Below are 288,358 nucleotides of genomic sequence, written 5' to 3'. Positions count from 1 at the left end.
AATGATTTGGAACTCATCACAAAGACTCAGGTTCTCTAACACATGAAGCATTCCTAAAAAATGAAAAGAATAGAAAGACAGCCCCATAGAGGGAAAATGTGTACAGGTTCTAAAACACGCATTCTCAATATATGTCCTATGGTCCTCAAGAGGGCAAAAAATTGTTTCTTGGGGAGCAGGGTATCTCAGCAATTACAATGGTTTGTGGCCATCCAGAGCTCAACTCTGAGGAATTAGTCTTATTCCTTAGTATTTAATTCCTGTTGATAGGAAGAAATGAAATTAAAATTTTAATCGGTTGATTAAACAAACTCATTAATTGCAATAATCTAAACTGTAAGAAAATAATTGTAATAATTAATGAAAGCAAAATCTTCAACCCTTTCAGGGTTGATACTGAGAAAGTGTTGAGAAATACAAATCTAAAAAAATGGTTGACAGAAAAGAACATACAGATGGCTGTTGACCATACGAAAATAATGCTCCTATAAAAGCTTTACGGAAATATCCAAGGCAGCATTATTCATAGTAGCCAAATGGTGGGAACAGCCCAAATGCCCATCAACTGATGAATGAAAAAAGACAATGTGATAGATCCAGGCAATGGAATGTTACTAGGCTCTAAGTAAGGAAGTGTTGACACCTGCTCCTTCTTGGATGAATTTGGACAGCACCATGGTAAGTGAAAGAAGCCAGTCACCACAGAGCACACATTGTGTGATTTTATTTATATGAAATGTCTAGAAAAGGCAAATCTGTGGAGAAAGTGCTTGGTTGCTTAGGGCTGGGGTTGATGGGGTATTTGGAAGAGTGGTGGAAAAGGGTCCAGTTGAAGTGTTCTAGAATTGATTGTGGTGGTGGTCACACAACTCTGAATATACTAAAAGGCACCAAATTGTACATGTTGTGGGTGAATTGTTTGATATGTGAATTACATCCAATAAAGTGGTTACCAAAAAGATAACCAGTAGTAGTGGCTCTTGGATTTCTTTGGAATGGATTACTTTTGTATCTCTCAAAAGCTGTGAATACTCTTCAGAAGGATTCGTACATGCAGAAAAGTTTGCATTTAATTCAGTGAATTTAAGGACCCCAGACTCCCTAGGAGTCCATGCGGTTGAGCCCAAGAACTTCTGCAAAATATTTAGTGAACTGGAAATATTTTCATTAATTGCCATTAAGTAGAAAATGCAGTTTTATAAAAATAAAATGATTAGAATGAGTTCATTTCTGTAGTATGTATCAACTCTTCTCATTTTGGAACATTTCTGACTTATTCTTGTACATTTCTCATTCACATCTCCTTTTATGTCAAGTTGTATGGTTCTCTTCATATATCTGTACTTCTTTTTTTGCTATTTAATAATTTGTGTTGCTCCCTTGAATTGTATTTTTATTCCAATATTACTTCAAATTTTTATTGCTGCCACATTTATTTTACTAATGGCCGCCTTCCCAAATGCTCGTTTTTTGACATTTTACCCTTCCATCTTATTTAATTTTGAAAATGCAACTATCATTATTGTTTCTGAATATAAAAGTCATACATGTTCATCACTTTAAATTTCAAACAATTTAAAAGATTAGAAAGTGAAAGTATGTCGATTATTCTGCCCCTAGAGATAGCCACTGTTTCTTATTAGTTGTAAGTATTTTTCAGTTAATTAGCTGGGGCTTCCCAGATAGAAAAATCGTATCATCTTTAATTAATGTGCGACAACGATAATGTTTGGAGGATATTAAGCCAATGCATTTTCTTTAAAAAAGAATCTTAATTATGAAATATCTTAAACATACAGAAAGGTGCAGAAAAGGATGTAACGTATTCATTTTACCATTGTCAGAGTTTGGGAGTCCTCCTATCCATCTCTTCCTTCCCCTTCTCTCACCAAGGTCACCACCCATCCACATATGTTTACAACATAAGCATATATCCACAAACAATACACAGAATTATTCTGTGCTTCAGTGTACATGAACCGTAGCATACCATCTATAACTTTTTAAAAGATTTTGCAATTTACTCAGGTTGATACACATAGGTGAGTTTTCATTTTATCTGCTTACTAGTATTCCATTGTATGCCTGTTTTGCCATTTCCCTTCCAAGGTGCAGTTGTTTCCATTTTTAAACAATAACATATAGCACATGATAAACATTCATATCCGTGTCTTCTTAGGTACACCAGGGAAGATCTATCTAGGGTAGATATATGGATGTGGAAATGCACTTTCCCCCATACTAGGTCCAGTATTATTATCAAAATCTCTCCAGTGTGATCATACCAGTATACTTTTCCATCAGCAGCATGTTCTGTAAGAGTGCTTGTTTCCTTGCACCCTCCCATCATTAGGTACCATCTGATTTTTAAATTTTGCCAGTGGATGGATACGAAACGTATCTTGTCACTTTAGTTGATTTTCTTGATTACCTGTGAGGTTGCAGAGCTTTTCATTTAGTTATTTACTATTGAGGTTTTCTAAAACTTTTTTTTTTTAATTTATTTGACAGAGAGAGATCACAAGTAGACAGAGAGGCAAGCAGAGAGAGAGAGAGAGAGGGAAGCAGGCTCCCTGTTGAGCAGAGAGCCCGACGCGGGGCTCGATCCCAGGACCCCGAGATCATGACCTGAGCCGAAGGCAGCGGCTTAACCCACTGAGCCACCCAGGCGCCCCACTATTGAGGTTTTCTCTTCAGAGTCCCTGTACCTAGCCTTTGTCCCTTTTCCCCCCTCATTGATTTGTAGAAGTTCATTATATATTGTGGACACTAATATTTTGTTGCAGATAATTTCTCCCAGCCTATGCTCTGTTTTTACTTTGTTTATAGTATCATTTATTGTGTGCAAATACTTTATTTTTATGCACTCAAGTTTATTAATGTTTGCCTTTATGGTTTAGTACTTTTTCTGTCTTGCTTAAGAAATCCTCCCCGCTCTCATGTCATATACACATGTTCCTATATTTATTTCTAAAAGTTTCAAGATAGTTTCAATTTATAATTTGTCTTCAATACACCTGGAATTGATTTTTTATATGATGTATAATTTTTATGTGGAATTATTAGGAATTTTATTTTGTCTTTTCCTCATATGGATAGTAATTCCAGCATTATTTTCCCCTTTTGAACTTTTTACTTGAAAAAATTTCAAACATATACAGAAAACAGGATAATAAACCTCATATCCTTAATCATCCAATAATGCTCATTTCATTGCCCATCTTGTTTCATCCATTCCCTCTCACGAATTATTTTAAAGCAAAGTCAGACATCGTATAATTTCATCTGTAAATATTTCAGCATGAATCTTTAAAAGATCGGGTCTCTTTTGAGCCACAATAACATTATTATGTCTAAAAAACATTAATTCCTTAATACCAATAAACAGGTTTCTACAAATCATTATTTTCTTTTTGAATCGGTTTGAGTCAGAATCCAAATAAATTCCATATATTGCTGTTGATTGAATTTTCTTAAGTCTATTTTAATACGTGGATATCTCCTTCCTCTTCCCCCCCACCTTGAAATTTATTTATTGAAGAAACTAGACTGTTGGTTCTGTACTGACTCCCACATTCTAAGTTTTCCTAAGTGTGTATTTGTGGTGGTACCATTCAGCATGTTCCTCTGTCTTGATGTTTCCTATAAACAGTTAGTTTAGAGACCTGGTGACATTCAGGTATGACATTTGGCAAGAATACTTTGTCCAAGATTCTGTGCATTTCCGTTAGCAGGTAGGTGTATAATGTCTAACATCACATATTTGGGATATTAACCACCATTGATGTGCCTAGATCCATCGCTTCATTAGAGCTTGGAAAATGGCAATATTCTAATTCCATCATTCCATTATCCTGTATTTCGGCATCATTTATTCAACAGTACATTCTTTTGTCACTCATTTGTCCTGGTCCCTTATACATGTGGCTCAGTTTCCAGGCTCTCTCTACTGTTCTTTTGACCTATTTGTCTGTCCTGGCACTAATGCCACATTATTTTAATTACTCTATCTTCATAGTAAGTCTTCATATCCGACAGAAGAATACATCGCAGATTACATTACCTTACACACACACACTGGAAAAAAACTCTTCTTGAGCCTTTATAATTCCATAAACATTTTGGGATCTGCTTATCGAGTTCCATGGAGAATTCCCTTGATGTTTTGGAATGATACTGTGTCAAATCTATCCTTCAGTTTAGAGACAGTTGCCATCTTTGTGATATTGAGTCTCTGCATCCACTAACATGAGCTAGTTATCCCTGCATTCAACCCTTTTATGTCCTTCAGGGAAGTTTTATGATTTTCAAAGTTCTTACGCATCTTATGATTCTTACATCTTACAACATTCTCACAACATCTCATGATGTTGTCATGATGAATGGTGTCTTCTTTTTGAATTACACTTTTTAACTGTTCCTACTGGATAGGAATGCAGTCAATTTATATATATATATGATTTGTATTTAGCAGGCTTGAGAAGCTCTATTCTTCTGATGTGTGTTGGTAGATTTTCCTGGAATTTTTTCAAACATACGCTATGATTTTTAAATCTGGGAATAATGACAGTTCTGTCATTTCTAATCCATGTGTCTTTCGTCTTTGGTCTCCTCAATTGTATTTGTCTAATATTGAATACAGGTGGTGATAATGGTCTTTTTTTGCTTCTTTCTGAATTTCACAGAAATGCTTTTCGCTCTTCAGTACTATCATGTATGTTGGAACTTTTCTTTTTTACCTTATTTTTTTCCAGCTTTATTTAAATATGATTAACATATATATCATGCAAGTTTAAGTTGTACCATGTGACGATTTACTTATATGTATATATTACAAAATGATTATCATAACAAGGTTAGTTAGTACATCCTCACCTCACCTCGCATAATTACCAGTTTTGTTGTGGTGATGGTGGTGGTCGTTGTGAGAACGTTTAAGATTTATTCTTAGCAACTTACATATGTACAATACAGAATTATTCAGTCACGATGCTGTACCTGCCCCAGAACTTACTCATCTTATGGCTGGAAGTTTATGCCCTTTGACCAATACATACCCTTTATGAGAGATAAGCTCCTTTCTGTTTCCTCGGTAACTTCTCATAAATAAGTATTCAGTTTTATCACATGCATATCAACATATCAACATATGTTCCCCACATATGTTGAGATGATTTATTTTTATTTTTATTTTTTTTAGTATTACTGGGCTATGGGGCTTCTGGTTGGCTCAGTCAGTGGAGCATGCAACACTTGATCTTGGAGTCGTAGGTTTGAGCCCCACCCCCTATTGGGTGTAGAGATTACTTAAAAAAATAAATAAAATTTAAAAATGTATATATTACTGGGCTAATTACATTAATATTTTTAAGTGCTTGTTATAATGTCTTGCTTTATTTTTCACTCATTACTCAATTTGTTTAATATTTAGATTTTTATATCTATGTTCACATGTCTTATAACAGGCAGTCCTTGTAGCTTCCTTGTATGTTTTGGCATTAAGGTTGTCCCTCCTTCATAAAATGTGTTAAGGAACGTTCCCTTTTTTTTCCCCCATTCACTAAAATGTGTTGTAAAGAATAAGGATTTTCTGTTCCTTGAAGTTTTGGTAAGTCACCTATAGAATCATCAGTGCTGGATGATTTTGTTTTGTTTTGTTTCTGTGGATGAATTCTAAAATATGGATACCATTTTATTAGTGATTAAAACTCTATTCAACTTGCTTCTTTCTTCTTGTGTTGCTTTTATAAATTACACTTATCTATGAAATTGTTCAAATTTTTGATTCATTGTTATAAACTTTTTGCAGTGTCCTCCTATGACTTATTATGTCTGAAGTTTTGTCCCCCTGCTGTTCATTCTTAATATTGTTTATTTGTGCCTTCTCTCTCTTTTTTTTAATAAATCATGGTAGAGATTCGTATATTTTTAGTCTTTGCAAAAAACTGATTGAGGGACTTAAAAAATCTTCTCTACTGTTAATTTTTTTAAAGATTTATCTATTTATTTTAGAGAGAGAGCACACAGAGGGAGAGGCAGAAGGAGAAGCAGAGAAGCAGGCTCCCCACAGAGCAGGGAGCCCGATGTGGGCTTAATCCCAGGACCCTAGAATCGGGACCTGAGCTGAAGGTAGATGCTTAACCGACTGAGCCACTCAGGTGCCCCTCCTGTCTCCTGTTAATTTAATTGGTAGATAATTGATCTCTATTTTCTTTGTTCTCATTTTTATCATTGTCCATTGAGTTTACTTAGTTACTCTTTTGCTAACTACTGGATTGGATGCTTAACTTGGTGATTTTCCATCTTTTTAAAGCACTTTCTTCTTTCAGTATTGCTTTCCATATTTTTAAAATATAGTACTTTTATTTATTTTTTTTATTCCTTTTCAGCATAACAGTATTCATTGTTTTTGTACCACACCCAGTGCTCCATGCAATACGTGCCCTCCCAATTACCCACCACCTGGTTCCCCAACCTCCCACCCCCCGCCCCTTCAGAACCCTCAGGTTGTTTTTCAGAGTCCATGGTCTCTCATGGTTCATCCCCCTTCCAATTTCCCTCAACTCCCTTCTCCTCTCCATCTCCCCATGTCCTCCATGTTATTTGTTATGCTCCACAAATAAGTGAAACCATACGATAATTGACTCTCTCTGCTTGACTTATTTCACTCAGCATAATCTCTTCCAGTCCCGTCCATGTTGATACAAAAGTTGGGTATTCATCCTTTCTGATGGAGGCATAATGCTCCATCGTGTATATGGACCACATCTTCCTTATCCATTCGTCCGTTGAAGGGCATCTTGGTTCTTTCCACAGTTTGGCGACCGTGGCCATTGCCGCTATAAACATTGGGATACAGATGGCCCTTCTTTTCACTACATCTGTATCTTTGGGGTAAATACCCAGCAGTGCAATTGCAGGGTCATAGGGAAGCTCTATTTTTAATTTCTTGAGGAATCTCCACACTGTTCTCCAAAGTGGCTGCACCAGCTTGAACTCCCACCAACAGTATGAGAGGGTTCCCCTTTCTCCACATCCTCTCCAACACATGTTGTTTCCTGTCTTGCTAATTTTGGCCATTCTAACTGGTATGAGGTGGTATCTCAATTTTAATTTGAATCTCCCTGATGGCTAGTGATGATGAACATTTTTTCATGTGTCTGATAGCCATTTGTATGTCTTCATTGGAGAAGTGTCTGTTCCTATCTTCTGCCCATTTTTTGATATGATTATCTATTTTGTGTGTGTTGAGTTTGAGGAGTTCTTTATATATCCTGGATATCAACCTTTTGTCTGTACTGTCATTTGCAAATATCTTCTCCCATTCCGTGGGTTGCCTCTTTGTTTTGTTGACTGTTTCCTTTGCTGTGCAGAAGCTTTTGATTTATTTTTGTTAAATTTTCTAAATGGGGTGTGTTAGCCATCTATTTGTAATTTATTTCTAATTTTATTTGTTGCCAGAGTATATGATCTGCATGTCTTGGAGTTTTCAAAGACTAGTCTGGTCTAGCTTTTGGTTATTTTTATAACTGTTCCATAGATGCTTGAAAAGATTAATTTAGGGGCTCCTGGGTCGCTCAGTGGGTTAAGCCTCTGCCTTCGGCTCAGGTTATGATCTCAGGGTCCAGGGACTGAGCCCTACATCTGGCTCTCTGCTCAGCAGGGAGCCTGCTTCCCTCTCTCTGCCTGCCTCTCTGCCTACTTGTGATCTCTGTCAAATAAATAAATAAAATCTTCAAAAAAAAGATTGATTTATCTCTAAATTTTAAGTATAGTGTGCTAAATAGATTTACAGGTTCAGGCTTGTTAACTGTATTGTTCAAGTTTTCTTTATCTTTACTAATTTTATTTTTCATCTGCTTGACATGTATATGAGGGAGAGTTCATTAAACATCTCCCTTTGTGATTGTGGATGTATCTGCTTTTCCTTATAATTCCAGCCATGTTTGGCTGTACACATTTTGAGGTTGTTGTTAGGTACATACAAGTTTAAGATTCTTAAATGTTTTTGGTTTTTTTTAGGGGGGCAGAGAGAGAGAGGGAGAGAGAGAATCTTAACCAGGCTCCATATGCAGCATAGAGCCCAATGTGCAGCTTGCTTTCACGACCCTGAGATCATAACTCAAGCCAAAATCAAGAGTCAAAGACTTAACCGATGAGCCGCCCAGGTGTCCCAAGATTCTTACATCTTTTCCCTTATTTTGTATCATTATGTAACATCACTATTTATCTCTACTTTAGCCTCAAAATCTATTTTGCTGTATGTTAATATAGCTACACCACTTTCTAACTTATTTTTTAATTAAATTTCTCTGATTTAACATTTTCTGTTCTTTTATATTCAGTCTTTCTGAGACATAATCTTACACTGCTTATAGCTGTTCACTTTTTTCTTCCCCCATGTAAGCATCTTTGTCTTTTAATTGGCAGAGTTGGTCATATTTATATATTTATATTTATTTTTAATACTAACATGTATTATATTTATTTTTATTTTTATAGTTTACATTTGTATTTTATAAATATACTTTATATTTATATAAAATTTATATTTTTATTTTACTTATATATATAAATTTTATTATATTAATATATATAATTTAATTATATATATTATTAGTAATAAACATATAATATATGATAAATTTATTATAGATATTTATAATTTTTATATATTATATTTTATATTTATTGTTATATTTATTTTTAATACCAACATGTATTCCTACCATCTTGTGCTGTTTCCTGTGCTTTCTCTTTATTTATCCTCTCCCTGCTCCTATTTTCTGCCTGTATGTGATGGATCAGATTCCTTTATTCCCTCCCTTCCTTTGTTCTCCTCCCATGGTTTGGAAGTTCTAGCATCTATTTCTCTGCTTTCAGATGATAAGCTTAAATTCTTATAACTTACACTTGAATTACCAAAGTCCAAGTGTCCAAGTTAGTCGGTATTCACACCCTCCTCCTAACCTGTCCAGGGATCTGATGACCACTCTTTCCCACACTATACATGTTATTTCGTCTAGAAATATAATTCTACATATTTTTAAGACTTCTCCAAATTAATTCTCTATTTATTTATTTATTTATTTATTTTTAAAGATTTTATTTATTCATTTGACAGAGATCACAAGTAGGCAGAGAGAGAGGAAGGGAAGCAGGCTCCCTGCTGAGCAGAGCCCGATGCAGGGCTTGATCCCAGGACCCTGAGATCATGACCCGAGCTGAAGGCAGAGGCTTTAACCCACTGAGCCACCCAGGTGCCCCTTAATTCTCTATTTAATGTCTGGTCTCCTCACCTCAGGGCTGGTGAACTTTAGTTTGCACACCTACAGCTCTGGTTTTTGAAAACATCCCTCTTAATTTCTCATATCTGAACATTATCATTTATGTGTATTTGTGTGTGTGTGTGTGTGAGTGTGACAGAGAAAGAGAATGAATAGGTCTGTGTTTTGAAAATTTTGTGGAATATTTTATATAGGATTTCTAGGAAGGTTCTAGATGAGAGCAGAAAAGGGCACCTCATTATTTCAGTTTGCCATATTGAGTAGCAGTTCAGATTTTTTGGCATTTATGTATATGCACTTAGAGAAAATACAATTTTGCTGTGGATTTTTTTTAAACATATAGAGTATCCTATTGTATATGCTATTCTGTATCTTTCTTTTTCTATCAGTAATAAGCATCTTTCCTGTCAATATCTATGCATCAAACTGATTTTCACCATTGCAGTTTATTGCATAGTATGGATTTAATATAGTTTATTCAACCACATTTCGCTTGGATGCTAAGATTATTTCCAGATTTTGCTATTAAAGGGAATGTTGCAGTCAAAATCACGTACTAGCTGCCTTAGGAATGCATGCCGGGGTTTCTGTAAGATAGAAGCAAAGATGTGGTGTTGTCATATAGAATATGCATTTTTTCATTTTGATGCTGCCTAATGCCCTTCAAAGTGGGAATGCCATTCTATGTACATTTTCATATACATTTTATATTCCTCTCATACTGTATAAATCTTTTACCCCCATCCTGTCAGCACTCATACTCGATCTTGAAAAAAATTTGCTGAACTCGTGATTGTAAATTGTCCCTTTATTTTACTTTGCATTTCGTTCCGATTACTAGTAAAATGAAACATCTTTTATTATATGATTACTGCCCATTTGCATTTCCTTTTCTGTGAATTGCCTGTTCATAGTCTTTGTCCATTTCCTATTCTAGCTTGTCTTTTTCTTAATGATTTGTAAGAATTATGGCTTATAGAGTAGTCAACTTTACTAAACGTTGCATTTATGGCTTTTGCGTTTCGTGCATTATTTAAGAAGCTTCCCATACCCCAGGTTGATCGTACAATCTCCTATATTTCTCCTCACACAATTGTTTTGTGTTTTGCTTTAGGACTTTCATCCACTGGAAAATTTTCCTTATGGATAGTGTGAGGTAAGGATTTACTTTTATTTTTTCATATGTCAAGGGATATATAACTTCCTCACCCATTTGATATGGCATCTTATTTAGATTAATAAATCAATGGATAAGATATATGTGAACTCTACTCAGTTCTTTTACCTGTTGATTTCTCCTGTACCAAAGTCACACCATTTTAATTTCTCACCCTTTTAATTTGCAAAGTTATGAATCTTATAGATGAACACAAACATTATGTTTCATGTTTATTTGATAAATGTGTGTTATTTGATAAATGCATACATATTAATTCCATATTAATTTTAGAATCAGCTTGTAAAATTCCATGAAAAGTCCTCTGGAGCTACAGTCAATATTACATTGACTTTAAAGATTATTTGAGGAAGAGTTTCTTTTGTATTCCAAATGCTTTGAGCTTTTGATTTGTTCAAACTTTCCTCCTCAACTTCTTATTTTATTGCATTTAGGTTTGAAAATATAGCCTTCTTTCTATAATAAATATTTCTTGAGCACTGACATTATGTCAGCCACGGTGTTAGACACTGAGAATCAGTGGTGGCAAGACTGTCATGTTCTCTGCCCTCATGTGGCTTACATTTCCTTTGTGGGCTAGAAAAAGGTTTCATTTTTTAAAAAAAATGCTAGGTGGAATGTTTAAGATTATGTATTCTATGTCTGTACATTATAGATTTTGAAATATATCTAGTAAATAACCTTATTAATGAAGTTATTCATATCTTCCATATTTTATTTCTTTTTGCTACTTGATTTGACAAAGTGATGCAATAATATTAAGGTATCCTATTAAGATTGTGATTTTGCAAAACTATAAAGTACTCATGAAAGAAATTGAGGAAGACACAAAAAAATGGAAAAATGTTCCATGCTCCTGGATTGGAATAATAAATATTGTGAAAATGTCTATGTTACCTAAAGCAGTCTACACATTTAATGCAATCCCTATCAAAATACCATCCATTTTTTTTCAAAGAAATGGAACAAATAATCCTAAAATTTATATGGAACCAGAAAAGACCTCGAATAGCCAAAGGAATATTGAAAAAGAAAGCCAAAGTTGGTGGCATCACAATTCCGGACTTCAAGCTCTCTTACAAAGCTGTCATCATCAAGACAGCATGGTACTGGCACAAAAACAGACACATAGATCAGTGGAACAGAATAGAGAGCCCAGAAATAGACCCTCAACTCTATGGTCAACTAATCTTCAACAAAGCAGGAAAGAATGCCCAATGGAAAAAAGACAGCCTCTTCAATAAATGGTGCTGGGAAAATTGGACAGCCACATGCAGAAAAATGAAATTGGACCACTTCCTTACACCACACACGAAAATAGACTCAAAACGGATGAAGGACCTCAGTGTGAGAAAGGAATCCATCAAAATCCTTGAGGAGAATGCAGGCAGCAACCTCTTCAACCTCAGCCACAGCAACATCTTCCTAGGAACATCGCCAAAGGCAAGGGAAGCAAGGGCAAAAGTGAACTATTGGGATTTCATCAAGATCAAAAGCTTTTGCACAGCAAAGGAAACAGTTAACAAAACCAAAAGACAACTGACAGAATGGGAGAAGATATTTGCAAACGACATATCAGATAAAGGGTTAGTGTCCAAAATCTATAAGGAACTTAGCAAACTCAACACCCAAAGAACAAATAATCCAATCAAGAAATGGGCAGAGGATATGAACAGACATTTCTGCAAAGAAGACATCCAGATGGCCAACAGACACATGAAAAAGTGCTTCACATCCCTCGGTATCAGGGAAATACAAATCAAAACCACAATGAGATATCACCTCACACCAGTCAGAATGGCTAAAATTAACAAGTCAGGAAAGGACAGATGCTGGCGAGGATGCGGAGAAAGGGGAACCCTCCTCCACTGTTGGTGGGAATGCAAGCTGGTGCAACCACTCTGGAAAACAGCATGGAGGTTCCTCAAAATGTTGAAAATAGAACTACCCTATGACCCAGCAATTGCACTACTGGGTATTTACCCTAAATATACAACCGTAGTGATCCGAAGGGGCACATGCACCCGAATGTTTGTAGCAGCAATGTCCACAATAGCCAAACTATGGAAAGAACCTAGATGTCCATCCACAGATGAATGGATAAAGAAGATGTGGTATATATACACAATGGAATACTATGCAGCCATCAAAAGAAATGAAATCTTTCCATTTGTGAAGATGTGGATGGAACTAGAGGGTATCATGCTTAGTGAAATAAGTCAATCAGAGAAAGACAACTATCATATGATCTCCCTGATATGGGGGGTTAGAGGGATAGGAGAAGAATAAATGAAACAAGATGGGATTGGGAGGGAGACAAACCATAAGTGACTCTTAATCTCACAAAACAAACTGAGGGTTGCTGGGGGGAGGGGGGTTGGGAGAGGGGGAGGGGGTTATGGACATTGGGGAGGGTATGTGCTATGGTGAGTGCTGTGAAGTGTGTAAACCTGGCAATTCACAGACCTGTACCCCTGGGGATAAAAATACATTATATGTTTATTAAAAAATAAAAAATAAAAAAAGAGAAAAAAAAAGATTGTGATTTTGCTAAATTCATCTTGGTATTCCTAATAGCTTTTGCTTTGTATATTGCTTTTTAAAAAATCCTACCATTTATTAGGTTTTTTAATAAAGAAAATTTTAAAGAATATCCCATAATCTCACCATCCAGATAATCCTCACCGAGTCCCCAAACACACACACATGCACACACAAGTTAGGAAATTTAGATCGCACAGAAAACAAAAATTCAAGTTTCCTGCTTCACTACCCCTCCTGCGGAAGGCAGCCACTGTTGACAACTTGGCACATTTTGCCCGAGATCACCTTCTTTCCCTCCAGCATTGTTCCGCAGAGCCTCATGTTTCTGGAATGCCAGTGATGAACAGAACTCTCTCTAATGATATAGCCTCCATGTGTCTTGGAGTAGGTGTTTTTGGGGCTGCGCCCAGCGCCTGTCGCCAGTGCATCTTGCTTTGGAACGACTTAGGCCTTCCAGAGCAGCGCTTCTGAGACATTTATGTGCACACAGATCCCTGGAGACATTGATCAAAAGCAGATTCTGATTCAGTGGGTCTAGGATAAGACCCAAGAGTCTGCATTTCTAACAAGCTCTCAGGTAATAACCTGGGCTGCTGGTTCATCAGCCACGCTTTGAATAGCAAGGTCCTGTCCTTAAACTTGTCTGCCCTTTGGCTTCCCCTGGGGAGTTTTATGAACTCTGAATGCCTGGGTGCCACCCCCAGAAATTCTGATTTAATTGCTAAGGGTCGTAGCTTACACAGGGCAGATTAAAAACTCTCCAGGTAATTCCAGTGTGCAGCAAAGTGTGAGAACCACTGTTCTAAAGAAGCCTGCGTCCTCATCCCCATACTTCGCTTTTGCTGTAAAACCGCTCTCGGCAGATGCCTGTGCTGAAGCTTCGATCGAAACTCCTTGTGACCTATTTTCCTGGCGTCCTGGCGAGGACCAAAATCCCCAGGGGGGGCAGAGTTGCTTTGTTCCATGCCTCAAGGAGACCTTTCCCAGCAGCTTCATGTCCTCCTGTGTTTCACCTTTTGGGAAGGCACCGTTTTTGTCTTAGGAGGTCCCCCAGAGTGAGAGGGAAAGAAATCAGAAGGTCTGGCCATTCAGAAAGCATCCACTGAACAAACAAATATTGCCCAGTGCTGCTCCCTAAATGGGATAATCTTGCCCGGGAGATCTAACCTCGGCCCGCCTCCATCTCTCATTGTCCCGCTCGGCCCCCATTTCGTTTGTCATACCTTTGCAGGCCTTTCCTTAGAAAATGCAGTTCTCAACATGGGCAGCAGCCTGAGTGTCATCTGGGAATGGGTTAGAAAGTCCCAATTCTCAAGCTCCTCCCCCATGTTACTGATCAGAAACTTGGGGGGTGGAGCCCAGAAATCAGTGTTTTATCAGGCCCTCCAGGGGATTCTTATGCCTACTCAAGTTTGAGAACGCTTGCCCAAGATGCCGACTGATTTATTTGATCTGGGGTGTGCTCAAGCATCACTGTGTTGGAAAGGTTCCCCAGGTGATTCTCCTGTGCAGCGGGGCCTACGAACCACTGCCTTAGAGAGTCCTAATGCCTTAGATTTATCATCCCGTTCTCCTAGGGGCCAAGTAATAACTTGATCTCCAGCTATAACGGTTCCATCACCTTGAAACTCCCTTTGTAACGTTTCTAGTATTTTGTGCTGCTCTTCCTCTTTCCTCTCAAATTTGTCCAGATTTTCTGTAATTCCTTGGTTTAGATGCCCTGGGGTCTTACGTCGAGAGTTCCCAGTTGCTCCCAATGATAGGATACACTGCGTGTACTGTGTGTTTGTGTGCGTGTACATGCACGTGCATTTGTGTGTTTATACATGTGTGTGCACGTGTGTGTGTGTGAAAGGAGCCATTTCCCACAGGCTCCCTGGATATGGTTCCCTTGGGGAGAATCGTTCCGGCCTTCGGCACGTTTCCTCACGCACCGTTTCTGGCGTAGTGACAGCTAAGATGGGGCCCCTTCTCTAATTCTCAGTCTGACTTTTCCTTTCTCTTAGTCTCTTCTGCTTCAAGGTCCCATTTGACATTTCATAGCCATCCAGTCTGCTCCAAAGTTCTCAGTGTTTCTCTTCCTCCACTCAGTGGGGCTGTTTTTAATTGTTTTCTTTTTCCCACCGCCCCCGCTCTGATAGTCTGAAGTATACTTTTCTCTGTAAACCTCAACTTCCTGGACGACTTAATTCTTAGAGGCAGAATCCTCCACGGACATCATTTCTTAACCTCTCTGTAGTTTGTGGGTTTACAGTCATTTTATTGAGGTATTTCTCTATGAATCTAAGAAGACAGCACATCTCTTTGTCACAGATTCCTTCTTCCTTTTTATTGGTACATTAATAAAATATGCTGTTCTCCTGAGAGTAGAGTCTGAGTTTGGATCTCGAAAATCCAAGGCTATGATTATTGCAGAGCCAACTTTAGACCACGTGGTAGGGAGTGTGACCCATAACAGCCTATGGGCAAGTCATATGAATGCAGAGTTTCCCTTGGCCGTGAATGTACCACAAGACAACATAGAAGGGCCTGGAATGGTGGCTGCCTGACTCTCATACTAAGAGTATACAGGCGGAGGCTCACACATGTACGTTGTGTAACACACGTGGACGTTGAGCACAGTATAGATGTTACAAAAATAACCGTAAAATGGAAAAGTAGTTGTTCCTCCCCTTAATGTCAAAAAGGTTAACGTTGTAGGTGCTTAATGGCCTCCCAAGATGTGCACGTTTTAGTCTCCAGAACCTGTGATTATGTCACCTGACATGGTAAAAGGGAGAGGCTGGTGTATTAAGTAAAGGATCTTGAAATGGGGGGATCAGACTAGATTATCCCGGTGAGGTCTAACTGTAATCCCAAGAGTCCCTGTAAGAAGCAGAGGGGGAAGTTCAAGGGAAAGAAAAGTTGATACAACAACAGAAGCAGAGGGAGAGAGAGAGAGAGGTTGGCAGATGCTATAGGCTGCTGGCTTCGAAGATGGAGGAGGGGGTCATGAGCCCAGGAGTGCAAAGGGTTCCTGCTACATCGTCATTTTCCCCTCCCATGAGACAGCACCTTTCAGCTTTTAGTGATCTCTTCTGCTGTTTGCCTTTGTATTTCAAGGCAACGGTTTATGCTGCTAGTTCCACATTCTGGAAGAAATATCTGTTGACTTTCTAGTGAGAATCGGATGAAGATTTAGTTCTTTTTTTTTTTTTTTAAGATTTTATTTATTTATTTGACAGAGAGAGGGAGACAGTGAGAGCAGGAGCAGAAGTAGGGGGAGTGGGAAAGGGAAAGCAGGCTTCCCGCCAAGCAGGGAGCCCAACATGGGGCTCGATCCCAGGACTCTGGGATCATGACCTGAGCCGAAGGCAGACGCCAAATGACTGAGCCACCCAGGCACCCCAAAGATTTAGTCTTTTACATCACATCATACACTTCCTTCTTCTCATCCTTCCAACATGATTACGTCACAACTTTTGTTAATCAAATACTCAATATTTATATAATTAGTCCTATGCAAAGATTGGTCACAGCTGAGCCACCTAGTGTACTATTAATACATTTCTTTTCCTGTACAACTTTTGTTTTTCCCAGCATTAACAATTCGTTTGTTTTTTATATTTGCCCAGTTTTCTGATTCTTGACCACTTCTGCTTCAAACTTGCCAATGAACTAAAATATTCCTCCAGATATGATGATCAAACTCACCAGATAATCTATCATATTTTTTTTCTCCACTGGACACAGCTCTCCTGTGGCCTTCCATGTGATGCTCCAGGGTGATTTTTCTCAAGGCCTTCCTGGCATACGACTGTCATCTTGGTACATGTCCTTCCCATCATTCCAGATTTTCCCTCTGCCTTTCTGTTGGATCTCACTTCCCATATTACATGCTTTTCTCTTTCTTGGTTTTCTCCCTCATTTAGCTGTAGCATGTCTTCCTAGCACCCCAAAAAGGAATGCAAAGGCGCTGATACATATTTTTAGATCTTGCGTGTCTAAAAATGTATTTATTCTTCTTTCACAGTTAATTGATAACTAGGTGAGACTCGGAATTCTTGGCTGGAAATGATTTCCCCTTATCATTTGTAAATCTTTGTGCCACATTTTCTAACTTCCAGAGTTGCTTTTTGGAAATTCCATACCATTCTGGTTCCCAGTTCCTTGTGTACAACTTTGTTCATTTCTGAAAGTTTCTAAGATCTCTCTTTATTCTTGGTGTTCTAAGATTTCTAAATAATATGCCTAAATTTTCTCATATTTCGCTTCCGATTTTAAAAAAGTATCTCTTTTTATTCTAGCTCCTGGATTCTCTTAACTTTACCTTCCAGCCTTTCTGTATTCTCTCAGTATTCCCTTAAAAAATACATAGCTAGCATTCTAATCTCATTTTATGGCAGCAGTGTCTTATCTCTCAGAGGATATTATTTATAGAGGTTTAGTCAAATGTTTCCCAGCTCCCTATAGTGTCTCTCTTTCCTCCTACTTGTCTTTTCCTATTTTCCTAAATCTCTGGTCTCTGTCCTTCCTTCTAGAGACTTCCACAAGTATCTGGTGATAATTGGCTGTCATTCATATTTCAAAGTATTGTGTACAGACCTGACTGGAAGCTCTGTGTACGTGGGTGGGGCTCATCCCAGGGTGATCTGCGACACACTGGCTGTTTCACTGGAGGACCTCTGGTGGTCTCTGTAGACCTCTTCCCTTGTGCCAGGCAGTTTTCCCAGAAAAGAAATTTTCCAGTTGCCTGAAACCTGGAGGGAGAAGCAGGCACGGAGACAGCGCTAAGCCGTCTGCCAGCATCCTGTGAGCACCAGGAGAGGACAAGGATGCTAGTTTGAGTGTGGGCCTCCCTCTGTGCTTAGCTAATGTTGCAAGTCCAGAGCCTCCAGCCAATCTTTCAGAGGGTAAACTTCGTGTCTCTAGCTGTGGTGGGAAGTGTGGTTGGTCCCGTGGCCAACTGAGGCTTGAACCTGGCTTCTCGTGTTACTCCCTCCCAGCCCCCTTCGGAAGTACCTAGCCTCCATCCCTGAGCCTTTCCCAGGTCCCTGGGGCGAGTTGGTTTGCTCCTAGTTGGCTTCCCTTCCTGCAGGCTCAAATTTCAGCTTTCCCGGCTCTGCAAGTCAGTGGCCATCATCCGTTTTCCTAGGTTCCAAAATTCAGTTAATAACTCCATCTGCTTTTGTTTCCTCTCCTGTTCTCTTTTCCCTGTGGGTATATACATCTTTAAATTCCATTAAAGCCCATTTTGGTAAGATTTCAGGAGTGAGTAGAAACAAACACATCTTCGACCATCCATTTTACCTAAAGTTCCCTTTCTCCATTGTTTTCTTTGCTTGAGCCGTATCTGTTCTCTCTCTGATCCTTTCTTTTAGATGTGTAGTTTTTTAAAAGATTTATTTATTTTAGAGAGAGCAAGTGAGAGTGAGAGCATGCATGGGCAGTTGGGGGCAGGGGCAGAGGGAGAGAGAGAATCCTCAGGCAGACTTCCTGCTAAGTGTGGAGCCAGTACAGGACTTGATCCCAGGACCCTGAGATCATGACCTGAGCCAAAACCAAGAGTCAGACATTGAAGTGACTGAGCCACCCAGGCGCCCCTCTGTCTGATTCTTGAACATGTTGAGTTCCTTCCTGCCACTGGGCCTTTGCATATGCTCTATCCCCTCTCCTGAAATATTCTCTCCTTCTGTCACTTGTTCTTCACTTGGATGTGGCTTATCGTACATATCTCAACTTAGGAGTCACCTCCTCGGAGAGACCCCCGCACAATCCTGAGACTTCTCTCATTGAAAGCAACTCTAGTAGCTATCTCTGCACACGCCAGAACTGCTTGCTCTGGACCGACTGTGGCCCACTTACTCCCTCATAGGTGCAGGAGGTTTTCAGAAAGAGGGAGAAAAGGAAGGAAAGGGAGTTTCCTCTCAGAGCCTTGAGGACCCTGCTGGAAGCCCCGAGGCCTGGCGGTAGCCTCACCTACCTTCTGACCATATGTCAGCAGCCCTAAGAGCGGAGCTGGAGCCTGAGCTTTCTCCCAGCTGCAGGCCGAGAGTGAAAGGTCAGCAGAAAGAAGGCCTGCCCTTTGTCCTCTCAGCCTCCTTACTCATCTGGGACTTTTTACTCACACTCTGTTGAGTGTCTCTGTCACACTCTGTGGGTCTCAGCCATCCCTCCGTGTCTCTCTGTGTGTCTCTCTTTGTCTCGAGTGTCTCTCCCTGGGCCCCTGTTCTCTCCCCACTCGTCTCTCTTTCCTCCTCCTCCTCCCCTCCCTCCTTCTCCTCTCCCATTCTCCCTTGGCTTCCACCCACCTCGTTTTCCCTTTGTCTTTCTCCACATTCCTCCTGCACCCTCACTGGCTCTGAGAACGCCTCTCTCCGCCTGGCACCGCCCACCCCCAACACACACACACACACACACACACACACACACACACACACACAGCACCTCTGAGCCCTTCCCAGGCCTCCGTTCAGGTGCACAGTCAGTGGGGGCCTTCCTGCGGTGGGGCCCCAGGTGTGGTGTGGCCTGGTGGCCGGCCGGACCGCCTGCTGTCTAACACTCTTGTAAGGTTACTATTTATCTAGTGCAACCAAAGTTGGCACACACATCTGGCGCCTGGTACTTAGTGCAATTATTTATGATTTCCACCAAGATTTAAAAGCTCATCGCCGGCCTTGTAATGCAGTAACTGATTGCGCTGCTAATGTAATTAAGAAAAGATTATGATGTCCACGTGGCGTACCAGATGGTGGCATTCATAGTAATCGGCGCGCACAACTGGCAGACAACTGCACAAGGGCAGCCGAGCGGAGGCAGCTGGAGACCAGCGTCTTCCTCCAGCCACTCAGGAAGGAGAGAGGCTGCTGGGAGCGCTGGACAGGGCAGGGTGGGGGGCGGAGTGGACAGGGAGGGGTAAGGACAGCGGGAAAGCGTGGGTCTGTCTCCTCTGACCTGCAGCTCCTAAGCTGTGGCCTCTTTGTTCCTGCTCCCCCACTCCCACACACTCACGCACACAGAGCACACACACAGGCACCCACGACACACATGCTCCAACTGCCGTAAGGGACTTTTTCCTTCATTTACTCCAAAGTATTAAATGACGAGTTTAGTTTGCTTTTGCAGCTCGTTGTCCCCAGACCGGAAACCATATTGATAAATAAAGCATACGTGATCCCGTTCCTTAACGGAGTTCGACAGACTAGAGAAGGAATAAGCATTGATCGACTAACCACAGGAATAAGTACAAAATTGAATTGTGATCCGTGTTACAGATGTGAGGTGGATGGCGTTATGAGGGTTTTCACTGTGTACGTAACTTGGTCAGGGAGTTCAGAGAAAGCTTCTGTGAGGAAGTGACAACTGAGATGGGGTCTCACCAAGAGATGAGAGGAGGGAAAGGTGTTTCAGCCAAAGGGACACATGCAAAGGCCCTGGGGCTGGAAAGGGGGCACTGTATTGAAAAGAAACAAAACTGAGGCCAAAATGTCTTAGATTATTTATTTGACAAACAGAGATCACAAGCAGGCAGAGGTGGGGGCGGGGGGAAGCAGGATCCCTGCTGAGCAGAGAGCCCGATGTGGGGCTCGATCCCAGGACCCTGAGATCATGACCTGAGCCAAAGGCAGAGACTCTAACCCACTGAGCCACCCAGGCACCCCAAGATTTCTAATAAAGCTATAGTTGTTCAGACATTGTGCTATTGGCACAAGAATAAACAAACCGACCAGTGGAACAGAGGAGAGAATCTGGAAAAAGACCCCCACGTGGATGACTACACATTTATGACAAAGATGACACCGTAGTCCAGTGGGAAAGAGGTGGCTTTTTCAATAAATGGTGCTGGGGTAATTGGATATCCACGTGAAAAAAAGTGTCTGTAAACTCCCGCCTCCCATTAGACACAAAAATCAATTCCAGACAATTTGTAGAGCTAAAATGTGAAAGGGAAAACAGTAAAGCTTTTAGAGGAAAACATAGGAGACCAGGCTTGTGACCTGGGAGTGAGGCAAATCTGCATTAACAGGACACAAAAAGGCTAACGTTTTACACGAGGAAAAAAAATCACAAGAAATCCTGTTCCTAAAAAATACCAGCAAGATAGTAAAGATCTGACTGATGGGGAGAAGATGTTCACGACTCAAATATTTTATGAAGAACCTGGACTCAGAATCTGCTTTTTTAAATGGCTACAAATCAATAGGGAAGAAAGCCGGACAATTCAATTTTTTTCTTAAAAAGGCACCTTACAAAAGAAGATTTTTCCGAAGGTCGGTAAACATACGATGCGATGCTAGACTTTATGAGTCATTAGAGTAAAGCGAACAAAAACTACAATGAGATACTACCACTGCCCCCTATCAGAGTAGCTAAAATTAAGAAGATAAAATATCAAACACTGAAGAGGATGGGAAGAGTGCGAACCCTTGCGAACTACAGGTGGGAATGTACCTTGGGACCTTTTTGGCAAACTGTTTGTCATTGTCTACTAAAGCTGAAAATACAGATAGCCAGTGACCTACCCCTAAGTGTATATTAAATGTTTACCAAAGACATGAACTAAAGTGTTCCTTGTTGTACCACCTATAATAGCCAAGAACTCAAAACTGCCTACGTGCTTGTCAATAACATGGATGAATTTAATCAAAATCGAGCAATTGCTGTATGTTCATACATTGGGATGCTACCCAGAAATGCACATAAATAATGCTTGTTACATCCCGCATGAATCTCATAGATCCATTGATGAGTGAAAGCAGACAGAGTAAAAGCATAGACACCAGCTTTCCATCTATATCAAGTACAAAAACAGGCAAAACTAGCCCATGGTGTTCGAAGTCAGAGAATGGTTCTCCCTGGGGAAGGAGAGGCTGGAACAGGACACAAAGTTGGCTCCTGGAGTTGATGGTTCTCTGTTTTGTGCTCTGGGGACTGGTCACTTGGGTGTCCTGTTCAAGTTCTTGTAGCTGTGTACCTCGGACACACGTGTTTTTCTCTGTGTGTGTTACACTTCAGTAAAAGGTGTGAAGGCAGAAGGAGCAAGAGGCCAGTGTGGCTGCAGCGGGGGGAGCCTGAAGAGGTAAGTGGGGGAAAACCGATCAGAGCCCGCAGGCCCTGTCAGGGAACAGTGAAACCATTCAAGGGATTTAAGTGAAAGTTGGGGTGGGAGTGGGGGGCGGGAAGTGGGGTGATGTGATCTGTTCTGCGTTTCACACAGATCAGCCCAGACCTTTGTGTACAGATGACTGACTGACTGATCCATGTGTGTTTATCTCCTTTTTCTCCTCAAGCTTCCAAAAAGCCGTGGAAAAAAATAAAAAGGATATACGCTTACGGTGATGAAAAGAACCAGGAGGGGAGATATCACGGGCTAGACCTTTCAGCGAATTTCTGGAAGCTAAAAAGTGGATGAGAGAGAGGTGTTGATGGAGCCGCTCAAGGGACCCTCGGCTTCCGTACAGTCTGAGGGCTCACTTGACAAAGTGGTTCGCTCCCACAGAACCCTGGAGGGCCTTCATCTCAGAGATGCCACCGTGTGCAAAGAAAGTGGGAGGGACTGGTGGGGCCTAAACCAAGCTGGCAGGAAAGCCACTGACTTCTGTCCCTCCCACACTACGCCAGTACACAGAATGCAAAGAACAATCAAATAATAAGAAGGGACTCTGAGGGGTGCCTGGGTGGCTCAGTGGGTTAAGGCCTTTGCGTTCGGTCTGGGTCGTGGTCCCGGGGTCCTGGGATCGAGTCCCGCATCGGGCTCCCTGCTCGGTGGGGAGCCTGCTTTCCCCTCTCTCTGCCTGCCTCTCTGCATACTTGTGATCTCTGTCAAATAAATAAAATCTTTAAAAAAAAAAAAAGGACTCTGAGAAATTAAACAATGAATTGCTCAAATGAAAAAAAATTAATAGAATGTAAAGATGAATTCAAGGAGATCTCCCAGAACATAAGAGCCAGGTAAAGGGGGCAGTAAATACAAGAAGAAAATAAGAATAAAGGATTTATTTAAGGATTTCAATACCTGACTCATGGTTGTTCCAGAAAATGTTAATTTAAAGGGGGGAGTTGCGGGAGGAAGAATTAACAAAGAAATAATGCAAGAAATTTTCCCAGAGTGGAAGGACATGAGTCTCCAGAGTAGATCCACTGAATGCTCGAGACATTGAATACCTAAGCACCCACATGTAGTCACGTTGACATGAAATGTCAGAGCCCCAGAAACCAAAGCCGTTAAAACCTTCGAGGAAGAGAAATACATGTTACCTGGAAAGGATCGCGTGCCAAAATGGCGTCAAATGTCTTCTGACAAGAGCAGATGCAATGTTTTCAATGTCCTCAAAATTTTGAAGATGACTTTCAGTGAGAGTTTGTATGCCCGACCCAACTTGATCGATGTAAGAAGAAAGATCATCTCTGAAAATTTACTTCCAGTGCATCTGTTTTAAAAGAAATTGCTTACAACTGCGCTCCAGCAAAATAACAGAATAAACCAAGGGAAAGGAATACGTGATGTCCCAGAAACAATGGACCAGAAGAGCAGCAGAGAAATTCTAGGAAAGAGACAATGCAGCAGATTGAAGGAGGAACGGTCCCCATTGGAGGCGGTGTCTCCTGGGAAGGGACAGTGTCACAGAATACAAAACACGATGGGGGAGTGGTGGTGGCTGGGGACAATACAGATAGGAAAATGGCAAGTAGCACAGGGCAAAGGGCAGGGGAACGTGATACCCAAGAAGAAGATATAACCCTAATGCACTACTTGGCTCTTCAATGAACAATATTTAAATAGTGTTTTCTGTGAGCTAAGCCCTTACCTATCATAGCAATGAATAACGTCTAAGATCTGTATGTCAAGAGACAGAAGTGGAAGCGTGTTATCAGAAAGTATCAGAGGGGGCGCCTGGGTGGCTCAGTGGGTTAAAGCCTCTGCCTTCAGCTCAGGTCATGATCCCAGGGTCCTGGGATCAAGCCCCACATTGGGCTCTTTGCTCAGCGGGGAGTCTGCTTCCCTTCCTCTCTCTCTGCCTGCCTCTCTGCCTGCTTGTGATCTCTGTCAAATAAATTTTTTTAAAAAATTAAAAAAAAAAATCAGAGGTCCTGTAAATGGAAGCTAAAGGGGCTGGAAGTTGCCTCTGGGGTGACGACTCAGGGGACTGGGGTAGATACGGGGTGGAGATCTGTTGTCCTTAACTACTGCATTTAATACTTGGATGTAATTTTTTAAATTATGATTTCACTCTGGCTGCAGAGTGGAAACCTGACTGGAAGAGGTCAAGGCCGCAGGGAGATGGGTTAGGAGAAAGTTGCAGCAGTGCAGGCAGGAAACAAGTTTGTCGGACTCGACTGGTGGCAGCAGAGATGGGGAGAGGATGGATACACGCTTGCTTAGGAGGACACAAGCATGGGATCTGCAGTGGGCAGGGGAAAGGGATGCTGAGAAAGACGGTGACCTTGTGTCCCACTTGTGTGTTTTGAGTGGACAGTAGAGCCATCTACTGAGAATCCTGGCCAAGAACTAGGTCATGAGGAGAAAGTAGACTTCAGTCGGACACGTGCTGAATCGAGGTGCTTTGGGGACATCGAAGACACGCTAGGTAGACAGTTGTAAACGCATCTCTGAACTCAGATCAAATATCCAGGGACAGATAGTGACTAACATTGCTAATGCAGATGAGATCCCCATGGAAGACAGGTGCCCTGGAGGGATCAAGTGAACAAGAGAGGGAGGTACCCGATGCTGTAAGATTGACACGAAGTCTCACATGGTTCCAGATGGCACAGATGTCAACCCATTCACACGGTCACAGTGTCCTTACAAGCACTTTATAGCCCGGACGCCCACAGATCACCCCGTACTTTACACTGTAGATTATTTAAGCTCACATCCCACATGCCGTGGAAGGTGTCCCCCACTGTCTGGGTGCCCAGACAGACTCCCAGGTCGCCATGATCTGTAGCTGCCCTCACCAATATTCCCAGCCCCTGCCTGTGGCTCTGACCTCCAACTTCATGCGAACAGACTCTCCTAAAGACTTGAAGCTGTGGGGGACAGTGACAGAACATAGCAGGAAGCAGGTTAAAACTCAGTGTCAGACATCACCATTCCTAGAAGTGTAATTTTGCCTCGGCCATGACTTCCCATGGAATCCCTGCCTTGTTCCCCGTTGGGTCCGCTTGCTACTCACTGGCCTTTCCTCCTGCCCCCTTTTGTCTTGTTTCTGTGCTCCTCATCCCCTGTCTCCTGGGCTGTCCTCAGAAATTCTGCTGAGAAATCTAGCTCTCCCTTTGTTCCATCCTTTGCCTTCCAGGCCTTGCCAGGCCACTTACAACACTCCTGGGGGCCAGCAATGTACTTTTCGAAACAAAGAACCATCTCCCTGGAGATGAATTACATTTGTCCTCTACAGTGACAAACTGGCTGCCTTCTGTTCATTCTTTAAAGAGCTCTTATGCACATACACTCTTTGCAGACGTGCACCTTCACCTTGACATTCAAATAAACACACACTCACGTGTGGGTGTGTGCACACCCAACTGCATGTACACTGTCCACATGTCTGCGTGTGCAAGTGTCTGGGTGTGGGCCTGCTCTCTGCTGCTCCAGCCACTGAGCTGTCCTGTCCTAAGGGAGTGTCCTGTTCCTTTTTTTTTTTTTTTTAAATAATCTCCACACCCAACATGGGGCTCATACTCACATCTCAAGATCAAGAGTCGCATGCTCTTCTGACAGCGGTGGGGTCCCCCAGGAGTGTTCTGTTCTTGAACTGGTGCCTGTCCCCTGGGGAAGAGGCATCTAGTTTCAGCCCAGAAACCGGAACTGAGCTGTGATCCTGAGATTATGGGCCATGGCTGTGCCCCCAGAAATGTGATCTGTCATAGTGTCACCAAAGCAGTCCCACCCTGAGCAAACACTCCAGGAATTGTGGGCTATGGTAGTCAGAATAGTGGTCCCTCTGAGACGCGCGGGTCCCAATCCCTGGAACCCACGGGCATGTTATCTTCTGGTAATGGCAAAGGACCGTTGCACATGTGATCGGCCAGAGATCTTGAGATGAACAGAGTGGGCCCCCTGTGACCATGATCATCATAGGGAAACAGGGAACCGGGAGAGTCAAGAAGGAGATAGGACAACAAAAGCAGAGGGCAGTGATGTGAGGCTGGCTTTGAAGATGGAAGGAGCCATGAGCCAAGAAACCCAGACAACTTGCAGATGCTAGAAAAGGCAAGGAAAGACTTCTCCCTGCGAGCTTCCAGGAAGAATGCAGTCCTACCTGCATTCTGATTTTTGCCCAGTGAAATCCATTCCAGACTCTCACCTCCCTAACTGTGAGATAGGAAGTTTGTGTTGTTTAAGCCACCAAGCTTGTGGTTATTGGTCATAGCAACATTAGGAAACTAACATGGGGGCCCTGTGATGTGGCCAGTTCTTGGAGGAAGTATGGACGGTAGGGAGGGAACACTAGGATGACACCCAGAGGGGAGGGCCCTCTAGGGGGACTCAAGGCCAGGCCTTCCTCACCTCCCTGTGCTTATCTGAGGGGCTCAACCAAGACTAAGGGAAAATTGTGTGCCAGGGACCTGGGGAGCAGTCATAGGGCAGAGGGCTTTAAGGACTAAAAGGACAGCCGCCTCCCTGCGACTGGGTAGTATGGCAGCAGGAGAAGGTTGGAAGACTAGGGAAGGAGTTGGGCCTCATCAGTGAGCAGCCCCTCCCCCAGAGTCCCCTTTCCTGGAGGTAAGCTTGCAGACACTGAGTCTCCTAGGAATGGCTGCCCGAGACTCCGTGGGGCTGGGGTTGGGGAAGGGGCAGACACTACCATCCCACAGGGCTTCGAAAGGGACTTCAGGTGCTTTGGCCAATTCATGCCAAATCACTGGCCCCAGAGAGAGACCAGTGAATTCTGACTAGTGTTAGTTTACCAGACTGGGAGCTCCCCAGGTGCAGATCTCTCTTTGGCCTATTTCTGGACGCCATGGTAGGGCCAGCGGTTCTGCAGGTGCCAATGAGCACGTGTAGGGGTAACAAGGGACAGGAGCCCCAGACCGACCTGGGACACCTCCAGAAGGGGTACTCTGGGGCCCATGTAGGGACCTAGCCATGTTTTGGGGCCTCTGAGATGGAAGATTCCAGAGTACCTCAATCTTAGTTACTCATGCACCTGGATGAGACCCTGAATAGCTCTCTTGACTTTGTGTTCATAATTTCAAGTGAGGTTTCTACTGGACCATCTATGGTAGCGCAACATTCAGTATAATCCTAAGAAATGACCTTGGGCAAATGTCTTGATTTCTTGGTCCTCCATTTCTTTCTCTGTGAAATGGGTCTAAGCATAGTATCAAACTCAAAGTTCTGTTATACGGACTAAGTGAAATAATGAATATAAACTTCCTGGAATATATTAAGTATTCGAGAAAAGGTACCTTTCCTAATCAGACTTCCAGCGCCCCTAGCCACGTCTCCCACTCCACGGTCCTATTGGTAGAGTTCGAGAACAGGTAGGGAATCCTAGAAATTACTTCTGAGAATTTACCTACAGATGCTGAAGGACAAGAAAGCAAAAGTTCATAGTGGTATTTATAATGGTAGAAAATGGAGGGGCGCCTGGGTGGCTCAGTGGGTTAAGCCTCTGCCTTCGGCTCAGGTCATGATCCCAGGGTCCTGGGATCGAGCCCCGCGTCAGGCTTCCTGCTCAGTGGGCAGCCTGTTTCCTCCTCTCTCTCTGCCTACCTCTCTGCCTACTTGTGATCTCTCTCTGCCAAATAAATAAATAAAATCTTTATAAAAAAAAGATATTAAAAGATACTAGAAAATGGAAAATCTACATCTCCAAGTCTAACAGTAATGGTATTTTCGAAAAACCAAAATGGATTTAAGGAAAATAGTATGCATCCATATAAAGAAATCTGAGCATGTTCTAGCAATGATGATGATGTGTATGTTTGGAAATGGAAAGATGTTCATGATATATTATGTGAAAAAGCCATTATTAGAAATTATGAGCATAGAAGCCCATTTAGGGGTGTGTGTGTGTGTGTGTGTGTGTGTGTGTGTGTGTGTGTTGGATACATGCACGCACCATAGGAGCATATACATACATATCTTGGATATTTGCACACACATCTTAGGTGCATATACATATACATAACTATAAAAATCACATATGCCTATATGTGTGTTCATATTTGTATATGGTTTTATGTATATACAAAAAAATTAGGAAAATAGCCTGAAACTAAGTAGACCAAAAACGTAACAGTGGAAGCGGTTATCACTGGTTAGTGGAATTTTAGATGCCATTTATTTCCTTCTTTATACTTTTGTGCATTGTCTGGAAGAAATTTTCACTGCATATGTACTAGCCTTTTTTCATGTTTTTAAATAAATTTTTTAGACATACTAGCAGGATTGATAATGTAATGAAATATCATGAAACCACCAATCAGCTTCAAACATATACTACTTTTATTAAAAAGAATTATTTGAATTTATTTCAAAAATATGTGCTCACTATTACTCAGACAATACAGAAATATATAAAATCTCCTGTCAATCTCCCTAACCACTGAATTATGAAAATTCATTAAAAATTTGAAATAGTATGAGAAAAATGGCCAATATTTTTAGATGGGAAATCTTAATATAAAAATGCCCATTCTCCCAACACTGATGTATAAATTTAAGGTAATTCCCATTATATTACCATTTTTATTTTTATTTATTTTTAAAAGATTTTTATTTATTTATTTAACAGAGAGAGAGCACAAACAGGGGGAGCAGCAGAAAGAGAGAAGCAGGCTCCCTGCTGAGGGAGCCCAGCGTGGGACTCAGTCTCAGGACTCTGGGATCATGACTTGAGCCAAAGGCAGACATTTAACCAACTCAGCCACCCAGGTGTGCCATTTTTAACTGGATGGCTATCATGCTCATAAAGTCCATGTGGGAGAATTAATATCTGACAATGGCCAAAAAATATTTAAACGGGGAGGTCTTGCCTTATAGATATTAAAATATAAAGCCATCAGAATCCAATAATATTGTATTGACATAGGATTATTGTATTGGCAGAAAACTTTGGAACAGAATAAAAATCCCATAAATACATCTGAGTATATATGGGAATTCAATATATAATAAATGTTTTGCCTCAGTAAGAACAAAAAAAAAGGTTAATTAATAAACAATACTGGAAAAATCACCTTAGCTATTTATAAGAAAGTGAAGTTGGATCCTCACCTCACACCATATAAAAAAATTGAATCCCAATAGATTAATAAGACTTAAATGTAAAAATAAAATATAAAAACCTTAGGAGAAATTTTAGGTGAGTAGATGTGTAATCCAGAATTAGAAAGGATATTTTTATAGGATTTTAAAAGGATTATGACAGGAAACCTAGAGTCTATAAAAAAAATGCATTTTTAACATAAAATTTTATCTCATCCAGCTAATTCTTTGATATGGTTATATCTTGGTCCTCAAATCCCCATTTGCTTATTTTTATCATCTTTTTTGTACTGAGGTTTTCTCTTTGATCATTCATGATTAGCATATTTTTCTTTATGTCCTTGAACACAGTTATAACACTGCTTTAAAAGGCCTTATTTCTCAATTCCAAGATCTGAGTCACCTTGAGATTGGTCTCACGGTTGCCTTTCCTCTTGAATATGGGTCACATTTTCCTATTTCTTCATATGTCTCGTAATTTTGGATTGTATCCTGGATACTATCAATGGTAAGTTGTAGAGACTCTGGATTCTGTTATGGTCCTCTGGAAGGCTATTGATTTTTTATTTCATCAGGAAGTTAACTTGGCTGAGCTTAGACTCCAAACTCATGCCTCTCCATGGTGGGCAGCAGCTGAAATCTCTGTTCAGAAGCCCCCATTTGCCTTCTCAGAGTTTCTCCACTGAAGTCATTGCTCAGAAAACACTACCATGTTTGGGTGAAGTTTAGAAGCAGACTCGTCCCTCCATGGCTTTCTACTTTCTGGGATCACTTTCCAACCACTGTGGAAGCCCCACATTTCGTCCTCTGATTCCTCAACAAGTAAGAATTCAGATTTCTATCCAAGGTTTAGCTGACTCACGTGGCACTGCCTGGGGCCTGGCCTGAGGCACAGAGATGTAAACATGAGAAACTCAGTTAATGGTGTTCCCTTCCAAGTGTTAGTCTCTCTGATTTCTGCCTGGTTGTGATCCCATCACTTTCAGTCCTTCAGTCCCTTTCTATAGCCTTTTTTTTAAGTTTTTTTGTCCAGAATTCATAGTTAGCTGTCAGAGAGATCATCTTCTACCAGGCATTCTGTCCTTATTCGAGGTGGCACCCTTTGACTACATAAAATTTATACTTTTTTTTTAGATGGCTAAAGGTTCCAATAAACAGAATGGAAAGACAAACAGTAAGTTGGGAGAATAGATTTTCCAGGACTCATGGCAAGATAAAGAGTTAATTTCTAGCTCTTACAAATTGTTAAGAAAAAGATGAAGCATCCAATAGAAAAATGTTCCCAGGATGTGAATAGGCTCAGAGAAGAATAAACCCAAATGGCCAATAAACATATGGAGCAACTTCCTAGTACTCAGGGAAATGCAAATTAAACTAACTCCTTGCCCATCAGATTGGCAAAAATTCAAAAGAATGTTATCACCTACTACCGATGGGGGTGGGAGGGAAAGTATATTTTCATACTTAACTGGTGAGAAAGAGCATTGATGCTGCCTTTTTGGAATGCCATATAGAAAAAAAAATCTGTTTAAAAACTTAAACATAATTTAAACAAAATTTAAAACACACCTTTTAACCCAACCATCTCACTCGTAAGAATTTGTCCCCCCTTCCAAAAAAAAAAAAAAAAGTTGTCCCATAGAACTAGACAGTGTCTGAATAGGACAGTGTTTAAACCATGACACACTTATGCTATGAAAGAAGATGTAGCCAATAAGAAGAACAGATTCACTTCATAAGGGTCCCCACAGCATTATTAATTAAGGAAATATGTGTAATAGTATCATTTTGTCAGACAGTGATCTGCAAGCCCTTTATGGATAGGACTGCATGGGCACCTAAGGATATGAAAGGATTCATAACATTATAACATCAGTTTATGGAATATTAGGGGAGGACCAGGGAGATGGAGAAGGGGGTAAGGCTTTTTTAAAGAAAGTGTTTGAAGTGTCTGGGTTGGGGGGGAGACCCATGTTTGATATGATACATTTATATATGGATGTGTGTGGAAGCGAAGTAACACGTTACTCTGAGGCATGATATCAAACTTAAATGGTTAGATTCAGGGGGTTACTCTTAGACACTTCTATTTTTACAAAAAGTCTTTTAATTAAGTATAAATCACATAATGGAAAACTTACAGCTATTTTTTATCATGAAAAAGATTTTGGGGCCCCTGGTTGGCTCTGTTGGTGGAGCATGCAACTCTTGATATCAGGGTTGTGAGTTCGAGCCCCATGTTGGGTGTAGAGATTATGTTAAAAATAAAATAAAAGGGTGAAAGGGAGGGAGGGAGGAAGAGAGGGAGGGAAAGGAAAAGGAAGAAAGGGAGAAAGAAAGAAAGAAAGAGAAAAGAAGTAAAGAAAGAAAAGAGGAGAGAGAAAGTAAGGGAGGGAGGGAAGGGGAAAGGGAAAGGAAAGGAAAGAAAAGATTTTAAAACTATAGAAGTTGACTTCCTCTCTAGATGATGTCATCTTGTCCATGGCTCCCTGTGTGCTGATGTTTCTTGAATTTTTATCTCTGCTCCTAACCATGGTCAGGAGTTACAGGTTCATGACTAAGCCGTCTGTTCAACAGTTGCACCTTCAGGGCTCTGAAAGGCGACAGAGTCAGTGTGGCACGATGCTGTCCCCTTCAGCGGGCTCTTGCTCATCTTTCCCATCCCACCCCCGTTTAAGCAGTTGATCAGGCCCTTCCAGATCAGATGTTGGAAGTTAGTCCTGATTCTTCTTGTCTCTCTGATTCCATACTCAATCCAAGGCAGCCCCTCTCAGGTCCGTGTACAAAATAGGCTCTCCATGCCGCTATGTCTGCACTCAGTTTAGTTAAGGTGGTGTCTGCTGTATTGTGCCTTTATGAAGGAAACGTCTATTCAAAAATTGAGAAGTGATCTGTTGAATGACACTTTGATATTGTGGGAGTGTTCTGTGTCCCTGGCATTTCATCCAATGATCTCAACACCCATGAGGGAGCCTTATTTGAATTGATTATTACGTTGGTGATTACAAAATGGTAGTTTTTCTCATTCTCTCATTTCTTGTGTTTTTATTCTGTATTGTTCTGTAAAGAACTTTTCTTCCTGTCCTCTCTTTGAGTATTGATGTGGATTCATGGATTATTTTTTAATTCAATGTGCTATAATCCATTTTTGTCTTCATTTTTATGCTCAAGTTTTCAAAAGTTGGCCGTCTCTGTCAAGCTATCTTTCAACATGTCCTCGTCAGTCTTGCAAGACACGCTTGCTTTCTGGCACAACAAAACTGGGATAATTGGGAACATTGAAATATAACTTTATATTGGATTAAACCGGGCGTGATCATGGTAGTGTGGTTGTGTCGGAGAATGTCCTTGCTCCTAGAAGATGTTCTGAGGTCTCCTGGGACACAATGTGGTGATGTCTGCCACTAACTCTCAAAAGAGGGGAGAGAAGAAGGAACAAATGGCACAAAATTTCAACAATTGGTGAAGCTGGCATAGATTAAAACTATGCCTTTCTTGGGGTGCCTGGGTGGCTCAGTGGGTTAAAGCCTCTGCCTTCAGCTCAGGTCATGATCTCAGGGTCCTGGGATCGAGCCCCGCATCAGGCTCTCTGCTCAGCGGGGAGCCTGCTTCCTCCTCTCTCTCTCTACCTGCCTCTCTGCCTACTTGTGATCTCTGTCTGTCAAATAAATAAATAAAATCTTTAAAAAAAAAAAAACTATGCCTTTCTTTCAGCCTCTTTGTGGAGTAGTTGAATCTTTTCAAAATAAAAGTCACAGAAAAACCAGGAGCCACTAGACCTGCCCTTCACAGCCGCCATGCTGATTGTCACCACTGTCGTGCTCTCTGCACACCTCCTTCCTGGTCCCCTCTTCTCCCTTCCCCCTGCACTCCATTCTCAAAGAGCTGCCAAATGTCTTAAAGTCTTAAGTTTTAAGGCTTAAATCAGAACTGGCCATTGCCTTGCCTGAAGCTCTCCTTGCCTCCTGATAGATGTGAATTTCTTACCCAGGTCTCTAAGCCTTCCGTGGTCTGGCCCCTCCCTGCCTTCCATCCTCGCCTCCTGTCCTGCCACTTGCCCACTCGCTTTGCCCCGCCTCAGTGCCTTTACACAGGCTCTTCCCACCATCTGAACACTCTTGCCCCAGATTTTCACCTGGCTTTTTCTCATCATTCACACTTCTCCTCAATGCCACCTCCACCGAGAAGCCCTCTCTGCCCACTTTAACTTAGCTCCCCACCTAGTCAGACTCTGTCCTTCACCCAACTTAATTTTCTCCTTAGTGCTCATTTATTGGAATGTAACACACCCCAGAGCAGAAACCTTGTCTATTCAACACTGTAACCTTAGCATGAAGGACACAGCCTCACACATAGTAGGTGAACAGTAAATACTCGCTGAATAAAATGATGTAGACGCATCCCTAGATGTCCTTGTGCAGCAAAGGCACACCCACAGAGGAACATCCGCAAGTGCCCACGAGGTACCTGTAGAGAAACAGAGTTGTATGGAAACATCCACGAGCAAACGTAACGCTTCTGTCGTTCCTGCGCTCACTTGGACAGCGCATACAAAGACAGATACACTCACACAATAATGCTTAAACATATATCCAATAGTCCGTAGATTTCAAACATCGACATAGACACAGACGGGCTTACATAGTCTCTCTTTCTCTCTCTCTCACACACACACACACACAAAGAGATGCTCAGGTGTAGGGGCATAAATGAATACCTCCCCCTCCCACACTCTTGCACGTGGTTGCACACACACACTTTGCCTTTGCCTGGTCTAGGCTTTTTTTTTTTTAAAGATTTTGTTTATTTGACAGACAGAGATCACAAGCAGGCAGAGGGGCAGGCAGAGAGAGAGAGGGAAGCAGACTCCCCGCCAAGCAGAGAGCCCGATGCGGGGCTCGATCCCAGGACCCTGGGATCATGACCGGAGCTGAAGGCAGAGACCTTAACCCACTGAGCCACCCAGGCACCCCGCCTGGTCTAGGCTTTTACATCCTTGCTAAGCCTGGTTTCGTGGACACTGCTGGGCTGCTCAGCAGCCCTGGGCCAGGAGGGCCCCAAACCTCCTGGTAATGCTCCTCTCCCAGGACAGATGATCTGGGAGGGGGCTGGGGCCACTGAGCAGGTGGCCCTTGATTTACAGCTGCTCCAAGGCCGCTACGTGGAGCAGCAATGTCACAGAGGCCATTAGTTGTCTGGGCCGAGCTGTAAAACACACTGGGCTTGGCCCCCTCTGTTCTGGTCACACTCACCTCTGTAGTCACCCAGCCTCCCCGGGGCAGACCCTCAGTTCCAAAAGCAGTGACCTCTCAGGGCTACACGGTAAGGAGACAGGGGCCACAGGGAAAGCCCTCAGGGCTCCCCAGGTGCCTACCTACAAGGCGGAGCTGAGTGTGACCCCGCTGGGGGGGGCAGGCAGAGGGTAGTGATCCTCAGAAATTTGAGGTAATGGTGTGTGCTGTGCCCACATACAGCTAGCACGGGCAGCGGCTGAGTCAGGAGCAGGCTCTGGTTTATTAGGACAGGGGCTGAGAGGGCACCTGGCCCCCCAGGTGGGCTTGGCTGGTGCCTGGACCTCCCAAGGCCCACTCAATGCCAGGCCCGGAGAGCAGACCAGCCCTAGAACCCAGTAGCTGGTGCAGGCCAGACTGTCCACTGCTACTTGCCTGGCCCACCAAGGACTCCAGTCTGAACCCATGAAGTCTCGGGCTGGATATCTCCATAACCCCAGATGCCCAGGTCGGAGGCCCTGAGGGGACCTTCGTGGCCAGCTCTTGCAGACTCCTGTCCCTGTGGAGCCTTTGGGGGACATCCTGCGCTAGGCTCAGGAAGTGGAGGGGCAGGTTCCCAAGGGGTCCTGAAGATATGCTCCGAAGCCTAGAAGCTGGGCAGAACACAGTTTGTTCAGGAGACACAGCTATGAACAAGGCCCAGCACAATGGAGGGCTGAGGTGGGGAGGACATGGCGTGCTCAAGACAGGAGAGAAGGCTGGTCCGGCTGGAAGGGATGGTGAGGGGGTCAATGATAGGTGGGCGACCACAGGCAGGTGGTACCCAAACCCTATAGCTCAGGATGAGGATTTGGGGCATGAACCTAAAAGCAGCGGGGAGCCACAGATGGTCTAGAGCAGAGGAGTGATGTGATCTGACTTGACAGTGTCCCTTGCCAACTGATGCAGCACATCATCTCATTACAGGAGTCAGAGGTGGTCCAGGACAGGAAAAGGGATGGAAGACATTTTGTAGAGTGTTAGGGACTGTGCACCAGTCCTGTTTTTTTGCCAAAGGAACACTGCTTAGAACCAGCGTTCAACCAAGAGGCTGGATTTCTTGCGTCCGTCCATCCATCCGTCCGTCCATCCATCCATCTTTGTATTCATGCATGCATTCAGGTATCCATCAGCATGTAGGCCTCATGGAGATGAGAAATAAACCAGGTCCTGCCATCCAGCGGTGTTCAGTAGAGGAGGAGGAAAAGGAAGAGGCAGCATCTGGGGTCAGCATTTATGGAGCACCTATTGTATGCAGGACACCGAGTCAGGCAGCTGAGAAGCAAGATGTTTTGTCTTCATAGTCACCTGGGGAGAGAGGTCCTTCCCATCCCATTTTATAGACAAGGAAACTGAGACTCAGGGAGGGAAGCCATCTGCCCAAGTCCTCACAGAGGGCCCTGAGCCCAGGCAGAAAGGGCCTAGAGAGTGATAGAGAGCATCCGGAGGCTCTTCAAGGGTCATTTCTGCCCTTGTCTTCAGGCCCTGTGAGGTTCTGAAGTTCCCAGAAAGGATGAGACCCTGGGGGATTGGCCCAGTGGCCCGGCGCTGCCTCCCCCCTCAGCCCGTGATGAATGCCTGACAGTCCTTCTACTCATGGGGAACTCATCAGACTAATATTTCCTGATGTGAACTCCGTGTTGCCCTAGAATGAGAAATCCCAGCCCCCTCGCATTCTGTGCCCCAGATGAATGGGCTCCCGTCCCGGGGTCTGTGAGTGATGCGGCCCGTGTCTGCAGAGGGGGGTTGATAAAGGCTCTTCATCAGCAGAACTGTAGCCTCTCCCGGCTGGCTGGCTGGCCCTGGTCCCCCTCACCGCGCTGCTCCCAAGCGGGCCCTGGACAGTCCATCGCAGATGGGGAGGCCAGGCCAATGCCCAGCACATGGGGAGGGAGGGCCCTGGGAAGGTAGGGCTGGGACTTCCCCAGCTCTGCCCCAGACACCAGGGCCCTGGGGACCAGAAGGAAGGGGCAGGTCTGCTAAGGTTTTGATCCAGTGAGCTCAAGGAGGGCGGAGGCCTGTATAGCCCAAGGCTGGGAGCAGATGCCTGTTGAAGGCAACATAGGACCTCAAAGGCTCTGTGAAGGATGCTGGAACCAAGTGATTCTAAGAATAGAAACAGCGGTGGTCGTTGCCATAGTAACAGAAACAACTAATAACTGGTACCATTTACTGAATGCTCTCCAGGTGCCCGGCATGGTGCCAAACATTGATAATGCATTATTACTCTCAGTCCTCGGAGAGTCCCGTAGAACAAGGTGGCATTATCCCATCTTACAGATGGGAAAAGTGAGGCCAAGAGCAGTTAAATGATACTCTAAGTAGCAGTGTCAGGATTCAACTCTAGAGATTTCTTCCTTCAAACCTGTGCATCAAACGACCCTTCCACTGATTCTTGTCAAGTAGCGCCTTGCACCGGGCGCGGAGGAGGGTGCTGGGAGTACACGAGCCGGGCGTCATCCCTGCGCTCGCGGAGCTTGCGGTCTCGCGGGGAAACAACATCCAACAAGATGACTCCGGTGCTTCAGTGAGAGTGTGGGTGGGGACAGGTGTTCACGGGATGTTTTGTCAAGAGGAAGGGGGGAGATCTTGTCTTTCCCTAACACAGGGCGAAGCCAGTCCAGCTCCCCAGTGTGGGTCTCGAGGACCCTTGAGGTGGCCAAAGGTGGAAAGACTGTAGGGCTAAGGGTCAAAGCATTGAAGGCCAAAGCTGAGGCTAAGAGAGTGGCCCTCCTGAGGAGCCATTAGCAGAAGATGGGGTCAGGATGTGGATGCAGGCGGAAAGGAAATGGCCAGAAGGAAGCAAGGGATCTCCTGTGTGAAGGAGGCAGCAGTCGTGCTCTGAGCTATGTGGTCCCTGACTGCGTGGCATGTTGGACTGGCTTGAAGGTAAAGGTCAAGAAGGTGTCTTTCGACAGCAGGTCGACAGTAGCACCAGGACGACAGGTTCACAGGAGGTCTCCAGCCAGCAGTCAGAAGCTTCCAGAGCAGCTGTGATTTTTGTGAATGGGACCTGGCATGGATTATGCAGGAGGTTCAAGCCCCAGCCAAGCAGACTCGGTTCAGGGGGCAGAGTTCAAAGTTCAGCAGGAAAACGGAGGCTGAGGTTGGTAGCCAAATTAGAGCAGACCCAGAGCCAGAGAACGAGACAGCAGGAGTAATACCTGAGGCCTCCTGCTAGAGGCGCTATAGCCACCAATCAGCTCTTCACCCAGTCAGGATGGGGGGGGGGGCATGGAGGGAGCAAGGGCTTGGGGGGGTCGGGGGGCAAGGAGGGAGAGCCACCCCGTTCCTGGGGCTGCCAGGGGCTGGCCTGATGGAGAGGGAATCGGCCCCTTTCCTGGCTGCAAAGAGTTTGTCCTTCCTGGGCCCTTCCTGCTCATGGCTCCACTCTGTTTCTGAACTTGCCCAGAACCTGACCCTCAATTCATCCTTGACCCTTAGTCTGTCCCTGAGCCCCATTCCTGAACCTACTTACCCCAATCCTGAAATTTTTTTCCATCTCTGAGCCTCAGCCCCTCTGGACCCTCCACCCCAAGCTCATCCGACCCCAGTCCTGGGCCTCACCTCTCCCTATTCACGCACCCCACCCCGATTCTTGTCGCACCCCTGCCATCACATCCATCCCAGATCCTTCCCCCACTGTTCACCCCCACCCCTACCCTGCCTCTGGATTGGGCTCAAGATGTGTTACTCATATTCCTTATAAGTTATTTTAAAACGGAGAGGTTCCTGTTTTCTTTGAGGGCCAAAAAAACAGGTGGAATTTCAAAATGCCCTCGTTAAAATGCCATATACAACAACAGCTTGAGACATCAGAATAGTGGTCCTCCTTTGGGGGGGGGGGGGTCAGAGAATGGAGGGAGGGCAAAGGCGCCCATCTGGAGGTTTCTGGAATGTTTCTTGATATGGGTGTTGGGTGCACAGGTGTATTCCACTGGGGAAGATAAATCAAGCAGTTGACTTATAATTTGTGCACCTTTCTGTGTCTATGTTATATTTCCATAGAAAGTTTTTTAAAAATGCCCTGTAGTGTGAGCGGTTTGGGCCCCTCGGGGAAACGAAGATGGCCAGGGGTCCCTGTAGCAGCTGAGACACAGCCTGAGAGCTGGTCAGGCTGGTCCTGCCTGAAACGGGCCCTTAGAAAAGCATGCCCAGGCTCCTAGTGTTCCCAGAACAAACATTCATCCCAGCAGGATGCTGACAGCAAGTCCCCTCCACCCGTCCATACAGCCCACCGTCCCCTGGGACCCTGCCTTGGTGCCAGCTGCCTTCCTACCCTAACAGCTGTATTTTTCAGGTACGATATGACAGGCTCAATCTATTCCTGTTATATATTTCCCAGTAAATGGACAAGGTGAAAACAGTGTCAGTTCAAATCACTATCATGACACTTAATTCTGATTTACTGTACCTTTTGCTGCAATCTTGAAAGTGCCTGCATCCGTGCCGAGCCGGATTGCCCAGCCAGGCCCCACGGGGTCGATGTTAAGATCAGCTTCAATAAAAGAATTTAGGGTAAGGCAGCCCCGGGTGGGCAGGGGGCAAGCCGGGGCCCAGAGGACGAGCCAGCAGAGACGCTGAAGCTGCAGCTCTCCCACGCCTCCCTCCCACCGACTTTTTGTCCCCAGCCCTGTGTTTGCAGCAGCTGGGAAATTTATGGAGGCTCCATAAACGGGTTTTACAGACAGCTGTTAGAGCGTGCGGAGCAAGGCTGGGCTGTCGGGGGACCTAGTCGCAGGCTTACAGCCAAGACACTTAAATATTATGGCCCGACATATATAAAAAGTGTGTTGTGCACGTCCTCTGCTGCCTCCCTCCTCCTGACCCAGGAGCACGGGGTTGCCGGCTCGCCAGAGACAAAATGCCCACAACCCCTGGCTTCGGCCCCTGCCACCCAGGCCAGGAGCCTCTGGCTGGGCTGGCAGCATGGTTGCTGCGAGACTCGTCCAAACAGCGGTGCCGGGCATGCGCTGGCCGCCTCCTCCTCCCTGCCCTTCTGGCCTGCTGTGCCCAGGCTCAGCTCACCAAGTCCTTTTTGCCTCCGGGCCTGGCGCTGCTGTTTTCTCTGTCTTGAAACTCTCCCTCCCCACCCCACCCCACCACAAACCTTCTCTCTTCCTGGCCAGTTCATACCTGTCCTTCCAGAAACTCAGCTGAAATGCTGATTTCTTAGAGGCATCGCCCCCCCCCCACACACCCCTCTAGAGTCAGGGGTCCCCGGTTATAAATGCTCATATCCTCCCTGGCCTTCTTCATAACATTTATAACAATTGTAATTACATAATTATTGGTGTCATTATCTGTTTAATGTCTGTCTTCCCCACTGGACAATAAACTCTGTGAAAGCAGGGACTCTTTTTGAATGTATCCCTAGTGCCTTGCACAGAGCCTGGCACGCCATAAATATTCAGTGAAGGAACGAATGAAAGAACACATGAAGATGCAGAAATGAATCCCACGCAGCCCTGAGACATGGCACGAGGCAAATTGCTCAGATCGTAAGAGCCAGAGAAAGGTCTGTGGGTGTTTGACAAGGGGGCATCAGGGAAGGCTTCCAGGAAGAGGAGCTATGGGACCTCCCGGTACAGTGAAGTGCTTTAATTCAGAAGTCCCAGCCTTGAAGGTGAAGATGTGACTCAGAGGTCTAGGTCCTTTCCTTCATGGGGCCTCAGCTTCCCTGTCTTTAAAATGGGACTCGGATGATGCTTACATCAGGTGGTTTTTATAAAGGCTTAATGTATTTAGCATAGCGCATTTAATCAGAGTTGCTTAAGCTTGCACGACTACTGGATGTAGCCAGGACTTGGTAATTCCGGGCAAAGGGAGCCGCATGTGTGAAGGTGTTTATGGGGGATAAAAATTCCACTTGATTCCCTGCTGCCTTGGAAGCCATGTTTTGTATCTCCTGACCTTCGCCTGACCTACTTGACCAGGGGAGAGTGTCTGACCCAGTAAGAGCCCCTCATGGGCTGGCCAGTGACCTCTGGCCGATAGCTGGGCCAATCACATTACCCCTCTGGGGTGTTCGGTTGAAGAGACTTGGGAAGAATTGGGCATGGAACTGAAGCTGAAAGAACCATGATGAAAATATTGCACAAGGACGTGGAAACTAGAACGAGCACAAAGAATCAGAGAGAGGCCTCGGATACCTCTGCTCCCAACCTCGTGATAGAAGCTTTAGTGTTTTGTTTTGTTTTGTTTCTTTGGGGGGAGGCAGTATAGCAATACAATTTTTTAAAAAAATGTTAGCTGTGTGGCCTCAGACAGATGACTTCACCTCTCTGAGCTTCACTTTTCTTGTCTGCAGAGTAGAGATCATTAAAGCATTTGCCTCAGACAGCTGTTGTACCCATTGAATGCGATAAGATGGTGGGTTATATTACTGTTCACGGATACCTTTCTCATTAAGAAAAACCAGCCTCATCTAAAAGATTTGACTGCCAAAGCCTTAACCTCACTCTTCGGGCCTCCCATCTTTTGTGGAAAGAAAAAAGGCCGAGAAACCTGTTCAACCCCCACACTGGGCATATTCTCCAATGCTGTCATCATATATGGAAAAGGATAGGTTGGACCATTTGAAAATGTCAATATTCAAATCGATGTTCTGTGGATGTTTTGATCCATAAAAGTAGATTTGCATATGCTTGAATCTTCCAAAGGAGGGATCCGTCAGAGCCCCAGAGAGCACTGGACTGGGACATCCACGTCCTGCCCCCCAGGAGATGGAATTGTGGCCTAATCAGGGAACATGCCTAGGGAACAGACCCCTTAAACACGTGCCCAGAATGATTCCAGAATCGACAGTGCTGTCAAGGCCCTATGTCCCCTGTTCTTATCTCTTTAGAATAGGGGTATTTAACTGTGATTGCCCTGTTTCACCATTTCACCACAGGGTATGGGTCTGTGGGTGGAAGGCAGCTGGCATTTTTTGGCTCATAGATCCCTGAACCAAAATGAGCCACTTCCCTTCTCTCCAAGGAGGGATATTCTAGGTATCATGCAGAAATCTTGGGCTTTGAGCTTGCAACAGTGTTTGGAGGGGATTAGGATTGCTTGCCTAGAGGTGAGCAGGTTTTCCCTGTAAGGGATGGAGGGTATTGAATATGTGGTGGTCAGAAGGGCCGACTGTGGTAGATTATTTTATTGGTCCCCCACACCCCTTGAAGCCCCTTGAAGTCAGTCTTGGCCTTGCAACTTCCTTTGGCCAATGAGATGAGTGTAGAAGGGACGTGGTGTTCTAGGCAGAAGCTCTTAAGAGCTCATTTGTGCTTTTCCACACGGTTTCCCGCTGAAATAACCACAACGAGCGAGGTCCTAGACAGAAGATGCTCCAGAAGCTTGCATCCTGGAAGAAAGGAAATACGTGGCCAGGTCGCAGCCATTGTGCCCTGAACTGGTAGCATGAGCGGAATGCAGATTTGGAAGCTCGAAGTTTTTTCTTACTGCAACATGGCTGGCTCATCCTGACCGCCAGCATGGTATGCAGATAGCTTAGCACAGAGCCTGATTCCGAGTAAGTGCCATTGGTGTTTGTCCCCTGTCTCCTCGGAGGCCAGGAGACAAATTACAGTTGCAGTTTAGTACAGAACTTGTAACTGGAGTAAAGTCTATTTGAAGGGGTGTAGTTAACAATAAAAGTCAAAAGGGGGACTGTATCACGGAGAACTTGGAATAGAAGCCGCACGTCTGGCTGAACTAGCCTAGGGGGTACAAAGTGCAGTCACCTTTTCATATTCCTGTGACTCTCCAATCCAGTCTCCCCACAGAGGAGACAGGGTCTTTCTTCTCTCCCTGCAGCATGTGCCTCCCCTCTGCCTTCTCCCTTCCCGCTGAGCTAAGTCTGAGATCCGTTAGCAAGAGTGTGTTGAAGTTACTGCTCACAGAGAGGATCAGAAAACCTCATCTGTCCGCCAGAGGGAGGGCCTGTGTTCCTGGCTGCTGGTTTCCCTGCCTCATGGCGTCACTGCTGAAAACAGAATGGCCCAAAGCAAGCAGGCATAAAAGGAACAATTGATAGATCTCACTCTACTAAAATGTAAAACTTCTAAGTGACAAGAGACACCATAAACAAGCTAGAAACAAGCTATAGCCAGGGAGAAAATATTTGCAATTTATATAACAGATAAGGGATTAGCATCCAGAATATATAAAGAATTCTAACAAATCAATAAGAAAAAGACAAATGGCCCAATGGAGCACTCAGCAAATGATAAAAAACAGTCGATTTATGGAAAAGGAAATTCAAATGGTCAATAAACTTGAAGAATGTTCAATTTCACTAGTAATCAAGGAAATAAAACATTAAAGTACCATGAACTATATTTCACTCATCAGATTGGTGAGAAAAATTAAATTTGATACTAAATGTTAGTGAGGGTGTGCGGGAATAGGGACTCCTGCATTTTGTGGGTGACAGTGCAGATTGGCACAGCTGCTTTGAAAGATGAGTCCACTCGCTGGTATCTCCCCTAGAAAAAATGCTTGGGCGGGTATATAAAGAGGCCTGTTGGCCTGGGCGGGGGGGGGGGGGGGGGGGGGTGGTAAACACAGGATTGTTCAGAAGAGTAAAAACTTAAGAGAAAAACCTACATGTCCATAAGCAGGGGACTAGCCAGATAAACCCTAACATGACATGCTAGGAAGTACTATGTAACTGTTCACAAGAAAGAGATAAATCTGGGACATCTGGGTGGCTCGGTCAGTAGAGCATCTGCATTTGGCTCAGGTCATGATCTCAGAGTCCTGGCCTCCAGCCCCGCGTCAGGCTCCCTGCTCAGTGAGGAGTCTGCTTCTCCCTCTCCTACGCCCCCACCTTGTTCTGTCTCTCTCAAATAAATTAAAAAATCTTTTTAAAAAGAATGAGAAAAAAATCTATGACATAACGTCAAGAGAGATCATTAGGCGAATAAAGTAGCAGAAAATACATAAAGCAGGACGTCTGCTTTGTAGACTCAGAGAAGCAGAAGCATACACAATTTTTCAATTTTTTATAGATAAAAAGGTATAAAAATATTTGAAATGGTGACCCAAAGGGGAACAGCAATCGTGACCTCTGAGACAGAGAGAGAGGAGCTCGCGGAGTGGCTCCGGTGGGAAGGTGGTAGGTAAGGGGGGCTAGTGGGAGACAGTCAAAGGGGATTGAACTTCATTGTTGTGTTTCCATACTGTCTCACAGAAGACAGAAAAGGAGAAGGAGAAAGAGGAGACGGTATTTATGAACTCTTTGTGTAATTACAAAATGAATTGTTTATGAAGAGAAGCAGGCTGTCTGGCTTGTGAACTCCCTCCTCACTGACAGAAAGATGGTGGGGAGCCAGGAGCACCACAGATGGGCAGTCATTCTTCAGGTGTGTGTGTGTGTGTGCACGTGTGTGTGTGTGTGTGCACGCGCGTGTGTGTAGAAACTAGATTAGTCAGGGTAAGGAAACTGCTAGCACTGACACGCTCAACATCTCCATGCCTTAACACAACCAAAGTTTGTTTCTCATTCGTGTTACAATTCAGTATGCGTGGTGGGGGAGGGGACGCTCAGTTCCATGCAGTCGCTCAGGGATGGGGGCCCCTTCCATGTTATGGTCTGTCATCTCGTGATGTCTTGTCTCTTCCTGTGCATCTGGCTGCTAAGTGGGGCACAAGAGATAGCATGAAGGATTGCTCAGAAGACTTCAAGTCGTCTTGCCTGGATGTGACCGATCCTCGTGTTCCATTGGCCAAGACTCAGTCACATGGTCCCACTTAACTGCAAAGGAGGCTGGGAAATGTAGTCTAGCATGGGCTCAGGAAGAGAAAGGGGCTCGGTGATCACATGGCAATCTCTGCTTCACTCAGCTGTGGTGCTCCAGGTCCGTATGGCTTTTTGAGGACACACCCTGGCCCACCTTCTTGCAGGACCTTTCTGCACCTCCCTGCGCTATGCCATGTTCCCCAAAGCAGCCTGACCCTGTCTTTGGAGGGGTTTCCCACTTTGACCATCCTCTGAGCCCAAACCCGCTGTCTGCCCCCACCCCAGGGTCTTGTCTGTAGAGAGAAGAATAAACCCCTCTCCACCCACCATGTCCAATTACCTGCTCTGTTTTTAGTTCCTGGGGCATTATTTCCCCTGGGGAAATGTTCACCTTGTTACCCAGAGCTAAGGGGTGCAGATTTCACTCAGAATCTCTGAGAAGGTTCTGAGTGAGGCCCTGGTGTAATGAAACAGATGCTTGAGAAAGGTGAGGAGGGTACACTGGGTGAGGGGGTTCCTTCCATGGTCCCAGTGATGGGGAATGAGTTCTCTGCCCAGGCAACAGCAGGGATGGGGCATGGAGCAGAAATGACAGGTCTTAGAGAGGTATACTCTGTAGGACATGGGGGGTACTGTATGGAGGGGACCCAGGGTGGCTCCCTGTTTCAGAAGAACAGTGACCCCCAAATACTAAGATGGGGGACAGGTCTGGATCGGGGAGAGGTGGGTAAGTAACTCCAGGCCTGAGATGTCTGTAAACTTTCAGATGGAAGCTATCCTGTCTGCAGCTGGGCGAGCACAGCAGCAAGGCGTAGGCTCCTGGTGAAGATCTGGGGGTTAAAGATGGTACTTGAAGTGACCAGATCATAGTAAGTCTGCGTCGTAAGAACAAGAAACACTCATCCCCCCTCAAAACAGGTAAAGAGCATGTCCTTGTAGTTCCAGCCTCCTGAAACTATGTCAGCTGAAAGGATGGACTTCCAGATACCAAATGACTTCTGACACAGGGCAGAGGAGCAGGACCGGGTTGGGGAAGCACTTGGCAGCAGAGGGAGCTCTGTGGGGGCCACTGTCTTTCTGAGAGGGGATGGCTGGACCCCTCTCAGATGGAAGGAGAAGCTGTGAACTGAGGCTGTTCTGAGGCCAAGAACATGGCCAGGGTAGGCCGGACTGGACACAGTCATACCTGCACTCAGGAGAACCCCAGTCTTTGTTTAATGCTCTGCTTTTGTCATTTTGACATTCTGAACAACTGTAGTTTTGAACTTGTGTTTAGTAAGTGAAGTCCAATGGGACAATGAAGCATGCATGGGAGCAGAGGAGACAACACACACAATGTTTGTGTCCCCCACTCCTGGCCCCTGTGTTGGTGTGTGGTATTTGCTGTGCCTCTCGAGTGTAGAATTTGGATTCATCGTGCGTGGGAGCCCAGTGAAACTCAGAGCAGTTGGAAGGTAAATACGTTCCTTCTACTGTCTGCTGTGCCCACAGCCTCAGATGGCCACACTTTCCCTTTAGTGAAGGATTTGTTTGGAACAGTAGAAAGAAGGCAGCGTGAAATACCAAGCAACACTTTCCTATCCTTTCGGATTCATGCGGCTTCCCTAGACTAGCCAACCATTTACATTGCAAACCACAACCTCTCGAGCCTCCCTACTCATCAGTAAGCCAAAGGCAGGCAGCATCAGTAGCTTGTGCATGTATCAAGAAGTGAACTAAAAACAGCTGAGTTCATTTTGTGCTGCATTCCTGCTATTCCGGTGAGAAGGAATGTATGTATCCCTGTGTGAGCTACAAAATAGGATACGGTCTTGGTGCTTCTGCGTATGAGTTAAATGCTCTTATGTTTGCATTCAACACTGATATTGTCTAATATTAAGTAAATTCATGCTGATAATTTAAAATGATTTCTTAGAGCAGCAGGAAATCTCAAAAAAATGTTATGACTCGTTAAGAGAGACACCACTAAAAAAAAGAAAAACTTTGTATTTGAGCATTTTTCATTGTACTTTCCCCCTGCTTTTTGAACAGGGAGCCGAGGTGTTCATTTTCCACTGGGCCCTGCCGATTACATTGCCAGCCCTGAGTGTAGGGTTTTGCATGGAACCTGAAGACCTAAGGAGCATCGGTCCTGGGGAAATGTTTTGGCTCACTTGTTTCTTGACCCAGGATTTGAGTTCCTCTGTAACTTGGCTCTGCGTCTGATCTGGTGGCAGACAGCCCCATGGTTTGGAGCCAGGCTTGAGCCTGGCTGCTCCAGCTCAAGGCCCAGTTCTGCTCTTGCTGGCTGTGTGGTCTCAGGCATTACCTAACCTCTCCATGTCCTGCTTGTGCCATTTTTGAATGAGGATTTTGATAATAGTACCCACCTCAAAGAGTCGTTGAGAAGGTTAGATGAGATAATACCCAAAGAGTATTTGGAACAGCCTTTGGAACCTACCCAGTATGGGTGAGCTCTTATTATTCTAGCATTTTCTACAATTTTGCTCTCTGGTGGAGGAAGTGCCTGGCTGCCCTTCCCTCTTGCATCTTCGTGATGCTGGAAGGTGGGGCCAAACTCAGTCCCTGTGCTGAGGAAGGGGTTGTGGGGAGTGGGGCTCCCCAGTGGGACCTGGGCTTCAGGTCTGTGCATGTGGTGTGTGCTGACCTGGGGGTCCTGTGTGAGGCTGTGGAGCAGCTGTGGGACTGGGTTGTGTTGGAGGGGATGCTGGAGATCTCTTGGGCTCCATGTCTGTGTTAATTTTCTAGGGCTTCCAAACAAAGTACCATAGACAGGATAGTTTAAACAACAGAAATTTATTTTGTCACAGTCTGGAGGCTGGAAGTCTGGGGTCAAGGTGTTGACAGGGTTGGTTTCTTCTGAGGCCTCTCCATGGTTTGCAAATGGCCGTCTTCTTCCTGGATCTTCATAGGCTCTTCCCTCCCCGTGTGTGCATCTGTCTTCTCTTCTTAAAAGGTCAACAGTCATATTGAAGTAGGGCCCACACGATGACCTCCTAACCTTAATTACTCTTTTAAAGTCCCTGCCTCCAGGGGCAGCTGGGGGGCTCAGTGGGTTAAAGCCTCTGCCTTCGGCTCAGGTCATGATCCCAAGGTCCTGGGATTGAGCCAGGGAGCCTGCTTCCCTTCCTCTCTCTCTGCCTGCCTCCCTGCCTACTTATGATCTCTGTTTGTTAAATAAATAAATAAAATCTTAAAAAAAAAAAAAAAAGTCCCTGCCTCCAAATACTGGGGATTGGAACTTCAACCTGTGTATTTGGGGGGACACACTCGGGTCCATCACAATGTCTTTGAATGCATGGCTGCTCTGTTGGTTCCTGTGACTGCCTGATTGCACACCCATGTGTCAGTGTCTGTGTGTATTTCTGTCCATCCTAACGTCTGACATTCAAGGCCCCCAGGTCTCGGTGTACCTGTGTTGATGAAGCCTCTGCAGCATTTGGAGTCAGGCTGATCGTGCTGTGAATGTGTCCACAGCGTGGTAGGTCCTCCAGAATGGTGGGATCTGGGAGTCTGGAGGCCTGGTGGGGAGGGATCTGTCCGCCCCAGGTCCTGTGCACGTGAGTCCTGACTCCCGTGTGTCTATAAACGTGAAATCTGATCAGGCATGTGGTTGGAAGGCAGGATTTGAAAGGAGAGGGGAAGGATCATATTAATTTGAGATTTGAAAGAAGACAGTATGTTTACGAAAGCGAAAGAACAGCGGGTTAAACATATGTTGGCGACAACGGTGAGCGGACGGCAGCGGAGGCTCAGCTGGCTGCAGGGTGGGTGCTGTGGCATGTTGGTGTCTTTTAATCTGTCACCAAACCAGATACGGAAGCAAAACAATGGGACTGAGCAGAATCCAGTGGGGGTGGGGAAGGAGGAAGCAGCAGTGTCTGGGGGCACAGGAGGGTCATCAGGAAGACTCCCGTGGGCACACAGCCAGCCCTTCCCCCACATCCACCCACAGTCTGTACCCTGAGCCCTGGAGCAGTAAGTCAGTAGGCAACCCTCACTTTCTCCACTACCCTGGTCAGCCCTTGGACAATGGGATCAAGCCCTTTCCCCTGTTCTTTTTGGAAGATCCGTGGCAGTTCAGAGACCATCGGCGCTACTGGCTTCTAACCCAGGGAGCAAACTTTGTCTCGGGAAAGAAATGGGAAAGAGATGGTCAGGACAGCGATTCTTTGCCCCCACTCCCAATGCCCCCCTATGCTCCCATCCACCTTCCCCCAACACCCAAACCCTAAGTGGCGGCATCAGGGTAGCTCAGCTGAGGACCTGGGTTTGAAGATCAGCTCTGTCGCATGCTAGCCTGTTCATTTCCCTTCCTCCCCTGTTCTTGCTGTCGGGTCCAGCCCTCACTCTGTTTCACTGAACAGGCTTCAATGCACAGCTCTTTCAGGTCATTCTTTCATCTCCAGGTCCTGGCGTACGAATGTTCCCCTTGGATGTCCCCACTGGGCCTTTCTCTTGGTGGCTTGTTTCCTTGTGTGCTTTAGAATTGTCTGTATGCTCTGTTTCCCCCGGGGGGCCCATATGCCCTTGGTTGCATTGATAGAACCGTTTGAAGCTGGCCTCCACTGGGGATTGGGGTTTTTGTCTGGTCTCAGATGAGGTTGCTTATTAACTTCCTGGGCTAAGTCTCCAGGCTCCGGGCTTGATGCTGGAGTGTGGCCCGGCCCCGGACCTCCTGTTTTCTTTTTCACCCCTGCCAGGGTTGATGGCAAGTCTTTTATCTCTTTCACGGACCAGCAGGCAGAAATTTTCCCCTGTAAGTTTTGAGAAGTAGAGTTTCTGTCCTGGTGTGGGAGTGTGGCACCTTCTCATTTCCATGATGGTTTCTTCTTGGACCCATCGTAACCCGGGTTTGTCTTTATGACCAGCTGCTTTTCACCCTCCCGGCTCCGTGTTCACACTGTCTCGTTTTAGCTAATCGCGCTGCTCTGTGGCTACATTTGCTGCCTGGATCCTCTACCACAGATTTCTTGGAGGTCAAAAAGCCCCTTGTACCTGTGACCTTGGCTCTATTAATTTCTAACTTCTGATAAGGAGCATTTCCTGACTAACGCCTTCTAACAGCAATTGCAATTTCGTCTTTGATTTTTTTCTTGGATTTACAAGTGCTTTGTTTCCTTCCCAAGGTTTCTTTTTTCCTCTTTATCTTTCGTCCATTAGAACAGACTTTTAGAGTGGATGCTAACTAGAAAGGACAATTAGAGAGGTGTCTGGAGATGGTTTATTAAGTTCAATGTTTAAATAAATGGACGGTGCCTGCCAGTCAGTGCACAGGCGGGGAATCGGGGTGCCAGGCGCAACCCCCGCCCCAGGCTGGACTCAGCCATGCCACTTGGAGCTCCAGTTCCACTAGAGGTCTCATGGTTGCTCGCAGGAGAGCTCTGGGCAGAGTTGTCTCACTGCCTCTTTCTCTTAGCAGGCAACCTCCCTGGGACTCCTGGCTCCCACCCGCCCCCTTCCCAGAGAGCCCTCAACCTCAGATCCTGCTCACTGTCCTGATTCCAAGTTCCCACTTTGTGTGGTTCCTGGGGCTCCCTCTTCCTTTGCTTCGAGCTCAGCTGTGTATTTGCATTTTTTGGTTGTTCTAGGCACTGTGAACTCCCTGGGAAGACATAAGGCAACCGCACTGGGGTCATTTGTTTCTTAATTCATCTACTCAGCAAATAACACCCAGAGCACCTCTTTCCTGTGACCCCCTTTTCCTGCCTGGCCAACTCGTATGCATATTTCCAATGGAACTTGCTCTGCCTCCTTCCACACAGGGAAAAAGAAACTTGGTGCTCAGCGGACATACCTCCCTTACTGTCCTGAGCCTTGAGGCTGAAATGTTGGAGGTGAGGTATACCAGAAAGCAAGGTGGCAAAGATGGCCCCCAGGTTTTTGGCAGAGCGCCTGGAAAGATGGAGTTTCTAACGGGAGAGAGGGGGCAGATGGAGGGAAGAGGAGCTTTGGAAGGGGCCGTCAGTAGCCGGGTTCTAGAAGTTCTGTTATGTTGGAGAAGCCCACTAGACATTCAAAGAGGATATCGAGTAGGCTGAGGGATAAAAAAAAAAGTTTGTGGTTCAGGGAGAAGGATCAGGCTAGAGACAGGGAGTCCTCAGTATAAGCTGATACATGAAACTATTTTTTCAATATGAGATTCTGTGGGGTATGTTTTTCAACTGATGCCCTTCAGCTTGGCATGCCTGGTCCTTCCAGCAGGCCCTGGACAACCCCTTCACTCACCCTCGCCCTTCTGGCCACCTTCCCTTCACTGCAGCTCTCGTCACCCCTCACCTTCCTCCCTACTCTGCGTATCCCCACAGCTTTCCTCCTCTGCTACCTGGTGGTGGCTCCTCATTCTTCAAGGACTCGTGGACATCCTTTTTCTCTGTAGCCTCTTCCTAGAGGAATGAGTATTTCTCTTCTCACTGTTAGAACAGGACTTGGACTGCTCGTATTGATACCCTTGGGCAGATTGATTCACACTAGGATGTAATACCTGTGTTGCTGATAAATATTTTAGAAGATTTCCTGATGTGTTTTCTCCTTGGAATTCCTGCTAGCACCTCAACCCGAGCCTCTTCTGTCCTTAAAACCTCTCAAGGCTTAGTTCTTCAGGGAAGAAATGATACAAGGTAAAACCAAACAAACAACAGAAACAAAGGGTAGCCTCTTGGCTTTGAATTCTCCAGTGTCACTATTAAAAATCCACGGCATTGGGGCACCTGGGTGGTTCAGTGGGTTAAAGCCTCTGCCTTCAGCTCAGGTCATCATCTCAGGGTCCTGGGATCAAGCCCTGCATTGGGCTCTCTGCTCGGTGGGGAGCCTGCTTCCCCCTCTCTCTCTGCCTGCCTCTCTGCCTGCTTGTGATCTCTGTCAAGTAAATAAATAAAATCTTAAAAAAAAATCCATGGCATCAAGAGAATAAGAAGACAAGCTACAGATGGGGAGAAATATTGGCAGACGACAGTGTCTAGCACATGGGTAAATAGACGTGACCCTCCCCTGTGTCTGGTTTATTTGGTCTAGGCTAGACCTGACCATTAGAGGGCCTTTCAGGTTCTCTCCCTCTAAGTCTAGAATTAGAGCTTAGAGACACTTGTCTGTGTCTCAGGTCCCCAGAACATGACCCCACGTGGTATGTGGTGGACCAAGGGTACCATTACAGCAGCCACGTTAGACTGTGAACAGAGAGAAAAGAGGTCTGTTAGGGTGAAGAGCAGAGGCAGATACACAGGGAGAAGGAGTAACAGAAGGACGTATGACCCTGGAAAAGCCCCAGAATTTTCCTGCCTTGTGACTGTTTCCAAGAGAATCCCCATTTGTTCTACGAATTCTCTTTTTTGCCTAAGCTAGAGTGCGTTTCTATTGCTGACAACCAGACGATTGTTACCCACAAAAGCTGAATCTCCTCCAGACTGTGCACATCTTTTCTTAAAAGATTTTATTTATTTATTTGACTGAGAGAGAGCACAAGCAGGGGGAGCGGCAGGGAGAGGGAGAAGCAGTTTCCCCACTGAGCAGGGAGCCTGATGTGGGGCTCAATCCCAAGGTCCCCCAGGATGATAACCTGAGCCAAAGGCAGATGCTTAACTGACTGAGCCCCCCACTAAAAAGGTGACCCTTTTTAAAAGATTTTATTTAATTATTTGAGAGAAGGAGAGAGCATGAGTGGGGTGGAGGGGCAGAGGGAGAGGGAGAAGCAGACTCCCCACTGAGCAAGGAGCCCAACCCGAGGCTGGAGTCCAGGACTCTGGGACCATAACCTGAGCTGAAGGCAGATGCTTAACCCACTGAGCCACCAGACACATCTTGAGGGTAAAACCAACTCTCCAAATCTAGAAGCCTGGCCAGGACTCTCAGGGATTGAAGGAACAACCACTGTCCATGGAAGGGTAGGACTCCATCTAGCAGAATGTTCTCCAGGACTCTGGGAATCCTGTTTAAGAGGTCTGTGTAGTGAAGTTATAAACATTCAATTTGGAGTTTGATGCTCTGACCCCCACTTACCACTGCGCGGGTTAGGAAGCCCCAATTTCCACAGTTGTCATACGTGGATCATAATCCTTGTGTCGTGGGCTCCTTGTCAGTGCTGAGGGAAATGATTTATGCAGAAGGGCTGAGCCCAGCGTCTGGCACAGGGGAAATGCCTGTGAATGGAAATTATCATGATCTCTAACTGCCCTTGAGAATGACACTGTTCATTCAAGAAATATTTGTTGAGTACCTACTGTGTCCTGGAGTGGCAAAAAGAGGGACAAGTCTCCTAAGGTACCTGCCCTCCTGAAGCCCACAATCTGAAGAAAGGGAAGCTGCCTTCTTTGTGCCAACTCTCTGGAGCAAACTCCTCTTGACTAGGAAGGGTGTTGAAAGAATTACAACTTGGGTCTGTCGTTATGTGGTGCCTCCATGTAATAAAAGCTGTTCTGTACATGGTTATGATTTCTGAGTTTCAACAGCACTGTTTGTGATTGCTCTGTGTTTCTTTTTCATAGCCTTCCAGTCAAACTCTGTGACAGAGAGCCAACCACATTTACACACCTGTCCCACAAACACGTTCATTCCAGCTGCCTGCCTTCTGCTCCTGTGAGCCTCTGTGTACAGTTTGAGAGCACAGACCAGATCAACAACTATGCAAATCAGGACAAAGTTCTCTTTTAGCCAGCAAGACTGATAACTGATGAGATTTCAACCTCACTCTCTTAAGGCAGAATCAATGCATTTAGTTTCCACAGATCAATACCAGAAAGTAGCCTGAGGAGTCATGATGTATTTACTAATAGGAAGAGCTTTAAGTGGTTGGGGGGGGGGGGCTGCAAAGAGGACAAAAGTGAGTGGTGGTGATCTCAGGTTCAGGAGGTTGGCCAAGGTGGTGTTTGACCTGCATGGTCAGGGCCTTCTAATCAGCAAGGACCTGCTCTCCACAAACTGTTGGCCGCATGTTACTGAACACCCTTTGGCATCTCATCATGTCTGACATACGCATACATTATTTATATTTATTATTAAAGTGTGAAAAATCTTAATTGCCTTCCTCCCTGATAGGGAAACTGATTGTGTTTTATTTTTCATCTTTTTCCAGATGTGTTGAAACAGAATTGAGGTGTACATTTTATAAGTTTAAGGTATCCAGTACAATTTGATACACATATGTATTGTGAAATGATCACCATTGGAAGGTTGGTTGACATACCCATCACCTCGCATAGTTAGCATTTGCGTGTTTAGTGAGAACTTTTAAGATATAGTCTCTTAGCCACTTTTTAGTATACAGTACAGAGTAGTTAACTATAATCATCGTCCTGTGTGTTATATCCCCAGAACTTGTTCATCTCATAACTAGAAGTTTGTACCTTCTGACCACCTTCACCCATCTCCCACCCTGCTTTGCCTCTGGCAACCCCCTCTACCCTGTTTCTATCAGTTCTGTTTTTAGATTCCTCACATAGGTGACCTTATCCAGTATTTGTCTTTCTCTTTGGTTTATTTCACTAGCCTATTGTCCTCATGGTTCTCCAACGTTGTCACGAAGGCAGGACTTCCTTCTTTTCAATGGCTGAATAATATTCCTCTGTGTGTGTATGTGTGTGTGTGTGTGTGTACCTCAAACTTTCTTTATCCATTCATCTTTATCTCAAAGACACATGTGTTGTTTCCATGTCCTGGCGATTATAGAGAATGCTGCAGTGAATGTGGGAGTGCAGGTGTCTCTTTGAGATCTTATTTTCATCTCCTTTGGGTATATACCTAGAATTGGGATTGCTGGATCACATGGTAGTTCTGTTTTTAATTTTCTAAGGCACTTCCATGCTGTTTTCCATGATTCTAAATGGCATGTCAACATGACCAGCGTTGGGAGGTGATCATGATTGACAAAGCCATTTTCCTAGCCTCCCTTCCAGTTGGGATGGCCATGTGACCCACTTCCGGCCCTTGGGATCTTACCAGATCTGCCGGGGAATTCCTGGGAAAGGTTTTGCTCCCCACCTACTTTCATGCTGTGCAAGGAGACTGTGACATCTGAGGATTATTCTGTGCCCCATGAGGTAACAAGTACAAACACAAAAGACAACCTCCTGAGGATGAGAGCAGAGGATAGAAGGACAGAAGTTCTCAGTGTCTTCATTCCCCTCTAACAGGGAGACTGAAGGTAGATGACTTCTGGCCGGCAGAATAAATGCCTATTGTTCAAGCTCCTCTTGGTTGGGTGGCCTGTTACTTGTGTCTCCATCCTTAAGATACTAAAATATAGATATAGATATAGGTATAGATATGCTAAAATGGAAAACGAAAATCTCTATCCTCCCCCACAGATAGCCATTATTAAACTATTACTGTTTGGTATATGTTTTCCAAGTATCTAAAGCATTTTATTATTTATTTATTTATTTAAAGATTTTATTTATTTATCTGACAGACAGAGATCACAAGTAGGCAGAGAGGCAGGCAGAGAGAGAGGAGGAAACAGGCTGCTTGCAGAGCAGAGAGCCTGATGTGGGGCTCGATCCCAGGACCCTGGGATTATGACCTGAGCCGAAGGCAGAGGTTTTAACCAACTGAACCACCCAGGTGCCCCCATTTTATTATTTATTTTTAAAATTTTTTATGTGTTTGACAGAGAGACAGACAGATACAGAGAGAGCACAAGTAGGGGGAGGAGCAGAGGGAGAGGGAGAAGCAGGCTCTCCTCTGAGCAGGGAGCCGGACATGAGGCTTGATCCCAGGAACTTGGGATCATAAGCTGAGCTGAAGGCAGATGCTTAACCGACTGAGCCACCCAGGAATCAGGCATCCCCATCTAATGCATTTTAATACATATAAATACTCATGAATACATATAAAATTAATGGGCTCATGGAATGAATGCATTCTATTCTGTGCCCTGTTTTGGTTTATTTTCTTACTGCACAAAATACCATGGTATATTTCTATGTCAGTACAGCTTTCTTTTTTTAATGACTCAATCTTCTATTGCTAGACATTTAGGATATATCCAATATTTTCTCATTATAAGCAATGCTGAAATAATTATCCTTGAACATACATCTGTGTGCACTTGCCTGATTGTTTGCTCTGGATAATTATTAGACATGGACAGAGGGTGTGCACATATTAAATGTTGACACATCTATGTATTAAACAAATGTTTATTGAGGGGCTAGTATACATGGGGCACATTTATGTTTGATGAGCTGATACCATGGTGGAGCTTTTGGTCTTGTGGGGAGACTGAGAATTGAACAGGTAAACAAATAGTAAATAGTTACATATTGTGATGGAGTGATAAGTGGGAAATGAACAGATATGGTATGAATACAATATGAAACTGCTTGGGTGACCAGTGAAGGCCTCCAAGGATGTGACATTTAGCTGAGAGTTTAAGAATGAGAAGGGCCCAGGCCCTGTAAAGATGGTGAGGAGGAATGCTCTAGGTGAAAACCCCCATGGAAAAAAGAGCTTTCGTATTTAAATATCTAAAAGGAAACCAGCATGGTTAGAACAGCTGAGAAGATGCTGGGCAGGCAAGGTCCACAGAGCAAGAGATCTGTTCGGTTGCATTGTGTTGGAGCATTTATTTTATTTTTTGGAAAGTCACTGGAGGGGTCTTAAGAAAGGGGGTGATTTGCTGTCTTATTATTATTATTATTATTATTATTATTATTTAATGATCACTCTGATTGCTGTTTTCCATTGTTTGAAGGGAGTCAAAGTCAGAATAGTAAGGATGTTATTGAAGTGATCTGGGCAAGATAACATGGTTTGGAGTGGAATATTAGGAATATACAAATGGATCAGTGGATAGAAACAGCATTTATAAACAGGGAAATCAACATATCATAAAATGTGTATTCCTACACTGATGGCCCACAATTTTATTTACTGAAGTTTTATGTTACATTTTATTATTTTTTAAAAGATTGATTGAGTTTAGAGGGGGTATAGGAGAGAGAGAATCTCAAGCAGACTCCCCACTGAACTCAGAGCCCAACAAGGAACTTGATCCCAGGACCCTAAGCTCATGACTTGAGCCAAAATCAAGAGTCAGACCCTCAATTGACTGAGCCACCCAACCTATGTTATATTTTAATATGTTAGATAACCAGTAGTATTACTGCCCTAAGAGATATTAAAATATAAGTTACCATATTAATATGATATAAAATATATAAAGTATAAAATATAAGTTACAATGTAAGTTTTATGTTCTATTAGATATTCATTATTATTAATATTCTTATAATATATTTAATCTAATACCATTATTCAATTTTAAAAATTTTCTTCATATTTTACATATTTATTTCTCAAAATCAGTTTTAAAATAATTCTGTTCAATTCCATTGCACCATATCCCCCAAATCATATTGGTTCTTTGATTTAGATTCCACTAAATATATAAATTGAATTAGGGGAGATATGACATCTTTGCAATATTGAGACTTCTTCCCTGGGGATTTATTATGTTTTCCTTTAAGGACTTCTTTTATGTTTTTTCAGTAAGGTTTTATAGTTTTCTTTCTATGGGCCTTGCCATTTCTTGTTAAGATTAAGCCCAGATATTTTATAGTATTCATTGCTAATGTGAATGTAATTTTCCTAAAAAACATCATACTTTCTAAATAGAAATCATTGGTATTTAGTGCTGTATTTAGGGGATCCTATAAGTAATACCTCTCTCCCTCTTCTGAATTTGGAACAAACTGAGGCATAGATATAAGAAAGAGACATAGGAGATAAAAGTCCTTGAAATTGACAGGAAAATGTAGCTTTTGATCTGTGGACAAGTTGACTTGCTATAACATCTCGCCCTGAACTGGAGAGATTTACCTCTATAGTAGCTGGACAATAGTATCTCTTTGCATAAGAAAGAAGTCCACTTGCCACATGTCAGGAGACCACATAAAAATATTTGCTCTCTGCAATCAGCCAAAGCCAAAAACAGAACAGAAGTTTCTCTTTATGGAAAGGAAGTCTTTTCTCTTCACATTTAGAAAAGCCATGGATTTTGGTGTTTATCTCATAACTAGCCATTTTACCAAAATTTTGAAGATTTTTGGCTGATTCTCTTCAATTTTTGTTTTTAGGTACACACTTAAGTCATGAACAAGTAATGACAATTTGTCTCTTCCTTTCCAGTATTTGTGTATTTATTTTTCTTATCTTATTGCATTGGCATTAGTTTCTAGCAGCTATGACAGACATCCTTGTTTTGTTTCTGACTTAAATGAGAATACCTTCAGTGTCTCCCTATTAAATATGTTTGTTGATGGCTTCTGATAAACTTTATCATATTATGAAGTTTAAATTTTCTTCCTACTTTACTAATTTTTAAAAATTTATAAGTAATTGGTGTTGAAGTTTATCAAATACTTTTAGAGCATCTGTTTTGTTGAAATATGCTGTGATTTATTTTTCTTTATCAATTTATAGACTCCCTGATGGTGAATTACTCTTTCACTTTTGGAATAAATCTTGTTTGATCATAGTGGATTTTGACTTGTTTTACATCAAGTTGGATTCAAATTGCTAAAATTTTGTTTAGTAGATTTACAACCATTACATACTTATGTCGGTTGGTCTATAGTAGTGATTCACATATTAGAGAGAATTGGTGAACTTTCAAAAGGTGCTCCTGGCTCAGATGAATTTGAGAAATGTCAGGTTATACAGTTTCTTTACCCCTGGACTTCATCCAGAATTTAATATATAAATAGTTATTGTGATTCTCCAAAAGGTAGACTATACATGGCAGTACTTTCTCAAGTTGTTTGACTATAGAGCCTCTTCTTCAAATAACTCATGTCAAATTATCTGGGTACCAGTGTTCTATACTGACCTGCAATTCTCCTTTTTGGTGTAATCTCGGTCAGATTTTGGCATTAGAATTATGCTAAATTTGGAAAGCGAAACGGAACGTTTTTCTTTTTTCTTTTTTTTTCTCTGTGTAACAGTTTAAATAACATAGGGATTGTCTGTCCCCTAATGGTTTGAAAAAACTTGCCTGCAAAACCATCTGAAACAGTGGCATTTCGGAGCAAGACAGACACTTGGAATGCACACAGTTGTCTGGCTTCCCCACAGGACATTTTCCCCAACAGCCAGTTCTGCTTAGAAAAGCCTAGAATGTGTGACAATTAGACTTGATGTATTAGCAAATTGATGCCAATCACTCTTGCATGGTCCTCAGCTCAAAAGGCGCCAGCCTTCTGACCACAATTCTTTCAAACAGCAGACCAGCCCCTCTCTGGGAATGCCTCGCTGGGACTATGTAGGACATTTTTTTGGCTAAAGGCAAAGAGACAGGCTGCTCCTGCCTTTGGTACCAGCCATTCTAGCTGAGGGTCAAGCTCTGGACCCCAGCCCTCATCCAGCTTCATCTTATCCTCTGGCCGGTACCTTTTCCCAAGTACTGTAGGGCATCACTTCTGTAAACCCCTGGTTCCTCTGGATGCTTCCCTCCAGGGCAGTCCCATAACCCTGGTTCTGGGCCTCGGTGCGTAGATCATTTGCCCGGCCTAAAGAGGAGGCAGAGAATTGCTGGGAGATTGGGATCACTTTGAGGGGTTTGTTATTATTAGTGGGGACTGGGACCTGGCTAAGCTTGTCTGGCGTCCGTTGGGACAGTGGGGTCTCCTGAACTGGAGTGAGCTGAGTTGAAGGAATGGCCTGATGTTCCCTCAAGACTAGGGAGGGTCGGGTGTCCCTGCAAGAGGCCTGTGTGTGTGTGTGTGTGTGTGTGTGTTGAGGCCTGGGGGCGTCCAGGGTTCTTAGGCTGTGCTGAAGGGCTGATTCAGTGCGGCCTAAGAGAGCCGAGTGGGCTGCGGGGCCCTGCAAGAGACCAACTTGGCGGAGGGGATAACTAGTGCCCAGATTCCAAGAGGCCTGCGGCTCCCGGAGCTCGGAGGCCGGGCTAGGGGCCGCCCGCGGGCTCGGGGAGGCCGGGCTGAGCCTTGGGGGAGGCCGCGGAGGGGAGGCGGGGTGCCGGCCGGGGCGGCTGCGGCGGCGGCGGCGGCGCGGGCTCCGGACGCGAGGGCTCCCGCTCCCTCCTCCCGCCGGAGCCAGCCTCGGGCGCCCGGCGCCTCGCCCGGAGCCAGCGCCAGAGCCGGGAGGCCCGGAGCGTGGCCCACCGAGGGAGCCGCTGTCGTTCTCGTCGCCGCTGCCGCCAGGCCGCGCCCCGCCCCTGCCGCCGCCGCCGCCGCCGCCGCCGCTGCCGCCGCTCCCGGGTAAGGCTCGCGCTCGAGCTGCGGCGCCGGCCCCGCCGCCTGGGCCCCGGGCCCGGCCCCTCCCGCGCCGCCCGGGCGATGAGAAGCTGCTTCTGCGTGAGACGGAGCCGGGACCCGCCGCCGCCGCAGCCGCCGCCGCCCCAGCGGGGAACAGTTAAGTGAGGCCGGGCGGGCCGGGCGCCGCGGAGGCTCGGTCGAGCCGGCCCTGCTGCCGCGGCGCAGGCGGGAGGGCGGGCGGGCTCGGGCCCAGGGCCGAGGGGCGGGCGGGCGGGCGGAGCCGGGCCGGGCCGAGGCCTGCGGGCTCCGTGCCCGGCCCGCCGCGGGGACAGGCCCGGCGGCCTCTAACAGAGCCCGCGTGCGCCGCGGCTTCTCCAACACCAGCTTGGCCTTGCGGTGGGCAGGCGGGAGGGAGCTCAGGGACCCGAACGCCGGCAGTACACCGCCCCCCACCCCGGGCCGGACAGGTGAGGGTCCCCGAGAGCCACCCCCTTCCCGGGTAGGCGGTGAGGCGGCCCACCGGTGCCCAGGCCGCTGTGACTACCTGCCAGACTGGGGATAGTCGTTTCCCTGGCCCAGCCGGGGGTCCAGCTCTCTGTGATCACATGGGTGCAGACCAGCTTGCACCTGAGCCTTGAGCATCATCTGGGGTGCGGCCTCATCTGTGACCTGGGCACAGTAGAGAGGACACCCAAATGCCAGGGCACCTGTCTAAAGGTGAGGTGCGTGGCGTGGACACCCGAGACCCAGAGTACCCATCCTGGAAGTGTGGTGGGTGTGTTGGTGAGCACCCCATCAGGACTGCAGCCTAAGTGAGGCCTAGGGGCAGGGGCTGGGATAAGAGCTATGGCTGAGCCCCAGGGAACACCAGATCCCCAGCGACAGGCCCAGGTGAAGAGGGCAGACCTGTGAGCATCTTTGTCCTCTTTGTTACCAACAGACAACTCTTCCAAAATCATCAGCCTTTCTCACTACTAAAGATGGGACTCTTCTGTCCCCTCCCAGCAGCCTCTTCAGCAAGGAACAGAGGAAGGCCCCAGGAAGGCAAAAGGCAAATGTCTGTTGCCCCTTCTCTGTTCCCTGCCCCCACCCAAGAACCAGCGCCCACTCAGATTTCTGCCACAAGAGCCACAACAGGCCAGCGACTCTTTAAGGGCCTTTGTCTCTGGTGGTTCCTTCTCAGTGTAATCTCATTGTACAATTCTCGACAGCTGGCTGGATCCCATCTCATTTTAATGCCGGGGGGGGCGGGGGGAGAGGGCGCACAAAAAGTCTTAGCTGTACCAGAGAAGCCTTAGAAAAGTTAGGGGGTCAGCTCTGCAGAAACGCAGACAAACCAAAAAGCTCAGGGTACTCAAGTTTAGTTACAGGACACAGGGGACACCTTTCTTGCTCACTGGAAATTGTTGTGGCACTTTGAGATATTGGACTGTGCAGAGGATATTTAAATGGGGGCCTTCGAGGAATGGGACCTCTGCTGGGATCTGGGCATCAAGACCCATGTGAAGCAGTTGATTGGTTCATTTGAGCCGAGAATCATCTTTTCTGATCAACATTTTTTGTTCCTTCCTCCTAGCTTTTAAGCCACACTCCTGATTTATGCTGAAGACATTTCCCTGCCTGCCTCCATCCCACTGGCAGGAACAGTGCACCATGGTTAAATGCAAGGACTTTCGAGTTAGACCTCAGCTGAATCTTTGGCTTTCCTACTTATACTGTGTGCTCTTGTATAAATGAATGAAATTTTCTGAGCCTCAGTTTCCTCATCTGTAGAGTGAGGCTAATTTCTATCTTGTAGGATTATGGTGAGCAGTGAATGAAATATTGCAAGAGATGCATTTAGCTCTGCGTCTGCCATAGGGCAAGTGGTCAATAGACGTTAGCGCTTATCATTAAGTGTTTGTTAACATTAATCAGAAGAGTAGCTTCATTTTTACTTTTTCTTTAGAGTGTGTTTCTAGTTTTGGTTATTATTTAGCTCTCCTGAGGATAACCAGGAGGGGATGATACAATAAGAAGAACATAAGGCTCAGACCTAGGGGTTTGGATTTGAATCTCATTCTACTTCCTGCAATCCCAGTGACCCCAGGCAGGTCATGGAACCTCACGGAAACTTTCTTTCTTCCTTTCTTTCTTTTAAAAAATATTTTATTCTATTCATCTGAGAGAGAGAGAGAGAGAGAGAGAGAGAGAGAACACAAGCAGGGGGAGAGGCAGAGGGAAAAGCAGACTCCCCACTGAGCTGGGAGCCCGAAACAGGGCTCGATCCCAGGACCTGGAGATCATGATCTGAGCCGAAGGCAGATGCTTAACCATCTGAGCCACCCAGGCGCCCCTTGGGGAACCTTTCTTCATCCCGACTTCCTTTTATGTAAAAGTGGCTTAAGAATATAACCTAGCCCATAAGGCTGCGTGAGTTGTTTGTGAGTGCATGTGGCTCCGCAGAGGGTGTGGGGGAGTCCGTACCAGATTTAGGTGGAAGCCAGAGGCAGACCTTGGTTATCTGGGTTAGACAGTTTGGAGTGGGGAGGGGTTAGAAGAAAAAACAAGAATGTCTTGCTTTTGTACACTTTACAAAACCACTGGACCCTGTGAACACATTGCCGGGTCCTCCCTCGGGACCTTGGAAGGGGTGAGGGGTGGAGGGTAGCCAAAGGTTCCTTGCTATTAGTTTCATGGCACATCTGCTTCTGGGGGTGTCCAAAGCCAAACGTCATGGGCCCCTCGGCCGTAGCAGGTCAGAAGTGCTCCCTGCTTCACACTCAAAGAGCGACTTCCTTTGCCGCACTGGAGAGTCACGATGGAGTTGGAGCCAAGCATGGGAAATGTCAAAGGTGCTATTATGATGATGAAGATAACAAATGACTACATGGCTGGTGTGGTGGGCCGAGAACACTGTATTTAGTTGGTTGCGGTTGAATGAGCAGAGTTTCCTTTGCTGGTTGGGTTGTGGGAGGGGAGGCCTGGGGTCCTTGAATGGGCTGCCTCTGTCAAGCTGTTGTTGCTCTTTCTGAGCCCCTCCCTGGCCAGCGTTTTACTGGCCCCACTGGCTCTCCTTGGCCTTCTGCTTGCCGCTGCCCTTGAGAATTGTGGTTTCCCTGCGTCGTCCACACTGTTTGCGGTGGGGTCGCCTGGGTTAGCTCTCCTCCGCTCCACTCCGTGGGAGGCAGGGCCCCTGCAGGCTGTACTTGACATTACCTCCCTTGTTGGGGACATCCTGTGGGCGCGTGTTTGGTTTACCTGACACACTTCTGGTGAGACGTGGAGCTTGTGCAGGCTGAAATGTGAGAGGCCCACGGGCCTGGAGCTGTGGGGTCACATACTCAAGCTTTGTAGCCTGAGAATCAGAGGACCATCTTGTTGGGCTGTGGCTAGAATCAACAGGAGATCTTTCTAGACACACACACAAACACACACACACACACACACACACAGAGGCATAGCACGTGTGTATGTTTTAAACATACTGATCAGCAAAGCAAAATATTCAGAAGAATATTCCTTGACCCTTTAGAAGCAGAACAAAATACATGAATTCTTAGTGTGCTAAATAGCCCTGAGATGTTTATGAAAATGCAGATTCCAGGACCTCCCACCCAGACCTTCAATCAGAATATCTGGGGGAAAGGGCCCCGGAGTCTCTGTGTTTAGTAAGGATCTTGGGTTGTACTTCTACTGACTGAAACTCGAAAACCGCACTTGTAGATGCCATTTTTAAGTTGCAAAACGTACAGCATATGAAATGTACCACCCTAATCATTTTCAAGTGTACAAATCGGTGGCATTAAGGACATTCACATTGTCATGCAGCTAATCTCTGGAACTTTCCCATCTTGCAAAACGCTATACTCATTAAACAGCTTCCATTTCCCCTCCCCCAGGCTCTGGCAGCCACCGTTCTACTTTCTGTTTCTATGAATTTGACTGATCTAGGGGCCTCACATATGTGGAATTATGTAGTATCTGTCTTTCTGTGACTGGGCTTATTTCACTCCACGTAATGTCTTCGGGGTTCACTCACGTTATAGTATGTGCCAGAATTTCCTTTTAAGCCAAATTATATTCTACTGCATGTATATACCCATTTTGCTTACCCGTATCTGTGGACAGTTGGGTTGCTTCCACCTTTTGGCTCTTGTGAATAATGCCATCGTGAACACGGAGGTACAAATATCTTTTCGAGACCCTGTTTTCAACTCTTTGGGATACATACCCAGAAGTGGAATTGCCAGACCCTGCCAGACCCTGGCAATAGAATTAAAATTCTATTTTTAATATTTTGAGAAATCCCTATACTGTTTTCCACAGTGGCCGCTTTTCCATTTCCAAAAACAGTGCACGAGAGTTCGTTTTCCAATCCTCGCCAACACGAATTTTTTGACTTTTGATAGTGGCCATCCCAACGGGTGAGATGACAGCTCATTGTGATTTTGGATTGCATTTCCCTAGTGACCGCACATCTTTCTTTTCATATGCTTATTGGCCATTTGTATATCATCTTTGGAGAAGTGTCTATTCAAGTCCTTTGCCCATTTTTTTTTTTAAATCAAGTGTTTGGTTTTTGTTATTGTTGTTAAGTTGTAGGAGTTCTTTAGAGATTTGGATTTGAACCCCTGAGCGGATATGCGATTTGGAAGTATTTTCTTCTATTTCATAGGAGGTCCATTTTGCTCTGTCAGTCGTTTCTTTTGATGCAAGTTCTACAAGTTCTTTACACCATATAACCCTGTAGAGGAAATGTTATTATTATTCCAGTGTTAGGGGGATGAGAACTTGAGCCCAGTTGTACCGCTGCACGCAGTGCGAGAGCTGGGGTTCGGGCTCCGGTCCGTCTGACTCCAGAACCTTCGCCCTGGCCATTCCTCTGCTTCCCTTCCCAGTCCCTCACCGAGCTAACGCCAAGGCCCCTGGCTTTCTGCAGGAAGTGGCATTGGTTCGAGAAGCATTCAGTTACAGGAGAGGAAATACGAACGAAAGACTTGCGAATCTTCCTTCCTTCCCGAAGCTCTGTGTCATTGCTTAGACCTTAGAACGAGCAGAGAAATGCAGACAGGTTTTTAACTGTTTTGTTTGTTTGTTTAAGTATTTCATAAGCTCGTTTCAGAGCCCATCTGCTTGCCACAGTTCCCCCCCGGTTGGTCTGCGCTCATTCACACCGCTGCTGGTCTGGCCTCTCCTGCCTATAGCACTTTCCCTACTGAGCACCCTCTGTCTTTCCAGGAGGCCAGCCTGAGCGTCTGCTCTTCCCTCACCATCTCGCCAGGCAGAAGGAAGTGTCCCCTCATGGGCAGCCTCTTTCTTAGGGATGTTTCCCCAGCCTAGGAGTGCCACAGGGGGTGGCCATGTCTTTTTCATTGTCTCACGGTAGCACTTGGCCTAGGCCATGCATTATCTGGTCTCGGCCCAGGCCCAGACCAGTTAAATCACAACCTGGGGGGCTGGAATGGGCAGTGGTGGTTTTTACTAACTCCTTAGGGGAGTCTTCTGCGCAGCTAGCTTGGAGACCCCCTGGCCTCCGCCAGGCTGTCACCCAACTGCTTGGACTAAGTCATAATCACTCCTGGAGCTGCTGGAGTGCTGCGGTCCAGCCTCCCCTCCTCTGCAGCCTGCCTGTCCCTAGAATTGTGGTGTTTGTCCTGGGCTCACAGATGCCCAGCCTGGTGCTGTCATTGGAAGGGGCCCACAGGGCTGTTCTTGCCTTTGCCCTTGGTGCTTTGTGTGCCCTTCCTAATCCAGTGCAAGAGGGGCAGTTTTGAAAGGATGATAGGAACTTGCTCCTTCCTTCTTTCCATCTACCCCCCACCCCCCCACCCCACAATCCATTTATTGAGCGCCCACTGTAGGCCAGGCACTGGGTGGATATAACACCTTTGAACAACCACTGTTCTCCTGGGGCAAGGGCGCTTTAACCTTCTGAGAGGCAAGGCCGTGTATTTCTGTGTGCGTATACACACATACATGCACATACGTGTGCTAAGACCACGTCCTTGGTGACACGCAAGGCTTCCCCGTGACAGCAGCTGTGTGGCTGGGCGGTCGAGGAAGGTTTGGGGAGAATGTGACCTGGATTTTGAATGGTGGGGTGGGTGTCGTAGGGGAGGAACTGGGTGCTCTGGGCTGACCTGTTTGGAGAGGGAGAGACTGAAGGATTCATTCGGAGGCTAGTCCCCATGGATAATTACACTCAGGTTTTTGTTTCTGTTCATTCATTCATCAAACATCTAACGAGCACCTGCTGTCTTGTGTTCTGAGTTCAGGCTGCGGACCAGCTGTTTGGCCGTCACCTGGAGCTTGTTAGAAATGCAGCTTCTCGGGCCTCATCCTACACTTACTGAATCAGTGTCTCTGGGAGTGGGTTCGAGTCTCTCTTAACACACTCTGCAGGTGCCTCACGCTTGCTCGTGTTTGAGTCCCTGCTCCCCGATGTTGCATTGTCCGTCGTCGTCGCTGTGAAGTCTCCCCCGCTGATTACACAAAGACTCCCTGTAAATGTTTGTGGGCTTGTTGCTGTGTTCCAGGTCCTGCAAGGTACTGGAAATGCGGGAGATGCTTCAGGGGGAGGAGGACACGTTCAGCCAGGACACGGGCTGGCAGTAGCCGGCAGGACGCTAGATGCACACCTCTAGTCTCAGGAGATAAGTCAGGGCAGTCGAGGTATTTTGGAAGCCATCAGCATACAAGTAGAAAAATTAGATGCCAAAAATAAATGAAAAGAAACTCTCAAGACCCCTATGAAAGTTGGAGAGGAGGGTGGCGGTGATGAGACACCTGGCTGACCTGAAGCCAGGTGTTCTGATGATTTCCCACCCCACCGCCCATTGGCTTGGTGTTGAGGCGCCATATTGGAATTTTTACTCTGTAAACCAGGGTAAGGGTGTGACTTACCTTATGTCACTGAACATCAAGAGAGCATGTCTCCTGGGTCCTTTTTGGGTCCATTTGTAGAGCACCTGCCTTCTGTGGGGTTCTCCTTCTTCCTTCTCTCCCAGGGACAGGATGGCACCAAGACTTGATGGGAAGGGGCAGGGCTGGCCCTCGTTTGCAGTGTTTGGGGACAGGCGGGGGTGCACAGTGTTCTGGAGATCGCACCCCCCTCCCTCGCCCTGCCCCCAGCACTAGGTTTCTTGGCTGTGGAGTGTCTGGCCTGTAAGGGGCAGGGCTCTGGCTACCGCAGGGCCATAGAACTTGATCCTGGATTTATTTTTGGAGAATGAGTTCTGGGATCTAGCCTTGCACCATATGAACAGCAGCAACGTGAACCCTAGGCCTGTATCACATGATTTGTGGAAAATCTGCTTGGTATACAAGTGGTTAATAGAAATGTCTGCGTCGGTCAGGTAGAATGGGTGCATTTATACACCAGATTCTTTTATTAGAAGTAACAGGCCTTTACTGGAGAAAAGGAAGTGCTCGCCATTGTTAGTTCCCTAGCTGGAAAATTCTTTGTGATCTGGGAGAGCTTAGAAAAATATTTGCTTTAGCTTCCTAATATCTTAGCAGCCTTCCCAGCAGCCTCTGGTCTGTGGCCACCTGACCATACTCAACAGTGTTTGTCAGAATCATTTGGCTTCTGACTGGGAGAGTGGTCCAGACCGAGTGCAGGAGGCCCCAGGATGCCGTTCTGAGGTTCCACAGCGGACGCCTCTCTGCCTGGGCACTGTCCTCCAGTGCCTCCAGAGTAGCTCCAGGAGCCGGCTGGCCACTCACTCGGGTGCTACATGGACTCAGGCCATGGCCTGTCATCTCCCGAGGAGGTGGGTCTCTGCACCTTACCTGCGCAGAGGCAGCCCGGTCTGTGTGTTTGTGTGTGTGTGGTGGTGCGCGTTGGTGAAGCCTGGCCATGGCCTCCCTCCAGTGGGAACGGGGCCGTGTCCTTCCACACCTGCTAAAGACTTGTAGGCAGAAAGGTGACAGTAATCATGGGGCCAAAGGGGGCATGGGCTCTTGCAGACCGCCGCTGCCGCTGGGAGACAGGCAAAGAGCTACCCCACAATGGGTACAGCAGCAGCTCTCATGGCGGGGACAGCCCGCTCTCAGTCTCCACCCCCCGCTGCCGGTCAGGTTCCCACGGCAAGTGAAATATTTATCCACCGCTCTCCCCCCAGCCCCACAAGTTAGTGGATGTGGGCAGACAGTTTATGTCTTTTGTGCCCTTGACTTTGGATTTCAAACAAGCTGATTGCAAGTTCATCCTTCTGTAGGGACTTAATTAATCCACTGGTTTTGTCATTTCAATTACAGTAGCCCAATTTAACCTACCCCCCCCCCCCATACTTTGAAATTACTCTTCTCAAAAGTTGTGTGCGAGTCACGCCTTCAGCCCTTGGTGGGCAGCCCTGGCGCTGCTTCTGAGCCGGCCTTCCTCACCGCAGTGGGGAGGCCAAGTCCGGGTTCCTGCTGCGCCTCCTTTGATGGCACGCCCCCTGCCCCCCTGCAGTTGTTGCCCCCCGATCCACCCTGCTGCTGGAAGGGCCTCAGTGGAGAGAGGTCTGAGCTCTGTTAGTTGGGTTTTGATTTCAGTACAGGAGTTGATAAAACGAGATAAACCCCAGGCTCACAGGGCCGGGGAAATTAAACAGAGATGATATCAAAGTTCCCCTGAGTTTTCAACTGTGATACAGTAGCTTAGTTTTCTCCCAGACTGGGGCCGGGAGGCACGCCTTTGATTCTGAAACAATATTCAGCATCAGTTAAGCCCAGCACTGCTGACTTTTAGGGATTAAGCACACTGTTGTAGTAATTCTTTGATCAACTACAGGGGAGCAGTGTGCTGTCTGTATGAGAGGCTTTATAGTTAAAGTTCATTTCTCTGTGAACCTGGGATGACAGCATTGCCAAGGTGCTGCAGGGCTGGGCGCTGGGGCCTTCCCCAGGCCCTGTTGGCAGCATTGCAGGCAGAAGCAGGAGGCGGTTTTTCTCCTCTCCAGCCTTGTTGCGGAGTATTCATCAAGCATGACATGGGAAAAATCCTCCTGGCCTGGAAACATACCTCACCCTAACTGAATCTTTGTTGCCCCAGTATGTACATGCAACACACACACACACACATACACACACACCCCACAACACATTCATACATATTCTTCTGCCTGGCGGAGAAAACCTCTCGGGGCAGACATAGGAATAGCAACCCCCAGCCTCCGAAATGATATAGTGGAGCCTGGCCATGCACCCAGGGTAGAGATTGGGATGGGAACTGGGGCCAGATGACCCACAAGGTTAAATGAGGAGGACCAGCTCCAGATCATTGTTGCCACTGCACTCTCCCTGTGCCCACGAGCAGACGTGCCTCCAGGTGCCATCACCACCTTGATTCCTCACCGGGCGTTTCCTGAGAACTGACTTAATTTCAGGTTGGTTCAATTTTATAGTTCTGAGAAATCTCAGCCCCCATTGTCTTGTCATCTAAAATCCTGGTCAACTTTTGGCTCTCCCTGTGGAGACTCCCCCTGCAGCCGCAACTGGGACGGTAGAAGTTTCCTTAAATTGCCCCCCCCCACCCCCACCCCCCCCCACCGCGGGCCTCGCGACTTCCAGTTGGTAATGGAGCCCCTGTGTGCTGTCGATTGTGCGTATACAGTGCTATACATCAACCTATTCCCTCCTGTGCAACGCTCGGATCTCCCTCATTAGGCCTAAATTTACCTCCGTCCTACACAAACATGGCCTTAGCTCATTTTTATTGTTGTAAATTATTTATGAGGGAAATGTTGAATCTTGAAACTGAGGTGTGAGGGAAATTAATCCCATGTTACTTTTATCTTTCTGTACTTTTCTCCCCCTTGCTTCACTTATTGGGCTATAGCTAGAGAAAGAAGAGCTTTGGCATTTTTAAATATAATCAGTGTTGAAACTGCTTTCTCAGTTGGGTATCAGATGGGATGTTGGTCTCCAGGCATAGAGTCATGGAAAGCAGATCAGACCTGGGAAGGAGGACTAGAGGTGCGGTGGCCAGTTGCGCAGCGGCTGACAACTCTGGGCCTCAGTTTTTTTTTCCTCCAAAATCGGGGTAATAAGACCCAGCCACCTTCCAGGTTTGTTGTGATCATCAGTCAAGAAGGATGACCGAGAAAGCTTTTTAAGAATTGCAAAGCACTGTGCCAACGCAGCCCAGGTGTGTTAGTGTGTTTGTGTGCAGTTAGGATTTTGAGATAGAGGTGGGTCTCTCCCTCTCTCTGCTTCTGAGCGGCTGAGGATGCAGCCAGGGCTTGCTGCAAGTAGGCCTTGGTATTTTATGTTTTAGACCAGCATTGCCTCTTGCCAGACAGGTTAATGTTGGTCTTAAACAGCCCGCTCCCCCAGCTCCCCTCCCCGACAGATCTGCTCTGCAGGCTTGCATTAATGGCCTCTTCTCCCCTCTCAGAGGCCTGGCCTGTGACCCTGGGCGGCTGAGTACTCGGCGGTGCCATCCCTTCTGGCTCGAGGCTCCACACAGCTCGGGAAACGTGGAGTGCTAGTTAATAAATGGCCTTTTGTTAGGAAGGTCAATTGAAGTGACGGTAGAGACGCTGTTAAAAGTAATTTGCAGTCAGAAAATATGTAATTCAGGGCAAGCTGCTTTGAGTGATTGCCTCTGCCATGGATATCTTGGGCGTTTCTCATTAAAAGCTTCCTTTGCTGGTGGTGGGGCTTCCTCCACCGCGGAGCCAGCCCCGGCCCCGCGCCGCGAGGAGTCATTTGTCTGTATTTCACAAAGGCTGCCTTGATCCCCAGGGTACAGCACTGGGGGGAAAGGGAAGAGGGAGGCGTGCATCCGAGATGCTCTGTGCTCATGCTCCGCTGTCGCATCCTCCCGACTGCAGGCTGGGCTGCGACCGTGCACGAATCGGCACAGGCCGCCGGCTCCTTTGTCTGCCTCCGCTGGAGGCAGCCCGCAGCCATCTTGGAACCTGCGGCTGGGCTGCCTTCCCGGTGCATTGTGGGAGTGGCGGGGTTCCTGGGAGCGAGGGCCCCCACTGCCCTTGACCACCAGCTTCGGGAGGGGAGAGCCGTTGTCACCCGTGCCTCACGAGGACGTCGTGATCTGGGGACGGGAATCTGTCAGCAAATAAAATAGTTCTTATTTATTCCTATGCTTGCCTTCTCTCACATAGTAGAGGTGGTACTATCTTAATAATAATAATAATAATAGGGTGGTGGGGGTTATGGACATTGGGGAAAGTATCTGCTATTGTGAGTGCTGTGAAGCGTGTAAACCTGGCGATTCACAGACCTGTACCCCTGGGGCTAATAATATGTTATATGTTAATTTAAAAAATTAAAAATAAAAAAAATGTAAAAAAAAAAAACCTCGGATGTTCTTTGTTAAAGTCACAGCATGATATTTTAGCACTGGTAGAATTTGTACATTCTGTTAATGAGTTGTTAATTGCAAAGCCTTTTGGTAACCAATAGCAGCGGGTACCCATATTTTTCCATTTGCAGCAGTCTTATTTTCATGCTACCAATACTATGGGATTTTCCAAGTGACGATACTTTTTGATTAGTGTTTGCTTTGGACTGGGCCGATGGAGATATTTAATGCTAAACCTTCTTTATTGGGGGGCATGCATGCCTATTCATTGAATAAATACTTACTTCCTGCCTACTTTGTGCAGGAATCACCAATCCTGGTGCTTTATATAAACCTGCCTGGTAAATGAAATTTGAAAAAAAACAGAAAATGAGGCCATGGTGTGGCATGGTATCCCACCCCCTGCCCTGGGCTTCCAGAAGCTCATTTTCAGTAGGATTAAGTAAACCATAACTTAGTTTGGCTTTTGTCATGAACAGAAGTTGAGAGTGTGGCTGCTGCCAGGGACTTCCTGGGCTTGATTGGAAACTTGGCTCAATTTCATTGACGAGTCTGTTTCCGGAGCCTTTGTGGGCTTCAGGGGACACTGATTACAAGGGTGACTTGCATATAACATTCTGATTGTTCCCATTTAGAAGGCTGCAGTCATTTTTAAGAGCCTCTGCCTTTTCTGATTCTAGGCTGAGAACTAGGAATATTTCTTCTCCCTGCCTAGTTAGGCAGGGTGTTTGGTTTGTTTTAGAAGCAGTAACCAGCTTCGAGAGATCTGGTAGACCTACAGCCGGTGGAATTTAATTGCGGCAGAAGGAGGTGGAATTTAACTTGCTCTCTTTCGCTGCTTGTCCTTTTAAAAGTACTAAAAGTCATTTCCATAAGGTGTTACCTCTTTTATTTGCTTTCTGGTGCACTGCCACTCCAGCTGCCCAGACCCAGTGTTCTCTATATTCTCCTTGTCTCCTCTGGTCACATCAAGAGGCAGTCAGCAGCAGAATAATAATTCCATTTCCCCTCCCTTTCTCCCAAACTGCCCAGCAAGAATTATGGTCATTGTTAGTGTTTAGCTTTGAGTAAGTACCCACATGACCTGTGGGATTAAACACAACAAAGGCAACTGCCAGTCCTCCCAGGAATGGCATCTACCACATTTCTGGCCACTTGCGCTGAACCTGTGTGCCCCAAACCTGCCAGTCTCATCTGCTTTTTGTTGAGTGCCTACTCTGTGCCAGGGACTCCTCCAGGCCCTTCGTTTATGTGACTCCCTTAGATCTCTCGGCAGATCTGTGACTGTCAGAATCTTGACCTCTTGCTTGCTCAAAGTCACCAGCCAGTAAGCCATGGAGCCTGGACTTGAATGCCATTCCTTTGCCTCCATTCCCAGAACACTTTCTTCGACGTGTTTGCAAAGCTCTGCCTACTGAACAGTCCATGCTTGGTTGCGTGAGAGGGTATGGATTTGGAAGTCTGCATCTCCTCACAAGATATTGTAAGGGAGAGAAGTGGACAGTTGTGTTAGTTCAGCTGTGTCTGCATTCTCCCCAGAGAAGCTACGGATATCTGTTCAGAAGTCAGGCAGTTTCTTGAGAGAGTTAAGAATGGTTTGCTTTGGGGTTTGAGTCCAAGTTACCTCTCTGAGCAGGGACAGGCCCCCATTAACTACGTTAGCCCAGTGTTCAGAGCCAACATGACAGAGCAGGGGTCAGAGACGACTTGAGCTCTTGATCTGAGGAAAGGGTCGGGAAAGCTCAGGGTTCCTTTAGCCAGTTCAGGTACATGGAACTAAGCTCAGGATATTTGCCCCAAGATTCTGGCTGTATGTGTTTGAGACTTTGTATCGTTCACTTTAAATGGTCAGTTTGAATTTTGTGCTGTCTTTCTTCTTTTTGGAACCAGGACCAATCCACCATGCCTGAAGTCAAAGACCTTTCAGAAGCTTTGCCAGAGACGTCGATGGATCCCATCACAGGAGTGGGGGTGGTGGCTTCTCGGAACCGAGCCCCAACAGGCTATGATGTAGTAAGTCCAGATCCACTGATTCAACCAATGTTTATCCCCTGTGCTCAGGACCCCCCGAGCTTTGTGTGTAAATGTGCTTCTTCCCTCCGGGAACTTGAACAGGGCGAAAGCATCACCAGTGGGAAGGTGTGGGGCGTGTCCTGGGTTGGGAGTCAGAGGACCTGGGTCCACCTGGGCTGTTACCTGGCCTTGACCTCTGTGATGGCCGTTTTCACCTTCTGTCAATCTAAACGGTTGGCTCTGTTGATTTCTTTTTTTTTTTTTTTTTTTTTGGCTCTGTTGATTTCTAAAATCACTTCTAGTTGTGCGATTTCGTGAACAGGATCCAAGAGTCTGAAAGATCCTTGGCATGGGTTTTCCTGCGTGTGTAAGAGTCACTGGCGTGTCACCATACATTTCTATAGCTCTTTACAGTCTGCAGAGCAGTTTCCTCCCTGTGAACTCATTTGGCTCTCACGCTTCCCTGGAAGGGTAGGAGGACAAGTAGCTTTATCTCCACTTTGCTGATTAAGAGACCCAAGTTCTGCCAGGCGAAGTGACGGAGGCCCAGACCTTGGGAGTGGTGAATCAGGACCCGGCCCCCTCCCAGGTCCGCCACTCTGACTGATCACACCTGCACAGGTGAGCAGAGCACTGGCTTTGCCCTTCAGCAGGCATCTGTGGTCCTGTTCCGTAGCACTGACGGCTGGAATTGTTCTTTTGTTGTTTCAATAGATAAATTGGGATTTGGGTCAAAGGAGCAGAGTAACATTAGGAGGGTTGTGTGAGCAGCGACTGTGGTCACATTCTAAGATTCTAAGCTGGTCTTATTTTCACTTTCTTCATTTTGTTGGAGATAGCGTTTTATTCTTGTTTGTTGAAAATGTGCATCAAGAATGTGTAAGATTTAAAAGAATACGAGGCTCATTAGCTGGCGCTGAAACCTGCCACCATGACTAGATTAGCATCTGATGTCCCAGGGGTGGGAGGGATCCAGCGCCCGGTCCAGAAGAAGCCCCAAGGCCTGGTTCCTCAACCTTGATTGACACTTGTGACATTTTGGGCCAGATAATCAGATAATCCTGTGTTGGGGACTGTCCTGTGCCACATATGTAGGACGCTTAGCCTACTAAGATCCCTGGCCTCTACCCACTAGACCCTAGTAGCATTAACCTCCAGTCCCCTAACCGTGACAACCCAAAATGTGGGCAGACGTTGCCAGATGTCCCAAGGCGGAGGGGACAGAGGGGCAAAAACAAGCCCCACTGAGAACGCTTTGGTACCCATTGGCTCAGACTGCGCCGGGTCCTGTGCAGGGAAGGAGAAGCCTGTTAAAATGCTCCACATCACTTTCCCAACTGTTTGAAAGCTTATAAACATTTTAAAAGTGAAAGGACAAGGGAATCTTTTTTGACAAAGATTTGAGTCTTACCTGCTGTCTGACTTCAAAGCACTGTTTGAATGTATAACTTGCCATAAAATAGAATCATTAGATATGGCTTTGTGCCATAAAACTCTTGGGGAAGCTAATAAAAATGTTCCTGATTTGAGAAGCCAAAGTGTCTTTTGATGAATTAGATATGAAGCAGCCAGTCATGAATCAGGGCAGGGGCCCAGCGCCTGCGATCTCCAGGAGGACTGGCTCAGGGGTTGCTCTCCTGGGAGGGTTCGTGCGGGGGCCTCACGCCCAGGGCACGGGTCTCCACGTCTTCTTGCTGTTCTCCTTTGTTGATCTGTGTCTTTAACATCCTGCTTGTACCTTTGGGGTCGTCTTGAAAGCTTGGCTAGTGGGTGGCAGATGGCCTTTGATAGTCTGGTTTTCTGAAAGTCTTGGTAAGTCTGACAGGAGCAGAATCTATCCCTATCATTTTCTCCTAACATCTAGCTCAGGGCAGAAGAGCGCAGTGTCAAATGAGTAAAATTAATAAGCACATTTCATGATTATGCTGTACCACGCATTATAGTGAAAGGTGAGCAGGGCAAGAGGCTCCCGAGGGTCAGCCCGGCAATTACCCAGCCCCTCACGCAGAGATGGAGAGTGTCCGAGCTCCCTCTGAAAGCCCTTTCAGGGAGAGGGGTGGGAGACGTCTCCTCGTACTGACCGCTGGGTTGTTCTTAGATAGGATCTGGTTCCCTAGAGATCTGACCCTGAGTTCAAGGGGAATGGGCAGGGGGCGGGGGGAAGAGAGTCACTTCCTATTCCTTTTATCGAGAGTTTCATAGAACGTCAACCTCCAAACGGAAATGTAAGGCATTTTATGGTGGCGGGCTTCTGAGACGCTTAGACCGAACTGCAGTGCCTGAGGGAGCCCACCGGGGATTGTGGTGGGACCCCCCTCCCCCGCCTGTCACATCTGCGACAGGATTAATCCCTCCTGTGCTCAGAGTATGGTCCATACTGTGACCACGCAGCCCCGAGAGCTTGGCACAGATGGACTGCTGACCCTGGGTGGCTCGGCCACATGCGTTGTGGCTGGTTTGAAGCCAAAGATGCCACATGTGTGTTTCTAAAAATTTAATTTTGTAACTTTTCTCTCCAGGTCAGGGGAAGCTTCTTGGGGTAAAGGGCTGGGCATTATTTGCTAAACTTTTCAGTTTGCTGTCCGTATTTCTGCAGTCCTCTGTGAAATAGCCTGCCCTTTCTGTTTCACTGCCACACTCTCAGACCAGAGTGACTGGTGGTGATCCTCCTTGTCATCAGAAGGCAGGTGGGTCACATGTGTCCTTGTGACATCACCGCAGCCGCGCACTGACTCTGCGTTGTGGGCGCCTGGCAGTTGCTGAAGGTAGTACCTGCTGCTTTGTGATATGTGGACGGTCAGTTTGCAGCGAATCATAATGCCCTGGGAGCACTTCATGCTAAAACTCTTCTGGGCAGAATTAATCTTGGACTTTCACATCCCTCTGGGATACAGCAGCATCTGACGGCATCAGGCCGGCCATTACTGACGGCCAGTGTGGGTGTATTTTTATGTATTTTTGGTGAAATCCATCTTAATACATCCTAACTTTTATAGCCTTTTGCTTTCTAAACAAGCGCTTCCAACTCCGAGACTAAAGCCTCCACACCGTATTCAGGACACAACTCTCTCTGTAACAGAAAGAGCCTCCTTTGATAATATGCTTTTTGGTCATATACTTTCATATGATAATATGCTGTTTGGGCAAAAAAAACTAACAAAACAAAAAGTCACCAACACAAAGAAAGAAGAATTGAATGCTCTAGAGCATTTTAACTTAAAATGTTTATTTATCCAACCTGTTTTGTGAGTAAATACTATGTGCCAGCCAGGAACTGGGAACATAGTGCTGAGTGAAAACATCCAGTCCAGCCTTCACGAGGCTTACAGTCCAGAGGGAGAGGAAGAGAATCAAATGATCACACAAACAAATGTAAAATAAAATTGTGGTACGTGCTTGAAAGGGAAGTCCTAACAGACATTGTTTCTGTTGGATCCCGCTTTCCGGACCTGTCCACCTTGCTTGCTAAATTCCAGGTTACGACAACATAGACTCACTCCTACTTACTTCTAGTATTCCCTCCCTTTCTTCTCTACCCTGACACCTGCCAAGTGTCTGTCCTCCAGCGTTTTCTTTTTTTTTTTTTTAAAGATTTTATTTATTTATTTGACAGATAGAGATCACAAGTAGGGAGAGAGGCAGGCAGAGAGAGAGAGAGAGGAGGAAGCAGGCTCCCCGCCAAGCAGAGAGCCCGACGCGGGACTCGATCCCAGGACCCCGAGATCATGACCTGAGCTGAAGGCAGCAGCTTAAACCACTGAGCCACCCAGGCACCCCCTTCCAGCGTTTTCTGAGCCTCTCCCAGGGCACTGGCTCAAGCGTGTTCAGGGTTCTTCGATTCTGGCTCTCTCCCTGGCCACCGCACTGTGCCATTTGTACTGGTGACACCTGTGAGGCTGTCCTTGGCTCTGAGTACAGCTCCCTGCTACCCCACAGAACAGCTGGGACCAGAGTCACTTTCCAGGAGACTTTTCTGGAGCTCTGAGGATGAGGGGAATGAGAAAGTAAACCTCAGCAAGTATGAGAATGTGCCACTGAGGCCCATTGTCCTTTAACCCCCTACTTGCCCAGACTGTGCCTTCGTTCTGCCTAACTCCAGAACGATGTCTAGAGTTGAATCCCAGTCTCGGAGAGAGGAGGAGATTTTTTTCTTTTTCCTCTCTCCAATCTCAAGCCTCCTCCATTCTCTTCCAGAGAAACCTTACCCTATACACTGGAGTCTTTACGGCACAGTCACCCCAAGGTGACAGATGATCCGTTAGCTCAGTGACTACTTTCAGATGTCCAAGTGGGATATTCTCAAGCTCTTGTGCGTCTCAGTTTCCTGGAGGCTCCCAGATGCTGACTTCCTGCTGCAGTAGGTCTGGGATGGGACCTGAGAATTTCATTCTAAGCAGTTCCCAGGTGGTGTTGGTGCTGCTGGTCCAGGGGCCACACTTTGAGAACCACTGGTCTAAATCAAATCATTCTTAAATAATCTCTAGGTCTACCTCAGGGAGGGCTGTGCTAGCTTTTTCTGTTGTTTTTGGCCTCCCCTGATTTAAATTTCCAGAAGTCTCTGGGGATGTGTGTGTATGTCTGTGGGCTTAAAAAAAAAAAATTTATATATATATATATATAAATGGAGTGGTACTATTCATACTCTCCTAGCTTTTAAAATATATTGTCAGCATAGGGAGCTCTATATTAATCCATACAGATATATCTCATCCTTTTAATAACAAATATTGTATTATCTGGCTGTGCCAAAATTTGGCTAATAATCCCACTTGAAGGACACTTAGTTTGTTTCCAGTTTTTGTTTTTGTTTTTTTTAAAAGATTTATTTATTTATTTATCTGACAGGCAGAGATCACAAGTAGGCAGAGAGGCAGGCAGAGAGAGAGAGAGAGAGGAGGAAGCAGACTCCCCGCTGAGCAGAGAGCCCAATACGGGGCTTGATCCCAGGACCCTGGGATCATGACCTGAGCCGAAGGCAGAGGCTTTAACCACGGAGCCACCCAAGTGCCCCCCAGTTTTTGTTTTTAATACGATAAACAAGGTCCTTGTACATGTCTCCTGGCATTATTATTATTATTATATTACATTATTATTATTATTATTCCCAAAGAATAATTCTATAGGTTGGAATTACTGTGTCAGGGTATTCACATTTTCATTTGATAAACATTACTGATTGCCTTCAAGAAAGGTGACATTCTGTCAGTTTCTATTCTCACTAAAGTGAAAGTGAGTGAAATGAATGGGATGGGGAGCAGCAGATGAATGGACAAGAGTCTCCCCCTCCCCCAGGCTTTGTGCCCAACTTCCTGTCGTCCTGGGACTTCTCCCAGTAAGGACACTTCCGGGAGCGAGGGCCCAATGATAGCATGCACACTTGTTGTGGTGCTGGCCAATGAGAGGTCTGTCATCCCTGAGAAGCAGAGACCGTGTAGGACAAATATCCAGACTCCTTCATTTGGTACACGTGGTTTCCGTCTATCTTCCTGTCTCACTTCCTTCTACTAGCTTCTTCTCTGGCCTCACTGAACTTCTCACTTTCTCATGTTCAGAATAAGCAGAAACTTTGTACCATCATGCCCTGTCTACTTTTTCCAGAATTCCAGAATTCCTGGACCTCCCTCCCCACTTTTTGAGTAAAATTTCACCTCTCCTTCCAAACCCCATTTGAGTAGCTCCTTAGTGAAATTGGTCCTGACATCACTCATTCATGTCTTTATTCACGAATTGGTTTCAAGAATATTTGTGAAGCAGCTGCTATTGTGTGAGGCCCTGGGAATCGGAGGTCTGGGTAGGTTGGGTCCCACCAGGTGGAAGGTCAGAGGCGAGGTCAGAGGTGAGGCTAGGAGGGCAGATGAGGCCGGATCCCAGCACAAAGGTATTGCCTGTTATTCTGAGGGCAATGGGGGTGGTCCGAGGACTTCAAGGAGAAGAGATTCTTAGATGTGTGTTTCCAGAAGTTCACTTGGTGTGTGCAACAAGGGGAATAATTGGAAGATATGGGTACTGCGGGGGCGGGGCCTGGATTTGGAGGTTCTGTGCTAGCGCCGGGTGTGAGAGTAGTGGCCTGACCAGTCACCGTGGAGACAGGACGTACGTGGATCTGAAGGACATGGGCATCCAAATACATACTCTTTCACAGGAAGAGACGGATTGAGTGTTGGGAGGTGGGCACAGAGGTGGGGAAAGGAAGAGCCCCGATGATACAGGGCATCTTCGTGGGCAGCCAGTAGGCGCTGATTCCCTCTAGCTGAAAGGGGAACATGGACAGCCAGGTGGGTTGTGGGTAGAGAAGGGCGATTGGCTCAGTTTGGGGCACACTGAGGTGCTTGTATGATGTCCAGGCGGCGATGCTGAGGGGCCCCAGGGCTGAAGGTCAGGAGAGACCATGGTGTAACTGAGGTGTTCCTGGGAGGTGGTCCCTGGAGTGTCACTGAGACTGGGTGTGAAGGGAGCCCTAAAGAGGGGGGCGGGGCTGACTGTCCAGAGAAGTAGGTGAAAATTAGTAAGAAACTGAAGGAAAATGAGTCTTTCTAGGAGAAAGGGTGGTTGTTAACATTCACAGTTGCCTAAAGTTTAAGTAAAATGAAGCGGAAAGGTTTCTGTTGAGTTACTACCAAAGAGATGGTTACGGACTTGGCAGTGGCCTCAGAAGCAAGACATGAGTGGACCGGAAGAGCCCACCTGAAGCGGGAGAGGACCTCAAAGGAAGGGAGGGAGAGGGAGGCGGCAGCTGGAGGGCGACGTGGGGTCAGAAGTCTTTCTTCCTCTGTGTAGAGATAGGAGAGTGTTGAGCACGTGTAGCTGCCGATGGGAAGGACCCAGAGTGACGGAGGGCTATGTGGGGAAGGAAGGCCCATGAGGGGCCGAGGACTTGGCATCTAGATCCTGCCAGAGAAGAGCCAGGGAGTGAGGCTTGCGTGGCTCCTGCTCTGCTGGTGCTGGGGAGCCGGCCTTGGTCACGGGCTGTGACCAGCGAGCAGGCCTCGTGGGCAGACACTGGCCAGTCATGCCTTCAGTCTGCACTTCTTGTCTCCTTTTGCTCGACTCTGCTGCTTTTCTCTGAGACTAATTAGACAACAAAACCTTTCTTAAAAACTCTTGGATGTGAATAATTTATATATGCCCTAAATGTATTCAGGATTTTCTAAATAATTAGAAGTTTCAGATGCTTAAACTGTCAAACATGAGGGACACTGGGGGAACTCGGGGAAACCAGCTCCCCTCCAGGCCAGTGGGCTGTGTCCAGGGGGCCCACAGAGGGGTAAGTTTAAAGTCCTAAGCCTGCAAATGAGGCCCTCCTTAGCAAACCGGTGAAAGAAAACAGTCATCTGCTAAATGCTGAAACAGCTTCCAGCAAGCTGATGTTTCTATATAGAGCTCAAGAAATTCTTGAAAAGTCACACACAAAGCCCGTGAAGATGGTAAAAGTATCTTATTAAAAACATATGGTGGGCCTCAAGTGGCAAACGTGGGACGGAATCATATGCCCAGTCTGGTCCCAGCTGGCATGTGGCCTCCTGGACAGCTCCAGGGCTCCTCGTGGCCGGAGGACAGCCAGAGCCCGTGGCCTCCCGGAACTCTGGCTCCATGGAGCAAAAGCAGAAGCAAGGGGCAGCGGCGTCCCCCTGCTGCCTGCGGTCCCCCCCTCGCCGCTCCACTGTCCAGAGCGGAAACCACCACAGGCAGAGACCCACCCCGTGCTGGTTTATTTTCAGAACCAGAGCTTGTTTTGAGAAAAAGCACCAGGTGTTCCTCCCTTTTGTTTTGTTAGAAAATACATTAAACTGCGAATTACTGAAAACACAGACAGCAGTCTTGTGACCGGCCTTTGGGCCGTTGTTTCCCATGGCCTGGATTAGCAGACTTGGGGTCACGCTGGCCTCTCCCCACACATTTGCCTGTGCCCCACGGAACCCCAGCCTCTGACCCAGGGGGTGTGTGAGAGGCAGGCCTGGTGTGCTGTCAGGGTGCATGTCTCAGGGAGAACGGCCCCCATCGTTCCTTCCAGGCCTCGGTCTCCCCAACTCTGCCCTTTGGTTATGACCCAAAGACTTCCTTCTCAGTAATGACTTGCTCCCTAGCTGGTTCGTCTAGAAGGTGGGGAGGATTTGAGAAACAGTGCGGTGTTCTGGTGCTTCCTCCTGTTTGCCAGACTTCCTCTTCACGGCTTCGAAAGGCTTCTGACAAGCCTCGGTGAGCTGGGTTAGTGGAAAAGACGAGGGAGGCGCAGCTGTAATTTTTCTTTTCTTTTTTTTCAGTTCAACTTTTTATTTGGAGATGACGGTAGATGCCCCTGCAGTTGTAAGAAGTAATATGGGAAGATCTCGCGTGTACTCACGTTCTCCCCATAGTGACATTTTGCAAACTCTAGGAAAACATCAACAATCCGGATATTGATGCTGATAGAGTCAAGATACAGAACATTTTGCTTTTAAAACGGACCTGGGATTTTATTTTTATTCAGGTCTGCTGAGGCCTGCAGACCAGGAGACAAGTGCCATCGAAAAGGTAGTTTTTTACTCCCAGCTCCAGGAGGAGGGGACATGCCGCCGCGCCATACGGGGAGATGGGGAGACACCGGCATTGGGCACGAGGCAGAGGGAATAAGGGGAAGCAGGAGCCGGAGACTTTCTTGTGGTTTCTGTGGGTGAGGCCAGGCAGGTCAGGTCAGCAGACTTAGGACAGTCTCGTTGCAATAACTTCAGCAGGCGCTGGGCTGTCAGGGATGGTTTCTAGTCCGACAGCCTGGCCCTTGGGGGCTGTAGGATGGGGGGAGCCTGATAAAAGGAGGTAGGCGGGGATGGATACAGACTCAGGACTGGTTGGTTTGCATATAAACATGTGCTCACAGGCAGCCTGTCTGCTCTGTCTAGGAGTTCACTGACCTCCCCCTTAACTGCAGACGAGCACTACTTTGTTCTCCATTCCTGTAACTCTGTCATTTCAGGAATGCGATATACAGGAACCATACAGCATGTCACCTTTTGGGATTGGCTTTTTTGCTGTTCTTTTTTCAAAAACTCAGCATAATTCCCTGAAGATTCATCTGTTGCTATCTTTATTGCTTGAATTGTATTAACTGGTGTGGCCACACCACAGTTAGCTTAACTCTTCGCCTGTGGAAGGACACCCTGGTTGTTCCCAGTTGGAGCTATTCTGAATAAAGCTGCTGTAAATACTTGTGTACACGTTTTTGTGTGACCATGTTTTCATCCCTCTGGGATGACTGTCCAGGAGTGAGGCTGTCAGTCCGACGGTAGCTGCATATTTCGTTTTTTAAGAAAATGCCAAATTGGGGGCGCCTGGGTGGCTCAGTGGTTTAAGCCACTGCCTTCGGCTCAGGTCATGATCTCAGGGTCCTGGGATCGAGTCCCGCTTCGGGCTCTCTGCTCAGCAGGGAGCCTGCTTCTCCCTCTCTCTCCGCCTGCTGCACTGCCTACTTGTGATCTCTCTCTCTCTGTGTCAAATAAATTAACTAATTAATTGATTAAAAAAAGAAAATGCCAAATTCTTTTCCTCTGTGGCTGTAACATTTTACATTTCCATTGGTAATGTAGAAATGATCCAGTTTCCCTACATTCTTTCCAGGATTTGTTATTGTCACTAGTTTTTTGGTTTTTTTTTTTTAAGCCATTCTGATAGTTATGTAGTGACAAGTCATTTGGTTTTTAATTTGTATTACTCTAGTAGCTAATGACATTGAACACCCTTTCCTACATGTATTTGCCATCTCTGTGTCTTCACTGAAATGTCGCTTCACCTCTTACTCGGTTTCTAAAGATTATTTATTTATTTAACAGAGAGAGAGATCACAAGTAGGCAAAGAGGTAGGCAGAGGGAGAGGGAGAAGCAGGCTCCCCGCCGAGCAGGGACCAGGACCCTGAGATCATGACCTGAGCCAAAGACAGAGGCTTAACCCACTGAGTCACCCAGGCACCCCTCTTACTCAATTTCTAATTGGATTTTTGGTTTTTTACTGTCTTCAGTGTCCTTGTATACTGTAGGTGTGCATCTTTTATTGGTTATGTGGTTTGGAAATACTTTCTTCTGGTCTGTACTTGTCTTTTTATTGTAACAGGGTCTCTCATATGAGCAAAAGTTTTAAATTTTGACAAAACTTACCAGTTTTTCCATTTTTTTGGTGTCAGGTCTAAGAACTCTTAGCCCTAAATCCTGAAGATTTTCTCCTATTTTTTTTTCTACAAAATTTATAAGTTTACATTCAACATTTAAGTCTGTGATAGATACATTTTGACTTTTGCACAAGTATGGACTTAGGTCTGAGGTCTCTCTCTCTTTTCTGCTATGAATAAATAACTGTTCCAGTACCAGGAAAGGCAACCTTTCCTTTTTGAATTGCTTTTGAACCTTTAGAAAAAAATCAGTTGGGCATATCTGTGTGGCTCTCTTAGATTCCATTCTGCGTGTTTAGCCTTCTGCCGGTACTACACAGTACTGGTTACTGCCGCTCTGTAGTAAGTCTCACGATTGACTAGAATGATTCCATCCACTTTATTCTTTTTAAAAATTGTTTCAGCTGTTCAAGTCCTTTGTCTTTCCATAGAAATCTTAGAATAACCTTGTCCAGATCTCTAAAAAATATCATGATAGATTTTGGATGGGAACTAACATTTCAAAGGGTTTCTGACCCAATTCCACTGTGGGGGGTGGTTCCTTACACTGACAACCAGCAATTCTCAGACAGCAGCTCTAGGGTTCCTAGAGTTCACCAATTCTGACACTGTCTCCCTAGAGACAGCATCAGATTCCACAGGCTAAAGGCTCAGTCCCACAAGACTACCCTCTCCCCACTTCAGATGACGGTCACAAGGCTGGGCTGTCACCTGTTTTGACCTACCAGTTACAGATCAGAGGTTCCAACGACCCCTTCCTTGGGTTCCATTAATTTGCTAGAGTCGCTTATAGAGCTCAGAGAAACATTTTACTTCCTAGATCACTGGTTTATTATAAAAGGATATAACCCAGAAACACCCAGATGGAAGAGATGCATAGGCTGGGATGTGAGGAAAGGGCATGGAGTTTTATGCTCTTTCTTCCAGTATACCATTCTCCCCACATCTCCATGTGCTTGCCAACTTGTAAGCTCTTCAAACCGCATCATTTCCATCCTTTTGGGGTTTTGTGGAGGCTTTATTACAGAGGCATGATTGATTAAATCACTGGCCATTGTTGATTGGTTCAACTCCACCTCCTCTCCCCTTCCCAGAAATTAAGGGGTGGGACTGAAAGTTCCAACCCTTTATTCATGGTTGGTTCCCCTGGAAGCCCCCATCCTTGGGGGCTTTTCAAAAATCACATCATTACACAAACCCAGTTGTGGTGGAAAGGGGCTTGTTATGGACAATAGGACAGCTCTTTGACCTTTATGGCTCTGAAACAGTTTCAGGAACTGAGGGCAAGAGACCAAATATTATAACAAAAGATGTTTCCATTGCCCTTATTGCTCAGGAAATTCCAAGGATTTGGGGAGCTATGAGCCAAGAACTATGAATGAAGACCAAATATATATTTCTTATTATAAATCATAATGTCATAACATTAAATCTGTATATTAATTTGAGAAGTCACATCTTTACTATGTTGAGTTTCCCAATTCATGAGCTTAATATTCTCTCCATTTATTTAGTATTTTGACTACTTTCACCAGCCTTTTGTAGGTTTCAGCAGACAAGCTCTATACATGTTTTGGTATAATTAAGCCTAAGTGTTTCATTTTTTTATTTTGAGTAATTGTAAGTGGAATTGTATTTTTAGTTTTGATGTCCACGTGTCCATCACTATTATATAGAAATACAATTGATTTTTGTGTATTTATCTTTGCTGAACTTTGAGACCTTGCTGAACTCACTTAGTGTATGTTCCTTGGGGTTTTCTGTGTAGACTATCATATCATCCTTTCTAACCTGTATGCCGTTTATTTCCTTTTCTTGCCTTATTGCAATGGCCGGAGCTTCTATTGCTATGTAGCATAGAAGTGGTGAGAATGGACATCTTGACTTATTCCTGACCACAGAGGGAAAGCATTAGTCTTTCACCATTAAGTATAATATCAGCTGTAGTTTCTTTGTAGATGCTCTTTATTCAAGTTGAAGAAGTTGCTTTCTATTCCTATTTTTTCTGAGAACTTTTATAGTGAATGGGTGTCAAATATTGTCAAATGCCTTTTTTTGCATTGATTGACATGGTCATGTGGTTTTTTTCTTTAACCTCTTAATGTGTATACTACATTGATTAATTTTTGAGTAATGAACCAGTCTTACAAACCGTGAATTGATTCCATTTGGTTGTGGTGTATAATTCTTTTTATTTATTGCTCAACTCTCTTTGTTAATATTTCGTTAAGAATTTTTATATCTGTATCCATGAGAGATATTGATCTGTAGTTTTCTTTTTGATGCCATTTTTTAAAGATTTTTTAAAATTTATTTATTTGACAGAGATCACAAGTAGGCAGAGAGGCAGGCAGAGAGAGAGGAGGAAGCAGGCTACCTGCCGAGCAGAGAGCCTGATACGGGGCTCGATCCCAGGACCTGGGATCATGACCTAAGCTGAAGGCAGAGGCTTTTAACCCACTGAGCCACCCAGGCACCCCTTTTTGATACCATTTTTATGTGGTTTGGTAATGCTGGATTCATAAAATGAATCGGAAAGTGTTTGCTTTTCTTCTGTTTTCTGGAAGGGATTGTGTAGGATTCTTTTGAGGAATTGATCCATTTCACCTAAGTTGTCAAATTTGCGTATGTAGAATTGTTCATAGGATTCCATTACCATCCTTTTCATGTCTGCAGAGTCTGTAATAATCTCCATTTCTGATATTGGTAATTTGTGTCTTCTCTCTTTTTGCCTTTGTTAGTCTTCCTAGAAATTTGCCAATTTTATGAATCCTTCAAAAATCAAGCTCTTTGTTTCATTGATTTTTCTCTATTTTTCTATTTTTAATTTCACTGCTTTCTGGTTTTGTCTTCATTATTTCCTTCCTTTGCTTACTTTGGGTTTATTTAGCTCTTTTTCTAGATTCTGGAGGAAGGAGCTTAGATTACTGATTTGAGACTTTTCTTCATTTCTGATGTATGCATTTAATGGTATGAATTTTTCCCCTTGATGCTTTTGCTATGTCCCACAAATTTATATTTTTAAAATTTTTCATTCTGTTCAATGTATTTTTTAATTTCCCTTTGAACTTCTTCTTTTACCCATGGATTATTTAAAATTGTATTATTTAGTTTATAAGCATTTAGTGATTTTTCCTGTAATTTTTCTGTTATTGATTTCTAGTTTGATTTGACTATATTGGAGAACACAATCTGTAAGATTTCAATTAGTTTAGCTATGTTGAGGTTTGTTTTGTAGCCTGTGAAATGGTCTCTTCAGGCATATATTCCATGGTTACTTGAAAAAACTGATTCTGCTATTACTGATAGGAATTCTCTTTAAGTATCATTAGATCCTCTTGGCTGATAGTGTTGTTGTGTTCTTCTGTATGCTTGCTGATTTTCTGTGTAGTTATTCTATAAATTTTTGAGATGAGGGTGATGATGTCTCCAACTATATTAGAATTGTCTTTTTTTCCTTTCAGTTCTATCAGTTTTATTTTCACATATACTTTATAGCACTGTTGTCTGGTGCATACACATTTAGGATTACTGTCTTTTCTGTATGCTGACCTATCATCATTATATAATATCCTTTTCTGTCTGATAATTTTCTTAGCTCTGAAGTCTATTTTATCTGATATTAATATAGTTGCTCCTGATTCCTTTTAATTAATGCTTTTATGATATAACTTTTTCTATACTTTTACTTTGCATCTGCCTGTAGCATTATATTTGAAAGAAGTTTCTCATAGACAGATATGGTTAGATCATGACTTTAAATCTACTCTGCAATTCTCTGTCTTTTAATTGATGTATTTAGACTACTTAAATTTAATGTAATTATTGATACATTAGGGCTTAAATGTGCCATTTTATTTATTTTCTGGCTTTTGTTTGTTTCTGTGATTTTTCTCCCACCTTCCTGTGGGTTACTTGAACATTTGTTAGAATTTCATTTTGGTTTATGTAAGTGTTTTTTATTGTATTTTTAATGGCTTTTCAGTGGTATCTCTAGGCATTACATTGTGTATGTGTGTGTCTTATAACAATCTAATAGTAACCCATTTTACTAGTTCAAGTGAAGTGTAGAACCCTCACTCTCTTTTATGTTCCTTTACTCTCCCACATTTATAATATAATTGCCTTAAATATCTCCTCTGCATACATTTACAATCTTATCAGTGTTATGATTTTTGCTTCTACTATCAAACATAACTAGAAAGTTCAAGAGGAGAAGGAAAGTCAATTAACCTGTATTTTTGCTTACCATGTGTTTTTCTCCCTTCCTGATGTTTCAGAGTTCCTGCTTTTATCATTTCTTTTCTGTTTATAGAACTTCCTTTAGCCATTCTTTTAGAGTATGTCTGCTTGTGACAAATTCTCTTAGTTTTCCTTTATCTGAGAATGTCTTTATTTCTTGTTCATTCCTGAAGGATATTTCAGTGGATATAGGATTCTGGGTTGACAGTTCTTTTAGCACTTGAAAAATGGCATGCCATTTCCTCCTGGCTCCTGTGATTTCTAATGAGAGATCTGCCATCATTTGGATTGTTCTTCTCTTATAAGTAAAGAATAGTTTCTTTCTCACTTCTTCAAAAAATGTTCTTTATCCTCATTTTTCAGAAGTTTGACTATGATGTGTCTTGGGGGGGGGATTTTTTGGATATATCCTGTTTGGACCTTCCTTACCTTCTTGACTCTGTAGCTTTGTGCCTGTTGCTAAATTTAGAAAGTTTTTTAGTCATTATTTCTTCAGGTACTTTTTCAACTTCACCCTCTTTCTCCTGTCCTAGAACTCTGATGACAGGAATGCTAGATCTTTTATTATAGTCCCACAGGTCCCTGAGGCTCTCTTCCTGTTTTTTGCAGTCTGTTTTCTCTCTGTGGTTCATTTTGGGTAATTTCTGGTCCGTCTCCCAGTTCACTGATTCTTTCTTCTCTCCCTTCCATGCTGCTGTTGAGCCCATCCATTAAGCTTATTTCAGTTACTGTATTTTTCAGTTCTAAAATTTCAATTTGGTTCTTTGTGTTTTCTATTTCTTTGCTGAGACTTTCTATTTTTAAATTTGCTTTAAGCATGTTTATGATTGCTCAGTGATGCATTTTCATGATGGCTGTTTTAAAACTGTTCTTTTTCCTTTTTAAGATAATTCTAATATATCCATTATCCCGATTTTGGCATCTGTTGATTACTCCTTTTTATTTAGATTGAGATCTTTCTGTTTCTTGGTGATTTTCTTTGATGAGTGAGTTTCGATTTAACCTTGGGAATTTGGGGTTTATGTTGTGAGATTCTGGATCTTATTTAAATCTTCTGTTTTAGCTGGCTTCTCTTGACACTGTTCTGATAGGCAGATAGGGGAGAACTACCTCTTTACTGGCAGAAAGAATTAGAAGTCCAGTTTTCCCGCTTGGCATCTGTTGACATCCAAGGAGGTAGGGCTCCTTGTGATTGCTGGACAGAGGTGGGAGTTCAGACCCCCTACTGGCCCCTACTTAAACCTCCCTGATAGGAGTGTCTCATTAAAACTCCCCTTGTGGCTTCTACTGACATCACAGGTTTTGTCCTTGTTAGATACCATGATGAAAATCCTGCCTATCCATCAGTTCCTCAATCAACGTCACCCCACTGGGAAGAGGGAGGGATGTGGGGAGGTGTGCCTCATTACCACCTGGTGGGGATGAAAGCCCTGGCTTCCTACTTGACCTTCCCTGACACCATCTTGGCGGAAGTATTAGGATGCCCCATTACAGCCTGGTGAGGATGGAAGTCTCGGCTCTCTACTTTGGCTTTGCTCGCATGGGTAGGTGGGGACACAGTATTTTATATGGTGTTTGTCTGGAGTAGATCTGTTAATGTCTAAAAATTTCTGTCTTCTAGGATGCCCCACTGATGGAAAAAGCAGTCTTTTGTTGGGGCTTTTTTGGGTCTGTGTCTGTTTCTGGGTTGCTGGCTTCTTTAGCTCTAAAACTAAAAGAAATCCACAGAACTCATCACCACCATGTCATTCCTTGGGTCCTGAGGTCCATAGCTCTCTGCCTTCTTCTGTCACCTTTCAGGGTTCACTTATGTTTGTTTCATATATCTAGGGTTTTTAGTTGTACTTCACAGGAGAGGTAGGGTAAAGCATATCCTCCCCATATTCCTAGAAGTGGAAGTCCTGGCTTAATTTTATGTTAATTCAGGTTAACCAGAGACTCTGTTTGTTTCTATGTCTGTCAGAAATCTTTCTAAAATGTTTATGTTTCAGCCTTATATTTATAGGCAAGAAATACGCTACTACATGCTTGTAAAATACTTGTCAGTTACTCCTTAATATCTTCAAGACTTAAAATGATTCAGGGCTACCTTTCTCGATTTTTATGGTCCCCACTTACAGTATTAAGAGACTGTTTGCTTGAGGGATGGTGCATATTTGGAAGAGAAGATGAAGGTGGAGTTGAGAATTGTGGGTGGTGAGCTATGTTATTGAAAGACTGAGGATCACTGGAGAGGAGGAAGAGCCCATGAAATGTCTCCAAATAGGGAAGATGAGAGTAGGAGGCAGTTTCTGTTATGATTCTTGAAATGGGCAGACATCCAGGGATTCTAGCAACCAGTTCTATTAATTAGTTAGTTGTTTGTAAGGTGTTGCTTTGTTTTACTAGCAGGTAAACTGTTAATAGTTTGGTCTCTATCTTTCCAATCCCTTTTCTGTGAATTTGCAAATACAGTTGATCTCTGAACAACGTGGCTTTAAACTGTGCAGGTCCACATATATGTGGATTTTTCAACAAATACAGTGCAATACTGTAAATGTATTTTCTCTTGCTTGTGATTTTCTTACCCACATTTTCTTTTCTCTGGCTTCCTTTATTGTAAGAATACAGTATATGATACATGTAACATACAGAATGTTTATTAATCAGCTGTTGATGCTAGAAACAGTAAGGCTTCCAGTCAATAGTAGACTATTGATAGTTAAGTTTTTTGGGGGATTGAAAGTTATACATGGATTCTCCACTGCGCAGAGGGGTATGTTAGTGCCCCTACCCCCTGCATTGCTCAAGGGTCAACTGTATACAAAGAGAGAGGGTTCAAAAGCATAGATTCTAGAACCCTCCCGCCTGGGTTCAAATCTTGGTTCTGAGGGCAACCTGGGTGGGTCAGTCGGTTAAGTGTCTGCCTTCAGCTCAGGGCATGATCCCAGAGTCCTGGGATCGACCCCTGTGTTAGGCCCCCTGCTCAGTGGGGAGTCTTCTTCTCCCTCTGCCTCCCCGCCGACCTGCACACTTGTTCTCTCTCTGCCTCAAATAAATAAAATCTACTTTTTAAAAAATCTTGGTTCTGCCACTTATTAGCTGTGTGACCTTGGTCAGGTCCTTACCTTCTAGTGCCTCAGTTTCCTTGTCTCTAAAGTGAAGAGGAATAACAACTTCCCTCATAGAATCGTGTGAGAATTAAGTGGGCTAATGTTCATAAAGTGATTAAAATGGTAACTTTCATTGTCTTAAGCTCTATAGCTGTTTTTATATTATCATTAATATTTTTACATGTCTATATATACATAATGTTCCTTGGTTTTTTTTCTTTTCCTTAACAGTATTTGTATGAAATCTTTCCATGTCAAGATCTATTGTTATAATCAAGCTCATTCTCTTTATATTTACTATACCGTTGTATAGTAATTTGTTAGCCACTGCCCTACAGACAAAAATTTAATTTTTTTTGGTTTGGTCTTTAAAAAGCAATACAGTATTAAGTACATATATGTCTGGGTGTGTGCAGATGGATCCAAGGATATGTACATTTTATTATTTTTAATTTATTTATTTGAGCGAGAGAGAGAGCGTGCCTGTGAGCACATGAGCGGAGGAAGGGGCAGAAGCAGACTCCCCATGGAGCAGGGAACCCGACGCGGGACTCCATCCCAGGACCCTGGGATTATGGCCTGAGTCCAAGGCAGACACTTAGCTGACTGAGCCACCCAGGCACCCTGGATATGTACATTTTAAATTTTAGTAGTTAACCACCAGTAGCTTTTCAAAAATGCTATACCAATTTCTGAACACTCCCGGTGAGTGACATGCAAAAGTTTCTATTTGTCCTCATCGTTTCCATCACTCTGTATGTTTTCTTTCTTTTATTTTCCCAAACGAGGAGCTCACGCTGTGAATTTGTAGTGATCTTATTTATATTTAGGTTGAACATCTTTCCTATTGATTGGCCATTTCTATTTTTTCTATTAATTTCCTGTTTTTATAGTGGGCTCATGTGGTTGCCTCCTTCTTCTTGCTCTCTAGGGTTCTCTCTTAGGTTCTACTTATCAGTTCTTTGCCTATTACGTATATTACAGATATTTTTCTCTCCTGCCGTCCTTGTCTTTCAGGTTTGTTCACAGTATAAAACTGTGTTGTTCGTTCATGTGGTCCGTTTTTGTTTTTTTTTTAGCCAACCCATGTCAGGTTTTCTGGTCTTCATGCTTTAAAAGACTTGTCTGAATGCTAAAACTCGTGGCTAGAAGTTTTATTAGAAAGAGTACATTTAAATAATTTCAAAGTATGGCTCACAAAATATTTTTTAATTACAGAAGAACAAAAGTGGGGGAACCAAGCAGATTTCATCTCAAGCAGGTGATCCAAGTTAACATTACCTGTAATGAGACAAACGGATCTCATGTGCCTCTTGTTATGATACACTGTGAAGGACAAGGCATGTAAATAAATACATGAGTATATGTATATTCTATACATACATATAAGAGAGAGAGGAAGAGAGAGAAAAAGCAAATTTGAAATGTTAACATTTAGGTAATGTGGGTGAAGAGTGTACAGGAATTATTTCTATTGTTTTTGTAATATCCCTAAATCTTAAATTATTTCCAAACAAAAATAAAATTAAAGAGCCACAAGGAAGCCTGCCTACCCCAGGATTATAGAAATATTGTCCTATATTTTTAGCCAATACTTCATGTTGTTGTTCATTGGGCTTTTTAAACATCCAGATTTTTGTTTTGGATTATAGTAAAACATGAGGTTTAAACATGTGGGGCCACTTTCCGAGCACCGTATTCTACCTGTTGGTTTGACACACAATTGATTCTACCTGTTGGTTTGACATTTCCTGTCCCAAAGATGGAATTCAGTGGCTTCTTGTTCCTTAGGGTTAGGGCCCTGATGCAGGGAGAGCAGGACATGAAGCAAACATAAGCCGTGTTGCAGCAGCCTTCTGACTCCTGCGGACCCCCAGCCAGCCCCCTGGGATTGGAGGCGTGGGGGAGGGGATGGGGTGGAGAGCTGATCCTCGGGGTCTGCAAGGAATGCTGGGTAGGCCTGGCCTTCAGGGCTCCGATGCGTTTCCCAGTAGATGTGTTTCCAGTAGAAACACACCAGTAGCTACAGCAGGCCCAGGCTCAGGGGTATTAAAAATCCTTCAGTTAGGTCAGATTATACCACTAACACCAAATCATGCCCAAATTCAACCTGAGCTTCTGTGAGATTGAGTTGATCTCAATCTACCATGTTGTGACCATGTTGCAGCGTCTTACTGTTAACTTAAGGCCTGCAGGCTTCAGCTGGTGTAGGAAGCGGTCTGGTGACCACAGGGGGAGTCTTGTTACAAGTTGGCATTTGTTTGAACCCCAAAGGCAGGGATTTTCCAGGCTGTCTCTAGGTTCTGTTCTTACTGTTTATCTAGTCAACCTAGACTTCCACAACGACCCGCTGTTTCTGTTTTTGTAACTTTATCGTATGTGGGGTTTTTTGAAGTCAGTAATTCTTCTATTTTCTGAAAATTGGGGTAAAGTTGCCACAACCTAGAATCACCCAGTTTAATGTGAACGATTAAGTGGCGTTTAGTCCATTGACAAAATCTGGGCAGCCATCCCCTCTCTCTAGTTCCAGGACATTCCATCACCCCAAAAGGAGACCCAGAATTCATCAAGAAGTTGCCAGCTGCTCTCCCCAGCCCCAGTCCCTGGCAACGACTGGTCTGGGTTCTGTTTCCATGGGATTTGTCTGTTCTGGATACTTTGTATAAATAGAATCCTCTCCTCTACGACCTTTTTTGTTTGGCTTCTTTTCGCTCGGCGTGATGTTTTCAAGATTTTCACAGCATGCTTTGATATCTAATAGAGCCTTTCCTTCCTTTGTGTTCTTTCTTTCGAAAAAGTTTTCCTTATTACGGCATCTTATCTTTTCTAAAAGAACTTGAGAATCACCTTGTTAAATTCCACAAAATACTATGTTTTGATTCTCAGTACAATTGCACTGAGTTAGTAAGTTGATTTGAGGGGAATCTGCATTTTACAATATTGAGTTTTTCCATCTAGGAACATGATATACATTTTGATGTATTTAGGTCTTATTTTATGTCCTTCAGTGACGTTTTATAGTGTTTTTCAGATGTCTTGTTATTTCCACATGTGTTTTTTCATTGGTTGCGCATAGGTTACTTTCTTATGTAGCTTTATGGAGGCATCCTTGACCCGCAGTGTACAGCATATATGTGAAGTATTCCGTCTGCTGAGTCTTGGCCTGTAAATGTTTATACCTGTGAAACCACCATAGTATTTTGCTCATGTCCTTTGGTAACACATCCCTCACTATCCCAGCCCCATCCCTAGAAGACCACTGGTCTTTCTTTCCTTTTTTCAATTTTTTAAAAGATTTTATTCATTTATTTATTTGAGAGAGAGAGAGAGAGAGCACACGAGCAGGGGAGGAACAGAGGGAGTGGGAGGGGAAAGAATCTCAGACGCTCCATGCTGAGTGCAGAGCCTGATGTGGGGCTCGATCCCAGGACTCTGAGATCATGACCTGAGCCCAGACCAAGAGCTGGATGTATAACAGGCTAAGCCACCTAGGTGCCCCACCACTGGTCTACTTTATGTCACTGTAGACTAGGTTGCATTTTTTGGAATTTTATATAAATTATTATTTTTTGGGGGGGGTCTGGCTTTTTTCTCTCAGAATTTTTTATCTGGCTTTCTCCTCTCAGAATAATTGTTTCAAGATTCATTCATAGTTGACTGTATCAGGAGTTTTTGTGTGTTTTTTTTAATGAGTAGTTATATATTCAGCCTTGTTGAATACTTATAGTTTACTTGATGATTATTTGGATTGTTGCCAGTTTGGGGTATTAATAAAATGGGCACCTGGGTGGCTTAGTCGGTTAAGCTTCTGCCTTCAGCTCGGGTCATGATCCCAGAGTCCTGGGATTGAGCCCCGCATCAGGCTCCCTGCACAGTGGGTAGTCTCTTCTCCCTCTCCCTCTCTTGCTTGTGCTCTATCTCTCACTCACTCTCTCAAATAAATAAATAGAATCGTAAAAAAATAATAATAAAGCTGCTATGAACATTCAGATACAAGTCTTTGTGTGGACATATGCTTTTATTTCTCCTGGGTAAAAATGTAGGCATGGATGCTGGATTGAATGGTAGATGTACGTTTAACTTTTTAAATGCTTATATCATTGTACATTCCTACTAGGACCTTAGCGTTCTAGTTGTTCCATATCCTTGTCAACACTTGATTTGCTCACTCTTTTGAATTTTAGCCATTCTAGTGGGTGTGTAATGGCATTTGATTATGGTTTTAGCTTGCATTTCTCTGGTAACTAATGATTTCAAGTATCTTATCTTGTGGGTTTTTTGGTTTTTGTTTGTTTGTTTGTTGCCATTAATATATGTCTTCATTGGTGAAGTGTCCAAGTTTTTTGCCCATTTTTATTGGGTTGGTTTCTTACTACTCAGTTTGAAGAGTACCTTGTTTTTTAAAAAGATTTATTTATTTATTTTAGGTGAGAGAGAGACAGTGATGCGGGAGGGGGGGACAGTCAGAGGAAGAGTGAGAGAGTCTGAAGCAGACTCTGCACTGAATCCAGAGCCCAACTTGGGGCTTGATCTCATGACCCTGAGATCACGACCTGAAACCAAGGGTCAGGTGTTTAACAGTCTGTGCCACCCAGATGCCCCCGAAGAGTTCTTTGTATATTTTAAATACAAGTCTTTTGTTAGATATATGTTTTACAAATATTTTCTCCCAGTTTGTAGCTTGATTTTCATTATCTTAACAGTATGTTTGAGAAGCTAATGTCTGATGAAGTCAAGCTTCTTAATTTTTTTCTTTTATAGCTAGTGCTTTTTGTAGAACATTAAAGAGATCTTTGTCAAACTAAAGGTCAAGATTTTTCTCTATAATCCCTTCTAGAAATTTTTTATTTTTAGCTCTTACATATAGGTCAAACTTACGTGAAGTGAATTTTTATTTATGGTATGATGCAGGGATCAAGGGTCATCTTTACATACAGCTGTCAAATTATCCTAACATCCTTTCTTTAAAAGATTGTCCTTTCTTCATTGAATTGCTTTGGCACCTTTGTCAAATACCAAGTGATCATGTATGGATAGGTATTTTGCATGACTCTATTCTATTCCATTGGTACATATCTATCTATGTGCTAAAGCTGCTCCCTTTGATCATCATAGATTTATAATAATTTTTAAAATCAGCCAGTCCTCTAACTTTATTCTTTACCAGCTATTTTAGTCAGAATTCTGACTCCTTTGAATTTTAATAAAATTTTTAGAATCAGCATGTCAGTTTCTGTAGAAAAAGCATGGTGGGATTTTTGTTTGGGGTTGTATTAAATGTATGGACCCATTTGGATAGAATGAATATCTTAACAATACTGAACCTTCAGATTTATTAATATGACATATCCCTTCCTTTATTTAAGTCCTCTTTATTTTCTCTCATCAGTTGTTTTTAGTTTTCAGTGTAGAAATCATGCAGATATTTTAAAAAATCTGTCCTTCAGAATTTCATATTTGGATGCTAATGTAAATGGCATTTATTTTCATTTTAATTCCGTTTTAGTTTATAGAAATACAGTAGATTTTTGTATATTGACCTCGTATTCTGCAACTTTGATTAGTTCTAGTAGCTTTTTTGAATAGTCCTCACAATCTTTCTACATAAACAGTCCTATTGTCTGCGAAGAAAAACAATTTTACTTCCTCCTATCAATCTGTATGCCCTTTTGTTTGTTTATTTCTGCCTTACTGAACTGTCTAGAACTTCCAGTATAAAATGAGTTGACATGGTGAAGGCAGGACACACTTGCCTCCTTCCAGATCTCAGGGGACCAGCATTCAGTGTTTCACCACTTAAATATAGTGTTAGCTGTAGACTTTTTGTAGATATTGTTTCATAGGCTTAGGAAATAGCCCTCCAAAAAGTTTTTATCATACATGGCTGTTGAATTTTGTCAAATGCTTTATCTACATCTATTAAGATGTTCATGTGGTTTTTCCTTCTTAATCTTTTAATATGATGAAATATAGATTAATTTTTGGATGTCAAACCAAACTTACATTTTTGGGGATAAATCCCAAATGGACATAATACATTGTCCTTTTAATATATAGTTTGATTCAATTTCCTGAATTGTGTTAGAACATTTTATATATATACATGAGAAATATTGCTTGGTCTGCCGTTTTCTTTTCTTATGTCTTTGTGTGGTTTTGGTATGAGGGTGATGCTGGTCTGCTGGTCTCATATAATGACCTGAGAAATATTCCTTCCTAGTATATTTTCTGGAATATTTAATGTAGGGTTAGCATTATTTCTTCTTTAAATGTTTGTGGAATTTACCAGTGAAGTTATCTGGCTTGGTCATGGAAAGGTTTTATGAGCTCAAGTTTTTAAATAAATATACAGCTATTTAAGCTTTGGTAATTTGTGTGAAGGAAATTTTCCATTTAACTTAAGTTTTCCAATGTCTGGGCATAAAGCTGCTCATAATATTTCCTTATTGCCTTTTTGATATCTTTAGGATCCATAAGATGTTTTCTCTTTCGTTCCCTATAATGGCAGTTGTTCTCATCTCTCTTTTTTCTTGCTCAGGCTGTCTAGAATTTTGTCAATTTTATTAATCTTAAAGATCCAGCTTTTGTTTTTATTGATTTTCTCTATTTTTTTCTTTTCTATTTTATTGTTTTCTCTTTATTACTTTCTTCTGCTTACTCTGGATTTAATGTTCCTTTTTTTAAGGTGGAAGTTATAGTCATTGATTCGAGACCTTTCATCATTTCTAGTATAGACATTTTTAAAAATATTTTATTAATTTGACAGAGAGAAATCACAACTAGGCAGAGAGGCAGGCAGAGAGAGAGAGAGGAGGAAGCAGGCTCCCTGTAGAGCAGAGAGCCCGATGTGGGGCTCAATCCCAGGACCCTGGGATCATGACCTGAACCAAAGGCAGAGGCTTTAACCCACTGAGCCACCCAGGCGCCCCTAGTATAGACATTTTTAGTGCTATGAATTTCCCTTTAAACTCTGCATTAGCTGCATCCCTCAAATTTTGATATGTTGTTTTAAATTTTAATTCCATTCATGATACTGTCTTAATTTACCTTTTGGTTTCTTTTTTGAACCATGGGTTAGTTAGATATGTGTTGTCTCACTTCCACGTATTCATGAATTTTCTGGATATATTTCTGTTATTGACCTCTTACTTAATGCTAGGTCATCAGAGAACAAACTCCGTGCTTTGTTCTAGAACAGGAGTCAGCAAACTTTTTCTGTAAAAGTCTAGATAGTAAATATTTTAAACCTCATGGACCAAATACGGTCTGTATGTATATTGGGTTTTTTAACCCTTTAAAAAATGTAGAATCATTTGTAATTCATAGACTGTACATAAACAGCTACCGGCTAGATTTGGCCTGTGGACTGTAGTTCATCAACCCTGGCCTAGACTACAATCTGTCTTAGTAAATGTTCCATGTATACCTGAGAAGAATGTATATTCTGCTGTTGTTGCAATTGGAAATTTTAGGGTAATTATTAAAATAGATCTTCTTTACCTCTCCCTCTTCTGGAGGCTCTAGTTACGTGTATGTCAGACTACTTGATATTGTCCCAGAGATCAAGTAGCTGGATAAACACATGGAAGGAAATAATAAAAATAAGATCAGAAATTAGAAGTAAAAGGAGGGAGAGAATTGTTAATTGTGAATTGATTCTTTGTAAAAAGCTTAATAGAAAAAAAAAAAGCTTAATAGATAAGCTTCTAGCAAATACAGTAGTAAACAGAAATAAAGATAAGCAGAATTTAGATTAAGAAAAGGAAAGTAAGAGTATAGATTTGAAAATTTTAACAATATGATGCATAGCTGTTATGTGCAGCCTTATGCGACTAAAATGGAAAATCTTGATGAGTTAGATCATTTCCACTGCTAGTTAAGAAGAAATCCTATAACCACAGTGTGTTGAAGGAAAAAATAGGAAAAATCATTAGAGATTTATTTCTAACAAAAGCCCTAGGCCCAAATTATTTTAAGGTAGCATTCCCTAAAATTATCAAGGAACAAGTAATTTCCACATCCTGAAAACTATCTTAAAGCTTTAAGAAAGGAGGGGAAGCTTCTCAGTTTGTTTTATAGAGCGAATTTAATTGATGATATTGCTATTGTACATGGTACCGTTTTTCCCATTGTTTTATTTAAATGATTATTAGTTTTGGTTTGCATATTTTGTATAAAGAAAACTAACTTTAAAAAAATACATTTATCTTACAAATCTCATTGAATTCTTTTATTGTTTCTGATTTCCCCTTCTGTCCCTTGGCCGGTCCATGACCCTTTGGACTGTGGTTCAAACAGATGACAAGTTTGTAGGGTTTTTGTAGTAAAAAGTTACATGATTGCGGATTCCACCGTGTTTATGGAGAGGGGCAGGTGAGAGGGACTGAGTTTAAGAAGGGGATTGGTCCACTGACTGAGCAGCTATCTGTTAAGTGCATCTCTGTTCTCCTTTGTTAAGGCCTGCTGGGTTGTCTCGCATGGGTCTTCCTAGCTTGATTCTGACCTCCAACCTTCCGTCTGTGATTGCCAATGGAAACTTTCTTTTTTTTTTTAAAAAAAAAAAGATTTTATTTATTTATTTGACAGAGATCACCAGTAGGCAGAGAGGCAGGCATAGAGAGAGGAGGAAGCAGGCTCCCTGCTGAGCAGAGAACCCGATGCGGGGCTGGATCCCAGGACCCCGGGATCATGACCCCAGCCAAAGGCAGAAGCTTTAACCCACTGAGCCACCCAGGCACCCCGCCAATGGAAACTTTCTAAAAGATCAGATTACAGTCCTGCTCAGAATGGTTCTCCGTTCTCTGTTTCTAGATTCAGAGGCCAATCCATTGTTTTACTTAAATACCCAGCAACTAACTCTGAGTTAAGTGTTCATCCTATGGATGGACTTCCCTGGAATCTAAGAAACTTTTTTTTTTTTTTTCATTTTCCCAGTCACTACCTTTCCAGCCCCCATCCTGCCCGTCAGCTCTGTGTAGCTCTTCACATGGGCTGTTCCCCCTTCTTGCCTGTTGCCCTTGTGCCTGCACGCTGTGCCGCTCCCTGGAGAATTATCTTCCAGCTTTTTGTGTTTTGGTAACGTCTTTACTGTCCTCTCTTGCAGCTCCCACCCCTCTAATTGCAGGGGCCACCTGTGTGCCTGCTCCCTGGGTCCTGAGGCCCCTGGAGGCTGTGGAACAGTGTCTTTCATGGGGCTGTGCCTCCAGGACCCCCGTAAGAGTGCCTGGGTGTGTACGGACCCCACCAGGCATGCAAAGAATGTGTACAGAATCGAATTAGTTGGCTCCTTTGTTCTGCCTTTCCGTGCCTGGGATATTGGATGCCACCATCCAGCTAAGTTATGTTTGTGTTAAACATGAACTGAAATGCAATTACAGCTGGCAGTGTGGTTTGAGAGCCGAGTCACAGATTAAATAAGAAGGTGACTTAGTCGCAAGTGCCAGTTCATCTCCTCTGCCTTCCTTTCTCCTGTCACTGAGTGTGACGCATGAACAGCACGGGTTCAAGTGTCCTCCCTTTTGCCCCATTACTTTAACTCTTCCCATCCTCCTGGTCTTGTTGGGTCTCTTCCAAGGGCCCCTTTGTGAAAACTGGCTGGAAGCTCGGGGCCAGGCCTTGGAGTCCAAGGTGTTTGGCTCCAGCGGGAAGCTGTCTTATCCACGACCGGTGGTCTCTGCCGAGAGCTGGGGCAGAGGAGGCGCCAGGCAGCCTGGGCCAGCGTGCAGGCCGGCCTCCTTCCTCAAGGTCTGGGGAAGCCATGCAGAGTCCCTGGATTTTCTGCAGATCTGAGGATTGCTAGTTTTTGCTGTTTTCTTGACCTTATCCTGCTAGAGCCCCAGCTAAGGCAAAAACAGTGCTGTTCATCAAAGACATGGCCTCCTTATCTTAGACCCCTTTTGGGTTTTGTGGCTTTATTAAATCGTATTCAGAAATTGTGTCTTGTCATTGGACCTCCCTTCAGGTCATTTCAATTGGGTGAAGAGAAAACTTCCTTCTTATCCATAAGAAGGCACTTAGATTATCTTGGAGTCTCAATGTGGGGGTCTGCAGAATCTTTCAGACCAGTGCAGTTGCTTGCTAATGAGCATTTTTGTGGTCTCCCGAAATCGACTGACATGCTCCTTTAGATAAGCCCCCCTCCCAGATTCAGAGGAGGTTTCCTGAAACTTAGAGATGGAGCAGAAGAGAAGGGGAAGCAGTCATTGACTGGTAGATATTTAGTGAGCTCCCACACACTGTACGTCCGGTGCTGGGCACTGGGAATCGTCAATGTCAGATGTGGTCCCCGCCTGCAGGCAATTACAGATGTGAGCTCAAGGGAGGAGATGCGTATCCTTGGGGAACCGCCTTCCTTCCTGAGAGTAATCCTCCTGGGGGAGTTCTCATGTCCCAGAAGCAGATGCATTCCCCCCCCCCCGCCCCCCAAATTGCCTCCCTTTGCCTTACTGGCCCCTCCAGCTGCTTCCTGAACAATCCTTTCCCATCCCCCTCAACCTGCCTCTCCTCTTCTTTGTTATCTCCGCTCACCGCTTGCTTCTAAATCATCTAACTCGATGGCTTTTTCCTAATTCTGACTCTTCTTGATCTCATCTCAACTTTGGACACTGTTGGCCAGTTCCTTCCTTCCTGAACATATCCATTTTCTCAATGTAGAACCAACACATGCTCCCGGTAGACAATTTGGAAGATAGAAAATGCAAGGGAGAAAAAAAGCGGCTCAGAGGAACAATGCTCATAACGTTTTGAGCTGTATCCTTTAACTTTTTCTGTGTGGGTGGGTGGGTGTTTCAGCAATAATGGGATCCTGTTGTATATTCTTTTTCTGCTGTCTATACTATGTAATATTCTTATTATTGCATTGTAGGTTTTTATTATTTCAGTATTTCCTTAGGTCATTAAATATTCTTCCGGAGCCCTTTTTCTTGAAGCACTCTTATCCCTGAAATGTGATTTCACCTGCTTTCTACCTTGTTCTTCCATTTCCCCTTCCTGTGTAGTCTCTGCGACACTGTGACATCCCCAGCTTGTGTCCCAGCCTCCTTCACGGTGTGTCCTCTTCAGGCCTGGGTCCAGCCACCAGGAGCTGAGCCACATCCCCACGTGGACACCCTGTGGTCAGGCCATTGTCCTTAGCCAGACCCACGTTTCCATCTGTCTGCCACACTAGTCCACGTATGACAGCCGGGATGCTCAGCCTGCCTAGTCCCAAACTGAACGGTATTCTGTTCCCTTACACTGCCCGCCCAGCCCCCAGCTCATGACCGCCCCTGCTCCCAACTGTTCTACCAGGGAGAGGCCAGACTTTTCCTGGGCAACCCCCGCCTCCGCAAACAGGTTCTTGGAATTCGACCCCCACGTCATCTTTCACGCCATCCTTTTCTGTCTGCCAAAGCCAGCCCTCACTCTTCACATCCTGGCTGGCCTCTTCCAAAGGGACTCTGGTCCCACTCTTCTCAGCTCCAGAGTTCCTTCTTGAACCATCAAGCAGGGTCCTACGCCCTGCACCTGCTCTGTTCCCCCAGGTTCTGGCTCCTCCTACCATGGCTCCTCGGGTCGTCCCCCCTGAAGCTGCCTTGGCCTTACTTCTTCCTTTTTCTACCCCACCCCCTCCCTGTACCCTCATGTGCTTCCTTGTTCTTCTGAACTCTTACCTCCATTATAGTACTAAGGTCACTCTCCTTCCCGTCCAGTAACTCCAAACACTCTTGCTAGGTCTGTCCCTGTGCTAGATGTTTCCATATACCGGGAAGCTCCTGTTATAATCTTACTTTACGAAAAGAAAACAAAGCCTCAGGGAGCTCCAGCGCCCTTCTTGAGATCACACAACAGGTGTGGCTGAGCAGAGATTAACCCGGGTCTCCTGCATGCACACACGGGCCCCTCACCACTGATTCAGCTTGTCTGCTGGCCCTCCTCCAGGGAAGTGACCGTGTCTTCCTCACATTAGTATATGCTGAGGAGCGTGCCGCAGTGCCTTGTGGATCTAAGTGCTTGGTACCCGCTGCAAAAGAGTAAAGATCTGCAGCCCAGAGAGAGGAGTTGTGTGTGCAGGTAGAGGCCTCCGTTTCAGGCCAGGTCAGCCTGTTTCTGCTGCATCCGCACCAATATTTACCCCTGATTAGGGGATTATCGTGTTCCAGGTAATGGGCAAAGCACTTTGTTTGCACTCTTTTAAGTTTTACTACAACTGTATGAGATTGAGTCTACTGTTTCCATTTACAGAGACACAAGCTACGGCTCAGAGAGGTTGAGGAACTCAGCCAAGGTCACACAGCCACCAAGTAGTGAAGCCATGATTTGAGCTCACATCCCTCTGTCCTGTACCCAAGCCCATGTACGCAAGCCCAGGAGAGTAGGGATTGGGTGGTGTGAGGCATGGGCTGTTACCCCAGAGTCCCAAGAGAAAAAGGCCTTGGAGATACTGTGCCCCGGTTAACAGAGACAGAGAGGGTGGTCTTCAGGAAGAGCCTTGTGAGCAGTTCCTCTTTTCTTTTCTCTTCTAACCTTCGTTCAGCAGCTGTCTCCATAATAATTCTCTCTTAATCTCCGGATGCTGTGGTAGGGAGAGGATTAATGAACCCTGCCCTTTTTTTTTTTAATTAAAAATATCTTCATGACATTTTAAAAATTATACAAGCTCATTTCAGAAAATCCAAATCATACAGAATTCCATGAACTTAAGAGTGAAAATATTACTACCTTTCCTTTCTTCTAGTCTTATGCATATATTAACAATATCCTTCTAGACTTGTTTTTTTCTTTTTGCAGAAAAATTGTATTTATTTTTAATTAAATAAGGGATACAAAAATCTTCTTATTTTAAAAAACCAAATAATAGAGCCAAGGCTCAAGTTATTATCATGCCCCTAATATCTATTAGCCACTGTCCTCAGTTTGCTCTTTTTCTTCCTTTTCCCTCAGACTTCCGTGTTTAAATGACTTACAGAACTATGTCACTGTAACTCGACTTTTCAATATAAAGTAGATCATTCAATAAGCTCTTGCTTTCTTTTTCCCAAATGATGCACATGCTGGTTAGATCTTTATAGACTCCTGTGTATGGGACTAACACATTCTTGCTCCCTGGTGTGTGGTGTTCCATGCAGACCAAATGGGCTCACACCAGCATTCTCCTGGTGCTCGGCATGTGGTTTTCTTCCCGATTTTCACTGGACAGAACCGCAAAGCACCTCTTGTTTGGGTTGCCAGACTTAACAAATAAAAATAATAAGATGCCCAACTAAATCTTGAACATTTTTTGAAATCTGAAAAAGATTACTCATTGTTCATCCAAAATTCAAATTTCACCGGGTGCCTGTGTTTTCTCTGGCAAGTTTCCTCCTTGTGAATGTTTACAAGTATTTGAAGGCCCCACTCATTTGTTTCTTAAGGGGTCTACTGATTTTTTAAATTAAAAATTGTATTACCAAGGGCACCTTGGTAAGGGCTCAGTTGGTTAAGTGTCCTGACTTTTGATTTTGGCACAGGTCGTGATCTCAGAATCGTGAGATCAACCCCCGTGTCAGAATCCACACTCAGCACGGAGTCTGCTTGAGACTCTCTCTTCCCCTTCTCCCTCTGCCCCTCCCCCTGCTCTCTCTCTCACTAAATAACTAAAATCTTGAAAAAAATCAAATGAATAAAAACTGTATTATCAAGTATTTCACATACAGTTGTCCTTGAACATGGAGGATAAGGGTGCCAACCGCTCCCCCACTTGCACAGTTGAAAATCCCTATATAAATGTCGACTCCATAAAAACTCAACTACTTTTTTAAAAGATTTTATTTGACAGACAGAGATCACAAGTAGGCAGAGAGGCAGGCAGAGAGAGGGGGGAAGGCAGGCTCCCTGCTGAGCAGAGAGCCTGATGCAGGGCTGGATCCCAGGACCCCAGGATCATGACCTGAGCTGAGAGAAGAGGCTTTAACTCACTGAACCACCCAGGTGCCCCCAAAACTTAACTACTAATAGCCTACTGTGACCAGGAGCTTTACAGGTAACATAGTCAATTAACACCTCTTTTTATTTTATGTATTACATCCTGTATTCTTACAATAAAATAAGCTGAGAAAAGAAAATGTTATTAGGAAAACATAAGAAGAAGAAAATAACATTTACAGTACCGTACTGTATTTATCACAAAAAAAATTGGCAAGGAAGTGGACCCCCGTGTTGTTGAAGGTTCAAGTGTATATTAGGAAAACATAGAGAATAATGTAACAAATATCCATGTAACCACCATGCAGCTTTTTCAGATATTAATATTTCACTAAGTTTATATGAAATTTTTTTTCAAGGAGAGAGAGAAAGCATTATCGGTGCCTGTGTCCCCTCCAGGCCAGGCTTCCTCCTTTACCCAGGGTAACTACCATCTTTGGTGTTTATCACTCTGGCACATTCCTCTGTTTTCAAACTTCGTACAGATGATATTCATATGGAGTCTATCATCATACTGTACATATTTTTCAACTTGCTTTTTGCTAAGCATGATTTTTGAGATTTATCCCTGCTGACCAACAGCTCCAATTCATGTATTTCGTATTTCCAAGGTTGTTATCAAAATCTGTTGCGGGAATAGACTATGACGTATTTATTCATCCTTCTGCTGTTAACGATTTGGGTCATTTCTAATAATTTGCTTTTATCAACACTGTTATAAACAATACCTTCACATCTTTATGCTAAGAATTTCTCTAGAAAACAATTTCGGAGTGGAATTGCTGGGTCATTTTCACCTTAGTAAATGCCGTGAATGTGTTCTCCAAAGTGGCTGTGCCACTTTGTGCCCCAATTTTTGGCGGATATTTACAGTTTGATCAGTGATTTGACTTAGCGATAGAATGTTGTCATTTTTAATTTGCATTTCCTAGAAGGTTGAACATTTTCTCCCATGGCTTTTACATATTGTATGCCATTTTTTCTTTTGGTTTATTTCTTTTACTCACTGATTTGTAGGAGTTCTTTATTTAATTTGGAAATTAATCCACTACCTATTAATGCATTGCTCAGAGTCAGAGGCTTGTCTTTCTACTGTCTTTAGTGTCCTTTGTAGAACTGAAGTTTTAAATTGTAGGGTAGTAAAATTCGTCCATCTTCTCTTTTATGGACTGTTTTCTACACATGTATCTATTTCTTTAATAATTTCCTCCATTAACATCATAAAGATTTTTTTACATTTTTTTCTGAAATGTTTTCAAGTTTTACTTTTCACTTTTAGTCTTTAATCCACCCAGAATTTGTTTTTATGGGAGCTAGAGCTCTAATTCAGTTTTTTGTTTCACAGTGACGCGCAGATGTCTGAGTGGTATTGATTGAACAGTTCCTGCTTGACCACCGCTGTGCCATCCACAGCTCTGTCCCAGACTGTCTGTGGTGGAGAGGAGCTCTCCTTTGTATGGGTGCCAGCCAGCCCCAAGGAAACCTGCTGCTCTTCTCCCTGGGGTCTGCAGAGATCCAGGGCCATGTCCCCAAGCCATCCTTCCTGATGACCAGGAAAGGATAGAACATTCCTGCTTTGATGTAGCCAAGGGCCCTGCCCACACTTACATCCCATTTTCTAGCTCCTGGCCTCATAGGTCTCCAGGAACCAATTTCCCTTTGTGTCTGCCTTTCCCCATCAGCAGGTGCAGAAGCAGGCCTCCTGATTTCTGGGGTATCACCAGGGACCTTTGCTTTCTTCCACCCTGCCCAGCCTCAGGCACCAGCCCTTTCCATGTCTGCTGGAGTCACAGCAGCTCTACGGCAGGTAGAATGAAGAAGGGTGTCTATGGAGCCCCTCACGGGCCAGCTTCAGTTTTTGTGCAGTTTCTTACCATACACTCCTTTCCTTATCCATTCAGCCAGTTGGGAAATAATTGATGGTGTCCTACCAGCAAGGCTGGGGCTGGGCACTCTTTAAAGGACCCTACTGAATGACTAGGATCCTACTTCAAGGAGCAGAAATAATAATAATAAGGAGCTCATATTTTTTTGAGTGTACACCACGTGCCAAGAGCTTAAAAGAGAATAGCTTTATGGAAATACCACTCCCATACCATAAAATTCACCCTTTACCAGTAAACAAGTCCGTGGTTTTCAGTGCATTCACAGAGTTGTGCAGCCTTCCCCACTATGTAGTTCTGGAATATTGTCATCGCCCCAAAAAGAATCCTTAAACCCCTGGGCACCACCAGTGTGCTTTTAGACTCTGCGATTTGTCTTTTCTGGACATTTCACGTAAAGGGTGTGATACAGATGTGCCTTTTGGTGACTGTCTTCTTTCACTTAGTGCAATGCTGTCAGGGACCCCTGTGGTATAGCAGGTGTTCGTGCATCAGCCCCTTGTCACAGCGGAAAGAGATCCCACCGTATGGATGTACCGCCTTCCGTTTATTCATCAGGTGGGGGACATTTGGGTTGTTGCCTCTTTGGGGCAATTATGAAGAATGCTGCTTACACCTGGGATTGGAATTGTTGGATCCGCTGATAACTCTGTGTTAAACATGTGGAGAAATTGCCAGACCTGTTTCTGAAACTGCTGCTCCCCATTATCATCCCGCTGGTGGCAAACACGGGCTTCTGATTCCACATCCTTGTCTGCACGTGCTGTTTGTCTGCACGTGCTGTTTGTCTTCTCGAGAATAGTCATCGCAGCAGGTAGGAAGAGGTATCGCATCATGACCGCGTACTTTCTGTGTGCTTTCTGGCCTTTAGTCATCACAAAGAATCCCGTGAGTTAGGCATTATTATGACTTTCATTTTTTGACGAGGTTGAGAAAGGAAAAATAGGACTTCTGGGAAACCATGGTATTTAAGTGGTAAAGCCAGGTCTTGAACTCCAATCTACCTGCCTTCAGAAATGTGAGTTCTTGCCTTTGTCTCTGGTTTTCTCCATCCTAGAGCTTTCATGCCAGAAGCCAAAGGAAACGGAAGGTCCTGGAAGAAGAGCGTGTGCTTCTGGCTGGCGTCATCAGGAAGGCTTGGCAGGGGGAGGGTTCCTTCAGCCAGGCTCGAAGTGATGAGAGTGTTCCACACAGAGAGGTTCCCGAGGGAACCCGAAGAGCAAAGCCAGGGAGGCAGGAAATCGCAGAGACCGAGGGAGATGGAACAGTTTCAGGGACAGGGGCGTGCACCCATTTCTTTTGCTAAGAAACGGTAGACATTTCAGCTGAAAACCTATGGTGACTTGAGCTGTCAGTTCAGGATACAGAATGATAAAATAATGCAAATGAAATCAGAACCAAATAACAACCAAGGATTTCTGGCCCCATCACCAGTCAGATGGCTCTTTTCATGTTAAGGTTTTAGAAAGCATTTTGGGCACACCTCCTGTTAGGGATTCAGAAGAGAGGTGACCAGTTCCCTGTCTCCACACGGTGCCCCAACTGCTCTGATTAAGAGTTGAAATGGCTTCACGGTTGGCCACTGTCTGACCTGGGCCGAGTGTCTCTGTTTCCACAGTGGGTGATCTCACACATCAAGAGCCCTTTGAACTTCATTATTCACAGCGCTGGCCAGATATTTCCTTTGGAATGTCTGCAGAGTTTCCTGGCCCTTTTGATCACTTTGTGTCTGCCAGATACATCTTTGCATTGTGGGTGGGCTCCCTTAAAACACCAGAGCATGCATGGGATGACCAGTCTGGTAGTCAGCATGGTGGTCCGCTGTGGCGTCTTTCAAGAACCTCTCCTTGGGCAGGGAGTACACAGTGCTGACAAGGAAGAACGGCTGACCCTTTTAAGCGGCCCCTCTCCGGGCAGCTCCGAGGGGGAGCTGATCTCACAAAGTGTTTCTCAAGTTGAAATCCCATAGATCATTATTTCTCACCCCATCAAATAAAGTCTTGTAGATGGTTGTTTCTCTTAGTATAAAAGCTACAGAGAGTCAAAAGGAACAGACTTGCAGTTATAAAACACAGCAGTCATGGGGAGGGGTGACTAGAGTTAATAACACCGTGTTGCATATTTGAGAGTCTAAACTTCAAACAAAATGTCTGTGTGATGACAAACATGAACTGTACTTACCTCGGGGATCATTTCACCGCATCAACAAAAGTCGAATCACTGTGTTATACACCTGAAGCTTAATACAACATTGGGTGTTGATTACACTTCAATTAAGAAAGAGAACACCCAAAAATACCCACGATCTCAACTTCTCAGAGCCAACCAGTGGTTAACGCTTGCCTTTACATTTGTCTAGATCATTTGACTATAATGTAGATTATTTTTAAGAAACGAAATATGAGATTGTACTATCTAAACCATGTTGTGACTTAGTCTTCCCCCTGAACTTTCCATGTTCCTAGATACGTGTCCTCCACGTTGTCTCCTGCGGCAGAGTCTGCCACCGTAAGGATGTTCTCTAATCATTAGAAATTCATCATTCCCCACTTTTGCCTTTAAATGCTGTGCCCCAAGGGATGTATAGATAATACTCCTCCCGTGTAACCAGGCTCTGGTGACGGAGCCCCGCTTTTTGTCCCCTTAACCCATCAGCCTGGTTTCCACCTATCTTCAGGTTAGCTGTTCCCTCGCCCTGCAAGGCTGTATCTCCAGATCTCATGAGATGGTTTCTTCTTGTCCCCCAGGTGTCAGCACTGAGGCATTTCCTCAGAGAGGGCCTCCCTGGTCACCCCACCCGAAGCAGCTTCTTCCTTCACTCTCTGTTCCTGTTACCCTATTTTATTTTATACAAGGCACTTACTCCTCTCTTAAATTATCTTACATTTTTGTTTACATGTTTACTGTATGTCATCTCCCACCAAGACTGTGACCCTGTGGGGCTGGTGACTGGGTCTGTCTGGTTCGACTGTTGTCTGCCCTGTGGTCAGAGCCGGGCACCCAGAAGCTCAGTATGAATGAACAGATGGTGGCCATTTCTCGTGTCCCCTCCCATCACTGCTTGGGCTCTCGGCCCAGGAGTGGAATTCCTGGGTCACAAGCATGTCTGTGTTTTTAAAAAAGATTTATTTATTTATTTATTTATTTGAGAGAGAGAGTGAGCGAGCGCGGGTTGGGGAACACGTAGAGGGGAGAGAGAGAATCCAAAACAAACTCGCTGATGAGCACAGAGCCCAACCGGGGCTCCATCCCATGACCCTGAGATCCTGACCTGAGCCGGAACCAAGAGCTGGGCGCTTAACCGGCTGAGCCACCAGGCGCCCTAGGCATGTCTGTTTTTAAGGCCCGTGATATGCAGCACCAAATGAATCTCATCTGAAGTTATACCCCTTGATACTCCAGCAGCAGTCGGGGCGCCTGACCTCCCCAGAGCCTGTCTGGATGATTGTGTCTTTCCCCTTTAAAGTGTGTCTTTGTTAGTTGGACAGAGAGAGTGGCATCTTGGCTATTGGCACTTTAATTTAATCATTACCCACGTGCAACATAGTTTCATGTTCGTTGGCCGTTTGTCTTGCTTCTGTGAACTGCTGGTTCACGGCCACAGTCCATTCCTTGACTGGACCATTCATCTGTCCCCGCTGCTTTATGAGAACTGTGTGTTTATGTTGTCTCATATACTTCTTGGTAGGAAGATTCCCCCTCCCACACTTAATATATCATGGACATAATTATGAATATACTTCACCTTTTTTAAGAACTGAATAACTGTTCTTTTGCATAGGGTTAGCACAATGGATTGAGCCAAGACCCTTTTGTTCTTTAGTTTCCTCACCTATAAAATCAAGAGTAACTGATGATGATTCGCCGTGGCTCCTAGTGTTGTTGTGTGAATGCATTACTTACACTGCTGACTTTGAGAGGCTCCTCGCACTTAGAGTGTGCACAGCGGGTGTTAGCGGCTAGTCCCCGCAGTACGTGCTGCACTGGGGCAGACTGCACAAGAGGTTGTCTGCGAGGGTGTCATGGCATCGGGCTCCAGCTCCCCCGCCGGCTCCCCAGGGGGCCCGAGCCACATGTTGGCCCTCCAGTGAACCAGAAGCCCTGTCTCTCGTTGAGGTCTGCTTGCTCTGACTTTTCTTGGTTTCTGTGGACTCCGGTCCTGGTTCCTGCTCCATTTCCCCACCCTCCATCTCACGCAGCTCCAGGACCTCTGTGTCTCGCAGGCAAAGGAATGTGGTGAAAACACAGGGCCTTCCCTGGATGCAGAGGAGTATAAAGTGGTAGGAGTCCTGTGGTTGGTTCTGCAGGGCTGGGGGCTACCACTCACAGGAACCCCCACCCCCACCTCAGGGAGTAACTCTTCACGGACTCTAGCAGTAGAGAAAGCAGAATCCATCGTGCACACAGCTGTGGACATTGTCACACTCTGGGGAACGCACCGTATTGGGGTTCTGTTGCACCTGTAGGAACGTCCCTGATCATGGGGGTTTCCCTAAAAGAAATAATATATTCCCATATGGTCTTCCATGATATATTTTCCCAGCTCTCCAATTTTTTATAAATTCACTTTTCTTTTAACAAAGTGATACATTTACAGTTAAAAAAAAAAAAAGAGTACTGGGACACCTGGGTGGCTCAGGTGGTTAAGCGTCTAATTCTTGATCTCAGCTCAGGTCTTAATCTTGGGGTGGTGAGTTCAAGCCCCATGCTGGACTCCACACTGGGTGTGGAGCCTACTTAAAAAAAAAAAATCGAAGGGTACCAAAAGGCTTGTAAGACCTTCCTTTTCCACTCCCCAGAGGTCATCACTTTCAACTCTTAGATTTTCTCACTTCTGGCTGTTTATCTCCATGTTTCTGAATAATTTGAGTATACTCAAATTTATTTATTTATTTCTTGATTTACCTATCCTACACATTCAGTTTTCTTATAATCGCCCCCATCAGGCAGCATCACAATTTTTGGTAAATGGGTTGTCAGTGTTTACATATGATAAGGCCAGCAGGGAGTACCACTCCGTCAGGTCGTGTGCTGAGGGTAGCTTTTCTTTCTCATACAACCTTTTCATTTTCTTGGAATCAGTCATTGACTTGTTTCTTTCATTTGCTTAATTGTCTGTTGATTTTTATATTTGAATTTTTTTTTAATATTTTATTTATTTATTTGACAGACAGAGATCACAAGCAGGCAGAGAGGCAGGCAGAGAGAGAGGAGGAAGCAGGCTTCCTGCTGAGCAGAGAGCCCGACGCGGGGCTCGATCCCAGGACTCTGGGATCATGACCTGAGCTGAAGGCAGAGGCTTTAACCCACTGAGCCACCCAGGTGCCCCTATATTCGAATTTTTAAATATTCTTTTTAATTTTTTCCCAATTGTATTGTGTTATATTGTACTGTGTTGTGTTGTGTTGTGTTGTATTGTATTTCCAGTATAGCTAACATACAGTGTTACATCAGTTTCAGGTGTATAACATGAATGTGATTCAGCACTTCCATACATCACCAGGTGCCCACCACATGTGCCCTCCTTAATCCCCATCACCTGTTTCACACACACCCCCCCCCCACCACCACCACCTGCCCTCTGGGAACCATCAGTTTGTTCTCTATATTTAAGAGTCTGTTTTTTTTTCCTTTGCTCATTTGTTTTGTTTCTTAAATTCCACATATGAGTGAAATTATATGGTATTTGTCTTTCTCTGACATATTTTGCTTAGCATAATGCTCTCTAGCTCCATCCATGTCCTTGCAAATGGCAAGATTTCATTCTTTTTTATGGCTGAATAATATATATAGGTATAGATATTTGATATATGTATCAAGTTTGATATATATATCATATATCTATCAAATATTTATATATTTATATATATATACATATATATCAAATATCTATAGCTATATATATCCATTTCGAGTTAGTGTTTTTGTATTTGGGGGTAAATACTCGGTAGTGGGATTACTGGGTCATAGGGTAGCTCTACTTCTAACTTTTCGAGGAACCTCCATAATAAGTGCCTATTGATTTTTACATTTACATTTTAAATTTTTTTTAAAAAAACTTCAAGTTAATTAATAAGTTATGTTTTCAAACAGCTTTACACCTGTGTTTTTAGTTTTCTAAATGTTCCAGTACCCCTGTCACACGCCCATCTGTATTTCTTCCCAGGACTCAAGTACAATTCCGAAAACTCTCTTGTCCCTTCCTCCCGCGGATGGCCCGCCATGGCCTTCTCTTCTTTTCCTCGTGTTGTGTCTAGGCCCCAGCACACTGCTGCCCTCTCTTCACCGTCCTGTGCAGGATCTGTTTCCTGGGGTTCGTGGTTTCCTCTTCATTGATTTCATCCCCAGTTTTGCTGATGCATTTTCCAGTAGGTTCCCAAGAAAGGCCCGATGGGAGATTAATTTCTTAACTTCTTGCACATCCGCAATGGTCTTTATTCTGCCCTCACGATTAATTGGCTTAGGTAGAGAATTCCAGAATTCCCCAGAATTTTTTTTGTGTGTGATTTTTTTGAATTTATTTATTTATTTTCAGCGTAACAGTACTCATTGTTTTTGCACCACACCCAGTGCTCCATGCAATACGTGCCCTCTCTATTACCCTCCACCTGGTTCCCCAACCTCCCACCCCCCGCCCCTTCAAAACCCTCAGGTTGTTTTTCAGAGTCCATAGTCTCTCATGGTTCATCTCCCCTCAGAATTTTTTTTTTTTTTAAGATTTTATTTATTTCCGGGAGAAATAGAGACCGATCACTAGCAAGCTGGGGAGGGGCGGAAGCAGACTCCACCCTAAGCAAGAAGCTTAGTGCAGGGCTCCATTCCTGGACTCCAGGATCAGGACCAGAAGCAAAGGCAGAGGCTCCATCAGCTGAAGCCTCCAGGCACTCCTCCCCCAGAATTTTACAGATGTTTTTCCTCTTATTTAGCGTTCAGCGTCAGAGAAGTCTGATGCCTTCCGATTTGCATTCCTTTGTATGTGACCTGTCACTTCTCTCTGGAAGTTTTAAAAATGCTTTATTTCTCTGAAATTTGGTGGGATTCTCTCTTGATTTGCTTTGAGACTTTTTCATTCCCTGTGCTAGGACATCCAAGGCCTCTTTAATAGGTACACTCACCTTCTCCTCTGTTTTTTTATTTCTTTTCTGGAGATTGCATTAGCTGGACGTTGTCCTGATGTTTTTTCTTTCCTATATAGCTTATCTCATCTTTGTATTTTACTTTCTAAGAGAGTTCCTCAATTTTCTCCTCCAGTATTTTTTTAAAATTTTCATTTTATCTATAACATTTTTATTTCTAGGCTCTTTATATTATTCTTAAATTGATCCTTTAGAATTTTTTCACAATATTCCATTCTTGTTTGGTAGTTGCAGTTACATGCATTATGGGCTTGGTCGTTTGTCCCTTAACTTTAACGTTTCCTCCTACTATCTGTGCTACCTTCAAGTGCCCATTCTGGTGCGGACCCTGTCTTTCGTGTTGGAGACTTACGCCAGCACCTGGTGGTCCTTTGTTGTCCGTTTATATTTAAGAGGGAGACACTAGTCGGTGTGGTTGGAGGGCCAGGAATGGGGCTGTGGGCTGGTGGGTGGCTCCCAGGGTGAAGGAGCTGGGAAGCAGCTTTTGTAGCAGGAGACCCGGGGCCCGGGTATGCTGATCAGCTCTCTGGCAGTCTTTAGTGTCTCCAGAGACAAATCCTTCCATATCCAGCGCTTAGGGGATACCCCTAGCTGTGAGGTGCTGGCAGCAGGAAGGAGAATAAGCCTGGTGGTAGCAGGTGGGGGTGGGGAGGGGGAGGGCCCACCGTGCAGTGTGCATGGTTACCCCCCCCCCTTTTCAGTCTGTAATCTACTTCCTCCTGGTGTTCTGGAGCCCTGAGCCTTACTGGTTCCATTTCTGGAGAAAACGCATCTGAGTGGGGGATGGGGATCTGGGAGTGTAACTGCTGTGTTTCTAGACCACGTTCAGATCTTCCTGTTTCAGCTGGAAACTCACACACACCCCCACGACCCCCACCCTCCCCCCAATGGAATCTGGTGGCTCTGGGGCCCAGGGGCTGGGGGGCAGATCATTAGCCCCTCCCGGGCCTGAGATGTCACCCCCTCCACTCACTAAAGCCCAGCCTTTCACCGTCCACGTCTCCAGGCAGTTGTTGGCATCTCTCTGGCATCACACTCTTCTCTTGCTCTTCATTTTGGGGGCTCATACCTTCCGCACACGGCTGTCATTTGAGATGCGTATTGGCAGAGAAGGGAGACAAACCCATGCGTTCAGTCTGTCACTGCCCACCTCCTCCTCCCCAGAAGCAGCTCCTGGACCCAGGGAGATGCTGGGAAGACAGGGTGTGGGCATGTGAGAGTGAGTGCGTGTGAGAGAGAAGCATGAGTGTGTGCGTGTCGGGGAACAGGGCAGCGTACCAGCAAGATGACCAGAAGACTAATGGACCTCCTTGTTGAAATGGTGTGTGGCCTCACAGAGCGGGGATTCTGAAGGGGATATATTCAGCTCAAGGGATTAGATCCTGGAAACTTCCTTTTAAAATATTTGATTATCAGGGTGCCTGGATGGCTCAGTCAGTTAAGCATCTGACTCTGGATTTTGGCTCAGGTCATGATCTCAGAGTCGTCGGATCAAGCCCCGTGTTGGGCTCTGTGTTCAGTGTGGCGTCTGCTTGTCCCTCAGTTTCTACTCCTCCCCTCCCCGCCCCTCTCTCTCAAATAAATAAAAAAATAAAATCTTTAAAAAAATTTTTTTAGATTACCTTACTTGGGGCGCTAGCAAGGTGTATAGCTTTTCACATTTTGCTCCTGATTTAATGGCTGAATCTTTCATTCCTTTAACAAGTTTTGATTGAGCGCATACGTATCAGGCGCTGTACTTATTGAAGGGAAGAGATAAGGGCCGCCATTTTCCTTGTGAAGCTTATAATCCAGGGGCAGGATAGCAGAGGGCAGGTAAACATTCGTTGCACATGCCTGTAATTTGTGTTTGAAAACAAGATATAATCCCAGAGTTGAAGAAGAACTCCCAGAGGACCAGCTGAACCCGTGTGACAGTTTAGGACTTTTTGAGTCTTGATGTAGCATGATCTCATTTTGAAGGTTTGGTTTGACTAGATGTCTTCATTCCCAGTACAGACACGTGAGCTGGGCTTTGTGGATGCTCCCTGGAGTCCACTAAGGTAGATGTTTTGTGCGTACATCATCTCTAACCAAAGTGCCCCCAGGAGGAGGGGCTTGCTTCAGCCACCAGGTGTCAAGTTCAAGTCTACCTCTTAATTTTATGGGCTGTGCTGCACTTAGAGCACCACTTCCTGCAGCCCTCGGCCCACCTCCCCATGGCCTCTCCCATCCCGGATTCAGAGGCTGGCCTCTGGGGTCTCATGGTCAGAGTGGAGATGTGAATTTCTGCATGGAGGCCTGTGCAGCACCAGCCTCATATATAGCTTAACTTGTAGATCATTAGCTCATCTAACTTGGGACAGGAGGAATTAAGATTAGTAAACACCTTTCTGTGACTGAGTGGGAAAAAAGTTTCTGGGTGTTCTGGGGAAGGCAAGGCTGGGAATGCCCGGCTTTCAGGCCCACTTCTCTAGTGCTCCTGTTGATCTAGGACCCCGGACCTTCTCACGCCTTGCTTCAGTCCATCCCCTGTGTGGGTCCAGGCTTTGGGCAGCTCTGCATTCTACACACATGCACACACACACACGCACACACACGTGCAGGCACGAGCTTGTGCTTGTTCACGCTCTTTCTCACCACCCTCCTCACCACCCTCCTCACCTCCCCTCGGAGGTGAGCTTGGAGGGGGTTACACATTTCTCCTTCACTGCAAATGAGTTGTGGCCTCAGGGCAAAGCCAGGCCCTTGGTGGTCTATTTTTAATGCTCCGCCAGTGCGAGCTGGAGGGTTGCCCCTGCCTGGGCCTCTGAGGAAGGGGCAGGCCCACTGCGAGCTTTTTCTCTTTACACGCTTGCCCTGGCCTCTCTATCACAGTGAGGTGTCTTCTCACCCAGAAAAAAGAAAATTCAGACAGTGGGGAAAGCAGAGGGAACCACTATGCTCAAGCCTTGGAAACAATAGTCTTGACCAAGGGCACACCTACCCCCCCAGTGGAATTCCCATATACCCGGGAGAGCCCTTCTGAGCTCCATTCCTTTTCTGGTGGGAGGTTAAAGACAGCTCTGTCTTCTGAGGTCCCAGCGTGGGATTCCACAGCCTTCCAGTGTTCTGCAGACTCTTTTTTTTTTTTTAATTATCAAAAATAAAATATTTAGTATTAGAGAAACCATATAGGTTCCCTTATTTCTTTATTCCGATAGCATCTTTTATTTTCACATCTTAATGACTCTGAAACTGGAATGCATCTTGAAATAGATCTGTACCTTTTGACATTCTATTCTTTTTTCCTGAAGCATTATTCTTGAAATCCATGGGTGATTCCCAAATGACTACGGCCTAAAATTGAGGAAGTACAGGAAAAGGACACTTGGGGAAACAAAAAAATCTTTCAAAACTTGGAATCCACAGGAGTAAACCGACAAAGGGGATCCTTGGTGGCAGAGAGTTAGTGCCATTGCCTGAAATCTCATGTCTTCGAAGAAACTCGATGGAGGACATTTGTGGGGGAAAGTGCTGATGAGGCCTGATGCCGTTCTGTGTCATGTCTTTCCATGGGGGTGACGTACTTGGAGCCAGTGGTTCCCGAGATTATCCCCATACCATTCTTCCTCCAGGTTTCAGGTCAAACATATTTGCAAATGTAGCATAAGGACTTTTTTCTAATGCTGCATTTGCTAATTTACAATTGTTCAGTTTGGAGTGGGGGGAAAAAGCATTTTTCTTTTGTCAGTTGGCCTTTGGGCCTCTCTGAGGCAGCCTCAGAGAACATGGCTATGGGGGCCCCGGGGATGTCCGGCAGCGTCTCAGTCCAGCACGCCCCCATCCCCCTGCACTCGTGACAGCCCGAGGCCATTGGCATGCTGTGGCGCGTGTATACGGGCCGGGGCTGAATCAAGGCAGTTTTCCTGCAAAGCGCGGAGGTGCTTTCAGCCATTTGTCAGATCAGGGATTGCACCCCAAATTCTAAACCTCAACAGGACAACCGGGGAGACGGCAGAGAGCAGAAATGGGGTGCTGCTCCCTCCGTCTTCCTGGCTGTGTCCCCTGGGGGTGCCAGCCACAGACCCTGGGCCAGTAGTGCCGTCCCGTCTGGCTGCTGGGTGAGAAAGAAGAGCGTGCCTGACAGGCCGGGAAGACAGCCGTCTGGAAGGAGATGGGGGCAGTGCTGCCCTCGTCCAACCCTTTCTCCCCCGCTCTCCAGTCTCCTTGTCCACTCTTAGCCCCAAAGCAGGGGCCTTCGTGCGAGGCCCCCCGCCCCCAGCCAGTACACAGGTCCTTTAAGACTCAGATCAAGGCTGGCTTCATGCTTGGATGCTCCTGAGAGGAACACCTCTCTAGCCACGCACAGGAAAATGGTTTCTTAGTGAGACTACAAACAAGGAGCTGAATCTTTTTTATTTTTCTATCATGAGACAGTTTCCGACCTTGGGTACCCCTCACAGAGCTGGTAGGGAGAAGACACAGCGAGGAGCGAGTTTCCCTGGCACCCTGCCCCAGGTCCCCACCAGGGTCCCATGGACAAAGCACCCTGGCTGGCTCCAGGGTCCTGGAGCAGGCAGCTCCCCGCAGGCGACGCCCCTCTCAGGTGGCATTTCATACCCCATTGGGCCTTTTTCTGCCCCCTCTCCCGTCCCCTGAGTAAGTGGTAATGAGTGACTTAATGTGCTGACTTCTCCAATCCCTCCTTGGTCCATTGCAACCAAAGTTGCTCTTTTCTCATTAGAACCGTTTTTGTCAGGGTGTCTTTAATCAATGGCTTCCCTGGGGACAGTATTTTTAGAAGTTGTATTTTTCACACTCTCCCTTTTCCCCTTTCGGAAAGTCTCTTCCCGGTGTCTGGTGAAATGAACTAATGAGATGCCAGGAGAGTTCGGCCCAATGTTAATTGGCGCAGGTACGGAGAAGCTTCCCGCGTCCACCTTCGGCCCCAGCCCGCCTTACCTGCGCTCCTCTTCTGTCTCTCCGGCGCAGGTCGCACAGACAGCAGATGGTGTGGATGCTGACCTCTGGAAAGACGGCTTATTTAAGTCCAAGGTTACCAGATACCTGTGTTTCACGAGATCGTTTTCCAAAGAAAATGTAAGTGTAGCCATGGCCTCCATTTGCCACCTGAGCACAAGGCATTTACTTGCTTGGTTGAAATTTCCTCTTTCTTTCTTTCTTTCTTTTTTTTTGTTGTTGTTGTGGTGGTTTATTTTCATTGCCATATTAATCTGTGGTTTGAGCGAACTGGGTAGAATCAGCAGCTCGCACTGTGTTTCATTTATTAACAGTATTATTAACCTCGTACTCCAGTGTACAGTGAATTCCATTAAAATGTGTTCTCAAAAGGGAACCAGGAAATTTCTCCCCCGGCCCTCATTTGCCTAGCCTTCCTGTAAGTCACAAATCACAGGGTGGTGTGGACGTGAGCGTTTGCCGGTATGGCTGGATTTAAAGCTGGATTTAAAGCTGGCCAGCACGCAGAAGCTGAACTGGAAGGATGCTCGACGATCCCTTCCTTCCCCAGACACCGCCTTGTTTCCAAAATGACTGACTTTCTCCCTGAGTCTCTGTGACGTTTGACATTTCATTGTTTCCGCAGGTAGGTATCTGCCACGTGTACAGGTTTCTTTCAGTAGGCTGTTCTGAACTCTTGGGCCCATAAATTAGGACATTCTAAAGCTATCTATTAAGGCTTTTCCAGTAGAATGTTTTTACCAGCAGCTTAGAAAAAAAGGGAAGTAGCTTTCATGAGGATTTGCACAGATGGACTGGGAAGGAGGCCTGTCCTTGGCACTCTGTGAATAAGCCTCTCCCATCCTCAGACCATCTCTTGGAAGAATTAGGTCCTTTCTTGAGATCAGAGAGTTTTTGTGCTTGTCCAAGGTCACCTGTCTTCCCTAGCCCCAAACACGGAGCAGTCAGCTTTTCATTTTCAGGGGTGACATATTATTTTTGGCCTAAATGTTATTGGCTCTTCCTAATGCAAAAAAAAAAAAAAAAAAAAAAAAAAAGCAGGAGGAATGTTTTTAATTTATTTTTACAAATTTTATTATGTCAGTGATATATGCTCGTGGTTTAAAAAGAAAAAAAATTTTCAGACATCTTCATTCAGAAGCGTGAAAGGGGAACAGTAAGTTTTCATCCCCATCACATATGACACAGCCCATGGTCCTATCCCAGGGCCCTTGTGTGGCCCGTCAGTGTTGTCTGGATGCAGGCAGTCACGTGGTCCTCTGACTGGCGCTCTCTTCCGCCAGCCGTTCCTGTTGTTTACTGATAAGTCTTTGTTAGGAAAATTATTCCTGATGTATTCAGGACTGGGGGAGAAGTCATTGCTTTAGTTTTTCCCCCTAATTATGAGAGTAATATATGCTTGCTGTAACGTACAGAGTTTCTAATGGGGCAGGGACAGTCCTCACACTAAACACTAGAAATCCTTCTCATATAGGCGAGAAGGTGGCTGCTGAGCCTGTAATGAGCCTGAGCAGGTCCCTGGGGCTCATCGTGCAGCCCAAGGAAACGCTGAGGAACAGTCTGGAAGCTGGGTTGCCTTTCCAGCTGGGAGCTGCAGCAGTTAGGGGTAGTTCCCACCCCACCCCTCCGCCCCTGCCTCCTCTGCCCCTGCATCCATACCCACACGCAGGGCACTCTTGCGCCCCTTTGTCCCTGGAGTTGACCCAAACCTGTTTTTGAAACTGTTGATATTTTTAGCTTCCGTCACCTCTGTTCTGTCTCCTGGCTGCCCCTCTGCGCAGGTCAGTGTCTTCACTGCTGCTCGGGGAAGCCAGGACGAAGTCCACGGATTTGAACAACTCACTGTGCCCGGTGATCTCCTGGCACTGGCATGGCATTGGCCTTCGTTACTGATCTCTGCTCAGCCCCACCTCTTCTGCCTGAAGCTGCAGTTCCTGACTGTGGCCTCACAGGACAGCCACGATCCCTTTGATTGTTTTTGATTTCTGGGTTTTTTGGGGGTTTTTTGGTTTTGTTTTGTTTTGTGTTTTGGGCATTTGTTTTGCACTTCCCCTGAAAGCTGTGGGGTATTGGTAGTCTAGGCCAAAAGAGCCCTGATCCCTTGGAGCTGGGGACAGTGACAAGTCTAAAAATGACAGCAGTCACCAGTACTTGCTACTTTGGGGTGTCCTGCATAAACATATTGTAGAAAGTATATCGAGTTCATCGGCATTTGTTGAACAGAAAGAGATGGTGTTGAACGCTCATTTGTAAGCCTTACCCCATGCGGGCGGGGTGTGGTGGGGCAGGGTGTGGGGAGGGACTGGGGGAGGAGGATGAGGACGGTGGGGGAGGTCTCTGCCTCCCCTCTGAAGGAGGACGGAAAGTCAGTGCATTCTGTTTTCAGAAGAAGAACGACTGAGTCCTTTAGTGAGACCCAGAGGGATCCATTCAGGGGGGTGGCAGGGACCCACTTGCCAGCCCAGGAGCACAGTAGGAACGGGCATATATTTTAATCCACTACAGCCGGTCTGTCCCGGCCCTGCTGTCACAACCAGGACTTTGCATAGCGTATATTTTTACAACTGTAGAGGAGGGATGTGGGATCTCAAGACTGGACAGATTCTTAATTAGGCAGCTTGAGACTCCCAGTGTAGGAGTTTGGGGATAGTCCTTTGGAACCTAAATTCCTTTCCCCCAGTAATGCTATTAATACAGAAACCTGGCTTTGGAGTGACATTGCTTCCTGGGGAAGGATCGAGATTAATTGCACTTTTCATGCCCTGTACTTTCTGCATTACCTGTAATAATAATGTACATAGATTAGGTAGGGAGGATATTAAACAGAAGGATTTATGAACATTTGAATATTAAGTTGGTTATCTGTGGCTACCTTAAATGCAAGGTTGTCAGAAATAATTACAGTATACTAGCAAATACTGGCTACCAGAGACAGTATAAATACCCTGAGTCAGTGCATATTGGGCTTTCGGCATGAATCATTTGCTCAACAAGGATTGGGAATACGTTCTTCATATTTATGAGGAGGAAATGAAAGAGAGCACGGGATGGGGGAGGGGAGAGGAACAAGCAAAATTAATGATGTCGTAGACCCACCGTATTAAACCCAGTAGAGCAGCAGCCCCGTGTGCGGAGGGACCGCACTTGGGCTGCGGGAAGCTTGGACAGTGCAGCGTCCCATTTTGTATGCGTGGGAGGGTTCTCGATGCCTTTTTTTTTTTTTTTTTTAATGGCCACAGCACTGATGTTCTGGTTTTATGATCAGGGACATTTGTAGAGTGTGGAGGGTGAGGTCGCTAAGTGGTTTGCAGTTGACTTGTGTAAAACCCAACTTGTCAAGTAGAAGACATTTGAGAAGGATATTGATGAATGCCCATCCATCTACGGGGCAGGAAAACATACCCAGTTGTTAATTTCTCAATGCAGAAAGCAGCGATGACATGGAAAAGCAACTGCCAGGAAAGAAAAAAATTATGATAGATTAGATCAGGCAATTCTGAAAGCAGCTGATGTTTTCAAGTTAGGTTAACGGTTCAAACCTCTTCTACACAGTCAGAGATTTATTCTGCATTAGTAAGGTTCCGCTTTCCACGTGCGGCGCCGAGCCGTGCATTGTTTCCCCGAGACCAAGCTACCTGAAATGTAATAATAGAAAATAGTCGTCAAATGCGAGAGGTATGAAAGAAGGAAACGGGTTTGTGACAACAGGGCCATAAAAGCCCGGTCACAGTTGACATTTGACACAGTGACCTTCATAGTGAAGTTTGAAGAATTTATTTCATTTGTGCACTTTCGGGTTTATAATGTATTTATGAAGTATACTTCCATTTTTATTGTTATAGTTTGTCATATAAGCAAATCCAATTTGATTTCCAGCTCTGGCCCACCCAGTTGAAAATGTACCCCCAAAACATTACGCTATTCAGTAGGTATATTTTAGTAGGTAATAATTAAGGTAGGTAATAATTGAACACCTACTGTGTGCCGAGAAGTGTGCTAAGCTTGGGTATCTAGTAGCAACAGACAGTTTTGGTCCTCGTGGCTCTTGAACTGTCATGGGGAGACAGATATGAAGAAAGAACCTCACACATGGGCCATTACCAATCGGTAGGGAAGAAAAGAGAGAGCAGCCAAGAGAGATAATAGTGCAGAGTTCAGAGGGTAAGAAGTCCCTGATCGGCCGTCCAGGCTAGTGTTGGCACAGAGCGTTTCAACCAGAACCATGGGCTGCAAATGCCGGTGTGTTTACAGAGGGTGCTGTTGTGCAATTACATGACGGTGCATGCTGTCTTCAGAAAATATTTTTGCACTGGTTACAGAAAGCGCGCACTGTGGACCCCCTACGCTACCACTAGGTAGAGACTTTAAGAGGCCCTTGTGCGTGTCATTTTAGTAGATGTGTGATATGGAGGCAGCAGGGCTTTCCAGTCTGTATGAGTTGACGATTCCTAGGATTTTACAGAATTGTATCTAGCAACCGAAAGGTGTGTAGTACGCAGATGGGCCATCACGTAGGAGTGAGACTGGTTCTCGGGAGGGTTCGCACGCAGCTCTCTCCTGCCGCAGTGACTGCCCCGGGAATGTGCCTCCCATGCTGCAGGCCGAGTGGCAGCCTGGTCCCAGGAAGCACGCGCAGCTGCCCTCTGCTGGGTTCTGTCTTGAGCGTCTCCCAGGTCGCCGTCTAGCTAACCAGAGCCGTGTCCGAGTGAGTGGCGTGGAGGTGCGGCCGATGAAGCTCCTTCCCGGGGGCCCCCCGAGTCCCTGCGTAGCCGCTGGGGAACATTAAATGGCACCTACTCTAATTAACCTGCTGTCGTAAAGCTGCATGAGTCATTGTGTTAAATATGCATCTCGAAGCCAAAATGGCAAACCCACCACAGGGCTGTTCAGATTAATAGTCTGTGTCTCTTTTCTTTCTTCCCAAGAGTCATTTAGGGAACGTGTTAGTGGATATGAAGCTCATTGACATCAAGGACACTCTGCCTGTAGGCTTCATCCCAATTCAGGAGACGATGGACACACGTGAGTCTCCCTTTAGTACCACGCGTCACAATGGGACTTTTCTTCCTCCAGGTATATTTTTAGATGGTTTGTGTGTGCATTTTTCTTCGGGAACATTTTAGGGGGCCTTGCTGCACGCCCGTGACTAAACCCTCCTGCTTGTGCGGTATGCCTGACTTGGTTCTCTGAGGAGTTTGTGGCGCTCTGGGAAGCAGCATGCAAATGAGCAGAATATCCTTTTCTCTTAGAACGTGCTCCCTGCTGACTCGGCTCGCTCAGGAACGGACCGGTGAGACTGGTTGCCGTCCCCGCTCGGTCCATCCTCTGGTGTCGCGGAAGCCAAGCTTAGCACAAGACCCACAAACAAAAGGAAAAAAAAAAAATCAAAGACGTCCAAGGAATATAAGTGCAATACTGTCCTTATTTTTGGCTCATGGAGCACACGAGAAAAGCAGAACCAGAAAGACTGCGCATTAGAGGACACAGGCTCGAATTTGAGGGTCTGCTCAGATCCCGAACCACGGTGAGCAGAAGCAAAATCACTGATCAGCCGAAGCTCCTTCAGGATCCTGGAGGGATCATGTCATGCCTGTCGGCTCTGAAATCATGCCGGAAAACCTCTGGATATTTGAGCCTCCTCATTCTGATTCAGCTTAACTTGTTTTATTTTTAATTACTGTCACCAATTTTAGGATGGCGCCAGCAGTGAAATAGTACGTGAAAAACAAAGACAAGGAACCCTTCCTTTATTACACATGATTCATTTATGAAATCCTGTATCTCATTCTCTGTCACGCAGACCTTGTGTTTCCATGGTTAGCCATTGGACCCATAATCCGCTGTTTTCTCGCTAGCATTTCGTACAGACCAGACTGGGTGTAACTACACAGAAGCCGCACAGCCGTTCTTTTCACGAGACGAGCTGAGTCCGTTGTATTGCATGTTTTTATTTTCCTTGTAGTCCTCTCACTTCTGGACATTGTGCTTTTACTTGTTATCCTATGCTTCAGCTACTACTCATGCTAGCTGGTACGTGGTAGGTGACGTACCGGGCGCTAAGTCCCTGGTAAATGCTTTACGTACCTGACATCACTGGCTCTCCAGGGGACCCCGTTTGGAGATGGGTGTTGTCATACCCATCCCATGTGAGGAAAGTGGGACACAGTAAGTGCTGAGGGTTTAAAGAACTTATCCACGGTCACGCATCTGGAAGCGGGGGCATCGCGAGAGGACACATGGGAGTCTGACTCTAGCCCTAGCATTTACCACCATGCAGCCCTGTCATGGCATGTGGTTAAGTGCCTTTTACAGATAGATTTGATGTATTTATGCATCAGGTGTGGCTGGTATCAGTTCTATTGAGATATAATTCACATACCATTAATTTACCCCTTTAAGAGATACAATTCAGTGGTTTTTAAGGTATTCCCAGAGTTGTGTGACTATTACCACAATTGATATTTTAGAACATTTCATCACACACCCACCCCTCAAACCCTACACCCATTGGCCACCACTCCCCATTTCTCTCTAACCCTCCCCTATCCACCCCTTCCCAGCCCTGGACAACCACTGACTGATCTCCTTTCCCTACGGACTTGCCTATTCTGGACATTCCATGTAAATGGGATCCAACAGCATGTGGTCTGTCGTGATGGGCTTCTTTCTCAAGGCGTGATGTTTTCAAGGCAGGTCCATGTTGTGGTGTGGGTCAGTACTTCATGCCTCGCTATTGCCAAATCAGAGTCTGTTGTACGGACTCCTGCGTCTTGCTGATCCACTCAGCTGGAGGACATTCGGGTTGCTTCCACTTCGGGCTGTTGTGACTAGTGCTGCTGTGAACATTCACCTTCAGGCTTTTGTGGGGACATGTGTTTTCATTGCTCGTGGGGCCAGACCTAGGAGTGGAACTGCCAGAGTCTTATGGTAACTATTTACCTTCTAGAGGAGCTGCCAGACCGTTTTTTCAAAGGAGCAGCACCATTTTACATACCCACCCACAGTGTGTGAGGGCGCCTGTGAGTCGCGTCTCCGCTGACACTTGTTACTCTTCTGTCTGTCTTACTGGGCACAAAGTGGTCCCTCATGATTTTGACTTGCATTTCCTGATGGTTAATGGTGTTGAGCAGAGTTTTGTGTGTTTGCTGGCCGTTTGTATATCTTCTGCAGAGAAATGTCTATTCTGATCCTCTGGCATTTTAAATTGGGTTGTCTTTTTTATTATTGAGTTATAAATATTTGAACATATTCTAGATATAAGCCCTTTCTCAATTATATGGTTTGTAAAATTTTCTTCCTTTCCGTGGGTTTCCTTTTCATTTGTTGTCCTTCAAAATATGCAAGCTTTTTATTGTGATGGAGTTCCGCTCATTTATGCTTTTCCTTTGTTGCATGTGTTTTTGGTGTCATACCTAAGAAAGCATTACTTAATTCAAGGTCACCAAGATTTATGCCCATGGTTTTATTTCCTGAGGGCTTTATAGTGTTTGCTCTTACACTTACATCTTTGTTCCATTTTGAGTTCATTTCTGCGTGTGGTGTGAGGTAGGGATCCACCTTTCTTCTTTCACACATGACGGTCATGTTGTTCCAGCGCCATGTGTTAAAAAGACTATTCTCTCCCCCGTGGCATTGTCTTGGTGTCCTTGTTGGAAATCAGCTGACCATAGATGTGAGCTTGTTTCTGGACTCTGATTTCTCTTCCATTAATCTGCGTGTCTTTCCTCATGCCAGTAGCACACAGTCTTGATGACTAACTTTGTGGCAAGTTTTGAAACGAGGAAGTATGAGTCTTCCACCCTCATTCTTCTTTTTCAAGATTATTTTGCCTAGTCTGGGTCCATTGAATTTCCATCTGAACCTTAGGCTTAGTCCATTTCGGCAAAGCAGCTAGCTGGGATTTTGATAGGATTTGGTGTCGAATCTATAAACCAGTTTAGGTATGTATCAATCTTGAAGCATTTTCTTGTGATGAGTTTCTAAGTACTGGAGGCTGCTGGGTCTTAGGTCCTCTACAGTCGGCTCCAGCCTTCCTCTACAAATGTCTTCCTCATCTTCAAGTAACCCCTACTTTACCCAAACTGAGGCACTCACTGTGCACTCTTCACCCTTGTTTCTTTCCTGACTCTACTTATTTGCTTTGTTGTTTTTTTCCCTGTCTGAAAAGCCCTTTCCCTCAACTCTGAGTGCCCACACTTCATCTTTCAAGGATGAGCTTTAATTCTGTCCTCTGCACGAAACCACCTCTGACCTCCAGACACCCGTTTCCAGCAAGCCCTCTCTCTTTTCAACAGTCAGTGGGGATTGATGAATGCCTCGTACAGGCACCTCAGGCTTTGCGAGAGAAGGCGACTGACTGAGATGCCGGCCTTTCCCTCCGGGGGCTTAGTCTGGTGGGTGACTCGGCCCTGCAAACAAGGAGTTGCCTCACAATGTAATCAGAGCTCTCTCTCACCAGTCAGAGATCAGGGACTGTCTGCCTTCTTTGCTGCTTTCCTTCACTCCCGGCACAGCACACATTCAGTGGAAGGAGGGAGGGAGGGAAGCACCACAGGTCACAGTGCCCAGAAGCCAAAGGAAGTAATAGATTCTGTCTCTCACTTCCCACCCCAACTCTGACGGGACGCATTGCAGCTTGGCCTGGAGGGGGGCAGGGGAGAAGCACTTGGACTCCACAGTCAGACTCACCTAAGATTGAGTCTGGCTTTGCCACTCACAGCTTTAGTGCCCCAAGTGAATGACTTCACCTTGTGGGGCCTCAGTTTCCCTATCTGTAAAATGGGGGGATTGGTATCTACCTCACAATGTTGCTTTCAGCTTGCGTTTTAGCCACTTCCGTGTTTTCTGGACATCCTCACTACCTGTCTTTCTCTTTGAGGACAAGATCTGTGTTTAATTCATTTGTGAATCACCGGAGACACCTACCACACACGGTGCCTTACTCAGAGGATGGGCTCCATAAAGATAAGCTTTATTATTCTCTCTTGCCAAATTAACTTCCAGAAATACCAGTTCACGATGCCACTAATGATACAGGCTTGTGCCTGTTTTCCACAGGCCTGCCAGCATAGGTTTTAAATTTTTATTCAGTTTTACTATTCTAATTTTATTTAATTTTCATGTCATCATTTATTAACAAGACTGAACATTTTCACAAGTGTTTGCTTGCTGCCTTTGCTTACTCTTATATGACTTGTCTGCCTGGGAACCAAAATTGCCTCGTAGACTTGTATTAATTTCTCACTTCTCCCTCGTGCTTTTCTTAGTTTCAAAATTTGCATTGGTGTTCATTTTTGACAACTAATTGACTTACAATGTCTTCATATTCATAGACTCTAGAGCCACAGGGGATTCCCCATTCTGCATTTTCCTCTTAATTTGTTGAACCAGTTAAGGGAAGAGGCCCAAGGCTGTGTCCTGCCCGGGCCTGTGGTCTAGTTGTGTTAGGCCCCAGTGATCCTGGGTGGGAAGGCTCTTCCCCGTGATCGTTGTTCCCCATGGACATTCTGAGGGCAGGTCCTGGCATCACCCATAAGCGTCTTATCACACAAGGAGGGTGAGTTTAGGGCCGCCCATTCAATTTGGGTTGTATGGTCATTTCCTGGAGCCCGTCCCCAGTGGGGAGGGTAAGCCAGGCTGACCAGATGAACCCATGGTCAGCTCTGTGCAGCGTCAGTGCCTTAAGGCCCCGATTTTATAAAGTCAGCCAAGAAGATGAGACTCTTATAATGAATTTAAAATAGTTTGTTGCTATCCACACAATACTTAAAAACTGGAAGACTGTTTGTTTTAGTAAAGTGCTGTATCCTTTCTGTGTGTTCATTAGCATGACTGAACACATTTCTATTGACTCTGTATAATATGTTTACTTAAAATTAGGCCCGTTTAAGCATGTGTAATTAGTGGCTCCTTCTACCCTGAGTTGCTGTAGACGGAGGAAAAGAGCAAAGAGCAGCGTGGCAAAAGCAAGTAAGAGACCTGTTTCCATTTCTATGAGGGAAGGTCTCACCTTCTTCACACTTTCCCAAGTCTGATCTTACCAGTTCATATTTTTGAAGGTGCACTGTTGGTATGGATGTTCTCCCCCAGGATACCATCCCTGTCTTGTAGGGTACGATGTTTGGGGTCTGGATTCAGAACATTATGAGTCATAGCTCATAGATCTGATCTAGCCCTCAGTTTCCTTGTCTGGGAAAAGAACCCACCAAGTTTCTGAGATTCTACCTGGCTCTTTAAAAAAACACCCTCCCCGGGGCGCCTGGGTGGCTCAGTGGGTTAAGCCACTGCCTTCGGCTCAGGTCATGATCTCAGGGTCCTGGGATCGAGTCCCGCATCGGGCTCTCTGCTCGGCAGGGGGCCTGCTTCCCTCTCTCTCTCTCTGCCTGCCTCTCTATCTACTTGTGATCTCTCTGTCAAATACATAAATAAAATATTAAAAAAAAAAAAAAAACACCCTCCCCTCAGTCAGCGATAAGACACCACCACTGATGGTAAGCTCCCTTTGGTCAAGCCAAGACCAGAGGCGTGACTGTCCTTCCCTCCCCGCTCGGTGTCTGATTTGAGTGTGCTTACTTCCTGCCCCGGAAGTGAAAGGTCTTGAAAGTCAATGCCAAACGCTGACATAAATTGTGCACTGGAGGCTTACTGGTAGTTATGATGATAAGAACATTCATGGCTATGCTCTATTGACCACTTACTATGAGCCAGGCGCTGGGCTAGGAGAAGCATATGATGTTTTATCACATTTCATCCATCTGATGTCCCTTTGGGATAGGGTTTTAGTAAGTCCCTTTTACAGATAATGAAACCTAGGCTCAGAGAAATTAAGTCACTTGCCTAAGATTGTAGAATTGATGGCAGAGTTGGGACTGCAACCCAGGTACACCTGACTCATGCATCCAGTGGATTGGAATTGATTGGGATTCATATTTTAAAACCACAAATGAACAACAACAACAAAAAAAACACCTGGTTGGTCAGCATCGTAGTTCACTAAATCACCAGCTCATTGCTTTAAGACTTACTAAGTAAGAGCAAAGAATCATATATCTATCTTTCCTTTCTGGTACCAAAGCTTTTTCAGGGAGACCAAGTAGTTGAAGAAGAAAAGTTACTGTTTACGTAGAAGAATTCCAGCTAATAAATTCCAGAAGGAATCACAGAATTAGAAAATCGTGTGTTGGAGAGGATGTGGAGAAAGGGGAACCCTCTTACACTGTTGGTGGGAATGCAAGTTGGTGCAGCCACTTTGGGAAACAGTGGGAGATTCCTTAAGAAATTAAAAATAGAGCTTCCCTATGACCCTGCAATCGCACTACTGGGTATTTACCCCAAAGATACAGATGTAGTGAAAAGAAGGGCCATCTGTACCCCAATGTTTATAGCAGCAATGGCCACAGTCGCCAAACTGTTGAAAGAACCAAGATGCCCTTCAACGGACGAATGGATAAGAAAGATGTGGTCCATATACACGATGGAGTATTATGCCTCCATCAGAAAGGATGACTACCCAACTTTTGTAGCAACATGGACGGGACTGGGAGAGATTATGCTGAGTGAAATAAGTCAAGCAGAGAGAGTCAATTATATGGTTTCGCTTATTTGTGGAACATAAGGAATAACACGGAGGACATGGGGAGATGGAGAGGAGAAGGGAGTTCAGGGAACGTGGAGGGGGAGATGAACCATGAGAGACTGTGGACTCCGAAAACAGTCTGAGGGTTTTGGAGGGGCGGGGGCTGGGAGGTTGGGTGAGCCAGATGGTGGGTATTATGGAGGACACATATTGCATGGAGCACTGGGTGTGATGCATAAACAATGAATTCTGAAACACTAAAAAAAAATTTTTAAAAATACATAAAAAATTTTTTTAAATCACCATTTTGAAAATTTTAATGAGAGTATGGATCTAGGCAGTGGTCATCAGGGGATGAAAACACTGCCCAAAGAATGGTCGTTGGGGACTTCACAGCCCATGTTAGCAGGCCGACCCTACCATAACCCCTGCAGGGTGGCAGAACTGGACGCCGTGCCTCATGACTGGACGCCACTGGACATCTCTGCACCGCTTGCAAAGCCTTCCTACCTAAAAGAAACAATCTAACCTGCATCTAATCAAGTCTCTTGCTCCAACTGCCAGTTCACAGGAAATACAGGAGAATGATGCAATTTCAGCAACGTTCCGGTGGCCTGAAGGAAAGGGGAGGAGAGAGTTAGTTACAGAGGAAAAAGGACCTAACAGGCCTACCAACCAGATCCCTGGCATAGATGTCATTTCGATCTTGATCGAGGCAAAGCCATAGTTAAATGGTGTTTTGGAGACAATGGAGAAAACTTGAATGTAGACTGTCTACTGGGTCATGCTGAGGAGTCATTGTTCATTCAGTTGGGTGTGATCACAGCCTGCTGGTCACGTTCAAACAGACTGTCGGCCGTGGATGCTTACTGAGACATTGGTGGGAGACATGACATGGTGTGGGGATTCATTTAAATCCTCCAGCAAAACTTGCCAGCGAGCAACTTGTCTGCGGTCCACAATGTTGAAACCAGATGAGGGGAACAAGTGGGTTCACTCTGTTGTTCTCCCCACTTGGGGGAATGCGTGAAAATCTCTGTAATAAAAAGTAAAAAAGAAAAGTCCACATGGCATAGTTAATAATCAGGGTGTCTGTGTATCTGTCCCTGATGGCGTGAGCAGGGAGCAGACGGTGGGTATGGGCTTCAGAAGCCAGCCTTATGGGTTTTTTTTCCAGCTCTGCATGCCCCTGGGAGCCCTTCCCAGCAGGGGGGACCGGGGTCAGGTCCCGAATGCAGGAGCGGGGCGACTGGAGTCCACTCTGCAGTCACGGCCTGGGCACCCTGTGGAGGGCAGGAGGGGCGCAGCCCAGCGACCCACGTGGCTAGTCGCTCCTGCCGCCAGGAAGGGGACGTGACAGGAGACATTCAGGATAGAGATGCTGGCACCTGGACGACTCACACCTTTTCTTGTTGTCCTTTTCTTTAGAGGAACTGGCTTTTAGAAAAAAGAGGCTGTGCATCAAATTTATCCCACGGGATTCAACTGAAGCCGCCATCTGTGACATTCGGATCATGGGCCGGACCAAGCAGGCCCCTCCTCAGTACACATTTATCGGGTAAGTCCTAGTCACACGGATGTCATCTCTTCTCTCTGACGAGAGAGCTCAGGTCACTCCCTGGGGTGAGAATGCGTGACCCGCGGGGCTCTGGGCCACCTGCCTCTCCGGCCTGAGCTCTCATCGCTGCCCTTCCCGCTAATGCTGCTGCCAGTCCAGACACCGAGCTCTTGACCTCTCTGGGCCTTTGCGCATGAAGCTCGCTCCTGCAACGGGCCTTTCCTTCCCTCGTCCTTCTGTGTGTTCGTCCTTCAGGCTCCTCAGGGGCCTTGCCGCATACCTGAAAGTCCAGGTGGCCTCTCCTTTTTGCCCGCTCGGCCTCCAGTCTCTGCATTGCTTCTTCATCCCCACTAGGGTTTGAGGAACACCCGTTTGTACCCCTGGGCCGAAGACCCGGATGTGATGGTGAAGGAGCCAGCAGACACCAGCTCTCTTGGAATTGGTGTTCTAAGAGGGGACACAAGCAACAAACAAGAATTCAATGAGTGAGACCGTTTCAGTTAGTGGCAAAAATAAAACACAGCAGTGAATGGAGGCTGCTTCAGTGAGGTGCCGGGGAGGTGGGGGGGAGGTGACATGGGACAGAGATGCCGAGAAGAAGCCAGCCATGCAGAGATCTGAAGCCTTTTAGGCTCAGGAGAGAAGAAAAAGTATAAAGATGGGAATGGGTGTGGTGTGTTCAGGAGCAGAAAGCAGCGCAGTGTGGCTGAGGTGGGTGAGCAAGGCTGAGTCGGGCGTTGGGGTGAGCGGTTAGCAGGACCTCATACAGCACAGAGGCAGTTTGGATTTTATCCCAGGCACGCTGGAGAGTCGCTGGAGAGTCACTGGAGGGTCTGAGTCAGCAAGAAACATGAGTCTCATATGACTACATGGTAATTCCTTGTGCACTTCTTCAGTCTGATGTTCATCTTCCCTGAGAAGCAGAGGGCAGCTGAGGGCTAGGCCCACTGTGTCTTGTTTACCCGGTAGCCCCAGTACTAGGCACGGGCCCAGCTCTGTAGCTGTTTTGTAAATACGAAGTACAGGGAATCTCAGGATTTCACTCTGGACTCTTGTCAGTGACCAGAAACCCAACCCAGGCTGGCTCAAGCAAAAGGAAGAATTCATTGGCTGGCCTAACAGCAGAGTTCTGGGGCAGGATGGCTTCAGGTGTGGCTTGAGCTAGGTGCTCAGAGCACATCACTAGGATCTAGTTTCCCCCTGTTTACCTCCTTGCTTTGATTCCATAGGGTGGATCCCATTCTTCTACATGTTCTCCCTTGATGAGTGGACTAGTGGTGGTGTGGGAGTTCTGCCTACTTTTCCTTCAGGTTCAGTTTCTGAGGCAAAGAGCAAGTCTGTGTTCTTGATAATTCAAACGGGTTCTAGAATTCAGTCTAACTGATCTTGCTTGATCTCACTGAAGTCCTGTGCATTGTCTGAGAAACCAGAACTGAGCTAGAAATGGGATTGGCTCCATTGGAACCCAGAGGCTAGGACCGAGGGGTTGACTGCACCCCCAAATATGGAAGGAAGAAGGCAGAATCAGAAAGAGGAGTGAGTGGATGCTGGATGCCCAGGAAATTAGAGATACTCATTACATTCAGTCAACTGGATGTTGGGTCTCTCAACTGAAACTGAAACTCAGGTCTTTCAAACTAATGAGTCCCCTAGATGGTTTTCGGCATCCCTCTCTCCCTGCTCTGCTGGTACCCCCCCCCCCACTCGTCCCCATGGGTGTGCTCCCCTCCTTGACTTTCGCAGTAGCCTCTGGATCTGAGTTATGCTCTGTTTTGCTTCTTGTTCACTTGAACCCAGGTTTTCACTCTACAAACTTTTCTCCGTGGGCCTTTTGCCGTGGGTGATGGCCTGGAGGTGTGGTGTTTGCGTGGAGGTCCTGGGAGCAGGTGTCACGGGAACAGACGGTTTTCATCCTGGGGCACGGTAGTTCCTTTAGACCATTCGGCTGTGGAATCTGAGTGCTCCGTCTCAGGATTCTGTGATCCCCTCCCTCCACACTCCAAAGTCCTGTTTTGCAACATGGTTTAAACTAATTATATAAAGAGCATTACAGGAAGAGGAAACAGTTAAGAGAATGACTGTACTTCAGGTACCTAGAAGCAGCCATTTACATATAAATAGTAGAAACCAACAATTTAATAATGAATTTTTAAAGTCTAATTTTGTCACTATGTGTATTTTTAATTACAAGCTATAGTCCTTTAAAAGACTCAATTTTTAATCAGTTTAAACAATTCTAAAGCATAGATTGTTACCAAATGTCTTGATAATCAAAACTAGAACCTTCTTTCTCTTATATCATTTTGAAAAGATAGCTAAATAAAGCATATTTTGTATCCTCTTGGGGCAAAAAATTCCTTTTCAGAAGACAATTCCAGTATTATTTTTAAGGAAGGAAAAAGGACAGTGTCCAGAACTCTGAGTCATCACCTTTTTCTTGAAAATGAACATATACATTACTCTGCAAGAGCTCAGGGTTGTCGGCTGGGGGAGACAAACCCCAGGCTGAGAATAGCCCCTCCGAGTCTGGGACCACGGGGCCATCGCTGAGGTGTGATGGAATCAGCCATCTGATGAGCTGTGATCGTGGTTTAGAATACTTCTGTAGTGTACTGAGAAGTTACCAGACGTCTCCACTGAATAAATCCGTCCTCATCGTTTGACGAGATGCAGTTCTATGGGGGCAGTTGAGAAGTTTTAAGTTGGATGTGGCTAAAATAATTCCGTTCCAGTTCCTAAGACCAAACCTGTCTCAAAAACACTCCTACTTGGGTGGGGTCGCACATCAGGGAACAGGAGACCCGATGTGGCATCTGTTGAGTCCTTTTGTGGCCGCTCTTGTTTGTAGTGGTTCGTGGGGCACATGCCTCAGGCTTTGTGGTTTGAAGAGGTCTCACCAGCTGCCCCTGCGAATGAGGCCAAATGCAGGTGACATCCAGGCCGTAGGAGTTTATCCAGAAGTTGGGGACGTGTCCTTGAGCAGGGTGGCGCTAATTCCTGTCATAGGGAAAAAACCTGGCACATGGGGGCGCCTGGATGGCTCAGTCCTTAAGGATCTGTCTTCAGCTCGGGTCATGATCCTGGGCTCCCTGCTCAGAGGGGAGTCTGCTTGTCCCTTTCCTATGCTCCTTACTTCTGCTCATGCACTCTCTCTTTTTCTCTTTCAAATAAATAAAATCATAAAAAAAAAAGGCACATGCATCCACTTGCCCATTGTTGCCCCATCTGTCTCACCATAACCACAGAAAAGACTTGGAGTGGATTACTACAGAATTATACATAATGAAGTGGCCAAATCAAGAGAATTCTGAAGACTGAGAACCAAGGACAATGTCAATAGTGTAGTAGGAGGTCTGGCTCCAGGGCAGGTAAAGAAGATGGCAAGTCAGAGAGCCTGCCTTGTTGGGACAGTTGACTTCACAGTAGGCTCTGAACTCTAACACCCAGACCACAAAGAGCGGGGATAGAATGGATCTTTACCGGCAAGAGCGGTCTCCCGGGCGTTTGAGGCTGTGATTCTTTTAACCGAGCTGGTTTGCTTTGTTGCTCAGGTAAATGCTTTGTGCTGGCCACACCATGACAGTTTCTCTCTTCTCCCAAAGGGAACTGAACAGCATGGGGATCTGGTACCGAATGGGCAAAGTACCGAGGAATCATGACTCATCTCAACCCACAACACCTTCCCAGTCATCAGCTGCTTCCACCCCGGCCCCCAACCTCCCCAGGTGAGGCCTCATCGGTGGTGTCTGGTGCTGTTAGACGTGTTACAGTGATGTGGTCTTGGGTCTCACTGCGTAACGTTTTGAACTCTTCCCCTTAGCATCTACTAAAAACTGCAGAAGCAATAGACTGCTAGAGAGGATTTTTTTAAATTTTTTTTTTAATTTTAAAGATTTTTTTAAAAATCCAATTAGAATTCTCTCTTGTACCCGTATTCTATCTTGTGCATATTCAGCTCCTAAGACAGCAGAATATGTGATGTTCAGTTGGCTTTGCTCTTCTAAAGAGCTCGTAGCTACACACAGACACGTGACTTGTAGCCACGTGGTTGGGAACACCGGCCCTAAGAAGGGAGAATTCCTTCTCCGCCTTGGCCAACAACTCCTTCGAGGGCTGGTAAGCCATTTCGTTCATGTTCATATCATTTCTTTTCCCACTGAGCTGCAAACTAAGAAATGGATAGTTTGGGTATGAGAAGAGCGAGGAGGTTTTCAGGAGGTGTTGGTTTCAATAATTCCACAAAGAAACTTAGGTGAGGAAACTGGTCACCTGATTTCAGTTCTAATAGAGGTAGTCGTGGTCTCTGTGAAAAGCAGGTGGTAAAAAGCATCCTATCAAATAAAAAAACACTTACCCTCAGCCCTGACTTCTCATGGTGAGCACTGCATAACGTCGAGAATTGTCGATTTCCTATGTTGTGCACCTGAAACTAATATAACATGTGTGTCCACTATAGTTCAATAATAATAATAACAGCAAAAACCTGGGCCTTATTATAGTGGATTATTTGAGGGCAAGAAACAGCAATGAGGGATTACATTTGAGAAAGGCATTACAAAAGTAAATAAAACAAGAATTGGCGAGGCTGTGCTGTTTGGGGAGGGATGTAGCATAAACGAGAATGCGTCTAAAAGCTCCCACGTGGGTGAACACAGATGAACAGGAGCAGACTGGGGGGCTCCTCCAGGGCCCCACAAACCCCACCACACACCAGGAGGTACCAAGGAGCCAGTGGTGTGGCCGCCAGGTCTCTGTGCACTGTTCCCTTAGCTGAGCGTCCGCCCCCCTCAGTAGAGCACCAGGAGCCAGAGCTCAGGGGACTCTGTCCTTTGGAACACCCCCCATAAAGACAGTCTGGTCTTTCTCTCGATAGTTCCACAAACCCACTGATACTTGAGCTTGACTCCTCAGAATCGCCTGGAACTTGATAAGTAGTTTTTAGTCTCGCTTTGGCATGAAGAGCCAGCAAGAGCTGGTGAGCTGCTTAGAGTCTCAGGGTGACTGTGGCGCGTCTCCAGTTTACGGGTACAGGACTAACACAGCTCAGGTCAGCATTTTCATGGTCCTTTCTCAATACCCAGAGCATTGGCACAGCTGTGGTCACTGTCGCCTGTGCAGGGGGTCAGCTCAGGCCCATTGCCCGTGCCCAGGATCGGCTCAGGCCCATCACCTGCGCTCGGGGTTGGCTCAGGCCCATAGCCCCGGAGTGGTTACAGCTGCTGCCTGTTGACATCACATGGTCTAGAAGGGCCTAAGCTTGGGCCCCACCTCCGGGCAGGCTGGAACTTTCTATTGAATCAAGAGCACTGCTTCTCCCAGTTAAAGCAGGAAGCGCAACCTCTCCAGAAACTTACCAGGCGGAAAGAGAGCGCGGTCACTAGCAGCTGAAGCGAGACGGCCCAAGAACGCAGGCCGCAGGAAGCCGAGCAGAACTGAAGGTAGTGCGTCCGAACAAAAGGTTTATAAGGTTTATATATTTTATGCATAAGCGCTTGCTGTATAGTTTGCGGTTTACAAGGGCTACAAGGAAGTTGGATCAGTTTTGTTTTACTTGCCAAATGAAACAGATGTCAAAATAGCCCATATAAAGTGTATTCCTGGGGCACCTGGGTGGCTCAGTCGGTTAAGTGTCTGCCTTCGTCTCAGGTCATGATCGCAGGGTCCTGGGATCGAGCCGCGAGTTGGGCTTCCTGCTCTGCGGGGAGTCTGCTTCTCCCTCTCCTCCCTGCTGGTGCTCTCTGTCAATATCTCTGTCTCTCTCTCTAATAAAAAATCTTTAAAAACAAATAAATAAAATGTATTCCTGTGTCACTGGGTTAAGTCCACCGTATGCAGAAAGATAATTAAATGTTATGTTAATGCTTCCGGCTAAACGCCACCTTCTGTCCCCAGCTTTCTTCCTCTCTCGCTAGTCAATCCTTTCTAGGTGGCATGCACATCACTGTGAGCCTCCTAATGTATGGAGGGAAGGCGGTGTTGTCTTTGCTTTTTGTATTTTCCTATCCAGTACCTTTGACTTAAAAAAAGAAAAAAAATGAAATGCTGATGTTTCACTCAAAATTTCCACTGCAGATTTATGAAACGATGACCATCTTATTTCCTTGAGGCTTTGGGTATGTCCTCTCCCCAGCAGAGGAATCAGATAGCTTTCTCTCCGGTGATGGTGAGCTGTGGGTGACGCTTGTTTTCCTGTGTGGCAGTCTACAGTTGGCCCATCGGCTGAAGGCTTCCAAATCCAGCTCCCGTGACCTCCTTCTCTTCCTCACCCCTAAGCTTCAGACTTTAAACCCGTAGTCTCTTCTTCCCTTGCTTTTTCATGTTGCAGTGTCTTTGCTCATGTGGACAGCTATACAATGGTGTGTCTCAAATCCCCTGTTTTAGATGGCGGCTCAAAAGCCTCCTCTCCCAGGAAGCCTTCCCTGAACACCCTGGAGTTGGGTCTGGGCTGGGCTTTCCTCTCCCAACGCTTCTTCTCACCCGTCAGGCCTTCACCTTGGGTTGTGGACACGTTGTGAACTCCTTGAGGGCAGGAACCTTGTCCAGTGCCTGTTACCTCCTAGCGCTCCGCCCAGATCCAGGCACGTGTTCAGTTTTGCAGCAAATGCTTCTCCAACAGCCTGGGACCCGGTGCTGCAGGCCGCCCAGAGACTACTCCTGAGTCTCTGAGCACTCCTTGGGTCCTTTCTGACTGGAGCATAAGCATAAGAAATACTTCAAGTGTGGTCTTTTGTGTGGCACAGCGGGGCTAGAGAGAGCGTGTGCGGTGATGCAGCGCCCTCTACTGACCAGATTTGGAGGTGACGGGGAAGACTCACATGCTGGTTCCCAGCAAGGGACAGCAGGCCCTTCGCCCAACAAATCCCTGGGTGGGGGACTACAAGGGACCAAGGGAGGGGACAGTAGCAGACCTTGTTGCCTGCTTGAGCTCAGGCTTTTGTCTCAAAAGCTAAAAACCTGTGCTTATGTTATAAAAACCTCCATTGCTTATGTTGTTACTGTTCTTTCAAAGAATTCCGTGCCATTTTTTTTTTTTTTAAGATTTTATTTATTTATTTGACAGAGAGAGAGATCACAAGTAGGCAGAGAGGCAGGCAGAGAGAGAGGAGGAAGCAGGCTCCCTGCGGAGCAGAGAGCCCTATGCGGGGCTCGATCCCAGGACCCTGAGATCATGACCTGAGCCGAAGGCAGCGGCTTAATCCACTGAGCCATCCAGGCGCTCCCCCCCGCGTGCCATTTTTTGAAGAGCTGTTATCCCCAGCTTATTTCAGGCAAAAAGAATGGTTGGTTTGGTGGACTTTTCCAGAGTTAATGAGTCATCACCTGAGGACCTCCCAGTCCTCTCCAGAGGCAGGTGCTGGCCCGGGAACAAGTGCCTCCTGCCTGTTTCCTTCCTGTTGTTGCAGAGAATGCTAGTTGGGAAGCCAGATCTGGGCTTGGCCTTTCAGAATGGTTGGGCCGCTAGAGAGAGGAGGGAGCCCCTTGGCTGTATCCAGTGGATCAGATGCAGCGTTCGGTCAAGTTCACTGCAAAAGACAAGATGACATGTCTCAGCAGAGCTCTTCTTCCTTGGCCAGTGATGCTTTGTCTCACATGCGTACATCTCTGCACACATTTCCTGACCATTTCCAAGCAAGAAGGGCTTGCCACCTCTCCCAGGAGTGGGGAGCCCCTGTTTTCTCTCTGGGCATCCGTGCTGCTCTACCCTCTCTCTGCCTGTCTGCTCTGCGTGCCCTACTCGGCATAGACTGGCCTTGGGGTTGAGGCACGGTCCCCTCTCCCCGTGTGTCCGACGGCTGGCCTCAGCTTTGCAAGTCAGCCTGGTACACACAAGCAGACAATTGGCGTGCGGATGCAGGCTTTTCTGATGCTCTTCCATGCCCCTGCCTTGGGACAGAGGGAAGGGAGCAGAAGCACCTTCCCGCTTCAACCAGAGCGGGTCCCGCTCCTCCCTCTCGCACCGGGTCTCACATACCGTTCTGCTGCTGCTGGTTCTGAGGTTTGGAAGAGCTCCGGGAGGCAAGTGAATTCAAAGCTGATGGAACACCAGTTGCCACAGAGTGTAGATACGTGAATGGTTCCATGTCGTCCCGGGAGGGGGCCTCTGGTGGACCACTGCCCCCTGGCTTGCTGAGCGGTGGAACCAGTGGCTTGATAAAGACATCAGAGGCACGCTTATCAAATTTGCAGATGACACAGAGTCATTAGGGAGAGCTGATGTGCGGAATGACAGAATCAATACTCCGCCTTCTCCTCTACAGCTAGAACACCGTGCTGGAAGCAGGGGATGAAAGGTGATGGGAGAAAGCCTCATCCCCCACCCCACCCCAACCCCCAGGTTTAAAAAAAATCAGTTGCACAAGAATGAAACCGAGAACCCTGGCTTAGCAGTGATTTGTCCTCAGTGACCAGGTGGGCCCGAACTGGGATTGTGTGGAATGCGGCCTGGTGTGCCCAGTGGGGCACATCGCGGCAGCTAGTGTCCGGCTCCTGTCAGGTTCATCGGGAGGGGCGCGTCCACGGCTACGCACCACCCCGTAAAAGTTAACCAAACTGAGCACTGACTTTGGGGACGAGGAATCGCTGTTTTGCTCTGAGTAGAGACAGGGCTGCCGGCCCCAGGTGTTCAAATGGTCAAGAGGTAGCAGAGAGAAGGGTTTCCAGGTGGGAGTGGGTCGTTGGCAGGCCCAAGAAGAAAAAAATTAAATCAAGTGGACTGAAGTTAAGGTGGCAGATTTAGGCTTAACGTGTTCCCCAAAAATGGAGAAAGAACTCCCCCAAAGGCAAAAATCCCATGGCGTTGAAGACGCCCCACTCAGAGGTGGTGTCCGCCCGCCGCCCATGCTGCAGGCAGCATCCCAACAGCGCTTGGCTTTTTCAGAGCTGCCGGGGTTCTTCCTAAGCCTATGTAAGAAGTGTATCTTGCCCCCAACCTCAAAACATCAGGCTCCCTCAGCGTCTGGGTGGCCCAGTCAGTTAAGCAGCCAATGCTTGATCTCAACTCAGGTCTGGATCTCAGGGTCATGAGTTCAAGCCCCACAGTGGGCTCCACATTGGGTGTGGAGCCTACTTTTAAAAAAAGACTCCACAGACCTGCACGGGAGGTCCTGCTGACACCTTACCGAGGGTGCCTCTGGGCAGCTGCAGTGGGTGGGAGGGGGTGCAGCACAGGGAGCTCGTCACCGGGGCCTGCACGTGTGGCTTACCGTGCTTCCTCGTCATCTGGCTTGTGGCCGTGGTTCCTTTCCGTTACCAGTGCTGCTGTGTGGGTGTGTCTCTGAGCTGTGGAGGGCAGTGGGGCCCCCTCCCAGGGATGGAGAGGATGGAGGGCACGGGGGGCCCCCGGCGATGCTGACCCTGAGTCTGTGTCCTGCCATGGACGTGTACTGTGCCCCTTTCTGGGTCCACCCGAACTAGGTAGCCCAGACTACCTGTCCAGAGTGCTGGCATTTCTAGCTTACGTGGACCCCAGGCTCGGGCCAACCAAGGAGAGGCGGAACGTATGGTTCTAGGAGCTTCGCTGTGCCCTTCCCCTTGGCCTGAGTCTTGCACATTGGGCTTCTGAAGGAGGAGCTGCCCCCTCCGGCTGCAGGCACGTGTGATCCTGCCCTGACATTGCCCGCCCCCCCACCCCCGCCACCCCAGGAGAAAGTGTCATCCCCACACACACCCCCCCAGAGCCCCAGAGCACACGGTCCTTTGCCAGCAGTTGAGGCCTGCCCCCCGGCCTCCGCCTGCGAGGTTCAGCCTCTGGGGAGCCTCTCCCAAGTGCCAGGCGGGGCTGAGCTTCCCTTCGAGGCGCATGGTGCTGCCCCGAGTTGTTGCAGTAATCTCCGGTGATTTGTCAGCTCCCCGCGAGTTGTCAGTCACAGGTTCCAAAGTCTGTTTCTTAGTGACAGACATAATTGTACTTAACTTTTTGCGTGGATGTTATCAACCTGTGACAGATACTCTGGGAAATGGGGCATTTTGATTGCAGAAGATCTGTCACAGGCATTTAGTCTTTCTCCCAGGGACACCAGGATTCAGTCACAACTTTTGCATGTCGATGTCAGGTTTTGAGAACATAGATCCTTGCTGACCTCAAAAATCGCTCCGTCACTCCCATCCCAGGGCTGTCATCTGAAAGGTTAATGGCTCTTCCTCAAGGAGAGAGACAATCACACAGCAAGGATCTGGAATTCAGGCTGTGCCCGCCCAGGCGCACCCCTCATCACAGCCGTCGTCAGAGGCCCGAGAGCCGCTGCATGATGTCCCCCACGCCGGCCGCCCGGACCCCACCTTCCTGGGGACGTGGGATCACCTCCCTACTGGGTCAACCCCGGAGTCAGCCAGCAAGTGGAGGCGGCCTCAGCACACCGGCAGACGTCCTGTCGTCCAAGCCTCCGTCAGCCACTCAGTTACAAGATGATCTTTATGCTGCAAAGGACATGTGTCACCTGCCCTGTTGTGGCAGGATTGAATGGCACCCGGCGGGCAGGCCGGGTTCCCCGTCGAGGTGTTTGCCGCCCGTCCCGAGGGGCGGAAGGCTTGGCATTGGAGATGCTGCCTGTCTGGAGGCCCAGCGGATTTCCCTGTTGTATAGGTTTAATGGAGAAGGCTCAGCCCAGGGGAGTGGAGGGAATTCCAGAACTGAAAGCCCTTCTTTAAGGTCCCTCAGGGTCATCTTTGCCCTGTCTCAAGGTGAGATTAGAAGCCAAGAGCCCAGGCCAGGGATCCTTTTTCTCCCCCATATCGGTGAGCACGGTGTGTCCTGGATTCCGAGCTCACACCCGTAGGAACAAGAGTCAGGTTGGGGGGGGGGGGCGGTACGTGAGTCCCTGGGGAGCACTCTGCCTTGGTCCCACCAAAGGAGGGCTTGGGGCTGGCCGTCCCAGCAGGGGCCTTCAGAGCCACGCACCCCCACAGGGCGTGTCCAGGCAGGACTGTGGGTCTGGCTTCACTTGGGATAATTAGACTTCCTTTTCCTTCACACAAAAACCACACAGACTTTTGTTTATTTAACTTTGAAGATGGGATACACATTTTCATAGCCTTCCTGGCTGCGTTACCCCTTTGAAGATGAAGACTGCCTGCAGATGTTTTCACACAGAGGTCCGCTGTAGGCTTGAGTTCCCCTCACTCTGCCCCTGGTACCTTTCACCGGCTGCTTTCCAAAGTACCAGCAGCCAGGGGTGCCTCCGAGAAGGGCCGTCCGCGGGGTGGGACCTGTACACAGATTTAAATCAAATGTAGGTTCGAGGTTGCGCTTCCGGGGCTGATGTATTATTTCGGTAGCTCGCTTTGACGTTCTTTGCCTAGAACTTTAAAGCCCTGGGTTGCCCGCCATCCTGCTGGGATTTCCAGATTTTCACGTGTTCTTTTTACTTTCTGGAACCTTTGCTGGCTTCCTGTTATCTGACATACCTCCCACATCACCTTGTATTAATCAGGTGATTCTCTTCTTGACTCCTGAGCACCTCACCCTCCTTCCAGAACCACCTCTGTTTCGGCCATTGCTGTGTATGATGGCCTGTCCTGCTGCTGCCCTCCGGGGAGGGGCAGACCAGACTCCAGAATGCAGAGGCTTGGTCCTGTCCACCTTCCAGCGGCTTGGTCCTGTCCACCTTCCAGCTTGGGATAGCTTTTGCCCCTCGCCCGGCCCAGACTGTTTTCCCTCTTCCCCTCTTCCAGTTACTCGCACCAGACAACTCGGCATTTCACATTTTCCTGTCATTGCTATATATATTTATGCTTGGTCCTATGACCAGATTTGCAGGCTTATTGATGACAGGGATTCTCCTGTTTCCTTTCTGTCCTTTAATGCTTTAGAAAAGGCTAGACACACAGAAATACAGATGATAACATTGTACTCCCCTGCGTGGCAGCTCAGAGAGTACTTTGAACCGTGGCCTCTCAAGTCAGTATGTGTTCAGTGGAAAGTGCCTGGTCCCAGAATGGCAGGGACCTTTGAACACTGGGTTCCTGGCATATCTGTTGAATGTATGACGTGAGCTGGTTTAGATACATACGACCAGGTATTAATCTATTGATCCGTCCCTCCTTCCACTGATTCTGCCAGCCAGCCAGCCAGCCAGCCAACAGAGACTTACATTGTATCTGTTAAGTGTCTGGTGCTTTCCAAGTGCTTTACAAATAAGAACTCCTTTAATCCTCATAACAGCTCTGTGAGTAGGGTACTGTCCTCACATCCACTGTAGACCAACGGGGTGAAATCCCTTTCCCGAGGTCATGCAGCTACTGAGAGTCAGAGCTAGGATTTGAACTCAAGCAGGTTTGAACTGCAAGCAGGCCTGGGGCTTGCATACTCCGCTCCGAGTCTCCCGGCCACAGAGTCACCGGCTGGGAAGCAGCCACCCAGGTGTCTCAGCTGCCTCCACGTGTGGCCTCTGCAGGCTCCTGGCCAGCAGCCGGGAGCCACGGACTGGCCAGAGTGTGCCCATGTGGGTGCGGGGGAGCCCACTGTCTTCCCCAGGCTCCACGAGGTCTGAGTTCACACCCTTGTAGGAGACCCGTGAATGCTGGCCCCGGCCCTGTCTGCCCAAGCCGGAGATGGCAGCTGAGAACAGGTATCCAAGGGGGTCCCGGCGGTGCAGCTCCCCGCAGCGGTCTCTGAGCCCGTGATGAAGTGGGGTTCCAAGCGGTGCGATGTATCCTGGCCGCTGGGAGAGCGACGTGAAAGAGACCTGGCAGGGAGCATTCAAAACGCTCGTGGCACCGCACTGCGACCACTTTTCCAACAGTACCCAGCTCCGTGGCGGTGTCCGAGTGAGACTGAAGGGGCAGTTTCATCAGAATGCGGTTTGGTAGTATTGGATATGAGTGATGAGTTTAGGCTGAGCAATACACTTTTTGGTATTAATTTTTAATACGGCTTCTTGGGAAGTCAGAGCGTCTACTTAATGAAGAATTGACTATTAGTCAATACAGCTTCCATCCCTTCTTTGCTTTCACTCGTATGCCAGATTTTGACAAGGTAGTTGCCGCTCGTAAATGCGGTATCTTTGTAATTTTTGTGACTCTGTGAGTATCTAATTTTTCTTGGTGGTTATGACGGTTATGCGCGTTGCTTGGCGTTGTCCCGGAAGCAGGGCCGTAAATGTGGAGTGATTTCCTCCCGTGCCTGCTTCAAGGGTGCACGCGGGCTCTTTGTGCACTTGGTTTAAGCTCCAGGGTTTGGAGAAAGGCCTTTTTCAGGATTATGAAAATAGTTTTCTGTGTGTCAGAACAGATTTATCAGTTCACTTTAGGGTCGGTTTTGTGAACCAGACCATTTAGGGGAGGATATTTTACCTTTTATCCGAGTAGAAGCTGACAGTCTATTTGCAGGGAGTGCTATGGAATATTTCACCTGGGTCTCTCAGTGTAAATCTAGCCGCCGAACAAAGTAAAAATGGGCATTAAGTGAAATTTCCCACTATTTTACCCACTCCCCAACCCCCACCCCAGTGCTGTTCTATTTCGAGGCAGGCTTTCAATTATTAATTTGGATATTTAATAAAATCCTGTGCTTGTAGTAACTTTTAAAAAGACCCCTTGAATTTTATTTGGGTCGGGTTTCTGCCCATGGGTAGGGTAGCGTTCAACTTGAGTATCTTTTCTTAAGCAGATGTTTTGTTTCCAGTTGAATGATAATGTTAACAATTATTAGAATAAATAAAATTATCATGGTCATTATTTCAGCTGCAATTTTTGGAGCATCGTGTGCCAGGCATTGTGCAAACACTTCACAGCTATTGTTTTAATCTTTATAACCATGCAGTGAGGTGCATAATGGGAGTGAGCGAAGCCTTTAAGAAATGAGCAAGCTGCAGTGGGGAGAGGTGGCGGCTGGCCCAAGGGCAGAGCACTGGGACTCGGGTCAGGACTGGAGCCTGGTCCCAACATCCGTGCCCGAGTATTGGGACTTCACCTCCGTGTCTCCTACAACCTCGCCGGGAACCAAACCTTAGCCAGAAGCCATTCTGGACCATGGTCCCCATTGCACCTCCTTATTCGTCATTGCTTTATTTTGCTAAATAAATTGTTTTCCACGGCTTCTGAGATTGATTGAGCAAGAAGGAGAAGAATGTGCCTTTGATTCTTTGTTAGGGTTTGTTGTTTTCTGCTCGGACTGTTCCCTGCCCACCCTGCGCTCTCACGCACGTAGCCTTTTATGGATTGGAGTTTGGCAGTCTCCCTGCTCTTGAATTTTGGAAAAGCAGATATTTTAGTAGGCTGGAAGAAGATGAAAAGCTGGAAGTGCCCATATGTTCCTTGTTTTTAAAAGTAGGGTCAGTGAGGTTTAGAGACTCTTTAAATATTTCAGTTTATAAGATTAGACTAGATCATCTGGAATGGAAGTGCTGTGCCCTGGGTCCCAGACTTCGCTTTTTTCTTCATTTCTTTTATATGGGAGGTAGGTGTTTGGGCATGGCAGGGTTCAAGTGTAATAAAACTTAAATGTAGTGAATAAATACCATGATTTGGAGTGTTGCTGCAGCTATGAAGTTAGTTTCCTTTCTTTTTCTTTGTTTCTTCTTTTTTTTTTTTTTTCAAGTAATCAGGGACTTGAAAAATAGCCAATTGGTACGAGGATGGTGTAACTTCACTGAAAACTCTGAAGCTTTAAAGGAATATAGTTTTTGGCATTTTTCTACGGAAGCGTTTTCTTCGCCCGGTTAAATCTTCGCGGGCCCACATCAAGCATCCATCCTGAAGTGTCTGAGTCCTTTGAAATTGCACCCAATTGTGCATTTCGTTAAAACCATTCCAGCCTCTGCCTTCATTCTCTCTTGGAGTAGGGTTGGCAAATATGACACGCTGCTGGTTTGTCTCAATCCCAAGAGAACCGCAGTGGCCAGGGATCGGAGCATCTGCCTAGCCCAGCCCCAAGTTCCCAATGAGGGGCCCACGGAGGGGACTCGATCCTGCACACACAGAGAAAAGGCAGGTTTGGGACCAGGTCTCGCCTCCAGTTACGGTGCACCTAGCACTCCACACTTCCTGCCGTGAGGTGGGACGGACAGCCTTTTACTGCCCTTGGTTGCCCCACGTGAGGTCCTGGGAGACACCTGCGTGAGGGAGGCCTGTGGCCACCAGGACGCCCAGATGGGAGGGACCTGGACCTTCATTGTTTTCTAGGGGTCCGCCCTTCCCCACCGAGAATAAGCGGGAGCTCTGTGCTCGCCGGCGTGTCCTGTCATGTTCATTCACTCTCCATACCTCTTCGATTCTAAATTTCAGAAGTAATTTGTCACTTTAGAGGAGGGAGTCATTAATAACCATTATTTAGAACTGTCGAGCCTTCCTCTCTGTGTGTGAGTGTCTGAGTTAAGCATCCAAAAAATTGGCCTTGTTGGTGGCACACAGGGCCTCCATGTTGACAGATCCGAGGCTGCCCCACCCCCACCGGCCTTTCTCACGTCCTGGTTATTCCAAGTCTGTCTTTAATCACCGGGAGGGTGGCGGCCGAGTGGTTGAAGCCCGTCCTCCTGGAATTCATTAGTATTATTACCAAAGACCGTGTTGTAAATTGTTGATTTTTTTTTTTAACTGTTTGGAAAAAATTTCTCCTTAACTATTTCATTTTAATGTGCTTTAAAAGAAAAAAAAAAAGGAAGAAAGATTTTTCTCATCAAATATTTGAAACGAAATAGTTCAGAAACCTCGACTTCAGATCTCACCGGGTGTGGGCTGAGGGGTTGTCCTAAGAACTGAAATAGCGTCTCAGCCACCCTCAGGCTGTGGGGTGGGGGCCCCCAGCAAGAACCCCCCCAAGCCTGCCGACCGTGGTTAAAAAGAATTGGCATTCCACGTATGTTAATGCACATTGTTATTCTTTAACATTAAAATTCCTCTAAAGCAGTAATAATTACTGTTAATATCTTTCACTGGAAACTTACAGTAAAGGAGCAATAGTAGAAACAGTATTTAAGGGAGAGCTGCCGGCGTGATAAGAATGCAAATAAGTGTTATTAGCCTAATGATTTTGCCGTCGCCATGGTTGTGCGGCAGCAGTGTTGTGAATATGTCATCCGGCACCCGTGAATTTGGAAAGTGTGTCAAAACACAACTTCAATTAGTTTGCTCTAATTATGGCTCTGGAGAGTTTGTAACTACATCACTCCTCATTAAAAGAGATTTTCTTATATGGATTAATGTAATATACAAAGGAAAGTTTCAAAGTTCCCGACGCCGTTTGCTCCCGCGACGAGCGGGCTCGGAGCAGGGCTGAGGGATCCTGGGTCTGCTGGTGCCCCCCCCCTCCGCCCCCCGGCCAGGCCTGGCAGAGGCAGGGGACGGAGCCGGGGTGGCGGGGTGGGGGCCAACCCAGGGGCTGTGGCCAGAGGGGCCTGGGCTGGCACTGCACGGAGCAGCTCAACCCTCTGTCTGGTAGCCGGCCGCCTGCTAAAGTGGCCATTGCAAACAGAGTTTTGACAATTGCCACAAGAGGGTAAATGAACCCATCTCAGGCCTTTAAACTGCTAACCCGGAACTGTGGGGGTGTCCCTTATCCACAGCACCTGTGGAGTCTGGAAGCCAAAAGTGCTCATGACCTCCCATGGCCACGTGCCGTGTGGGAAGCCAGCCTTTGGTCCTGTCCTGGGGTCTTGCAGGAGATTTCATGGGAAAATTTATCTGGGGTCCTGCAGAATCACACCACCTCTGCGAAATGTCAAATGTCTTGTCATTGAGTGAAAGAGTATTTTAAGGAAATGTTATCGCTTGTCTAAACTGCTGGGTAGGTACAGATGCTGTTGTTGGGGGGGCGGGGCGTGCCTGGGTGGTTCAGTCCCTTAAGCCTCCAACTCTTAGTTTTTTGTTTTTGTTTTTTTAAAGTTTTTTTTTAAAGATTTTATTAATTTATTTGACAGAGATCACAAGTAGGCAGAGAGAGAGAGGGGGAAGCAGGGTCCCTGCTGAGCAGAGAGCCCGATGTGGGGCTTGATCCCAGAACCCTGAGATCATGACCTGAGCCGAAGGCAGAGGCTCAACCCACTGAGCCACCCAGGTGCCCCCCAAGTCTTAGTTTTGGCTGAGGTCGTGATCTCAGGGTTGTGAGATGGAGCCCCCAGCTGGGCTCTGCTCCGGGCATGGAGTCTACTTGAGATTCTCCGCCCCTCCCCCTTTCTTCCCTCCCCCCATTCATGTGTACTCTTGCACACTCACTCCCTAAAATAAATAAATAAAATCCTTTAAAAATCTGCTTTGTTGAGCTGTTGCCATTTTGAAAGAAAAATATCCACGTTTTCTTATGCCGTTACTGACTTCCCTCCCCTTGAACGCCGGTAAGGCTCTGCGGTGCCCACCCCTGTGAGGCTCCAATGTACAGGGTGTAGACAGCTATACCAGGTCTCAGGTGCACTTGACAAGGCCGTTTCCTTGAGCTTTGCTGCCCCTCTCCATGCCCCATTCCCCTGAGCAGCTGGCCACAGCGTCCTTGTGACTCCCCAGTTGGAGGAACTCAGCGGTACAATTTGAATCCAAGAGTTAAATTTTAGAATGCTTGTTGAGTCCACCTGGAATTTGGGTGCAACTCCTCACCCCGCCCCCATTTGTATACACAGTGCAGGATATCTGAAATACAGCTTTGAATATGTTTTCTTGACCTTTGATTATTCTCTTTGTCCTTATTTCTGGTGCATACTGGGGGATGTGTAACTTGACCTTCTTTATACCACTCACCACCAGTGTTCTCTTGAATGCATTCTGTCACTACTCCCGAGTCTCCATTTCCTCTTCTGGAAAGTGGGGATAAGAATATCACCCTTGCAGATCGTTCTGAGAAATAAACAAGGGACACATGAAAGTGCCACGCCAGCCCCACAGTGGGCCCACATGCACGTGCCCTTCTGTCTTTGTCCAGGCTTTAGTTCAGGGTCCGGTCTGAGCCCAGGACCTCTCTGTTGCCCCCATTTGGCTCCTTTCTGCCCCAGCTGTAGCTTCAATCACACCCCCGCACCCCTCACCCGCCACCAGTTCTCAGAGAGCCAGACTGCGGGCACAGGGGCCCCGAAGAACTGGGGCGGGGATCTGGGGTGGGATCGCTGTGCTCACAGGTGAGCAGCTGGTGAGGGGTTAAGATAGTAATTGTGTAAGTCTTCCAGGCTTTCTCCCAGTTCTGCGATAATTTGATGAAGAACTTCACCCTAATTAAATATTCAAATTAGGAATAAGTGTCAATATGGCTTCCCATTGCCTGGAATGATGATTAATTGTATTCAAAACTCTAGTGGCCCACTGTAATCTAAACTGAACCGTTGTTCTTGATTATTTTCTGCACCACACTTGCCATGTTTTTGTTTTAAGATTTAAACTAGTAATTGATTTGCCATATGCCATCGAGCTGCACATACTTTAAAGCTGTGCGTTTAGGAACTTGGGGAGTTTGGAATTTTGATTTCCTCATTCTTCCAATGGCAGTTTTCTTGTCCAGTGTGGAGTGCTTTGGTTGGGAGGGGGTGGGGTGTGCTGCCCAGGAGGAAAACTCATTATATAGTCATGTTGGTAGGCTGAAGTTGTATTGATCACAGCAAATGGGTTGTTGAATGGAAAATAGAAAGTCTGCATTTACATTTGGCTTCTGCTTTGCATTGTCTCAGCAAAACAACATATTTCTAGTGGAAAAAGCATCCACTCAAATACTAGCTCAGCCCGTTTCTTTCTCTGTGTGTCCTTGGGCAAGTCTCCTAACCTCTCTGAACCTCCTCTCACCTGAAGAGTAGAATAATACTTACCTTGTTGGGTTGGGCCGCTTAGAGATGAGTGTGAACCACGAAGAATAGTTCGGGTGCTCAGTGAGTGGTAACTGTCATAGTAACAGATGATTGTGGGGACAGAGCCTTCAGTGTTGTTCCCCTGCCTCCCACCTCCTGACATCTGACTCCAGAACACTCTCCCATTTCTCTGACTCCAGGAGTCTCCATTGCTGTCTCTTCCTCTGCGACATCTCCCAGCTCATTGCCTTGACTCTTGAATTTCTGCTTCATTGTTTGAGGCTTTTCTACCCGTCCCCACTTGCAGTCTTTTCTCTTGACTGATGGGACCACAGCTTTGACAGCCCTGGACTGGGCACTTCCTGGGGTTTGGTGGAGTGCCTGGTCCATGGTAGACAGACACTCAACAGATATTTGTTGTGTTCTTTTTTCTTTTTTTTTTTTTTAAGATTTTATTTATTTATTTGACACAGAGATCACAAGTAGGCAGAGAGGCAGGCAGAGAGAGAGGGGGAAGCAGGCTTTCCGCTGAGCAGAGAGCCCAATGCAGGGCTCGATCCCAGGACCCCGAGATCATGACCTGAGCCGAAGGCAGAGGCTTAACCCGCTGAGCCACCCAGGCACCCCTGTTTGTTTTCTTTTTTCTTTTTCTTTTTTTTTTTTTTTGCCATTGCTTTAAAATGGAAACATATAACCTTATTTGCATATCTTTAGAGCTTTTTACTTTATGATCTAGCCGATTTATGTGTTTCAATTTACTTGTAGATATATTCCTAAAGAGGAAAAATAGAAGTCTCATTTGGCTCTTTTTTTGTTTTTTCATTTAAAAAAAAATGTATTCTCTTAGAGCAGTTTTAAGTTCACTATAAAATTGAGAGGAAAGTATGGAAATTGTCCATATATCCCCTGTCCTCACACAGGCACAGCCTCCCTGTTCAATATCCTCACTAGAGTGGTACTTCCCCCCCCACCAAGGATAAAACTACACTGACACATTGTAATCACCCCAAGTCCACAGTTTACCTCCGGGTTCACTCTTGGTGGTGTACATTTTGTGGGTTTGGACAGAGATATGATGACATATGTCCATCATTATAAAATCATCAGAGTATTTTCACTGCCCTAAAAATCCTCTGTGTCCTGCCCGTTCACATCTCCCCCAGCCCCTGGCAACCACTGGTCTTTTTACTCTCTCCACAGTTTTGCCTTTTCCAGTATGTCCTAGAATTGGAATCCTATAGTATGGAGCCTTTACAGATTGGCACCTTTCACTTAGTAGTATGCATTTATCGTTTGGGTTTTTTTTTTAATGATCTCAGTGCCAAATCCTGTTCTTGGCCTATAGTAGGAGCTCAGTTAAAAACTGGTGGACTGAATCAGTCCCAACACAAGATTATAGCAGCCTTGTGTGCCTGCTGATACCACAGTCCATCTGCCCTGGGATGGCATCAATTCATTCAGTTTATTTGGAATTAAGTTTCAAGTCTGGGCATAGCAAGTTTATGAGATAGTGGATATCACTGTAAAGGAAATGGGTCTGTTTTAGGTTTTACAAAACCAGACTTCGCTGGTGTCTGTCCATCACAAAACAAAACAAAGCTGTGTCTTCGGTCCGTGAAAAATGGTAGTAAAGTTGGCACCTGGTGATTTCTTTCTGAGGTTGGCTCCAAAATCAATGAAAAAAGAAAAAACCCTATACCAGAAATTATTTTAGGGCCTAGAGTCATTAAAATAACTGGTTCTTGGTTTTAGTAGAATGAAGTGACAAGAAAAATGTGCAACATTGTCTCACGTTATCTCTGGGTCCTCACAGATCTGAATCCTAACTCAGAGCTCAGTTTGGAAGCACAGGGGACCCGGAGCTAGAATCTTTTCTGTGAAGTCTTTGAGGACGGTGCTGGTGCTGGTCGGGCCTTCCAGCTGAAAATGATTCATTTTAATTGCCGTCCAGGGCTATCTGATACCTGAGCATATGGTCCTTAAGAAATAAGCTTGCCTAAACTGTCAGCGAGCATGGGCAATGGTCAGGGACCTCATTCTGACACCGTTGACCAGCCTTGGAGAGCGGATGCTCTAGAAGGTGCTTATTAAAATGCCAGCAGGTGCAGCGAGGGTCCCCTTCCCTGTGACTCCCTCACCCTGCTTGTGCCAGGTGTTTTATAAGAGCCTTTTTCTTCATTAAATGGCATTCATTAAGCACATCCTTACACCTGGCACAGAAGCTGTGTGTCACAGATGACTTCTTCCCGATGGTGTTTTGCAGGAATTAAGTGGAATTTCATATAGCCGTTCGCTGTGTTCTTCCCCCCCACCTGACCACCCTCACTCAATTATTGTGGCTTTTGCATATTATAGTCCTCTGGTGCCACCCACCCCCATTTCTGGACTTTCCTTCTGTATGTTACCTCCGGTCCTTGTCCACCAGCAGACGGGGCCTCTAGAAAACAAGATGTTCCTTTAGCACCAAACACTGTGCTGTCTGCTTTCATATACGTTTGAAAGCTAGGCTAACACTCCCAGCAACTTCTGTTTTCTGCCATCTTCTTACCGATAAAAAGAAAACTTCTCGTTGGAAAAAATTAACATGTAAAACGTGTGAAAGGGGAGGAGGAGGGGAATCTGTATCCACGCTGGCCGATCCCAGTCCTGCCGCCAGCCCCGGGCCATCTCTGCTGGGAGTGGGTGTTTTCTCCCAGGCCCCTTTGAGCCCTCCATGGATCCGCATACGCATAACCACAGAAATACACTGTGTGCAGGGCAGTTTCTGTACGTAGGTTTTGTTTCGTTTCATTTTGTTTTGACCAAACAGCTGAGTCTTAGAGATTTGGCTGTGGTGATATTTAAAAAAAACAAAAAAACAAAACTATGTCTGGCTCATTCCTTCTTGTTCTGCCCTCATTTAGTGTCCTATGAACATTTCCCCAGTTCGCCGCTCTTACAAACGCCGCCTGAAAGGACCCGGCTCCCACCTCTCCTGCCCCTGAGTTCCCCCTCCCAGCACCATAGGGTCCCACCCAGAAAACCTGGGAACATCATAGGGTCCCACCCAGAAAACATCATTTTATGTCTGGACGGTATTCTAAATCAGATACTTTATAATGTCCTCTAAATTATATCACGTTTATAACATCCTATAACGTTCCGGTTTTGAGTCAAACATCATGATTCCGCGCTGCGTTTGTGATTTTCCCCATCAGGGTTCAGACCCAAGCTGTATCCCCTCAGGCAAGCGGCTGAGCCTTTCTGAGGCCATCTGTCAACCAGAGAGGATCCCAGCGCCTAGTCGTGGGATGCGGGTGGGGGTTGCGTGATGCGTGTGCAGGGTAAGCCCTGTGAAAACGGCAGCTAATGTTGTTTGCTCGTTTTTACCTTAAATAATTCCTTTCCCATGTTTCCGGTTATTTCCTCAGGCCACATTTCTAGAGGGATAGCGAAAATGTCAGTCCTTTTGTCTGCTTCCTTCCCCGTTCTTAAGTCTTAATTTCACATCCTCTGGAGCACATTTGAATGTATTTCTTTCAGAGAAAGGGACGGGAATGATATATATAGATATATAGATATATAGATATATATTTTTTTTTTTTTTTTTTTTTTTGGTCAGTGTCTTCACATAGAAGAGACAACTTGAAGGAATAAGTAGTTTCTGAAAAGCCGCTCTCTCTCTCTCTAAACTTCTGTGGCTCCATTGTCTTCAGGCACATAGTATGTTAGAGGAAAAGTCTGAAATTACCGTCAGTATCTGCCGGGATTCATCTAGTGGTGCGTCTCTCTTCATTGCCGTTCCCCAGTCCTGTCAGCCCGATTGGCTTCCTTCTTTAGCCCGCCCCCCCCCTTTTTTTAAAGTGTTTTAGACTAGGAAATATTTCAACTTTACTACAGTATACTCAGTATACAATAAACTGCACATATTTTAATAGAATTTGATGAGCTTGCATATTTACACTTACAATACCATCACCGAATTCAAGATCATGCATATTCCTACCACCCCCAAAACTTCCTCGTGCTCCTTCATAGTCCACCCTCCCTCCTCAGGCCGACCACTGATCTGCTTTCTATATCTATGGGTTAGTTCGTATTTTCTAGAATGTTCCATAATATAATGGAATCATATCATGTGTATTTTTTACCTTACCTATTTTACTTGGCATTATTATCTTGAGATTTATCAAATGAAACAAGATGGGATTGGGAGGGAGACAAACCATAAATTACTCTTAATCTCACAAAACAAACTGGGGGTTGCTGGGGGGAGGTGGGATTGGGAGAGGGGGAGCGGGCTATGGACATTGGGGAGGGGAGGCGAACCATAAGAGACTATGGACTCTGAAAAACAACCTGAGGGTTTTGAAGGGTCAGGGGTGGGAGGTTGGGGGAACAGGTGGTGGGTGATGGGGAGGGCACGTTTTGCATGGAGCACTGGGTGTTGTGCAAAAAGAATGAATACTGTTACGCTGAAAAAATAAATAAAAAGGGAAAAAAAATAAATAAAATTATCTTGAGATTTATCCACATCAAGTGTATCAATAGTTTGTTTCCATTTTATTTTATTTTTAAAGATTTTATTTATTTATTTGACAGACAGAGATCACAAGTAGGCAGAGAGGCAGGCAGAGAGAGAGGGGAAGGCAGGCTCCCTGCTGAGCAGAGAACCCAATGCCGGACTCGATCCCAGGACCCTGAGATCATGACCTGAGCCGAAGGCAGAGGCTTTAATCTACTGAGCCACCCAGGCACCCCTGTTTCCATTTTATTGTTGAGTAGTATCCATTGTGGGGATGTTCTTCAGTATACTTACCAAGTCACCTATTACTGGACATTTGGCTTGTTTTTTATTACAAATAAACTGCTTAGTATGTTTGTGTACAGATCTTTGTGTAGACCTACGCTTTCATTCCTCTTGGGTAAAAACCAAGAAGTGTAATGGCTGGCTCCAGTGGTAAGATGTGTTAAATTTTCTAAGCAACTGCTATTTCCTGCAGTGGTTGTACCATTTTACCTTCCCACCAGCAATGCACAAGAGTTCCATCTATTCCTCAACCTTGCCCACAATTGATATTTTGGGCAATTTTTGTCATTCTAGACACATGTTGGCATCAGACAATGGCTTCAATGTCACCTCCCTAATGACCAGTGATGTTGAATATCTTTTCATGGGCTAATTGACCATTCATACATTTTCTTTAGTGAAGAGTCTGTTCTGATCTTTTAGCCATTTCTTTAAATTGGACCTTTTTTTTTCTATTAAGTTTTAAGAGTTCTGTCTAAATGCTGGCTATAAATTGGGTATGTGTTTACAGATAACTTCTTCAGGTCTGTGGGTTATCTTTTCATTTATGTGATAGACCTTCTAAAGAACAAGAGTTTTGTTTGTTTTTTTTTATATTTTATTTATTTGACAGAGAGAAATCACAACTAGGCAGAGACGCAGGCAGAGAGAGAAGAGGAAGCAGGCTCCCCGCGGAGCAGAGAGCCCAATGTGGGGCTCGATCCCAGGACCCTGGGACCATGACCTGAGCCGAAGGCAGAGGCTTTAACCCACTGAGCCACCCAGGCACCCCAGAACAAGAGTTTTAAGTGTTTGTGAAGTCCAGTTGATTGATCTTCTTTTTCCTTGTATGGTTTGTGGTTTTTTGTGTCTTATTTAAGAAATTTTTGCCAAGCCTAAGGTCACAAAGATCTTCCCCTCTGTTTTCTTCTAGAAGAGGCCATGCTCTGCCTATGAAGTTAAGATGTATTGAAATAAAAAATGAAATACTAGGACTTCCAGACTTAATAATTTACCCTTTCTCTTTCCTCTTTTCTAAAAAACAGTTCTGTGAACATTTTGGGTCATTTTATATATGGTGTGAGGTAAGCGTCAAGGTTCATTTATTTACATGTGGATCTCCAGGCGTTCCAACACCATTTGTTGGAAAGATTACCCATTTCCCCTTGAATTGTCTTGGTACCTTTTGTTGAAAATCGATTGGTCATGTATACGTAGATCTATTTCTGGACTGTCCCTTCTATAGCATTGACCTGGATGTCTGTCTTTATGCCCTAATACCACACCATATTGATTATTGCAGCTTTACACTAAGTCTTGAAATTGGGAGTCTGGATATCCGTATTTATTTAGCCATGAGTCTCTTTATTGATTTTGTTGGAATGTTGAAAACCCTATTGACTCTATAATATGGAGTCGTTATTGTTGTTTTTTAATTAGACAGACTGTAAACTTCTTTTTCTGATTGTTACTTCTTTTTAATTATTGTGGTTTCTTTCTAACACCTAGAATATTCAGGTTAGTTCTCTGTGTTTATCGTAATTTTTCTCCTCATTGCTTGGTTCTTTCTTTCTCTATGTTCTAGAAAATCTTGGGGGGCTTTTCCATGATACTATTGATTTAGTTCTTTTGGAATTTTATTTCTGTGTTATTTCTAATGCAGATAAATTTCTCTATATCCTATAGTAAATTCTTTTTTTTAAAGCTAATGTTCTTATCTTATCGTATGACATTTTTTTATAGACCAGCAAAAGGATGTATTTAGACTGGGTATTGGCCAAAAGGCAGGGTATGTGAGTTATCCCCCCATCTCACTTAGGTGGTCATTATTGGGTCGAAAATTTTCTAATTCTTCATCACCTTTCTCTGTTCACCTTGGCTTTTGTAAGGTCTCAGTGACAGGAGGCTGGCCAGAGCCGTCACTGGCCCAACAAATCATCCAGTCTTGGTTTTTCAAGGATGTGTATCACTTAATCCACCTGATTTGATTTTTTTTCAACTATTGGTTCTTTGTACCAGTGAGAGTGAATAAACAAATGTCGTTGCTCATTATTTGGGGATAATGTTCCTCTCTTGAAGCAGTCTGCCACTCACACCCGCTCTGTCCCCCAAACACAAGTTTACATTCTCAAAGGATTTGGTTGCTGCTAGTCAGAAGAGGGACTCCCAGGCTTGTCGGGGAGCCGTGAGGTGGCTTTCGTGTGAGGAACATCATGTTCCAGTTCAAACAGCCAGACACTGGGCTCCTCTTTCCTGGCTGGCTGTCCAGGCACTGTTGCCTTCCCGCCATGCTGTGTCTGTTAAATCAAGATGCATTTAAGTGGAGATTATCAAACCCTAGGCCTTCCAGACTTAATAATTTTGTCTCTTCCTTTCATCTTGTCTAGGATAGTTCTGTTGATCTCGTGGGTCATTCGTATTTTTATTCCTGCTCTGCTCTTTTTTCCCTTTATATGTATCGACAAACAGTTGATAGCCCTGCATGTGCCCTCGCAGGGCTCAGGCAAATGAATACTAGGGAAAAGCAAAACCTTCAATTATCTTGGACTACTTTATTCTCAAACTAAATTCTTTTTTTTTTTTTTAAGATTTTATTTGTTAGAGAGAAAGAAAAAGAAAATGAGGTGGGGGAAGGGCCAGAGGGAGAAGCAGCCTCCCCACTGAGCGGGGAGCTCAGGACCACGGGATCGGGACCCTAGCCAAAGGCAGGTGCATACCAACTGAGCCACCAGGTGCAGTCGAACTACATTCTTGAGAATAGTTACTTGCCTGGCCGTAACAAGTAAGTCTTGTCCTTCTGTCTTTTTTTCCACTTGTGGAAGTTTATTAACTTTTTTCCATGAGCACCATTTTCTTTAATGAAGCATCCTGTGGATGCTGTGGAGACCAAGCCTTTGTTCTTGTTCTTTCTCTTCTGAGCCCAACCCCACCAACTTCAGACCTTGGGCTTTTGTAGAGTCAGGTTCAACAGGCTGCCCTACAGTAGTGGTTTGAAAACTTTGAGTCTAGGACTTCTTAATCTTTAAAAATGGAAGATTCCAAAGAGCTTGTGTTTACGTGGCTTGTGTTAACCTTTAATTACCTTACGGGAAGTTAAAACTGAGAACAATGTGGAGCATACAAGTATGCAAGGAGACCTCAGAGTGATGACCCCACAAGTCATGCAGCTTCTGAAAAACTCTGGGGCGCCTGGGTGGCTCAGTCGGTTAGGCGTCTGACTCTTGGTTTCGGCTCAGGTCATGATCTCAGGGTTGTGGGATGGAGCCCTGCTTTGGGCTCCCTGCTCAGTGGGGGGCCTGTTTCCTCCCTCTCCCTCGGTCCCTCCCTCCCCTGCTCCCCACTCCTGTGCTCACTCGCTCTCAAATAAATAAATCCTTAAAAAAAAAAAAAAGGTGAGACCTGAAAGTGACATCTGTCTCTAACTGTGAGTCTGCCTCTGTCTTACTGGTCACCACTCCGTCCACACTACCCCCTGACAGTCTGAGAGGACATCAGGCATCCCCACTGCCTGGGCAGAGCCAGCTGCATTCTATGTGGCCACTGGGTCCAGAAGATTAATGGTAACATTTTAAAAATTCACACAGACCTGAAATCAGCACTAGAAAATACAGATTTAAATTAACAAGGAAAAAGCAGAATCCCATCAAAGGAAATAAATTGTCCTGGCAACTATTGTCACCTAATAAAATGTATTCTGTAACTGAAGGGCTTTCCTATGGAGCTGTCTGCAGCTAGTGGCTTAATTGAATAAGGTGCCTAAAACTGACTTGGGGGGAAAAATGAAATTCCCCTCAGCATCTATTCAGCCAGAGACGTTGTCAGCAGCCCGTGTGACGCTGACCTATTTGTTCCACACCAGCCAGTCCCTCCTGCAGAGAGTGGTGGTTACTCAGCCCGGCAGGCCTTTGTCCCCTGGGCTGTCCCCTGCATAGGGAATGGGGAGGAGAGCTTGGTACAGTGCACCCTCTTCCAGTTGGAATTCTCCAGTGACCGGACAGATTTTGGAAGAATAAGTCCTCATTCAAGTCAGGTGGCAGAAATTGTTGGTCTCTGACAGTCAGTTTGTTCCAGTGGTCCAAGGCCTACTGGGGATGGTTCTAGAAAGTCTTCCTCTCTAGGTGCCTACCTACCTAGAGATGGTTTCCTGAGTCCTTGGGTCTATCTCTTGGCCTGCTAGTGATCTTTATGAACTCTCCTAAAATCTAAAACAAGGGCTCTGCTTACGGAGTAATCAGCGACTTTGGAACCCATTGATATAACCTTGCCAAACATGCTGTCCAGGGGACCCCAACAGCAGTCACTTTCTTGGAGCACTCAGTTTGGCTAGAAGCCATGGAATACCTACTTGTTCTTAGAACCCTCTGGACTGGGTGCTTCAGAAGAGCTGGGCATCTCGGGTCCATGGTCTGCCGAAATACCTGGCTCCTTCTTTCCTCTGCCAGCAACACCCAGCATCATGAATGGCATGTTCCTTTCATCTCTTTAGACAATTAGGCTGTGGGAAAGAAGCCAAGGTGTTGGGTTAACCAATCACAACTTCAAGTGTGATAATGAGGATTTGGTATCTCTTCTCGCTAGATGCTGCAGTAATAGGCATGGGCTCTGGCTGTTGGTCTTCTGAAGTGTTTTGAGTGACTAAAATATTTCGTCAGACAGTTGTACCGTAATTTTTTAAGCAGTCCCCTCTTGTTCGAGATCTGATTCCCGTTTTTGGCTTTGTAAACAATGCCATGATGAATGTATTTACTGTTTATGTAAAAATACTCAGGAATCAGAAATAACTGCATTTTCCAGTTAACCAGCCCTGTCCTGGGGATGAGAAAGAGACAAGTGGGAAGTTTTCATGTAAGTCAAAGTACAAGTGAGTGTAGGATTCACTCATTCATTCAAGATTCTATAAGATCACCTATCAAGTGACCTTACAGGCTCTCATATTTTAAGTCTCCTCTGTGTGGAAGACACTGTTCTAGGCACTGGCGACATGGCGGAAAGTGTAGTGTAGATCATGTTCTGGTGACCTGTGAACAAATCGGACAGTCCTGTAGAGTGGGAAGGGTCTGTAGAGAGGAAAGTGGGGTGTTGTAAGAGCGGCTGGAGGCAAGGTGCCCCAGCAGGCATCTGGGGTGGGGGGGCCTGCCTGGGGGAGGAGCCAGAGTCTGGAGAACTGGAGGAAGAGGGTTTAAGGCAGAGGGAACAGCAAGTACAAAGGACATGAGGCAGGAATGAGAGGGCGGGAGCTGGTAAGGTTGGAGGATGTAAGTGCAGGGACCATGAACAAGACAAGCTCAGAGAGGAGGGACGGGCTGGCAGGACCTCCCAACCACAGGGCATTTGGATTTCGTTCTAATGTGGAGGGAGGGCACTGGTGGGTTCTGTCATGGTCCTGGACTGAGCCCCTCATCAGTGGGACACTAAAATAATGACCGGAGTGGGAAGAATCAGAATAGGAGCTGTATGGGAAATTATAAGGGACATTCTGCTTCTACACGCGCACTACATGCCTGGTTCTGTGCCGTCTGCTCGGCCTGGTCATGAGGTATGCAGGAGGGGGCAACATGCCATCCCTGAGGGGAACCCCCAGGGGCAGTGCTGGGACTCGAACCTACATCAGGCCGACTCCAAGGTCGGTGCTGCTAACCGTGGCCACCATTGCTCTCCCTCCCTGGGCGTGTGGTTGGGCCGTGGGGTGTCCCATTCTGTTGCTTTTCCCTTGGTGACATGGTATCAGAGGGACTGTGTCCTGCCACGATCATCAAGCCAGTCAGTGGCCAAGATGCTGAGTCCTTGGTGTAATCACTTTCAAACGGGTCTGGGGATGGACCGTGCAGTCCTCGCTCTATACACCTGAGAGCCGAGATGATACAGTAGGGCAACTTCCAGATAATAGTATTTACCCCCGGAGGACACGAGGATGAACCTTTTCCCTAATTCCCAGCATTCTGTTTGTTAGCTTTCCCTCTGAAGCGCCCCCCCCCCCCCCGCCCCATTCCCCGTTCTATCGAGTGGAGTTAACTATTCCAGTCGGAAAAGGTTGCTGGGAGGATGAGGCAACGCATGTACATGAAGGCACCCAGCCCAGTGCCTGGCATGAGGTCCCCCCCCCCCCAACCCAGCCTCTGCTGGGGAACTAGAATCTCCTTTCACTCTGCAATCACCAGAGCCTCGCTGGTTCCTGTCATCTGTCACTTTCAGGCTAATCTGACGCTGCAGTGCCCCTGGGCCGCTTTTCCTTCAGCAGGTGACTTGCTCTTTCCCTTTAACCACAGGTTATCTGTCCCCTCGGCCCCAACTGCCCATTCTCATTACACGAGGCTTTGCTGTGACTTTCCATCCTCCCACCCCACATTTCCTCCTTCCTGAGCCCAGACAACAGAAGTGAAAAACAGCTCTTTGCAATGTAGGGAACCCTTCTCCCTAAAGCTGTCCCTGGTCGGGGGCCTCTCTTCTCTCTGGATGCTGCATCATACCATCCTGTAGCAGCTGAGGAGCCGGAGTCCGGGGTGACTTCATTTCTGCTCACCGCGTTCCTGTTGAGCTATGACTGTTGAAGATACAGTCGGGTGTGCGACTCGAATGCGCCGTTAACGTTGCATGTGCTCTATGAACCACACATTGTCTGTAGGAGATCAGAAACCCTTTTTCTCTCTCCCACCACCTCCCATAAATTCCCAATCACCACTGATCCCTTCTTACATCATACCTGTTTTCTTCCACGGCAGAGATGAGTGGGATGCCTGCTGTAGTAGAGACCGCTTGAGTCTGATTGGCAAACACACACATGGGCAGAAATGGAGTCATAGACGCTCTGGCAGTTTATACCAAAAAGATCCAGAGGTTTTATTGGAGTAGGTTCAGCACTTGATTTGGTCAACACGTGCTCAACCACTATCCACTCCAGGTCAAAAATCATCCTACAAAATGGGTGCAACTTGATGAGCTTCAGCCCTGATTTTGAGGAGGTCACAGTCGTGTTAGGAAGACAGGCTTGTATCAGATGCTTCAAATATTTTGTGCAAACCGGAGAGAGGGGACATGCAGGCCTCCGGTGAGCCCAGAACAAGCCCAGGAAAGGTTCTACCAAAGAAGGCGTGCTTAGGTGGGGTCTTGAGGGATAAATAGGTGTTCGGAGTGTAGGTAAGGAAGAAATGGAGATTCTACGAAGGGGAACAGCCTGGATAAAGAGTCAAGCTAAGGCATGAACATCACATGGCATATTCAGAGATTTACAGAACTTTCCCCTCTTCTGGGTAGAGGGAGAAGTAAGCAGGGCAAGAGACAGTTGGGAAAGGTGGGCTAGTGTGGGATCACAGCTAAAGTCAGGGAAAGCCTGGGGATGAGGTTTCCTCGGGAAAGCATATGGAATGAGGAGAGCTCAAGCAGAACCCTGCCAAAGAGTAACTTTTTAAAAGTTGGAGGAGGGACCAGAAAGGACATCTGCAAGTAAGAGCAGCTGGCCAGGGTAGGGTGGGTTGCAGAGCATGTCAGCCAGGCATGATCAGGTGTCCCAGAGAAGCAGGAAAAGTTGAGACCAGGGAGTCCACATCAGGCAGGGCAACTAAGGAGCCAGGCACCTTAGTTTCTCTGGTATAGCCTTTGTTTTTAAGTCCTGTATACCACACAGTTTCCCCCAAACTGTTCAGAGGGTTGCGGTAGGACACTTTGGCAGGAACTGGGAAGGGTCTACACACAGTAAGTGCTCAATAATTGCAGTCTCACGAGAATCCCCACTGTAATTTGCTGCTCTGTTCCTGTCTACCATGGCATCGCCGTTTTATTTCCTCACCTTCCCATAGGCAGGCAATCTTTTAAAACTGCAAATTGGATCTTTCCACATCTCTGCTTTAAAATCCTCCTGGATCAAGTCAGAGCTCATGCAGGCCCCCTCTGGGCTGTGGCCTCACAGCCCTTTTGTGCCTGGTGCCACACCCTCTCCTGGCCCTCAGGCTCCGGCCACCCCAGCCTCCTGCCAGGTCCTCCCTTCATCAGACTCCCTGCCATGTAGAAGACTCACTGCAGAGTCTGGAGCTCTGCTCCCCGTCCTCCCGTCCTCCCGTCCTCCCTGCCGGGAGTCCTCTGTTATCCCCAGACACAGCTCTTCCTGCTCGATCCCCTTTGTAAGCAAGTGTTCCCTTAACTCTGTGGCTATTTTCCTGCCCTCCCCCACCCTGCTGTGGGGTGAGCTCTGTGCACACAGGGGTCCTGCCTGTTCTGCACTGCCCCCACACACACCAGGCCCCATCTGTATATTCTCCTGTCAGACTCTCAGCCTCTTTAACCACTGAACGGCTGCGCTGACCCTCTTTTCTCTTCGGGCTTCTGCTTGGCTCTTTGCCATCCAGGTCTGCGCGGCTTCCAAAGGTCCGCTAACACCCACCTCCTCCCCGAGCCTTCCTGAATGCGTCCAGCCTCTGGCGGGGCAGGGGCACTGAACTGCACGGATGTGTGATGCCCTTAGTTCGGGTGGATGCGCCTTTTGAAAATGCTTTCAAGGCTTAGAAATCTTCAGGCATGGCAGCCCTGCCTCGTAGTTCTTCCCCGGCTTCTGGAAACCCCCTCCCCCTTGGTATGGTGGGTGCAAAAACAGCAGCCGCCCAAGCCAGCTTTGTGGATGTGCGGCCAGCTCGGTCCCGCGGGCCGTGGGCTCAGAAGGCCCGCATCAGGGCTGTCGCCATCTCCCACACCGACTGCTCAACCCACGGCCTCCAGGCCTCAGTGTGTGCTGGGCCCTGCGCTCCCCTTGTAGGAGCGCAAGGAGCCAGAAGAGACCGCCTGAGCTCAGCCTCCCCCGAGGCCTGGCACACGGCAGGCCCCCTCTGCGGGGTCACCTGTCATCATTTTAGCTCCGCTCAACCACAGCCACAGTCCATAATTCATTCTTCTGTGTGCTCAGCTTCACTGACTCAGTGCTGTGGTCAGAGGCGTTGATCGAATGTATAAAACCCTCCTGCAGCTGCTCCTCACCCTCCCAGGGTCGCAAACCTGGCTGGTCTTCAGCGTCACTCCTGGAGCTGTTAAAGATAGATTCCTGGCCGCTCCCCAGGCCCCCTGATCCGGGCTCCCCGGGCTCGTGGCTGTGACTCTATATTGTTAGCGAGTGCCCTGGCAGCCCTGATGCCTTCGTTTGTGCTGTGATGGGCGGAACGGTTAGGAACTCTCCTCCGAGGGGATGCAGTCTTGGAGCATGGCAGTGGTGGGGGTCCCTTCCGACCTGGCCCCAGCATTTCCAGCCTCGCTTCCGTGTGTACCCTGACCCCGCGCCGGAGGGTTGGCTTTCCCTGACCATCCAGTGAGTCCCTCTTACTCCATCTGTACCCGTGTCCTCCTCTGACAAGGTGTCACTAGAACCCTGGCCCCTTTCTCGGAGCTCTTGTGCTCCCTCGCACCCAGGCACCTGCCCTGTTGCATCTGGTGCTTTATTTCTACCCCTCGATCCCCTGTAACCCGGGCGCTCCTTCAGTGAGCGCACCCCTGCATCCTTTGTTAGTGTCAGTAAAGCAGGCACTCAGGTCCCTTCCGTCAGAGTCTCCCTGCACTTAGGTCTGCTGGTTCCACCTCCTCTTCTGCTAGCCCTGGTCTAGCCAGTGCTCAGCAAAGCCCTCCACCCGCCGGGTTGAGCCAGGCTGTTCCATGGCACAGATATATGCCTCGGTGTTCATGCTACAGCAAGCAAACCAAATGCCTTTATAGCCTTTGGTTCTCGTCTTGTCACCAGGAGACCCTGTGGGAACAGGTCTTGCCTAGAGAACCTTCCCTCCCGGGAGCCTGTACCTTCCTAGAAGGTCATGCATTTGTTGTGTGAAAAAGGCAACATGTACAGCAGAAAACTTTGTCATAAATGCTCCCTTCCTCGGTCTTTTCCCTTTTGGAAATGACTGAGTGCGGCCAAAACTCGGGCTACTGAGCTCATTCAAGCCAATCCCTAGGCCTACCAGTAAGACGCCTTATTGTTGTTTTTTCTCCCAGACCTGTTGGGTTTGAAATATATTTCCTATCATCTTAATCTTTTTTGCATTTGCTAAAGGCAGCTGATGACCACACCAAATGGATTATTTACTTTGCTTGAATACTCACTTGGGCTCTGTGGGAACCTTGAGCTTTACTGGCCAACACCTGTGTCATAAAAAGCCAGTGCTGGACCAATTGAGGTGATTTCCTGAGCACCTACTGTGTGCTCCTGCTAGAGGGCAAACACGCAGACCCGGAAGTTCAGGAGAGCAGGCCATTCTGATTCTCAGTGGTTGTTCATTTTCCCGGATTCACATGGTAGTAATAATACTCAAGACCTTCATTCACAAAGTGCTCATTGCCCTATTCTCAGTGGCCTACAGGACAGGAATGAAAGCCATTGGATGGGCAGTGGAAGCAAGATGGCAGAACATGCCCAGGCTCCTGGTCAGGGTCAAGTGTTCTGTTTCCGCTGGTGTATTTTGCCCAGTGAACAGAGATCTAGACAAAGTTGCTCACACATGCCATAAGGCTTGGGAAACCTTTTCCTCCACTTGGATGTTCTTCTTGGGATTGAGGAAGGTGGTTGCTGATGTCTGGAAGCTTCTGATTTCCTTGGGGGGGAGCTTCGAGGTGTTGGGGGGCACTCCAGGGGGCACCCCCTCCTCCTGTTCTGTGCTGCTGCAGACTGGTGGTGGCGCGGGTGCTTTCTGAGCCTTGGGGAGTGCTCTGTGCGCCCTGTAACCTCCTCTCTCCTCCGTCTCTTTCTTAGGCACATCTCACTAACGCTCCCTGCTACCTTCCGAGGCAGGAACAGCACTCGGGCTGACTATGAGTACCAGCACTCCAATCTGTATGCGATATCAGGTACGTGGGACCTCTGTGCATGGCCAGCTACGGTGTCTGTGTCCCAGGCACCACCCCCCTCTGCGTGTCTCCTGGCTTCGAATGGCATCTGTCTTACCTGTCTTTTCACCCTGCAAGGAGCCTGTCCCCTGCAGAGATCAGCCCTTTCCTTCCTTTGTGTCACCTCAGCACTTAGAGAAGGGCCAGACATTCAGCGCATTTGGAAACTAATGATGAAAAACAATGTGTGGATTTCACGAGCTGGAAGGGAGGTTTCCAGAGAATACTGTGTGCATTGTTCACCTGCCAGAGCCAGGGTGGGTTTCCCATGGGGTCTCTGGAGCGGCACAGAGCTGAGGCCCAATCCACTGACCAGCCTGTGTCCAGGTCTGGCCTCCCCTCTCATTTCCCGAAGCTAGGTTTGCAGCCAGAAGGGACGCTGGCTGTCTCCCCTCCCACCCCCATCATAAGGGTCTGTGATTTCTCAACGTGGCCTTGAAGTGGATCGTGGTACTTTGGCCAGGACCTCAGCAGTGCGAGTTTGTCTTTCCACCTTTGCCACGGAGGGAAACACTTACAGGCCTGATGGCAGAGTGGAGACTCACGGGGTGCCTGGCAGCGCAGGTGACGTGCTAAGAGCCCAGGAAACCCGTAAGCTCACCTCCGACGATCCTAGGCCTCCAGTCAGGGGCGTTTGTATTTAAGGGGGAAGTGGCAAATCGGTGCCACTTACCAGCGCGTGGCCTTAATGGTGAGTGACGTTTTGAACACGGGAACATGGCACTCATTCATGTACCATAATGAATCCGTTATTTAAAAGGTAATCTTTTTTCTAAAAATTGCAACTTGGGGTTACTAAATAGATGAAATAGAACAATGGTATAATTCATGTCAGTATCAGTTTCTCTTGTTATGATCACTCCCTAATAGGTTTGGAAGTATAAACAAAAGCCAGTTGTTCCATTTCGGGATTGGGGGAAAGGGAAGACCCGGGATGTCCTTAAAGCCCGGGCGCCAGGCCTACCTCCAGGAGCCTGGCTCCTGAAGGGGCAGAGGGAGCACGTCGTCTCAGAAAAGCACCTCCAGGGAGAATTTCTTTTGTGCTGTGGCTATTTCAGCGAAGTTGACAAGGAGCATAACAAGTGTGGAAAGATGACCTATTTTGTAGAAAAGCTATTTCCCCAGATGTTTTGAGGCAGAGTGGTGCAAAACAGGTCTGTGAAACCCAGCAGGGCGGCCCCGTTCCGAATGCGCAGGAGGAAACCTCAGTCAAAGCCGATGCTTCTTTCCTCCCGCTCGCAAACCTTTTTCCGGCCACGGCCACGGTGTTGGGCTCCCCCCGCCTTACCTGGGTTCTCTGATGCCTTTCCCAGCTGTTGACATTTCTGCAGAGAAGGACCCACAGAGCAAAACCTCCTCTGGTTTGGCAGGAATGTTCCTGTCTGCCTCTGGACCGCTGCTCCCTTGCCCTGCAGCTTTGATGAGGTGTTGTCTGGGCTCATTTCAGCCGTGAGTTTAGCAACACCAAGGTAACAGCCTCAAGACACAGGGGAAGCCATTCAGAAACTTCCTGTTACATTTATGTCAGTGGCAGTCGGTCGGATTTTATCTTCCAAACAGAGGTAGTGGAGGCTGCCCTCCCCCATGTCCCCCCTCATCCCAGGAGCAGGCAGCCCCCAGCACCTCCGTGGCTGCCGGCACCAAATTGCTCCACCACGGTCCGAGGCTGCTTTGTGGGAAGGCTGCCAGAAGGAGCCCACAGGACCCGCCAGCTCCAGAAGGCCTGCAAGCTCAGCACCGGGCGACCGTGCTGAGCCGGGAAGCCTGCCCGCCCCCCACCGGCTGCCTGCCTGCGAGCCGTGCTGGTGGAAGGGAACAGAGACCACCTACCCCCCCACCCAACCCCGTCCCTGCATGAATAGTGTTTGGCACAGAATGGCACGTCTCGGTTTGGGATTGCAGAGTTAAGGTTTCAGGGGTTGATTCCAAAAACAGTCAAGGCAGAAGTGTGCCCCAGGCCCTCGCCCTTGCCCGGTGCCCAGCATACGGTGGCTGGAGCTCAGCCGATAAGGAAACGAAGCCTCAGACTGTTCCGAACCGGCCCTGGTGCCCGGCTGCCACAGGCTTCGGGGGTCCACCTTCCGTGCAGACTGCTGGTGCGCTCTGGTGCATTCCTGAAAACGTGTAGCGAGGGCTCCCTTCACGCGCAGGCCCTCCCGAAAATCAGTAGATTTCTAGGCGAAGTGAATGGAAAAGCGAGCAGCCCACGCTTAACTTGTGTGTGTGGTTATTAAAGTCATATTAACTTTTCAGCGTTTTCTCAAAGGCATGCCCGTTAGTCCAGCCCCTCCCCTGTCCCCCGCACAGAGACTGTTGGTGTCTGTCAGGCGTGCCAAGGGAGGGACAGCGCTCAGAGTTGCTGGAGTAAGGGGAGGGGACTCTAGGAACTGTGGCCCCAGCGCGCAGAGGCGCACATGAGCTGTTTCTGGGAAGGAGAGCCGTTAGCCCAGGAACGCCCCCTGTGATCTCTGTGGCAGGCGATCTGACGAGCTTGATTTCTGCCTAGGTCGTGATCTCAGGGTCATGGGATTGAGCCCCACATCAGGCTCTGTACTCCACATGGAGTCTGCTTAAGATCTTCTCTCTCCCTCTGCTCTTCCCCCTGCTTGCACACATGCTCTCTCTCCACCCCCCTCCCACCCCTAAAGAAGAAATCGGAATGTCTGGAAAGGTACTCCCGAAGGTGTTTACAGTGGTTTTCACCAGCCTTTCCTGCTCTTTTCTTTCCCCTTCTTTGCAGTGTCTCATTTCTCTATGCTGGCAGGTGTTACTTTTATAATAAAAAGTTTGGGCGTGCCTGGGGAGCTCAGTTAGTTACGTGCACAACTCTTGGTTTTGGCTGAGGTCGCGATCCTTGGGGTCCTGGGATCGAGCCCTGCATCGGGCTCCACACTCAGCACAGAATCTGCTCCAAGGATTCTCTCCCACCTTCCCCCTGCTCTCCCTCAAACAAATAAATAAGTCTTAAAAAAAAAAAAAAAAAAGAAAGAAAGAAAGAAAAGAAGAAGTGTAGACCCAAAGTTCATTTGGCATGCCCTTAGTAAGCCATGCTGGGCCCCGCGATCACCTCGCCTTTTCTCAGAGCTCCCAAGCCTCCTGATTCCTCTTCTGAATTCTATTGGAAATCACTTCCAGGCCACAGATCGATAATTTTCTTATGGTCCTTTTTGAAAATATGGGGGTTTTTTCCCCTGTTGTCCAGTTGCTGGTACTCCTGTCCACTGCTGTCCCCCAAAGACCACCGACCACCAGTCTAACACCACTGGTGGTACAGACGCAGATGGGGTGCAGGAGCCCGGCTGCTGGGGCCGCCTCCTCGCCTGTCTTGTTCCTCACACCCCGCATCACCATCTCGTTCTTTTCATTAGGCTTGAGGGTGGTTTTCCTTGAAAGAGGAGATAGAAATCGAGTGGTAGGTGCCTGGTTTGGCTCACTATTATCCATGTGTGTTAGAGTTGGCAAGCCACTTTTTTTTTTTTTTTAAATCCTTGTGTCTGATAAATGGGAGCTCATGGGTTCACGCTTTCCTGGCAACATTCGAACTGGCTTGTCCCCCTTAAGACCTTACCTCCTGGGAGGTGTCTCCTTGGGCCATGTTGATTTTCTAGATTCTACCCCAAAGCCCTACTCCTGCGAGCCCTTGTCAGGCTTCTCGGCAGCTGTTCATTTTCTTCCTAAGAATGTCCCGTTGGGGAGGGTATGTACTACGGTGAGTGCTGTGAAATGTGTAAGCCTGATGATTCACAGACCTGTACCCCTGGGGCATATAATACATTACATGTTAATTAAAAAAAAAAAAAAAGAGTATCTTCTCTGTTCTGGGGAAGCCTGGGTGGCTCAGTTGGTTAAGCAGTCAACTCTTGATTTCGGCTAAAGTCGTGATCTCAGGGTCATGAGATCGAGCCCCATGTCGGGCTCCAAACTCCGTGCAGATTCTGTTTGTGAATCTCTCCCTCTGCCCCTCCCCACACACACGCGCTCTCTCCCCCTCTCTTTTTCTGTCTCTCAAATAAATAAATCTTAAATATATATATTTTTTCTGTCCTGGAAAGTCTTCTGCTTTAGTCCTGAATGATAGCCTCCTATACTTTCTGTTCCCCCTAGAATTATTTTAGATGTCTAGATGTCTGACCATTTATTTCTAGGCCAGCCGGTCCAGAAAGATACAAGGCAGCTCCAAAAATACATGTAACCAAATGAAAATGGAAGTGAAAAAGTAAGAGTGAGCAAAAATACAGGATAGAAAAGGAGGGTGCAGCTGTGGGCGAGGTTTTGCACAAAGGGGATTCTGGATTTGGTTCCGAATCAGGACAATCTCTGTATGGATGAGATTAAAACAAAGCTGGTTGCTTAGGAACAAACCTAGCTTTTCCTTTAATGGAATTCTTCCTCATAAAGAGTGCCCCGTACAAGGCTGTGGACAACAAAACAGCCACTTTTCACTGGGTTTGAGGAGGACAGCCTAGGTGCCCCCATATCAGGGATATGCTCGTGTTTGAACCCCTAACATGCTTGGCTGTTGAATGAGATGTTTCTCAAATGGTCTTGGGTGTCACATGTCTTAGGGACTGGAGATGTGGGGGATATCAGGAATGCGGGTCCCCCTGGCCTCCGGTCCTACCTGGAAGATGCACCCAGGCCGGAGGTTCCCCGTATGGAGCAGCTCAATCACAAGGTGCCCAGGATCGCTTTTTCTAAGCACGAATGTCTATCTGTCTTAGGGCGGTTTCACTTAATGAACAGGACACCATAGGTCTGGGAAACCACGCTGTGCCATTCTTTTGTTTTGTTGTTGTTATCCACTGATTTATATCTCTAAGTGAAGTATTTTTTTCCAAAGAACCTATTTTTCTCCCTTTTGAAAATACCGGCATAGTAATATAAAATAGTAAAATTAAGCAAATGCACATTGGAACTGGCATGTAATGAAACCAAAAATCTCGAATAGCCCATGAATGCAGGTTGAGCCATAAGGCAGAAACACAGTGCAGGGAGCCGAGGGGTCCAGCTTCCCTTCCCTTTCCTCTGTCGGCAGATTGCCTTGCTAATACCTTCATTTATCCAGGAGCATTAGGCTGACCGTGGAATTGATTGCCCACACCATCCCTTTTGAGAGTCAAAGGGGCTCCCACTTGTACCCGGACAAAGCGGTAACCTGGAACTGCCCCAGCAGATGGGGTGGAGAGGGGTGTGGTCACCCTGCCTTTAGCTTTCTCGATCTTTTCATTTTTTCCAGTGTTCTCTCTGATGGCTGGAAAAACCCTTTTATTGCCCTCCACAGCTGTTCCTTCTTAAAAATCCATCTCCTTTCAAGATGTTGGCCAGGAAGCCTGTGAGCACGGACAAGCCTGAGTCCATGGGCTCCTCGCCTTGGCTCACAGCAACTTGGACAGAGAGGAGGAGGATTTCCTCTGAAACAGAACTGCGTACGAGCAGTGTGTAACTCTGACATCAGACCGGGAAAGCACAAAGCAATTAAAAATAATTAATGATTTCTGAATATCAGCCTTCTCCATGCAGTTTTAATCTAGTCCTCATTTAAATTGGAAGATGGACATTTAATTATCAGTATTATGAAATTCATGATTTATATATTTCATCCAATTGGATAAAATGTCTGCCACCAGCTCTTCATCTTATTACAAAAAGAAAAAAAAATCTGTATGTTTTACAGTGTGATCATTGAAAAAGTCCTCTGAAGCACACCAAACAATTACAAACATATTTTCCTTTGTAGTGATTACATTATTTCTATCCTTTAATTAGGAAAAAAAAAATCTCACCTGGAAAATTGAACGTGAACTTAATACTTTCATGATCGTAAAGCATGGCCGGGTTGGAAAATGAAGGCTAAAAGACCAAAACAATAGGGTGCTTGAGAAAGGCTGGCTTTTTTCTGCATAAGGTGTTCTGACCAACAGCTGCTCCAGGCGCAGCGTGGACGGTATCCTCGCAGAATTTGCGTCCGCATTTTCTGTGCACATGCCCATGCTGCTGCTTTTCCCCTGAATTTGGGTGAGTGTCAGCCGTGCGTGGGTTGAGTGACGATGTTACTGATAATCACAAACGAGGGAACCCCAGTATCTTCCAGTGGAAGCCCCATACGAGAGGCCACCTTTGCGTTCGCAGGCGCACCCCCTTCCCCCACTGTGGCCTTTGTCCTTCATGGACGTGCTCGTGTGGCTTCCGTGGCCTCGCGTCCAGACCCCTGCCTCCCTTTCCCCTCTGCCGAGGATTTTCCAAGCCACCAAGAACTGGTTGGAGACTTAGGGGGGAGGGTGGCAAGGATCCGGGAGAGAGGGAAGCACCCGTTTGACGCAGCCACAGATAATAGCAGATGGGGGAAATTCCTGAATGAAGCGAAAAAATATTTATAATAATGGTGCTCAAATCAGGGAGGAAATAAGTCATTTTAGAGGCATATAAATTTTTATCATCACCTCCAACAGCCACGCGTCCCTTGTCTATCCATCTATTCTCGCCCTGACTGACAACAAAATCGAGGGCAAAGAAAACTATAATAAGAAAAAGAAGAAATGAATGGGAGCGGATGGGGAATTGATCGCCTCGTGTATTTGTAGATCCTGATGTAAAAGGTGCAGTTGACAGGTGGCCGGCTTCGCTCTGTACACAACCATGTGTGTGCTGTCAGACGTGCGCACGCTGCCTTGTTTCGATTGATGAATTGCCTGCTTTCTTGATTAAACCTTCCGTCACTTAAGAAACAAAAAGCCTGTGTTTAGATGGCAGAGTGGGACATGTCAAAAAAATCTGCCTCCTTTACCTTTGTGCAGATGTTGGGCACAGACTGTAACATGTATTATTAAAATGAATGTGGCATTTACTGTGCATTATTCCTTTCCTGGGAGAAAGGACTATAAATTATATGCTAATAATAAGCTTTAACCCTTTCGAAATGCAAAAGATTTAAGAGTGCAAATATTCACGGAGGCCTGGCTAATTGGATGTGCTTTTATACACCCGCCGTGACGGCCGTGTCGCTGAAGTTAATGAACGGCGCGTGCGGGCAGACAGGGCGCTCGGGGAACTCTCGCCTCCTGGAGGTGTCCCGCCCTGCAAGGACCTCCACTAGGAGTTCACAGAGAGAGTGAGACCCCAAAGGCCCTCCACGGGGTTCTGGACCATCTTACTTTGGATTAGGTATGGGGGCACAGCCATGCCCCCGCGAGTCTCTTGGAGCCGAGAGTCAAAGGCAGTCCTCTCTTGGCTTTCCTGCATCCCTGCTTATGGGGCTGGCTTGGCTCAGGCCTGGCGGTACCAGGCACTGTGCCTCACACTTGACTTGTCCCTCTTTCTTGACACGCTCCTCGATGCTCAGTCCAGTTGCCCAGGTAGCAGAATCGTCTCCTCAAAGCAGAACTCTAGAGAGCAAACCTTCATTAGCCTGCCCCAGTCCACGGCCAGCTGCTGTGATCCAAACCTCACTTGCCCAGCATTGAGGCTGTCTGGTGGCCGGTGTCTACTTTTCCAGGGTCTTCTCTCCGTTTCTCTTCACCTGTGTCACTCCTGGGTCCTCACCTTTGTCTCTTTGTGCCTGTGCCCCTGCCGATCAAATGGCCCAGCTTCACCCAGCTTCCCTGTGGATCCATCTTTGAGGGCTGGTCCTCAAACTGCCTCTTCCAGTAAGCTTTTCTGGGTCCCTTCCACCTGGGGCTGCTCCCTTCCTGGTGTGCTCCCACACTGCTTCGTGCTGCAGACCTTTCCCCCGTGAGCACCTTGAGATGGCAGAGCCTTATTTGCAGTGAGGAAGGAGGGTGTCTTCAATCCTTCCTGAATCATGGAGGATGTCATTAAAGGTGAAGGATAGTTTACTTCTCCACTCATTTAGCGGACTCTGAGGGCTTCCTTGCGCCTAGCCCCATGTTCTCTCCCGAGGACAACAGGAAGCCGGTGGGGAAGAAGGGTCAGATGGCTGATGGGGCATCTGGAGCCCGAAGCACGTGTGGCCGTCACACCAGAGCCTCTGTGAATGACCACACGGGTTGCGCACCATGCAATGTACGTGGACGGGCCCCTGCCAGAGCCGGGCCACGGTCCCGCGTGATGTTGCCTTGGGCCAGTCACTCCCCACTACCTGTCCATAGCTGGGAAATGATTCGCTAATGACCGCCACCTTCCCAGCATTGGCGTGAGGATCCGGGGCATAAGAGAACATTTTGTAAGTCAGGACGCAGCGCAGGAATGTCCCCTTTCTCTCCACACGGACCTCCCCTGCGGGGCTGTGATCAGAGCAGGAGCCCAAAAATTTGTGGAGAATTATCACTCGGGACACACTGGCTCCTGACCCGCGTGGCCTTCCCCTTCTCAGCCCTCTCTTCTGTAGTTTTATATATGAGATTACTTCTCTGTCTTCAGCGTGCTCGGAGAAAATCTGCCTCGGTCCAAACAAACTTGGAGGCAAGGCTCTCTGGCCTGGCTCAGCTTGGTACGCCTTGCTAACTGAGACACTTCGTCACCGTCGTCACTTAGAAGTGGGCTAGGCAGCCCACAGGCCCTCGGCAGGGTGACAGAATGATGGCTTGGGGCAGGAAGGAGAGGAGGGCTTGGCACAGTGAGCCAGCAGCATCTGCAAAATCCTCCAACGTGCCTTTGGCTTTTGGGGAGGAAAGGGACTAGGGTAGGGGGCGACAGGCTGCTTTCTGCTCCGCGCCTTCGTGTCTGCCTCATCCTGGGCTCCACCGGTAGCAGAAAGTTAAAACTTTTTCCAGTTTCATTATTGTGAAAAAAATAAAAAATGAGGTGACAGCTACTTCGGTGCTCTTGAAGCAGTGACCCCACGCGACACCCCCGCTGTGCTTGCTTTCTCTCTCTGGCTTTTAGGCAAGGTCGAGTTTAGGCAGCGTCGGTTTAATGACCCATGTCCCCTGTTCAGACCCAAGAGGGAGGCCCCTGAGGGCATGGGGGGCAGCAGGAGGACCCAGGGCAGGAGCCAGGAGTGCCAGGCCCCGTTCTCGAACCGACTAGCCCCATAACGCCTTCTGGGATCTGTATGTCCGAGTCTATGGCAACAAGAGCATCTGTAATTTAAACAGAGCAGTATTTTCCAGAAGCTTCCTGTGCGCCAGGCGTGGTCTAGTATCTAAGACAGCAGCGATCATACCCTCTCCCGGGTTGAGGGTGCCGTGGGAAGGAGCCTCTCGGGGTGTGCGGGTTGGGTGCCCAGAGTGTCACCAGCACACGTGAGGCTGCGGCCCCAGACTCACAGGCATCCCATCCACACACCGCCTTGACCTCAAAGACCCTGACTGCGGCAACAACGTGAGGAAAACCAGCTTTCTGACGCCTTTCTCCCCTTGTGTTTATCGTCCTTGTCTAGTTGTCAGGCAGAAACATGCATGCATTTGCCCATCCTGCTTCCCTTCCCGGCGGGCTGCGTGTCTGGGGGACCACCTGGTCAGAGAGGCGCTGCAGACAGGGGGAGTACACTGAATCCCCACTCTTCATCTGCTCTTAGCGTCTCTTCAGAAGCTTCCTCTGGGCTGAGTGAGAGAGCCCGGCTCAAACGCGCAGTCCTGCCTCCGGGCAGCTGACGTCAGATCAGCCTTCCGTTTCTTTTTCTAGCTCTGTCTCTGTCCCGCTAATAGACTGTCAGCCAAGAGGGGGCAAATGCTATAATTAAGGCAACTTCTTTAATTTAAGCACATTTAGGGAGCTGAAGTTGTTTTTGCTTTTATTAAAATGGATTATATTAATTTATTTTAATAATACCTAACCTTCCTCCAGCACTTAGCATGTATGAGAGTCTCTAGTAAGCAGCCTGCATGCATTTTGTCATTTAATCGAGATAAAGCCTCACCAGGAAAACCTTACAACAAAACCTTTAGGGTTTGGGGGCACCTGGGTGGTTCAGTCCGTTAAGCGTCTGCCTTCGGCTCAGGTCATGATCTCAGGGTCCTGGGATGGAGCCCTGCGTCGGGGAGCCTGCTTCTCCCTCCGCCTGCCACTCCCTCCGCTTGTGCATTCGCTCTCTCTCTCTCTCTCTCTCTCTCTGTCTGTTTCTCCCTCTCTCTGTCAAATAAATAAAATCTTAAAAAAACAAAAAAGGGGCACCTGGGTGGCTCAGTGGGTTAAAGCCTCTGCCTTCGGCTCAGGTCATGATCCCAGGGTCCTGGGATCAAGCCCCGCATTGGGTCTCTGCTCCTCGGAGAGCCTTCTTCCTCCTCTCTCTCTGCCTGCCTCTCTGCCTACTTGTGATTTCTCTCTGTCAAATAAAAAAAACAAAAAAAAAACAAAAAACCTTCAGGGTTTGTACCATCTCTACTATTACCTCTATAGGTATAGCGCAGCTGCTCAAGCTTTATAAAACAAATCTCTCTTATATAAATCTTTATTTTACCTTTATAAATGTTTTTATTTTACAGATAGAAAAAAATGAGGTTTTGAAAGATTTTAGTCTCTCCACATTTCTATTAATAGTAAGGAAAAGAGCTGAGATTCGAACCTAGGTCTCTCTGATCCAGCCGCTAAGCTCCAAATCCCCAAGTCACGTATGTGGCTTCAGTTGCATGTGACCATTTCCTTCCCTTCATCGACTTGAAGTCGGAAATGGCACTTATACCCCAAGTGAGTCATGCTGGGACTAGCTTGGGAGATTAGGTCTCAGGGTTGTTTAAATCTCAGGAAGTTCCCTGGACCGTCCTCTGTGGCACCCCATTAGTGTGAGGCCTGCAGACAACTCCTGAGTCCACAGAGCATCTGGAACAGGGTTGTGGCTCCCGTGGGCGGTTGCTGGGCAGAACAGTGATCGGATGAGCATGCGGACCCTGAACTTAAGCTGAGTGGCCCCAGGTGAGGGGCTTAACATGTGCCTTAGTTTCCTTATCTGTTGAGTGGGAATGAGAGCAGGTTTGTTGGCGAGGCTTGGAATCAAGCCTGGTACATGGAAGGTGCCAGAGATGTGTTGCTATGATTGTAATTATCCCATAGCCCCTTCCTCCCACCACTTCTCAGAGCTTTCCTGACCAGAAGAAGGAATATTCCAGGAACCTCAGGGAACTTCCTTGCCATGGAGAAGGAAACCTCTGTCCGGGGAGCTCTGGACATCTGGATATCTCCTTACCATGGTCTTCTGTTAGCCCTGTGGTGATAGTGGGCGACCCAAACCCACCACTTCACCTGCTGGGACTGAACCTTAGCTGTTGTCCTCCTCCTGCCCAGCTGTTCTGGGCTGTGCCCATGATGGGACATTTGTTTGAATGACAGTCACTTTATAGTCTCTCCTGCTTTGAAGCATCATTGTCTGGATTGGGCGTCCTAGGATGCATCCAAGCCCAAGGTTATGGGGCCATTGCAGACCCTGTGTGTTCCGTGTCCATGCCCAGCCCACATTTCCCTCCTACCTGGTTCCAGCTCCCCAACTTCTGCTGTTGCCACCGCCGCCGAGCACCCCAGGTCCCGCCTTGCTGACTTACAATGGTAGGCATGGGGTCACTTTCCACGTGAGTGTTGGAGGCATTTAAACTCCTGAAAGCTTGATGAGTGAAGACAGGGGCATTGGCAGAACCTGAGGAGGAGTTGGATAGCCATATAGGCTTCAGGGATGCGATTGGAAAATTACCCTTCATCACACAATATGAGCCTCTTCACGATTGTGGTAGAAGAAATGCATACAGTTGCTAACATTAGGACAAAAGAAATTCTGATCTGTTTTAGAAAAACGAAGCCACCTTTCCTGTGGACAGAGTATCTGAATCCGCCCATTGATGTGTTTGGGTCCTGAACACTCAGTGCATTTCCCCCTCTTTTTACTAATGGCAATGATGGGCCTTACCTGTTTCTGTTTAACAAACAAACAAACAAAACACCTCAGTGCTCCAGCTTAGAATTTGAATGGAATATATTTATCACTTATCCCAGAGAAGGAGGCTCCTTCTTCCCCAGATTTGTCTTTCGATTGTCTCCAAGACAATGAGCGATGCTGAACTCCATCCAAGGCCGAGATCCTTTGTCAGAGAGCGGTTTCTCACGCCTGACTTGTTTTACAGCATGAACGATCTCATGATCCACCAGCGAGACAACATCCATAATTTTGAATGAGAGAGTAAAGCTTGCCTCGTTGGCCCTAAGCTTCGCTTCTGGTGACACTTAGAGGTACTTAAGCGCTCGCTACCTAGAGGCAATAAGCGCCCCCATCTTTATGTTCCATTGCCCTGCGTGTTTAGGTTACCTCTGCCCTGTGCTAACAAAACGCCGCTGTCACTCCTGCCGGAAGGTCCTTGCGCTCCTGAGTTCCAGAGTCCTCCTTCATCCTCATTCTGCCAAAGACGGTTGTGCCTTTCTTAGACCCAAATGGGCGGCTTCTTTGGCCATAAGCTTCTTGGCTATCGATGCCATCCTGTGAAGCTTTAACCATCTGATGGGTTTCCCAGTTCTAAGGAAGTGGATCCATCTTTGGTGGGAGCGTTTTCTCTGAGCCGGGTTCTCTGCCGGAGTGCAGGATCCCTTCTGGGCTTCTGGCCCAGCAATGCCTCTTGGGCACTGATAGGTGCCTGATGCTCTGCCTGGGGCCTGGGGGGGGGGGGGGGCAGGAGGCACTCAAGGGTCTGTGCCATCTGATCGGTTCTCGAGATCCACACTTTCCAGCTGTGTGACCTCGGATAGTTCATGTGACATTTCAGTTCATTTTCCCTTCTATAATTTTGAGGATCAGAGATAATGTTCGTGAAGTACCTAGAACTGAGTGAGCACCCTGGAAATTGTGGCAGAAAGGACTGTCATAAATACTGTTTTCCAGTGCAGTGCTGCGTATTATCCTGGAAGCACCGGTCTTACTCACACTATAGTTTGACACCACCACCCCACCCCACCCCAAAAATGGAATCAGGGAAGGAGCAGCTGCTTCGCTAAGGAAAAACCAGAAGGGAACTCACACCTGCAGGGACCCTGCCCAGTACAGGGGACTTTTGGACATAACATAAGGCAAATCCTCCACCCCAGGTCAGAAATCAGTATTTGCTTGAGATGGAGTTCTCCCAGTAATAATTTTAAAACAAACTCCTCAACATTTAAATCGACTTCTGATTTATTCCTCCTCATCAGATGAGCTCTGATTAAGAAAGGATCGTAGCTGTGTTCATTCCGCTCTTGAAATGGTTTGACTTTCTCTTGGTCTTTTGGTTTGTGGCTCGCTCTTTCCTGCCCCTCCTATCCCAAGACACTTTAGCAGGAGGGGAAAAAAAGAAAGGGGGGGAACCCCAAAACAGCAACAACCCTTTCTTTACCCCAGAATCCTTACATATCTGTGAGCCAGGGCTTGGCTTAAGGGTCCATCAGAGTCCTACCACGCACTGAGCACATCGCCAAGTCTCCTGTTCCAAAGCTCACTGCCAGGCCGGGGGCCCCCAAGCTCTGAGGCCTGTACTGAAGACACAGCCACAACCAAGGCATCCTTTCTCTGCATTTGAAAGTGGACTGAACGACTTTCTTAGATGTCCCCATCTCATGGGAGGACACCAGACTGTCGATGGTGAGGAATTTTTCCTTTCTCTAGGCTACATTTTTTTTTAAAAGATATTGTACCTTTTATTTGGCTTTAATGAGGACAGACATTTTAATCAGAGGTTAGTCATTTATTTTTGCAAACCATTGTTTTGATTCATCATTTTTGCAGATAATTAAATGGTTCAGTTGGCACAGTGTGTCTACTTTATTAAAACAGGTAATTTTGAAAAAAAAAGATGCTATTTTTTGGATCACTGCACAAGAATTGCTTTTATCTTCATCTTTGAGCATAGTTTCTCGTTGCTTTGCCAGAAGGCTCTCGTGTTCAAGCATTTGGTGTCCTCTCTGGTCTGGAGAGGGGCTCGCCCTTGGATGACTGAGGTGTTAGCCACTATGCCCTTTGAAACGGGAGATGAAGAGCCCATTCTGTGCTGTTACCTTCTAGAAAGATGCGTAGGTTTTAATTGGAGTGGGGAAGAGAGCCTACAAGTTATGAACTTTGCAGAGCAGCAGTTCTTGGGCTGAAAACAGATTAATTGTAGCCCTCACAGTGGGTGGAGTTTAAAAGTCAATTACTGCTTGTCCTATTCTAATTTACACACCGAAGATTTGAAAAATTCTGTCACTTAGTATGAAAATGAAAAGGTTATGTTACTAGTTTGAGTATACCTATGACTTTTCATTTGTAAATGCTCTGGCTACATTGTATTTGTATGTATGCAACTTGTAGCCACGGAGCTATAATGTAACTACATCTGTGAGCAGCTTCCTTACGAGGTGTAACCTTTCAGATTCAGTTTCTTAAATCTCTAACGGCTTAGAATATAGTCCTTTGTCTTGCAGTGTAACCCACTTGTAGGCACTGTGGCCCACCAAGACACAGCCTCGGAAACACTCCACTCCTGGGTCACAACCAGTAAGGGAATGGCCCTTCAGGGGTCAATTTTTTCAAAACATATTGCTCGTGACATTTGCTTTCTTTGATTTTCCCATGTTTGTGTCCTGAATCAGTTAATCCGCTCATTAAAAGGATTTATTTTAGGTGGACCAATTAAAACTTTGGAAGCTAATTTTTTGCTGAGCAGCGCAGAGCTCTGAAAACACAATTTATAACGTGGCTTCTGCCCTTTTCCAGCGAGAGCCGAGAGCTGTCCGATAGCGCTGTGGCCTCTGGTGCTCGCGGAAGGACAGACCCGCTGTCCTTTGTCCTCCCCTCTGGGCGAAGCTGCGTTGTGGGTGGGTTTCTCGCGGCCTCCCATTGTTTTAAGGTGAACAGGCAGGTCTGAAAAGTCCAGCCCGGGAGTGGCATGCCACATTTGTTTGCTTGCATAAACCCCATAGTTTAATTTTTTTTAATAGGAAGCTGCTGTGTAGTTTGGATATTTAAACAGTTATTAACCGAATGACAATTAACAGATTGCATAGACAGATTTTCTTTTGAAAACCTCTGAAATTGAGTACAGTTTGCAAAACTATCACGGCATAGTAATGACAATGAATTTTGATTTCCCGGAACTGATATTAGACTCCTTATTAAACTATGTGCATCTGCTTTTAATTTACTCCAAATAATTGGAAAATGCAATGAAGCTTTCCAATTAAAGCATGGCTTTATGCTGTTTAATAATACCCCCATAATATTATAGCTTATGAAGTGACAGGTGAGTTGGTGTATGAATAAAACATAAAGGCAGCAATAAGGGACAGAAAACCGGAGACAGTTGTGGGGATTTTAAATGCTGGATGTAATTTGCATATATTAATCTCTTCTTTTCAGCCTTATCAGGCGTTCTTCAGTATTTGAAGTTAAAATAGCGTTGACAGGCGGGAGTACGCTTAGTTTTTTCAAGGATTTATTACTTGTATAATTTCTGATCTTTAATAAGCAGATATGACTGATCCTCATAGTTCTATAGAAATCGGTTAATTGTTCCAGATGGCGTGTACTGATTATGCAAAATTACTTTTCACACCATTTTTTTTGTGATGGAGTTTGGAGTAAAATTAAATTTTTTATAGCCTTCTTATCATGCTGTTTTACAGTGGTTTTTCCACAGAAGTTGAATTTAATCTACTATATTACATTGACCAGCACAGTTATTCTAATGTAGCATTTTGTGATTTGACAAAGAATAATAGAACACATTGCTCATTGTTCATTACTGTGTCCCTAATAAAAAGGAGCTCCTGTGTATAGAACATAGCTGTTATTTATGAAGAATGCCTAATTCATACAGTTAAAAATGCAAAATTGTACCATGAAGTAGTTCCTTTTGGGGAGAGAGTATCTGAGAGGAGCAAATGGCAATAGGCACATTGCTTCTGATTTTCCATGCTGAAGGAGGGGTCGTCTTTAACGAGCAGACTGTGTAAATTGTGCTACTTTCTTCTTCTTTGAAGGGGGCGGGAGGCGGGGGGAAGGCCAGATAATCTCATTCTATTAAGAGAGGTGTCATCAGTTGACTTGTCTTGATTTACATAATCCCAGAAGCCTTTCATAATTGAATAGCATCTATAAAAGGTGGTTACACTTCGGTGTAAAGTATCAAAAAAAAAAAAAAATGTCTAGAAAGCCTCAATGATAATTCGTCTCTAAACGTTTCCCAAAGAGTTGATTTTTGCAAAGTGTCCCACGCCCATGTCAGATCGAAGCCCAGGTTGTGTGTGCTACCAGGTGACATGAGTCTGGGCTTATCCCTGTCCAGGCCCAGAGATCAAATCCTCCCTGCAGTTCAGTGGGATAGGAAGGACTCAGCAGACTGACCCCAGAGTGGGATCGTGGAGCTGTTATCGTGGTATGGGGGTGGACGCACTTTCCAAGGGGGTGGGAGGAGGAAGATTTTTCTGTTGCATCACAATTCCTGTCTGGGGAGGATGCAATATTTTAAATACAGCAGATAAAGGAAAATACGTCTATGTCTATAATCTGAAGTTTGACTTGTTTCAAAAAAGACCTGTGTATTAAGTCTTATCAAGACTTTGATAGACTCGAGATATATATTTCTATTTGAGTCAGACCCCAGAGGCAGAGCCACTCACACAGATCTCCACGTGGCGGGCCAGGGGCTCGCTCCAGATAAATCTAGTTCTGCACATCAGGCCCTCTCACCCCTATGCGTCGTCCCCTGGCACTGAGAACTCTTCCTGCCTGAGCAAACTTGAGGTGGATTTGGATCTATTTAAAGGGTTCAATTCCCTTGGCCCCCAGGGAAGTCAAACTTTATTTTTTATTATTATTTTTTTTAATATTCTCCCACCAGCAACACTGCCTGCTTTCACGGAGGCTTCTGTGGAGTGGAGACAGGACTTCATTGACAGCCCTGTGGCATACTCTTAGGGAAACAGACAGAAGGTCACGGACCTCGGAACTCAGAGGATGGCTGTCTACCTGTGTCAGCTGGGGTTCAGGACCCGGGGCATAGGGCAACAGTGGCTCTCGGGAGTGGGGGGTCTCCACAGAGTCCAGAAAAACCAACTCAGACGCCCAGATATTAACCACGGGCAGAGTTACAGACATGGTATTGTGCACGCTCGGCTGTTTTCTGGCCTTTGGGGTATCTTCGGTTAGACTCTCTGCTGTTATCTAGTGCAGGCTTTTTTTTTTTTTTTTTAAGATCTTATTTATTATTTATTTGATAGACAGAGATCACAAGTAGGCAGAGAGAGAGAAGAAGGGAAGCAGGCTTCCTGCTGAGCAGAGAGCCTGACGTGGGGCTCGATCCCAGGACCCTGGGAACAGGACCCGAGTCGAAGGCAAAGGCTTTAACCCACTGAGCCACCCAGGTGCCCCTCTAGTACAGTCTTGAAGGAAGTTTGTAGGAAGGTAAATATCTTTGACTACCTATAGGACTAGAATGACTGATTAAGCCATTCACATAAAGAAGTGTGTTTTGGTTGGAGCCCAGAGCAGTTTCAAAAGGCAGTACCAGGGAAATTGTGCGTCCTCTCTACCTCTAGAGTACTTCAAACACTTGAAACCTTTCACATGCCCTCTTCTGTAAACTCAAAAAATATTTTGCGAAAATGAAAGCTATCTGAGAAAGAGAATGCATGAATCAGACATGATTAAAAATATTTGTTCTAATGCAGTAATAATTTGGTAGTAATGCTTTCATCAGTACAGCTTAAGGCTACATTAAGTGGACAGACTTTATATGGATTCTCTAATTTTAATCTTCAAAATGCTATCTAATGTCTCATTAAGACTTGCATATAATGTATCTTAAGTACAGTCATTAAATATAGTTTAGGGAGATTTATGTTCAGATATTGCTTAAAGATGTTTTAATAGGCCCATTTACTCTGATGATATTAATGAGCTCTTAATACAGACTAAGCTTCTAAAACTAGTGGTAAAGACTTCAGCCTGAACACAACAACTCGGAATCTGTGCCTAGTTTGGACAAGAGCCCCCGGGTGAGCCCTGCCAACATTCCGGGGGGCCAGTGCAAGCCCCTCTAATGAGCCCTGAGCTTTAGAAAATGGTCTCCCCTTCCTGCTTTGGTCCAGCCATGGGCCCCCCAAAAACTCCCATCTTTCTGCACGCAGCCCTTTCTCTTCTCCAAAACCAGGCACAAGACATGTGCTCACTTGGCCAACCTAAGCGTCTCCAAGGTCACTGAGCGGCATGGGCGCTCTTCGTGGTGTGGCCAACCTAAGCGTCTCCAAGGTCACTGAGCGGCATGGGCGCTCTTCGTGGTGTCGCTGGGGCGCGGGAGGGTTAAAGGAGTCTGTCACCGTGCTTCCCGTGTGAGCATCTGGCAGGTAAGGTGAGCACAGTCTGGCATCGTTATGTGAACAGCTTCGATCTGCCATAAGCAAACCATAAAAGGTCACATGGGTGTGCTTTCATCTTCCAGGCATTCATAGGGGCTCGGATATACGTAGCAAAGTGGTCCTGCTAATTCATAATTGGGAAGTAAAAACCCAGCCTGACCGGAATCTCTGTGCGCCCCATGCTCACGCAGGGTCATTCTCCAGGCCCTGCTTTTCAAACGTGACGCCAAAAAAAATCTGCATTGGTATTTCCTTACCTTTCAGAGAAATACTGAAAAGCACAATTTTTTGTTTGTTTGTTTCAGTTATTTTAAGGGAGGGGAAAAAAAAAGAACCTACAAATTCAGAGACTTTTCTAATTACTAAATTGGTTTGTTATAAAAGGATAATAGCAAATTTCTTCTTTTCATAATTGGACATTTCTTCCCTGTAGGCTAATGCTTGCGCAGCCCGTGCATGCACAATAAGTTGTGCTTTTGAAAAGCCATAACTAGCTAATAACAGCTACAGTGTCATCAGAGAGTAATGGTGTGCTGATTAGCATAATTAATGACAAATGGTGGTACGGAATTGGTGGATTGGTTTAGCGGATGATGAATGCGGCAAGGCCCGGGCTGGGGCCTGCCAACTAGGCCTCGCTGGCTGTCAGCCCTTCTGTTCTCGCCGAGGCAGCCCTCATTAGTCACGATGGGAGGTGCCAGTTTGTATTCTGTTTGGAGCACAGAAAACTTAATAATCCAAGCAAACGCAGCGTTCCCTTTTTCCTCTATTTACTCACAAAAATCTCTGCTCGCTCGTCCCTGTTGTGGCTGCACCCCGCAGACACAGCGGTTTCAAGATGCTTCCATGATACTTGAAGGGGAAACAAAAGGTAGTGTAATTGACACTCCGATCACGAGGCTGTCCTCGGACCATGGATGGAGTCCTCCCATGAGGAGGACTTGTGCTTTGTGGACTCTGTTTATCTGAGTATTTATAAGGGGAGAAGAGAGGAACTCAGGAAGCTATACATTCTGTCCTGAAATAAGACTAGCACATTTATCTTTGACTTGATTAATCAGGCCTAATTTGCATTCTCAAATGAGACTGATAAAAATGGATTTACCTTTTAACCTTTCGAGGGGGAAAAGTATTTCTCTGCAAGATTTCTGGGGCTATCTTTCCTTAACCGATAAGAAGCAATTCCTTTATCAATAAAGATGAAAATCCTTAATTTGCATTAGTGAATGAGACTAATTATTATATAGTTAATTAGCATCTGGAAATGAGGATTATCTTAATTACAAAGCACAATTTCCCTAATAGCTACAAAACTCTAAGTTTGATCCGTGTGGAAATTGGTAACTATTATTATGTAATTAGTGATAACATTAATAGTACAGAGTATTTAGGCATCATTTGCATATGCAAATGTAATTTACCTGAACTAAACAAGTGGACCATTAATGATTAGAGTGTGATAGAGCTGACGGAAAGTTCTGGAGAGCTGAATGGTATCCATTATGCCAAGCATCTAAATTATTAAGTGGTGGAGCAGGTATGGACCTTTTTAATATGTAGGTGGTCCAAGTGGATTTTGTTTTAAGAAGAATGAGTAGCTGGAGGGTTAAATAGTGAAGCTAACTGCTTCGGGAGAGAGCTGGCCACGGTCCTCTCCTTGGCTTTGATTTCTCCATGCTTTCCAATGTGCCTCGTATTTTCCCCACATATTTTAACATTTCTGACTATTGGATCTGTCTTACAATTGAGGTGTACATTTAAAGCAGTTATACACACATATGAGCACAGCAAATTGTGAAATTGATGGTACAGAAGACTCTGAATGTTATCTGTGTGGCCCTGGAGTTAGAGCTCCTGCTCTATCCACGTCTCCTCAGGTACCCATCGGCATACCTCCTTCAGGCTGTAGCAGTGCTTCCTGAAAGATGGGACATGCACCCGTGAGATGGGAATGGCCTTTTTGACTTTTGTATCTCACCCATAGTCGCATACAGTGGATAGCATTGTTTAGGAAAAGGATAAAGTAGGTATGTTAATTAGTCTTTGGGTTATGCTGCAGTAACAAACAGTCCCCCCGATCTCAGTGGGATACACGACCACCATTTTGTATGTTACTCAAGTTCCCAGTTGGTGACTGCAGGTTGGTGGACTCTTGCTTTGTGGGTCTTCTTGTTCTGGGACCTGGGATGAAGGAAACCCCGATCACAACATGCTGTTTTTAGAATAGAGGGAAATAGCAAGAGCTCCAGAAGTAACACCCAGTGGCTCTAAAACCTTCTGGTCGGACATGGCAAGGTATCCAGCCCAGCCAACATCAGTGCACATGGGTGTGTTCTCTTCCCCAGGAGACCCTGATCTTCCCACGGCAGTGGGGGGAATGGTCAGACTCACACAGGGAAGTGAGAACACTTATGCAGGAATGGTGCTTTTGAGTTTTACAAAGTGAGTTCAATAAGTACTTTGGAGCATTCAATTCATTTACACTTAATCAAAAGACATGGAGAGACTGAAAAGATAACAAAAATAAGAAGACCCATCTATATGATGCCTCCAAGAAGCGCATTTCAGATCTAAAGACCCACACATACTTAAGTGAAGGGGTGGGAAAAGATATGCCACACAAATGGAAATGAAAAAAGCTAGAGTATGATACTCATATCAGATGAAACAGACTTTAAAACAAGACTGAACAAAAGAAAAAGAAGGGCATTACATGATGATAGAAGCGTCCATCTAAGAAGAGGATATAGCATTCATAAGTATTTATGTTCCTGATGTAGGAACACCTAAATATGTAAAGCAAATATTAACAGGCATAAAGGGAAAAGCTGACAGTAATAGAATAATTGTAAAGGACTTTAATACCCCATTTATTTCAATGATAAGATAATCCAGACAGAAAATCAATACGGAAACATTGGCCTTAAACAACAAATTAGATCAGATGGATGAAATAGGTGTACTCAGAGTATTCCATCCCAAAAAAATGCAGAATACACATTCTTTTCAAGTGCACATGGAACATTCTTCAGGATAAATCACATTAGGTGCCCCAAAACAAGTCTCAGTAAATTCAAGTTTATAAAATTATATCAAGCATATTTTTTGACCACAGTGGTATGAAACTAGAAATAATTATAAGAACACTGGGAAAAACATAAACATGTGGAAACTAAGCAACGAGTGGGTCAACAAAGAAATAAGAGAGGAAATCAAAATGTATCCTGAGACAAATGAAAATGGAAATACAACTTTCCAAAATCTGTGGGACACAGCGAAAACATTTCTAAGAGTGAAGTTCATCATGATACAGGGCCTACCTAGAGAAAAAAAAGAAAAGAAAATCTCAAATACACAATCTAACTTTACACCTAAAAGAATTAGAAAAGGGAGAATAAAAAGCCCAAAGTTAGTAGAAGGAAGGAAGGAGTAAAGATCAGAATAGAAATAAATGGAGACCAAAAGAGAGAGAGAGAGAGAGAGAGAGAGAGAGAGAGAGAAAACATACCAATGGAACTAAAAGTTGGTTCTTTGAAAAGACAAAGTTAATAAGCTTCTAGCCAGACTTATCAGGAAAAAGAGAGGCACAAATATAATCAGAAATGAAAGAGCTGTTGTAACTGACACCACAGAAACACAAGCGATCATAAGACACTCCTACAATTATATACCAATGAATTAGAAATCCTAGGGAAAAAATGGATAAATTTCTAGGAATACCCAACCTTCCAACACCAAATCATGAAGAAATGGAAAATCTGAATAGACTGATTATAAGTAATGAATTGAGTCAGTAATTTTTCAACTTTTAAAATTTTAAACCAAAAAGCAGAAGTCCAGGACCAGATGACTTCCCAAGTGAATTCTAGGAATGCAAGGATGGCTCAACATCCATAAATCAGTGTGATTCACCACATTAACAAAATGAAGGATAAAAATCATATGATCTTGGGGTGCCTGGATGGCTCAGTGGGTTAAAGCCTCTGCCTTTGGCTCAGATCATGATCCCAGGGTCCTGGGGTTGAGCCCCAAATCGGGCTCTCTGCTCAGCAGGAAGCCTGCTTCCCTCTCTCTCTACCTGCCTCTCTGCCTGCTTGTGATCTCTGTCTGTCAAATAAATAAATCTTTTTTTAAAAAATTGTATGATCTTGTCAGTAGATGCAGAAAAAACATTTGACAAAATGCAACATCCACTTATGATAAAAACACTCAAGTTTGTAGATATAGAAGGAAATTACCTCAACACAAAAAAAAGCCATATATGACAAACCCACAGCTGACATCCTACTCAGTAGTGAAAAGATGAAAGCTTTTCCTCTAAAATCAGGAACAAGACAAGGTTGCCCACTCTCACCACTTTTATTCAACATAATATTGAAAATCCTAGCCACATCAATGGGGCAATAGAAATAAAAAGAATCCAAATTGGAAAGGAAGAAGTAAAGCTGTCACTATTTACAGATGACATGATACTATATTCAGAAAACCCTAGACTCTAAACACACACACACACACACACACACAAAATTAGAGCTAGTAAATGAATTCAGTAAAGTCACAGGATACCAAATTAACACATAAAACTTGGTTGTGTTTCTACACACTGATAATGAACTATAAGAGAAATTAAGACAGTCCCATTTGCAATTCCATCAAAAAGAGTAAAATACTGGGGCACCTAGGTGGCTCATGGGTTAAGCCTCTGCCTTTGGCTCAGGTCGTGATCTCGGGGTCCTGAGATCGAGCCCCACATCAGTCTCTCTGCTCAGTGGGGAGCCTGCTTCCGCCTCTCTCTCTCTGCCTACTTGTGATCGCTCTCTCTCTGTCAAATAAATAAATCTTAAAAAAAAAAAAAAAGAATAAAATGCCTGGGAATAAATTTAAACAAAGTGAAAGACCTGTACACTGAGAACCATATAAGACACTGATGAATGACACTGAAGACACAAATGGAAAGATATTTCATGCTCATGGGCTAGAATAAATTAATACTGTTAAAATATCCATTCTATCCAAAGCAATCTACAGATTCAGTGCAATCTCCATCAAAATTCCAATGGCATTTTTCAAAGAAGTAGAAAAGAGAATCCTAAAATTTGTATGCAGCCAGAAAAGACTCCTAATCACCAAAGCAATACTGAGAAGGAAGAACAAACTTCAAAGTATCATGCTTCCTGATTTTAAACTATACTTCCAGGCTATAGTAATCAAAACAGTATGGTACTAGCATGAAAACAGACACACCTATGAATGGAATTAAAGAGAAAGCCTGGAAGTAAAACCACACATTAAAGGTCAATTAACTGTGAAGGAGGCAAAGATTTACAATGGGGAAAAGATTAAGAAATGGTGTTGAGAAAACTGGACCACCATCTTACATCGTATACAAAACCACAATTAAAATGGATTAAAAACTTTGAATTCAAGCCCTGAATCCATAGAACTCCTAGAAGAAAACATTAGCAGTTGGTAAACTGTTGACATTGGTTTAGTAATAGTTTTGGTGGGCCAGCTCCTCAGGCAAGGGCAACAAAAACTAAAACACCAACCCAAAAAGCTTTTAGACAGAAAGCAAGCCATCAACAAAATGAAAAGACAACTTACAAATGGGAGAAGCTATGCACAAATCATACATCTGATAAGGGGTTAATATCTAAAGTATATAAAGAAGGTATACAACTTAATATCAAAAATACAACCCAGTTTAAAAAATGGGCAGAGAACTTGATAGACATTTTTCACGGAAGACTTACACATGGCTGAGCGGCACATGAAAGGATGTTAAACTAATCTTCAGGGAAAGCAAATCAAAACTACAATGTGATATCACCTCACACCCATGAAATTGCCTATTATCAAAAAGACACAAAATAATAAGTGTTGGCAAGGATGTGGAGAAAGGGGAATTCTTGTATGCTATTAGTGGGAATGTAACTTGGGGCAGCTGCTATGAAAAATATGGAAGTCCTTAAAAAAATTAAAAATAGAACTGGGGCACCTGAGTAGCTCAGCGTGTTAAGCCTCTGCCTTCGACTCAGGTCATGATCTCAGGGTCCTGGGATGGAGCCCCACATCTGGCTCTCTGCTCACCAGGGAGAGCTTGCTTCCCCTTCTCTTTGCCTGCCTCTCTGCCTACTTGTCATCTCTCTCTCTCTCTCTCTCTCTCTCTCTCTGTCAAATAAATAAATAAAATCTTTTTAAAAAATTTTTTAAAAATTAAAAATAGAACTACCATAGGGTTCTGCAGGTCCACTTCTGGGTATTTATCTGAAGAAAATGAAAACACCAGTTTGAAGAGATATATGCACCCCAGCATTTGTTGTAGCATCATTTACACTAACCGAGATATGGATGCAGCCCAAGTGTCCACTGATGGATGAATGGATAAAGAACATGTGGTATATACATACAGCAGAGTATATCCAGCCATAAGAAAAGACTAAAATCTTGCCATTTTCAACAACATGGGTAGAGTATCATGTTAAGTGAAACAAGACAGAGAAGGACAAACATCATATGATTGTACTTGCATGTGGAATCTAAAAATGAGCAAATGAGACAGAAAAAGACTCATCAATACCAGAGACAAACTGCTGGGTACTAGAAGACACAGTGGTTGGGTGGGTAGTGGTAGGTGAAATAGAGGGCATTAAGAGGTACAAACTTACAGTTATAAAATAAGTCACGGGGATGGAATGTACAGCATAAGGAATATAGTCAATAATATTGTAAAAACTTTGTGTAGGGACAGATGGTAACTAGACTCATGGGGATCATTTCTATAGTGTGTAAAAATTCTGAGTCACTATCATGTACACCTGACAATAATAAGATACTGTGTGTCATTTGTACTTCAATTGTTTTAAAAAGGGAGTTTCAACCAGAAAAAAAAAAAGTGGGTTTCAGAAAAAATAAATTTAAAATAATATGAAATAAAATATTAATTTAAAAAAATTTTAAAGTGAGCTTTCAGATGTAAAGAAAAATATAAAAATAATTATACTATAAAAAAGTAAGTGAAGCTGGGGCATGAGACGTTTCTTCCTAAAGTTTGAGAACCATTAGCCTGTAATACGTCTGGTTTCTGTAGCTTATTTCAACTCATCGGGCACTTGATTCTCCTGGCACAGTTAGGCTTAGCACTAGGATTTTCACAGGGGTTCCAGTGTGGTGGAAATAGTGGTGCCCCCTGGTGGTTAAGGCTCATTTTGATCTCTTCCAAACTTGAGAAAGTCACTCATTTTCTCTGGGATTCAGTTTCCCAGCTGCAGAATGAAGCTGTTGGACTAGGTGGTAGTCCTTCTGGTTGCTCTGCCCTCCCACCACGCCTGCTGAGCTCCTGTTGAGAGCCAGGCACTTTGCAGGGGCTGGAACAAAAGTGTTCCAGAAAATTCTGCCTCGGGGCTTGTGGGACTCAACAGTTCCTATAAGAACCTTAAAAAGTTTGCTGCTAGACAGAACAATTTGATGATAAATTTCTTTATTTTTAAAGATTTTATTTATTTGACAGAGATCACAAGTAGGCAGAGAGGCAGGCAGAGAGAGAGGAGGAAGCAGGCTCCCCGCGGAGGAGAGAGCCTGATGCGGGGCTCGATCCCAGGACCCTGAGATCATGGCCTGGGCCAAAGGCAGAGGCTTCAACCCACTGAGCTACCCAGGCGCCCCAATGATAAATTTCTTTTATCAACAACAGACAAGGACGCCTGGGTGGCTCAGTGGGTTGAAGCCTCTACCTTCAGCACAGGTCATGATCTCAGGGTCCTTGGATAGAGTCCGGCATTGGGCTCTCTGCTCAGCGGGGAGCCTGCTTCCCTCTCTCTCTCTGCCTGCCTCTCTGCCTACTTGTGATCTCTTTCCCTCTCTCTGTCAAATAAGTAAAATATTTTTTAAAAATTTTTAAAAAACAGACAAAAACTTTTCGGTTTTATAAATGCAGACAGTATTTTAGGGTAGATCCTTATCCTTTTTTTCTAATATGTATATACATATACATATTAATAATATAATAATACTAATATGTATATGTATACATACATATATATCTTTATCTAAAAGTATATTCCTACCTAATTAAGTGTCCGTTCTGGTTTTTTGGGTCCGATTTATTGAGGTTTAATTTACATACAATAAAATTCACCCTCTTGATGTATACAGTTCAGTGAGTCTTAACAAATGTTAAATGTCAAACTGGCACAATAAATGTCATGCAACTGCCACCAGAAGAAAGATACAGAATTTTTCCATCATGCCAAAAAGTTCTCCAGTTCCCGCTGCTGGTCATTTCCTGCCCCTTGCCCAGCATGACGATCACCCATGTGTTTCATGTATCATAGCGGAGTCCTACAGGATACAGCTTTGTGTGTTGCTCACCATCGTGTTTTTGAGATTCATTCGTGCTGCAATCAGTAGATTGCTCCTTTTAAAAAGGAGACTTCCTCCTTGCCCTTCCGTCCCCTTCCCCGGGGCAGATGTCATGGTTGTATGACCTTCCTCGTGGATGCAGGGCACTTCATCTAACGGGTCCTCTAAGGCTGGATATTTACATTCTCTTCCCTCCTGAAATACTTTAGTAACCTTCCCTTCCGATAAATCTTTGTTCCGTAGGGTAAGTGTGCATTTTTAGGCATCTCGATATGTAGTGACAAATTGTCCACCAAAATGGTTGAATCCACTTACACTACACATACATGAAAGGGGTTAGCCTTCCTTTCCAAGACCCTGATCGCTTTGAAAGAGGACACGGCATCTCACGGTGAGGGCATATTTTCCTGTGCTGAATGGCGGCCGTCGGTACGCCCTCGTCCTCTCCTGTTTGTGCCCTTGCTGCTTTCCTCGTGAAGTCCTCTGGCTTTCCTTGTTCGAGCTGTAGCAGCTCCTTATGGAGTGAAGTCTTTTTTTTTTTGCTGCCGTGTTACTACAACTTTTGTTCCAGTTTGTGGTTCTCCTTTCATTTGTTTTTTTTCCCCCTTTATGTTTTGTTTCTTTGCCATCGCATTTTAAGAAAAGTCTTCTCTAGCTCATGGTATATTCTGTTCCTTTTTTTTTTTAATCTAAAATCCATCTGTGATTTATTTTGATGTATAACCTGAGGTAAAGGTCTGTGTTTTTCCAAATCATCTTTGTCCTCGTACCATTTATTAAATAATCCTTTTCCACTAACTCATTTGAAAACAATCTTATATAAACCTATTATATATTATGATATATTTTGTGGCTTGTGTCCTATTGATTTGAATGCATATTCTGATGGCAGAATCATATTTCTAACTATAATAAATGTATGTGTTTTGGTAGCCTGTCTTACTGTTCTTTGTTTTCAAAATATTCCTGGTAATTCTAGCTCAAACGTTTACCCAGTTGAAATTTAGAATCTCTTTAAGTTCCAAGGAAAATACTTTCAAGATTTTATTTGAGAAAATGTTAAAGCTGTAAATTAATTTAGGGAGACTAGTCATCTTTAAAATACTTGATCTTTCCTTCTAGAAATGTAACATGACTCTCCATTTATTCAAATTTTTTACATCATTCAGTAAAATATTATCATTTACTTTCTGTTTATCTAATTCCCAAGTTTCAAATTTTTGTGGTCATCGTTTGGCGTGCTTTGTTTTATCCCGGAGTTGCTTATACATATATTTTTAAATACTGTTGGTTCTTGAATCTTCATTTTATAACTGGCTTCCTCTCTTCCGTGCATGTTATTTCTAGTAGCTTCCAGCTGATTTACTTGGGTTTTCTCAGTAGACAACAATATCACCTGCAAATACGTTTTGTCTCTTTGATAAGATTTATACTGCATTTCTTTTTCTTGCTTTATATTGTTGGCCAGAACATCCAAAGCAGCAAATGAGAGTAGCACTAGTTTGCATTCTTACCCGGTTCCGGACTTCAGTGGGGATGAATGTTTCTAGCATTTCGTAACCAAGCCCGAGGTAGGGTGTTAATTTAGCAGAGAGTTTGATCATGTTAAAGAATAGTTCTTCTATTCCCATTTTCCTAGGAGTTTGTGGGGTTTTTTTTTTAATTCAGGCACAATTTCAAGTAAAAATCACTTCAGAATCTATCCGTACGATATTGTGTTTTCTCATTAGACTTATTGATAGGAATCATTATATTTTGATGATTTAACATTGAGATAATTGCTATATTTTTGAAATCCTTTTTTTACTGTGGTGCTTTATTGGTAGTACTAGATCTCAGCTGCTGTTATTTAAGTTAGGATTTTGGTATTTAGATGAGATCAGGCTTAATGCTTATTCAAATATTAATTTCGAATGATCTAAGAATCAGAATTTTTTGATATGAAATATATCAAAAATATATCAGAAAATATGAAAATATTCTTAAGATATTGTAATTTCTGTTCCTTGGGGCAGGGGGAAGGAAAATGGAAAAAAAAAATTTCCCTCTGAAAACTAAATGGACCTGGGGAACTAGCAGGTACTTTGGGAGGAGGGACAATTTCACTTTTTTTAGGCTTTCTGCTTTTGCTTGAATCAGTTTTGTCATTTATATTTTCTTTGAAAGAAAAACCAGCCCTTTCATCTAAATATTAGAGTTTAGTAGTAGTATAGGGGTGCCTGGGTAGCTCACTCAGTTAGGGATCTGACTCTTGCTTTTGGCTCAGGTCATTATTTCAGGGCCATGAAATCAAGCCCCATGTTGGGCTTCATGCTGGGTGTGGAGTCTGCTTAAGATTCTCTCTCTCCCCCTTTGCTGCTCTCCCCCAAAAAAACGATGTAGTAAAAAAAAATAAAGTTTAGTGGTATAAAACTGTGCCTAAGAGTTTAATCTTGATTTTGAAAATAATACACCTGCAGTCATATATATTCCTAGTTTCTTTTTCCTTTGGTCTTGCTAACGATTTATTTGTTATATTTATTTTTTCACGTAACTAGTTTTTGATCTATAAACAAAGGCCTTAGGATTTCTGTTTCATTATTTATCTTCATTAGTTCTTTTTTTCTACTTTCTTTTGGCTTTTTTTTTTTAATATATATATAACTGCTTGAGTTGGATGGTTACCTCATTTATTTTGTTTGTGATTTTTTTTAAAAGATTTTATTATTTGAGAGAGAGAGCGAGCATGCAAGCTGGGGGAGGGGCACAGGGAGGGGGAGAGTGAAAGAATCTGGAGTGGACTCCATGCGGAGCCCAACACCTGGCTCAGTCCCATGACCCTGAAGTCATGACCTGAGCCAAAACCAAGAGTCAGACGCTTAACCACCTGAGCCGCCCAAGTGGTCCTGTTTTGTTTATGATTTTTAACAAAAGTATTCAAAGCTGTAGAGGTATGCCTGTGTATCACGTGGAAGGAAGTCTGATACATAGTCATTACATTTATAAACATACAGTAGTTTTAGTTTTGGTTGCCTCACTGACTCAAGGACCATCTCTGAGGGACTGAGGTTTTAACTTGTTTCTAACTTTATTGGACACTGGGCAGAGAATGTGGTCTCTAATGTTTAATTTTTTCGGATCTACAGAGTTCGTCACCTAATGTATTACCTCTTGTTTCAGTAAGAGTTAGGTTGACGCTTGGAAATATGTCTTCTTTCTGTAAGGCACCGTGTTTGAGATACATACACAACCATTCTTTAATCAGGTAGGATGGATGGATAGATCCGTATCCATATCTCCATCCATCCTGCTTAGCCAAGAAGGGTACCTTTTTGTGTTTGGGGCCTTAAGTTCTAGAAGGTTCTTGCCCTGCTTGGCTGTCAGGTGCTCGGCTGTGACCTCTGTCACTCGTCCCTCTATTCTGGCCAGCGGAGGCTCCTTCCACGGGTGCTGCCGACATAGGCCTTTGTTTGGTTTTCCTCCCGCCCACATCCTCACCAGCCTCCAGCCTACCCTGTAGTCCCGCTCTTCCTGGAAGCCATCCCTGGTGACTTCTGTATTCCTGGTGCCTTCCATGGGTGGCTCCAGCCCATCTCTGTACCCACGCGTGAGCCCATACCTCTCAGGTGCCCTCCGTACGCAGCCAGCCCCCTCGCGTCCACACCTGGCGGGCAGGAGCTCTGCTTTCAGAGTGGGGCCAAGTCCAGGCCTGCTCAGTCTTTCTTCGCCCCCTAGTCACCTCGTTATAAACAGATTGATTGCTGCTCCTAGACTGTTCTGTTTTTAAGAGTTCATCATGAAACACCATGTAATTTAAAAAAAAAAAAAAATGGCTTCAAGAGCCTTACTCCAAAAGGCGGACCATGAGAAATACTATTTGAAAGCTTTCCCACCTTCCCTAGTGGTGCCCCAGGGGCACGGACAGGACATTGAGCAGCACGTGTAGAAGAGGCAGCAGGGGTGTTGGAGACACCTGCCTTCCCGACCGGGCACCGGCCCTGTCACTTGCAGGCGCCCTCACCCCGGCTGGCCATCCTCCCCTCTGTGGCATGGCTCCCCGCCCCTCCTGTACACGGGGCTGTGAGGTTCAGCAGCCCCTTCAGTCAGCAGGGGCCGAGCACCTCCCATGGACCAGCACGGGGCCAAGCCTGGCTGGTAGCATGCCCAGGGCCAGCAGAGAGCCTGGGACAGCAGCTGGGGCCCCCCCACACTCCGGTTTGCTGTGACCTGCCACCAGAAACGTGCAGTACAAATTGTAGAGATCAGGTTGCTCTTTGGCGTGTTGAGGTGGGTCGTTGGAGGAGGCCCAGGGGCCACAGGGGGATCCTGGGTCCTAGAGACCTGCAGGCTCCCCTCTCTCGGGCTGGCTGCCTGCTAGCACGGCCCCCCCGGTTTCCTGTCATTCGTGTGGTTTCGGATGGGAGTGAATATGCCCACACCACCGCCTTGCTAAGGCTCATTTCCAGAGGAAGACAGAGAGTCATTCTTCATGGTTAAAAGTAAGGACAGCCTATAATTTGGGCAAATTTAGCCACTTCCTACCTTTCCTGCCCAGAGACTGAAGAGTCCTGCTGAACCTGGAAGGGCTGGCCTAGGCCCAGAAGGCTCTGAGTCCCAGGGGATGGCTGTGGAGTCATTACATGCAGTGACAAGGCCTGGCTTCTGTCCCGTCCTGACCAGCCTCGCCGTGGAGGAGCAAGTGATAGGAGTGTCTGTCTGGTTTCAGGAAAAATAGTCGTTATTGAGCTCAGTCACCTTCATGTGTGAACTTCCCACATCCGTACAGGCACCCTGGGAAGCAGGCGGTACCACTGTCGTCCCCATTTGATAAGCGGCTCAGAGAGGTAAGCGAGTTCCCCAAGGTCACACAGTAAATCTCAACGGTGCCTTTCCTGTGGTTTCCACAGAATTCCGTCGTAGCCTTTCACACTCTGCTCTTGGCTTTACGTCTCCTTATTTCCTCAGCAGCGTGCTCCACGAGAGAGGCGCTTGGCCCCGTCAGTCCCTGGGCCCCCAGCCTCTTATGTACAACCTCAGAGTTGACAGAGGGCACCAGCCTGAGCCCAGGCTGTAGCAGCGGCCGCTGCAGGGAGGCCACACGGGCAGGAAGGCTCATTAGGCCCCGGCGCCGCTGGTTACCTGCGCCGCGCGGGGCGCGGACCTGGGCCCTCCCTGGGAAGGAAGGCCTGGCGCCCGGAGGGCAGTGGGCAAATCCCATCTCCTCTCATTAGGCAGCCTAAGCGATGGTCTCCTGAGCTTGCAGATCTGTCCCGGGACAGGTGGACGCTCCCGCTTGCTCCCAGAGCAGCCTGGGAAGCCAGCCCCCTCTGGGGCGGCGCAGATGGCGAGCCCACACGACAAAGTAAACTCCAATACGTCTTGGAGACACTGTCAGCCCGCAGCTTATTTGTCATGTCACGGCAGCCTTGTGGACTCGGGGCACCCTCCCGGCCTGCTCGGCTTCCTCCCCCATGGGAGGATTATTTGCAGGAAACTGATTTTTATTGGGAGGGACACAGTGAGGGAGGGGGCATCGGTCATTTTCTTTCGCATTTAGGAGGCCAATGATGATAACAGCACTTACCCAGCATTTAGTGTCCGCCCCTGCTCTGAGCACCTTACCCAGACTGTCTCTTCCATCCTGACAACCCTAAGAGGGAGGCGTCCTCCATCCCAGCCTCCAGCCCCAGAAACAAAGCCAGACAACCTAGTTCACCTACCACAGCCACCGCGGAGGCAGCCTGGCCTGCACCTCCTCTTAACCTCCACACTCCGTTTCATCTGTCGTGGAAACAGAAATGGAGGCGTGCAAAGCTTCTTCCAAGAGCACAAGGAAGGTTTTGTGAGCGAGAGCTTGAAAGACGCCCGGCCCGCAGCAGGTGCTCAGGGAAGCACGGAGGGGGACTGGATGGAGGGCTCTGCCCTTCGGGGCACTTGTGGGTAGAGGAGCAGTCAGGATGGGCCATGGGCACTCGCTGACAGGAGGGTCCTGAGAGCCACCCCGAGTGGCCCTCTGTGCTCAGAGGAGACCAGACCATAGCAGGGCTCCACAGAGAGGAGTAGACTGAGTCAGGCCCCAGGAGCAGCAGGAGTCCGGGGGAGGGGCAGCAGGGAGCTCAGCAGTGGGACTGCCTTGGTCCCCTGCCTTCTGGAGGTCGGAAGAGAAAATGCTCAAGGGCCTGGGCTGGGGGTCCAGGACACGTATCCTTCGAAAGCATTTATTTATCTTTCTGATTTCGCTTTAGCAGCGCCCCAGAACTCCCAGCCTCTGGGCACAGGTAAGCAGGGAGAAGCCAGGCAGAATAGGAAGCACGGATTAGGCGATCCTTGTGACTGACCCCGCACGGTTGGCAGCGTCTGTGTAAATTCCATGTGGGCCAGCGATCGAGGACACCAGCGTGTCCGGAGCCGGGCGGTTATGGAAGTCGTGCTGGTTCGGTCCTCAGTCCCCCTTTCCGGTTCTGGGAAACTCCTTTCCCAGCAGCGCCCTGTGCGCGGCAGGGGACAAGGGGTCCGCTTGTGCAGGCCCCGTTCAGGCTTCTGGGGTGCCGGTGAGCAGCAGAGGCACCTTCTTTTGCTCTGGCGGATGAGAAAGGGGCGTCATTGCTGTCCTGGAGGATCTTGTGTGCCCACGTGTGTGCACACATGTGGTGTGTGTGTGCCCACGTGCAGGTGTGCACACACAGACGTATGCACACCTGTCTGGCCACACATACACACGTATGTGCACAGACACACAACCAGGGCTTCCAAGTAGAATTTGCAACGTGAAAAACAGACCCACGTAGCTGTTCCCAGTGCTGGGTGTGGGCCTTTCAGCCGGCCGTTTATGTAAGCCTGAGGCCCTGCCTTCTGCCAGTCACTCTGCTTTATCTTGGGTGGTAAAAGCCACAGAAGACAGGCCCCGCCTTGGGCCTAGGGCGCTCTCCCTCGGTCTACAGGGCCTGCGCTCAGCTTCGGGCGCCAGTAGGCCTAGCGCCCTGGGCGTTGGCCTGGGAGTCAGAGAACTATGCCCCGGTGAAGCACATCCATCTGGTGATGTGGGGCCAGCAGGCCTAACAGATCCCGCGGGGCCTCCAACTTGTTTGTACAGGACGCTGGTCCTGTTCTGAATATTGCTGGAGACGACAGGGCAGCCGTGGAGCCTCTCTGTGCTGGGTTAATCTGTAGGAAGTGTTCCAGTCGGCAGAGGAAGGGGAAGACCAGCCCGTTTGCCTGTGCCTCTGCTCTCTGACTTGTGCGTTTGGGAGGGGGTGTGATTTGGGTTTGGGTGAGTGTTTGGACTGAAATAATGGGAGGAAAATTAGAATCTCTTAGGAGGGAGAACAGGAGGTGATGGTTTAAGGTAATTGGTGACCAACACCAAAAATAAAAGAGCTGTGGAATGCCTCACAACTTCCAGCTCTTTCTCTGGGACAAGTGGCCTGTCATGGGGTGCGGGATGGTGACGATGGGACCACATGGCTGCATTTTAAAGCCCTGGACCCAGGCAGCAGCTCTACCCTTAGGACAAGCCCCACACTGCCTTTGAGCTTTGGGTCAGTCTCTGGTAAGCAGGGATGACAGGAAAGATCAGTTGTGGCACTTCGGCTCTGTCTTTTCTTATCAGCTGTGAGATACGTGAGGCTAAGATCCCAGTTTCCTCAACACGAGAAGTTTCTCTTGAGCATCTGTTTTGCCGGGGCTGGTGTCCCTAACAACGACGGGGCCTCAGCAGCCCTGCCCGTGAGCTGGCTCGTCCCTGGTGAACAAGGGAAGCCAGCTGAGTGGGGGTGGGCCAGGGGCCCGGCGAGGGCAGGGACTCAGGGCTCAGAGGGAGGACGGCAGAGTCACCGTTTTCACCCATGTGACATTCTCAAGTTTGGAGTTTTATTTTTAACTCAAAGGTTGGGTGTTTCAGGGACTCTTCCCTCTCTGCTCACAAGGACTCTGAGGGAACCCTGTTTCCTATCGCACTGGCCCTCTGTGTCTTCTGGTGCTTCATGGAAGAGGTAGTCAGTCACACAGGCTTGGTGTCTCCTCAGCTATGAGGCTCATGTGGTTTCTTTACACACACACACACACACACACAGTCTCCCCTTCTCTCCAGATCATCAACATCATCGGGGATGAAGGCCCGCCCTGAAAGGACAGCATGAGAGAGAGAAAACACACATCTCGGGTCCCGCCGGGGAAGATCTGAGGAAGACCCGCAGTAGCGCGGAGGAGAGCTTCCAGAGACCCGGGCAGAGCGTGTCCCCTGGAGCAGCTCCGACTTACCGCCCATTAGCACCTTCCTTTGGTCCTTTCGAGTCTGAAACCATCTCTCTCTATTGAAAAATAGCCTTTCTGCTTTCATTTTCAAACTTCAAAGATTACTTCTGAAACAAAGTTTTCCAGTGAAATTCCAAAGTTTGACACATGCGTGAAAGGAGCAGTCTGGCTGTGAACATGCGTTCGCTCTGCCCCTCGGTCCCCTTAACCCCAGACGCTGCACCGCCACTTCCCCTTTGTCCTCCGGAACAGCCCCCCAGCTCGCTTCCCCACCACGCGCCACGCGGCCCCAGCCCGAGTCTCGTTCAGGAGAGCCCGGTGGGGCGAAATCGGCCTTTGTGTCTGTCTGGAGGAAAAATCTTCCCGTTCTCAGCAATTCAGCTGCCCCCGTGGACCCCAGTCTCTGTAACCGGTCACCGCAGTGGCCCAGGCTTGGCTGAGGAGAAGGTGGCCCTGGTCACAGCCAGAGGAGTTTTCCAGTCACGAGTAAGGACAGGTTTGCAGGGGTTGGCCGGGTAGCTGTGGTCAGTTTTTAACCTTTGCGTGCCGTTAGCCTCAAACCCAACTGAATAATGGATGTGGGGGGCGTTTTTGAACCTCCAATGAACTATGTTATGGTTTTTCTGTCCTGGATGATTCTAGAACAATAAACTTTGATAGGTCATCTTGAACGTCTCTTCCTAATACAGTAATTAGACCATAAATGTTTTTGTAGGGTAATTCCCCAAGATACTCCCAAGTGCCGAAATTTAGAAACAGCTCTTTAGCCCATAATTCTCTCCGCAAAATGTAGGAACATAAAAGTGAAACATTTGGGTGAACCTTTAGAACTAACAACTCTATAAATAAAGACCGACGTCATTTAGAAAGTTATTTAAATAAATTTTGTCACTAGAATAAATTCCTCCACATATTACATCACTGTTAATAATCATTTTAACTGGGAGTTCTGTTTATGTAGAAAAGAATTGGGACAAAACCCAAGGTTTTTCTAATCAGGCTGTCAGTGTGCTTGGCCGAGGTTCAGACTTTTGCCCCTGTCCATCCCCACCCTCTCCTGCCCCCCAGGATGTTCAGAACATTGGCAGGAACCTGGCTGAATGTGGAAACAGCTTCAGAACTAGGGGAAAAGAGGATTGGCTCTGTGTAGGCCACCTGGCCTCCATCTGAGAAAGCTGATGTTTCCAGCAGAGGCCAAGTTCACCAGCACTGACGTCAGGACCGTCCAGCTACCAGGTCCTGAAGCCGTGTTAGCAGTCACTTCCCCCAACAGCATCCCCACGGGCCGCACCATCCCAGGTCCCCTCCCCTCCTTCCTTACCACCAGCACGTGGGGCTCGGGGTCAGCAGTCCACGTGCCACTCACACACCTTCATTTTCTTCCACCTTTTCCAATCTTCCCTTCCTATGTGGGGTGTGTTTTTAGAAAAGTAAGAAACCGTCACTTCAAGAAAGTCACTGCTTTTGCAGGAGAAGGGAGGAGAATTAGCACAGCTGGGCTGAAATTCAGGTGCCGGGCACCTGCCGGACTGGCTCGCTGGCCGGACGCCCCAAGCGTGGAACTGCGTTGTATGTTAGCAAAATGACAAATGAGTTCATGTTGTGACTGTCAGGATTTCCACCAGCAGTAGACACCGCCGATGCTGTATTCTCAAGTACCGGGGGGAGAGGCTGTTTCAGGGGTGAGGACACAGCTCCCTGTCCTTCTCCTTCTCTGTGTCATATCAGACCTCAGACCGCCCTGGGTGGGGACCTCGTGGGGATACAGAAATGTGGCATCTCCTTCTCCAGAGGCGTGCTGGCGCGGCACCCCACTCCCGGGCCTGTGGGACTTCACAGGCGCAGGACTGAAAAGCCGCCTCATGTGTTCTCAGCCTCAGGTGGAAATGAAGTCACGGTCTGGGGTTTGTCCAACAGCCTGGACGGAATCAAGCCTAGAGCGCCGCCAATCAGCAGACTGGCCCCCTCTCTGCCAAAAACGAAACCATAAAAACAAGCCAAAAAGAGGTGTGCTTTCAAGGTGTGCCTGTCGAAGACCATTTGCAAATTCTTTCCTAGTAAAGACTGAGCAACCTCTTAACGCTTGTCCTCTGAGCCCCCAGTGCCTCCAGACCAGCAGCCCTGGACATTCTCTCATGTAGAGGCAGCCTTTGACTTTGGGATCTGGAGTCCCTTCCAGGCCTCCACTCAGATGGTTTTTCCACTGACCCCATAAAGGATTACACCACAGTCAGGAGGGCCATATTCAACACCCGGTTCTGTTACGGGCCCACTGGGCCGCATTAAACAGGCCTATAAACCTCTCTGAGCTCGGGCGTCATCATAGCGACTCTGGACCAGGGTCAGCCTCGCGGGCACAGGGTAGAAAGTAGGATAAAGCATTAATGGGTGTGCAACCCCAAAAGGAAGCTATAAGGCTCCTCGGGTATTCACCATGTGGGTCGTACAACTCTGGGGGGCGCCATTCCTTCATTTCTAAGCTTCTCCTTGCCGGGGCTGAGTACCCCCAACTCCACTCTGCCTATAGCTTTGCTGACCTGCGGGGTTTCTGTTTCCCCATCTGGTTTGGGGGTTTTATTTTTTTTAATGTAATTTTATTTTTTCAGTGTTCCAAGATTCATTGCTTATGCACCACACCCAGTGCTCCATGCAATCCGTGCCCTCCTTAATACCCACCACCAGGCTCACCCAACCCCACACCCCTCCAAAACCCTCAGTTTGTTTCTCAGAGTCCATAGGCTCTCATGGTTCGTCTCCCCCTCTGATTTCCCCCAATTCACTTTTCCTTTCCTTCACCTAATGTCCTCAATGTTATTCCTTATGCTCCATAAATAAGTGAAACCATACGATAATTGGCTCTCTCTGCTTGATTTATTTCACTCAGCATAATCTCCTCCAGTCCAGTCCATCTTGATAAAAAAAGTTGGGTATTCATCTTTTCTGATGGAGGCATAATATTCCATTAGTCTATATGGACCACATCTTCTTTATCCATTCATCTATTGAAGGGCATCTCAGCTCTTTCCACAGTTTGGCGATTTTGGCCATTGCTGCTATGAACATTGGGGTTGGTTCATATGGCCCTTCTCTTCACTACATCTGTATCTTTGGGGTAAATACCCAGTAGTGCAATTGCAGGGTCATAGGGAAGTTCTATTTTTAATTTCTTAAGGAATCTCCACACTGTTTCCCAAAGTGGCTGCACCAACTTATATTCCCATCAATAGTGCAAGAGGGTTCCCCTTTCTCCACATCCTCTCCAACCCTTGTTGTTTCCTGTCTTGTTGATTCTGGCCATTCTAACTGGTGTCAGGTAGTATCTCAGTGTGGTTTTGATTTGAATCTCCCTGATGGCTAGTGATGATGAACATTTTTTCATGTGTCTGTTAGCCATTTGTATATCTTCTTTGGAGAAGTGTCTGTTCATGTCTTCTGCCCATTTTTTTTTTGACATGATTATCTGTTTTTTGTGTGTTGAGTTTGAGGAGTTCTTTATGGATCTTGGATATCAGCCCTTTGTCTGTGGTGTCATTTGCAAATATCTTCTCCCATTCCAGTGGGTTGCCTCTTTGTTTTGTTGATGGTTTGGAGGTTTTAAATTCCTGTAATATTTCCCCCTTTCCTGGGGCTTTAAAGAAAGTATTTTTAAGAACGGGCCTCTGCTTTCCTGTCAGGGCTTGCGTTTTGTGATGGTGCCCCCCTAATTTCCACCCACCGTCCGTCTAGCGGCTGCAGCAGGTCTGAAAACTTCCTGGTGGAGAAATCACTTACGTGTGTCTTTTTAAGTCGTTAGTTTCCGTTGAAATGTATCCTTTCATACTTTGTTCTGACCAAAGGTTCCCTTTGAAAAATTCAGGGCAGATTTTCAAGTGCTGGAAGTCATTACTCAGGAAAGCACAGAAGGGTTGGAGAAGGAAACTCAAGGATCACAAGTTAGAAAGATGGTCCCCAGCTTCACGATAGGAAGAGAGCTCAATTGGAATTAGGCATTAGAGAGAGGGAAAGAGAAAGCCTTCTGTCTGGATCCCAGGAAAGATGGTCACAGGCTACCTGAATGTTACCTTTTTTTCCTACTATTGAAGGTAAAAGCCACAGAAACCCCAAGTGCTCAGGAAATTTACTGTAGATTGAGAGAAAGACAGACCAAGGACCTTTCTGGGCTCCTAAAATCTTGTGAGTTTTGGAGGCCCAGTCCGGGAAAGATCCAAACAGAGAAACCTGAGGGTTGGGTCTCGTCGTAAGTGATAAATGACCACTAGCAGAGCACCTGGTTACGCTGCGGCCCTGGCACTTTCTTGAGATCGTGTCCTAAATTATGTAGGAGTGTCAAGAGCCTGGCCTTCTGAGGTCGGCCCTCCTGGCCTCCCTTTGAGCTGGAAGCAGGACCGCCTGGCCTCTCCCAGCCATGGGACAGGGTGAGCCCATTGGCCTCTCTGGGCTGTGACCATGTCTAGCACTAAGTCCAAGATGTTGCCAAGTGACGACTGTGACCAGTGCTGCGGTACTGTGTGCCTCTGCCCTGCGTAGTCCTTACGGGTCCCAGAGTGGCTTATATGTGGGTCAGAGGCTCATAGAACCGCACTCAGAGGCTCCAGGCACAGACTGGAGCTTCTCGTGGTGCCCTGGTCCCCGAGTTCCTGAGCCAAAGTCTGGAGGTTTAAGGCCAGGGATTTGCATTGGTAATGAGCATTCCAGACCACTCTGACACACTAGGGCCTGTAGTTTGGAGAGAAAGGGCGGGTCTTCTGGAAGCGAGGGGGCATAGGTCCGGAGACACATGTCTAAGGGGGTACCAGAGGCCCAGCTCAGCAAGGCCCCCTTGCCTCCCGCACTTGTCTGGACTGTCCCCTCCCCTGTGGGGTGCCCCGGTCCTCTCCGGGGATGTGGCTGCTCCAGTGCTCGGAGCTGCTTTTCCCTGGGCTGGCTTCACAGAGGACTCGCCCTGGTTGCGAAGCGGTGGTTCCTGCCGTTCGGGTCATCTGCCTGGACTTTCCATTTGGGGCCCGTCTTTGAAACCACTCTTCTTCCTGCCTGGGGCGTCTACAGTCGGCTTCTACTGGCTCAGCTGCTCTGGAGGACGCCTGCCCGTCTCCTTGACAGGCCCCCTCGCAGGCTCCCAAATGAATCTGCCACCCCACGGTCCCTAAAGTTGGCAGGCCCCCACCTAGCTGCGTGTGCGGCTCTGCTCCGACCTCCCTGAGGCTGCGCTCCCCCGCAGGGACCAGCGCTTCCTGCACAAGGAGCAGGTCCGGGGGGGAGGCCACCTGGAGTCTCGGGCCAGCAGGGCTTAAGCTCCCAGTTTGCTGCTCCGTTGCTGGCAACCTCCGCGTGGAAGTCGTCAGCGCTCAGCCCCCAGTGTCTCCACCTGGAAAAGGAAAGCGTTCCACAGAACAGGACACAAGAGTCAGCTTCTGGTTTGGACCTTCTCAGGTCCTTTGAAGTGTTTATCCTCAGAACGCTGACACCCCACCCCGTCTCAGCTCGCCCCAGGATGCGCCCCAAACGCTCTGCTGTTCTTGCACTTTCCATCCACTGCGCAAGCAGCTGCTTTGCCCCATTCCTGTCCAGATCCCCGCCTGGAGGAGAGGAGAGTGATGTCAGGGCCATGGAGCGGGGCATCCCCCAAGTCCGGGGCTGTGGAGAGAATTCTCCGGAGGGAATCGAGAAGCCCCGTGGTGTTGTGCGAAGGCTGTGTGCAGCCGCCTGGGTTTGGCGCCGCCGCCGCGTCTTGCCTGCCGTGAGCTCCTGGGCGGGTTGCCCAGCTGCCGTCGGCCAGAGTGTCCTCTGCGAAACTGGGAGGTGGGGTGCGATGCCGATAATGAATAACCACGAAGGTAACTCAGGACGGTCCCGAGAAACCCATCCGTTCGCAGAAAGCACAGAGACCGCGGCCTGGCACGGAGTCGGAGCTCAGTTCGCTGCAAGCCGCCGCCACCACCACTACCTTCTCGGAGACTGAAAGGACTGAGGACAGCTGTGAGGGACGGGGACAAGTCCCTGCTGTCCCAGGCCCCAGGATTAGACATCCGGGTGGGCGGTGGAGCTCTTCACCAGGACCGGGAAACAGAAGCAGGAAGCTCGTAAGGGAAGAGCGAGCTGCCCTTGCTTCTCTGTGGCCAGAGGGCGGGGACACCGTCTGGCTGCCTCTCCTGTCGGGTCCCCAGCGGGCCGCGCACGTGCGGGTCAGAGAGCCCCTGCGATTCCGCCCTCTGGCTGGCTCCGCGGCTCTACAGGGCTGGGTGGCTATTGCCTTTGAATCACACTGCTGGGAAGGAGTTTGCATGGATTCCCAAGTTTGTAATTAAAACAATTGAAAAACAATTTTCAGTATTTAAAAAAAGCTGAACAGGAAGTGTCTTTTAAAGCAGATGTTGTGCTGTGAGCCATGTAGAAATATTATTTTATCATCAACCCAAAACGGTTATCTCACGACTTGAAAACTAAGGGAACATCTTTTCTACTAACCCAGCATTTTTTTTAGCACCTAATATCATTTCACATTTAAAGGTGACAGCAATATCTTTAACGTTTTTCTATTGGATTAATAACGTTTAATGTCCAGAGCCATAAAGTGAAATGTTTTTGTGAGGGTGCTTTATATCACTAGTGGAAAATTCAAGTGGGAAAAAAAAAAAGACGACCACACGCACAAAGTAATAGACGCCGAGCGCCACAAAGGAAAGGGAGACGGGGCACGGAGGTGGCTTCACAGGGCCTGTGGGTGCGCGAGGCTGGGGTCCCGCCGGCCCGGCGCCAGGAGGGGCTTGGCTCTCTCGGCAGTGAGCGCTGGGAGCCCCCGCCTGGTCCCCCAGCCATCCGTCTCCGCCCAGCAGCGGAATATGACAATGTTAGCATTTTTCATTTCCCTGACGTTACCATTAATAAAGCAATGATCCAAAAGGGGCTTTGCTGAGTCTGTTCTTTATGCTTCCATCACTCACGACTAGATAATTTCACACAGGATCGTTTTAAAATTAAATGGCGATAAAAACGCTCTGCTGTTCTGTGTTCACCAGTTCATAGAAGTCTATCAAGTCATTAATGTGTCATGACAAACTGCTCGATGGATACAAGAGTAATTAATTATTTGAATAAATAACAAGTTGAACGTGGGGCTTTGAACCACAATGACATACGCATCCCATTAAGGGCGTCTTGGAACCTTTGCAGGGCACCGGTACGAAGAGTTAAAATGCAGGCTGGGGTGTTGGGAATGATGAAAACCAACTTCGCACACACAGGGTAATATTTTACAGGGAGAGAGCCAAAATGTCACATTTCTGTGCCCACATGTTCGGTGTTGAAAGTTCTCTGGCAGAGGCCATTTCAAGATACCACTGGAACGGCGACGTTGTCAGAGAACAATTATACAGATTTTCATAATCACCATTAATCTCTGCATATTTTTCACGATAATTACAGCAATTATTACTTAGATTTCTCTTGTACATGCCCATTGTGGGGAAGGAACAAGTGCTCATTATGCCGGATAGTTCAGAGAACCTCAGATTCAAGTTCTTTGTCATGCCTGCGCTCGGTTATTTCAACTCACATTGCCTCTGAAAGTTCATCAGCTCTAGAAATTAGAGTAATATTCGCAAGCTCTATTATTAAGTCCTGAGGCTGAGCTTAGGCCGCGGTTCGAGTCAATGGCTGAATTGCTCATTCGTGGGGCCGCGCGTTTTGTGGGAATTACTGTCAGGTGGCAGGAGACGCCCGTGACAGGTGCCGTCAGAGACGGGTGGCGGCCTCACACCTGTTCTCTACGACAGACTTACAAAGTGAGCTAACAACCAATATTTAGAGAATACGTTTTTGTGACATGCCCTTTAAAGGTTAATATTAAATCAGAGATCTGGGTAATTTACGGCATTGTACTTCGCAGATGCGTCAAGTGAGACAGAAGGGAGCGTCCTCCCCGGTTTTCCCGGATCAAGGTGGGCGTCCGTTCAGGCATCGGTTCTGTCTCAGAACTTTATCTTCATGTCAGCTTGGTCCGAGAGCTTGTCCACCAGAGCTGAGTTTTGGGGAAGGTGATACGCTGCTTGCAAGAGAAGCCATTCCCCAGGACAACGTTTCTGGAAAATGATGCAGTTTGGAAACGCGAGGCTGTGGAGGTCTGGTGTGTGTGCTCTTGGGCCCCATCCCAACCACAGGCATGAGTCTGTGGTCTCCTCTCGTTCCACGTCTGGCCCTGAGGACCGGCAGAGCCTGCCCGCCTCAACCAGTTGTTACAGGTCTAGCTATGTGAGGGGGACGATGGCCAGGCCTTTGCTTTAGAACTGGGAAGTTCAGTATTTGAGCTTTCTGTAAAGAGAAGAATAATAAAAATGCCCTTTTTCCCCTCTTCCAATGAATTTTTATTGTTAAGTCATGACCTGGTTCGAATGTACAAGCAGCCCAATCTTAAGAAAGCATAAATTGCGTTTAGAGGGCTGTCAGACTTTCCGTGGAGGTGCCCTTTTATTTTGCCTGTACCTGTGTCCGTCACTGTGCCTGGTCTCTTGGAGGCACTCGGCAGCTCAGGGAGGCTGAAGCCTGGGACCCGCGCAGGCAGCCTCTCCCACAGTGGGAGGAGGAGGAGGGGGAGAGCCTCCCTCCCCCTTAGCTGCAGGACTCTGGTCCACGGTTTTCTCCTTCACTGGTGGGGGATGCCTGGGCCCTGGGGAATTCAGTCCCACTAACCAAGGTCAGAAGAACTCTGTCCTGTTATGTTTCAGACCATCTTACCTTACCCGGTAGGCAATCTCTTCTCAAATCCTAAATAAAATGTATAATGAGGTTCTGCTTTTCCTGTTTGGGTGATGCCACCATCCTTTTGAGAAAGTACTTGGGCAGTCAGACAATTAAAAGCTGACTTACTGGTGACAAAAGGTCTAGATCCCTGAAGCAGGGGTATTTGTCTTGGCCGTGAGGGTGTCCCTGGGGAGAGTGCCCAGGGACGCTACAGGGGTGGCTCCCGGGCACCTTCTATGCCCATACAACTTCCATCCGCTTTCTCGTCCTTGTTGATTGGACTCTCGGGCTGCCGTCCGTAGGGGACGTTTCATCTCCCGGAGGAAGGCATCCCTACCTCATCCTTCATACTGTAGGAAGGCAGTGGACTCGGAAGGCCTCCCTTTCTGCACCAGCTCTGCCATTTACCAGCTTTGTGGCCCCAGGAAGTCCCTTCCCTTCTGTGCTTCAGGTCCCTCTGGCAGGGGGGTAGGGCGACGCCTCACAGGGCCGTTCAGAGGTTTAAGTGGGACTGTGTGCGAACACCCTGACACGCTGTCCTTGCCCCCAGAGACTAGAGGCCAGTCAGTCCTGGCTTTGGACTTACAGAAACCTGGGACACCGTCTCTCCCTGCCCTCTGGTTCCAGGACAGGGAGGCATCTGACCAGAAGCTGCTATTACCCTTCGTGGTCATTGCTTTTCCAAAGGTTTTGAGAGTAGAATCTGGATGAGGGCTGGAGAAGTCAGCTAGTAACCAGCTGTTACCTGTAGTGCGTTGGGAAATTGCGTCCTCTGGGATGGACCTCAGATCACAGGTCCATATTTAATACAGTGATTCTGAGATGAAAGAATGTCCGGTGGGGGGATTTTAGATCTCACCTAGCCAGCGCTGCTCTAGCCTAGTCGTACCTGGGAATCAGCTGGAGCCTTGAACAGCTACCGACTCCCAGGGCCATGGCTCAGACCAAGTAAATCAGAAGTTCCTAGAGGCAGTTTTTGAAAGTCACAGGTCAGGGACGCCTGGGTGGCTCTGTCAGTTAAACATCTGACTCCTGATTTCCGCTCAGGACATGACCTCAGTGTCCTGGGATAGAGCCCCACATTGGCTTGCACACTTAGCAGGAAGTTTGCTTGAGAGTCTCTCTTCCCCTCTTCCGCTCCCCTTCCTTGCACGTGCTCTCTCTGAAATAAATAAATCCTTAAAAAAAAAAAAAAAAGTCACAGATCGGCACCAGGTTGGTCATCTAGCCCAGCCACTCACTCTGATCCGAGGACACCGAGCTGCGAGGCCGGCTCTGTCTCTGTCGCCCCATCAGCTGTTACTGAACCCTCCTCTGTGCATCCTATCCGGAAGTCCATGATGTTGGCATGACCCAGCTGGGATCACCTGCTCACGGTGCTGCTTGCTAAGTTTCCTTGCCATAAAGTTACTGTTTTTCCTCTTGTAGTTAACATGTCATCAGTGGGAAATACTTCGGGACTATGTGCATAGTTCATTCCTAATCAGGATGAGTTCCCCTTACCCCTTGTTTATGTACATTGGTGTGGACTGGGGGCTCTAATTCATTATTGTCCTTATTTGGACACTCAGATGGTTCCATATTAGCCAGGAGGAGCCCCTTTGAGCTGCTCCTGGGTCCTTCTGCTGAGTTCCTGTGATTCTTTGAGGACGTCTTACTTTCTGGTACAACAAGATGTCCTAGGCTTGGTCCTTCCCTGCCTCCCCCTCCGTCAGCCATTTCTCTAAAGAGCCCCTGTGTCTCTCAGAGGAGAACACTAGAATCCAAAACTCTGGGCACTAGGTGTGCTCATGGCTTCTGGGCTGTCAGCAGGTAGAAATAGACGTCCGTGTGTGTGTGTGAGAGAGAAAGAGAGAGAGAACACGTGCATGCACATGAAAGCATGTGCATATAAACACATACCTCTGTGTGTTGACGTATGTCTGTCTGCTTATTAAAGCCACACTTCCCGGAGCCCCTGGATGGCTCAGTGGGTTAAAGCCTCTGTCTTTGGCTCAGGTCCTGATCTCAGGGTCCTGGGATTGAGCCCCACATTGGGCTCTTTGCTCAGCAGGGAGCCTGCTTCCCTTCCTCTCTCTCTGCCTGCCTCTCTGCCTACTTGTGATCTCTGCCTGTCAAATAAATAAATAAAATCTTAAAAAAAAATTCCACACCTCTGGTTGTGATCCAGTATCATGGAGCACATTTGAATTTTCCTCCCGTGGTTTGGCGGACTTCTTTTCTTTGGCACTTGCATCAGATGTTACATTGCTCAGAACCCTGTGCTGGCCCTGCCCTCTTCTCACCATGTGCTCTTCCCAGAACTTCTCATCTTCTCTTGTGCCCCAGTCTCCGGCAGGCTGGATGCCCCAGATCCTCCCCTGGCCGCTTTACTTCTGTATTTCCATCCATTCATTTACTTCTGGATTTCCATCCATCCGGTCCTTACCAACCAGTCTTGAATCTTGCTCATCATGTCCCAACCATGTTGACTGTGTCTCCTCTGGGATGTTTCACAAGCCCCTCAAACCCAGCACGGCCAAAAGAGACCCTGCCAGCTTACCCCCACGTGCCTTCCAGGTCCCCAGGCGCCCGTTCTCCTAAAGGTTAAGCCAGAAATCTCCTCCCCCCGGAAAGTCGTGAAACTGCCGCAGCCAGTTGCCAAGTCCCGTGGTTCTGCATCAGAATCCCCCTTGATCTGTCGTCTCTTCTCCATTCTTTCCATCACAGTCCTAGACACAGCTACCAGCATCCCTCACCTAATTCACTGCCAGAACCTCCTCCCTGGTGGTCCTTGCCCCCCCACCCCCGCCTCACTCCCTCTAATCCATGCTTCTCTCTAGAGCCAGGAAGCCATTCCTGAAATATAAATGTCTCTCTCCAGCTCAAAAACCCTTCAGCGGCTCCCCAGGGACCTCATGGTGACCTGTAGGCCTCTTAAACAGGCAGTCAGGGCTCCTGACCAGCAGGTCATCGGTTGTCTCTCGTACTTCTGATCAGCTGTTCAAAGGACCAAGATACATCTATAGCTCCCGACAGGGGAACTCTCTGACAGTTACTAAAAGAAAGCAAATCGTAGAACAGTTATGCTATGATACTATTTTTATGAAAAGCAAAGACACACACAAAACAAAAGTCTGTATTTCTTCTGTATGCGCAAATGATAGCAACGGCTGGGAGAACCCCAGACTGTGTGTAGACCGCATCCGGGGCTACCCCTAAGGAGGCTCCGGGGTCAGGGCTCTGCATTCAAGGGCACTTTAACTTAGCTGTGCTATTGGAATCATTTGTTTAGGAAATGTATTCCTTTATTGAGGGGGTAAAAAAATACAACTTAAAAATATACAAGTCTTCCTCATCTCACGGTGGGGTTACATCCCAATAAACCCGTCATCGATTGAAAATGCGTTTACTACCCCTACCCTACCCAGCATCACAGCTCAGCCCAGCCTACTTTAGACATGCTCAGAACCACTTACAGTTGGGCAAACCATCCAACAAATGCCTATTTTGTGCCAAAGGGCTGAATATCTCTTGTAGTCCTTTGAATACTGTACCGAAAGTGATAAACAGGACGGCTGTACAGGGACAGAATGGCCGTCCATGTGTGTGCTGTTGACCCTTGTGGTCCCCTGGCTGCCTGGGAGCTGTGGCCACCCTGCACCGTGAGAAAGGATGGAACCGCTTGCCGCTAGCTCGGGGAAGGGTCAATATTCAGAACCTGAAGTACGGCTTCCACTGAAGTCGTATCACTTCTGCCCCATCGTGAAGTCGAAAACTCGTAAGTGGGACTGTCCCGAGTCGGAACTGCCAGTGCGTGAGGTGGTCTCCAGAAGATAAGAAGGGGCTGTGAGGGGAGGCACACCTTCCTGCCCACACGGCCGCCCCCCACCCCCCGGCAGGCGGTGATATTTGCCACTCGGACCCGTCGCACCTAGAGGCCAGACCTGTCCTAGGTCAAGGCTTGGCCTCCGTCCACTACTGGCTGTGGATGAAACTGTTTGTTCAGACCACGCCTGTGTTCTGGAGGAGTGCGGTCGCTCCTAAGAGCAGCAAACCTCCACTGGCCCTCGGGCTGCGTCTCTGCTTCTCGTCCAGCTTTGAGAGAGCCCCTGTTGTTGTCTGCGGCTCGCTTAGGGGTCTCTGTGCGTGCTGCCCTGTGGGACGGCAGGCCTGGACCCACGGGATTTCCCCGCGATGCCCCACAATCGAGGCCCCTTTTCACTCACGTGGAAAAGTGGCGCTTAGTTGGATTTTATCTTTACCTTGAGCAAAATGCAACAGGTCTCTGCCCCAAGTGACCAAATAGTCATGAAGTTTTAGAAAGCGTTTCTGCAACGGCGGGGGGGCGGGGGGATGTTTTTGTTCGTGTACCCAAAGTTTCTCGTGGCTGCAGAGCGTGGCCCTGCCCCTCTGCACTCTGCCCTCCCAGCTCCCATGGCTCAGACACCAGCCACCAGGCCACCGATGGGCAGCTCTGAAAGGAGGACGGGCAAGTGCAGAGCCCTCGGTTTCCTCCCAGGATACTGGGGACGTGGAGACATGAACTGGGCCACACAGCTGAAGTGACACTTCCTGGCACGTGTTCTATGTGGGGGATGGAGAGGCCCCCCACTTTATAGAGCCTCAGAGAACATTCATTTGTGGGATGAAGCCACTTTATTTTGAAGAGTACGGCCTTTCCGACTGGCCTGACAAATGAACCTCCTGGCACCCAAGGACAGTTTTCTTCACTTACTTTGCTTCGGGGGCTCTTGTCCAGGGGACGTTAAGCAGGCTTGGGCCCAGCATGGGTCTTGCTTCTGCAGTTGAGCTTGACCTGTGATCCAGAGGTGGCAGGTGCCAGGGAGAGCCATGGTCAGGGGCACCCCCGGAGGGAGTCCTGGGCAGTCATTGCTTCCACACCTCCAGAAGCCTCTGCATGGGGACTCCTAGTCCACAGGTCACAGAATTCAGTGTGGCTGCACTTCCATTTTGATGACTCAAATCAGGTCAAAACCCAAAAACGTCTACTTCCTTGGAAGGACATTCTCCCCGTCTCATGATGACGGTGAAAATGAACAGGTAGTTCCTGGGGGCTTTATGGTTTATCTCCTTTAAATGTCACAGCAGCCCAGGTAGGATTATTTCCTTCCTGCTACAGTGGCGGAGGGAGAAGCACAGAGATTCAACACTTGTCCTAAGTCCGAAGTGGACCCGGCCTGAATCACACCTCTGAGAAGCAGGCCTCCTTGGTTGGCGGCTCCAAGTTGCCGGTAACCACCACGTGCTATGTGCCCGCTGTGGGCTGGGCCATGCTTCGCCCTCTGTCCTCTGCAGGCTCAGCCCCTCGGCCATGCTGCCAAGTGGCCGTGGTTCTCCTCTGACAGGTTTGACTCAGGCTGAGGGACCTGCCCGATGCCCCATGGCCAGCAAGTGGCCGAGCCCAGCTCAGGGCTCCCGCGGGTCTGACTCTGGCGCCCACCTCCCTCCTCCCCATGGTGCCATCGGCCTCAGGACGTCACTGTGGCTGATCAGTCAGTTCTTTTGGCTCTTGAATAACCGGCAAAACACATTACTTGGGGGATCTAGAAGGAAGCCGTTGGCCTAGTGTGGACTCAGTGGGAATGTCCCCGAGCAGACAGTCTTGGAGGCATCTACATATATCTTCCTAGGAACACCCCTGAAGTGAAACCAGCAAGAAAGCAAAAACAGGAGTGGTGTTTCGGTGGGCACATGAGTTTCAAGAACCGGCCTTGAAATCTTGAGGTGTTGGCGTCTTTCCCATCACAGATGGTAAAGGACTGTTGAAGTCCTGGGAAAGGAGAGAAGAAAGAGGCAGGTTGCTGGTTATTTATAAGCAGGTAGCCAGGGTTAAAGGCCTCCCCCCGCCCCATTTCGGCTGCATTTGACTGTATTCTGCAAAGGACTACCTGCCAATAAAGCCACGTCGTTCACCGCCATCTGTACAAGTCCTTCTGAGATGCTGGGACCCCGGTTCACGGGACACCACCTGACGGCTATAAACAGGGAACAGTTGAGATGCTGGTAATGCAGTCTTTTTCTCTTAATACTACTTTTTTTTGTTTGTTTTGCCACATGACTTTAAGACTCGTTATCAGACATGTTGAAATTAACACCCGTGTTGATTAGAGCATTTCCTCGTTGAGGTGTCGGTGAGGGACGGGGTGGGCAGCTCTGAGCGACTGTGCGGCCTCCCAAAGCAGCAGGATGGGCCTGGGTCCCGAGCCCTCGGGAATTATCAGGATGAGTCCGAGTCGAGCCCGGGGAAATCCGAAAGTGTGTGTTTTGGGGGGGAGAATCAAGGGATGGCTCTGAGGGGCTGCCTTGGCAAGGACGGTTACAGTTCCCACACGGAGGAAAGACACAGGAGCTAGCAGGCTGTGTGTGCAAGCAGGAGTCCAGCTCCCCGCCCAAATCCAGCACGCAACCTGGGCTCCTTCCCCAGGAACATCAAAGTCAGGTAACCGGGTCAGTTGGGGAAAAAAAGAAATCCTCCCGCCGCCTTCTCTTCCTTTAAAATCAAGGGCGGTGGTACTACAGTCGCAGATGAGAGCTTTATTTGTTTAAACCTTGCAGATTCTGTAAGCACTCGCCATCCTCTTGACTCGTAGTGCCGATTGTAAAAAGAACAGTTGAATGAGCTCATTGTTTCCTGGTTTTTTTCTTTAATGTATTTTACAAACACTCCAGTGACAGGCCTGACACGCTGATTTCTATGTACTCGTACTTCAGTTTGGGATTACAGCATTAATAACAGAGCTCCATGCATCATGCCATTTTTAAGCATGATCGTTATGATAAAGGGCATATACTTAATTACAGGCCTGCTTAATTACAGCTCTGTTGAAGCTCGTTTGTTTAGGAGAATGCTAATTGCACCACGGAGCCCGCGGCCCATCCTTGCTCTCATCTGCCGTACGCCGCTCCATGCCGGGGATCAGCGTTTTGTTAAAACTGCCACCAAAAACAAAATTTTAAAAAAAAGAAGAAGAAGAAGAAGAAAACAGTGTCCTGGTGCTTAAAGGAAGGCTGCCCGGACATGGCATTAGGTCCAAGCGGACACAACCATCTGTGGCCCGGGGGGGCCTCCCCTCTCGTGTGACTGTGGTCCCTGTCACCCTCATGCAGCCTCCTGAGAGCTGCGTCTTCTCCCCATTTCACAGACAGGGTAGCTGAGGCTCAGGGAGGTGGGGTGGCCGGCTCGGCCACATGCCCATGCCCACAGAGTTGGCAGGAAGGCCCAGGCTGTTGACCTCCCGGGCCACCCTTCCACCACACCCCTGCAGTGCCCCAACCACCACCGGCCAGACTCTGCTTGACTCCTGGCCCCGACAAGCTACCCCACTGCTCTAAGCCTTGGCTTCCTTGAGGCTAACTTGCAAGCAGTTGCATTGAGGCTAATGTTACTTTGGTGCCAACAAAGAAAGGACAGGCGCCGTCTCTGCCTCTGGGTTGTGACCGCGGATGGGTCAGGCAGTGTCCGTCTGGGATCCCCAGGTGAACCCCAGGCTGGCTGGGAGGGCAGGCTGAGAGATGAAAACATTCTCTCCGAAAGCAAGGACGCTCGCTCACGGCTCTCCCTCCTGCTGCCCCCGCTCATGTCCCTCTGAGTAGACTCAGCGATAGACTGAAGGCTGAAGTGAGTGTCACAGTCTCTGAGCGCGGAAGAATAGTGAAGACAAAATAGTGGCTTCAGCGAGGGGAGAAAGGAAGGAAGGAAACGTGGCTCCCCCATGAGAAGCCAGGATGGAGATGATTTATGAACACGCTTTCGGAACACATGAAAAATGTGTGCCATTGATTTTAAGAATTATGTTTGGCAAATCTCTAGATATTTTAAAATATGGAATGGCTGCCTAGATAAAGAGAGTAGAAATGGATGTTATGGAATTAGAAGGGGATTCAGCAGTCCCACGGATTGGCTTTCCACCCAACACACAAAATCTCCTCTGAGCTCCCCAGCATGTGGCCACTGCCGGGACCTGCTCAGCCAGCTCTGCTCACCCTCCCTTTCGTGTGGGACCATCCCTCTAGCCCTCCCCCCGGGGCAGTGCTGAGAATGTGGGCAGACCTCTGATTACCCTCCCCTTCGAGTCTTACCCAGACCGGATCTCGCTGCACTTCCCCCCGTGCTGGCACGACGCTGGGTTCTAGGGTGCCAGGCAGGGGCCGATGGTGAACCAAAATGGACAGGGTGGTGCCTTCCCAGAGCATCAGGCCTGATGGCTTTCTCCTCTCTCCTTGTGTGGTCAGACTCTGGGTCCCCCACCATCCTGGGACTCCTTGCAGGCCACACGGGAGGACCCTCTCACAACTGGTCCCCACACTGAACTCACACTCAAGGCCAGAGCAGACAAGATGGCGGCTCCCTCACGTCACCCCGGGACTGTAGCACGGTCACTTCCCGTGGCACCCCTCCCGCATCTCCTTAGTTGAACCACACTACTGACTCATTTGACTGCAGACACGTCTGTTTTCATACCTTCTGTTCCTCCACATGTCTTTCATTCCATCGAATACATTTGGTTTTTAAGACCTCAAGCACAGGACTTACTAGCATTGACCTGTGGTAAGTCCCGTCCTTAAATTTAGACCATGATCCCAATTTGGGGGGATCTTCACTGGATTTCTCTCAGTTATCCAGTATATAGACTGTCCTCCCAGACTCCCCATCGGCCACATCCGAGATGGGCTATATGTATCTCCATTGAACTAACTGATAATGCCCTGGTACCCTCCAGAGAGGTCGGTTGAGGTCAACATATCTATGAATCAGCTTCTTGAGCATCTAGCCCAACCAGTTATGGATTCTCCTCCTGTTAACCTTGTTTAGCCGTATTTATCTATCTTGTCCACATGGGTAACGTGAGAAGTTTTGTCAAATGTTTTGCTAAAATTCACATTCTTTCAGCCTGCCATAATCTTTGTTGCGCTAAATTTTTTTTAAATAAATGAAATTTGGCCAGCAGACTCTCTGTCTAGCAAACCTTTACCCACAGGATCCTATCAACTCACTTTCTTTTCATCCAAGACTATTAAAGTCTGTTTTCTAAGAGAATATGAGAAGGAACTGACTGTGCTTATCTTTCTATCATGAACTTTAAGATAAAGTGAAATTTATCTCAAAGTTCCCATCTCTTTCCCATCACCAGGCAGTTCTCCTTGGGGGTCAGGCTGGGTCCGCGTGGTCCTCCCCACCATCTCTCCTGCCACCAAGCCCATCAGGAGGGGACCCTCAAGGCCACGGCTGCCTCTCCCACACAGCCTCGGGGATGCCGCCTCCCTTTCTTCTCTCCAAAAGGGCTGCCTTTGCTGTGATCCCATAAGGATGTCGCTTCTGGTCTTCTGCCTTCAGCCACCTCAAGCAGTTGCTCTGTGAAGAAATTGCCTTTGAGCCTACCCAGCAGGGACCAGAAGGCGCGCCTTCGCCACACACCTTCATTGTTCGTGTGGGGGACTGGCCCTTGACCCCAACAAATCCCTACCATTCTCCAGGTCTGGGAGTGAGGATTATATCTGAGGAATGAGGTGATGGGGAAGGGGCTGTAGGTGACCAGGAGGCGCCTCTGAATGAAACCGACTTCCCGCTGCTCAGAAATTCTATGGGATGTGGCTGTGTCTTCTACTCACTTTCTCGAGTCTGTCTTAGAAGCTAAGAGGGGGCCTTTTGGAAATGCTGTGTGTGTGCGTGTGTATACATATGTACACACATACATACATCCATTTAAAGTCCAAAAATTTATTTATAACCTGTTCTATAAACATGCGTGATGCGTGATGTAAAGGTGTATTTTTATTATACACACACACACACACACACACCAAAAATTCTATTGTTAGTATCCAGATTTTACAAGTCCCTTTTCTGGGTCTTTTTCTCCTCAATTTTTTTTTTTACAGCCCTCCAGGTCCCAAGGGTCAAGCCTCTCCCCCATCATAACCCACAAGGCTGAAACGCAAGCGGACCACTACAGTACAGAAAGCCAGTCTTCTCTTTCTAGATCTTTCTTTTTCAAAGACTTGACCATAAGTTGGAGGGAGAGAAGAACACACACTCCCGGGGGACAGAGGGAAAGTACTGAGTGGTGGGGTGTTGCTCTGGAGCAGGGCACATGCTGTGGGACTGGGGAACGGTGGTTCTCGCTCAACATTGTGAACACACCAGGTGTCGCCGAAATGTTCACTCTCAAATGAATTTTGTATTGTGTGAATTTTAGCTCAACAAAATTTACTAAATTTTCACTGATGTGCTAAAAAAAAATTTTTTTTTTAAGTATCAAAATACCCCTCCTCCCTGCTGAAATCTCCCCAGTTCCTAGAGGTGATACCCAGACTCCTTCCAAAAACCCGTGGGTTTTGGCAGCGGCTCACCGAAGCCTCAGGGGGTTAGGTGCACGCCCCAGGCTGAGCCCCCCCGCCCCCCCGCTCAGGGCTATTCTGTGGGAGCAGCCACCCTCCTGCCCCTGCTCCCATAAGCCCCTCCAGACCCGGCCCTGGCCAGGGACATGGAAATGCAGCAGCGACTCACACATGGACTGGCGGGAAGCCCACTGCCAGGGAGGAGATGTGGCCATGGTCGGGGACCAAGTGGGGGGCAGGGGAGCTTCTGGGAAGGCTCGCTGCAGGAGAGGCACTTGGAGCAGACCTCAGGAGCACAGCCAGGTGTCAACATAAGGAGTGTGAGGGGAAGGGCCTTCCTTGAAGGGGTTGCAGACCCTTATGTGCCACTGAGGACCCCCCTTGGGAAGGCTGCTGTGTGGGGCGCTGGCGTGACTGCCAGCCTCGAACCGGACGGAGCCACCTCTCTGCCTCCCTCCTGCTCTCTGTGCTCCCCAGCCCTCTCATTTCCCGAGGGGGGGATGATCAGGCCGTGGAAAATCACCCCACTTCCCCTTCAGGATACGAGTTCTCTAAACACACACAGACGTTCAGACGGAGCACGGTCAGCAGCAAGGGAGAGTTCTTGACCTCTCTTCTCAGGAACCCACAGACACTAGTACGGTCTTTAAAAGAGCAAGCCTAGTGAGTGATCAGGAGTGCGCAGGGCCGGGATGGGTGCAGATGTGCTCGCCGAACACTCCTCGCCAGGCACGAGGTCTGCGGGCTTCCTGCGCGCAGCCCGTGGGGCAAGCGGCGGGAGCTCAGCGGTGGGCCCTCAGCGGTGGGCCCTGCCATCTGTCCAGCGGGCGGAAAGAAGCGGGAAAGAGTGTGTGTGTGCAGAGGTGCGTGCGGAGAGCACCATGGCCCTGGCAGGTGAGAGCCGTGGGCTTGTGGGATTTAAAGGAGAGGCAGGGCAGAGTGGGCTGCGGCTTCCAGCCCTGGACATGCCCACTTCCTGGTCCGGAGGTCTGATCAGAAGGAGCTGGTGGACGGGAGGCCTGGAGACTTCGGGAGGACGTGGTAATGGCCATCAAAACTCAAAAAGTCCTGATCTGGAAAAGGCAGATTTGTTCTCAGAAATTCCATTTATACCCAGTGGAAGGGCCAGAGGATTTGGCATCCCTGCTTGCTACCTGAGTGCCCTCGGCAGGCTCCAGTCTGTGAAATGATGGCAGTTGCTGAGTGGCACCTGCCCGTGCATCTCCGTGGCACGGGGAAGGGGTCGGGGGTCAGGCGTCAGAGTGCCATGTGGGATAGGCCTTGGCCCACAGCCCGAGTTGGGCAGATGGTGGCAATTGCTGCGAAGGGAGTGTGGCCTCTTCTTGTATCTTGGGTGGGACCCCGTCCTGTCCCTCTCTAGAAGGCGTGTGGCCTTTCAAGGGTTGTCTAAGGATGGGTTTTCCCAGCCATGCATGAACAAGCACGCCCGTGTACCCCGATGTCACTCGAATGTCTGCACGTGTGACGTGCTGAAAATTACCGTGGCTTCCTCCCCTGCTCCTATGGAGAAGTGTCACACTTCCTGGCCCTTAGCCAGCGTTCCCCCACGCAGTCCCGGCAGCTCGCAGGGGCCCAAGATGGGAGAAGGCCCCCGACTGTGGATGTCTCTGCCCGGGCCCGGGCCCAGACCTTCGGCAGCAACCTTCCAAAGAAAGGAGGCTTCCAGGGCAACAGCTGGGTCCAGCTGTGCTGTTTCCTTTTCTTCAGACTTACCGGAGGAGGCTTCGTTTTCCCTTTCCTGAAACACATTATGGTCACTGCTTAAAATGAGCCACTGGGCTCAGCTTGCTGATTGGAGAGGATTAGTCCCAGACTTCTCCTTCTCTTATTTTTCTCCTGCCTTTCTTCTTCTCTGCTTCTACAACTCTTCTTAGGACGGGACGAATTGCCGCTTGTGTACCAGAGAAACCCCCATCTTAGACGTTGGGGGAAGCAGAGAACATGACTTCCAGGGAACCCCTCACCAGGCCTTCCCCGCGTCCTCCCAAAGCAGAATGGGCAGGAAGACCATCTCCCTGCGGGCTGTGGGAAGGGGACTGCTCCAACGACTCCGTGTTTCCATTTGCTAGGGACGCATTCCCATCTTTCTCTGATGTCCCGATTCGAGCAGCCTGGTGCCTCGAGGCCACTGCGAAGCCCGGGATGAGGAGAGAGAGAAGGAACCATGCTGGCTGTGTGCGGCCCCCCCCACCTGCTCTGTGCCTGACGCTGCGTACTCCTCCAGCTCACACGCACCCCTGCTCACACACACCCCAGCTCACACATACCCCCAGCTTGCACACCTCTCCAGCTCACACACACCTCCAGCTCGCACACACCCCTGCTCACACTCACCCCTGCTCACATGCATCTCCAGCTCACACACAGCCTGCTCACAGGCCCTGCCATCCTCCTTTAAAAAAAAAAAAAAAAAAAAAAAAGATTCTATTTATTTGAGAGAAGGAGCGCCAGAGATAGCAAGAGAGAGCAGGAGCAGGGAGGACTAGCAAGAAGCCCAACACGGGGCTCTATCCTGGGCCGCTGATACCGACTAAGCCACCCAGGCGCCCCCTGCCATCCTCCTTCTAAACATAATGTACCCTTACTGAAAGATTCAAACCCAGTCTTTCTGACTCCAAAGTCACTCTCTCCTCCAACCTAGACCTTCCCTATGGGCCTGGCAGCCTGGGGCATGGTGTCCTTCTCAGGGGAGAGAATGTCTCCAGAGCACGCTCCCTGCCCACCTCCCAGAGCACAGCTTTGTCCCCCCTCCCTGGGGCCACACGTACCTCTGTCCTGCTGCCAGTCCCTTGGGAGCCCCCACAACAGGTCAGAAAGCAGACACCAGGCTCTGGAGCCCTCTCTGCCCCCACAGCTCCGTCTGCACTTTGGTGAGGTGCTCAGGTGTGTGTCCTGGGTGCAGGGCTGGAGCCCCTGGGGTCCCCACTCACCGGGGCCCACGTGGGCGTGTCCTGCCAAAATCTCCGGCCTCCGAGCTCCGCCAGCATCTGCAATGCCAATTTCTCTGTTTCTGTTCTTTTACAGCAATGGACGGTGTGCCTTTCATGATCTCAGAGAAGTTTTCCTGCGTTCCAGAAAGTGTAAGTGTTCTGCGTGATGGCCCTGCGTGTTGGCCACCCCAGCCCACGCTCCCCTGCTCAGCACACACATCCCCACCCTCACGCTGTCCCGTCCAGGCCCCTCCAGCTAACACTGCACACAGTGGGTGCTCAAGGAGTGACAGAGGGCAGGGATGAGGCGCGGGGAGGCAGCAAGATGGACAAGCAGACAGATCCCGATTCGGCCAGAACAGTCTTTTTGTTTCAAATGTGACAGTAAATGGAGCTGAACTTCACTAGTAGTGAATGTTCTTGGTTTCCAAGTTCAGCGTAATTAATTTTTGTTCTTTTTTATTTAACCGTGATAGCATCTTGCTGAAAGAAGCCTGCCTCCTTTTTTTCATTGTAATTGGCTGGATTCTGTGATAACCACGCTCTGCTCTCAGTCGGAGGGAGGCCTCCGAGCGGCAGGGCTGGCTGGCAAGTGTGTGTGCCCAGAGCTGTGGTCGCCCGCTTGCTGCAGGCCGCCAGGGACCCCACGACACACACTAGCCAGCCGGGGCCCCTGAGCCACCTATGATGACGCAGGGGCTGCATGAGCTGGCCGGGCCTGCAGGCCAGACCGGACGGCGAGGGGAGCCCACCACAGGCAGCCGTGCGGGCTGTGCACTCTCTCAGACGGCCCTGCCCCCCGGGGGGGAATCCCCCGCCCGACCCAACCCCCCCACCCCACCCCCCACCCCCAGCTATTCAGGCCTGGGCCGTGCTGGCTCAATAGGCGTGTTTCTGGGTCTTTTTTATCCTTTTTGCAGAAGTTTGTCATGAGCAGCTAATAACCGTGAGGGCCCCGGGTTGGGCACCAGCTAAAGAACCCTTTAGTGTATTTCTTGGATCTAGCTTAAAACCACCCGGCTTGCGATTTGACCTGCTCTGTAGTTTCCATTTTCATGAAATATAATAGGCCTCCTCTGAACCCTTCTGGTAAGCAGCTTAATCTTGAAAAATGCTCGTGACGTGACACGCGGAGCATGAGTAACTTCAGCCGTCGCCACTTGGCCGCGTTGCCATGACGACGCTGGCGCCTCTCCCGCCCGCTCCCTGGGAGAGGCTGCTCTGTCCTACGCACCAGCTCCAGTCGGGAAAGTTTAGTGGGGCGGTTAGAGCCTAATGATGCAACAGCTGGGCCTCTGCTGGGCGGCGGGCAAGCAGCCCCGTTCTCGCCACTCGGGCTGGCAGCCGGAGAGAGCCACACTGCTTTGTGGCCACTGGCAGAGCAGTCCCGGGAGCCAAGCGGCTCAGGCAGTGGCCCTGTCCCAAGGTCGCCCTCGCGCACGTGCCGCTGCCCGCTCAGCAGGCGCTCAGGGCCAGGGCGGGCAGCTCGGGCCAAGCCCAATGCCACACACCTCCATGCGCTTCTCCAGTTCCCACTCCCGGCGGCGCAGCCCCGAGAACCCAGCCACGCTGCTCTGAGCGGGAGAGGAAACGAGGCAGTGATTTAACCCACAGCTGCCCCGTTCTGAATCCAGGTCCGTGGACTGGGGAGCTGGCCTTTCTCGTGCACCTGGCAGGCCATCCCCGCGGGCTCGGCTCCGCGGGGGCTCTGGGCTGCGGTTCAGAACCTTGAGGGCCTTGGGCTTTGTCCGGGACCCCAGCTTCACCTGCTCGTCCCAGCTGCCAGTTGCTGGCTCCCGTTGGGAATACAGAATGCTGAGGAGCTCTGATCAGGGGCCACGGGGACAGGCTGCCCACTGACCTCTTACCTCTCCCCATGCATCCAGCCCCGGGCTCTCTGAGCTGCCAGCTGACTTGTTGCCTGGTGAACTTGGCTTTTCCGGCTAGCTGGGGGAAAGCCAGCATTTTCAGAGAAGGCTCCCGTCATCAGGAAATTATAGAAACACCCATTAAAATGCAGTGATAGCATTTTTCTCCACCGTTGAGTTCTCAGATGACCATCGATGGGCGGTTCTTTCACTCACCTTGCACCTTCGAAGACCCAGAATTCCCGCCCGCAGTTCCTTAGACCCAACCCACCACCAGATGCCGCAGTCAGGGCGGCCGTGGCCTCGCCTCGTGCCCCACCGTCTCCCCAGCTGCGGAAGGAGAAAACCGGCTTTTGACCTGGGCAGGGAGAAAGGAGAGACGGAAGTTACCAGTACCTGGCACGGTCTCTCAGGAGGGCTGGGACCCCCGCCAGGGCTGCCCACAGATGACTCAGCAAGGGTCCCCACCTGTCACCCGGGTTTTCTGGAACGTTTGCTTCCGTTGCTCGTCATCACTGTAGAGTGAGTCACAGTGGTGGGCTTCCCTTCGGAAGGGGGTAGAGAGCGCGCTAGATCACATAGGGTGGCTTGAGGGGTCACAATCGTTATGCTTAAAAGCAAATGTGAAACAGCGTTTTCCAGCCGTTTAAAAGGAGGACTTGGTCTGTGTTTGCAGATGCAGCCCTTCGATCTCTTGGGAATCACCATCAAATCTCTGGCAGAAATTGAAAAGGAGGTGAGCATGCCGCCCAGAGAGCGGGCAGGTGGGGCCTGGGCCTGCTTGCTCCCCACGGGGTCTCCGGTCCCCCGTAGGAGTCCGTCCCAGGAACGGGGAGGATGTCGGTGTGCGGTGCCCCTCGGAGGAAAACGCTTCCATGTCACTCAGATTTATTCCCTAGAAGAAGAATCTCACTTTGTGTTCACTGCTTCAAGTCCGTTAGGACGGACACTTCTTTGTGTTCTCTGAAAGCCAGGTTTGAAAATGCCCCCGGTTTTAAAAGGTGGGAGGTGGGGGACGGGCACGCAATCTCCTCTCTCTCCTTCCTGGGCTCTACTATTTGCCGCCAGTAGAGGTTTGGGAACACATCCAAGGAGCCTCTTCATGATTCAGAGCGAGGATCAGGATCCGTTCCGCTGTGCCCGAGAAGCCAGACCCCGTTCTGCCGCCTGGTTCCACATAGTTTGGATGTTTGCGTAACCAAAGAGAAAGAAATCCAGGCCTGCGGTACTGTGACAACTCTGAGGAAGGAGAGCTGAGATATTGGGATGAACCCGGAGGTCTGACCCGCCTGAGTCATCCCTGTTTTCCTAAGACAGCGTTAGAGTGCGTGCCTGTCGTGTTCCATGTGTCGACGGCCGTTAAGCAGTCACATGCTTGCACCAGCTCTCCTCTGAGAGGAACATTTGTCTCAAAGATGGAAATGGTAGAACCATTTCAATATTCTCAGTTCCTCTGGGTTTTCTCCTGTATACCCAGCTAGCAGAAGCAGGTTGCATTATTGAAAGATGGCTGAAATCAAGGAAAATTGAATCAACGTAGTACAACAAATTTCTAAACCTGTCAGAGCAAAAACAAGACCAAAAAAAGTCCCCCTTTGTCTTTGATTTTCAGTAGATCATAAAGACCAACGTGATTGTCACTTAGAGGTTGGCGGGGGGCGTGGGGGGAGCTGTAAACTTGGGGAAAGGAAGGGCGACTACCTTAGAGATCCCTGTGCCCATGGAGCTCCGTGTCAGCCCTTCTGGAAAGCAAGGCGGCCGTAGGTGGTTCTGCAAACTGCCTTTGTGTGGGGTCCCACATGGGGCGGCCCCGGGCAGTATGTGCAGAAGGCGTCTGAGGGTGGCTTCCTCGGGCTGCAGGGGGGAAGCGGGGGCATGGCCTGTGACCACTATAGGATGGACAAGGTCATACAAACAGGCGTCCCACGCCAACAGGGGACAGGTCACACCCTAGGGGCTATGGGAGAACATACCCCCTAGGGCTTTTAGAAACACCACGTGAATGCGTGTGAACACAGGGGCCCGGACCCACAGGTCGGAAGCTGTGAGGTGGCACGTGCTGAACCAGGAGGCAACCGTCTGGGGGTCACACTTTCCCTTGTCGTCCCTGCTTTATTTTAGCACCTGCTCCGTGCTCACCTGCCGCTGGGGCTCTCCCTGCAGTTCCACTGGCTCCGCCGCACCCCGCCCCCACCGCTGACCAAGTGGGTGCCATTCCTCCCCATCTCGCGGGGCAGAAAGTGAGACTCTAGAAGTGAAAGGTCTTGCCCAAGACAAGACTGAGACCCAGTGCTCACACTCCAAACCCTGCCCCTTATGACTTGAAGCCTGCGGCTCCATGCCCCTCGGAGGGGCTGCCCGGGAGCTTGGTCCACCTGGCGTGGGCTGGGCCTTTGAGTCACCGGGACGGGGCAGACTCTGGGAGGCCTGTAGGGCTCGGAGCAGCCTGCAGAAGCCACCAGAAACCTGAATTCGAAAATGCCACCCAAACACACGTTTCTTTAGAATGTGTTGTCTTGACGTTCGGCACTCTGAGCAGAGCCTGGACGGGTGCAGCGGGCTTCTGGGCTCGGCCGGCCCAGGCTCGGGTCTCAGCAGCACCACTTAACTGCTCTGAACCTCTGTCTTCTCTTCTGTAAATCAGGAGAGTAACAAAACGCTGCTGACCCAGCACTTACGGGGTCTGAGTCGTGTGAAGGGCCCAGGACGGGGTCTGGCCGCCGCCACGGTCGTACTCGCTGTCATCACTGTCCGCAGGATGGGGGGGTGAGTGGGCACAGATCCGGCCCAGCTGCCCACACCTCGCTTTATTTCTCGTCCCGGTCATGGGCTGAAAACACACGTCTGTGTTCTCTGCTGAAGGACAGTAACGTGGAGTTACAAAGCGGGGACACGAGGAAGGGTAGGAACGTTACATGGGGCGTAAAACCACAGACGCCGTTGCAGGCCGAATGCTGCGGTTTTTCATTTAATCTGAGGGTTTAGAAGTTACTGGCCCCCGCCGTCCGCGTGCATTTCATGGTGATTAGTATGTTGATATCACGCTCTGGTGAACGGGCTGCAGCTTCGGCAACAATGGCAGAGAATTCTCTCCATAAATAAACATGAACTTCCCCCCTTTCCGCCGCTAAACTCAGCGTTGCTCATGGAGTCTGAGGCCGAGGAGAAGCCGGGCCCACTGCCCCCCTGGCCCCGGCTTTCGGCTCCTGAGTAGCTGGGTGTCCCTTTGGTTGGGATGATTTTGCTCCTTTCCGTCCCCGGCAAGTCTAGCTGCCCCTGGAGGGTGGGGGAGGGGAGTCTTGGTGGAGGACTTTGCTTGGCTCGCTGTGTATTATTTTGTCATATTTTACACGATTAAGACAAACCCCTTCCCCCAAAAAGGCAGGAGACTGCCTCTGGGCTCCGGGACAGATCCACCACCAGAAACACGTCTCTGCCCATCCCATACGCCTCCTCGAGCTCTCCGCTTCCTGAACAGCAGGGAGAGGCCAGCGTCCACAGAGGCTGCTTTGTGCTGGGGGTGTGGGGAGCGCTTCTCTCCTTTACTCCCGCCCCCGCCGCCCCCACCGTGTGGACATGTGGTATTGCCTGGGGTTCCCCCAGAGACCTGGGCTCACGTGGTCTCAGGTGAGAAGGACGCTGAGGCAAGCCCTGATGACGCGGTGTTCTGTCTGCCCGGACCTGGGCTGGGCGTGCTTTCCTGCCAACTTCACCTTTACTTACCGTGCTCTGCCTGGGGTACGATTCCGAATTTAAGCCCGTGCCCCATCACCGCCATTCAACCACAGGGACCGTTCCTTCCGTGAACGAACCCCGTGACCCTGCCAGCCTTGACTTCGGTGGTTAGGGACCAAAGGGAACACCCAGCTGCCGGTGCAAGCAGGGACCACCCCCCATGGCAGGGACCCGCAGTGCCCCCCAGCCTACCACAGCCAAGAATTGCCCAAGTAAAGATGGAGAGAGACCAGGCGTCACCCCAGGTGTGGTTGGGCAGTGCACCTCCAGCCCCCCCCAAAGTCAGGCGAGCTTCAGGGAGCGTGAGACGCAGGGCCCTGCCAGCAGGAGGACAGGACAAGGCTCGTTGGCTGTGTGGACCAGAGGCCTCTGCCACGTTGGTGGGTACACCCCGGGTGTTTGCTGGGACATTCATGGACCATGTAGATTGTGTAGGAAACGGCATAGGCTGGAGAGGACACAGTCTGCGTCTGGATGCGTGGGGGAGCACGCCAAATCTGCCGTGTAGGTTCGGCCCTGGGCAGGTCCCCTGGTTGCCCCCACCACCCCACCCCCCGGCCATGGGCCTGATGGCCCCAGCCTGGGTATAGCACTCGTCCCCGCAGCTTCTGTTTCCGCCTGCATCGTGATTCCCCAGAAGCAGTGGCTTGTGGCCCTGGCTTAAGTTTCTTGAAAGACACCCCCCCCCCCCAAAGAAGGTCATGTTTTAAGGTTTTAATCCCTCTACCTGCCATCAAACAGACTTGGAGCGAAAAAATTCTTGACAAACATGAAACCTCTCACAACTGAGGGATACTCTGAGGTGTGGGGGTCAAAGTGAACAAAGCTGTGGCTGATAAAGAAATTCCCACGTGAATGCCGTCACTCTCCTGGCGCCGATGGGGCCGGCAGCCTCCTTCCTGCCCAGCCTGTCCTCCCCCAGCCGTACTCCCTGCCATCCGCGTCCGTCCCCGGCTCGTGCACATCGGTCCAAGGCATGGAACCCGCCCCCCACGGGGCTGGGCAGCAGGAGGGTGGTGGTGACCCCGGGGGACGGTGTCCCCGTGAGACCCTTATTGTCTTCCCCGCAGCCCCAACAAAAGCTGCTCTCTGTTCAGGAGTCAGGAAAAGTGTGATTTTGCAGCCGACCCCTGTGATGAAGCATCTCCTCTCGGAGTGAGAAGATGGGCATATAAATATTCTCCGTCTCTGCCGCTCTTTATTTCCCTTGTAAGCAGTTGCTCCATTTCTCCATCTGATGGATTCCCCGTCACAGCCAGGGTGGGAGCACCCCAGCTCCTGCAGCCCAGGCTGCAGCTTCTAAAATCCTGCCCGTGTCTCCGTTCCCTTTACCGTGCCTGTTTGTCCTGCCTCCCCACCCACAGCCCCGCCTGCCCTGTGGCCTTGCCGTCCCTGCAGACCCTCCATCCCTGGACTCAAGGCATAACGGCCAAGACACGGCGGCCTTGATGGTAGATTTCACGCTGCACGCGTAACAACCTGCAAGCCTTTTAAAACTGGGAGCCAACAATGCCTGTAATGAAGCGGCACCCGGCGTCCGCAGTGCCCTCCAGCCCGGTGCAAAGCCATCTCCCCACCCACCGCCGACCTCCCACGGAAAACCACGACGCTCACCCTCCCTTCCGTGGGTGCCAAGCTGAAAACTCAGCCTGGCGAGGGAAGCGTCATTACCCCACCGTGCTTCCTGGTAGGACACACAGCCTCCATTTTCACTCCACTTTAAAGCTGTAAGACACGGGAGAGTCTAATTAGTAAAGGGACGATCTAATATTAATCACTCCCTGAAAATTGACAAGGGAGGCAGTTCATTTAACCACTTAATTGCTACAGGTTTTTATGGGCTGCTGTTTGCAGACTCTTTAATGAAGAAGTTATAAATCTAAGGGAGCTTAAAATTTTAATTTTATACCTAAATATTTTCCTTGTTCTCATGTTTGTAGTCAATCCTCAAGAGTGTAGTCACGTGGAATGTTCTTTAAATGAACATATTTGCTAACTGGCGTGATTTCAGTTTTTAAAACATTGGTTCCAGCAATTAGGCATTTTTCTCAGTTCCCAAATGACTAGAGAAATTCGTCTTGATTATAATTGCTCTTAGCCACGCATATCTAATTTGTGTCTTTTTAAGTGTTAATTAGTAAACAGTTTGAGCTGACATCTTTATGTGTTTGTGTGTTGAAAAATGGGGCTTATTGCTTATTTAGCTTGGGGCCGATTCCGCTAGCATTTACGTCACGACATTGAGGTGAAATTAATGGAAACCCCTTTGGCACTGCAAAGTAAAAAAAAAAAAAAAATTTTCAAATTCAACTTTTGGACATCCAGTTTGCGTGGGCTTCTACAGACCCCTTCAAATAGAAGAGATGAGGGTAGATTTGAGACCTACATATGCGGGAAGAAAGTGAGGCGGAAGATTTTGGTATCAGTAATGAAATGGCAGAGTCCCAATTTTATAAAAGCAAAATGTTCGTGTCCCAGCACAATTGTTCTTTTCTTCTACTTTTGGAAAGCTTTCATTGTGCTTATTAACGTTGGAAGAAATTTTGTGGAGGGAGAATGCGCAAAATTGGCGGTCCCTTTGCACCATCTAGTGGTCAGGTCTTAAACTGCAATAGGAACTCAGCAGCCTTGTTCTCCCCAGAATCCTTTTTCTTGATTTTTCAGTAAGGAAGCTGATACGTTTGGGGAAAGAAACCTGCCTAATTCATTTATTATATAAAAGTCAGTTAAATAAATAGACGTTAACCCGTTCTCTCCTTTTTTATATTGCTCAAAGGTACCAAGCAGCCCCCCAAACCCTTATACACACAGACCACTCCAGCCCAAAACAAAGAAACCTAATGACTTCGTTTAATGGACGGCCTTTCTGGAGGCACACAGGAGGTGTTAGGCTTCTCCTGAAATATGGGAAGCAGCTTGGGGACCACCCCTGCATAGACTTCAGGGGCGTGACCCCGACTTAGGGACCAGCTTCATGCCAGAGACGAGTTCCCTCCCCGTAAATCGTAGTGGATCTCATGGGCACTTTATCATCTGAAACAACTACGCTGCTGATCAGAATCAGTTGTTTCATATTTAGTGTTTTCCCCTTGAGTTCAAAGGTTGTAGGTGTTTATAAAACTGTAAGCATCACAGAAACATGGGAGTAAAGTGTGGACACACACACGCACGCACGCACGGGCATCACGTAGGCTCACACCGTACCTAAGCCTCACCTTGCTGCTCACGTCCACAGCCTTCCCTATCACTCCGCACAGACCTTCCTCATTCTTTTTAATGACTACATGTGGTTCCCTCTTATGATTACGCCATAATTTATTTCAGCAATCCACTATTGATTGAGTTTTGAGTTGTTTCCAATTATTCGCTATTACACGGCTGCAGTATATTTCCTGGTACATGTGTCTTTGCTCCGCTGGGTCTTTCTTTAGGAGACTGGATATTACCACTTTGCCTTCCAAAAAGGGCATGCGCATTGTGACCTCCCCACTCCGTAGCGTATGAGGGGGGATGCCTGTTTCCCACATTCTCACTAGGGCTGACGTCACCGGCATTGCAGGTGAACGTTCTTTCACGTGGTTATTGGCCATTTGTATGCATTTTGCAGATCTCTCTGTTTGTGCCCCTTTGCCGTATTTTTTCTGTTGGTTTCATCTTTTTCCATTTATTTTTAAGAATTCCTAATGCTTTTTTAAAGATCTTATTTATTTATTTGAGAGGGAGAACAAACAGTGGGGAGGGGCAGAGGGAAAGGGAGAGAGAGAAGCAGGCTCCCTGCTGAGCAAAGAGCCCGATGCGGGGCTCAATCTCAGGACCCTGAGATCATGACCTGAGCTGAAGGCAGAGGCTTAACCGACTGAGCCACCTGGGTGCCCTTTATGCTCTTTATAACAACTTCCTCCCTGTCCCATGCTCAAACACACCTTTAACCAGTGACTCTTCTTGTTAATGATGTGTTAGGCTGTACAATAGTTTTAATTTTTTCACAGGCTCTTTTTGTCTTTATGTTTCAGCATCTTATTTACCTGGGGCTTTGTGCCAAAGTTAGAAGATGATAAAAATCATCAGTTCCTGCTTTCTTCTACTCTTTCATATTTAAATATACTAAAATGTGAAATTCTTTTCAACTACTTAATCCATCTGAAATCTACTAGAATTAAGACCAGCCTTATTTTCTCCCATGGCGTTAGCCAGTTTTCTTAACACTGACTGCTTTCTTCGGTGCATTTTAAATGCTGTCTTTATCATACTGTTCTATAATGTAAGCGGACCAGGGGACATTTCTCTTGCCTCTGTTCTTCTCTGTTCTTTTTATATTATTGCCACACTGTTTTGAATCTTACAGGTTTTTTTTTTAAAGATTTTATTTATTTATTTGACAGAGATCACAAGTAGGCAGAGAGGCAGGCAGGGAGAGAGGGGGAAGCAGGCTCCCTGCTGAGGAGAGAGCCCGATGCCGGGCTCGGGCTCGATCCCAGGACCCTGGGATCACGACCTGAGCCGAAGGCAGAGGCTTTAACCCACTGAGCCACCAAGGCGCCCTTGAATCTTAGTTTTATGATAAGCTTCAATATGTGCCAGAGTTCTCCCTTCATAACTCCCCAATTTTTCTAATTATATTCACATGATTACTCTCCCAGCTTCACTATAGAACCTTCTGGGGGCAGGGGTTTCCAGAAACTATTCTAGGTGTTTATTGTGACCGCACTGACCACATAGATTAGCAGAGCAGCGACTGTCACTTTAGATGAAGTGTCCCGACCCCAAGGCTGGTCTCTGTCGCCACACACAGCGGAACTGCCGACCCCCCAGGCTGCTTCTCAGGTTGTCCGGGTGTTGGATGTTCTCGCGGCTCCCAGGAACGGCTCTTCTCCGACGTATTTCCCGACATTTACAGGTTGAGGACCTGCCGGCTTCTGACCGACTTCTTTTATTGTTCCTCATGGGTTTTCATTTGCTCTCCTCCGGGGTCCCTGGCAGGCAGCTGTGTCGCCCACAGACCCCAACGGGGCCTCCTCCCGCCACACCTGCCTGCACCTCCCCACACCTCACCTGCCGCCTTCCGGCCACTGTGCCGCCTCGTCTGACCAGTGCCTTAGTAGAAGTTTCTAGTATCAGTGTTAACCCATAATGCCGCGTTTGGGCTTGTTATATATAGACACGTCTCTCACTCTCTCTCTTTTTTTTATTATGCTGCTAAAGAATTAGCCGTCCATTTCTATTTTTCTAACGGTTTTTTATCAGGAATGGATGGTGGCTTTTGATAAATGTCTTTTAATCATCTATTGAGATGATCATATATTTTCTCCACGGGCATATTAATATGCTAGATTATATTAATAGAGTCCCTAATTCTGAGAGTCTCTGAGCCCCCCATCCCCCCCACACCACCCCTTGGGTTTGCGGGCGGTAGTTCCCCGGTGTCCCCGGCGGCAGACCCCGCCCAGCCCAGGCCCCGGGCACGCATCACAGAGCTGAGAGCAGCAGGCTGAGCCGGTGGCAAGGAAGCCACAGCAGAGGTGAGGTCCAGCAGCCTCACCTATCCAGGTCACCGTCGCAACCCGCGTCCTCGCTCTTGCAACCCAAAGCCCGGATGAATACGAGGTCTTCCGCAAGCCCTTCACGGAAGGATCTTTGTCTCCTCATGTTTTGGGAACTCTCATCCCCCATGTTTTAAAGTAATACCCACCCCCCAGACTGGACCCTGAGAAGGTTGCCTGTCATGCAGGTAAAAAGCATAAAGATGACAGAAAGAATAGGGAGGGCGCTTTCCCAGAGTGACCACGTCCCTCACCTTCCAGGGATGGAAAGTGGTGGTGTTTTAAATATTTCCTACAAAGAGCCTAGGGCAAGGAAAGTTCACAGATCCGTTATTTTAAAGTTAATACACAGGTGAGTTCTTGAAATGCTGACCCAATGAGGGGAAGGCCCCATGGTTGCTTACGGAATAGAAATGGCATTTTCAGCAACAAAGTCCCCATCCACGACCAGGCCTACAGTGGGGGGGCAGGCTGGACACGCAGGCCCCTGCCAGGCCACTCCTCCTGCGGGGGGGTGGGGGGACAAGCAGGACACCTCCGTGTCCTCACTGACCACACTGCGGTCTTTAGTGCCACGGAATGTACCTTTCCCCCTTTTTCCTTAAAATTACACGACCTTCTCAGTCTCTTTCCTTCTCCTACTTTTAGTAGACATGGGTACCAGAAATATTCCACTTTCTTGCTTACTTTGTCCCCACAACCCCACACACTCACAAAGTACAATCACAGTGATAACATCGCTTGGGCAGTTTATAGGGAGTGGTGGGGAGTGTGGCAAATTGGAAAGTACGTGCCTCTCTAAAGGACGCAGCCCCTAGTTGCAAGAATGAACACCCAGAGTTGCCACAGCCCCCTGTTTTTTTCTAGAACAAGCTGGGAAATGTTGGCATTTTATGCCACGTCTCAACTTTCTGGTGTTTATTTTTAAACATCCCACAGACCAATAGCGTGTGAACCTCCAGCTTGCACATGGTGTTTGTGTGGAGATAAAAACACCCAGACTCATACTCTTGCATTCACGGGGTGATGTGGACAAGAACTGAGCTTTGGAATTTATATGCCTGAGTTAAATAACACACGGTAGGCCCGATCCCACCATCGTGCTCAGAGGGCTGGGAGAAGTCAGAAGACCCAGGGCTGGACCAACTGCTGCTTCCACAAAAGACCGAAAATCAGAATAACCTGCCATCTGCCTCAGAACGTAGCCCCTAAGCTAGCTGCCTTCTCTCCTTTGCATTGAACTGTGCCCAAAGACTCATCTGTCCCTTCATTCACCCATCCTGCACCACCCGTCCCTCCATCCTTCCTTCCACCTGTCCATCTGTCCAGCCATCCATCCATCCTCCCATCCATCTATCCACCCATCATCTATCCATCCGTCCACCCACCCATCCATCCGTCTGTCCATTCATCCATCCGTCTATCCATCTACCCACCCATCTATCCATCTACCCACCCATCTATCCATCTACCCACCCATCTATCCATCTACCCACCCATCCATCTGTCCATCCATCCGTCCACCCATGCATCTGTCTGTCCATCCATTCATCCACCCATGCATCTATCCATCCATCCATCTGTCATCCATCCACCCATCTATCTGTCCATCCGTCCGTCCGTCCGTCCATCCATCCATCCTAGGCCATAGCCTCCACCAGGCTCGGGAGCTACAGAGACGGCCGTGGCCCATCCTGACCATGCACTTAGGAGGATATGCAATCAGGGAGTTGGGATGAATTCTACCCGGGGAAGGAAGGAACATGTCCCAGAACAAGTGCTCCTTTAGCTGGGCCTTAAAAGACAGTAGAGTTTAGCCTTTGAGGAGGGAAAGTGTCCGAGGGAGAACTGCGTTTGGAAAGGCACAAAAGTGTGGCTGGGCCCGGCCCATTTAGGACTCGGTGCTGGGGACTGAGAAGAAGAGGTCTCTGTGGAACCCACTCAAACCTCACCCTGGAGGAGGGGCGGGCCTGGCGCTGTGCCAGGGCAGAGCAGGGATGTGGGAGTCCCAGCAATCTCTCCGACGATGCTCCTCTGTCTGGGTCCTAGCAGGAAGGTGCTTTGTGAGCAGAGGGTGCCTTGAGAGTGGGGGGCTCTCCCGGCACTGAGCCCCGGAGGCAGGCCATGCAGGGCAGCACGTGGGTGTCACCACCCCCTCCTGGGAGTCCCAGGCTTAAAGCAGGAAAGGGGGGAGGGCTGGGTGCTGAGGATCCCTGAGAGGGACCTGGATGCTCCAGAGTGGAAAGATACGGGGGTTGGATCAGCAGAAGGCTGTGAATTTGATGAACCGAGCGGCCGCTATCGGAGCCCTTTTCTGGGACTGGCGCCGCCAGGTCCGGTTCCCAGACAGACACGGTTCCTGCCAGAGCAGGTGAGTCTTGGAAGGACCCTTGCTTGGATCAACATTCAGGGAGGGACCCAGCAGTGGGCCTGGGTGGGGCTCAGGCCCTGACTCGGGGTTACTCCTCTCAGATTAGAGCCCAGGAACCCAATGGGAAAGCCGGAAGGGAAACCAAGGTGGCTTCCCTGAGGGCCTGCAGGAGCCACGCCGACCCCTCTGTGCAGCTGCGGGGACCCAAGCATCCCCATGGGAGTGTGGCATTGAAGACGCCTCCCTGCTGTCCCCCTATTCCTCATGGTATCGAAAGGCTTCTCAGCCACTCCGAGCCCTGGCTTGCCCACCTGGGATGGAAAGACAGCAATACCAGCTTCACGGGGTGTACGGATTTGGTCCCAGTGCCCCAACCCGGGACACGGAATCTCCTGTGACATTAGAGTCATAGGGTTCATGGGCTATAGCCCTGAGCTCCTGGCCTGTTCTCCCCAGCTCTGGAGTGTTCTAGAACCTCCCTGTGGATGGGGAGGGCAGTCTTGGAATCCCCTGCGTTCCCCTGGACCCCCAGTGTGCACGTGGAGAGACCTCCTCCAGGTAAAGCCATCCTTCCTGCTTGTCAGGACCCCAGCGCGTCCCCCATTCGCTCAGTGATTCCGATCTCCATATGGCACCATAGTCCGGGTATGGAACAGGGACTCCAGGGCTTGTCCAATGAGGTGTTGGTCCTCAGTCTCCCCTTCAGGAGCTTGAAGTGGGCGATGTATTCAAATCAGCTGGATCCCACCCCGCGGTACACAGACGAGGCTGCCCTGTGGGGTTTCGAGGCCCTTCTGCGCCCACTCCTCACAGGGGCACCAGCTTTTTGCTCCCCTGGGGCTGAGTTCCAGCAGCCAGACTTATGCAGACAGAGGAGGACGTGGAGGCCTCGAGTGAGGAGTGAGGCTTCCCATAGCTGAAATCCCTGGAGAGGTTGAGCTGCGGGTAATGAGCAGAGCCCATGTCACGGCTGGGGCTGTGGGGCACCGAGCAGGTGCAGGACCGGCTTGGGAGGGCAGGCCCTGGGCAGGCTCTGGGGAAGCAGAGCCACTAAGAACCTCGTCCACCTTCCTGACTGTATGGTGCCAGGCCCATCTGCCTGCCCCGGGACCCTCTGTGGCTGCTGAAGCCCACCCTTCAGTGTGCATTCACCCCTGATCCAGACTCTTTGTGGACCTAAATCTTGGCCCCCTCACTTCCCCTCTACCTGTTCTCCCCTGGCCAGGCTTCTGAGGCCCAGCCTGGTTGCTCTGGACCTGCTCTCGACGCACCCTTCCAGGCTCTTCCATGATCCACCCAGTGCCGGCTTACACTGACTCATCGGCTCCCATGTCAGTCTGCGCCCGCCTCCGAGCTGCACCTGCCTGGGAAGGGGGTGCACACGCGCGCCTGTCCCCCGCCCCTGGGGCCCCTGTGGGCCTAGTCCAGCTTTGCCCTGGCTGTCTCTGGACCTTTGGGAAGTCTGATCCTGCCCCAGGTCTCTGGCCTCCGTACCTACAAAACTCAGGAAATAATCCCCTACTGTCCTTTCTCCTCCGGAGTCTCTGATTTGCTTGTTGCCAGACCCAGGAAGGGAAGGTACATGCTTGCCCTTTCTGCCCTCTGCAGATTTTCCTCAACTTACAATGGGGTGACCACCCCCCCCGCCCAGTAAATCCGTCATGAGTTGAAAGCACTGTAAACTGAAAATGCATTTTTTACCCCTAACTTACCGAACAGCACCACTTAGCCTGGCTGCCCTCAACTCCCAGAACCCGACCAGGAGCCCGCAGCTGGGCGGCGCATCCAACACAAAGCCTGTTTTATAATGAAGTGTTGGCCGTGTACTTTACTGAATACTGTGCTGAAGGTGGAAATCAGGACGGCCCAGCCGTCAGCGTGTCTGTTATGGACCTTCGTGGTCGCGTGGCTGCCTGGAGACTGCGGCTGCTGAGCAGCCAACACAGGGTCCAACTCAAAATCCGAGGTCTGGTTTCTACTGAACGTTTGCTGCTTTCGCTGTGTCGTAAATTCCAAACATCATAACTCGGGGACCGTCTGAACTATATCTGGTAGTTTTCAGGCAGTGGTTCTCACTTGCCTAACCTGTCAGGTGTCCTGGGTGTTTCGGAAGATGCCGCCCGCCACACCAGGTGAACCAGAACCACCCCCCGCCGGATGGGGCCCGGGCACCAGTGGCTTGGTGAGAAACCTTGATTCTGATGCAGCAGGAGGACTGGGTGTTTCAGGCAAAGTGTCTCGGGTGATTCTCACGCCTTTGTGAGTGGACAAGGGTTTTCTGGCCCCCTTTGTGCCAGGGAGGCTGGGTCTAAGTGACAGCCTCCACCATCCAGCTGGAAGCCAGGGTCCACATGTCCCACAGACCAGGACGATGGCCTCGCTGGGCCTCATGCCCCGGAGCTAGAGAGGCACGATGCATCAGTGCAGGGTCTCCCAGGAGGAAGCGGAGGGACAGTGCGGCCCCTGGGCCCCAGGAAAGCTCGAAACAGCCCCTGACAGTGACATCTCTTTCCTGGAGACACCGCCAGGCCTGGCTGCTGTGATGGCCGGTGTCCACCAGAGGGCGCCATGGCCCGGCGCCGCTCAGCTGGGTTCGGCTCTGTGAACCCAAATGCTTTTTAATTGAAAATTTTTTTAATTCAAAAAGGATTTGCTGTTTGTACGCGAGTGCAGGTTTTCCTTATGCAGGAGACTAATGTCTTGAGTAAACAGATCCGGGCCCAAATCCACCTTCAAAGGTACTCACTGTTTGCCCAAGGGAGTGAAAGGCCTTCCAGAAGCGGCCCTAGTCTCTTGGGCAAACACTTTGGGGCCAGCAATCCCGGGCAGAAGACAGTGTCTGTGGGAAGGGTTATCCGCAGCCTAAGGGGGATTATGTCTGGGGACATATGTTGAAATTTCATTTGGGGAGTTAGAGAAAACAAGAGGTGGGGGGGGGGGGAGATAATGCTTTTCTCCAGCCAAGATAACCTAAAAAGGGAAAAGCTCCCAAGGGTAGGAGTGGGGGGACAACAATCTGTGCAGGGCACCAAGTCCCGGCCCTCTGGAGGGGGGAGGGGCATGTGCAGGCTGTGAATCCGGAAAAGGCAGCGTGTGCACTTGGGACTTCTGGCTGCTTCTGAGAGGTGCCTTCTGTCCGCTGCCCCAGGCAGGCACCTCCTGGCCATGGTCTCTGTGCAGCCGGAGTCAAGCACCCCCAACCTCCCTCCCTCACAGCTCCCCCCAACCCAGCCCTAATGTCTCTAGCCCTCTGTTTTCTGCCCGCTCCCACCCACATCCACTCCTACGTCCCCTTGGTTGGGTCACAGAATTGTCTGAACTTGTCCCCAGCACAGCAGGTCTCCTGGAAGTTGGTTGAAAATGCAGAATCTTGGGCTGTACCCCAGACCTTCTGAGTCAGAATCTGCCTTTTACCAAGACTTCCGGGGACTTTTTGTGCAGTACAGTGGGATCCGCCTGCCTCAGCTCTTTCCCTGGGTGCCCCCCTCCCCACCCCTGAGGGGCCACGGCACCCGCCACACTGGCAGCTCTCCAACCTTCGCCCACCCAGAACGGCTCCCGCGGAAGCCACTGTCCCCAGCCTGTGTCCTCCCTCTGCTCTCCTCCCTGGCCCTCCCCTCCAGGTCCTCCACCCCAAGTACGAGGCCTGTCCTCACCCTCTGAGCCTATGTGCGTCTCCTGAAACCTCTCCCCATTGTCACTCCAGACACCCTCCGCCCCCGAACCCCCTCCTCCGGCAGTGCTTCCCGTTCCCAGCCTTGGATCCCTGGTTCCCCAGCTCCCCAGCCGGCAGCTGCCCCCGAGCCCCGGGTAGAAATGCGCTCATGCTCTCCCCCAACCGCCCCTTCCTCCTGTGTCGCGCATCCGAGTTAGCGGTGCTGGCCTGCCCCTGCTCTGCTGCCCTCATGGGGCTCTCGCCTGACCCCGGGGAGCCCAGCCAGGGGTGAAGAATGCGGTGGACGCTGATGGAGCCCAGGGACCCTTTCCTGCCATGATGCGCCCGAGCAGCCCACCAGGTGGCGGTATTGTCCCAGACTTTTCCCGGGGCCTCCTCTGGGGCTGTTCCACTGGGCCAGCCTCCTAGAGCCGGAGTCCAGCCGGGGCCCATGCCCTGGTCGTCAGGGAGCAGGAAAGGGAGCAGGATGGGAGCTGCTTTGATAGATTTTCCCAAGCCAGCAAATGTGCAGCGAGTGCTTGCCTGGTGACCGTGGCGCATGCGCCCTTAACCTGCACAGCTCGTCCCATCCCCACAGCCAGCCCTGCAGGTAGACTGTGACCCCGCTTTTTTATTGAGGTATAATTGGCATAGGACATTAGTGTCAGGGGCACAACATAATGAGTCCATATTTGTATATATGCAGAATGATCATAGCACGTCTGGTTATCATCTGTCACCACGATTACAAAAGATTTGCTCTTAGCAACTTCCGAAGATGGAATGCAGTATTAATGGTCATCGTCCTGCCGTCCATGACCCCCCAGGACAAGTTTTACAGCTGGAATCTGTTCCTTTCCACCCCCTTCGCCCATCCAGACCCCCTCCCCGGGCAAGCCCCTGGCTGGTTAGATTCTGCATGTCTGTGGGGTTCCGTGGTCTTTGTCTTTCTCGGACTCACTGTACCTCGTGTAATGCCGTCGAGGTCCATCTGTGCTTTGCAAATGGCAAGATTTCGTTTTTTATGGCTGAGTAAGAGCCCATCATGTCTCTACACCACATCTTCTTTATCCCTTCACCCATCATGGGACACCTAGGGTGTCCCCGTGTCTTGGCTCTTGGAGAGAAGGCTGCAGTGAATGTGGGGGTGCAGGTGTCTGAGTGTTTGTTTTCTTTGGATAAATTCCCAGAAGAGGAATTGCTGAGTCCTAGGGGAGTCCTAGTTCCAATTTTGTGAGTCTCCCCCATACCGTGTTTCATGGCGGTTGCGCCCATTTGCATTCCCAGCAGGGCCCAAGGGTTCCCTTTTCTCCGTGTCCTCGCTAATACTTGTCAGTTCTTACCGTGGCCCAGTTCAGAGAGGGGCAAAGACCTGCCCGAGGCCACTCTCCAAAGTCAAGTCCTTCCCACCTGCCCCTTCTGGTGACAGACAAGGTCTGCAGGGTCCACTGTCCTATCCACGTTGCAGGGCCCTTTGATCCGGGCTCAGAGGCCGCCTGAGGCTGTTCCCTCCTGCGTTTCGTACAGGGACGGGATGGGCTGAGCCCAGGTCTGCTTCTCTCTGTGTTGGGTCAACCCCGTGGGCCCCTCCAGCAGGGGCAAGGACACAGTGTGCCGGGTGCCTCCTCACCATTTCTACTTGAGGGGAAAACCTTCAAAGGTCTGCAGCTGCCCCTCATCCTTGACCAACTGCGACAGCCCTTAGCACTGAGCTGTTCCCCTGCCGCTGCCGCTCGCCTGGGGCTTCCTCTCATCCTGCCCTCAGTGTCCCTGAGGCAGCAGCTGCTTCCGCCCAGGCAGCCCCGCTTTGCTCTGCGTACAGGGAGGAGCCCTTGTTAGGGCAATTCTATAGCTAAAGAGTCTTGAGATGTGATTCAAAATGTTGAACCCCCCTGACCTCCTCTAAGCTCCTCGGTCCTAAAGCCATGGGCCCACACGGCTGCTGTGGCCTATAGTGTGCTGGCCCGGCCCACGAGCCCCACATTTGGAAGGCGCCATCCCTCCTGGCCCTCGGGGCGAGGCGCAGGCCTTCCCCCTTTCCCTCTGCAAGGACCTCTGAATTTCCATCACACTTGGAACCTACCTTTACACGTGTCCGTGACCGAGAGCCAGGTAAGCTTCGGTCTTCAGCATGAGGTGGGGCAGGGGACAGGTGTGCCCCTCCAGGGACCATTCTGGCCCAGGCTGGGTGGCCACTGTGGGGTGCTGCCCTTCTGGAGCCTCGGGCCCTCATCAGGTATGGAGGACAGTCACACACCCTTCAGGGACGGGCGCTGGGAACTCAGGAGAGTGCACACACGTGTGGGGTGCTGCCTGCCCCTCCCCTGGGTCACCTAGCCTGTCCGCAGGCAAGCGAGGAAGCACCGGGTCCAAGGGTCCCCTGGGCCTGGTGACTGTGGCTGGCCTCAGGTCAGGTGGGGGGTGACGTTCCAGAGCGGTCCTTTACCTCGCCTGCGACCCCCTCTCCGGTCAGGCAGCCCGGCCCACGGCCAGCTTGTGGCTTCAGGCCCCACGGTCCCTCCTTGCAGAGAGCAGAGCAGGGACTGGGACTGGGACTGGGAATAGAATCCGTCGTCGGGAACTGGGGGCCACCCGCAGCCGCAGACGTGCGTCCCCGCACGCACCCACACGCTACACCCAGAGGGCACACGCTGGGCAAAGTGGCCCCGGGTCCCTGCGGGCCGGGCCGGGCCTGGGGCTGAGGAGGGGCTGCTCTGCTCTTCTCATGCACTGACCCTGCTTCTCTGTCCTCTCCTCCTGCAGTACGAATACAGCTTCCGCACGGAGCAGAGTGCGGCCGCCCGCCTCCCGCCCAGCCCCACTCGGTGTCAGCAGATTCCCCAGTCCTGAGGGGCTGGCCACCAGCCTGTCCCCGTGGGGAGAAGACGCAGCTGCCCAGACGACCGAGCGCCCCTCCCTCGCCCAGGCCTTCCTGCCCACCCTTCCCTACCGGCCCACCGTGGGGCTCGTCCGGGAGACTCTGGGCAGCTGGGCTCTGACCGCCTCGGCCCTCGGCTTGTCTAACGGGACACCCCCGCCTCCCTGGGGACACTGTTCATAATCGCCACTAATCTGTTTTTGCTGTAGTGACCAACGGCTCCTAACGTGTCTGTGTGACGACCGGCCCTCCTACAAATGACCCAACCCTACCCACCCCGGGAGTCACCCCGAGGGCCCCGCACGCGTGCTGGAGCTGCCCAGTGACGCCGCCGGCTCCCTTTCCTCCTGACTGTTGCCTGCCACAGAGCTATCTGCGTCCTTCTGGAAGGCCCAGAGGTGGGCAGCAACTGCGCACAACCCCCTAGGCCTCCCCGAGGGCCCCAGACTCGGGGCTGCCGTGGAACAAGTCCCTCCCGCCAACGGCAGCGAGCGCCCTGAGCACCTCACGGCCACGCGGACGACACAGGGAGGACGAAGCCTGTGGTCCCCGAGTGACGCCGAGCCCAGCCTCCTGCCCACTGGCAGCCACACCTCAGACTCCACCCCCAAGTCACACACTGGACACACCAAGGTCGGGGAGAGGACGCCCGGCGGCCCGCACCGAGGACCTGCCTTCCGGGTGAGACGGCGGAGGGACCTGGTGCTTGCTCGGAGGGCGGTCGCTGCCCAGGACACTGTGCTTCCCCCGCCACACCCCCCCACTCCTCCCAAAGGGCTCATCTCTGCAACGCCCATGTGCCAACTGCCACGCCAGCTGCCTCGGCCCCATGCCTTGCCCCAGGGACAGGCCCGCCACAAGTGAGGAGACGCTCAGCCAGTGGCCTGCCCCAGAGGCACACGGGGACACCGTCGGCCTGCTCCTCAGAGCCAGGCGGCACCGCGACGCGCTCCGCAAACAGCAACATTTGTTTCAGAAAGTCCATCCGAGCCAGGCCACCGAGCTGGGACCAGTGTAGACGCGTCTGCCACAAGTGGCCAGCAGGCGCGCAGGCTCTTCTCAGCCCCACGTGTGTTCGCCGGGAGAACAGGGCTGCCCCTGTCCCTGGGGGCTCAGGCCCTCCCCGCGGTGGCCTGCCTGGTCTAGCTCTCGGGATTTGTCCTGAGTCAATTCCACAGCATGTTGGTATCTCCCCTCTGAGGAAGGGGGTGGTCCCTGACGGCTGGAGCTCTGGACATGATGCTTGCCATGTGTCTGGAGGCTGGGGAGGGGGCGTGGAGAGTGGGGAGGGTCCCCCAACACGAAGAGAGCACAGGAGAGCCACGGCCACGGCCAGGAACAGAGCCTGCCTCCCCGGGGCTCCTGGGACGTCTCAGAACAGGCCAACACGGTGAGGAGGGTGGGCGCCGGCTAAGCAGTGGGGCGGCCAAAATACCTCATGTACCTTCACCGGCGCCGCCACCTGGAGCAGCTCCCTTCGCCCCCAGGTCGCCCGTTGATTTTCATCCAAAACCTCCTGATCTCTGTGCATTAGAGAAGGGCTCGCCTCTGCCTGCCTCTGCCCGGACCTGAGGACGTCCCCGGTGAGGCCGGCCTTCCTGGGCCCCCACAGCGGGGGAAGGGGGGGAATCCCCCAGGGGCCACGGGCTGGAGCCAGGCTGAGGGCCTTCTGGGACTGGTGCTTCACCAGGAGAGGACAGAGCTGCTGAACTGGTCTCAGAGGCACCCACTGAAACAAGCTGGTCGTGTTTCCGGGGAGCTGGAGCCCCATGTCTACTGCTGCGTTTTGCGGGGGTGACTCGTCCAAAACCAAGTGACCCATGTGACCCGAAGCCCAGCAGAGAGGGGCGACTCGCATTACTCCTCTTCCCTTGGTTCGTGCACTTTGCTCAGGGCCTAATTGTGAGGTTGTCATCCGGCAGGTGGCGCCTGGCGCCCCTTGTCCCTTGACTGACAAGCAGGCATTTTAGCGGAGAGTTTCCAGAGACAAGCACGTGGGAGCTGCAGTCCAGGCGCACGAAGGCAGAGCCGGGCAGGGAGGGGGGCTGTCCAGGAGGGGGCGGGTGCTTGCCCTCCCGAGCCCCTGGGGCTGTCCTGCAGCCAGGGGACCGATGGAGGGCAAGGCCGGGCTGCGGCCACCTTGACAGCACCATAGACGGAAGCTCCGTGTGACAGTGACTGTTTGTACCCCTGAACCACAGCTTAAACAAGTCATGCAATGACCGTGGTGGGAAAGGCTGGTGTCAGTGGTCGGCTGTAGGCTGCTCCTAGCCCCCTTTCCTTGCCTTCTGAGAGGTGGGGGGCAAGTGAGCACGTGACGGTAGGCTGGGGGGTGCGCGTGGGGGCTCGTGAGGACCGCACGACAGCTGGACCCCTGGCTCGTGCGTGGGAGGGAGCGTTTCTTCGCCAACCCTGGGGCCCCGTGGGGAGGGGAGGACAAGGGTTCTCGGAAGCATGAAGGGCAGCGGCCTGGCCCTCCCCCCCGACCTCCTCCCCCCCCCCCAGCACTCCCTGCTTCCATCCCTCCTCAAAAAGACGAACCAGAGCACAGTTTTCCTATTGTCTTTCCTTTTCCCCCTCAAAATGCACAATCTCCCTCCAAAGCCCTTGGAGATGGCACAAAGGTAGTAAGGAGTAAGTTGTTGGCTCCACGTTCACTCGCAAAGTCAAAGTCGTTTCAAGGCTTTTCTCCCCCACCAGGAGTCCGGGAGCTCATCTGGGCCACAACCCTCTCCTGCCTGGAGAGTTGGACAGCCGGGTGGGTGGCGGAGGAAACGGGTTGCAGCCCCCACACCTGTCCCCCCAGTCAGAGGAGGGCAGCTGCTGGGGCCTCCCCCTCGCTGGGAGTCCTGACTGGGGTCCAGCTGGTGGCAGGAAGACCCCGACAGTCACCTCCCCGGCCCCGTGTCCTGCAGAAAGGCGGCGGGGGCAGGGGCCAGCAAGGACTCACCCGCACCAGAGCCCCAGCTCCTCGCCAGCCACGGGGCCAGCACGGTAAGCACATTTTCTCCTGTTATTCCCCTTAAAAAACAAACCCCCAGAAGTGGATGTTCGTCACTCCTTGTTACAAAGGAAGAAGCGGAGGCTCGTCTGCGGGCACAAGGGGTCAGTGGCAGAGAAGGGATCCGGAGCCGAGTCTCATCTCGGAGCCGCCCCGCCAGTGGGCCCGTCCCAAGCACAAACCTCACTCTGACCCCCCGTTTCCTGCCCCGTGAAGACTTCCCGGCACCACCAGCCTCCCTGGTTCTAGCATGATTGGCCGCCCCTCCAGGGCGCCATGGTGCTCAGCCTGCCCGGTCGCTACACCCTGACGACGAGGGCCCCCCGGACCCCTGGGGAGCCTGAGGGCCAAGCAGGACCTTGTCACAGCATCCACGTGCCTGCTCGGGGAGGCAGAAGCCGAGCTCATTTGACTCAGGCCACGATCCACTGGGACCTTGGGGCCTGGAGGCGGCCACCGTGTGTCCACCCCCTAGCCCGGCACCCCTGGGTGGGCCCCTCTGTCTTCGCCCATTCCAAATGCGGCCCGGGAGTGGCTGTCCCCACCCTGCAGCAGGGCTTCCGTTCTCCCAGCAGAAGGCATGGGAGCTGCCCTGGGACCACACGCGGCCTGGGACAGGCTGCTGTGTACCCGCAGAGGAACGACGCCCTTACTGTATTTATTTGAGGTGACTCCTGTATTTGGCAAAGGGAAGTTTCACTGTGTGATTGTCTGTCTTAATATAATTTGTTAAATAAATGTTTGTTTTAACCTTTTCCCGGCTTGCTGCTGTGATGCCTCCGGAGCGAGGTCAGCATCTCCCCTGATGCTGGCGCGGCCGGCCGAGGGGACAGGGGCGGAGAGCCACCACGGGGCCTCCGAGCCCTCTCGAAAGGCCTGGCGGCCTTCTCTGCACCCCGCTGAGTTGAGAGGCCTGGAGTTCTCTGGGAATAGCCCTCTGGAATGCCCCTTGCAGGCGAAAACGCCACAAAAGCACGTGAAACACGTGTGCCGCCACAGGTCGCCCGCCAGGAATGCAGAGGTGCGGCGGGCCCGGGGCCCTGTCTGTGCCGCGTGCAGGGCCGGGGGCTGCTCAGGAGGACGCGCGGCCCCCGCGGCTTCAGTCCTGACTGCTCACCTGCTTGAGAGACGCCGCTCCCGACACCGGGGAGGGGACCGAAGGGCCGCGGGACACGGCCCGGGGCTCCCCGCAGGCCCCGTCAGTTCAGGTTTCAGGATCAAAGCTCTCCGCCGCCTCCCGAAGTGACCTCTGCGTGTCTGGGCGAGACGTCACGGTCGGAGCTGTCTCTGCCTCGGGCCCTGTTTGTGCCAGACTCCGCAAGGGGCCACCGTCACCTCGTGAGGACCGTGAGAGCCCCGGAAGCGTCCGCGCCTCCAGCCCCGGACCCCCACCGCTGGCCTCGCTGGGGAGAAGGGAAGCGCGGCCCAGAGGATTCGGAGACACCCACGCAGCACACTCCGCGTGCAGCTGCAGGAGCTGGAGTCGGATTCCGGCTCTGCCCTGCCCGACCGTGTGGCCTTCGGCTGGTCACGCAGCACCCACAGAAGGGGGACCCTCGCCTCCCTCCGTGGCTTGCCCGGGAAGCGGGGACGAGGATGCCCGCAGGGCACGGAGCACAGGCAGAGACGCGGGCCCGGCTTCGGAGTTGCCATCCACACCGCGGAGCCCCTGCCAGAGCTGGGTCACCAGGGGAGGGCGGGCGATGGCCTCTGGCATCCAGGACCCCGAGTCTAGTTGCAAGAGGCCTCGGGCTCTGCTTGGGAAGGCGGTGAGTGGATCCCCGGGGCCTGGGGGGAGGCACCTGGCCGGCCTTCGGGCAGCGAGAAACCAGAACCTACTCAGAGCAGCCTAGGTCCAGGCAGGGTTTGTGGCCAGACCCGGTGCCCGCGTCTCCTGTTCTTGCCCGCGCTGCCTCACCTGCCGCCGCCTGGGCAGCTGCTTCCAGCCTTGCACGCTCTGGCCTTCCCGCCCGTGTGCTCCCTGTGCCAGCACACGTGGCACGCGCATTCGTGAGTCCACACGGCCACTCCAGGTCGTGGATCTCCCTTCAAAAGATCCAAAGGCGAGAGTCCCAGGACAGACTCTGATTGGCCAGCCTGGGTCAGGTGACCCCTCCGGCCCCAGCACTCAGGCTGAGGGGGTGGGGGGCCGGGAGTGTGTGATCACGACATATCCAGAGCAGGTCTAGATTTACTCAGACCCTTGACAGGCGTCTCCCCACTGACAGGGGAGCGCAAGCCTGGGGGGGAGCGGGAGGGGGCCAGTCCTTCCCGGCGAGATGGAGAAGTCCTCCATCCGCAGCTCTGTGCCATGGGGAGAAGCCCCCGAGGTGGGCGGAGCATCCTTCCTCCTCCCACCAGGTGGGGGGAGCACCTTCCACGTGTAGGACCTGAGCCCACGTGCAGGATTCAGCAGGGACCCAGCACCGCTGTCATCCCTGTCGTCATGGAGCCCACTGTCTAGCCCGTCCCACTCCACCCCCCACCTCCCCTCCACCATGTCTCTTCCACTTCTCCCCCTGCTTCTGCCTGTGTGTTCCCAGCCGCCCTGGCTCATCCTGAGCTCCCTGAGCCCTACCCTGACCTTTCCCTCCCGTTCTGTATCCTCCCCACTGCCGCCCAGGGAGGCCTGGGTCTTCAGCTGTGCTGGGCTTGGTCACAGGCCAATCTCCCTGAGCTCCAGCAGCCACCAGGGGGCGCCACCTCCGTGTTACACCTTGACCTCAGCACATCCTAAGTGGAATGTACCATCTCCCCCCTCAAGACCCAAACGGCTCCCCTTCTCCTGACTCCCCATCCTGGAACAGCCCACCCCCCCCGCCCCCGTCTCCTGCAGAGCTGCCCCTGCCGTCACCTGGAGCCATCTGTGATCACCCCATTTCCAGCTAGACAGTTCTCCCATGTAAATGTGCACCCAAAGTCAGCCACTACTATTCTCACTTCTTGCCTCTCCTTTCTCAATTCTGCCCCTTGACACTTTTCACCTGGATTACTGCATCGGCCCCTTAACCACTCCCCCACCTCCAGGGTCTTCCTCTCCCTGCCATCGGCCCTGGAGCCACCTAACAGGGCTCCTCCGCTTACAATGCTTCACCCCTCACCCTAAGAATGAGATCGAAGTCCCTCAGCTTTCCCAACACCACCTTTCTCGGTCTGAGTCCGCCTTCTGTCCCAGCCTCACCGCCTGCAAATCTCGCTGACGGGTTATTTGTGATTTCACGTACTCTAAATGTTGTACTTCCCCACCTTGGCATATGCTGTTCCCTCTACCTAGAACGCTTTTCCCTCATTTTTCTGCCTGGTCAAGTCCTGCTCATCCTCTAAGACTCTGCTCATATACCTCCTGTGTGATGTCCTGCCTGACCCCTTGGAGGCAAAACTAATGTTCCTCCCCTTCAAGCCACGCCACACCTTGTACCACTGACCGGATGGGACCCCGCAACTCTTGGATCCTTCCATTAGGTGATCTGCTCTCGAAGGAAGGGGTACAGGTCTCATTTAGGACACGTTCCTCCCTAGCCACACACACATGCAAATCAAGCATCCAGCACAAGCCTAGAAAAAAAAAAAAAAAAGGTATGAGCAAACGTTCCTTGAATGAATTCCTCAAAGTGGGGAAGGAGACCGGTGGGCTGGATTCCATTGCTTAAGCAGCGCAGGAAGAATGGGCCCCCAGTGGCACGTGCTGCGAAGCCTGTGACGACCAGCAGCAGCCCTCCCTGGACAAGTCCTGATGCTGGCCCCAAAGAGGCCAGAGACTAGAGGGAGACCTGGGCCCACACCTGACCCATCTGAAGCCATGGCATCGATTAAGATCCACGATGGGTGTGCGGCAGGAAGACGAACAGCCATGGGCTGCTGGTTCTCCCCCTTGAGCCCAACTTCTGAGGCTGCCACAGAAAGATCAATGGATCACAGGAGTTAACGCTAAAGCTAGGAGGGGTTTGGCTTTGGGGAAGAGCAGACCAGAGGCAGAGACAGCTAATGCCACAGATCAGGGATGACATGGGGGGACCAGTTTGCTGGCTATGCTCATTCATCACACACACACACACACACACACACACACACGTACGTTGCCCTGGGTGGGTCATTTCATCCTTTCACCACCAAAACAGCAGCTCTGCTGACCCCTGAGCTCCCTCCTCCCCTCTCCCCACACCTTGGCCCAGGTAAGTGCAACCAGATATGTGAGTCTTAGGAAAAATGGTTCTGGAAAAAGGTCTTGGCCATTTCCATGAGGGTCTGGATCTCCTGAAGGGGGAGGGCACATAGGCAGACGTCGGCACAGTTGAACACCCAAAGCACATCCATTACCCCCATCCTCCTTGTCCTTCTCTGGAGGGGGCACAAGGTTTCCTGACCTTAACTGCATGACAGAAACACCTAGAGAGTTTTTTCAAACTGTCTGTGCCTAGACCACACCGAGATCCATGAAATCAGAGTCTCTGGAGGAGGACCCATGAGTCAGACTTCTTCAGCCTCCTCCAGTGATGCCAACATCCAGCTGAGATTAAGAATCACCAAGCTGGGGGCTTCTAGTGCATCCCTCGGTTACAGGGTACCAGCAATGAAGCTGAGAGTCCCCAGGAATAAATTCACAGGAGAACAGACTCCAGAAGAGGAGGTCCACCAAAAGGAAGACAAGACACTGACCAACCAACATCAGAAGAAGAACTAATAGTCCAGACAGAAAAGGACTTTAATATAAACAAAAATTAGCTTCCCCGAAAGAGAGAAAGACCCTGGAAACATTAGGGTCTTATTCAAAACAACCTGCTCCCGCCTCTCTGCCTGGAAATACTAACAGGCCAGAGAGGAAAAGAAACCGAAAAATCAGCAATCACACTTGCAGATTTTACTATACCTCTCCTAGAAACTATTCAAATCTATAAAACATGAGCAAATACGAGGTCAGCGTGACCCTGATACCAAAACCAGACAAAGACACCAGGAGAAAATCAAGACCAATATCCCTGGTCGACACAGATGCAAAAATCCTTAACAAAACATTAACAAACGGATTTCAATAATGCACTACAAAGACCAACTACAATGAGCAAGTGGGATTTTTTCTAGGAACGCAAAAATGTTTCAATATCCACAAATCAATCAATGCTACACCACATTAACAAAACAAAGGATAAAATAGATGCAGAGAAAGCATTTGACAAAATGCAACATCCATTTATGGTAAAAACTCTTAACAAAGTGGGTATAAACGGAATGTACCTATACGTTCTTATTCCCATACATTCTCTGGAACATAACAATGGCTTTATAGGACAAGCCCATGGTTGACACACTCAGTGGGGAAAAGCTTTCAGGGATGGAGCCAAACAAGGATGCTCATTCTCACCACTTTTATTCAACATAGTATCAGAGGTCCTAGCCAGAGCAATTTGGCAAGAAAGAGAAATAAAATACATCCACATTGGGAAGAAAGAAGTTGTCGTTATTAGTAGACACCATGATACGATAGAGAGAAAACCCTAAAGACTTCACCAAAAAGTTGTTAGAATAAATGAATTCAGTAAAGTTGGAGAATACAAAATCAATATATAAAAAATCAGTTGCATTTCTATACACGAATCATGTGCCATCACAAAGAGAATTTAAGAAAGCAATCCCATTTGTAAATTGCATCAAAAAGGATAAAATACATAGGAATAAATTTAACTAAAGAGGTGAAAGACCTGTACACTGAAAATTATAAGACACTGAAGAAAGAAATTCCATATTCACGGAGGAAGAACTGATATTGTTAAAATGTCTGTACTTCTCAAAGCAATCTCCAGATTCAATGCAAGCCCTGTCAAAAATTCCAATGGCATTTTTCACAGAACTAGAACCAAGGATCCTAAAATTTGTGTGAGACCACAAAAGACCCAAGGAGCCAAAGCAATCTTGGGGAAAAAAAAAAAAAAAAAGAACAAAGTTGGAGGCATCAGTCTCCCTGGTTTCAAACTATATTACTAAAGTTGTTAGAGTAACCAAAACAGTGTGGTACTGGCATAAAACAGACACACAGATCAACAGAACAGAATAAAGAGCCCAGAAATAAACTCGTGCCTATATGGTCAATTAACTTAAGCCAAAGGACCAATAATATACAATGGGGAACATACAGCCTCTTCTATAAATGATGCTGGGAAAACTGGACAGCCAAATGCAAAAGAATGATCCTGGACTTTCTTCACACCATATGCAAAATTGTTCCTTACATTTCCTTACACCACACACAAAAATTAATTCAAAATGAAGGAAAGAATTAGAGGGGATGTAGAAAAACTCTTGCACACTGTTGGTGAGAACGTAAACTGCCAGTCCACTGTGGAAAACAATATAGAAGTTCCTCAAAAAATAAAAAATAGAACAACGGTATGACCCATCAATTCCACTTCTGAGTATTTATCTGAAGAGACAAAAACACTAATGCAAAAAGGTATCTGCCCCCCCCCCGCCCCGTGTTAATTGCACTGTTATTTACAACAGGCAAGACACGGAAACAACCTCAGTGTCCATCCACGGATGAACGGAGGTGTGTGACAGAGTGTATATTACACCACTTAATATTACTCTGCCATAAAAAAGAATAAAATCTTGCCATTTGTGACAACATGGTTGGAACTCAGAGCACTGTGCTAAGTGAAGTCAGACAGAGAAACGCACATACTGTATGATCTCATGTGTATGTAGAATCCTTAAAAAAAAAAATCAAGCTCATGGATAGAGGGAAAAGTTGGCCATTGCTAGAGACAGTGGTGGGAGTAGGAGGAAAGGGGTGAAGGGGGTCCAAAAGGACAAACTTGCAGTTGTGACATAATTGGGTCCTCTGGATAGAACGTACAGCATGGTGACTAGAGCTGAGGATACTATACTGCGTATTTGAAACCTACTGAGAAGACAGAGCTTAAAAGTCCTCATGACGAGAAAAACTATTTTTGTTACTGTGTAAGGGTGACCGGCGCCCACTCGATTTGTTGTAGCGACTCCCCGGCAAGATACACAGATGCTGAATCATCATATTGTACACCTGAAACTAATATGTCATACGGTAATTTTACCTCAGTTAAAAACATACATGAACAGACAGATAAAAGATTTGAGTAATTTGCCTAATTAAGAAGCACAGCACTTTTGATCCAACATAGATTTCATCTCCTTTCAAAATGTACTATGTACTAAGCCGCTGAAGAACTCTCAATAAATTCCAAAGTATTGACATCACACCTACAATCCTCTCTGATCGGGGTACCAGCATGGCTCAGTCAAGCATTCCATGCGGATTTCGGCTCAGGTTATGATCTCAGGGTCATGAGATCCCGCGTGGGACTCTGCACTCAGTGCGGAGTCTGCGGGAGATTCCCTCTCCCTCTCCCTCTGTCCATCCCCCAACTTGTGCGCGCTCTCTAAAATAAATAAATAAATCTTTTTTTAAAAATAAAATGGCTGGGGCACCTGGGTGGCTCAGTGGATTAAGCCGCTGCCTTCAGCTCAGGTCATGATCTCAGGGTCCTGGGATCGAGCCCCGCATCCGGCTCTCTGCTCCGCGGGGAGCCTGCTTCCTCCTCTCTCTCTCTCTGCCTGCCTCTCTGCCTACTTGTGATCTCTCTCTCTGTCAAATAAATAAATAAAATCTTTTAAAAAATAAATAAATAAATAAATAAAATAAAATAAAATGGCTGTAGGAATTTACACTCACACCAGCAAGACAAAAAATGTTCCAGTTGCTCCACACCCTTAACAAGATTTAAGACTGAAAAATTAGCCATTTTAGTAGATGCGAAATAGTATCTGATTGCATTTGAAATTTGCATTTCCCTGTTGACTAATGAGGTTGAGCACACATCCATACCTTTATTGAACGTTTGGTTTGCATATCATCTTTTGTGAAAACCTGGTAAGTCTCTTGCCCGTTTTTCTATTGTATGGTCTTTTTTTAGTTTATTTCTTAAATTCTGTAAACACTCTCAAAGAGAGTTCTTTAAAATATACTTGTGCGAATATCTCTTCTCACTCTATGGCTTCCCTATCCTCCCTTTTAATGGGGTCTTTTGATGAACCAAAGTTAGACTACCAGCGCTCAATAGCAAAAAACCCAAACATCTGATTTAAAAATCAGCAGAGGATCTGAATAGACATTTTTCCAAAGACAGTCCAAAGGCCAACACGTACATGAAAGGATGCTCCACATCACTCGACAGGAAAATGTAAATCAAAACCATGATGAGAGATCACCTTACACCTGTTAAAAAAAAATCACTATGATCAAAAAGACAAGAAATAACAAGTGTTAGCAAGGATATAGAGCACTGTTGTTGGGGATGAAAACGGGTGCTGCCACCACGGAAAATAGTATATGGAGGTCCCTCAAGAAATTAAAAATAGAGCTACCATGTGACCCATCAATCCCACTTCTGGGTATTTATCTGAAGAAAACAAAAATACTAACTTGAAAAGATAGCTGCACTCTCATGTTCACTGAAGCATTATTTATAATATGTATTTATAATATAACATGAAAACAACCCAAGCACTCACTGAAGGATGAATGGGTAAAGGAGATGTGATATATATGTATATAACGGAATACCATTTGGCCATAAAAAGGGATGGAATGTTGCCATTTGTGACAACCGGGGTGGATCTTAAGGATATTCGGCTCAGGTCATGCCCCAGGGCCCTGGGATTCGAGCCCCGCATCGGGCTCCCTGCCTGGCAGGAAGCCTGCTTCTCCCTCTCCCACTCCCCCTGCTTGCGTTCCCTCTCTCGTGGTCTTTCCCTGTGAAATAAATAAAATCTTTTTTTTAAAACGGATATTATGCTGCGAGAAATGAGTCAGATAAAGCACCATATGATCTCACTTATATGTGGATTCTTAAAAAACAAACACACAAAAACTCAACTCCTAATACAGAAAGCGGCCCTTACCAGAGGCAGTGGGGGTGGGTCGAAAGGTACAAATCTCCAGTTGCGAAATAATTAAGTCACGGGGACAGAATGTACAACATAGTGATTACAGTTAATAATCCTGGCTGCGTATTTGAAAGTTGCTAAGAGAATAAATCTTAAAAGTTTTCATCACAAGAAAAAAAATGTGACTGTGTATAGTGACCGATGTTCACTAGCCTTGTTTTGGTGATCATTTCACAATATGTGTAATGCAGAAGCCCTATGTGATACACCTGAAACTAACAAATGTTATACCTCAATTTTAAAAATAACTTAGAAATTTGTGAAGACATTATTAATAAACACAGTCTGATTATTAACCTTTTCCTTTATGGTTAGAGCTTTCCGTGTCTTGCTTTAAGAATCTGCCTATCCTGGGGCGCCTGGGTGGCTCAGTGGGTTAAAGCCTCTGCCTTCAGCTCAGGTCATGATCCCAGGGTCCTGGGATCGAGCCCTGCATCGGGCTCTCTGTTCAGCAGGGAGCCTGCTTCCCTCTCTCTCTCTCTCTGCCTGCCTCTCTGCCTACTTGTGATCTCTCTCTGTCAAATAAATCAATCAAAAATTAAAAAAAAAAAAAAAAAAGAATCTGCCTATCCTCCCAAGCAGGTTCAAAAATGCCTTTTCTTTCCTGCCAGGACCTTCCCTAGGAGAGGAGGTCCAAGGAGATGGGAGAAGGGGAGCCCCTGGGGGACACAACGTGTGCACTGAGTCTACACAGGGTTGGGATGGAGGACATTCCCAGTGAGGGACAAACAAGGGGGCAGTGGGGGCCATCACACCTGACCACATGTGTGGTCGGTTTGTGTATTTGCAAACGCAGCCAGAATGGCACCCTTCACAGTCACCACCGGAGTCCGGCACGCAGCGATTCCCCCCCCCCAACCGGCAGGGATGAAAACAGCAGCTCTAGAAAGTGCTGGGAAGCACCCAGAGCCAGCACGGGGTGCCCGATCGAGAATGCCCAACTCCAGGGCCTGGCCTGAACACGCCCCGATGGAAGCATGCTGTCACATGACAATGACATCTGACCTCTGACGACCTAGAGGTCAGACTGGCCCCACTCAGTGCCAGCTCTGCCGCCTCTCCTGAATGTGACCCTGGGGCTCTGGGATAAAAACAACTAGGCACCCAGGGCTTTCCTGGGCACCTGAATGAAGACCCATAAATTGCAGGGCCCAGGGCAGGGCACCATGTTGGGGGCAGTGGGGGACCCAAAGGCATTTGGCCCTGTGGAGGGCCTAGAAAGCAAGAAAGGGGACTGAGTGTCTACAGTGACTATGGCCCACCGCAAACCTGTCCACCTGGAGTGGGAACCCCCAGCCCAGTACATGCTGGTCCCCAGCAGTGCTCCCTGGCTGAATCTGGCCAGAAGGCCCAAGTGTTCGCTGTTTGGAATTTGCTTCTAAACTCAGCACTGCCCTCGCTGTGTCGGTCTGAGCTTCATGCTGGGGTACTGAGCCACTGCGGGCGAGGCCAGAGCTGCGGAACTGGGCTCCCGGCACCCACACCCGCCGACGAGCCCAGGGTGGGCTCCTGCAGGAGCTCCCAGGGAGACAAACCCCAGTTGGGGGAACCCGGGAAGTCCTCTTGCACTTTCCTTATGCCTGTTGCCTCCTCTGCAAATTTAGGGCCGTCCTGGCAGCTCCCTCTCAAGGCTGCTGGGCAGGGTGTCACCAAAACGCCCCTCCACCCTTGGCGGCCTGGGTGATGAGCTGCCAGGACGTGCCCGGCCGCCGGGGCGCACACTCCTGAGTCCGGCCACGCGGGGGCGCTCTGCTGTGCCCTGTCCGGACCCTTCCGCTGTGCTGGTCCTTCTCCCACCCTTCCAGAAAGTGCCAGGTCTGGGAGTTCGCCTGACCGCTGGAAAATCAATCCATCGGCTCCCCGCCGCGGACGTTTGGTTGGGTGAACGCCAGCCCGCGGTGCCAGCCCCCTTCCGCGTCCCTCTGCCATCCCGCCCGGCCCGTGGGGAGCGGCCCACGTGGACCCCGGACTGCCCCGATGGAGGGATGGAGGACGGGCCGGGCCGGGCCAGCGTCCTTGCCCTACCCAGGAATCCTGAGGAGCGGAGGGCCTGAGCTCCCAGCTCTACCGTCCCTTGCAGGTGGAGGGCTTGGACAAGTCACATCACAGATCCCCCACTTCGGAAAGTTGCTGAGAAGGTTAGAGAAATTGTATCACCGTCCTCCTGCTTCCTGGCCTTAGGCAAGCCATCTGCAACCTACCTCCCTGAGCCTCAGTTTCCCTAGCTATAAAATGGGGATAAGGAAGTCCTTCCAAGGCCACTGGACAGAGGAAATGGCAGCAGCTGCCTGGGGCGGGAAAAGCAGCTACTGCAGTGGTCATGAGAGCCCAGTGTTGCTCCCAGAGTCAGCCCCTCGCCTGTGCTCCAGAAGCTCACAGCCAGCCCCTCAGAGACCAGGCCACCCAGTTTGGGAGCTGCCCGCTCAGAGCACAGCTGGAGCTCCCTCTCACCCCTGCCTCAAAGGGGGCGCTCCCGTGCAGCTCGCAGCACCCACACCCGTCCACGCTCCGCTCGGGGCCCCTTCTGGTTGAGTCACCAGGCAAAAAGCACTCAGCTTTTTGACATTGGCCAGAAAAATGAAAATGTCCCAGACGTCTAATCCTTCCCTTCCTTTTGTCAACTGAAACCGCCCTGAACTGAAACCAGGGTACTGAATGCAGCACGGGGGTCCACCCTGGCGTTGTGGCCCCCTGCAAAGCCGGCCTGGGGACTTGGGGAACAAAGCAACACCTGGGGCAGTCTCAGCTAGGCCAGGTATGGCGTGACCCCCCACTGCCACCAACCCACGTGACAACATGGTTCCAAACCCACCACAACCCCGAGGGCACGTCAGGAACCCGGACTTCCTTCCCAACCAGGGCTGCTGCCTGCCCCCACATCCCCCCAAAAAAAATATTTGGAATGGTCTTTGACTGAAATGAGATTAATCCTCAGTTCTCTGACAGTGTCTTTGGGCATATGTTTTTATAACCTCTCTTTCAAACGAGAACCATTTGTCGCTGGGAAGCTGGGGAGGCCCAGCCCCAACTGCTGGGCCAGACATCACTGGCACCTGATTGAATGTCAAGGACAGTGTGAGGGGGCGGGGCGGGGAGGGGTGGAGCTGAGGTGAGGGCAGGATGTGAGCAGCGGGGACAACCTGTCCTATGCTGGTTTCTGCCCCATCGCCAGCTTCAACCCTGCCTGTCCCCCTTACCAGTCATATATACTGAGCTAGTGGCTTGGCCTCTCTCAACCTTACTTTCCCTCTCTGTAAAATGGGAGGGTTGATGGCCCCTATCTTCCAGGTCGCGTACCCAACCCAGCGACTGGAAGACAGCCAGTACCCTCGATGCTGAAGGAGGCTTTTGAGCACAGGCTTGGACCCCTGGAACTCCTAGGTGGAAGGGCAAATAGCTCCTGGCTGGGTCCTTCCAGGGGGCTGCAAACGTCCACCCTGAGTGGAGCTCGAGCCTCTTCCCCCTTCCAGGCTCGGCCTGGGGCGAGAGGGCATCCCTGCGCAGAACTCCTGTCGCTGGCGCTTTAATACGGAGAGGGCTGCGTTTATAGGAACCCACAACGCAGCCTCTTTAATTAACTCTCAGCCCTCTGTCGGTGGCCTCCCCCCTCCTCAGTCTCTCCCCCAAGCCCAGGTCCTGTTTGAAGTTTGCAACCCTTCCCGCCCCCCCCCCCTTCCTGCCATCCTGGCTTGCTGAACCAACTACAGACCCTACGGGCTCAGCTGGGAGGGATTTATTGGAGAATTTCAATCATGGGTTCTTGGCTCGAACACGTTGCTTCCCCCAAAATCTCCCCACAGGAGTCTGATGCTTGTGGAACCAAGGCTTGAAGGAGGGACTCCGATGATTTCAGAACTCGGAATTCCACCTGGGCCTGTCAGAGATCCCACAGCCCCGACTTGGAGGAAGGGAGTACAGAACGGCAAGACGCAGGCTCCTGAGACAATGCAGAGGTGCCAGAATCCGTCCCCGTCTAAGGAGCTGCTCAGAAATAATTCCACCTTCACCACCACCCCCTACCCCAGCAAGGCCACGTTTGTACAGGTGTCTGGATCTCTGCGGTGTAAGTCCCTGGTGGTCCTGGAGCTGGGGGAAGTTGGGGAAGGAACCGGAGGGTCCCGATCGGTAGAACAGGCACCAAAGCCTAGGACACTGGGCCATTTTCCTTAAGCTGTGCGGCTTGCCCACACACCCCCCCCCCCCCCCCCCCCCCCCGCCACAAGGCGTTCCCTCAGCATTTTTCAGATGAAGGAGCCGACGCCCTTCCACGGGAGCCAAGCCAAGAAGGTCCTGGGACAGCGGGCCCCAAGTGCCGCTCGTTTTTCTCCCCCCTCCCACCCCCCGCCCCCAGGGCAGAGCTGGCTCGTTCTGATTCTCAGAGAGCCGATCTCTGCCGTGATGGATAAGCCACGGCCCCAACTGCTGTGGCCCTGGGGAGAAAAAACATCTTTTGCAGTTTCGAGTAAAGCCTCCCACTTCTCACTTAATAAGTGGTGAAAGCGGCGCAAACAGAGAGGGCCCCGGCTTTCCATGACTAACAAGCTGACTGCATCAGGCAGCCTTGCGGGGGGAGAAGAACAAGCTGGCCGAGCTGGCCGGCCCGTTGGCCCCGGAGTGAGGTGTCCGGTTCCCTCCCAGGACACTCCCGCCAACAGCCCTTTGAAGCCCAGGCCGGCTTGGCTGAGCCCCGGCGCTCCAGGAGCCGAGGGGGGGGCGAGGGCCCCGGGCCTCCCTCCTGCACGATGGGCACAGATTGCCCAAGATAAAGGAACCACAGCTTCACCCAACTTGCGCTGATTTGCTCTTTTCAAAAGCCCTTTCAGATGGTTTCACTTCTCCGCGCGCTTTGTTGAAAGATGTAAAAATTTCAAACCACCACAAAGTAAACATTTCAAAACTAGCTCTTTTCAAAATCAGTCACATTTTCAAAAATCCCTTGAATTCCAGCTCTCCCCACACCGCTCCCCACCACCCGCTCCCCCCGCCCCCCCGGCCCCGTACTCCCCACTTCTTTTGCTCTCTTTGGATTCGAGTGTTTTTCATTAATTTAGGAGCGGTCCAGGTAAAGCTGGTGTTTGCGAGCCGTGTTTTCCTGGCGGGAAGTAGCTTTGTTATTTAAGAGACGTATCAGATAAGTCGGTGTCTTGTCAAAATCAAGCAGGTTTTCTTTATTAGGGTGAAATCGTAATGAACTCATCTGCTTCTAATATTTATAAAGAGAAGAGTGGCCATTAATTCTCCTGCTTGTGAATAAAACCATCTGTGATTTCTTTCCATTTGATGGGTTTTGGTTTTAATATACATTTTTCACAAATAAGCACAGGGATTTTTTGGTGAAAATGTCACATTCAGGATCTCATAAAGAAAGAATGCAAAGAGAGGAAAACGAAATGTTTTGTTAGCTAAGTAATTTCTCACCTTGCGGAGTGGGGAACATTCGAGCCAACTTTAGCACATGAGGTGAGAGAACCACCCGCTCAAGGCTAATACGATCCATGACATGTTACAAGGCAAACCGCGTCCGTTTTGAAGTTTGTTTTCCTTCGGGAATTACACAGTTCGTTTAACCTAATCTGGCCTGACACTTGAATTATAATATTATGAGCTTCTTCAGGGAAGTAAAACAGTAGTTGCCTGCCTAAAAGCAAAGCAGAAGTTAATAAAGTGGGCAAAATGTCAAGGAAAAGGGGCTAATCGAATCATGGTGTCATTCTCTAGAGAAAATACAGTCAAGTTGTATTTTTTTTTTCCAGTGGAAATCTTGGACGCCTAATGACATATTTTTGTCCAGGAAGAAATCTGAACTCTGAGACCGAACTTGATTAAACCCCAAACTGCGAGACCTTGCCCGATGGGACCACTCGGGGACTTTGACTTCTGGGTGTCAGACCTTAATTAAAATATTCATCCAGCTGCTCTCCCCTCACAAAGGGGGCCCAGAGGAATTAAACCAATAAGCTTAATTCTATTAGTTCACCTGCCTGTGTACACAGAGATGCAGAAAACCATTTACGGGTTCAGAAAAAAATTTTCAGACCCACTCTGTAAAGGCAGCATCGGCCGTCCAGCATCACGGAATGGTCCCGCAAACGGAGGTCCACTCCTGACTCCAAACACGCACACAGCATAATCTCTCTTCCAAGAAAATGAAAACGCGAGCAAGTCACTGTAACGACTTCCGTGTGTTAGAACAACACGTAACATTTACTGAATTCTCTGCGCCCCTGGACCGAGCCTTCCTCATTCAGGTCTCAAGGAAATCTCCATTTCCAGTCTACGAAGTGAACACCACTATTACCCCCACTGGGCAGACAAGAAAACTGAGGCTCCTTGAGATGAAGGGACTTGAAGCCCAGAATTCTCAGACCACAGAGTCTGCGCTCTTAACACCCCCACCAGTAAGGAGGGCTTCAGGGACATTTTTGGGCTTTGTGTTTTACATTTTAATTAATTTAGCTTCCATCCGCCATACACACACAGAGGGTACAATGCAAAAGGTACAGAGGCCGTGAAGGGCAAAGTCAGTCTCACTCTCTCCCTTCCTCAGCCCCCTGGGTCCCCTCCGCAAGGCAGTCCCGCCAGGGACAATTCCCTGGGTCTCCCTCCAGAGTCAAGTCTTATTCCAGCAAATACGGGTCTATTGCCTTTTTAAAAGATGGGTATGGAGAGCAGGTACACGTCTCTGCAGCTCGCTTTTTTCATTTCATAACGTATCTCAGAGAGTTCATCTCGTTCCTAAGACAGCCTGTCATTCCATTCAATAGGTGTAATAGTAGATTCAGCCGTGAGATGGTCAATATCCAGCCAGTTTTGACCAGCAAAACTGGCATCTTAATATGGTTCTGCTTAAATAAATACATATAAACCCAGTTTCCTGTGATGCACCTTTATGTGGCTTCCTGCCTTTTGCACCTACAAAGGGCTCCGTGCTAAATATCCTTTCACACACAGGTATTCTCTGTAGGACGGATTCCTAGAAATGCCACTACCTGGGATGCGGGTACGGCAAGTCCCCTCTCTGGGCCTGAAGTCTTCGAAACGCAGCGGCCACACTGGGTCGTCTCGGAAGCCGTGGCGGGCTCCATTGTTCTGCAAGACCATCACCCCCACGTTTGTAATGCTGCGTTACGGCCGGTACCCGCCACCACCTCGTGGAGCACAACCTCGGCTTCAGCTCAGGGTCCCCCAGATCACCGTGGAAACAAATGTTTTCCTGCACACACGAACTCCCTCCCTGCTGACTGTGCTTGTCAGCCAGGGAATGAGACATTTCCCCGTGATCAATACAAATGGAATAGAAATCTATCCCAGGCAGCAGCAGCAAGACTGAGTTTTTTTAATAAGGGGACCTGCAGAGGATATTGCATTCCTATGACAACAGCCGACAGACCTTGATTTTTAGCGTCAGAACCTGTTTCACGCAGAGGTCTGTGGCGGGGGCCCGGCCGGACGCTGGTGGGGGTCTCGGGCTCCCAACGGACCCGTTCTTAGAGGTTGCGGCAGAAACCAGGCTGCGGCCCCGGCTCATTGCGGGGCCTCGGCCCCCCGGACCACCTGTTTACAAACGTAGCCGTATTTGCCAGCTGGGCTGGGGTGGACCTGGCGAGGCCGGCTGCCCAGAGCTGATCTGCCGCCACAGACCAGGTTATTTAACGCTGCCTGTGATCCCCGACCACTGGGTATCTCTGGGATGCTGTCAGTTTGCCCGAGACAAGACCAGGTACCTGGGCAAAGATGGCAGGGCGAGCACGAGGACCTGTACGGACTCCTTGTTATAAATTAACCTGGTAACAGAGTGACTCAGCGATTCCCCAAGTTGGTTCCTCGGAAAACACTGAGAACGGCCAGCGATGAAATATCTAGAAAATAGGATGCTCTGAAAACACGATTTTTGCCCAAAGAGCCCAAATGCCTCTGGGTTGGGTCTCTTGATTTTTCTTCCTCTTTTAAAATTATCTGCTGATACAGACCAGGCAGAGAGAGACGGCAGAAACAGGAAAACAGCTGGCATGTAAGGGAGATGGGATCGGCAGTGATTTATTTCCAAGGATCTGATATTTTAAGTTATTGTTGTTCTGTGTGTGCAATAAATCATATTTTAAAGTATCTGTTAATAGAGTGTTTTCCTAAAAAAAAAATTAAAAAAAATCTTTCAAGTGGTTGGGTTGTTTCTTGAGGCTGAATCCTTGGGTTTTATTAAGAGATATGATAATAAGAACAGGTCAATAAATTTTTCCTCTGGGAAATTTTGCCACCTGATCATATCATCTAGAAAAGGTCTTGTCCTTTAAAAAAATTTAAAAGAAAAGAAGCCTTAGATGGTATTGCTTCAAATACTTTGAATATATGTAAATGTATTTAGTCCTTTTTGGCTTTTTAACCACTGAATTCATGTTTAGGAATTTTTAAATACCAGGATGGGCGCTCTCGGAGTTTCAAAAGCCGACTCTCAAAATTACATCTACCAAAGCCCTTAAAATCAGGCACGGGGTCCCCCAAGGAAGGTCTTGGGGGATGATTACAACATTCCTTTGTGCGGCACAGTAACACCCCGCTCGTGGGCATGTTAAGACCCTCCGTTGAAAGTAACTAGCTGGACTGCAGCTTAAAACTGATCTTGTCCACGGCGCCCTGGCCAGAGGTCAGGAGGCGACGCTTTCAGAATATGATCTCCGACGAGATCTGAGGGGCTCCAAGCATATAACAAGTTGTAAAAGGGCGGAGGGAACAGGGGTGGGGCGGGGGGGTGGGAGGGAGAAAGAAAGAAAAGAATAAAAGCAAAATTAAATTTTTATAATTAAGTATATATTTTTTTTCATTTAGTTAATTTCCAGCCGCTCACGTTTATTGCACATTAATTATGCATACAGCTTTTGTGCGGCTTAAAAAGTGAAGAATGAGATCCTTATCCTTTTATGGAGGATCAGGCAGCCTTGCTGGAGGCCCCGCCAGCCAGCGGCTGAAGCGGCTTCGGGTCAGAAGGGGCAGGAGCTGTGCCCCCACCCCCCAACAACCAGTGGCCAGGGCCAAGACACTCACTCCCCATCCAGTGCTGATCCCCCCCGACCTCCACTTTCTCAAAAGTGTTTTCTACAGCAGGGGTAGTGACCAAGTGCCCTAGAGGGTGGCTGGATGTGTTTCTGGGCCAAATCCAGGGAAAGGACCCCAAACTAGCCAAACTGGCCCCTGGCTGCCCCCCCACCCCCAGCTTGTCCTGACCAACATCGGCGTTCAAAGCCACTGGCCCAGGTCTGGGTGTGAAAACAGAATGTTGAAAAGGCCTTGGGTGGGGAGGACCATGGGGGGCACGCTTCCTCCCTCCAACCCCTCTCCCCAAAACGTGTCAAAGGAAGGAGAGGATGTGGAGGCCCAAGGTGGGAGGGTTAACTGGCTGGAGCCTCAGTGCCTCCCCCATTTCGCCTTCCCAGCCCAGAACCCACCAAAGGACGCGCCGCCAACCCCAGCAGACGTGGGGACTCCTCCACGGTGTGGGTCCCAGGAGACCAGACTTGGGCCAAGAGCACAGACCCAGGAGCCCAAGCTCTAGCAAAGGAGAGACCCCCAAGGGCTTACAGTGGCCCATGTTTGTCAGGACCCTTGGGCTTCAAAGGAAGTCTGTCCTTCCTCCTCCAGCTGTCCTCAGCTGGAGACCAGGGGCCGGGTCACCTCATGGATACCAAGCGCCCACCCTGAGCCAGCCAGGGCAGAGCGGCTACCCGATCTTCCCCGCAGGTTTGAGCAGACAGACTCAGAACCCTGGCCCGGCCCCGCCTTCAGTACTGTGGCTCCCTCTCCGATCCCAGATTCCTCATCTGAAAATGTGGATTAGAACTGGACACAGGGTTGTCCCGGGGTTTGGGTGGAACATGTCGCCAGAGCACCCAGTCCAGGGTGCATACCCGCAAAATGGGAGCTCAGAGCCCCGAGGGATGGGGACAAAGACCCCATTTCACAGCTTTGGAGGAAAGGTGGCAGGAAGGGTCAGCTGTGCCACCTCAGCGTCTTCTTGGGTCCCTCTGCCCTCAGCTCAGGAAGGGCTGGAACCTGAGCCCTACTCCCTCCCCCTCGGGACCGCTGCTGTGGCCGTGGCTGGTTTGCTGGGGTGTCCACACCCTGCGGGAAGAGAGACTGTGGCATGAAGGCTCTGCGTCCCAGCGCCCTCCGCTTACAACCACAAACCAGCAGCCCTGACAGGGGATGCCGCCGAAGGAACGAAGACCACGGGAGCAGCAGGGAGTCGGGGGTGCTGGCAAGCCCGGCCTGCACAAGCTGACGGTAGCCGCAGTCAGGCACCCGGAGCCCAACAACCAGGGCCCGGAGCACAGCCACCAGCGCGCCATACTAACCCTCAAGTATACCGCGGGAGCAGGAGGGCCTGGGCCACCTCGTTTTTGTTGTTTGAATAAAAAGTGCTCGCCCCCTAGTCCTGCAGGAATACTCTGTAAACTGTCCCTCCGCCGCTCTCTTCTGGATGTCCCCACCCGTCCTGCAACTCCTCTATGACGAACATTAAAATAAAATTGTCATCATAAAGAAATCAACCGTGCACAAGAATAAACAACATGTTTAACATTTATTGGTCTGCCTTCTGACAAACTGAAATGTGAAAACATGCCAAAATTCGGGTTTCATAAAACAATTTTTCATCAAGTTCTTTCCTTTGACAAAATGCCTCTGTTTCATTCCTGGCTGCTGAGATTCGCTTCGAATGAGGCATCATTTCCAGAAACAGGTCTTGGGCCTGATACTCTCAGGGATCTTCGGCTCCATTAGACTTGCCCTGACCGACAACCGTCCGGCTTTCTCGGGGAGCAACAGCGAGCCATCGCTTCCCCCGGGGAAGGGGCGGCTAGGTGGGGAGCATCATCGTTCTCGAACAGAACCTCACGATGCAGCCGGTCACAGGCCCCTGAACCCCACTTTTCTTTCTTGAGGTAAAATACGCAGAAGGTGAAATTCACCATCTTCCCCATTTTTAAGTGTTCAGTTCGCGGGCGTAAATCACATTCGCACAGTGGTGCCCCCATCCAGCTCCAGAACGCTTTCCATCTCCCAAAACTAAGCCTCCGTACCCATTCAACCCCCCGCCACCCATGCCACCGCCCCCCCCACCCCCACCCCCGGCAGCCACGAGTCCAGAGTCCACTTTCATCTCTGAATCTGAATCCTCGAGCTACTTCCTGTGGGTGACGTCACACCCTACCTGTCTTTTTGCGACTGGCTTATTTCACCTGCTGCCCTTAGGGATATGGTGTGAGAGCACGCATCAGGGGGGCCTCCCTTATTCAAGCTGAATACTGTTTCATCGTAGCCGAGCTCCTCATCCAACCTCCCACTCGTACACAGTCATATACACAAGTACACGGTCACGGCCACAGATTCACCTTAAAATGCTCCCCACCCCCCGCAGCAAGGTCAAAGAAGGGGTCGCACAGCACCCCAGGGAGACACCACAGTACCACCTCGGCCCAGCTTTGATGGCCCTGAGGGGAGCTGGGGACCCAGGGGTACCTGGATTGGCCCAGACATACCAGAGACTGAAACCCAGCCCCAGGCTGCCCGCCAAGCCCCGGCTCTCCCCATCGGTGTCTGTCCTCTGATCAGGGGTGGAACCAGGGGCTAGGAGGAAGGAGGGGTGGGCTCTGGCCTTGCTCCTTGCTCCCTGAGTGCCTACGAGCTGCCAGCACGCTGCTGTCCCCCACACCCCAAATTCACACACTCTGCCACCGAGTGTCACTCCGTCCTCCTTCTAGCTGCCCCGTATGGAGACTGAGACCCACGGAAGCTTTTCAAATAATCATGTTCTGCTGAGACTTTCATTTTTCTGGGGTACCAGCACTTAATGTCTTTCAAAATCCCACCCTCTCAAAGGACTCCCAATCCTCTTCCAATGGTAATGGTGTTAGGATTATGGAGGGGACTCTTACTCTCAGAAAATGCACACTCGAAGTGTTTAGGGAGGACATACGAAACTTACTTCCCAACATAGCAAAAAAATAGTTGCAGATATAGGTCTACGTAGATAAAGCAAATACGGTAAAATGTTTACATGGGTTGAGTCTAGGAGGTGCGTACATGGGCCTCTGTGTACTCGTCTCTCAACGTTTCTAGGTGTTCCAGTATTTTCATAATAAGAGCGTTTGGGGGAATTCCTTAAAGGGAGACTTCACTGCTGTGTCCCTCTGCACACTCTCACCACAGATGGACCCAGAGGTACAAGGGAACACATCCACAAGGAGACATGAGAGAACATTCTGCCAGGTACGAGGGCAGGCGCGCTCAACCTGCCCTCTCGTAATGGAGGCGTCACGGGGCTCTGCCACGAGCTCTGGAAAGAGCTGGTTCCGGTGGGAGCACAGAGCTGCGCAAGTGTGACGGTCCCACCAGGCACCATCCCCAGGGCCCCGAAAGGGCCATGGCCGGGACGGTCATCAGACACCAAGTACGAGGTCATGTCCACAGTTTTCAGTTTCCGTAGTGTAGTGGTTATCACGTTCGCCTGACACAGTTTTCTCTCCTCACGGCACAGTCACGCTCTGGGGTGTCCCGCTCACCCGTGAAGTGTGTGGCACAGTCCGGTGCACCTCAGAATCAGAACCCCCTGCCCCCCCAGGAGCTCAGGAACCACATCCACGGGAACAGCTCACCGCTGCTGGCTCCCGGCGCCAGCCCAGAGCCCGGCACAAACTGAGTGCTTGATGGAATGAACTCAAGCCTGCGGTCTAGTTTCTCTCCTTACAAGTTAGAATAAACTTCAGGTCTTTCCTCACATGCCAGCTGACCACAGATCAGAGTGAGGGGTTGGCGGTGTGTGGGGACCAGGCACGCCTGCTGCCTGTCCTCCGGGGCCACCGCAGTGGAGGGTAAGCAGGCGGCAGGCCTGAGGAGTCGGCATGGGAAGGCCGGACACGCGGGCCGCTGGCATCAGGGCAGGAAGAAGGCAGTGGGGGCCGGAGACGGGAGTGGGGCAGGGAGGCTGCTAGACCAGACACAAATCGGACCTGGCCAGAACCAGTTTCCAGGTGAGCTTCCCCAGAGCGGCCTTCGAAAGCAGGCCCTCTCCCATGTGAAGCCTCGGGGATGGGACAGCCTTTCTCTGGCTGCTCAGCGTCTGCAGGTCAGCAAGGGGGATGGCTGGGGCCAGGGGGTTCCCTCTCGGACGAGGAGGAACCACCTAGGAGGGTATACAGTTACAACTGTTAGAGGTCAGAGACAAGTCCCACTGGCCTGGGGGGTGGGGAGGGTCTTCCTGGGGTCCCGGGGGGCCAGCAGGCAGCCAAGAGGGGCCCAGAGGAGCCCTTTCTTCTCCTCCCACCCGGGATGCCTGGTTCAATGTCCCCTCACTGGCAGAGAGGCTGCCCAGGGCAGTCAGGGCTCAGAGAGACTTGTGGACACCTGGAGGAGGCAGGGACCTCAGAACTGGGGTCTTGTGGACTGTATGGCTGTGGCCTCAGAAAGCCCACCACGGGTAAGAAGAAATGAGGCAGGAACCGTGCAGACAGCAAACTGGTCTGTCGAGGGGGGCCTGAGGGCCAGCTGAGGCTCCCTCCCCTTGGCCAAGGCTAGTAGTTCAAAGCCAGGACTCTGGAATGACAGATTTGGTACCATGCTGCCTCTGACAGCAAGCCCCCTAACTTCCGGAGCCTCCCTTTGCTCCTTTGTGAAAGGGGCACGACTGTGCTATGCCGCTGAAGGACTCTCAACCGCCTGGCACAGCGGCCTGGCACAGACTGAGCACTCGGTGAGCGGCCAGTGTTACTGTGGGTCTGTGTACGCACCCCACGCCGGTGGGGGCGAGCCCCTGGCTACTGGGATTTGCTGAGACGCATTTTAGGCAGTGCTTACTCCAGGGGGCCCCTGCGATGGCAAGTGGGTCTGAATACGGAGTCTCCAGTCCCTTCCTTGCCCACTGCCTGTGGCCTGGGCCAGCGTCCCCCATGCAGGGACTGCCATCGACCCGAGCCCCAAGGCTGGAGGTGGGATGGCCTGCGTCCGCTGAGGACAGACGCCAGAGACTTTGGCCCTGCTCTGTTGCCATGAAAGAGCAAAACCACTGCAGGGTTCAAAAGGAAGAGGAAAACCTGGTAACTCGTCCCAGACGGGTCCATCCACTTTATCAAAGCCGATTCCAGGGAGCAGCGTCCCCACCGAGAGAGGCCACAGCCTCATTAGAAAGATCTGGGAACCATGAAACCGCCCAGCCAGCCGCGCGTCCCTGGGACAATTAGGCTGGGCCGTCGGCCTTCAAAGGCCATCCCAGTGTGTGCAGAGCGTGTGCACAGAGCGCAGGAAAGCTTGGATAGGGTGTCTTCTTCCTTTTCTCCTTTTATCTTTTTTGGCTGTTTTCTGTTTCCTCCCTTCTCAGCAACAGCTGCCGTGCGTGTCCCTAAAGTTCCATCTTCGGCCCCCGGCGCACCCCCAGATGTCCCAGACCAGATGAAACGTCCTCGGGGAGGCTGTGCCTGCCTGTCCTTGGAACAGTACCCACGACGCCTGCCCCGAGGCGCCCAGCTCAGCCAAAAGAGGAGAACTATGCCATCACTCTGGCCAGTTCCTTCTCCTGAACTCCAGCTCCCCCATCATGAGTACAGAATGCAAACTATTCCCCCAGAGCAAACTCCGGGGCTCTGGTTTCCGGATACAGCAGCCTAAGCCGAGATTCTTCTCCAAATCCCGACGAGCACCTCCCCCGCCCCTTCCCTATGGAATGTTCCTTACCCATGTCAGGAGTCCTAAGCAGGGACAGTAATGCATTCCTCCGCACCCCTGGATGCTGCTGGGGCCCTAGTTTGAGAGGCGTCACGCAGTCCAGAGACGTGGGCTCATTTCGGGAATGCCCCCCCAAAACCGATCCCAGCCCCCACGCGCAACACGGGCCTGCCCAGCCCTGCCCATGTCACAGCCGCCCACAGCCCAGGCCCCTGGCACCACAGAAGTTTCCTGTAGCCGACGACACCACTGGCAAGACGCAGATTCTGACACCAGGCAATTATTGGAGGGGATCGGCGTGTTGCTTTAAATGAGAAGGCAAATTCTAGATGCTTGTTTTTGTCATAACACCAGAGGAAGCAGGCGCAATATTTGCAAAATTAGAAACAGCCTCGGGCCTCAGCCCCTCGCTGATGGCACGCAGGTATTAATCCATTAAGGCAATCAAAAGAGCTTAAAGAGAAGTCTGAAGCCTGTAATATACGTGTCCACGAACAAGCGGTAAAACTTCCTGAAAAGGTGATTTCAAAGCCGTATTGCCCACGCTTGGCAAATTGCATATTTAATTATTTTGTCCGTCCTTCTTGCTCTAATCTTTGGGGAAAATGCCCCGAGACATACGAAACCAGTTAGGATAATTAAGGTATGATGGAATTAGGTGTCGGCTGATTTCTCAGAAAGATGCCATCCTCTAACCTGGTAGGAGATGTGTGCAGGCCCCAAAAGGCAGTAACGTCTGTAATGTCTGCCTTTCTATAGAAAGATCAAAGGTCTTTTGCCCCTTTCAGGATGTTTGTAGAATTTGTTTCCCAATTATCCCACATTTGCGCACTGGGACATCCTAGTTAACTCTTCGATGGCACCTCTGGAATTGGGCCGTAATTGACATCCAGCTGCACCTCCGGACTCCAGGCTGGGGGCCAAGGTTCTGATCTGGATTCTACGCTCCTAGAGGGAAGAGGATGGATGGGAGATAGAAAGGGGATGAAGACAGGTTTGGGAGCCGGCTGTACCCTTCACTCAGTGATGAGGGACTCTCCCCATTTATTCAGGCTTGGCTGAACACTGGCCAACACTCCCCTGCTCTCATTCTGGCGTGAACTGGAGCTGGGATTTTGTCTTTGCAGAATTCGGACATCTCAAGACCAGAGCCGGATTGCCTGCCTCTGAATACCATTCTAGAAAGGAAATACACTGAATGCGTTATTTTCCCACACGGGGATATTTCTTCTGGTCCCAGAAGAGGTTAAAAAAAGAAAAAGCCATCAAATATTTTGAAAACGTGAGAAAAAGCCATCAATAGTTGACATTTTAATTAGGGCAATTTGAAACAATAGGATTCGGATATTGTGCCAAGGTATAAAATCAAATATTAAAAATTTTTAAAGAAAATCTAATATCGCGACTTTTCCTAGCATGTTTATTTTTTAATGTTCCCTCTTTTCCACATCTGTCAGCCTTTCTTGACTCTGCAAATATTTTTTTTTCCTGATTGCTCAGTCCAAATAATTGAACATTTTTGTCTTAGCTTAAGAGAAAGGGAGAAAGAAAAAGACCTCAATCTATTCATGGGCAAATACAATGGCCTTTTGGAAACAATTTTTTGAAAAAAGCCCTCCATGATTTGAAAAATGAAATACCACTGATCCAACGACTCCCATTCCAAGAGCTGCCCCAAGAACCTGTGCTCGTACTTTGCCTTTCTCTTTCCTTCCATTTACCCCTTAAAAGTCCACCTGTGTCCTAGCAAGTTTTAAATCAAGGTGATGAGCTCCCAGAGCAAATCGGGGGAGAAGTTTCCCGGATAGCGGCTGTTTCCCGTATTCTCGAAGAGAAACCAGACAGCACAGAGGCCGCCCGCCAGCATTGCCACATTCTCTACAAGCAACGAACTCAAAAATGCCTCGTTTCAGGGATAAATAATTCTCATTGTGTGGGAGCACCCCCCCTGCAAGCCCCCTACAAAAATATATATATTGAAAGAAAAATAGCACAGGGAAGTGTATTCTCTACCCTTTGCAGTAGTAAAGGGGTGATTGCGGTCTCTGGTGTTTCCAAATGCTAAGAGCAAGCACTTCTAACCCGGGTTCCTGCTGCTGGAGAAGGCCCTGGAAGGTCCTCACCTAAGAGGGGAAACAGGCTCCGGCAGCTAGAGAAGGAGCTCTGGGTAGAGCTGTATTTGTATCTTGCTAAATCTGACAATACAAAGAACAAACAAAAATAAGAGGTACCATTCAACTGGAATTTCAAATAAGGAATAATTGTTTAATATAAATATGTCCCGAATATTGCAGTGGACATGCTTCCACTGAAAAATTACTCCTTGTTCTCTGAAATTCCATTTGAAAGGAGCACCCTGTATTTTATCAGACAGCCCTAGCCCTGAGTCCCAGCTGGGTGGAGGAAGCTGATCGGGGACATGTGAGTTTCCCATCCAGAAGCAGCACTAAGTTCATCACGAAAACACCCCTTTGGGTTGCACCGGGAACGGAGCCTGGCTGCCACCATCCGGCTGTGTGACCCCACGTGCCTGTCCCCCCCTCTCTCGGTACCCTAGTTTTCCCTTTCATGAGCTGGGGGTTGGAGTGAGGTCTGGGGTCTGCAGGAAGGAAGCGATCAGCTCTATGCCAGCCCTCAGCAGGCTTTTTAGGGTCTCACCCAGTCCTCCCTACACCGGCACCCCCCAGGTCAGTGACCCTGCCCCTGATCAGAAGGAGGAAGCACCAAGCTGGGTCAGCCAGTGAGCAGACGGAGCCATTGTCAAGGGCACTAGGGGAATGTGGACACCTAGAAATTTCAGCTGAATGGCTTGAAAGCACCCATGTGTTCATTGCGGGGAGAACCGGGGCTCTGTAGGCCTTCCTAACCCTTTCCAGGTTCATGTCATTTCTTTGGGGAAGCTGTGGGGATAGGGGCATCATGCTGGTCTAGGGGCTTCGACAGCTGAGGGTCTTGACTTCTGGGTCAGGCTGTCTCTGGCCTGCGTGTGTCCATACTCCCAAGACTTGAGGTTCCCCTGACACCTGACTGCTCAGTGAGCTTGGAGAAATGGCCTCAGAGGCTCCTATAGGAGGCTCGGGGTCTCAGAATGCCAGAACTGCCAGGGTGATTCATTCAAATCACATCTGCAGTTTCTCAAGGCTGACCTTCCACATTCTCTCACTCTGGCCCCAGGCCCCAGGCCCAATTAGGAGGTGCCATCCTGTTTCTTCTTACAGCTCCTCAGAGGACTGCTCGCCGCCTTCTGCCCAACTGTTCCCTCAGCTGGTTCTTTCTCCTATCCCCCCTAATTCCCTCCTGCTGCAGAAGCCCTTCTGGTCCTGCTGGGCCTCCGAAGGAGACAAGGAACAGCTGGTCAGCATCTGGTGCTCTCCATTAGCCAGGGCCCCTGCCCCCTGGGCCTTCCGCTCCCCGGGCGGAATAATCCTGCTTCCTCTAACCTTTCGGCTGGGTCCCGCGCTCCGGGGCTTTCATCATGTCCAGTGTGGCTTCTGATGCCCCTCCAAGCTCCCTGGCCCTCCTATGGCTTCGGCTGGGCCTGGCCAGGCTGACCGGCAAGGGCTGGGTCAGGGGGTAAATGACCCCACTCTCCTCCCAGCCCAGAGAAGTGGGGGGTAGGGGCAGCCACGTCTAGGGGAAGGAGGCAGAGGTCAGAGCCGTGCCAGGCTCCCCCGCTGCCAGGGGAGCCAAAGTTTGTCGTCTAGAAACTGGGGACTCTATGACCGCTCTCGAAGGTTTGGTGAGAGGACTCCAGGAGGGGACATGGGTAGCGCTGTCTGCTCCTCTCCCTCTGCTGGGTGACTTTGGGCCACTAACCTCACCTCTTAAACCTGAGCTGCTTCACTTACAAAGGAGTAGTTAGGCAGATTCCCAAGAAGGTGCTGCACCCTGACCCACCACAAGAGCCCCCGAGTATTAGGACAGGCGTTGTCGGTGGGTGCTGTCGGCAACGACAGTATCATCAGTATTGGTCACCCCAGACCAGGAATGGGCACATCCCGGAGGCCCCACTCCGCCTCCCCTCACAGGCCTGGGTTCCGGGGCTGTGAGAGTCTGAGGTCGCCCCCGGCTGGGAAGGAGGGGGTCTGCAAACACAGCGGAGTTAGCTTTTCCGCCTCGGTGCTTCCAGAAAGATTTGAGGAATCTCCCCTTTCCAAAAGCCTCTGGGCCCCCAGTGTGGTGCCCCTACAGGTCTGGAGGGTTGTGGGGGGGGGGTCCCAGGAGGGCTGGCTCTGATAGTCCTCTCTCTTCCCTCCCTTGCTTGGGCAGCTTTCCTGGGGCGAAGTGTGTGTGCCCCGAGCCAGCACGGGCACCGAGCCAGCAAGTCTGTGCAGGTGACCGCCAACACGCAGCATTTCCAGAAGTTGTGGGCCACCGTGCGGGACCTCATGTCTCTCAGAGACCCGCCCCCACGTAAGGGTCCCAGAAATGCCTGCTGTTCAGAGTCCAGAAGCAGCATAAGCTGTCGGATTTCGAACCATGCCCTACCCCCGCCGTCAACCCCACCACCACCCCTGTGGGCCTCGGCGAACCCCCAGCAGCCCAGGGTTTGCTCTCCAGCTCACGTCGAGGTTAGGAAAGAGCCACTGGGAGCGTCCCAGCTTCCCTTGCCACACATCACATCTGCAGGCACATATCTCTACCCAACACAGACCCCACGATTAATTTGGTGATCACAACTTGGAAAGAATCCCAGAGACTAGAGTGATATTTATTAAATGCAAACTTCTAATTACTTCTTGGAATGCTCCTTAAGTAATTTTTTTTTCTAGTGACTAAACTGCAACGTATTTTTCTAGCAATTATTTTTAACATCCCCCAAATTGCCCTGAAGATACGCAAAAACACATTTCGTACGAACCGCACTTAAGAGAGACAAGCTCTCTTTCTCCTCCATCTCAGTTATTAAGAAAATGGGAAGTCAAATTTGTCGACAATCACATTTCCGCAGCAGATCCTAACGGGGGCGACTGCCTCCCCCCACCCCCACACTCCCAGCAACCAAGGAAAGGAAACAGAGAAATAAACCACAGAACACGCCTTCATGGGCTTTGTGTGTTCGCCCTTCCTGCCAAGGTGTGGCCGTTCCAGGGCGAAATTTTCCTGGCGTCAAATGGCAGCGAGGCCCTGGTTTCCCCCCTCTGCCCCCCACCGCCCCCCAGGCTCTGCAAGCGGGTCGGATGGAGTTTAGAGCTGTAGGAACTTACCTGCAGGCGTCCCGAGGGGCAGGCTCGTCCCCGAAGCTGGCCGTGCCAGGGCTGGGCGACAGAAGGTGGAGGTGCGGCGTGCAGAGGCCTTTGTGGACAGGTGCACGGGCCCATCCCTCTCCGAGGCGCTACCTGCGCTTTACTGGACGTTTATTAGAAGCCCACGCAGTATCACGAAGCACCTGCAGGCAGTAAAACCCCTTACATGTGTGAGGCCTTGAGGAAATTAACGGCTCCTCCCTGGGGATGCATATTTTGTGAAGATGTTTATTACAGACGAAGTGCTCCCGGGGTGGAACATTAACAAGTTGTACAGTGATAAAAGGATTTTTATCCTTTCTCGGTGACAGAAGTAGGAAGAAGGCTTTAATGGAATCTATAAAAGGCCCACTTCCTAATGAATTTTCTTAACTCTTTATTAATAGGGTCAGCTGAGTGGAGTCGGGGTCCTCGGACTGCTGGACAGCCGGACGAGGGGGGATGGAGACGAAGCAGGGGCTGGGGTGGGCCTGGAGGCTGGACGGAGAAGGCGCGAGAAGGGTCTGGGTTCAAATTCCAGGCACCAAAGGCCATCTGAGCGTGGGTGGAGAAGGAATGCATTCTGCCCCAGGAAACTCATCTGGAGGCCCCTCCAGGTGATGGGGTGAGTCAGGCCAAAAGGCAGGTTCCAAGCCCCTCTTTTTAACCCCCTGTTCCCCACACCGGCCTGCAGGCCATTACCGAGATGAAAGCCCAGAGAATGCCTTTGGACCATGACTGTGGAATCTAATTGAATTATATGAACGCAGTTAAACGTCTGCTTCAGAGAGGCAGGGCTCACTTTCAAGACTGGATGCTTCAGGAGTTAATGGGCTATTTGAACAATATAGGCCAAGAGCCGAACACAGGTGGGCTGTGTTAATAACTTTATTTAGACCCGCTTTTTTTTTTCCCTTTGAGGCGCACAAGTCTTCCATTAATGCATTCATTAGAGTTTATGGCCGGGCTCTGGTTTTCTCCTAATGACACTGTCCAGACCCGGCTCCCCGGCTAATTGAGGCCAGCTGCCCGGCTGCCCCGCCCCGGCCTTGGGACCCAGTGTGACCAGGATTAGCTGCTGGAGCTGGACCTGGGCCTAGGCAGGTCTGAGGACGATAGCGGTTGAGGGAGGGAGCCCTGCTGCTCCCCTCCAGGAGCTATGGCAGAGGAGGGGTTCAAAGAAGCCGATGTCTTCGGACACCCCCCAGCTCCACCCAGGCATAGAGAAGGACCCCAGTGGGTGAGCCTCCATTCCCACCACCCCGCCCAACCCACGGCCAATGCCACCTCCCCTCCTGCCCCCTCCTGGCCCTCCTCCCCATTGCAGTCACGCTGATGTTCCAAAAGGCCAATCAGATCCCCCTGAGGCCCTGCTGAACAGCCACTGGGGCTCCCCACAGCCCTCAGAGGAAAGTTCAGACTCTGTCTTGGCATCGATGTCCCTTTCATGGCCCGTAGCCTCATCTGCCTGCTCCCTGGCACGATCCTCGGCTTGTTGTGAGCCATCAGCCAGGAATGCCTCCTCCTTACCCCCAGGGGCCCCCCTTCTCTCAAACCTGCCAGAGTCAGTTCAAATGCAGCCTCCTCCAGGAAGCCTTCCTGTTCTGCCTGAATCAGAATCCTATGAACGTGTATATGTCTTATCACCGGCACCCTTCCTCCACTAAACCATGAATCTCTTAAGGGCAGGATCCGAGTCGAGTATTATTATCAAAATAACTATCACACACTAGGGCTCCCACATGTGCACCGCATACTATAGGCCTGGTGCTTTCACAAGCATGTGTTCATTCAGTCTCCAAAGTTTCCTGGAGACACATTAATTGCCCCATTTTACAGATGAAGAGACTGGAGCTCAAAGACAAGAAGTTACTTGCCCAAGGATACCCAGCTCTCCCATTTACCAGACCTCACTCCACCTCCCTGAGACATCGTGGGACTGCAGCAGCAACGGGCTGGAATTGATTGATACTAGCCTGAAAACACTTGCTAATTTTCAGGAATTCATTTTGGGAGCTGGTTGTTAAAATCAGCCACTGTTAGAAATTAAATTCTATAAACTTACTATTAAATAAGCGATATGAACGTCAAAGGTAATAAGTACTCCCAAGTCATCCATTCCTATAAATTTACCTCCTTTTACTCTTACCGATGCTCTTGAGGTTGTCTCTGCCCACTGTCTCTGTGTTATAAAAATGTCATATGATGGTGAGCCACTGCACATCTCTTTCCAGCCCCACTTCTGGTGACATCATGTTGGTAAGTTGAAATCAGTCACAGTCGGAGTAGTTATACCATAGAAATTAGAGAACTCTACATATCGGGGTTGGCTGGTTGGTTCTCCAGAGCACTGGTCGTAAGACCTGTACCAGCATACCCCCAGACTCCAGAGGAGAGTCAATAAAGAGTCTACCTAGAGGGGCACCTGGGTGGCTCAGTGGGTTAAAGCCTCTGCCTTCGGCTCGAGTCATGATCCCAGGATCCTGGGATCGAGCCCCGCATCGGGCTCTCTGCTCATCAGGGAGCCTGCTTCCCCCTCTCTCTCTGTCTGCCCCTCTGCCTACTTGTGATCTCTGTCAAATAAATAATAAAATCTTTAAAAAAAAAAGAATCTACCTAGAGCTCTGAGCACAGGGCCTGGTATACACTTGGCATCCAATTAAAAGCTGCTTTGGAGACTATGAGTGGTGGTTATGCTGGCAAAGCCAGTGAGGTCATCCTCCCTGCGCTCCAACCCCCAAACCTCTGTCCAGTCCAGACGTCTCTCCTGGGCTCCAAACCCACCTGAGCTCAGTTTCCTGGACCTCCCCACCAGCATGCCCAGGAGCCCCTTGGATGGGACACGTCCGAATGGAATCGCTGCCTCACCACTCCTGGGAGCCCCCAGCCCAGCGAGGGCATCTTCGCCCTCCAGCAGCCAGACCATCCATCTGGCCTCCTCTCTGTCTGCCATCCCCACCGCCAGCCCTTCACCACTACTACCTCTTGCCTGCAAGGGGGTAACTAGCCCTCAATGTTTGCCAATCTCACTCCCTCACTCCCTCCAGTCCACACCCTTCCAGTGGACATAAGCCTCATCCTATTACCCTTCCCTGGCTCCCGATCACCTCCAGGAGAAGATCAAGGTCCTCGCTGTCATCGGAGGCTCACCCCAGCCTCCTGCTGCTAACTACTGGTCCTCATTTCCCACCACCTCCTTTGGCGGAGTCCTGCTCCCAGCAATGCCAAACTGCTTGTATTTATTGAGCACATTCCTCTAGATGGCGCTCTGGGGACTGCAGCTACAAGACCGAACAAAGAAAATCCCAGTTCTACTGAAGCTCTCATTCTAGCAGGCAAAAAAAAAAGGTCAAAAGTCATATACATATCATGGGTTATGATATACACGTGTGTGTGTGTAGGTACAGATAAACATACGTGTGCATATATACTATCAGGTGACTTTGTTACCAGGGAGGAAAACAAAGCAGGATAAGGACAGAGAGTAACTGAGGAGGTTGTTTCCTGTAGGAGTAGAGGACAGCCTCACCAACTGGGGACATTTGGGCAGAGACGTGGAAAGTGAAGGTGTGAGTCCATAGAGGGAACAGCCATGCAAAGGCCCTGGGTTAGGAGAGCCGGAGCTGTGCAAGGAATAGCAGTGATGGGAATAGAGTGATCTGGCCAGTTCAGAGAAGCACGGGGGCTTGTTTGTGCCAGGGACTTGGAATCCATCTGGAGTAAGCTCAGAAGCCATTAGCAGATTTTCAACAGGGGTAAGGACAGGATGCACCACCGGGCAAAAACCGCTGTTCCGAGGAGTTGATGGGGGGTGTGCTGGCTCCTCCTTCTGGACCTTGGCTCACGGTATCCTGTTGGCCTGGAACGGCCTGTCCCCAGTTCTGCTTATCAGGTAAGTCTAAATCCATGGCTACCTCCTCCAGGAAGCCTCTCTGATTTCTCTCCCCAGGCTGGGTCAGTTAGGCCTTCCCAGTGTTCCCTGATGTCCATTCATATCCCCCTCACTACAGTTACCCGTGTGTAAGGTCTTTCTGCTCACTTGCTTCCCCAACAGCCAAACAGCAACTTGAGTACAGGGTCTGGGATTCCTTCTCCCAAGGGCCAGCTCATGACCAGGCACAAAGGAGATGCTTAGTGAACATGCGTTGACCTAAACTAAAAGATACGGCAATATTAACAGTGAATGCCTTTCAGTAAGAACTCAAAGAACACCTTTGAAAGGGATGCTTCTACAGGGTGCCAGAGATCTTGCCCTGAACAAAACAAACATGTTCCTACCTTCCAGTCTCCCCCTCTAGGGTCTGGGGAACTTCCAGAAGTCAGGTGTGGCCAGAGTATAAGAGAGGGAGAGGAAATGGGGAGAGGCGATGCAGAGTTAAATCACACTACATCTGGAATGTCAGGCTGAAGAATTTGCACTCTATCCTGTGATCAGGGAAAAGCTGTTGGAAGTGTGTGACCTAGCCTAATTCCAGTTTGGAAAAGAGGACCCTAAAATGGCACCAGGTCCAGATGGCCTTATGAGCGCGCCCAAAGAGGAGATCAGTCGCATGCAATTAATACATTCCAGAGAATAGGAAAAGATGGACAGTTTCCCTTACAATCCCCTGGAGCTAGTATAAGTCTGCCACCATAATCCCACAAAGACAGAGCCGTAAGCCCTTTGAATCCCTCTCTTCTGAAATACTGATGGGCCACCGGAAGTCAAACCCAATGGAAGAGAATCTAGCGGGACACTGAAAGCATAATACACCATTAGACAGCATTTATTCTAGGAATGCGGGTCCAAGAATGCATAGTCACCATGAGGGAAAGCTACTTACACCGCCCACCGCATTCAGTGCCCATTCTCCGTTTAAAAGACTGTGCACGCTTTGTGCCTAAGAATGACGTCAGCGGTACACAGATGAAGCAGCCCAGGCTGCTGACGGGGACAGCTGCGACAGCCACATGCTGCCCGGTCTTCCTGGCTCGGCAGGCTCAGGAGTCCTCCTCCTCCTGTCCTGATAACACAGACATCCACTCACACACCCTTCTCTTCTTGGCCACCCCCAGGGGTTGAAAGCGGTGCTCAGCTCACTAAACCACACCCCGGAGGTTATTCATGATTCCCAGTCCGAGGACAGAAACCACGCCCTCCAAATAATCGTGAAGTCCCAGGGAGCCCAGAGGAAGGAGAAACACCGGGAGAGAAAGTATCTCCATTTTTCAGATGAAGATGCTGTTTGCTTATAAACTCAACACTTAAGTAAAAAATAATAAATACAATTTAATGTATTAATTAAATGGAATTAAACTGAATTTAAATAAAAATCCACACTTAGATAAAAAATTATTAGAGCTAAGAAGAGAATTTGGTGAGATAGCTAGGGGTTAGATAAGTAGAAATAGCTTTCTATATTCCAGTGACAAGCAGTTAGAAAATATAATGAAAAAGATCCCATTTACAAAAGCCATAAAAAGTACCAAAGGCCTACAAATGAACTTAACCAGAAATGTATAGGACCTACACAAATAAACTAAAAAACTTTATTGAGGGACATCACACTCTTCAGTAACTGGATGGGAAGATTGATTACTATGAAATGTTTATTCTCTCTGAAGTAATCTACAAATGTAACCCAAATACAAAAAGAAGTGGAATTTTTATTTTTTAAATAAATAACACTAAAGTTCATCTAGAAATATAGGCGTTTTAGAATTACCAAAAATTTTTTGAAAAGAAAGATTAATGGGGAGAGTTTGCTTATATGATCACAAAACATGTTGTAAAACTATAGTCGGTAAATCAAAGAGACACCGGCAGAAAAAGTGACGAGCAGGCCAACAAGACAGATCCAAAGGCAATGGGAACTAAATACGGCAAAATACAGGATTCGAATCCATAAGGAAATAGTGGAATTTTTAATAAATTAGTAGAAACATTAGGGGAACCCTAGGGGAAAATTAAGTTCGATTCATACCTTACATGAAAATAAATTCCAGATTTATTAAAGATTTAAGCCTTTAGAAGGGAATTTTGAAGAAAATGTTGGTATTTTTATGATCTTGAATGTGCAGAAGATCCTTCTTTTTTTTAAATATTTTATTTATTTATTTGACAGACAGAGATCACAACTAGGCAGAGAGGCAGGCAGAGAGAGAGAGGGAAGCAGGCTCCCTGCTGAGCAGAGAGCCCGAGGCGGGACTTAATCCCAGGACCCTGAGATCATGACCTGAGCCGAAGGCAGAGGCTTAACCCAATGAGCCACCCAGGCGCCCCGCAGAAGATCTTTCTAATATGACTCCAAAGACCAAAAAAAATTTTAATTGTTATATTTAACTACCTAAAAGTATTCCAAATGAGCACAATATAAAAGATACACTCTTATTGGAGGGAAGAGGGACATTTGCTAGAGAGATGACAGAAAGAAGTGAATAACTCCCATAGAAGGATCTCTGACAAATCTAGAAATACCATAGAAACAATTCACAAAAAAAGAAATAAAAATGGCCCGTAGATGTAAGAAAAAGTGCCAGCCTCAACCATGCTCCAAAAAGGGAAGTCACTGTAACATCAAGATAGCACATTTCGCTTATCGGACCATTCAAGATTCAAAAGAGTGGTAATACCCAGTGCTGATGATGGTGCAGGGAAATAGGCAGTCCTGAGTGGCTGGTGGGAAAGCCAACGGATGCAGCCTTCTGGAGAGGGCAACACTCGTTGTTAACAGCCTTCTAGTACTTTCTTTCCTGATAAGTCCCGTGCATAGGAGTTTTCAGTGAAGATGTGAAAAATTGGATACAAATGGAAAGTTTAGAGAAAAGGCTAAATAAATAATTACACACCCATCCTAAGAAGCATTAAAAAGAATGAAGGGGATCTGTGTGTGCTGATGTGGGACCACCTACAAAACCACGGTTAAACACCAAAGGCTAATGCCAAGCAGTATTCATGGATAGAGGGTTTGTATGCATGTACAGGTATGGGAAAATACATGTATTTACATATATAGGCACAGAAATCCTAAAAAGATGCCCTCCCCTTAAATTGTTAACAGTGGATGGTGAAGGGGGATGGGATATAAGCCATTGGTACTTCTGAAATTTTTACCTTGTGATTTTTTAATATAAAAAATAAAACAAGAACGTTAAGTCAAATACGTGTGTGTGTTTCCACATGGGGAAGCTGTCAAAAATTATCAGCGCAAACAGCATGATCCCATCTTTAAAAAAAAGAAAAAAAAAAAAAGGAGTGTGTGTGTGTGTGTGTGTGTGTGTGTGTGTGTGTTGTGTGTATCTGGCTTATTCATTACTTCATCTCACGTTGGGACACAAAACTGGGGCTTAATGATCATTTGCTGAGGGACACCTGGGTGGCTCCGTTAGTTAAGCAACTGACTCTTGATTTTGGCTCAGGTCGTGACCCCAGGTCCTGGGATGGAGCCCCATGTCAGGCTCGCTGCTCAGCGGGGAGAGTCTGCTTCTCCCTCTCCCTCTGCTGCTCCCCCTGCTTGTGCACTTTCTCTCTCTCGCTCTGCCAAATAAATAAATAAAATCTTAAAAAAAAAAAAAAAAAGGGCGCCTGGGTGGCTCAGTGGGTTAAGCCGCTGCCTTCGGCTCAGGTCATGATCTCAGGGTCCTGGGATCGAGTCCCGCATCAGGCTCTCTGCTCAGGAGCGAGCCTGCTTCCCTCTCTCTCACTGCCTGCCTCTCTGTCTGCTTGTGATCTCTCTCTGTCAAGTAAATAAATAAAATCTTTAAAAAAAAAAAAAAAAACAGTTAAGCTACCACGCCCTGGCCCAGCCCAGCGGGCTCTCTGGAGGTGGCCAAGGGCACCTAGAGGTGGCCTAGAGGTGGCCTGGAGGTGGCCTAGAGGTGTCCGAGGACGGGTAGCTCATAGACGAAGGCTGGACGCTACCAGTTTGCTGACATCCCAACATTCAAGGCCTCTGGTGCGGTGGCTTCGGTTTACTACTCCAGAGTCATACAGCACCCCGTCCCTCTTGAACCCCATTCCCCTACGCCCCCACTAAACTTGTCACTCTTCCTGAAATAGGCCCCTCACACCTTCACATGTACAACTTCCCAATCTGGGATGTGGCCCCCACTCTACCTCCTGGCACGCCGTGTGCGAGCGAATCCCGAATGCACACTCAGACACGACCACGGGAAATAGCCCGCAGCCACCCTGTACCCAGAGTCCTGGGGCCTGCAGAGCAGCTCACCTTCCCTGGTCTCCGATCACCCCTCCCAACCCCATTCCGGGCAGATGGCCTGCAGCCCTGAAGCTGGCATGCCACGTCCATCCTGAGACAGGATGCTCAAGAAGAGCACTCTAGAATCTTCCTCTCTTGCCAATGGCCAGGCAGGCTGGCACTATCCTGACCACCCCCTCCGCCCTCACAACTACTGGCCCATAAACGATTCTTACACATTAATAAGCAACAAACACCCCATTAAAAATGTTTATCTTCCCATCGGCGCACTGCGGGTAGAGCGGAGGGCCTTCCCAATCGGCATAGAATCGCCAATGGCTCAGAATCTCATCTTGGAATTGGGGGGGTGCGGCTTCTGGCACTCCTCCCTTGCCCCTCACCCAACCCAACACTTCCCCAAGCTTCTCCAGCTGGGCTCAGCACCTGACGCCCCTGCACACAGGGTCTCATAATCTCCCAAGAGTCCTTGTGTCCTCTTCCCTGCACCGCACTCCCAGCAGGGAAGGGCCGAGCCCTGGATGTCCTAGTGCAGGAGGACTGGAGGAAGTCTGCCATTCGTTGGGAGGGGACACTGAAGGTCCCCGGAGTCTGCATGGGTTCATTCTGGGCACACCAGTTTGCACACCCCATCTCTCACAGTGTCTTTCATTCCCTGTCTTTCCTGAGCTCCCCACTCCCACACCACAACAGGCCTCTGGACTCTGGGGATGGGGGAGGAAAACCAGGTGACACAGGTCCTTGTTCCTGGAGCCTCGGCTCCGAGTCTCCCCAGCCCTCTGGTCTGGATCTCAGGGAGGCTGGTGGCCCCAGGAGCTCTCAGCATGACAGAGGCCAGACCTCAGCAATGGGCGGGGCCAGAGTGGGCACAGGAGCACGGCTGAGAGCGCCTGTGACGCACCCCCACGTCGGAAGAGAGCGGTGAGCTCCTGAGGTGAGCCCGGACCCGATTCCCTCTGTGCCTGCAGTGCCCAACCCCGCTGAACACAGGCCAGGAGAGAGCGAGGATTGCGAGAGCAGGTGCCAAGGCCCGTGCAGAGGGGGTCTTCCAGGATTCTGTCCCGGGTAAAGGCCTGGCCTCTAGACATCAAATTCCACCACTGCCCTTGACTGGCTGCTTCAAGCCAACTCCCGTTCTCTCCAATCTCAGATTCCTCATCCGGTAAATGGGCACAGTGCTCATGCCTCATCACTGGGGTGCTGTGTGGATGAAAGGAGAATGTCCCTGTAAAGATCTCAGCCCAGCAAGTGCTCTGGGTGGGCACTCACCTGGTGATGGGGAGACCTCGCCAGGGCCATCTGGTCCTCTCCTTGGCCCCCCTACCCCAGGCCCTTACCAGCTGGCTGGACTCCAACAAGCTCCTCTTCCCAGGGCAGTCGGGGCTTTAGGCAACAAGTGCCCTTGAATTCCTAGGGCTCAAACATAAGTCCTTGACCATGGGGCCCGCCTAGCCTGTAGCCAGCCCCTCCCACTTGGCTCTGCCTCCAGCCCTGTTATTAGAGATCTCTCATCTCTCTCTCTCTCCATATTTCTATGGGCCTAAACCTGCTCTGGTCTCCATGCTTGAAGGAAAAGTCCTTGAACTCCCTGCACCAGCATCTGGGCCCTCTCATTGCTCACCCCTGCACAGGCAAACTCCTGGGAGGGTCCTCAGCACCCCTGCTCCTCACCTCCATCCAGGCTCTGCCCACCTCCCCTCACCTACCAAAGCCACTCCCCCTTCCACGTGCGTCCCTGTCCTGTCCCAGCTTCCTGACCCAGCCTTCCTTTGAGACAATTCCTTCTCTTGGCTTCTCTCCCTCCACGCCCTGCGCCCTCCCCCATCAACTCTGATCATCACATATGACATCCATTTTGTTTCTTGCTGAATCCTGAGCTCCTAGAACAGTGCGTTAGCCACAACGAATGAATAAGCAGAGAGAAGCCAGAGCCCAGCAGAAGGGCTGCAAAGACAGAGCCCGAAAGCAAAGGCCATTGTGGTGGGCAGGTGGGCGTCACTATGCAGATAGGGACCCACAGGCGGCTGGAGAGGCTGGTGACTGAAGGTAAGGACCACGGAGCCCAGCATGCTGGATTCCAATCCTGGCCCTGCCTCTACTTCCTCATCTGTAAAGTGGGGCCCATAACCCCCACTCAGAAGGTATCTGGGGGAATTAAGCAAGCATACGATGCCAGCCCGCTGTCTGGTTCTTGCTTTAGCCACCTGAGATCATCTCCTTCTCACCACAAGCCTGGAAGCAGGTCAGTTTACTGTCCCCATTTTTCAGATGAAGAAGCGAGGCCAGAGAGCTTAGGTGGTTTGCCCAGGGACACAGGATTCGAGGGTGATGGGAAGGGATTTGAATCCAAATGGTCTGATCCCAGAGCCAGTGCTCTCAAACATAGCCCAGCAGCCTAGCACATCACGGGTGCTCCGGTAGCAAAGGTACCCACCCAGCTGGGGCTTATTCTCTGGGGTTGCCCGGAGGTGAAGTCAGTAAGGAAGCTTTGGTGAAGGCTTTACCTGGAAAGAAAGGACATAAGAGGCCAGATGAGAAAGGACAGAGAACCTCAGCCTTTAGTCTGGAAATCTGAATGTAAGCCAGTGGCCATAGGGAGCCAGAGCAGGTTCTTGAGTGAGGGGAGCCCTCCAGCAGCAGTAGACAGGGGTGGGTGGAAGACCATGGAGCCGAAGTTGATACTCTAAGAGGACAAGGATCAGGCCTGGCTCATTCAACCACTCAGGCCTCTGCACCTGGCTTAGTGCCCAGCACACAGTAGGTGTACTATTGATGGATGAATGAATGACAGAATGCCTGAGCTGCCGCATTAAAATGGATTACACCTGGGCGCCTGGGTGGCTCAGTGGGTTAAGCCGCTGCCTTCGGCTCAGGTCATGATCTCAGGGTCCTGGGATCGAGTCCCGCATCGGGCTCTCTGCTCAGCAGCGAGCCTGCTTCCCTCTCTCTCTCTCTGCCTGCCTCTCTGTCTACTTGTGATCTCTCTCTGTCAAATAAATAAATAAAATCTTTTTAAAAAAATGGATTACACCTGCAACACGACAGGTCCTATTCTGGAAACTGCTCTACAGACAAACGACCCAATGACGCGTGTACAAGGTTCTCCTACGCAGCTTAGTTAATAAAAACAAAAGATAGAGCACAATCAAAATGTCCATCACAGCAGGCCATCTGCTCAGGGGACTACAATGCAGCTGTAAAAAGCACACCCTTCCACAGCGACATGGAAAGATCTCCCGCATCCAGTAAGTGGGAAGAGCAGGGTAGAGATCACAGCAGTTTGGTTATGCTCACATCTTGTGATCTTAGCAAACGTCCATGTGCATAAAGAGGCTGGAGAAGAGCACCCAGAAGCTGACAGCAGTGGCTGTCTGTGGCAGGGGGAGGCAGAAAAAGGAGGCTTCACCCTTTTTTTTAAAGATTTTATTTGTTTATTTGACAGACAAAGATCACAAGTAGGCAGAGAGGCAGGCAGAGAGAGGGGAGGAAGCAGGCTCCCTGCAGAGCGGAGAGCCCGATGTGGGGCTCGATCCCAGGACCCTGGGATCATGACTTGAGCCACAGGCAGAGGCTTAACCCACTGAGCCACCCAGGTGCCCCCTGGGCTTCACCCTTCTGTCTACAAATAATTTTGAGCTGCATGGATTGTTGCATATCAAAATAATTATATTTAAAATATTTCATAATGGGTTCCAGGGTGAGGCAGGGTCCAGGGAGAAGAAGGTGAAGAGAAAGACTCGACTCAGCCCTGCCATCTGGCCTTGGGGAGCCAAAGCTGGGGCTGAGAGGTCACCCCTCAGGCCCTACTGGGGGGTGGTGGGGTGGGGGCAGGAGGTGAAGAACTGGCAGGGGTCACACCTCTTCTCCCACTGGGCAGCCTACATCCCTGACAGGTTTCCCTGATGTGCAGGGGAGGAAACCAAGGCACAGAGGAGGCAAGTCATTTGCCTGCCAGGTCACTGGCCTAGTAATAAGGTAAAAAGGGTATAGGAACTCCTGCCCTCGGGTGGCCTGGATGGCTCAGTCAGTTAAACATCTGCCTTCGGCTCAGGTCATGATCTCCGGATTGAGCCCCGCATCAGGCTCTCTGCTCGGTGGGGAGCCTGCTTCTCCCTCTGCCCACCGCTCTGCCTGCTTGTGCTCTCTCTCTCCCTCTACCAAATAAAATCTTAAAAATAAAAAAAATTTTAAAACTCCTGCACCAAGCTCAGGCTCGTTCATCTGCGTCACTCATTCATTCAGTCCGACAGTCATCAGATAACCCTTCAGCCAGCGAAGCCTGGGAGGTAGGAGGGGATCAGCACCGCTAGGATGCAGGTCTTAGTGCCTGGCCTCACCCCTCCCCTCTTGATTCAATCTCCAAGCAGAGCCAGGGACCTGCCCGTTCCGTGAGGACCCAAAACTGGACACCCCAGGCTCAGTGCGGGTGCACTAGGCAAGCAGCTGGAGAAAAGGCAGACCTGGGGGGCTGGATTGGGGGGGTAGGTGTGAAGGCGGGGCCGAGGGCTCAGAGCCCTGAACAGAGCAACCCACCCATGTGCCCCACAGGAGGAAGGGGCACAGAGCAGGGAAGGCGCGGGTGGGGGTGGAGGGTGGCGGCAGCTGCTGTCCCTCTCCGGCTGGGCGATGGGCAGGGCCGATAGCGGCGACGTTGGGTCAGCTGAGGGGGCTCACTTCGTCCCCCCCACCCAACGTTCTTTATCAGCACGATGCGCCGTTGCCAGGGAGCCTGCCTCAGGCCCTGCTCCAGCCGTTGCTGGGAGGATTATCAGAAAGATTTGAGGCTTTTTAATTAAATCTGAGCCAAATGCAATCCTGTACCCGCCGCTCAGAGAAGCCCATTCAGTATCCTGTTGACGTCTCTGATAGCTTTGTGTCGCAGACCCTGCTATCAAGCCAGCTATCTGGCGGCAAGGCAGGCGCCCCGTCCCCAGCCTGACAGCAGCGGGCACCTGGAGAGGAAACGCAGGGAAGGCCCCCTCTGTCTGCCAGCTCCCAGCCTCCAGAGAACCTGCCCGGAGCCAGGCAAGAAACCAGGCCTCCCTGACCCCTCCACCTACTGGCCTTCAAAGCCATCTCCCCGGGGCCGCCGTGCCCCAGCCCACACCTCCTGAGCTTTCAACCCATGCTAGGTGTGGTGCCCAGCTTGTGGATTCCTCGGGCTGCAACCCAAAAGGAAGTTTCTGTTATCATTTCCATTTTACAGAAGAGAAAACAGAGCCCAGAAGGGGAAGTCGCTCACCCAGGTCCCCACAGCTAGGAATGGGCAGAACCAGGATTCGAACTTGGATCCTTCAGACTCTAGAGTCTCCACTCAGCGGCTGCATCTACAGCTTTGAGTGGCCAGCCTGGGCCTCCCCAGTCCTCCCAGCCTCCCTTTCGCCAAGGCCTCCTGGGATCCTTCCAGCAGCTCTCCCCAGCAGCAGTCAGGCCACCAACAATACTAAGAGCTGACTCTTCCTGAGTGCCCACCGTGTGCCTCCTTCGGGACTCACCCAGCCCCAGGGGGCAGATGCAGGTTCTGCGCCATTTCTTGTTGGAAGAGTGGGTCCCTCGTCTGGACCACAAAGCCAGGGAGAGTCCCACGCGGGGCTTCCTCGTGAAAGCTGGCCATCCCAGCCTGGCTCTTCCCCAGAGGAGGCGAGTGCCGGCCTGGCACAGCCAGGGAACAGGAGGCGAGTCGGGGTCAGGGCTCAGAGTCGGTTCACCCTGTGGCCAAAGAACAAAATTAACTCGATAAATAATGTGGGCGTGTGGGGGTGGGGGTGTTCTTTTTAGAAAACGCACCAGCTCCTGGCACCCACGCCTGTG

General features: G+C 48.3%; 1 protein-coding gene and 1 long non-coding RNA gene across 2 annotated transcripts; one reads left to right on the top strand and one right to left on the bottom strand.

Moving 5' to 3' along the window:
* The first annotated feature begins 59,171 nt into the window (after positions 1 to 59,171).
* On the top strand, positions 59,172 to 246,195 carry MVB12B (multivesicular body subunit 12B). Its single transcript, XM_046022416.1, has 10 exons — positions 59,172 to 59,565; positions 72,593 to 72,715; positions 118,099 to 118,206; positions 123,012 to 123,108; positions 131,090 to 131,219; positions 134,822 to 134,944; positions 165,400 to 165,494; positions 222,486 to 222,541; positions 224,936 to 224,995; positions 242,324 to 246,195. The coding sequence occupies exons 1-10, from the start codon at positions 59,491 to 59,493 to the stop codon at positions 242,408 to 242,410; spliced, it is 954 nt and encodes a 317-aa protein (XP_045878372.1). The 5' UTR covers positions 59,172 to 59,490; the 3' UTR covers positions 242,411 to 246,195.
* A 23,776-nt stretch (positions 246,196 to 269,971) lies between these two features.
* On the bottom strand, positions 269,972 to 288,129 carry LOC123952742. Its single transcript, XR_006820704.1, has 3 exons — positions 288,043 to 288,129; positions 274,335 to 274,516; positions 269,972 to 270,075 (listed from the first exon to the last, which is right to left on the bottom strand). It is a non-coding gene; the product is annotated as an uncharacterized LOC123952742 (long non-coding RNA).
* Positions 288,130 to 288,358: the final 229 nt, after the last annotated feature.

Source organism: Meles meles, chromosome 11, assembly GCF_922984935.1.
Source record: "Meles meles chromosome 11, mMelMel3.1 paternal haplotype, whole genome shotgun sequence".
Classification (NCBI taxonomy): domain Eukaryota; kingdom Metazoa; phylum Chordata; class Mammalia; order Carnivora; family Mustelidae; genus Meles; species Meles meles.
Note: the sequence above shows the minus strand (reverse complement) of the source record. Positions and strands in the feature narration are given on the sequence as shown.

Coding starts and splice junctions, on each gene's coding strand:
- MVB12B (XM_046022416.1), top strand. CDS start 59,491: ATGAGAAGCTGCTTCTGCGTGAGACGGAGCCGGGACCCGCCGCCGCCG. Junction 118,207..123,011: donor GATCGTTTTCCAAAGAAAAT/GTAAGTGTAGCC, acceptor TTTCTTCCCAAG/AGTCATTTAGGGAACGTGTT. Junction 131,220..134,821: donor CCTCAGTACACATTTATCGG/GTAAGTCCTAGT, acceptor CTTCTCCCAAAG/GGAACTGAACAGCATGGGGA.